The 260,101-nt window shown below is 39.8% G+C and overlaps 1 protein-coding gene across 12 annotated transcripts; it reads right to left on the bottom strand.

Moving 5' to 3' along the window:
- Positions 1-30,636: 30,636 nt before the first annotated feature.
- On the bottom strand, positions 30,637-236,088 carry PTP4A3 (protein tyrosine phosphatase 4A3). Of its 12 annotated transcripts, none has more exons than XM_031947270.1 (9): positions 235,853-236,088; positions 231,099-231,244; positions 173,516-173,660; positions 149,555-149,610; positions 55,656-56,789; positions 47,388-47,480; positions 40,763-40,893; positions 37,587-37,661; positions 30,637-30,910 (listed from the first exon to the last, which is right to left on the bottom strand). In XM_031947270.1, exons 5-9 carry the CDS (start codon positions 55,758-55,760, stop codon positions 30,793-30,795), a joined length of 522 nt encoding a protein of 173 aa, XP_031803130.1. In that variant the 5' UTR covers positions 55,761-56,789; positions 149,555-149,610; positions 173,516-173,660; positions 231,099-231,244; positions 235,853-236,088; the 3' UTR covers positions 30,637-30,792. The 12 variants fall into 12 exon arrangements, with proteins under 12 accessions (XP_031803130.1, XP_031803134.1, XP_031803132.1 ...); XM_031947274.1 differs by having other exon boundaries at positions 55,656-56,786; XM_031947272.1 differs by lacking the exon at positions 231,099-231,244 and having other exon boundaries at positions 235,853-236,082.
- Positions 236,089-260,101: the final 24,013 nt, after the last annotated feature.

Here is a 260,101-nt window from a genome sequence, read left to right as displayed (position 1 = left end):
CATTTTCAAAATGAGCTTTCCTTTAGCATGGGCTTCTTTCAAAAAGTAGTTGCTTTTTTATTCATTGTTAAAATATCACATTTGTCTGATATACAAAGATACATAGAGAACTCACACAAAGATGTAAGACCAAAAGCCAGTCTTCAATGAATAAGTGACCAAAGGATATGAACCAATAATTCTCTAAAGAATTGTGAAATATTAATCATTTGTAAAATTGCTCCAAATTGTTCAAAATAAGAGAAAGCAAAACAACTCTTCAGATTTCACTTCACACCCATCAAAATGACAAAGATGAGAATAGTCAGTGTTGGAGTTGTGGAAGGACAGGTACAGTAAGTAGAAGAGCCATGAACTAATCCAACCTTGTTAAAAGAAATTAGGAATTATGACAAAACAATGACTGAAGTGTTCATATCCTTTGATCCAGGGACCATACAGTTAGATATATATGTCAAAGAAGTCAAAAATAGAAAGGTTCAATATTCACCAAAATATTCATGACAGCACTTTTTGCAACAGGAAAGAGTTGCGGGAAGGGGAGGGGGGCGGGGAGGGGGAAAGGAGATAATCATCATTTGAGGAGTGAGTAAAATAGATGATGGTATGATGGACTATTATTATACCAGCAAAAGATCACAGGGAGACATGGGATGGTTTATAAAAACTAAGGCAATGTGAAATAAGCAGAACTAGAAAACAGAATGAGTATAATGATGTAAATGGTGGAGGGAAGGTATTGCAATGTATTAGGAAATGAAGGTGATGCAAAAACTTTTTTTAATTTAATATTAACTCTACCGTGAAGAGATTTTGAGAATGCTTTTCGAAAAAAATCTATTAAGTATAATGTTCCTGATAGACATTTGTCATCATAAAAAAAAGATTAACAAATTTGGTACATTTTTCTTTTTGGAAAAAAATAACATTAAATTCAGTAACTCTTTTAAGTATTTTTCCAGGAAATAAAGACAGCTAGTGAACCTCTTTGTGGCAATATTAGCATTCACAATGAAGGGAGCAAAAGAGTTTTGGAAGGTTTTTTTCCCTTTGTTTTGGAAGGTTTTTTTTTTTCTTTGTTTTGGAAGCATCTGCCAAATACTTCATCATGAGATTTTGTGGCAAATTTTTCCGGTATTTGATCCTAGAAATCTACAAATGTTTTTGCAAAACTTATATTCAAATATATATATACCTTAACTCTTCCTTTGGTTATTTCATGAGTCTAGAGATTTGGCTAACTTTGAAGAAGAGTAAAATCAAGCACATGAAGTTTGTGGAAACAAATACCAAAACTAATTTGTGATTCCAACAATTGATCCAACAATCAATCAATAAGAACTAAGTGCCTACTATCTTTCAGAGAAGAAACTACAACTTTGGCAACTGATTGCATATGTGGGTGAAAATTTGGCACTGAAGATGACATCAAAGTTTCAGATCTGGATAACTAAAAGGATAGTGTTAACCTTGATAAAAATAAGAGTTTGGGTGATGGATGAATTTGATAGGAAAGATAATTGAGATTTTTCAATGCAGACTATGCTTGCTCAATCTTGTGATTCATCTCACCATGAAGAAGAGGACTCATCAAGGGGTACCTGGTACAGCCACAAGATGGAAATAGAAAGTGGGTAAGTTAGGGCAAGAAAAGATTTTTGCCAGTTCTATATGTGTAGCTGCAGAGGGTAACCTGGATTGTAGATAGGTTAAAACAGTTTAGCACAGAGGCAGCTAGGTAGTATAATGAATAGAATATCAGCCCTGGAATCAAGAGGACCAGAGTTCAAATGTGACCTTAGACATTTGATACTTACTAGCTAACCCCACTTCCTTAGGGGAAAAAAATACAACAGCTTAATATAAAAGAAGAGGTTGGAAACTTGCACAGCAGTGGGAAAAGGCAAACTAGAGGAGGGTTTGGGGAATAATAGGTGAAAGAGGTGGTCATGTTGTATTGGAGACAAGATAACTATCATGGGGAAGGGAGGATATGATCCACATTCCCACTTATAAGTGGTTGATCTTGATTTACCAGGTTATCTCATAGACCCTTGGGGATGCAGGATTCCTGATCTGGGGACTACTAAGAAATTAAGGTGAGGAAGAACTGCATTTCAGTAATGTGGCAGTGGTCAATGTGGGGATAGCCCAGGTGAACTTACAGAGAAAAGAGATGGAATGCCAACTGTCAGGAACAGCTACTAGACCAACTTAGCTAGAAGACTTGAATACATGAGAATAATGGGAATTAAGTGCAGAAATGCAGGTAGTAATTAAAGTTATGGGTAATATTAAATGCCAGGCTGATGAATTTGTCTTTTTCTAAGAAGCAATAGGGAGCCACTAGAGGTTTTATCAGGAACTTGTCATGGTCAGACATGTGCTTTAGAAAGATTATTTTAACAAGCGTGTAAAAGACAGATGGGAAAAGCGAGAAGCCAGAAGCAAGGACACAAGTTAGGAGACTAGAATAGAGTCATTATGAATAGAATTAGATTTCAAGAATATTATGTTCTAATTGACAAGACTTGGCAACTTAGGCAATGAGAGGTAGGGAATATTCAAAGATAATTCCAAGGTTATTAACCTGAATGACAAAAAGGATTGGAGTGCCCTTGACAGAAATGAGTAAGTTTGGAAAAATTGCAGATTTAAGTGAAGAAGATACTATACTGTTTATATGTTGAGTTTAAAATGACAATGGGACACCCAAATGAAGATGTCTAATGGACAAATGGCAGTGAAGGATTTCTTGTTGTTTGTCCTTCATTCTCAAAAAGGACCAATGACATCAGGAGGAGGATGTCTTGATTTAAATTGGATTTCAGTGAAACAAAGTTTTACAAAGTCATCAGCCCCTCTCCTCCAGAGTCATTGGAGTTCAATGATAAGACATAAGTCAATATGACTGGCAATGGTCCAGAATGCAATGGGAGACTTTTTAAGCTAATATCTTTCTCAGCTCTCCATTTGTCTGAGGCAATGTCCATTCAGTGATTAAAAACTAGGTAAGGATTGAGACAAAAGATGGCCTAGTTTATCTCAGTGAAGGACTAGACTACAAGAGAGAGTAAAACTAGATAAACTAAATTACTAATCAACAAGCATCTAGAAGTATCTGATGTGCCAAGCACTCTGCTAGTACTCAAGAAATATAAACAGAAATGAAACAATCCTTACTTTCAAAGTATTTACATCCTTTGGGGATAGAAGAAGAGATAGCAATTTACTTATCCAAATAGAAACTGGAGCCCAGAGGAGTTGAAATAACTGAGAGGCTATAAAGCAATGAGAGTCAAAGCCTTGAGGAACAGCAATGCTTAAATAAGTAGGAGATAATTAACAATCCACCAAAGGGGACTAAAAAAGGAGAAGTGAGCCATGTAAAAGAGCATCAGATAAGCCAAGAAAGGAGATATTATACAAAGAAGAATGTGTGATCAGCAGCATCAAAATTTTCAGAGACAGTTAAGGAATAAGAAGACTGAGAAGAAGCTATCAAAAGGAGCAGCTAAGATGGCAGTGGTAAAGTTAGAGAGCTTTCAGTCTAGTACTGGGGTCAGAAGTTAGAACACAAAGGTTTGACAAGTGAATATGAGATGAGAAAGAAGGATGAGCAATTTTTTTCTAAAATGTCTGTGAAAAGGAAATGAGATGTGTTAATAACTTGAAAGCATATCATGGGCAAGTGAAAGGATTTGGATTTAAGAAGGGCAAGAATAGAGGGAGACTTGATTATATTTGTAGGCAAAAAAACGGGGTATCAGCATAGAAAAGATATGGATTGAAGGAGCAAATAGTGTAGGAGGCAAACTCCCAGTGCTGATCAGAAATGTGTTACTATAATACTGACAGAATAAGAATGAGGAGAGAGGGAACCAGATAATGTCTGTAGTCCTTTCTGATATCTTGTGGTGTAAGATCCCTTCTAGCTTTTACCATTTTATGTTCTAATCTCTCTTCCAGCCCTAAGACTTTATATTCTATATTTTAAGGTTCTTCCATATTCTATTCCATGTTGTATGAACATATTCTATGTTCTAATGTTACTCTCAAGCTATAACAAAGGGGGGAAAATTCACAAAACAAGATAGGATACAAAAAGTACCAAATGCGTGACTCAAATAATAAATACTATGAGTTTCTGAGGAGGAAAAGATCATTTCTGGTGAAGAATACATGTAGGAACCTTTACATAAAATTAAGACAAAAGTTGGGGCAGGGGGGGCTGGGGAAATTGTCTGATGAGACTTATATTGCAGGAACCTTAACAACAAACTTGGATTTTTTTTAAAAAGATATCTAGTGAATACAGAAGCAAGGGCAGATAATTCAACAACAGAGAAGAAATAAAGGCTTGACAAAGTACTATCGAAGAGTATCAGAAAGAGCCAAGACAGACCAGGAGAGTTAAGGATGACAAAAATTTGCAATTAACAAGGTGAAGAGAAGGATAGAGCAGGAATAAGAATGCTACTTGGGATAAGATAACTAGCCTGAGAAAAGGTTTAGGGAATATTCAGTTGTTTTGTCCCAAGAAAAATGATTTTTGCATAATCAATAGATGGTAAGGAAGGTATCTTGACCTATTAAATAATTTCCTGAGCTAGAGGAATGTAAAGGAGCCCATCATATGGGTGAAGTGTCCCTAGAGCTCATTATCCCTCTCTTCATGGAAGTTTTTCAAGCTGCAAAATAGCTGCCCCAACTGGAATGCTCACTCTTGTGATTCTTTATTAGATTTTAGTAGGAGTATCTTATTCTTTCTCTCTGTCTCTCTTTGTCTCTGTCTGTCTGACCCTCTATTTCTCAGTCCATCCCTCCCTCACTTTTTTTCCTCTCTCTGTCTCTCTCTGGCAAATTATAACATCATCCCCCAGGCTTTGCCTCCAATAGTTCTAGAATGGCTCAGAGCCCCCAGCCTAATTCAGATTGTCAAGATGCCTCTCTCCAGATGAAGGATTCCATTATCCCCTCCTCTCACCCCTTATATTTATATTTGTCTTAAAGAATAATACACAGCTTAGACATTTTACTAACAGGGTATTTTTAATCATAGGTTAAGAGCTTAATGGCAAGATAGTCAAGATAACTGCTGATGGCCCAGGATGCAAAGGGCGACCTTGCTTTTCTAAATTAAGATCTTTCCCATTATCAGAGGTAATGCCATTCAATGACCACAGGCTGGGTAAGAATTGAGACAAAAATTATTAAATACCCATGAAGACATTTAGCTTCTTTCTGAGAGGGAAGATTAAGGAATGACTGTCCTTCATGTCTCATCCTATCAACCTCAATCAACAGTGCAGATTTCATCCAGAATATAGTTCACTCTTTGGATCATTCTTACCTCTCCCCTCTCCCCCACCACAGCTTCTCCAGAACTCATGATAGCTACTCATATTGGCTAGAGCCTCATCTTTGGCTCTCTATGCCTCCATACTCAAGACTCCTCCTGTGATGGCTTTCTCCCATTTGCCTGGCTCTAGGCATAAACAAATCCCTTTACTAATAGTGGAGAGAAATTTGAACTGGACTCATGAGTCTAGGTTCTGTCCATTTTTCATGTCATGTCCATTCTCCTAATTCTCCTTACCTTTTTCAGATGTAGTCAAGTTGGAAAGAACAAAGCAAAAAAAATGCTAAAAGAGACTTGCAATAAACAACTTGGTTTAGTGACTAGAATATTAGACTTGCAGTCAGGAAGAACTGGCTTCAGTTCCTTTCTCAGATACTTAACCAGTTGTGTGACTCTTCACAAGTCCCTTAATCTATTAGGCCCATCTGTGAAATGAGAGGGCTGAATTCAAGAATGTCTTAGATCCTTTCCAGCTCTAACAATCATCATATAAGCTCAAATCCAAAACAAGAGAATATCTAATTTCCCTTGATGAATTAATTCACCCCTAGCCCAGAACAATGTATGGGAATTCTGAACCACTACCAGTGTTAATGTGAAAGATTATGATAACCTGATTCAGGACTTTTGACAAACTACAAGCCAGTGAATTTGATTTCAGCTCTTGATGGAATTCTAGAAAATATTTTAAGAAATAGTGATCCTATAGAAAAGGAGACAGTTTTGTTGGATCTCATCAAGCTAAAGTAGATGCAATGAGTAGAAATTGCCAACAAGCAAATTTAGGTTTGAAGTCAGGGGAAAAGACGCATCAGTGAAATGGACAGCCAAAGGAAGCAGGAGATTGTGTCTCAAGCAAAAGCTAGATGACTATCTAATTGGGCTGACTGTGAATATGCTTTTTTCCCCTGAAATTTGTTGAATTACAAAAACCATTGAGGTTGCTTTCAGGTTTGAAATTCTATGATACTGGTCAGGAGGAGTTTCCCTGAAGAAAGAGTACATTATTTGGATCCAGACCCTGATGGATTAGGCTCTATGCCCTAAAATGGGCAGAAATGAGCAGGAAACACTTTGTCTCCTCCATACCTGAGAGAGGATATCATGAGAAATATCTTGGAATGAGCTTGGCATGAATGAGTGTTAGAAAAGCCAGAGAAAGATAGAGAATTGAAGATATATATTGCAAAGGAAACTTGAAGCCACAAAATATCTGAATATTTTCTTTGCTCTCTTCCCTGTTCTCCAAATTATCCCCTACAGATAAGGCCTGAGATTCTGCAAATAAATGATTTCATGCAGATGGGATTTAGAAAGAAAGGAATCTCAGAACTGGAAAGGACCTCAGAGTTCTCTAACCCAGACAGTCTCCCTCCCTCATAGTCTCCCATCAGTGTTTCATCAGTCTCTGCTTAAATCCGTTATTTGCTATCTGTCAAGGAAACCTATTACATTATGGGATAGTTTTAGGGTAATTCTTCCTGGCTCTTTCTGGTGCACCTCATGCCAGGGGAAGAGATTGGAAGAAGCTTGATGGAAGATGACATGATTTGTCTCATTGGCTATTGCTAGGAGACACCTTGAGCCTTCACACAGTCATTAAGGTTCAAGTAATCTTTTCTGTGATTTGTGAAGTGGTCACTTTATAAACTGTCAAGACTTTACGCAAAGCCCTGCCAGGAGGTTTGAATAACAAACACCAGTAGGTTGTGGTATGAAATATTCAAGACACTTTCCCTTTACCTTTATCTGGTTGGGGGGGGGGGGGAGAAGCCAACCACAGTGAAGAGCTGGGTTCTTGAAACTGTTAGTTTTCCTAAGAACATACAGTATGATTCTGAGCAAAGTCACTTTCCTTTGTACAGCCTTGGTTTTCTTCCTCTCTAAAATGAGGGGATAAGATTAGATGATCTAGAAGGTCTCTTCTAGGACTAACATTCCCTGAATGGGATCTAGGATATCACCACCATTCCAGAAGGCCAGATTTGAAAGTCATTGTCCTTAACGCCTCCCTCTTATCCCACACATCCAATCTGTTGTCAAATCAGTCACCATTCTTATTCAGACCATCACCATTCTTCTAAATTACTGCAATGAACTCCTAATTGGCCTTCTTACTCAAGTATCGTCATCAATCCACCCCACACACAACTATAAAAAGTAAGTTTCCTAAAACATCATCCTCCATTAAAATATAAGATCCTTGAAAAGATGGACTGTTTTCTTTTACTTCATGTATCCCCAGCCCCATCAGGCTACCTCTCCTACTTGGTAAGCCCCAGTGGCTTCTTATTACCTCTAGGAATGAATGTAAAATCCCTTGTTTGGCATTCATAACTCTTCGAAAAACAACCCTTCTTATTAAATATTCCTCCTTTCTAAGCATTCTATGGCCCAAGCATAATAGCCTGCTTGCTGTTTCCTACACATAATACTTCATCTCCCATCTGCTTTCCTACTAGTATCTATCATCCATGCTTGAAAAGCTCTCCCTAAGTTTCTTGAATTAATTGATTTATCTCAAGAACTTAGCAAGTGTCATCTTCAGCTAATTGCTCAGTAGATAAGAGTGCTGAACCTGAAGTGAAGAAGGTCTGAGTTCAAATCCAGCCTTAAATAATCAGATGCTTGCTAGCTAGGGGACTCTAGACAAGTCATTTAATCTCTGCCTATTTATCTGTAAAATAGGAATTATAATAATACTTACTTCCCAAAGTGGTTATAAAGATAAAAATGAGGTATTTGTAAAGCACTTTAAAAAGCTATAATTACTTCCAACATGAAGCCTTTCTTGATATCTCCTAAACCACACCTACAAGTATCTTTTCCTCTAAGACTTAATATACACACATATACATAGATACATATATATATGTATGTGTATATATATGTGTGTGTGTGTATGTGTGTGTATGTGTCTCCAATTCAAATAATAAATTTAGAGTTGGAACTTCAGAAGTTAACTAATCCTCCTCCCTCATTTGAGGTTAAGTGACTTGCCCAGGTTCACACAACTAGGATGTGTTAAGTGTCTGAGGCCAGATTTGAACTTGGGGGGGTCCTGACTTCAGGGCTGGTGTACCACCTAGTTACCCCTCCTCATTTTATAAATCAGGAAGTTGAGGCTTGAAAGAAATAACTTACCCAGGTCACATGCTATGCATCAAGAGTCAGAATTTGAATTCATGATTTTCTGACTGCTGGTCTCCTGCCTAGGAGAATTTTCATTTTGCAAGCTGCATTCCTCACTCAGAGAGTAATTAAACTGATACTTGATCTCTAAAACCTGTCTCTGCTTTGTGCAGCATCAGCGATCCATATTTTAAAGACCAAGACAACAAGATTTAGTTAACATTAAGTCTGTCCACATTATTACTCTTAACACCATAGGAATAAGACTGTAAGCCTCCTAAAAGCAGACTGTTTTATTTTTGTGTTTGTATCTCTGATCCAAACATGTGATTTGGCATATTGCAGGTATTTAATAAATGCTAATCAAGTCCCTGTCATATGGCCTGAAATTCCCCCACAGCAGATTCAACCATTTATTTTAAAGCATTGTCCATGACAACCCCACTCTGCCTCAATTTGTAAATTAGAGATTCCCAAAACAAAAGTATAATAGAATAAGCCAAACCTAGGCATATTGCATATAGGTCATGTTTAATATTTATTGATTATGCTGAAGAGTTGTGCTTGTGGTTTGCCTTTAAATAGCTCCTTCCCTCCAGTCTCAGAGGACAAGGTACCTCTCCTCATATCCAGAGGTAACTCCTTCCCTCATGTCTCTGATCCTGCATCTTCTTCCTCCTAAGACCCCTCAGTCTCCCTGATAAAGACATTTATTGTCTCTGACTAATTCAGTAGCTGCCACTGCATGACTGATTTGAGATGGGGAAAAGGAAGGAGAGGTAAATTTTTCCCCCTCAACTGCAAGGATCTTCTACATAAGCAGCTGCCAACTTGCAAACTCTCCCACTCTCAAACTGCAGAAATTTGCTCAGGGTTTAACCATTTAATGGAGATGGGAGGGATGAACACGGGATGGCTAATTTGTTTGCTCAGCCAATCTCAATCCCTTCTTGACTTTATCAGACAGGGATTCCCACTCATAAAAAGAAACATAGTATGTTACGCTTCATTAACACATTAAAACCTCATCATGGTGTAATCTCAACTGAGCAGGAAGGGAAATCACATCCTCCTTCCTTCCTATGTGACTGAATGGAAGAAAGTGTAATATGAGTTTAGGAACAATTTACCTCTTACTCCAGTTTGGTTAGAAAGTGAGTGTACATAAAAGGGATTCATCTGAAATAAAACTGAAAAGGTAGGCTGGTACCAGGTATGCTGTAATCCCAGGTGAGATAGATGTTCTTTCTCCTGTATCTACTCATGTGTGTGCATGTACATATATATGTAATATATAATATATACACACATAATATTTGCAAGTTATATATGTATATACATATGTGTATGTGATTATAGGTATGTATATAGAAATATGTCAATCTCTGCATCCATATCAATTTGTATCTCTTTCTAAATATATGATGTATATGAGTATGATGTAATGAGTAGAGGAGGCAGCCCTAAAGTCAGGCCTAAATCTCGTCTCAGACACTTTGAAGCCAGTAGTGTATCACTTATCAATGCCTCAGGCAACTCTCTTAGGCTATAATATACAAGCATGTTAATGATCTGTATCAGTGGAAGGTATTTTATACACCCAAATTTTCCCACCTGGGACAAAATCCCAGGTCTGAATCAAAAAAATATATTCCTTTGGCTTCAATTGTCACTTCTCTGCAGATGATTCTCAGATCTTTTCTCCAACCCCATCCTCTCCATGGAAGATCTGTGCCCACCTCTCCAATTGCCCTTCAGACAATTCCACCTGAATGTCTGATGGGCAGCTACGATTCAACACCTCCAAAACTCATTGTCTTCCACCCAAAATCTCTTCCTACCAACTTCCTTCTTTTCTGTTGATGACATCATCACCTTTCCCAGAAAACCGTCTTTTGCCCTTCTCTCTCCCCCACCCTCTACAGATTCAATGAGTTATCAAGCCCTAATCTATTTTTGAATGATTTATCAAGCCCTAATCTATTTTTGATAAGCAATATCTTTTGTAGCTGTCCCCTTCTTCCCACTAACAGTCAGCACTACGGATCAGGCAGCAATCACCTGATTCTGCTGCAGCTCCAGAACTGGTCTCCCTGACTCCATTCTCTGTTCTCCAATCCATCCTTTATCTCCCCAACACACACTTGACTAACTCTCTTCTATTGAAATATTTTCAATAATTCCCTATTGCCTACAGAATGAAGTCTAAACTGATATTGGTATTCAAAGCAATCTAAAACTCTAACCCTGACTTACCTCTCCAGTCTTACTTCACACTACTGCCCTTTGTGTATTTTTTATTCCCCCAGAAAAATTGAACTACTTAATACTTTTAAAATATGGTAGACAAATCTTTTCCCAATTCTGTGATGTACACATAAACAGAATACCTTTTGTGCCTCTATGCCCTTCAATCCATCTTTTCCTTCAAGTTCCAGCCCAGGTACCATTTCTCCAATGATGCTTTCTTTAACTTCCCCCAACAGTTGAGGGGTTACACAGTTGGTTCTTTAGGTACACATGGTACAGTAGAAAAAACACTGACTCTAATAAAGTCAGACCAAGGTTCAAATCTTCAACACATTTACTAGTGTGATCTTGGACGTCAATCTCCCTGAGTTTCAGTTTCCCCATCTGTACAATGAGGATTTAATTGGAATCCCTTTTAGACTCAAAGCTATGAACCTACTCCAACTTGTATCTGAAAAAAATCTTCTTAAAAAACATACCTGAGAATCAGTCATCCATTGAAAGGAAATGCATTTAAGTGACTCTCAAGAATTCACAACTAAGTGTCTAACTCCGGATTTGAACTCAGATCTTCCAGATTCCAGCCAAAGTGCTCCATCTGCTGTAACCACATAACTACTTCTGTAATCTTGAAAAGGTTTTTCCTTATTTCAAATCTAAACTTTTCCCATTTCCCTTCTGTGTCCTATTTGCAATGTCAAGGGACCAGATACAAATCCCAGTCCTGCATGAATTTAATCTGTTTCCTCATATGGGAAATGGAGATGGTGGATGAGCTGACATCTGAGCTCTCTTTCAGCTTTAAATTGTTGATCTTATGATATATTTAGCATCTCCTATGCATGTAATAATCTAACTTTTATCATATCTATTTGCACAAATTCTATATATTTCAAATGGACTCTTAAGATCATTAAAGGCAAAGACTATTTTTCTTTACATTCTCAGGGTTGAACATGCAACCCTTGACATGGTAAGGGCTTAATAAATGTTCATTGAATTATATATTGAAATGGCATCTGAAAGGCTAATGTTAATAGGAAAGGGGGAGGAGGGAGTGGAACTGAACCATGCTCTGCCTAAAGAAAACATGGCATACAAACACTCACAGTGCTTTGCATATAGTAGACATTTAATAAGTATTTGTTTAATTGAAGTGAATTGAAAAATCACTCTGATGTGCAGTCCTAAAGGGAGCAGCTGCCTTCAATTAATGATTAGAATCATAGAACTGTAGATTGTGCAAGCTGGAGAGAACCTTAGAGGTGATCAAATTATCTCTTTATATCCCCCTCTATACCTACCCAGGATTTGGCACAGGATAGGCACTCAATAATGATGATGATAAATCATAGAGTTCTTTTAGATTTATAACATACTTCCTAAAAGGAGTCATCATAATAATCAATTATGCTTCTGAACTATCCTTCTGCTAATTGTTCCTGTCCTTGGGTTTACTGTCTTTGTTCCTAAGGATAAATGGAGATAGTTATCTTATCTTTGTGATATGATAAAAGACTTGCTGGGGACAAAAGGCACCAATGAATTATTAGAATTATGTATACCATAACCTCAAACCCAGAAAAGGGGTTGAGGAGTGTTAGTGAATCCAGAATCCAGGATTCTCTGCCTCCTATCCACAGCCATAGACCAGCATTCTCTGCCACCCACATTGCAGCTCCTGAGTAGTTGTCCCTGGAAACTACACCAATGCTCCAACAGCAACAAAGACCTTGGCTGCCTCAGAAAAGAGCTGCCCTGTTCCTGTCAGCAATAATGTTTTTCTCTTCCCAGCTCAGTGAGATGAATGCACAGGGGAACCTGGCATTGAAATGAATGAGATTAATAGGCTTTATCTATTCATTCAGCCATTGTGAAGTGGCGTCACTGCCAGGGCAAAGGAGGCAGAAAGAGCAAAAATTGTTCCTTTTTCAAAGACATAATCACGTTCTACTTCTTCCTACCCTCTAACCACCAAGCCTTCTCTTCAACCATCTGCTTCCTTGTAAGGAGATCGCTCCAGTTTGGAGTCTATAAACAAGAGTTCTAGTCTAGTATCTGACTTTGAATCAATCTGTGACCTTGAATAAGCTTCTCCCTCTGAACCTCATTTTCCCCATAGAAAGATGGAATCAGCCTGTATCAAGTGTTCTTGACCAATGTGTCACTGACCCATTTGGAGGACTAGTAAAGCCCATGGATCCCTTTTCAGAATAATGTTTTAAAATGTATAAAATAAAATACACATAATTATGAAGGAACCAATTATTTTGAAATACCATTATAAAAAAATTTTAAACAAAGTTCACAAATCTCAGAATAAGGATTTCTAGAGATCTCTAAGAATACTTTTAGTTCTAAAATTCTATGATTTATGTTCTAAGTGCCATTCCAGCTCTAACATATATTTTCTGAAATTGTTATAGCTCTTTTAACTTTGATATTCTGCATTCTATTTTCTAAGGTCCATTCAAGCTCTGACATTCTATGTTCTAAGTACCACAAAAATGCAGGAAAGTGCTGGCTTTTTATTTTTCTGAATAGGGAGAAAGAAGAAAGCCCTCATGTCTCAGGATGGAAGTAGGGTAAAAATGCCCTAATTTTCAAAAAAGGCAAAAGTGGAGTGTGCAAGCTGTAGGTAAATGAGTTTGACTTCAATTTCTGACAAATACTAGATTATGTTGTAAAAGGAATTTAGCAGGGGGAACATTGATGAAAGAAAGCCAGGTCACAAAGAGTCAGTCAGCATGGATTCGACAAGGAAAGGTTATGCCAGACTAACCTCATTTCCTTTTTTGACAGGGTTATTAGGCTATTAAGTCAGAAAAGCGTTGTAGATATAGTTTAGCTTGATTTTAGCAAAGTACTAGATAAAATCTTTCATGTTTTCCTGTGAACAAGATGGAGAAGTATGCCAAATGATAGTACAGCTAAGTGAAGTCTAAAAAAGAATCAAAGAATATTTATTAATGGCTAATTTATATCAATTTGGAATTAGCTAATTAAAAAAATTTTTTAAGTATTTATGTTACATCAATCATTGTGCCGAATTCTGAGGATACAAACAAAAAAATCAAAACAGTCCCTCTATTTTCAAGGATTTCACACTGTAATTGGGAAAAATACAATATATAAAAGAAAGTTTCATCTTCAGGGAAGTTGGAATAACCAAAAAGATTTAAGGGTGCAGATACACAGAGGCTAGAATATATAGAGTCAAGGCCAAATTAAAAAAAAAAAACCTCTCCCCAGTCTTCCTTTATAATATTTCTTCCAGCTTTGGTATTCTGTGTTATATTCTAAGGTCCATTCAAGCTCTGGAATCTCATTCTCTAAGTACTACAAAAATGCAAGGAGTTACAGGTTTTTGAATTTGCTGATTTTTCTCCACCCATCTCTTCATTTGCCATCAGCTGCTCTGCTTGACTTCATATCTTCCTTAGTTCTCTATAGCTCTCATTTCATTTTTTAAAATCATTTTTAGCTCCTTCTTATACTCTTGCTATACTTTGTCTAAGAATTCTTGTTGGACTTATCCCCAAGCTGTATTCTTCTTTGAGGCATTGCTTATAGGTATTTTTGAGTCCTTCTCTGTGGCCTAAACCACTCTATTACCATAATACCTCTTTATAATTAGATTCTGTTTGTTTGTTGTTTGCCCCTTCATTTGGTCTACTTCTGGACTTTAGACTTCATATTAATGCTGGAAGGTGCACATTTCTGGGAGATGAGAGAGGAAGATGTCTAGCCTATACATCTGTCATCACATCTTTCCGCTGCCTTCAAAATTCTGGATGGAGACCTGAAAACTTTCAGTACCCCCAAAGTGGTGAGATTCAGGGGAAGTTCTGTTCACTATCCTTCTCTACAAGTTCTTGAAACAAATTTGCATCTACTGGTTTGTTTTTGGTGAATAGTTTCAATATACTATTGCTATATTCTACTGTTGGCCCAATGGAAGATTCTGCAGGTTCAGAATGATTGAACTGCAATCCCCTCTTTGGTCTGGAATGCTGTGCTTGCACCTGGGCTCAGAGCCACACAGCTACCATATGCTTCCTAAAACTTGTTCTGTGCTTTGTCACTCCTAGAGCCAATACTCTCAAATGCTTCTCTCTATCCTGCATCTGTGACCCAGCACTGGCTATAGACTACAGAGCAGCTAGATGATACTCTTTGCTGTATTGACTGCTTATTCAATGATCCCCTAGGATTTCTTTCTGGTGCTTACTCAGCCTTCTGTCAATCCCTGGGCATGATAATATTCCCTCCTGGGCATGATAATACTCCCTATCCCCAAGACCAGGTTCATTCTAAAGGCCAGATTCCCTCCTCAGAATCCACAAACCTCTTTGCCCATCATTTCCAGCCCTAAGCTATTAAAAAAAAAGAGTTGCTGTGACTTCTTTTTTTACTTTTCCCAATCAGAATTTAATATGGTGTGTTCTCCAAATCTTTGCTAAAGAGAGGGGGGAGAGGGAGCTAGACTCTAATGCTTCTGATATCTTTTGTTTGGTTGAGTCTACCATCATTATCATCACCATCATCATGCCAGTGCACCATATATCCCCTGACACTTCCCCCTTTTCAGCTTTCTTTCTTGTATTACCTTTGCCCATTAGATTGTAAGCTCCTTGAAATCAAGAGCTGTTTCCCTAGCACTTAACACAATGTCTGGCACATAGTAGATATTCAATAAATATTTATTGTAGATGGCAAGGCCTGATGGTCCTCCATCTCATGAGAAGGAATAGAACTGATAATTCCAATCTTATCCAAGCAGGATGAACAGTCAGGCAGTCCTAAGAGGTTTTAAGTGAGCAGGGATTAGGAGAGAGATCAAAGTGAAGGTAAAAGGAAGTCCAAGTAAAACATTTCAAGGATTTGTTTTTGGCCCCATACTATTTCATATTTTTATCAATGACTTAGATAAGGGCAGAGATGGTATACCATCAAGTTTGTCAGAGGCAAGGATAGGTAGGAGGGCTAACAAATCAGAAAACAAAATCAGGACCAAGATCATTTTGGCAGGATGGAAGAATGAGCCAAATCTAGTAAAACTAGATGAATAAGTGGATGGAATACAGGGCTGGCTGGCAGTTAGAAAGACAACTTCTTGAGCTCAAACCCAGCTTCAGACATTTGTGATCCTGGACAAGTCATTTAATTCTGCTTCAGTTTCCTCATCTGGAAATGCAGAAGAGAATGGCAAACCAGTCCAGAATCTTTGCCAAGAAAATCCCCAAATGAAGTCACAAAGAGTTGGACACAACTGAACACCACCACTCATATTCCCAAAATCAATTCTCAAGTGAAAGGTATGGCTAAACAAGTATCTTGAAAAGTATCTTGGAGTTTTTAACAGATTGCCTGTTCAATATGAGTCAAAAATGCACACATTCATGGAAGCTTGGTTGGGTCTATAATCTCAGTGATCATTATATACTTTCACCCATCCATTCCTTTTTATCCTCCATTTCTTTTTATCCTATGTATTTCTCATCCATGTCATCCCATAAATTCTCCACAGGGAATCTATTCAACATACTTCTTAAGGCATCCCTGTAGATCTCTCAACCTTTAGGAGTTGCCAATGGGGCACTTTGGACTATCGATCCATTATCTTGAACAGATGCTGTAAACTGGCAAGCAACTGGACCCAGAATTGGACAGGAAAAAAAACAGGTTGGTTTCCATGTAGGAGGCAGTGTGACATCACAGCTAAAAATGCTAATGTGAATTTAGAAGGAATTAGATAGACTCAGTGTCTGGTACTTAAAAGATGATTTGGCTCAGACCTCAATTGGAGTATCATGTTCAGTTCTAGGCACCATATTTTAGAAAGGATGTTGATAAAATGGAAAGCATCCAAAAAAGAGGGATTGGAATGGTGAAGGGTCCTGTTCAGAACACCATTGGGATATTTTATTTCATTCTGGGCAATGCACTTTAGGAAGGCCATTGACAGGTTGTAATATTTTCAGATGAGGGCAACTATAATGCTAAGGATACTAGACATTATTTTAGGATCATTTGAAGAAATCTGGAATAGCTTGCATGAACAGAAAATTTAAGGCTTTCTTTAAATGTCTTTAGTGCTGTCTTATGAAAGAGGTCTCAGATTTATTATTCTTGGTCCCAGACAGAGATGCATAGATGTGGCAGGTGAATTTAGGTTGATATAAGGAAATATTTTCTTATAATTAAGATGAACAAGTTAAATCAGAAGAAAATGAATTCCCCATGCCTGGAATTCTTTAAACAAAGATTGGATGACCACTTGTCAAGCAAGCTGAAAAAAAATTTTTTTCTTGTTCAAGACCAGATTGGATTTTGCGATTTCTAAAGTCCCTTCTGCTACTATGATTGTCTAAATTTTGGCTCAGCTTTCTGGATTCAGAACTGGCCTTCTCAGAGGAACGATGATCTGGCCAGGGCCAAGACACTGGAATCACCCAAAGTGTAACTCCTTCCAGGGTTTCCCTGCTGAAAATAAATCCCTAAATAGCTGCTTAACTGGGTGTTTCGGTTATGGACCACAAGCGCCACCAAGTGGACAGAGAGCAAAACAAGCCTTAGTCCCTGACCCAATACACACACACACTCAGAGGTCTCTGTCTCTGTCTTTCTGTCTGTCTCTCTCCTCTCTCTCTCTCCTCTCCCTTCCCCTGCCCTCCCCTCTCCCTCTTCTCTTCTCTTCCTCCTCTCTCCTCTCCTTTCCTTTCTCTCTCTCTCTCTCTCTCTCTCTCTCTCTGTTTCTCTCTCTCTCTCTCTCTCCCCCCACCTCCATAAATTCTCTATGACAGTCATAGATTGTCAGAGCAAAAAGAGACCTTAGAACATTGAATGTTAGAGCTGGGAAAAACTTTTGAACAGTGCTTAGAACTGGACAATATCCTGGCAATCTAAATCCAATCCTAGCATCTTGTATTTGTGGAAACTGAAGCCTAGAAGCAGCAAGAGTCATAGAATTTCAGAATTTCAAGGAACCCTAGAAGTCAATGAAATCCCAATTCCCTGCTTGTTGTATGCCTTCTAAAATCTGTATATAGTGACTTCCCTAAAGTCAAGTGACCTTACTCAAAAGAAAGCCATATAGTACATCTGAATAAGACCTGATATAGAAATGAAAGGACCCAAGCAAGTCCTATTATTCCTAATTCATTGCCTTTCCTGAGATTCTCTTCTCAGCAAAACAAAGTGACTGGACTAGATAGTCTCACTAAGGATTTCTACTCTTAGAGTTCTGAGCTTGTTGGAAACTCTGAAGTTGTTTAAATAAATAAGATGGGGGAGGAGAGAGAGAGAGAGAGAGAGAGAGAGAGAGAGAGAGAGAGAGAGAGAGAGGAAGGAAAGAGGAGGCAGAGAGACAGAGACAGACAGAGAGAGAGAGAAAGAGAGACAGACAGAGAGAGAGAGAGAGAGAGAGAGAGAGAGAGAGAGAAGAAAGAGAAAGGAGAGAGAGAGGAGAGAGGGAGAGGGAGAGAGGGAAGGGGAAGGGGAAGAGGATAGGGGAGGGAGAGGGAGGGAGAGGTGAAGATAGTGGGAGAGACAGACAGAGAGAAATTGGTCAATACATATTATTCAGAAACTGAGCAATACTAAGGTCTTTTGTTAATTCTCTTCCTACCACTGAGTTCCTCTCTTTCCCTTTTATTTTTTCTTCCTTTCTTCTCTCTATCTCTCCCTTTCTGTCAACTCCTCCTTATCTCCATCTCTATTTCTCTTTCTCGTCTCTCTCCTCCCTCTCTCTCTCCCTGTTCTTCCCTCCCCCCTCTCTTTTTTCCCTCTCTCCTTTCTCCCAGTCCTTTCCTCCTATATACTACAACATAGCCCCATTTCCTCCTCCCTGCCATTGTCCTGATAGGCTTCTTTTGTCTCTTTTTAAAAAATATTTTGATAACAGCATGTCATGTAACTGTTTTCATTTGCTATTCTAAATATTTTATTTTGTGCATTTAGAAACATGATTCTGAAAGGTAATACAGACTTTATCAGACTGCCAAAGGGTCCATATCCCAAAAAAGGTCAAGATCCCTTGCTTTGGATTAGTTGCGTTTTAGATATTCAGGTTCCTGTTCCAGAATGTAGTCAATATTCCCTGATCATCCTAAAAATTCCCTCTACACCTGAGGAATTCCAGATCCTGAAATATTTTGTGACTTGCACAGATCACAGAGCCAGTATCTGACAGGGCCTCATCTCCAGGGAATGTAAGTGAATGACTGCTCACTCTCAGAGAATTTCTCCTACCTCAAAGAGTTGTCATGGAAAAAACACCTTAAAGCATTGGAGAAATAGGAGTTATTGTTATTACTGATGTTGGGCCAATTGTATAACAAAAGCTTTGGGGTTTGGGGGGAGAGTTGGGAGGGGGGGTTAATGCCTTATTCCTATTTCGTAACCACACACCAACCCGGGCAACTTATTTTAATTTTTTTGGAGAGGAAATGGGGTTAAGTGACCTGCCCAGGTCCTTAACACATTAACATAGTTAATGTGTTAAATGTCTGAGGCTGGATTTGAACTGGGTCCTCCTGACTTCAGAGCTGGTGCTCTATCCACTGGGGCCATATAGCTACTCCCAGGGCATCTTTTGTCCACATCTTTTCATTTTTCTGATGTCTCCAACGCCCTAGAGACTTTCCCAGAGATCTCTTAGTACAACACAGCTAGCAGAATAACATGAGGCCATCCCTTAGTTATTCCTCATTTTCCCTATGAAACTGGCTTTTCCACTTGTTCATCTCTTGGATGACAGCCTTTAAGCTGCTTTTCCTGAACAATCTTAAGTGTTCTCATGCTCACCATTCCCCTTTTTAATTAAAGGTGATCTGAAACTTTGGCACAGTGAATAGAGTACCAGGTCTGGAATCAAGAAAACCTGAATTAAAATCCAGTCTCAGGCATCCTGTTTGCTTCACTTTCCCCATCTGTAAAATGAGCTAGAAAAGGAAAGTATCTTTGTATCCAGAAAGTATCCAGTTATCTTTGCAAATGGGGTTACAAAGAATAGCATAAGACTGAACAACAACAAAGAAACTTTAATTCTTCAAAGACTGGCCTTCCAAAATTCTCAGCCACAGAACAAGGATTGCCTGGGGAGTTCTGGTTGTAGAATCAGTAACATAACCTATCTATCTCTTATACCCTCTGCCCAACAGATCCCAAACAATGTAACTTACTAGTTAAGTCTATGAGGAATTATTGGGCAACACAAAGGTTATGTGATTTGCTCAGTCACAAAGCTAGTGTTAGAAGCAAGATTTAAACCAAGACTTTCTGACTCTAAACCCAATTTTCTGTCCACCACTTCCTCACCAGTTCTGTACCAAGAAATATTCATTTTTTTTCAAGCTGAGTCTTTTCAGGAAAATCTTGAGATCAATATAACTTAACCTTAGCTATGTTAATGTCCTGAGATAAGAGGTAATACATCCACAATCTACCCTGGTCAGACAATTTCTGATGTATCATTTCAGTTTTGGGTGACACATTTTAGGGCAGTGATGAGTCAAGGGTTTATAGTATGATTAGTAGAAGACAGTTCAGATCATATGAGGTTGACCCCCACACTCCACTGAATTTTTTCTTTCATAAGTTACTAATGACTTCTTAAGGGCAAAGGGCTGGTTTGATTTGGTCTTCATTCTACTTGACTTCTCTACATCGTCTGACACCATTGGCCATCCCCTTCCTTTAGGATATTTTCTCCTTTTAGCTTACCTGATGTTATCTTTGTTCTCTTCCCACCTGACTGAAACTTCTCTGTCTACTTTGCAGCTTTATTAATCATCTTCTCTCCCCTAGGAAGGGTAGCTAAGATGTACAGGGCATCGGGAGTTCAAATCTGGCCCAAGACACTTCCAACTAAAATAAGGGAACAGCAACAATGTTCCCTAGGAGTGGGTATCTCTCAAGGTTCTATCCTAGACCTCCCTTTTTACTCATTGGCTCGGTGATCTCATCTACTCTCTTGGGTTGAATTATAATTCAACAATTGATTCCCAATACCAAATGCCTTCTGGATGTCTTCATGTTGATATATTATTAGCATCTCAAATTCAACCCATCCAAAATTAAATTCATCCTCCTCCCTCCTTTCTGAAATTTCTTTTTCTGTTAAAACATCAATGTCCTTTGTGTCATCCAGGTTCATAACTTTGGAGTTAGACTCTAGTCTCCCCATCAGCCCTCAAAATCCTGATCTTGTTTTAAGACTCAGTTCAAGTGCTATTTTGTCCTTGAAGCCCTTAATTAGCCTCCCTCCACCTCTCTTTGAATTACCTCTTATTTTCCTTCTATGTAAGCTTGTACCCCTTCCAGAAGAAAATCAGTTCCATGCTGGCTCTATGTACCCAATGCTTACAGCACAGTGCCAGGCAAACAGTAGACACCTAATAAATTTGTTGAGCTGAAGTTTTAGGACATAGGAGGGAGTCATGATCATGGACCAGAAAGAAAGATTAGACTTTTCTGCTGATCCAGTGGAGCAGTGGATAGTCAGAGAAAGGGAGCTTTCAGCTTATTGTGTAATGAGGGTAGAGGATTATAGTGAAAGGAAAAATAGATATAAAAACTGAGGAACAAATTTCAAGTCCTAGCTTGGTTCCTAACTAACATTTAATGTCCTGCAAGGGAGGAAGAGAGATTTGAATTAGATGATTTGTAAAGTCCCTTCTAAATCTTGTAACTATGAACTCCCTAACATTCTCAGCTATCCACAATGGAATGGGCTGTTTTGTTAAGTAATGAGCTCCCTGTCAATAGAAAGACAAGCTCAGAGGTTGAATTATCCGTTGTCTAAGAGGGTGTAAAGAGATCCCGGGTGTCCTCTGAGGTCTCTTCAAATTCAGGTAAAACACCAGAGAACACCATGGGAATGTGTTATTTTCTGATTTTCTGAAGGTCACATTTGAGAGAAGGAGAGGGGGGAAAGAGGGGAAGAGGAGAGAGGAAAGAGGGAGAAAGAAAGGGAGAAATGAAGTAGTGGAGTGGGAAAAGTAGACCCTCACCCTTCTCCCCAGGTGTTCCACTTGCACCCTTAGGGCTGCTGTTCTGCATATTCAAACCCATGCATCTTACCGGTGGCCCTGCCTAAGACAGCTCCAATTGCCAGACAGTCATCCAGGAATACACTCTGCAGCAGAAAATCTGGAATGCGGCTGGGTCAGAGGAGACACTGGTGAAGGAGACAGTACAAGCCTGAAGGAACCTCAAAGGCCATCTGCTATAGCCCAACCTCATTTCAGAAATGGGGAAACTGAAACCCAGGGAAGTTGAGTGTCATAGACGTGATTGTGTACATCTGCTATTGGGTCTGTCAGACTCTGGGATTGACGTATATAGGTCTCAGATTGGGGCTCTATATTTAACTTCATGTTGTGACTATAAATTGTATGGCTTATGTGTAAGATTACATGGTTGTATGTGCATGCTACTATATATACAGGATCTCCCAAAAGTCTTAGTGTAGTTTTAAACATAACTTCAGAAATATAAATGCTACAGACTTTAAAGAACATTTGAAGGGGTAATTACTGCCATCTTTCAAATTTTGATGTTCAGGCTATTTTCAAACTTTGTTTAAAAAAAAAAAAAAACTTTTCATTAGCTGCTGTTCAGTGACTGAAAGGATTGCATTAGTAATCCTAGCCATAAAAGCATCCAAAAAATGAGGTTTTGATACACACATGGCAGTTTTAATGTAACCCCTTAAGAAATAAGTCTAATAGAGACAGATCAGATGCCTGAAGGAGCCAAGCAACAGGGCCTCTTCTACCAATCCATGGGTCTAAGAAAATGTCATCTAGAAACTGCCAAATACTTTACTGAATGATGACAGGGCATATTATTTTGTTAAAAAAATGTATAACTGAAAATTCAGAAAGCTATATAAGTATAAAGGAAATTTAAATAAATTGAATTTCAAATGTTTTCTATAAGTGTAACCTTTATACATCTAAATTTATTAAAGTTTAAAAACCACACAATCTTTTGGGCCAATATGTAATTTGGGGGGAGAGGGGGACAGAAGAGAGGAGTCGGAAAACCAGAGATCTAATTCTGCTTCTGCCATTTGCTTCCTGTATGATCTTGCATAAATCATCTAATCCCCTTGCCTGAGTTTCCTCATAAATGAAATGTGAATGGGCTTGCTGACTTCTAGGCTCCTCTTCTAAACTCATGATCCTATGACTGATGCATTGCATGACATTCAGGAAATCTTGTCTACAGGACAAGTCCAAACCCAGTCTGCCAGTTAAGGCCTTTCCCATCCTAACCAGCCTCTCATCCAGCCAGGATAAGCTATTTGCTTTTCCCTTATGTGGTCCTTTCTGAAACTTGACTTGTACTATTTCCTGCAGCTGGAGAGTCTCCCCCTCTCAAGATTGTCCTATAAAGCCCAGTTCTGAGGTCACCTCCTCCAAGAAGCCAGTTTCCCACAGTGACATCTCCCTATTCTGAGCCCCCACAGCCTTTTGTACCTTTCTTGGCATCATTCCAGGAAAATCATTTTGCATGAGAGTTGTTAGTGCCCTCATATTATCCTCCTCATAGGTTTTAAGGGCTCAAAGGGAAAGGATCAAAGTTTGATTCCCAGAATCTGAATTGGAATAGACTTCAGTGGCCATCTTGTCCAGTCTCTACCTGACCAGGAACTTCCTATATATTCAACAAGCCCTTATTTAAGCACCCCCAATGAGTGGTCATACAGCTTTCACCTAAAAAACACTGAGGGAGAGCCCATTCTATTTTTGGATAGGACTACTTCTAGGTAAATTTCCTTACAGTGAGCTTAAATTTGTCTCCTTGTAATTCATCTTCCATCACCCAGCCATTTATGTTGCTCCTATTAAGTGTAATCCCATTTCTACAGACATCCCTTCAAATATTTGAAGTTCTTCCAAATTCCATGTTCCTCCAAGTCTTCTGATAATTTCTTGACTTGCCTCAAAGATCATTTTGTGCTTCCAACAGGCAACAATGATGGAGATGGGGGGGGGGAGCTAATTGGTGCAGTGGATAGAGCATGAACTCTGGAATTCTAAGGACCCAAGTTCAAATCCTCAGACAGTTGACACTTAGTAGCTATGTAATCCTGACCAAGTCACTTAAACTAATTGCCTCAGGAAAGAAAGAAAGAAAACAATGATGGGAACTGTAATTCCAAATCTAATTCTCACCTGAAATGGAAGTACTGATTACTGGAACAAAAATGAAAGAAACCTGGAGATGGTGAACCAATTACTCCTGGTTTCACTTTGTGATAGAAAAGGAGAAAAAAAGCTGGGTATTGTCTACTATGCAACCTCAGTGTATGCAAAACAGATGTTCTGAGAAAGGATCAGTAGGATTCCATTATTGAAAATTTTGCAAGGAAGTCAGTCCAAGAGAGATAGGAAGAGAAAACATTCTAACAAAAGAGCTCCATGTGTATTCACAAGAAATACATCAACCAGTTTAAATTTTTTTAAATGTAAGGAAAATTGGAACAAGATAAGGTCACAGATGATGGATGGTTGGATGGATGAACAAATGAAAAATAAAGTGCCATTTATATGCCAGGCATTAATACAGATGCTGATGATACAAATTCAAAAGTGAAAATCTTTGCCTTTCATGAGATGCTATCTTAATAGTTACACACACACATGTAATAGCTAGGAAAAGGTGTTTTGGTCTAGGGAGACAAAGTGAGTGGAACCAGAAGGCAGTTGACTATTAACACCCCCCCCTTCCAAAAATAAGTACTGATTTAATTATTCCTAAAGCAAGAAAATTGTATCCTTGAATAGCTGGGCAGATGGGAAACAATCCAGGGTATATTGATATGAAGTATGGGCTTGGGCAGTCGCTATAAGGTCAGGTGGTTTGTACTTTCATCAATCAGGACAACTCAGCAGAATGGAATAATTCCTTCAGAGAAGGAAGCATGGTTTCAGTTCCATCCAATAAGTGCCATTGCCAATGGGAAGAAATAAGAATCAGCAGAATAGATGGCAAGATATCAAGAGTAAATATGTGTAAAATAATCTAAAACAAATTAGATGCAGAGCATAATAAATAAAATTTAGCCTAATTTGACCCTGATGTAATTTTACAAGGTAAAATCCCTCTAACCCCAATTCTGAAGTCAAAATAGAAAATAGAGATAGTGTCATGTGGGGATTTTTCCCTGAATGAAGCAGTAACATTTTACATTCAAAGATCTTTCACACACATCTTTTGCTCCTTAAAAAAGCCCTGACAGGCAAGGCAGGAGTTATTCCATTTTTATCTTTAAAGAAATTTAGAGCATAATTTGACTCCAAATCATTCCACTAATAATTAGCAGTTAAGGTCCTAGTTCTTCCGGGTGTCCTTTCTTCTCTAGGTTGAGGGTGGAATTGGGCTAAATGACCTTTCCATCTCTAACTGAATATTAGTCAAGATTCTTTTGTTCAAAGATGAATAAATGCTAAAGGATGACACAATCCTATTAACTGTTAAAAGGAATGAACTTAGAATGAACTGTTTTAAAATATATACAAGGGAAGTTTCAAAAAGGGGTAGGGACCATGATCGGGAGTGATGGGATGATAAAATATGAACTACTTAATTTTTGCTTTGCAGATTTTCTCTGCCAAAGACAATGGTTTTTCTTTTGAGCCAGAAAGGAGTTAATGGAGAGCTAAATTGCAAAACAGGAATAAAAAATTACTACTTCTAGTTCTAGTCACCTGGTCCAAACAAGATTATATGCCAAGGTACATCAATAAATGACAGATGTTGCTGCTGAGCTACTATTGGGGATCTTGGAAAGGCTATCAGAAACAGGATACAGTAAAAGACTGAAAGAGAAAATGTTCCAATTTTCCAAAAAGTAAAGAGAATAGAACCTGCAAGTTATATAGATCAGGAAAGCTTGACTTTAGTTTTTCTGAGATTTGTTAACAGACTGATAAATCAGGGGACTTCTGTAGACATGGTTGACCTAAATTTAACTAAAGTATTTCATAAAGTCTTTCATGTTACTTCAACGGATAAAATGAAGAAGTGGTTTAGTTTGGTGGATTTGAGAGCTAGTTGAAGATAGCTACTCATAGCTCAAAGTGGTGCTTTAATGGAATATGCCAAGGATTTGTGCTTGAGACTGTGCTATATAAGACTATACTTAACAGATGGATGGAGAAGTTGGCCTTGGAGTCAGATTTTGGGTTCAAATTCTGCCTCTGAAAAATACTGATTGAACTCATGATCACTCAGTTGCCCAGGCAATATTTTAAGACTAACATTCCTATCTATATTGGTAGAGGGAATTTCTCACTGAAGGGTCCCTATATCCATAAAATCACAGGTTCAATATTTTTTTTTAAAAATCTACTTTATATGCTTTGCTCATCCAATTCACAAATATGCAGAGCTCTAATATTAAACTGTTCAAGCACTCAGTCTACCTGGACCCAAAAAGACACCATCAGGCAAAAACAATAGGACAAAATCTATGATTATTAATAAAGATAAATGTAAAGCCTTCATTACTTCAAAAAAATCAGTTTAAGAATATGACAGGGGAGGGCAATTTATTTGAAAAAGATCAGTGCAATATGGCATGCAATAGTGAAGATCATCTCAGGCTGTGTGGAGACACAGGGTCTAGGGTGATGATATTCTTGGTTCTGGACATATTTTAGGAAAGGTTAAGAGTACATTCGGGATGATAGGATTGGAGGCCACATCATGGAAATCTACTTAAAAACTGGGGGAGTTTCACCTGGAAAAGACCTAATATCTCCATCTGAAAGTTCAGTTATGTGGAAGAGATCATACTTGTTCAGCAGAGGGTAGAAATTACAGAGGTGGAGTTCGAGGTACTACTTAAAGAATGTTAACTTTAACTGTCCAAAGTAGAACAGGCTATCTCTAGAAAAAGTATCTCCACCACTAGAAGTATCCCAGAGAAGGATGGACAAACACTTGTCATAGATTTTATAGCCAGCTGCCCAAGAGGTACCGAACTCGTTTTCTGAGGTCTCTTCAAACTCTGAGATTCTTTGATATATACTATAAGTTTACCACAGGGGTCACTAAGACATATGTGTAGGATGAAGGAATGAAAGTTGGGCAATGTAAAGGAATCAAAACTGAAGGAGATTCTCTCTTCTGCTACCCCTGAAGACATAAAATACATAAAGACTAGATCAGTATTCCTTAGAATGTAATTCAAAGTCCTGGGGGTAATTGTTTCAACCAGCAATGAGCCTGGGCTGCAGCATGGACAGCTCCCAGTAATATTGGGAATTGAGGACCAGATCCCAAGAGTTCATCTTGAGGTTGTTTTTGGCCAAAGAGCTCCCTCAGGATATAGGTTCACAGATTGGACACAGTCACATTTAGAGAAAGTCATGAATACACACACACACACAACCACATACCCACAGTTCAGGGTTGAGGAAGATTAACAAATGTTTTCTGGCCAATTCAAAGATGCATCTTTTGTGTCTGCTTGCCCCAGCCCATCCCCACCCCCTAAATGCTGAAATCTCAGAATTTGTTTGAAAGGGGCTTATTTACATCATTCCCTTTACGTACACATCTGCCATAACCCCACTAGTCAGATTTGTAAATCCCATCACTTATGAAACTTCTCTGTAGAGGACCTTTGTAACTATAGCCTTCCCCACAACCCACTCTTATACTTTACTCTCCCTATAAATGTTGTTGGAAGTGTGATTATAATGGGAAGAGGAGTATGGTGTAGTGGAAAAACAGACTTTACTGCTGACATAAACTGTGTAACATTGGACAAGCCACTTTGTTTCCTGAACATCCCCAGACAACGCTCTAGACTACAAGTTGAAGAGTTGTCTGTTTGGATTACTAGTAGTTCGCAACTAAGAGCTCCCTACAGAAATCAAATCATAGATCCAAGTAAAAATTAATAGGAAAATCATAGAACCCAAGTTAGGAAAGATCTGAATTTGAATTCCACTTAATTCTACTAGCTGTGTGATCATGGACATGTCATTAATTTAACTGCTCTGGACCTTAGATTCCTCCCTCATCTGCAAACTGGAAACAATACCTATCCACAATATCACTACTGTGAGAATCAACTGAGTTTAATTCTGTAAAGTGCTATATAAATATTGCTATTAACAGACACAATAAATGTGTCCTCAAGGCCTTGCACACAATGAGTGCTTAATAAATGTTTGTTGAATTTTAATTTAGTTGGCGACTCATTCTAGAGTTCAATCCTTTCATGGTGGATGACAGGGAGGACTCCCTATCCAGCAAGGCTGCAATTCCTAAATAGTCCAAGGCATACACTCAGGAGAGAGTACTTTCAACAGAGGTGTTAAATGACCAATTCCAGCAAGGGACAGAGCTCTGCCGAGTTCCCAAAATTGAACTTCAATCTCCCATTCTGTGAAACCAGGGCCCCATAGTTTAGAAAAGCCATCTGATATGCTAGGGGATGTCCAGGAGTCCTCGAGTGCAAATCATTACGTGAGAATAAATTGAATTAGAAATGTTCCACCTAAAAGGAAGGTCTTATTGAAGGAGGCACATGGATAATCATATTCAGTTTATGTGAAGGGCTGAAGTTTGGAAGATAAAACAAACTGCACAAAGAGCAATTCCATCATGGTGTCAGGAAACACTTCCCAGCGATTAAAAGAAACTAAAGAAGCAGCTCACAGTGGGATCCCCTGGGAAAACCCCCACATTGTAGCCTTCAAGCGGGACTTGGAAAATTTAAGAGTGGGCAGTCAAAGGCTCACCGGCCCCAAAGCTGGAAGGTATCCTGGAGGCAATCTCCAACCCTTTCTCTTTACCAAAGATGAATTGGGAATCCCAAGGAGATTTAGGAATTTGCCCATAACATGGGTTAAGCTCTATAACCTCAGAGAAAACTATGAAATTCTGGCATTCTGTGAACTTCCCTGCTGTGCTCCTTCTGGGACCAAACATTATTCACAATCCTTTCTCCATCCCTCCCACAGTGGCCCCCAGTGTCTGAGAAGGCTGGGGCTGAGGATGAATTCAATTTCATTCAATTCAACAAATATTTATTAAGCACCTACTGTGTGCAAGGCACTAAAAGCATCCCAGGATCAAGTCTGGCCCAGCCATCCCACTCCAAAGTGTCTCAGAAGGCTTTAGACAAAACCACCCCCCTCCCATCTGCTTCTTCTTTAGGCACCTTAGGGCCCATTCATTCCTGTGAACCTGTGGCCAAGGCCTGGAAACCGAATCCTTCCTTCTGGGCCAAGTAAGGGAATCCTAAGAAAGCCGGAGGGGTCCTAGAGTGGACCACAAAATACCGGAGCTTGAAGAGACCATAGGAGTTTTATAGTTCAGCCCCTCTTATTTTACAGGAGGCCCAGAAAATTACTTGCCCAAGAACACACGAGAGAGCTCAACCTAAAATTCAAGTTTTTTAAGTCCCAGCTCTTTCTGTCACAGGATAAGGAATAAAGGTTAAAAAATATTCAGCAAGCACCTAATTGGGCAAGAGTCAGCCACCTTTTGTCCTTTTCCCAAGCCTATTTCTGCTCTGACCCCATTCTTCACCTGGATGTCCAGGTGGATTACCATCACCATTTACTGTTAAATCTCCCCCTGTAAATAGCATGGCAGTCACTTCCAGGGCAAGGTACATGGCTCCCCTTGCTCCTGGCCAAAAGAGCAGAGAGATGGAATGAGTGGCCTTGGAACTGCACTTTTCTGGGTTTTAGCTCCCTTGTAAAATGAGGGGATTGGACTAGACAAGCTTCGAGGTCTTCCAGCTCACCATCCATGATCCTTTATCCTGTTCTTCAGAAGATGCAATTCCCAGGCCCAACCACAAGGTGCTGCCAATGACTGGACCCTCTTGTGCTTAGGGAGCCATTGACTTGCTAACACTCCAGGAGATACTCGGGAAAGCGGGGAGAGAAGGCGGTGACTTCCAAGCCCACCCAATGGAGGGACTCACCCCCATCCCCAGCAAGGGAGGATGGCTGAGTGGGAAGGCAGGGACAGCTCCGTGCCCATCTCCCCAGTGGGTTTCCCAATCCTAGGATCTGGGGGATGGGGATGGGGGATGCAACCTGGGAGCCAAGACCAGGTCAGGTTGGCACTGCCTGGGCTTCCTCACCCTCCTGCAGAGAGAGCCCAGCCACAGGTTAGGCTTTTATTGCATTTCAGCTTCTGGAACAATGGTTTGCCTCAAAAAGTCCAATAATTTAAAAGGTGATGATGACAAAAGGCTGAGGTGGGGGTAGGATGGAGGATTGGATGGGAGAGAGTGGAGGAGTGGTGTAAAGTGAACTTAAAAAAAAATCAACCAAACCAAAAGAAAACAAGAGCATACCCCCCAAAAGCAGGTTGCCAGACTGGGCTGAGTCCCTCAGGCAAAGAGGGGAGAGAGAGAGATGGCTGGGGCCACAGGGAGCAGGATGGGTTTCCTGCTCCATGGTTGCAGCAATGGTTTTAGAGGAAGGAGTGAAAGAGACAGAGGGAGGAAAAGGGCAGAAATTGAGAGATAAGAAACAGAGAAACAGAGTCAGAGATCAGAACACTGGAGAAGAGGAAAGGAGAGGAAAGAAGGAAAACAAGTTTGGAAGGGTGAAGGGAAAAGAGAGAAGGCTAAAAAGAGGAAGGACACAGGAGAGAGAAAGAGAAAAAAGAGAATGAGAGAGAGAAAGAAAAAAAGAGAATGAGAGAAAGAGAGAGAGAGAGAGACAGACAGACAGACAGACAAGAGACAGAGAGGGAGAAAGAAGGGAAGAAATTATAGAGAAGATACGGGAGAAGCCAGAGGAGACAGGAACAAAGATAAGGAGAAAAGACAGAAAAAAGAGGAGAGGAGAGAATGCTTCCCTTGGAGAGGAACAAACATCTGCCAGTGTCCCTTCTGTCCAAATCTTCATCAGCCACTGACCCATCCAAGCCTGCGTGTGAGGGACAGGCTGTGTGTGTGAGAGAGTGTATGAGCTAGAGACGAGACAGAGACAGAGACAGAGGAGTCGGTGTAGGGCAGGCGTATGTGTGTGTCGGGCGAGAGGCTGCCGAGGTTACATGATACAGCATTTATTCTTGTGGTTGTGCGGGTCCTTGAATCGGAGTCTCTGCTTTGGCCGGTACTTTTCCAGGTACGTGAGCTGTTTGCTGTTGATGGCACCCCTTCGCTTCCTAGGGGAGAAAGGGAGAAGAGAGGAGGGAGGTCAGCTGGAGGAGGAGAGGATGGCCTGGGGCCCGGCTGGCCAGCCGGCACGGATTTGATTTCCCCCCTGGAACTAGAGGGCACAGAGGGGAGAAGGTAGGAGGAAGAGGAGCCCTGGGCCAGTCCACAGGTGCTTCAGCTGGGCTTGGAGCAGGAATCAAAGAGGAGACCACAGTGGATCTGCAGCCAGAAGGGAGCCGCGTCACTCTGCACCACAAGGACCGTGGAAAGCTTTGGAGGTTCTTGAGGAACGGGATGACCTACGAAAAAGTATTTCTTCCCTCTGGGCCCGTTTCCTCCTCTGTAAAATGAAGGGGTTGAACTAGATTACCTCTAAGGTCCCTTCAAGTAATAAATCCTATGATCTGATTTAAGAGCAAGAGGAGCCTAGCTCTAAGACTAGAGAATACGACTGGAGGGGAAGGAGGGTGCTGGGAAGATTTCCAGCCTCACCCACCTGGTCACTGTCAAGACTGGGAGCCTCTGGAATGGACAAAGCTCAGGGTGAGGGGCATAGAGAGCCGAGGGAGGCCCAGCCTGACACCACAGGCCATCAGCACTGTGGACTGCTATGCAAAGAGTGCTGGGTTTGGGAAAAGAACCTAGGACCAAATCCTTACTCTGAAGCAGCTGTGTGACTGAACTAATCACTTCAACTTTCTGGACCTGTTTGTTCTTCCATAAAATGCAAAAACCCTTTTTTTCCCCCCAAGGTCTCTCGAGAGCCCTAAAATCCTATGGCCAAAGCCAGTTCAAGGAAGCCTAGGAGTGTGACAGGCCGAGGGGCCACCTACACAACTAAGATTTCATGCACATACATATGTAGAAACACACTCATCTAGTACATGAAGCAGCATCACAGTATCCTGAAGTGGAAGAAACACTAGAAGAAAAAGGAGCCTGGAGTCAAATCCGACACTTAAGAATTGTGGGATTTGTGGCTTACGACTGCTGTCCCAACTCTACAGGAATAGACATATCCACATCCAGGCAGGAACCAGCACGTGTGCATAATTGCTTGGACATCGAGACAGAGATTTCTGTATGTTTAAATGTGTTTATAGGTGTGGATAAAAGGTTCACATCTGGACTAAGAATCAGGTCATTAGACCTGGACTGAAACATTCATGGCTGGGGGACCCTCCTGAGAATGTCATTTCCTCTCTTGAGTACCAAGAAACTCTGAAACTTATCTACTAAATAGCAGAAGGACTGCTGTCTGTGTGAGAGAAAATCTCAGAGCCTTGGCATGATACGTGTCCACCCCACAATTATAATTCCAACAAATTCCAACTTCTACAGCACAAGACAATTTACAAAGCTTTTCCCACAACTACCTTGTGAGGTAGGCAATGAAAAACATTATCACTCCATTAACAGATGGACAAAATCTAAGAGATGAAGTGGTTTGTCCATGGGCATATAGCTAGTAAGTTATGTATACCTATTTACATATTTAGGTAACATAATTTTCCTTGCCCTATCACTACAGCAACAACTCTTCAAAGGCAGCATTACCTGTCCTTCTTAACTCTGTCTCTGCCTACAAGCTACTGAGAATCTCCAAATATATCTGTCCTGGACTTGATAAAAGGAATTAGGTTCTGGGATTTCAATGATGTCACATTTCTAAGATTTAGAGACAGCCTGAATGTGGTTAGTAAATCAAAAGAGCTCAGAACTTGGGAATCAAGAAAAGCCGAGTTCAAGTTTTGCCTCAGACATTTATTGTGTGACCCTGGTCAAGCCATTTAACTTATCTTGAACTTGATTTCCTCATCTATAAATGGGAACATTAACAGCACCTACTTCCCAGTGCTGTTTTAAGAATCAAATAACTTGTATAAAATGTCTTACAAAACTTTAAGCAATATAAAAACAGTAGCTTTTATCATCTTTATTAGTAATATTATTAATTTCACTCATCCAGGTGTCTTCCTTCTTCTTCCACTATAGCAGCCCATTCTCTAGGAATTCTGTGGCTAAAAAATTCATTACCCTAAATGCCAGACCCACAGTGATTGATAAGCAATTGTATTTGACTAAACCAGTATAAAATATACAGTCTATTCCTAGGGCCTATTCTGCATGCCCTTATGTCTGAGGATGACTTACCATAATCTGAGCTCCACTGACCAATTTTGGGCCAAGTCACTTCCTGTCCTACAGTGAAGCACTATGCGTGAATGTTTACTGCCACAAAAGTCTTTATTTTTTATGAATATTTAATCTTTCTTTTAAGATTCAGAGTTTAACTTATTGACTCAAAGAATAAGAAGAAAAAGTTGCTCTTATAAATTTAATTCAATTATTGTTTGAATCCCCTGCTTCTGGGCTGATGGCAGAACAGAAATTTTTTCTTTGCTTTTTCTTTTTTCTTTAGTGTTTTTAAGGGCCAGCTTTTCTTGATATGTGGAACATATTTTTTTTTCAAATTTTTTTTTTATCACAAATGTGAATGGGCTGAATTTTCTCCACCAAAAGAAAAAGTTACAGAATGGATTAAGTAATAAATCCCACTGATGTGACTACAGGAATCATAATTAATACGAAAATTTTTATTCCACTAAAATTAAGAGATTGAAATAAAATATATCAAACTAATAATGTAAGTACAAATAATACAATATTGGAGGTTCTTATTCTTTCTACTTTCAGGATACTACAGAACATCCAGCTCATTTCTCAAAACCCTGACTCTTCCCCAAGGAAGCCTTTACTGACTAACCACATTCAGTACAGTCTCCTTTGTCCCCAATGTCCCCCAGGACCAAGCCATTCATTCTTGTACCATCAGATGTTTTGCGTATGGCAAAAGCCATGTCTCCAGGCTGACTAGGAGCTCAGACCCAGGGGCTTCAGTGCCTACAGGACTGAGTCTTCTTCCCACCTACCCCAACCAGATGAGACCTATGGGAGACAGCCTACCCTTCTTGTAGCATAAACAAGTCAGCCTCTGGGAGAATGCACACAGGATCCCAGGAGCTAGCCAAGACACCACGGAGCTGCCCAAGCCCAAATCCCAGGAGCTCCTCATAATCATGAGGAGAGAGGGGAAGATCTTTTCATGGGGTCCTTTCAGCACTAGAAAGAAGGGTCTTTGAAAAGTACTTAGGGAATGGCATTTGGGCATCAGTCTAAGAGATATGCTCTCTCCTGGGAGATGAAAGGGAAAAATATCTCACCAACCCTAATCCCTTCCCTCTGGCCATAGGATTTCTGCATCAATCCCAGTCCCAAGTAAAAGTATGATATTTATACTGAGACTTCTTTACGGTTCACAAATCTCTTTCTCCACAACAACCCTGTGAGGTCTGTAGGAAGCACAAGAAGATTTATAGTCTCTCCAGCCATAAATCAGCAAACAAGTCAATGTGTTCAAAATCACACAAATAATCCATATCATCTGGGATTTGAATGAAAGTTTTTTTAGATTTTTCTAGTATTCCCTACAGCCTCTAATTAGACCATAGGCTTTAGAGAGGGAATGAACAATACAGATCCAACATTCTTACTCCATTCCCTTTCCTCCTGCCTCTAGCTCCATCCAGTGAAGCAAAGTGAACTTACCTGCCCCTGGACAACACAACTCATATCCAGAACAAGGGGGACAATAACAGTTTTTTTCCCCAAGTGCTTACTAACCAGACTCCATTTGGAATCTGGATTCAATTCTGGGCCCCAGAGTTTAGAAGGAATTTATAAAATCACCTAGTCAAAAGAGAAAGATATCTTAGGAAGGGCTGGTACAGGACAGAGGGAACAGATTCATCCTATGAAGTCCAGAGGGTAAAATTAGGGACAAATGTTACTGGAGATGAACCTTGGGAGACATTTAATCCCAAATATGCTCAAACAGGAATCTTCTCTACTGAATCTCTGATAAGCAGTTACCTGGTTCCCAATACAAGAACATCAGAGGGAGTACAGTCCCTACTTTCCCATGGCAGACCACATTTCCTATACGACCTTTTTTTTTTTTTTTTTTTTTTTTGGATCCACAGTAATGACACACAGTAAGTGCCTAATAAGTGCTTAAGGAATGACTAACTTTGGGCTAACTATAACTGCTAGGAAAACCTAAACCTATCCCCCAATACCTCTCAACTGCCTCCCTCTAATGCTTCTAGGGCTTTCTTCTGCAGCCAAACAGAACAAGTCTGTTAAAACTGTCATGGCAGACTGCAATTTTCCTCTGGGGGAAATATTCCTTCAGCTGATCCTCTCAACGTCTTCCTTCCTTACACCATTGAAACTATTCTAACAAAGCTTCCCTCTGCAAGGGGAAAGGAGGTTGAAGTAGAGGGAACTCCAAGATTCCCTCCAGCTCCAAAATTCTATGACTCCATGTCTTCACTCAGGTGTTTTCATGGGAAAGCTCACCTGGGGTCCCCAGGGATCCCCAGGGCAACTGTTGCTGCGTTCCTAAGCCAGCCTTGGCAACACTGTCTGTAAATACAATCCCTCATATCAGCAGAGCCCTGGTTAGCTTTTCAAATAAAACAGTCTCATTTTATTCTTACAAAAGATCTGTAAGATAAGGACAGCAGAAATTATGCTCTCTATATTCCAAAGTAGGAATTTAAGGACCAGAGAGGGAAAGTGGAATTTCTAATGCCATATGGCAAAACAGCAGCAGAGTACGAATTATCCCAGAATCTTCCAATCTACATGACAGAATCTGAGTCAGAAACTCATGTCACCTGGTTCAACTCATCCCTGAAGAAGAATGCTTTCTAGAACAAGTCAGAGAGAGACAGACAGGGACAACAAAGATACAGATGATAGAGCTTGATGGTACAGATTGACAGATGAAGAGACAGATGGATAGACAGATGAATAGATAGGTAGACACAGGTAGAAATAGATGATGTATACTGATGATAGACATGGATGAACAAATGAATAGACTAGCAGGTAGATAAACAGATTGACAGACGCAGGAGAGATAGATGGTAGAGATACAAATAAACAGATAAGTAGACACAGGTAGAAATAGATGATGTATATCGATGATAGACATAGATGGACAACTGGATAGACAGGCAGGTAGAGAAACAGATAAGAGACAGAAACAGAGATCGATGACAGACAGAAGGTAAAAATAAATGAACAGAGAGACAGATGGCTAGAAAGACAAACCATGAAAAGTTAGGTAGACACACACAGAAATAGATGACAATAGACATAGATGGACAATATGAATAGACAGGCAGGTAGATAAACAGATAAGAGACAGAAATAGAGAGAGATGACAGACAAATGGTAAAAATAAATGGATAGACAGATGGATAGAAAGACAGCAGATGAAAAGTTAGGTAGACATAGACAGGAATAGATGATGTATATTGATAATAGACTAGATGGACAAATGAATAGACAAGGCAGGTAGATAAACAGATAGACTGATACAGAGGGACAGATGACAGAGAGATAGATGGATAGAGAGAGAGATGGATAGAAAGGCAGACAAATGAATATAGAAGCAGACACAGATGATACAGAACAATAATACAAGACAGAAAGAAAGATGAAGACAGAGAAAGACAGACAGACATACAGAGAAAGAAAATGAACAAGCACAGACTAACAGTGTCCAATACAAGACTCAGTAAGAGAAAATTCACACTCTTATTTGGTTTCTGGACTGCTCTGACTTTTAAAGAGCTTTTTCTTTACACTCAAACTAAATTTTCTTGCCATTTTCACTCATTAGTTCTAGCCCTTTCCCTCCTGCATATGCTAATCTTTAGGATGTCAATGGTCTAAAGCTTCTTTTCTCAAGACTAAACAGGCCTGGTTCTTTTAACAAAACCTAAAATAAGCATACTATATAGCCTTAGGAAACACAGAATCTGGAAAGATGAAGCCTGAGGGAAGGAATGCATCTCCCTTTGAGATTTTCTCTAGATTACAGTTTATTACTGTGGCTATGAAAGGGTGACAGCTACTGATTACAGGGATGTACCTTTGCAATAATAATAATGCTAAGGCCCAGGGAGAAAGTCATTTGCCCAAGATCACATAGCAAAGTCACACTCAGAGCCAGATTTCAGAGTATAGATGTCCTTGGCTCCTAACCTGGCTTCTCTTCCTGTCACTCCCATCCTAGAGCTCTATCTCAACACCTCCCTTCCTACTTCTACTGTGATCCTTCTATAGAATGGAGGACAGGGATTATCATGTGCTTTGTGATACCATGAAAACAAAAACTGGGAGCCATGGCCTGGTCTTGACCTATCTCTTTAGTCCAAATTAGTTATGTGACTTTTGGAAGTCAAAGAATTTTTCTGGGCCTCAGGCCTCCATTTTTTAATTGTAGTTACTGTTTTTAAATTGATGAAATAGGAAGTAAAAGCTGTCCATGGACCAAAAAGGCCCCAGTAATCTGCCAGAAATCTATGAAAGTGAAACATGGTAGAAAGACTGAAACTATTTGGAGGGGAAAGTCCTTTTTTCTGGTCTGGAAGTGGAATAAAAGTCTTCTCCAGATTTATTCCCCAAAGGACTGAGCACATTGAGAGGTGCTAAGGGTAAGTTGAGTTGGAAATGACCCCATTGCCTTATGAGCCTGACTCCTATGACAGAAAGGGGGCCCCTCTCCCACCAAAAAATAAGAAACAAATTAATTTTCTGGGCACTTACTGTCTAATGAACTGGATGGCATCTTCATATTTCATCCCACTCTCAATCAAGGCCAGAGCAACAAGGACAGGAGCCCTAGGAGATGGACAAAGGGGTGAGAATTATTGTCAAAAGTGATGACTCCTTCAACCTTCTCCCTCCCAACTTAGCCAATCAAACCAAAAGCTGATATGTTATAGTAGAACTAAACTCTGTAATCAAGAGACCTCAATTATTTCCCCAAACCAACTCTGACACATGGTAAGACCTTCCACTGTGAGCCTCAGTTTTCCCATTATTCCAAGAAATAATTCTTAGATTATCTACCCCACAAAGGTGATATGAACAAAAACCATTTTATAAGCAATAAGGGCTACAGGAATGCAGTATCGTTACTCAAATTACTCAAACATAGCTGGGTATGAAGACAAAGAGAGTTATTATGATCTCTAGAAAGCCAAGTGTTTGGAGACAGTAGTAGGTGCACACTAAGGTGGTTCCTTCCTTCAGATGAAAGAGAGGGAGTCAGGTCAGTTATCCAGATGAGTTCCCTCACTGCAGGATTTCCCTGAAAACTTTAATATAGGTTTTTAGTAGATTTGCCCCCTCCCTTGTTTTCTGTTCACATGAATCTGACTCTGATTCTTAAAGAAACAGCTCTGAACCCACATTCTCTAGTCTTAACTGAAGAAGAGTCTTAACTGCTCACCCAGTTTACACTTATCTCTCCCTCTTATATAATGTGCCTATAATCAGAAGCAGCTTTATCATTCATTGTTGAAACATAGATTGAAACATTCATTGTAGAAACATAGAATCAGAGAATTTCTAAATGAAGAGACTGCCTAAATGTCCAATCTTTATCTAAGTAAGAACCCATTAGATCCTTGACAAAGGGGATTCTATACTCCACCCAAAGCTCTCCAGAGCAAGGGAAATCATTACCTCCTAAAGAAGCAGCCAACTCTACTTTGCGACATGTCTATTAGGAAATTCTTGCTCATGTTGACCTGAAACCTGCCACTTCACATCGGTCCTAGTTCTGCCAGCTAGGGCCAAGGCAGAACAAATCTAACCTCTCTTCCACATCACAGCCCTGCAGAAGACAGCAATCCCGCATCCCTTAAATCCCTTCTTCAGATTACATATCCCATCCTTCGTTCTTCCTGGTTGCCATTCTTAGGACATGCTCCTGCTTATCAATGACATTCCCCAAATGTGGCACCCAAGAGTAAACACAATACTCCTTAGGTGGTCTGATCAGGGAAAGCATGTGGAACAAGGATATCCTTGTTCTGTACTGAGACACAGTATTTCAATATAGTCTAAAATTACATTAAGAAGCTATCATATTGGACAGAAGCAGCTACACCCAAAGAAAGAACACTGGGAAATGAATGTAAACTGTTTGCATTTTTGTTTTTCTTCCTGGGTTATTTCTAGCTTCTGAATCCAATTCTCCTTGTACAACAAGAGAACTGTTCGGCTCTGCACACATATATTGTATCTAGGATATACTGCAACATATTTAACATATATAGGACTGCTTGCCATCTGGGGAGGGGGTGGAGGGAGACAGGGGGGAAATCGGAACAGAAGTGAGTACAAGGGATAATGTTGTAAAAAATTACCCTGGCATGAGTTCTGTCAATAAAAAGTTATTATAATTTAAAAAAGAAAAGAAAAGAAAATACAATAAAATAAAATAAAATTGAAAAAAAAAAAGAGGCTATTATATATAGTGTCTGACATGGTTATTTCTTTTTAGGTCTATGTCTCACCTCCACTACAACAGACTATCAGTTCCATGAAGGCAGGAACTATGTCTTATACCTCTTTGGATTCTTACTCTACTCTCCCCAATCCTAGGACCCAATACACAGAGGCCATTTGAATGTTTTCTAATTTGCAAACAATATTCATTCTTTTCCCTGTCTTTTGTTGGGTGAAAATATCATCAGATCCCAAAACTCAGAGTTGGAAGAGACTTCAGGGATTCAGTAATCCAAACCTCTCAATTTATAAATGAAGAAAAGATGATCCAAAGAAATTGAATGGCTTGTCGCCAACAAAAGGGAGATTCAGGCCACAAACTGAGGTCATCTGCCTCTTAAGCCTTTCCAGTAATTATACCACAAGACACATCAAGGTGATACCTTAAAATAGGAGGAAGAGAGAACACATCAGATGATAAAAATGTAATTTGAAAAAAATCAACATCTAATCCCTTAATTTTACAGATGAGGAAATTGAGGTCCAGAATGATTAAGTAACTAACCCAGAATCACACACTAGGGAGCAAGAATGATGAGATCTGAAACCACGTCCCTAACCTCTTAATATAAAACCCAGCTTGCCTTTCACCACACCAAATTGCCAGTGGATAGAGCCCTGGATTTGAAATCAGCAAAACTCACTTCCATGAGTTCAAATCCAGCCTCAGGTACCTACTAGCTGTGTTACCCTGAGTCAGTCACTTACCTCTGTTTGTCTCAGTTTCCTCATCTACAAAATGAACTACAAAAGAAAGTAGCCAACTACTCCAATATCTCTGCCAAAATAAAACCCCAAATGGGGTCACACAAAGAACCTGACGATGGATCACTGTCATTTTGGCACCTCTGCAATGGGGCACAGAAAAATCACTTTCACCAATATAGCATTCACTAGTAAAAAAAGCATTTTGTGAAAGAAAGGATCACCTTATTTAATGAAGGCTGGATGAGTTTACATAAGGGTCCAACCAGCTGGTCTCTGAGGTTTCTTCCAGCTCTAAGACTGTCACTGTGATTCCAGGTTTTAATAACAATTTCAGTGTGAACTAATAATGTGATGTGGCAGCCAGAAAATACTAATGCAGTCTCAGGCTGTATCAACAGACCAAAAGTGCCGCCGCTATGAAGAATTAATTCAATGACAAAGAATTTTTTTCTTATTCGTGGCAGCCATGAGACTGAAACTCTCCAGTGATGGAGATTCTACCATGTCACTCAGTCCAGAGTCTGCCAACCTGCATCGTTTGGAAGTCTATTCTTGTGTCTAAATCTCAACCCCTCCTATCATGAGTCTCCTTTTTCCCATCTAGCCCCAATCCTCCCCTTGGAGCAGCAATGATGGGAATCCTTAGAGGCTTTCTCCTGGAGGCTTTCTAAAATACCTAGCCTCTTCTCTCCATCCCCTGGGCCCTTCAGACTCACCGCCCCAGGCCAGCCACGCAGTGGACAGCAACACAACTGCCAGGGTCTTCAAAAAATTTGGTTTTCAGCAGGTTGAGCCAGTCTTCCACAATCTTGCCAGGCGGGGGAGCTCCATCATCAAAAGGCCAGTCCTGAGTATTGGGACAGAAAACAAGAAAGAACAATTCAGAAATTTAAGAATACCTGGACAGGCCAAATTTGAGAATGGGAGCAACCTCTGAGGGTCCAACTCATGGCCTATAATGGATAGCTTCTCTCTAAAAACAGATTCTGTCTAATCATCCACACTCAGAAGTAGGGAAGTAGGAACATCCCTAAAGTTCTCAGGGAAAGAACAGCCATCTCTTCAAACCTGAGAAGGATATCCCAGTTAGAGCACCTATAACAAGGAGTTATCACCCACAGATACCCTAAGAGAAGGAATTCACAAGAGGCAACGTAAAAAAATACAAAACAAACACCAGTCCAGAATCAGGGGGCCCAGATCTGATGCCATTTCTCATACTTAATAGCCATGGACAAGTCCTTTTAAGTTAAGTCTATTTTGTTCACTGTGAAATAAAGATAACAATATTTATGGTACTGAACTCACAGAATTATTGTGAAGAAAGCACTAGGTAAATTTTGTCTGAAAAACAAAGTATATATGCCTATATTGGATTTACATTAATTGGATTACCTGCCACCTTAGGGAGGGAGTGAAGAAAAGGGGGAGAAAATGGAACATAAGTTTTACAAGGGTCAATGGTAAAAAATTATCCTTGCATATGTTTTGAAAATAGAAAGCTTCAATTAAAACACACACACACACACACACACACACACATATATATATATATATATGTGTGTCTTCTACTCCTCTGCTCACTCCTTTGAAGAGGCAAGAGGGTCTACAAGTACTACAATATACTTTCAATCTTTTTTAGATTTTTGGTTCGGTTTGATTGGTTTCACTGATCCTTTTTTCTCTTCTTCCTGGCACTCCCCAAAAGACCTGAGTTCAAATTTGATCTTAGATACTTACTGGGCAAGTCATGTAACTTTTTTTTTTTAAACAGATGAGGAAATTGAGTCAGTGACTGAGTCACACAGCTATTAAGAATATGAGGCTAGATTAAAACTGAGATTCTCCTGACTCCAAGCCAACCACCCTCTCCTCTGTATCACCTAGCTGGCTTGATTTTAGGGTAAGAAAGATCACTGAGATCATCCAGCCCAATCTCATTTCTAAAAATAAGAAACTTAAAGAGTAGAGAAGGGGAGGTAAAAGAGAAGGGAGAAGTTACAGATCAAAGATGACAGACTTAAACTGTCACTTTGGCCAACCTAGAGCACAATCAAGATTCCAAATCAGGATTCAAACCCTGTGACTTCAAATCAAGTATTCTTTTCTTAAATCAGCTCCTTGTAATTCTTCCCCCATTCCTTCTCTGTCCTCTGAGGCCAATCAGAATCAGTCAAATCCCTCCATCCCCAAGAGGATCTTTTAAAAACTTACCACTCCCAAGACTAACAATTCACATTTTTAAAGAAAATGACAGTTTACAAAAGATTTCCCTCATGACAATTCTTTGATATGGAGTAATCTAAATATCATTCATCTTACTTTACAGATCAAGAAACAGAAGATTACTACTGGTCTGTATCCCAAGGAAATCATAAAGGAGATAAAGGGACCCACACGTACAAAAATGTTTGTAGCAGCTCTTTTGGGGGGCATTGGAAAATGAGTAGACGCCCATCAAATGGGGAATGGCTCAATAAGTTATGGTAAATGAAAGTAAAGGGATATTATTGTTCTATAAAAAAATAAACAAGCTGATTTTTTAAAAATCTGGAACTGATACTGAGTGAGAAAAGCAGAACCAAGAATACATTGTACATAGTAACAGCAAGACTGTGTGATGATCAACCATGAAAGACTTGGTCCTTCTCAGCAATTTAGTGATCCAAGGTAATCCCAATAAACTTTGGATAGAAAACACCATCTGCATCCAAAGAGAGAACCATGGAGAATGAATATAAATCAATACATACTATTGTTCACTTTTTTTTCCCTTTTTCTTCTGTTTTTGTTTCCTCTCATGATTTTTCCTTTGTCCTGATTTTTCTCTCCCAACATGATTCATAAAAAAATGTGCATTAAAAAATTAATATACGTGTATAACCAGAAAAAAAAGAAAATAACTTTAAAAAATATAATAAAATACAAAAAAGAGAGAGAGAGAGAGAGAGAAAAGAAAAAAAGAAAACAAACAGGTTAAATGAGGGACACTCACTAAGTTAATAAGTGAGTGATAAAATCATGATTACAATCCAAGTAGATTGTCTGGCTCCCATGCATGATGGGTATATGTACACACCCAACCCATATCCCTCAAATCTTCTCTTTTCCAGGTAAATACCTGTAATGTCTTTAAGGAATTCTCATCTGGCTTGGTTTCCTCAATCAATAAGCATTTATTAAGCACCTTTTTTGTGCCAGGCACTGTTCTAAGTTCTAGGGATGTAAAAAGAGGCAAAAGGAAGTCCCTGCTCTAGAGACACTTACAATCTAACAGGAAAGACAACATGGAAAAAAATTATTAAAAAGCAAGCTATATAGAGGATAAATAGGAAATAATTAACAGAGGAAAGGCATTAGAATTAAGAAAGTTTGGGGAAGAATTAAGAAAGTTTGGGGAAGGTTTTCTGTAGAAGGTAGGATTTTAGCTGGGGTTTCAAGATGATTCAGATCCACTTTGCTACATCACCTCAAAAAACTGAAATAATTCAGCCTAACGAACAGGGAATTGTCAATTAAAAAAAAAGCTTACAGAAATCTTAGTCCAGATAAACCTTCTTTCTAACATTGACATTTTAATCAACTCAATTTAGTTTAAATAACATTAAACAAATATTATGAGCAGGTCTCACAGGGACTATACAGAAAAAAATGACAGACCTTATACTCAAAGAGTTGGTGGTGTAATAGGAAAGTATATAGAAAAATAAGCTATTGTATAAGTTATAATGTGACTGGGGGAAAAGGAGAGATCCAAGCAAACTGATGACAAGGAAGGAGGATCTTCCCTTTCCCCTGGACCAGACAGAACAGGATTGTCCAAGAAGACTTCTAAGAAAAGGTGTTATCTGAGTCATACAGTCTCTGATCTGAGGAAAGGGCCTCAGAGTTCACTCTGTCTAATCTGTACCTGACCCCCCCCAAAAAAAAAAAAATCTCCTCTATCATACCCTTAAATAAGCAGCCACCTAATCTACTGGGGAGAGTAAATTCCAGTAGTGAGGGGGTCTCCTGATGACAGAGAATCCATAACCTTCCAAAGCAACCCATTCCATCCAGGACAGCTCTAATTGCTAGGAAGTTTCCACATGAAGCCTAAATCTTCCATTTTACAACCCACCTATCACTATAATACCTTATCCAGCCAAACAGAATATGTCAAACCCTTCTTTCATAAACATCCCTGTCTTCCATAGGACAGTCCCTCATAAAAAATGATGAATTGTCATGCTCCCTTTAAGTCTTTTTCTCCTACACAAGTTCAATATCCTCAGCTTACAAAGCAACCTTCACATCATGAGCTCCAAGGCCTTTAGACTACCTTAGCCATCACACTCTGGGTGCTTTCCAGATTCATAAACATCCTTCCTGAAATGTGGTCTCCAGGCCTAAACAGTCCTCTCAGAGGTACAACTAAGGTAGAGTGCAATGAGACCATCATCTCCCTTTTGGAGATTTTGTGAAGGGATTCTCTACCTCTGCAATACAGCCTAAGATCCCAAAGTTTGGGGCAACTATGACACACTGCTAACTCATACTCCTCTCCTACTAGAATCCCTCAGATCTTTTTCAGAAGAACTGTTTATGTAGCCCCATTCCCCTTTCCCAACTTGCTTTTGTGAAGTTGACTTTTTTTTTTTAATTCAATGTAAGACTTCAGAATTAATTCATATTAAATTTTATCGCATTCAGGTCAACTTAATGTTCCAGCCTATGGTGCTGTCTTTGGCTTTTAATTCCATCAGGGAGAGTAGTAGCTACCCTTCTCTTAATTTTGTATCACCTGAAGATTTGTTAAGCTAGCCTTTGATCCAAGTCAAAGAAAAATCAGCCCATCCGCATGCTTGCTGATTATCTGGGACTGAACACAGGATTGTAGAAATGACCAATGAGCCAGTGAGCCTCAAGAAAACAAATCTCATGTAATAACCTTGGTAAAATATGCTTGTCCTTCCATGCAAGAAGTGTCCTTCCACTTTGTCTAAAAGCTCTTTGGAAGGTGGTGCTCTAGGAAAAAGGGAATCAAGGCCAGAACACTTAGCTGCCCCCAACAATAAAGAATAATAATAATAATGAAAGCTAATATTTACTATGTGCCAGGCACTGTGCTAAGCTGGGGGTATAAAATGGCCTTAAAGAGTTCAAAATCTAACAGGGAGAGACAACATCCAATTAAATATATAACAAATTATTTAAGGGATAAATAGGGAATAATTCACAGAAAGGAGGAATTAAAATTAAGAGGGGTTGGAAAAGACTTCCTGTAGATGATGGCATTTTAGTTGGCACTTAAGGGGAGCAGTAAGGGGAGATGAGGAAGGAGAGCACTCTAGACATAAGGGACACTCGGAGAAAATGCCCAGAGCCAAAATCAGTGAAGCGCACAGGAGTCAGCCAGATCCGATTCCAATCTGTCCAATGACCCGCTGAGGGGACTCTTGACGTTCCCTGGGAAGGAAACAGTCGTGTTCTCTTCTCAGGAACCAGAAGAAGGGCCCAGGAACATGAACCGCCTTCCTGTTCTTGTTGATGAAGCTTCGGCACACCTGATTAAGACCCTGGGGAGCTGAGGCCTCCCTGGGGTAAGGAAAGCCAAGGAAACAGCTCCCTACCTGCCCAGAAGCAGCCCAGGGAATAGCTAGGACTAATTTCAACCAAAGCCTAATTCAGCTGGCTGAGAGTGCCGGAGCCCACAGAAACAAAGCTCTGGTTACCTACACCCCACCTGTCCTTCAAAGTCCCACTCTATCCAAATTCTAGGAGCCCTTCTTCACTTAATCATTTCCTTGAATGCTTCCAGCCTCACCATTTAAACCATGCAACAGAGTAACACACAGTGCATTAAGCAATCTATACCCATTTGACAAAATGTTTCCACAAAATCTCTGTGTGGTTAGCAGGGCAAGAAAAGTAAGTTATTTTTAGTATACAAAGAGGAAACTAAGGTGCCTTATCTAGAACCCCTATTTTTCTAGGTATAGAACATTCTGTGTAGCATTCTGGGGAGCATTCTGGGCAACATGTTGCCTCTTGAGCAAACATACAAATAAGAAATAAATCCACTAATCATGTGCTCAAAATTCACACACAAGAAAGCATGTGTGTTCATACAGGCTTGAATATGGACACATACATATATACTGCAGCATGATAAATATGAAAATATGTATAGAAGAACTGTACATGTTTAACATAAAGTGGATTACTTGCTGTCTAGGGGAGAAGTGAAGAGAAGGGAGAAAAATTTGGAACACAAGGTTTTGCAAGGGTAAATACTGAAAACTATCTTTGCCTACATTTTGAAAATAAAAAGCTGTTATTAATTTTAAAAATATATACACATATCCACAAAATGCCCACAGGTTTCTACTTAATCCAGATGTACATACACGCAGAGCACATATGAAGGTGAGTTTGTACACAACAGCATCACATACCCCTTTTCTCCCATCTCTGCTTTAACATAAAGTCTCTGCTAACATGCTACAACTCAAGTCTGCCAGTCAACAAATAATCATTAAGAGTCAGGCATTATGTTAAGTGCTAGGGATATAAAAATAAAAAGGTAAAAAAAAAAAAATCTCTCCCCTCAGAGATTACAACCCAATGGGGCAGATAAGGAGAAAATAAATACACACAAGTTATACATAAGATAAATTGAAAATAATCAATTGAGGTAAGCCACTAAAATTAAGAGGGGCTGGGAACGGCTTCCTGCAGAAGGTGTGGTTTTATCTGTAACTTAAAGGAAACCAGAAAGGTCAGTATTCAGAAGGAGAGGGGAACAAGGCATGGGGAAGAGCCAAGAGATGAAGTGTTGTGTTCTTGGAGGAGCCAGGAAGCCAGGGGTCTCTGGATCGAAGAAAACATGGTAAGGTATAACCTACCATGACTGGGAAGGTAGGAAAAGGCTAAGTTGTGAAGGATTTTGAAAGCCAAAAAAAACATTTTGTTTTTGATGCTTGAACTGATAAGAAGCTGCTCAAACTCATTGAGAGTATCAAGCTCCAAAGCAAACCACAAATGGGGAATAGTGACTGCCTCAGCCCAGTAGAGAGCCCTGGGGTCCAGAACCAGTTCAGCAGATGCCTTCCTGTATCACTGTAACCAAGACACTGTCCACTGCCTAGTCCTTGATCTATTTTTCTCTAAAATCAGGGGACTGGATTAAATGACTTCTAGGGTCCCTCCTGACTCTCACATTCTATGTTCTAAAGCCTTGAACAGCTCGGGCAGTTCAAGACCTAAGAGACTATTAATTCTCTGCCCCCTTCCTATCCCTGGGACTTCCAACATCCCATTGGATCAGAGAAATGGCCCAAGTCCAGGGCCCATGCTCACCATGACAGTGATACCATCCTTCTCCAGCGGGGTCTTGTCATAGGTCACCTCGCATACTCGAACCACGGTGGTGGCCCCATACTTCTTTAGATCCTGAAAGAGAAAAGGAAATTCGTCACTGAAGAGAGGAAACCCAAAATTCCAGCTCCCAGACTTCAGCCCGGGCCATCCTCCGCCCTATTCCTTTTCAAAGAAAAAGCCACAGGGAACTAATTCCAACAAAGGGACTTAGCTTCCACTTGGCCTGAAGGCTCCCTGAAAAACATGGAAGAAATAATAGTAATAATAATAATAACCACAAACAATACCTACCAGATTATAACATTTTACTCACAAAATCCCTCATGAGGCAGGGTCCACAAATATCACTATGCCCATCTTACAGAGAAAACTCAGAGCTCATTTGCCCAGGGTCAAACATCAAACAATGATGGAGACCAAGTAAAAACCAAGTGGTGTTTTTGTTTTTTTTTTTTTTAACTCCAAATCCAATGGATGGTGACTTGAGATAAACTTTAGTTACAGTCCTGATACCAGGACTGCCCACCCTCAGGTCAATTCTCTCTGCCACAAACTTCTCTTGTGACCTTGGGCATTTCTCCCACTCTCACCTAGTATCAGTCTTTTAATCTGTAAAATGGGGATAATTACTTGTGGCACCTACTTCCTAGGTGGTCATGAAGCCCAAACAAGATGTACCGCACTTTGCAGACTTTAAAGAGCTAAATGCCTGGTATGATTACTGTGCTGTAAGCATTATTCCTACTAAATATTACACTGCCATGGTGGTTAGTTAGTGCATTAAACTTGGAGTCAGGAAGTTGTTCTTGAGTCATTCAATTATGTCTGTCTGTGGCCCCATGGACCAACCATGCTGCCTATGGGATTTTCTTGGCAAAAACACTTGGCAAACACACAGCAGTGGTCTGCCATTTCCTTCTCCAGTAGATTAAGGCAAACAGGGTGAAGTGACTTGCCCAGGACCATACAGCTAGTGTCTTCCTGGGATTGGAAAGTGCCCAGCACCTAGCAAATACTTAATAAAAGACTTGTTCTCTTCCACTCTGCACATCTCTTTAAGATCTATAAAAGTAATTTACACATTTTTTTTTTCCTAAGACAGTTGGGGTTAAGTGACTTGCCCAGGGTCACACAGCTAGGAAAGATTAAGTGGCTGAGACCAGATTTGAACTCAGTTCCTCCTGACTTCAGGGCTGGCGCTCTATCCATTGCACCACTTAGCTGTCCCAGTAATTCACACAATTGAAAGGCAGTTAGGTGACTGAAGAAAATGCTGGGCCTAGAGTGGGAAAGAGTTATCTTTTAAATTTATTAGACATTTGAACTAGCTGTGTGACACTCAGCAAGTCACTTCACCCTATTTGCCTCAGTTTCCTCATCTGAAAAATGAGCTGGAGAAGGAAATGGCCAACCCCTCCAGTATCTTTATCAAGAAAACCCCCAATGGGGCCCCCAAAAGTCAGATGTAACTGAAAACAAACAGCTTACATGATCTTATCTCATTTAATCATCAGAACGGTACTCTTATTATCCCCATTTCCCAGGAAACTAAGGCTGAGAGTGACCTTTACCCAAGAATAAGTGTCTGAGGCAGGATCCAAACTTGGACCTTCCCAACTCCGCTTATTCTATCCACCGGACCACCCTGCCTCTAAAATAATAATCAATCCCAGACTCTGACCCCAGACTCCTAGGAAGCCCTTAACGACTGAGAGATTCATCCCCAGAGTCCTAGTAGTGAAGGTGCTAAGTGCTAGTGAGAACCACCAGGTCTGAGGAAATCTCCCAAATCTACACCTGCTCACCCTTAATATTAATAATCATCTCAGACTTTGGAAACCCACCAAGGCTCAAGGCTGAACCCCGAGCCCCCACAGGGTAGGTTCTGCCCCTCATTAGGGCCTAAGCTGGAACTTTCCCAGCCCCTTCAAAACAGAGGGGCCTGAAGGTCAGGGAAGAACAGGGCAGCCCCTCTCTGTTGCTACGCAGCCAGGGCATCTGAGGACCAGGCAGCACAGAAAAACCCAGATCATTCTATCCTGGAAGATAGGGCGGAATAGAGATACTTAAACACAGGCCTCTTGGGCACTATTGAGAAAGGCAGAGAATTTTCTGAAAGCTAAAGATCCTCCCCAGGGAAGTGTCTTTCCTCTGTCCCTCCTCAGGGCCCCCAGACATGGGAGGCCTGAGAGCAAGTCGAGTAGAAAAGCTGGCAGCAGGCGCTGCTGGCACTGAGCTGAGCCAGCCCCGTGGCCCTCTGCCCAGGGCTTCGGGATCAGACACTCTGATGTACGTACAGATTCCTGGAGCACGAAGGGACTTCCGAACCTGTTCAGGCTAAACCCCCCATTTTACAAATCAGATGATGGAAAACCTAAACAGCAAAGGGACTGGTCCAAGGTCACGCAGCCCATCAGGGACAGGACCGGATTACATTCCCAGCTGCCGGGCCAAGGTTCTTAACATTCCCCAGCACTGCACGAGGGGCCTTCCTCATCAGCCACCATCTCTATCTCCCTCCCGGGGCCCCATGCTTTTACTTCCCTTCCCAGGCAGCCACGGGGCCCAGGCCGGGGGAGGACACTGTGCTCAGCCCTATCTTTTGTTCCCCTCAGACCCCGCCAAGGACAGGCCTGGGTGCTGGGAACACCGTGTGATCACTGCCTGGTTTGGAGAGGAAAGCTGAGAGAAGATGGGGAAGGATTGTGGGGGAGGGAAAAGGAAAGGGCAAGTGGAAAGGAGGAGTAAGTGCTGGGAGGGACCCAAGAAAGAGATAGCCAGCAGATCAGCCCCCAGTCCTACAGATAAAAAGAAAGCACAGGGCCTCAGCAGCAGTCATGTGTCAGAAGCAACCCTCAGCCGGCTCCTTCTGGCTGGGAGGCCAGCCTCCTCAAGGCTCTCCTTTCCAACGCCCTTCAGAAAGGTTTCCAAAGCTCTGTCTTCCCAACCCCCGTGGTATGCAGTGTATTATCATCCCCATTTTACAGGTAAGGGAAGTAAGGCTCCGGAAATTCAAGGTGCTCTCAATTACAGTCAATATTTTCTTTCTCCTACTATTTGTGCTTAGCACACATATAAACTGCTCAGCAGAGTATCAAGCACTATATGTTTCCTTCTGTCCTCCCCCTCCCTACCTCTTTTTTCTTCCCTCTCCTTCCTTCCTCCTTTCCTTCTTCTTTCCATCCCTTTTTCTTCCTTTTTTCCTTCCTCCTTTCTTTCTCTCTTCCATCTCCTTACTTTTTTCTTCCTTCTCTCCCTTTATTCCTTCTTCCTTTCCTTCCTTTCTCTCTCCTTCTCCCTCCATCCATCTACTTTTTTCTCTTTTCTCCTTCCCTCATTCTCTCCTTCCTTTCTTCCTTCCTCCTTTACCTTCTTTCCTTCTCATTCTTTCTCCATCTCCCATCCCCTCCCTTCCTTTTTTCCTTACCTCTTTCCCACCCTCCTTTCTTACACAGCCACAGTCCTAGCCTCTTTCAGGATCATCCTTTAGTCTGAAAACCTCACTAAGGCAGGTGGAAGGCTGCAGAATCTCAAAGAGATGACTTAGTCTGACCTCTCACTGACTTTTAGTAGTCCTTGCACCTATACCTCCTAGAAAAGGGAGGCAAAGGTGATACTTCTTGAAGCTAGGGTCCTGGTCAGATCGACTCTTCACATATTCGATAGGGAACTGCCTGGGAGCCCAATTTCCCCACTCTTAAGAGGCCAAGAGCAGCGGAGTCAAATAAACCACCCCACTGCACAAACAGCTCCCCACAACCAGCTAGGTGATGTGGTGAATACGAGTATTGAGTCTACAATCTCAAATTCAACTTCAACTCAAGACTTTTTCAAGCAGTGTGACCCTGGGCATGTCACTTATGTCTACACCAAACTTTCCTCAATTGTAAAAGGACAGTAACAGCATTTACCACCCAGACTAGTGATGAGGATCAAAATAGTGCAAAGCACACATAAGGCATTTAAATAAACAAATGCTAGGTTTTTTTTACCTTCCTTCTCAAAACAATACTAGTCCACTAAGTTAGAGAGTTCCAAGTGACCCTATTATGCAGATGAGAAAAGTGAATTCAAGACGGGAGGTAATTTGCCCAAAGCTAAGCAGCTGAACCCTCTGGACTCCAAGTACATATTCTTTCCTTTAAGTTTGTGTTAAGTTTTCCTTTAAGTTAAAGTTTCCTTTAAGTTAAGTTAACTTAAGTTAAGTAATTGTTTCCTTTAAGTTCCTCAAACCAGCCACCCCTGGGTCTAGAATCCTGGTGCTCCAGTAGGAATCCACTCCAATTCCATTGGTTTGGGAAAGCAACACATAGGATGGAAGGGGGGAGAAAGAAGAAAATTCTCTGCTGGAATAGTTCTACTTATAGGAAGCTCACTACCTATGACTGTTGGAATGTTCTGATTCTTAAAAACATTTCTTCATATTGAAAAACAATTTCCCTATAAATTCTACTCCCTGAAGTTATTCTTTTTCTTAATGCAGGATTCTGACAAACCCAACAGAATCCATGTTCAGGAATGAGCCACATTCTCTTTCTTATCAAAGCCCTAGGCAGCCCTGACTTGAAACCACTGGAGGAGCCCCGTTTAGAGTTTAAACTTTGGAGAAAGGCGAGGGCTCAGCCTGAGACCAGAATTATAGCTCCCTAAAGTTGTGTCAAGGGCATTCCCCTTAGGAGGATCCCCATCAGCCCAGAGACAGCCCCACCTCAGCCCCACCCTCCAATCTAGGTTTGCCCCAGGTGGAAGCTCAGTAAGCTTCCTGCCAAAGATAAGGAAAGGCCAAATTCTTTTCCTAGACCTCCCTTCCTCTGGAAATAGTCTTCATGTGCTGGGAAGGGGCCCCGGTGACAGCACAACGCCCACTGAGAGGAAACACCCCCACTCACCCACCCCCAAGAATAAAAATAGCCAGATGCCCCAGAGAAATGCCACAGGCTATTTTGAGGGCCCTGGGGCTTCCCCAAAGGAATGTAAGGGCCTCAGCTCAAGAATAAGAGCAGAAGTTAGGGGAAAAAGGCTTCCCCTTCCCCTTCTCAAAGCGAGGCCTGAAATGCAACACTGCTGGAAAGAAGAGATTCCTGGGCTGGGGAAATCAGAGTCCCAGCTCTTGTCCTTGGCAACTTCTTTGATGGGCAATCTCCAGCAATTTATTCCCTTTCTCAGGAAATCAATTTCCTCGTCTAATGAATGAGTTTGGACCAGATCATCATGTGCAACAGAGTGATGGTGGATTTGGGGGCTTGAAGCTCACTTAACTGAGCCAAGTTTTAGGGTCACAGGCAAAGCTGTGGGGTGAGAAGTCTATCTCTGGCACCAAGGAAACAAAGCTCCCTCACCAGGTCATCTGGGGATCAAGTGGGTGACCTTTGCCTCTTCAGCACTGAGTTCTAAGCAGAGACCACAAAGTTTCATATGACTGGGCCAGAAGCCAGAGGGGCTGTCTCAGGCTGGTGCCTTGGGGCAGGGGTGCCCGCACCCAGTCCCAGTACTTCCCCAGAGCCACTTGGAGCCTAAACTCAGAGAAGAGCTGCGGCGCTAGGTTTTTAGTGTTCTGTAACTGAAATCCCCTTGATCTCCAAGGCAGATTTGCTGAGTAAATATCTTAAAGCTGACTCACCAGTATTCTCAATCTCTCTGAGAATCCCATTTCCTTCCACTGGGGAATCTTAAGAGCAGAAACGTAGCTGATAACTCATATCCCTTATATCCTAAAAACCCCAGAATCCCATCTTAAGAGCTCAAAGAGGGCTCAGCAATCACCTCATCCATCCTCTTCTGTCTGACTCAACTCAAACCCAGAGTCATCACCTCCACAGATCCCTCACTCCATCTGAATACCTCCTGTGAGGGAGAGCTCACTACTTCCAGGGAGTTCTTACCATCCCTACAATTCTACAAAATTCTACTTTTTGGCAAGTCTTTTTTTAGTTGAACTGATATCTGCTTCTGAAACCAAAAAACAAGGGGGAAGGGGAAGGGAATAATCATTTAAATGCCTACTATGTGCCAGGCACTCTATTAGGCACTTTACAAATACTATTTCACTTGATCTTCACAACAACCTATTTTACAGTTGAGGGAACTGAAGCAAAAGAGTGACTGGCCCAGGATCACAGAGCTAGTGTTTAACTCTGGTTTTGAACTTGGGTCTTCCTAACTTCAAGTCCAGTGCTTGGTACAATATGCGACCTAGCCACCTCAAATGGCAGCCTTTCAAAATATCTGAGCAACTGCCCTTGCAAAAAATCTGTACTCATACCACTGATTTTTAAAACCCAAAGTCAAGACTTTGCATTTAAATCAATTCAATTTTACTTTACTAGATTAAACCATGGTTCTATAACCCAAGTCAAGACTTTGCATTTAAGTCAATTCAATTTATTTTACGAGATTTAGACCATGGTTCTATAACCCATTGGGATCTGGTCCAATCCTGACAGAGTTTCCTGATTTAGCTCTCCTTTCTAGTTTCATGCTATCTGCAAATGAAGGATGACAGGGAGAGGGAGGCTTTGCGTTACCCTATGTGGTACTATTCAGCTCCCTTTTTCCATACCTCCTGTTGCAACAGGCAGAAAACCTGAAGAGTTTGGTATTGATAGTGAAAAGAACCCAGGATATAGCTGAGTTCTCACCACAAACTCTAGGCTCAATAGCAAGGAGAAAGGACTGCAAACCACTGTTCCCAAGGAAAGTTTAGCCAGGTCACCAGGAAGTAGAAGAGGGCTATCTGCAGAATTAAAGTGACAAATTTTCCAGGAGGAAGCATCATTAAAAGCTGCAAGTTCTATGGACAATGAGAGGTTCTACATCATTTGCCTGTTAGCCATAGGTTCCACAAATCCTGCAGAACCTTGCTAACAGGATCGAATAATAAATCGCAGGACCTGGGGCATCAAAGGGACTTTAGAGGACCTAGAGCTGGGAAGGAGGTCAGTTAGTCCAAACCTTTTATTGAAAGAATAGGCAATTTAAAAGGAGGGGGAGGACTTGCCTATGAGCACTTAAAAAGTAACACAGCCAGAATTTGAACCCAAGCTCCTTGACTGCCACCATAATGCTCTTCCTAAAAGCCAGTAGAATTGGTCCTTCAAACCTCCACTGGATTCTGCCAAAGTGGGTGTATAGCAGAATGCTGGACAAGGCATCAGGCAGTAGAAACAAGCCAAGGGATTCTGCAAAGAACAGCTACATCACCAGCTGAAGACACTGTGTCCTGGGTGAAGGGAAGAAAACAAGTGGGACTCCTTTTCAGGCACATAACCCCCACGGCCAGCATAAGCCTTTAGGGACATTTGTCTACAGTAGCACGCCAAGTCGGTGACAGAGCTGGGGCTCAAAGCCAGCTCATCTACAACAGCTTTTTCCTCTGGGCCAGAGATGTGAGCAATTATCTCTCCATACTTTAACGCTCTGGGATTTCTCTGGTATGGGGAGAACTGCCATTGGCACAAATCATACCCCTTTGATACTATAGCAGTGGTTCTCAAAGTATGGTCTAGAGCAGGGGTCCTCAAACTTTTTAAATAGGGGGCCAGTTAACTGTCCCTCAGACTGTTGGAGGGCCGGACTATAGTAAAGAAAACTTTGTTTTCTGGGCCTTTAAATAAAGAAACTTCATAGCCCTGGGTGAGAGGGATAAACGTCCTCAGCTGCCGCATCTGGCCCGCAGGCCATAGTTTGAGGACCCTTGGTCTAGAGAATCCTGGGGATCTCTGAAACACTTTTAGAGGGACTACAAATTCAAAAATAGTTTTTATTTCCAATATGGTAAATGTCTATAAATATAACTGAGATAAACAAAAACGCTTTGGAGAGAGCCTCAATAATTTTTAATAGGATAAAGATACTGAAAACAAAAGTTTGAGGACCACTGTACTATAGGATACTGTCTTGGTTTTCTCAACCAAATTAATCATCATTTGGTGACCCAGCATCTGAAAATGGACCTCTCTAAACTCAGCCTTTCCAGGACCTGCAAAGACCCAAGGTTACCTCCACATCACACTGTGATGTCAAGAGAAGACTTGTGGAGGTGAAGGATTATTATTACTAAAAATCCCAGAATCCCATTTGAAAGCTCAAAGATCTCAGCAATCACCTCATCCACCCTCTTTGTTTTATGGATAAGCAACCTTGAGAAATGAAGCATTCTGCCCTAACGACATACAATTTAAAATAACAGCTCATATCTGAGCCTTTCCCCATTGTCCCCATCCATCCCAGACCACTGGAGGGATTTACCTCAATGAAGGTGTTCAAGGTAGCATTGGTAGGGTTGTGAGTGATGAGGAACCGCATGTTCTTGTAGCAGACCTCGACAGGGGCTGGCCGGTTCATCCGAGCCATGGTGTGGCCTCTTGCGGCAGCAGAAAGGTAGGAAAGGGGCCAGGGAGGGGAAGGCCAGAGGAGTGATCAAGGATGGGAAGAGGTAAAAAGGGACCAGGGTGCCTGTGAGATCCCTACTTCCACCAAAAAAAAAAAAAGTTAAAATAAAAGACCCAGATGAGAAAAAGAGAGCCCTGTGCTTTGTGAGGAGGGTGAGGGGGAGAGGAAGAGTTAAAAATCAACACCCCTCAAAACCAACACAAATGTTGTGCAAATGTTATCGGTTTCTGGGAACGTGTTAAGGTTGTCACAAGGGTCCTAATCTGTTAAAAAGAAAAAAAAAAATCACCAAAAAGTCTTCCAAAAAAAAAAAAATCCTCCTCCCACCCCCAAAAAAGCCCTCCTATACACGGAACAACCAGGCCAGGTCAAGACTCCAGAATTTGAAGCCAAATACTTATAGGGGGTAGAATGGGGAGGGGAGGACCCCAAGGACAAAGACCATAGATCCTGCTGTTCTCCGAGCTTCCTTCTGGGCTGGGCAGTGGGACACAGCTGTACACAGCCCAGTCTGTCCAGCAGCAGGCAGACGCTCAAGGAGCCTCCTTTCCTTCAGCCTTCCCTCTTCCACCCTTGGGGTGGGCAACCAAAAGAACAGAGGAATCCAAGCTTAAAAAAAAAAAACAACCAAAAACAAAAAACAAAAATTAAAAAAAAAAAACCCCAAGGAACAGAAGCAACGTAAAACTGAACTCGACTGGGGAGAGAAGGCCTCTGTAGATACTGAAAAGTTCGGGGCAGTGACGGCGTCCTGGGTCACGTTACCCCATCGGGGTACGGGGAGTCCTTGGGAGCAGCAGGGGGCTCAGGCAGCAGGGACAGCCACGGGCGGATGCCGGGCGTTGGGAGCCATTCGCAGGAGTCTTGAATGGTGACAGCCGGGCGCAAGCGCCTCCTCACCGGCGGGCGCGATGTTGCGCGTGGCAGTATTCAAAGCTGCTCCCCACGGGCGTCTCCATAAATCCCGGGCTGTTCAGAGGCCAGCAACTTCTGGGCAAAAAGGGGACAAAAATACACTTTTAATCCATTATTCTGAATCAACCTTGTCATCGCTCCTACTGTGAAATAACTCAACGGCGTGGGAGACCATGGGGGCTCTGAGCTACGTCGCCTGCAGCAGGATGGTGGGACAGCCTTCTCACATCTTGCCAAGAGTCTCCTAATGTCCTAGAACATGGAACTGCAAGAGAACTGCTAGCACTAGAGCTCAGCCAGTGACCCGGCCGCTAACTGACCCATGGGGGGATCAACCACTGAGCACCAGGGCCAAAATGCAACCCTGGAGAGCTAGAGGGGATCTCTGCACATAAAACACAGGATATGAAGGCTGTGAGACTCCCCAGAGACAAGAAGGCTACTCCTATCATTTTACAGATGACAAAACTAGCCCTTGGTCAATCAGGGGCAGAGCCAAGTATACGGGCCAGAGATCTGGATGTCCACACTCAAATGTCCCTCTTACCACACCACGCTGTCTCATGGGACAAAAGAACCAAGAGAACCTGGTTCTAGCTTCAGACCCTGCCACTACAAACACACCGCACGTGCTTCTATTGTAGAGTCATTTCTGCCACGTCCAACTCTTCGTGACCCCATTTGGGGTGCTCTTGGAAGAGAAACTCGAGTCACTAGCCATTTCCTTCTCAGCTCATTTTAAAGATGAGGAAACTGAGGTAGGATTCAATGACTTGTCCAGGGTCACACAGCTAGGAAGTGTCTGAAAGTCAGATTCTAATTCAGGGGCTCCTGACTCCAGGCCCAGTGCTCTGTCCACTGTGCCCAACAGCTGCTCACATGTCCACTCAGGGCCCCAGTGTGAAATGTGGCTAATGAGAGGCCGTGGTACAATAAGAAAGCCCATGACTGGCGTCCAAACCTGCCGGCTTCTTATCCCCTGGCATGACCTTGGCAACCCTCCTTTCCCTTCTCTGGGTCTGTTTCCTCATCTCCAAACGAAGGGGATTGGGCCAGATGCTCTCCAAGGCCATTTCCAGTTTTAGCTGCTAGGATCCTATGATCCCCGCTCACACCACCCCCCTCTGTACCTTAGCAGGATCCCTAGTAAAGAACAAATGAGATAATAGTGTTTTGGAACACACTGAGAGGGTTGTCTCCGCCTCATTCTGACCCAGGAGCACTGATACACACACAGCCATGAGGAAGGAGGTCATGGGGTGACCTGTGCCCCAAAGCCACCAGAGCCCAGGGGGGGGCCCAGCTGGGGTTTCTTAGCCACACTTTCCGGTGTTACGGAGTCAGCCGGCTGACCCAGGAAGGTCAGGGTAGAACAGTCAAGAAGGAAGGATATGACGCCGTGAGGCAGCTGTCAGAAACACCTTCCCACATCCCCCCCACCCAAGCAGATAAGGGGGAGGCTATTGCCAGACTTTCCCAGTTCTGGCCTACCGCCCAACTTGGGGCTCACAGATCCCTAGAGATAGATGGAATCTTGGTGTCAAGGGTCCCCGCCCCCACACCGCTGTTGGGGAAATTCCCCTCACCTCTTCTCAGGGACAACAGCACATCAATCTCTCCTTCTGGGAGGAGAAGAGAGAAACAGGGGTTGTGGGCAAGGAGACAGCTGCCGAGACCTAACCACCGAGTGTGTATGTACACGTGTGTGTGTTCTCTGAACATAAGTGTGTGGATAAACATAAAAAAAGAGAAGGGGCGTTATATACACAAGTGCACGTCTGCTTTGGGTGTCTCCTAAATGCATTTTTATTTATACAAGGGGCAAGAGAAGCACTGTATGTGTAGGGGACTGTATGTACGTTCGGGAACTGTATGTACGTAGGGGACTGTATGTACATGGGGGGACTGTTTGTACATAGAGGACCATATGTCCGTGGGGCACTATATGTGAGAGGGCTCTTGTTTGTTGCCTGTCTGTGACTATTTACTTCTTTTGCTTACATACACGAGACACATGACAGGAATAAACATCCGTATGTGTGTGGTGGAGCAGTGTCCGGGTGCTAAGCGGAGTATCAGTCCATGGATCTGTACGTAAATGTGAGTGCCGGAGTCCATGTGTTTAGGTCTGTGTGTATATGAATGCATACGAGTACACTGTGTCCTACGTGGACATAGATGTTCAAATGAAGTCTCCTCCATTAACCTGAAGTCCTTAAAAGTGGGAAGTGTTGTCTTTGTAATCCCCACGCTTTAGCGGTTAACAGCCCCTCGCAGGCACTTAATAAGTATACGTTGATAGCATGTCCAAACAGGTGACCAACTCAGTGGGTACCCACTGCATGTATGCATATTTGTGTCTGAAATTACAACTATAGGAGCATACAAGGGAGCGTGCTTATGTCCAGCTGCATCCCTCCTCGATAGCCCAGACATCTTTGTCCCAGCCCTGTTGCCTCCCCTCTGAAAAGGGAGAAGGACAGGTGGCCAAGGTGTGACATAAAGGTAAGATCCCAAGGCTTAGTGGATTTTCTTCAGGCAGAACTTCCAGGCCCAAGCCCAACTTCCCCAACAATGCCTCCAAGGGCCTGAGCAACAGACACTTTCTTCTCTTCAGGAAAGGGAAGCCAGGTAAAGACCTGGCTCTTATCGCCGATGTCTAGGGATTCATTCATCTCCAAGCAAGAAGCATGAGAGGGTCACTAACAGGCAGGAAAAAGTGGGTGAAGGAAAAGATGCCAGAGATTAGAGGTCCTAATTCCCAACTCTTCTGACTCCCTTGGCATCTAAAACACATTAAACATTCACGTAAGATTATTTCTGTCTTTGTCTCCCTATTGTCCAACACAGTGTCTGGCACAGAAAGGCTCCTAATAAATGTTTGTTTTATTGTACTCCTGAGGCAACTATGTGGCACAAAGTACCAGGCCTAGAGTCAATAAGATCTGTATTCAAATACCAACTCAGATAATTGGGCAAATCATTTAAATCCTGCTTGACTCAGTTTCCTTATCTGTAAAATGAGATGGGGAAGGAAATAGCAAACCACTCCAGTATCTTTTTCAAGAAAATCCCAAATGGTCTCACGATGAATCAGACACAATTAAAACAATTAAACAACAAAATGCACTCACAGAATTATGTGAAGCTGTATGGTACAGAAGGCACATATGACTGGGAACCCAGAAAATTCCTTACTCCTGATTCTATAGTGTCTCTTCCCCTCTTGGGGTTTCAATTTATTTCTCTGTTGTTAAAAAAAAAAAAAAAAAAAAAAAAAAAAAAAGAGGCCTGAACTAGATAGATGAATACATGAATGAAAAAGCATTTATTTAATGTTTATTATGTGCCAAGCAATGCACTGGGTGCCAGGAATATAAATACAAAACCAAGGACTGTTCCTGCCTTCAAGGAAACTACACTCCAATATCAGCAGCACTACAGGCACCAATATTAACAGCTAACACACATAAAACTCTTTCAGGTTTGCAAAGCACTTTAGATAGGTTATCTAATCAGGATTTCACAACAATCCGGTAAGGTAGGTTACAGATGAGGACACAGAGAGCCAGGGTACATGACTTGCCCAGGATTATCCAGCTAGAGAATGTATGGACAGAATTCAGAGTGTTTTTCTGTTTCTAAGTCCCAGAGCCACCCACTATGCCACCTTCGAAGGATGGCCAAGGAGGAGCTCTTTGGTCCAAAAAGTTTCTGGCAAGATCCCTGGGTGTAAAGGATGAGCAGACACCCCTCATCAAAGGCAGAGTTGATATGATCATGATCCATGATTCCAGACCTGGAGAGCTAGGGCAGATGAAGAAAAAAGGTGTAAAAGAGGAAATAAGGTTTGACTAAAAAATTAGATTTCCTGAAACAATTAGTGGGTCAGTAAGCAGCAACCTCAGGAGTGGGAGAGCTCCTAGGGTGGAAGTTCCTCCAGGACACACAAACACTCTTTCTGATTATAGTCTGTTAACGATCTACTGACTCCAGTCTCTACTCACCACAGAATTTCAGAGTTTGAAGGTTACCAGGTTACTAGAGCTGGAGCTCAACCTTTCATTTTATACTTGAGAAAAGCCCAAAGGAAGTCAAATGGCTGTACCTACCAGTAAATGATAATATATCTGACTCAAGTCCAGAGTTCTTTCCACTACTCCACATTTCTCATAAACCATCCTTTAAGGGCAGTGTTTCTAAGGTCTCAACCTGGAGTCTGAAGACTCCCAAAGAACTACAAGAAGGGAATAAGGGGATTATCTGGCAAGTAACTATATTATCCTACTGAAATAATCCACAAACTCCAAACTGATCTCAATCAATGAAGTTGCAAAATTTGGTGTGGGAGAAGATAATCTAATTAATCTCTTTAATCTATTTCTTACTTACATACACATGGTAAGCTCTAAAAACGATTTCCTTTCATGATAAAGAAGGTGTACTAGAAGATTTGCTGAAAAGCCTAGAATTTAAAATAATGTGGGAAGCCTTGCCTCAAAATAACAGAACTTTAGAACTACAGCCTAGAAACAGGGAATATATCCCTGAAGCCACACTGCAAGTACACAACAGAGCAGCTGGGATCAGTGACTCCCTGAGCCCCTGACACCCAAGCCAGAAAGTTCTTTCTACCAAACCAGGCTGCCTCTCAGTAACAGCATGATCCACAGGGGCAGTTAATTCTCAAACCTCTCCCCACCTGGAGCTGGGACAAAAGAGAGGAGAAGCAGGGAAGTGAAAAGGAAAGGGAGGGATGTTTGGGAAAAGCAACTAGTACTGGCAAAGCCACTTCTAGTAGTCATGGTAAAGATGAAGTTGTGATAAAGTATGATTAGAGGGAAACAAAGGGTAAAGAGAATTGTCCCAAGCCCAGAGAGAAGATGGAAGAAAGCAGAAAAGAAACAAGAGAGGAAAGTGTGTCTATCAGAGCCAGGAATTTTTCATCTCTCACTCAGAGAATCCAATTATCAGTGCCCAGAGCTACAAGGGTGTGGGGCAGACAGTGATTAGTTCCTGAGCCCATAGCTAATCTCCAAAGCATTATTATCTCTTCCAAACCTAACTCCAACTTTCTGTGAGCCCACTCAAACAAGGTCCTTCCTTAGATAGCCCCACATTCATCCCCTCCCCCATAAACACCCTCCATGTACATACATACACCTCTAGCTACGCACAGATGCAAATATAAAAAATCCCCACACATACTTCCTCCAGCAAGGAGCATTCATTTCCTCAAGATACACCCTACTCATCACAACAGACACAAAATATCCTCCGACATGCATTTTAACATAAGAACACAAACACCTCAGACACAGACACATTCTCTCCTGCAACACACTAACTCAAACTCTCCAGACTTTCCTTCTCCCCACTTCAGCTAGGTAACATTACCCAACACAAAATTTTCTCTTCAGCAATACTCAGATACACCATCCTCTATATATTTTCATCCGGCATATACAGATCTCCACACAAATTCTGACAAGAACACACAAATACACCTCACACACATACATGCCAAATAAACACCCACCTTCCCCAATATATATTCCCATCGATATACATGAGACAAGCAAGACTCTTAAGTCACATACCTCCATTTGGCTCAGATAGCCCTTCTCTGCCCCCACCCACACAGATTCCCCTTCACACCTCTTTGCTTGTGAAATGAGAACATTCACATACAGTGGGTGGCCCCCCGGCTTCACCTAAACACCCGGCTGAAAGCAACAGGTCTCTCCTTCCTCCCCCCAGTTCCCCCAGGTGCTGGGACCAACAGACACTGCTCCACAAGCATGCTCCGCCACCAGAAAGGCCGCTGCTTCCCGAGTAACTGAGAACCACGAATTCCTGTTCCTACAGTCTTTTGAAAACCTCCTTCCACACCCATGTGGACACCAACACAGAGTCCCGCTCACCTACATGCCAGCGAGTTTTGATGTGCGGGGATGTGCGCACCAACACATGTCCTTAAAGACCGGCCCGAGGAGGAGCCCAGATTCCCGGGCAGTCTCTACCACAGAATACACCCCCCAGGCCGTGCCCCCCGGCACCAAAACCCTCAGACACGCGACAGTGGGCACCCTCTCCCAGAAAGGAGAAGCTTAAAGCGCCATAATTATTATATACACGACTCAGCTCAGTCCACAGGGGATCATGCGATCTCGGAGCTGAAACGGACCCGAAGGGCCACAGAGTCTAAAGCACGAGCCAGCCTCTCCTTGAAGACCTCCAGTGATGGGGAACTCACTACCCACCAGGGGATAGAGCCTAGGCCACAGTACACTAGCTCTCAATGTTACAAGTTCTCTAAATATTGAGTCCAAAGCTGCCTCTCGGCAACTTCCACATGTTCTCGAGCACAACCAGGAGCACAATGACACCCACATGTGTGTATGTGCACACGCACGCGCGCGCACACACACACACACTCATTCACTCACACACTCACACACCCGGTACAGGAAGCTTCCCCAAAACAAAGAAGCCGTCCCCAGCCTTCCCCACCCCACCCCCCCTTCGAGGGAAGAAAATCCCTAAGCCGGGCCTGAAGAAAGGCGTTTTTCACTAGCCCCCCAAACGTGCCCCAGGCTTGGTGTGCCCCGGTGCAGTTTCCTCCCCATGTGCTCCCGCGGGGTTCAAAGGCAGCTGGGGGAGAGGACGGGGAAGGGGGCTCACCTCTGAGTCACCGCCGGGGCGCCGGCCGGGGGAAGGGAGAGAAGCAGAGCTAAGCTGAGCTGAGCAGAGAGGAGCGATCAAAGCTCCTGGGGAGGGGGGGTAGAGAACTGAGGGGGGACCGAGCCGCGCTGCGCAGCGATGCGCCGCTCTGGGCTGAGCCGGGTTGAGCTGGGCTGGGCAGCGCTGCGCTGCGCCGCGGCGCGCCGCGCCGGGCCGGGCTAGGTTAGGCTGTGTGGGGCTGCACGGTGAGAGTGTGACCTTAATACGGCCGCCGGGAACCAGTCTGGGGCTGTCCTGCTGGGCACATGACGCTGACAAGCGAGCGAGCGAGCGAGCTAACGAGCGAACACACACACACACACACACACAACACACACTCACCTCTCCAGCTCACGGGGCCCCTTAGGCATTTCCCAGGCCGGCCTGGTGGGGAGGGGCCAACGGGGCCAGGATCAGGGAAGGGGGAGGGCCCTCGAAGGCAGGGAACTGGGCTGGGGCCAAAGCAGAGCTGGGACTGGGGGCGGGGAGCTAGAGAGGAGAGCCGCGTAGAGAGGGCGAGGAGGGGCGGGGGAGGAGAATGAGTGAAGAGAAGAGGAGAAGGACAAGAGATGAGTAAAGGTAGAAAAGAGTGAGTGGAAATGAAAGAGAAAAGGAGAGAGAGAAAAGTAATAAAGGAAAGGGAGGAAGAGAAGGAAGAGAGGCAGGGAGGGAGGAAAGAAAGGAAGGAAGGAAAGAGGAGAGACATTCGACCTAGAAAGGGCATAACCATAAGAAACATTCACTTTTTAATTGTACTTGAAGGCTCTCTCATATCAGCTCTGAACCCAAGGCTTAATTATATTCATTTAGCGGCTTGTATTTCAGGGCGAAAGGGCCTGAGTGACCAAACTGAGAATTCCAACCCCTCATTTTACAGATAAATGAACCTAACCCTCAGAGAAAGGAAACGGGTTGGCAAAAGTTTACAAAGAACCTCAGTATCAGAACTGAATGGAGTTCTTAGTTTGAAGTCAACCTTTCTTCCTTTATCAAACCTTAGGTATGAGGGGGGGAAAGGAAGAGAAGAAATGAAGCAGAGAAAAAAAGGAAGAGAAGAAATGAGGCTGCAAGATGAACAAGAAAGTGAAAGAACTGGGGTGAGGGAAGAATAGAGAGAGGTCATGATGGGGTTGAAGGGAACAAATGAGGGGGAAATGGGGGTGGAGAACTCCCAGACAGATCAAAAGCTGAATAAGGCTCCTCCTTGTGTGTGTGTGAGAGAGAGACAGACAGACAGACAGAGAGAGACAGAAAGAATGAAAATGACTAAGTCAAGGGATTCTCTTCCTATACACTACAGAGTGAAAGCTATATTTCAGAGACTGGGCCTAGCCTTGAGAATGTTTCTGATAAGGTTGTTCTGGGATTAATTATCTAGAGAAACCTCAATACTGCTGACCTTAAAGGATAGTTCAGCCTTTTCTTTCCAGGCTTAAGGCTCCAGAAAATCAGAGTTCTAGATCTGCTCCATATCTTCCAGACTGATAGAGAGTACAAGTATAGGTACAGTTTTGCACATCCTATAATTTCTGAAAAGTTTTAGAAAATCTTCACACTAAGGGACTGACTTTCCTAGTCATCACAAGTACTATGCTTTCTATACCATATATCACTCAGGCTGGCATGGAGGATGGGGAACAGTGGGGTCAGGAAAGACCCCAGTTTCTATCTGAATGGTACTTGACACATTTTCAAAACTTTCCCCTACATTGTTTCATATTTTGTTACCAATACAATTATATTCACTCATTCATACATGCAATAGACATTTTGAAGTGCCTACACCATGTGCTTAATGCAGTGGGAGCTAGATATGCAATTCAGATCAGATGGTATGAAAAACCAGATTTCAAGGAACTGACCATCTATTAGAAGTATAAGATAAAGACACATATGACTGTAATAAACAATATTATGTGCTGGAGAAGTAAAAAATGAAGTAGTTCAGAAACTTAAGGGGAAAGCTATAACTTCAGTGTATGCAGTCTATATAAGTCACTTCTCTGAGTCTTAGCTTCCTCATTTCTTGTAATGGGTTAATAATCCAGAGCTGTTTCTTCCATGAAAAACAAATTGTATTAAAAGACAATAGGTAATAGTGGTATTAATAATGATAATAAATAGCAACAATAGCAATAAAAATAACTGGCATTATATGTGTATATATAGCTCTTTAAGTGCTGTTAGATGTTACAGTTCATAAAGCACTGGGCTTAGAATTAGGAGGACCCAAGTTCAAATTCAGCATCTGACACTCATTAACTGCATGACCTTAGGCAAGTCATTTAACCTTGCTTGCCTCAGTTTCCTCATCTGTGAAATTAGTTGAAAAAGGAAATGGCAAATCATACTAGTATCTTTGCCAAGAAAACCCCAAATCGGGTCACAAAGAGTTAGTCAGTCATAATAGCAAGGACTGAATAACAGCATAGCTCTTTATGGTTGGCAAAACATTCTATAATTGTCACAGGAACTTGTATGAGATAGAATAATTGTTATCCCCAATTTACAGATGAGAAAAATCAGCTGAAAGGCTAAGGGGCTTGCCCAAAGTCACACAACTAAGTAAACATCTAAGGAAGGATTTGAACTTAAGTTCTCTGGACTCCAAACCTAGCACTCTATGCTATATAACATCCATATCCAGTTGTCATTCAGCTTTTGCTGGAAGACCTCTAGAGACTGAGTAAACTTACTTTTGGCCAACCCTACTGTTGGAAAATACTACTTTTTGTTTTTTCCCATATCAATAAGGAAATCTGCCGTTTTTCAACTTCCACCTGCATCACCAAGATCTGTCTTCTAGGGTCAAAAGGAATATTTAATCCTTCTTCTACATGTCAGCTCTTTAAACACAAGTCCTCCTCAGTATCTTGGCACAGAAGTAAGCTAGGGGTTCCTAAAGACTATGGCCATTAGAACACAAACCCTAACTCTCTACCAGATATGAAACCTCCCTGTTTTCTCATCTGGAAAACTGGAATCATACTTCTACTACCTAAGCTGAAGAAAAACACTCTGGAAGCCTGCCAGAACAGAAATGGGAATAATTATCACCACCACGCTAGAAAGGTATAGACTTGTCCATGGACTATAAGCACCAATCCAACTAAAGGTAAAAGGTTGTTCACTAGGTGTTAAATGTTCTTGAACCCCAGAAGCTGCCCAGGCAATGAAGGCCTGGGGCAAGTATCTACATCCACCAAACCACAGATGTTTGGAAGCAGTGAAGAAGTGGGAATAATCCAAGGCCTGGATACCTCTCCAGATGGGAACACCTTCCTCTGCCCCGTGACCCTCTCAAAATAGACCTTTAAGCCTATAAGTAAACTGAAACCTGAGGAGGGCTAAGCTCCAGAGCTTTGTTTATTCCCCTGCCCTCCCTTAGCTGTCTCCTCCTCCTTCCCAGCCAGCAGCACTCTTTGGGGCATTCACCCCTCCCCCCAAGACCGTTACTCTGGAAGGCACTTTCCTGGACTAAATAGCCATACCCCTGGCCTTTCCCTAAAAGGCTACCTAGGATGGGAAGTGCCCATCAGGCCCAGCAGACCCTTCTCCAGGAGAACTGGGGCTCCTCAGAAGTGCTGGGCATTTGGGTTATCATCTCTTTTCTCTTCTAATATCCCCAATTTTCCCCAACTCTTTTGCCCCACAATCCTCTCTCAATAGATACTCCTTGGGAATGAAGTACAAGTAAGAAACAAATAGTTCTCAATCTCCCAACTTGTTCTGGAAGGAAATTCAGGAGAAGACAAAAGCAGATTTGGAGCCTGCTGCCCCAGTCCCCAGAGAAGGAAGGGTGGAGAAAGAGAAGGAAGGGAGGGAGGGAGGGAGGAAGGAAGGAAGGAAGGAAGGTAGGAAGGGAGGTAGGGAAGGAAGGAAGGAAGGAAGGAAGGAAGGAAGGAAGGAAGGAAGGAAGGAAGGAAGGAAGGAAGGAAGGAAGGAAGGAAGGAAGAAAGGAAGGAAGGAAGGAAGGAAGAGGGAAGAGGAAAAGAGAGGAAAGGAGGGGGAACATACCCTTAGCTTTGATGACTTCTGATTCCATTACCCCTAGCTTTCTCACCTCTCAATCTAGCTCAGAACTTTAAGAAAACAGTTCCAACAGAAATTTCAAGCAGTTTTTGTTTCCTCTAAAGCAGACAGGCGTTCTTAAATCTTTCATATGTGTGTCTTGGACCCCTTTGGTGTCTGTTGAAGCCTATAGACTCCTTCTAAGAATAATATTTTTAAAAGCATATAATAAAAACACATAAAATGGCAAGAGAAACCAATTATATTGAAATAGTTACTTTTTTAAAAAAAATTTAAAACACACATTGAAAAACCCCAGGTTAAGAACTACTACTTTGTTTGTTGAGAAGAAGACAGAAAAGGAGCATTCTGGTTAACCCCATTCTTTCTTGGTCCACAGAAAGTCACTGAAGCTCCCAATTGGCAAAATCCTTTAGAAACATCTAGCCTGAGCCATACCTAAAAGGGATAACCTAGTCGCTCTTTTAGCAAATTCCTCCTCAGAATTGGACTTAAATCTTCTGCTCAGAACAAAAATTCTACTTTTGGAATCCAAGGGTTTGGGCCTGAGTCCCCATCTGCTTATTATCAACAGGATGACTATAGACAAATCACTTCATTAGGCCTCAGTTTTCTCCTCTGTAAAATGAAGAGCTGGTCTCTAAGTCCCTTCTGGCTTTAAATCTATGAAGTTATCTGTGATCTCCCCTTCTACAATAGCCCTTCAATTACTTAAAAACGGTTAGCCTTGAGACTGAACAGCCTTAATTCTGTCCATCACTCTTCTATAACATGATTTTAAGGTCCTCAATGCTCTCCAGTTAATTGATATTCTTCCTAAAACGTGACACCTAGAACTGAATAGGATATTGACCATGGAAGAATATAATTTGAGTATCACCTCTCTCATTTTGGACATTTAATGAAGTCAAGAACTCTTAAAGAAGCTGAAACTCTAACTAGCTCTCTTGGCTGCCACGTCAATCAACTGACTCGTATTAAGAATATGGCTCACTAAGATCCCCAAGTTTCTTACAGATAAACTGTCATCTCAATAAGTCTGCCTTATCTTGCTTTCGGGATGTTGATTATCTGAATCTCAGTGTATTCTAGTTATTAATGTTAGAGCAATCAAGATCTTAAATATGATCTAGCCAACCCATCATTTGATTGAACTGAGTCTCAGAGAAGGGAAGACAAGTGACTGCTGTAGGAACACAAAATCACTACTAGCAGATTAATATTCAGATCCCCAGATCAGGAGATTCAGGGGAGCGGAAGAGGAAGAAGAGAAAGGAGAGGAGGAAGGGAAGGGAAGGGAAGGGAAGGGAAGGGAAGGGAAAGGAAGGGAAGGGAAGGGAAGGGAAGGGAGAGAGAGAGAGAGAGGGAGAGAGAGAGAGAGAGAGAGAGAGAGAGAGAGAGAGAGAAGGAAGAAAGGGAGGAGGGAAAGGGGAGAGATAAGGAAGAGGAGAAGGAAGAAAAGGAAGACGAGTAGGAAAGAGAGAAGGAAGAAAAGGATGAAGAGAAGAAAAGAGAGGAGGAAGAAGAGGAAGAAAAAGAGAAGGAGAAGTAGCACTGCAACTGGAACTGGAACTAGAACTTCCACTCATTGCTCTGGGTAGTCAGGGAGGGTTTTCTGGAAGAAGTAGAAATCTAAGTGGAGTCTGGAAGGATCTGTGGTGGAGTAGGAAAAAACAACTATATTCCAAACTGAAAAGGAGACTGGAGAGGATGGAAAGATAATTGAGATACCTTAAAGAAAGATGCCAAATCAAAGATGAACCTGACAATTGAAAAGAATTGCAAAAGTTGAAGAAAACAAAGTAATCCCAATAATGGTTCCCAAGGGTAGGTAATGATACTCTGGAAAGCTATGAGTGAAGTTAAAGGCAGGGTCCTTCACATGGCCCACTAGGAAGCCATATTGAATGGTGAAGACTGGACATCCAAACAGGATTTAATTACTTAAATAAATAATATCTTCCACCTTACTATTCCCCACCCCTAGAAAGAATATAGAAGGGAAAAGAAAATTGATTTCTTCCATTGTTATTTCCCATGACCTCAAAAATCAGAATTTACTCCAGTCCCCAAGTCATCCCCCATTCCCTAGTTCAGAAGGATCAATCCTTTCTTTCTTGTCCTTCAAGATCCAACTCTGGAGCTGCTTCCTAATTGAAGCCTTCCCTGCCAGATAACCCAAGAGGCAGTAATACACAAGGTGACACTATTTCAGTTTGTAGCTTTAATAGCCCAAAATTTCACTAAGACTTGAGGACCTTCCCACTTGGGAGATAATGTGCTGGACTTGGAATTGGGAAGGCCTAGGTTCAAATGCTGTGTCTGATATTTATACTTACATGGACATTTAATTACTCTGGGACTCCATTTCCTCATCTCTAAACTAGTAGAGGGAGTAGGTGCTTCTAAACTCCCTTTAAATTCTGAAATCTATGATCCTAAAATGTGAGAGACCTCTCCTTTTTCTGATTTCTCAGATTTTACCTGGTTCGTATATTGTCCTCAGGGTTCCTAGTTGCTTTCCAAAGTCAGTTCAAATACTACTCACAACATGAGCCTTTTTCTGATCCTCCTAGTTACTAGTGCTATTCCCCTCTCACCACTGCTTACAGCCATGACATTGCCTTGTAAATCTACCTTGTCTGTATTTTGCTTTTGCTTACATGTGTATGGCACTTCCCCGCCCCTCAGCTCTATGAGAAGCCTCTGGAGGGCTTTACATCATTGCTTTTGAGTCTTTGTCTTGAAATCTCCAGAGCCTAACAGATATGACTAAATAAGTTCTTGTGAATTGATTTGTATCATACTCATTTGTGTAGATGACTTAGACCCGTATCATAGTGCAAATTTCTTAAAGACAGAAAGTATCTTACCTAAGATTGTAAGCAAACAACAGATGGTACTTAGTATATGTTTGCTGAACTGACCGTTAGAACTTCATCAGTTTTCATCTTTCTATACCCAGTAATTTGCACGTTCCTAATAATTGCCATTCAGTTGCAGTGATTTGGATTACAGTCCTTATGGAAAAAAAAAAAGGAGTAAATACCTAATTTGATCAAGAACAACAAGGTACTCAACCTTGAACAAAATAATACCAGCTAGTAGATAAGTGACCAAACACCATTCACAAACCTCAAACATTTTAGGGGGAGAAGAAGGGATTCCTCACTTCCTTTTTTTTTTTTAGACAAAGTTATTAAACTGATAGATAATAAAAAATAATGTGGATCTAAGAAAACTGGATTTCATAAGGCAGCTGACAAAATTTCCGAGCATTTATAGCCTTGTGAAGATATGGAGATATATGACAGCACAGTTAGTAGGTTTCTAGAACCATATATATAAAAAATTATATAAAAATGGACCTAAAGAGTAGGATTAAGGGAACACTGAAGTACCAACAGGTCTTTAGTAGAGTGTCCTAAAGCTCTTGTCCTTCTATTCTGTGCAAAATTTTAAGATCAGGGGCAGTTAGGTGATGCAGTAAATAGAGCACCAGTCCTGAAGTCAGGAGGACCTGAGTTCAAATTTGGCCTCAGATACTTAACATCTCCTAGCTGTGTGACTCTAGACAAGTCACTTAACCCTAATTGCCTCAGCAAAAAATAAATAAATAAATAAATCGATAAATAGATAAATAAATAAACAAAATTATAAGATCACAGATGCTCTGAACTAGAAGGAACCTCAGAGGAAGAAAAAAAAAAAAAAGAACTCTACAAGCCAGCCATCACTTTAAAGCTCTCCAGGAGCCTCTCCTCTATACCTCCTAAAACAGCCCTTTCACTTTTAGACAAATTTTAATTGTTAGGAAATCTTTCTTTATATCCAAAAGAAATTTAGAACATTTTTTACAAAGACTTGGATAAAGGCATAGATGTCCATGTGATTAAATTGCCAACAATCCTAATAATCCTAGCACAAGACTGGGATGAAAGCTGCGGCAATTGGGGCTAGTTTCAGAATGCAAAAACAAATTCTGGCCTGAATCCAAAAGGATGAAATGTAATAGACAAATAAATGTAAGGCTTGGATCTACAGTATCAGATACACAAATATGAAAATGAAAAAAGGCATCAGTAAGCCATGGAAAAAGATCTGAGGGTCCAATGGGCTTCAAGTTCAATGAGTCAACAGTGTGTCAGGGCAGCCTGAAAAATTAACATGGCACCATGTTACATTTATCAAACATTTATTAAATGCCTCCTGTAAGCTAGACACTGTGATAGGTGCTAGAAATGCCTCACAAGGAATAAAACAAAGAATTTACATTGTAATATGGGAGACAAGTATATAGTAAGCATAGAAATATATATATATATATCCATGCCAAGGTTGCTTGGGAGGCTAGAAGGCAGAAAGATGAAGCTGACATTTCTGCAGTGTTGTGCCCTAGTCACACTGCATCTGGGGAGATCATATTCTATTCTGGGTGTCACATTTTAGGAAAGACACTGACAAACTGAAATATGCCCAGAGCGGAGTGACCAGGATGGTGAGAGGAATAGAGATCATGCCATAAGGGATTGACAGGAGAAACTGGAATTGTTTATCTTGGAGAAGTAAAGATTTAGGTGATGGGGTCCATGCCAGGAGGGCTGGTTTCGGTTATCTGAAGAGCTATCTAGGGAAGAAGAATTAGCCACCTTCTGCTTGGTCTGAGAGGGCAGAATTATCTGAGGAAGTTCAAGAAAGTTAAATTTTGATTCGGCAAAAAGAGCTCACAGTAAGAGCTAATAAAAAGTGCCATGGGTTACTACCCATATGAAGGAATAAGCTCCCCATTGAAAAGGTCTTCAAGTAGTAAGAACAATGACCATTTGTCAGCGGGACTACAGAAAGGATTCTGGGTCTCCTAGGGTTGGATTAGGTCACCTGGGAGGTCCCTTCTCATTCTGAAGATGGGAATTCTTTGATTTGGGGCTCTGGGTCCAACTATTCACTCCCCCTGCATTATCAGGCTACAAGATTAAGTCTCTTGGGGATGAATGAGATCAATCCCAGGCTGGGAAGGAAGACATGGAATTATGGCAGGATAGTCTTGCAGCTGCCCCCTCTTTCCCTTCTCTTGACAACTTCCCAAAGGAAAAGGAACCTTAGTGTTTTTCTAGGGACCTAAATGTCCTACTGACCTCAATAAAAGGTTCTGCTTGAAGTCAAAGACCTTGGGATGGGAAGAGGAAGGATCACCCTGAAAGGGAAGGATTGGTGAGGAAAATGGGCACAGAATCAAGACTCCTCAAGCCTTGTCAAAGCAAGGAAGTTCCAGAGACCCGATGTCAGGTCATGAAGGGTGCCCAGACTATCTCAGCAGTCCGGATAGACAGTAGCAGGCAGTAGCAGACCTGGACTTAAATCTTTCCTATAATATTTCCTAGCTATGACAGCACAGGTCCTCATCTGTGAAAAGGGGGTGGGGGGGAGGGTGATAATATTACCTATCCCACAGAGTCGTGAGAACCAGATCAGATAATGTCTTTGCAATCCTTAAACAGCTCCATACATGTGAACTCTTACTGTCACAAGTCTGTTGCACAAAAAAAGCCCTTTGCTAAGAATTCAGGAGACCTGGATTCTAGCCAGTCCTAGCACTACTAAAAACTCCCTGTATGACCTCAGACAAATCACTTCCCCTGTCTGGGCCACAGTTTGCTTCCTTGCAAAATGAGGGAAATGAATTAGGATGGTCTCTGAGAAGATCTCTTCCTGCCCTGACATTCGGTGTTCTTCCCTCCTAATGACCCTTTTAGCTCTGACCTGATTTCTGATCCATTAAAATCAGCAAAGGATCTCGGTGCTTCTCAAGCTGGGATGATGGATGGTTCTGACTTCAGCAGGTTGTAGGGTTGGAACCAGACACATGTACTCCCCTTGTTATCAACAGAAAATCTTGGGTGGGATGAGAAGGGTCAGTCTGGGGAAGGGTCATGGCTCAGGCTTGAGTTTACATAATTAGCATTAGGACAACATAACCCCTGAAGACTCCTCCTCTTCTGAGAATCTTCCATTTTGAACTTCCACTCTTGGATGTATGAGTGGACCAGAGTTACCATAGAAATGTCTGACATTTCTCATCTGAATCCCCCAACCTCCTGCAGACTCCTCTATGTCTGAAGCACTGGGATGAATGCTAATAACACTCCCAGAAGGTTAAATTATAACCGTGTGATTGTTGAGCAAAGGCAGAGAATGGATAAGCATGTGCTGTGTCCAAAGACTAATTAGGGAACAGGGGAGACACAGGAGCTTAAAAATGGAAGGGCCCTTAGAATATAGAATGTCAGAGTGAGAAGAGCATTGAGAACATGGAATGGCAAGGTGGGAAGAGCCCTTAAAGGGCATTTAGGCCAATCCCTTCATTTTACCACGGCCAGAAAAATGAATTGACTTGCTTTTGCCCATATAAAATGCCTTTTAAAGATCTGGGAGGAGATTTGGTTGGAACTAAGGACGTTAGTGAAAGGGAAATAAAACCATTAGTAGAATAAGGCCAGATGGGCTTTATCCAAGGCAGAGGGCCTTGAAGGCCATGCTAAGGATCAGTGGTTAGAGTCTACCAAGAATGCATAGCCAGGGTTCCAGAAGAAATGCAGTGGGATGAGGTGCAATGTATTAGAATACATCTCTGCAGGGCTGATACCTGTCTAGGTAACTACCTCCCAGTAAACTGGGATTAGGACATAAGAACCAGGGAAATATCTATCTCCAGATGTAAATAGAGAGAGGAGCATTTAATGTAGTGGAGAAAATAGTGATGGATGAGGCAGACAGATGAAACCTGAATCACATCTCTTTACAGATCTATAGGAAAGGAAAGATCAAAGCTGGGAAAAGAAGTGTTCTCTCCCTACACATATTTGTCATCTGCTAGTTGTTCAAGTACCATCTCTATTCAGATATCTAAAATTTACTTATCTAGTCCTAATGAGATTGAATTATGAAATTCCTGGAATTCCCACATATGGACTGTTATTAACTCACCTTTGCAGATTTTACCTTCCCACCAAACTGGACTAATCTCCTAACTCTCACCTCCATATGGTTGGTTGCATAAGCCATATACCTCACCTTCACCCCTTGTCCTCTAAGGCTCAACACTGGAGCCTTCCTTAATCTCTTTCCTCTGCCCCAGCTGTTCATCTCTACTCTACTCTTCTTTTCTCTTCTCTAGTGCTATTTTCCTCCCTCTCTCATCTCTCCTCTTTCCCTCTTCTCTCTTCTTCCTCCCCCTCTCCCTTCTTCTCCTTGTTCCCCTCCTGTCTGTCTGTCTGTCTCCCTCCTTCTCTCTCTCTCTCTCTCTCTCTCTCTCTCTCTCTCTTTCTCTCTTTTCCTCCCTCCTCTCTCTCTTGTATGTCTGTATGTCTGTCTGTCTCTCTCTCTCTCTCTCTCTCTCTCTCTCATCTCTCTCTCATTATCCTTAAGTATTTATTTATTTGCACATATTATACCTACATCAGCAGTAGACATTATCTTCAGTGACTAGTACAGAGCCTTGTATATAATTGTTACCTTTTTTCAGCAGTTGAATACAGATGCAAGAGTATATGAGCCATGTAAACACATGACAAAGGAGACAGAGTACTGAAGTTAGGAAATGGGCTTGACCTTCAATTCTGACAGTTAACTATGTGACCGGGACAGCCACCATGAAGCTAGGCTTTATAGGATCACATCAAAAACTAGAAAGAACCCTAGTGAGGTTCAATATTCATCGAAGCTCATAATGTCATTAAGCACTGGAACCACCGCAAGCAGCAAAAGCAGCCTACAAGTACAGAACCTGATTGGGTTCCTGTTACTGAATGTTTTCCCAGTAGACCACAGAGCCTCTCACCTATTTGCTTCTTCATTAGCCAAAAGGAGATAATGATACTTCTCCAACCTACATCTAAGAGTTGTAGTGAGGACTTTATAGGCTCTAAAAGTTATAGAAAGGTGAACCATAATTATAATAACAATTATTATAAATCTTTTCATTATGATTACAACCACACACTCACCCCTCACTGGACCATAAAGGGAGCACCTCCCCAGAGACTTGCCCTGTAAAATATCCCAGCTCTCAGGGCAGAGATGGGCAGAGAGGCGAGCAAAGTTCCTGACTCAGGCAGTTCAGTTTCCAAAATAGGAAGCGCATTTGGCCTTTTCCACATGAGCCATGGTTCCCTATCAACAGCCAGCCCTAGCAGGGACATGAGGCAGGAGCGGCACTAGTGAGTAGCAGATGCATAAGGGATCTCACCCAAGAAAGGCGTTGGGCAGCATGACCTTAGGATGTTGGGGCCACACTGGGCTCTCTAACATAATAGCTGGGCCCTGTCACTCCCTGATAAGATACTACATATGCTATGAGGATGACAAGCAAGCACTTAGGAGAAGTTTTCCCTCACACCAACCCTTTGGAAGTCTTTCACAATAGGGTGGTCTTTGGGAGGACTGTTCTCCTTGGCTAGTCGTGGAAAATTTTATTCAACATATCCCTGGGAGACATGCTCTGCCGGGCTAGTCCCTGGGAGGTCTGTTAGGCCAGACTAGGGCCCCCCCAGATAATGAGAGACTATCTAACCCCACTGATCCCAAATTCATTCCAAGTCTAACACCCCCCAAATCAGTGGCTATCAGTTCAGCACAATCAGCTATAACTTGGAGGAGTTCTCCCACACATCAACCCAGATTTCAGCTTGCCAATGTATAGAATGAGGATAAAAAAAAAATAAATATCCACTCTGAAGGCACCATCAGGCAGGAACATCCATTTCACACATTCCTTCAACACACAGTCATCCCAAGCAGCTGGTCTCTGTTCTATCTGCCATGGAGCTCACTCCACAAATAACAAAATTCTCTATCTCTGCAACAACTTAAGATTTAGTAAGTGAACTAGCATTTGTTAAGGACTCACAAATGTGTCAAGCATTTAGAAAGGGTTTTCATCAAACAACCCTGTGCATGTAGGTAGATAGTCCAAGCATTCGTATGTTCATTTTAGAGATAAGGAAAATGAAATTCCAACAGATACAGCAATTTGTCCGAGCTTAAAAAACATTGGCATTGGATACAAACTTGGGTCTTCTGGCTGTAAATTCAGGGTACTTTCTACTACTTTGCAAATAAAATCAACAAACTGTCTATTAGACACGAACTATTCCTAATTATCTGTCTCATAATAATAACTCCCATCTATATATTGCTTAAAACTTTTAACATAGTTATTTCATCCATTATTTGCAAGCCAATCTTACATAGTCTATAGGCAGTATGTGATTTAGTGGACAGAGCACTGATTCTGGAATCAGGCAAACCTGCATTCAAATCCAGCCTCAAAAACTTACTGTGTTGTTTACCCTAGCTAGACGTATCAAAAAAACAAAAAACCCAAAAACCTCTGTTTACCCCAGTTACCTCATCTGTCAAATAGTTGGCTCCCAGAGTTGTTGTGGCGATCAAATGTGATCATATTTGTAAATATACTGTGCACAGTAGGTGCTTAATAAATGCTTATTCAATTTCATTTGATCCTCACAAAAAAGCCTGTGACGATTTTGGTGCAATTATTGTCATTCTTGGGTCACAGACAAGAAATTTGCCTATGGTCCCATGGCTTGTGCCAGAAGTGGCGATGGCAAAACAGGTCTTCTGGTTCTGTGTGAATCCCAGCCCTCTATCCACTAAGACACAGAAAGCAAGTCCTAAAGACTGATCATCCTGATCTTAGAACAAGGCTAGATACCTGCTTCATGGCTTAATTGCCACCCTCGTGAGGGACACTTAATGTTCTGAAAACGTGCAAAAAATAACAGGAACAGGACTGACAAGTCAGCTGCAGAAAGGAAAGAGATCTACACAGCAAAAGATCTTGATGTTTTCCTAGTCAAAAAAGTAACAACTTTAGGACTATCTGCTGCTTTTATATTATCCAGGGTTTCCAATCTATCACACAAGCTAGAACAAGGCTAAACAGTCCTATTCATTTGCACTGAGGTTGTTGTTTTTTTCCTTAATTCTTTCTTTCTTTTCTTCATTCAACAAAATGCCGACATAATCCCCTCCCATCCTGTCCAGATCAGTCAGACCCTCTAAACCAGACCTCGGCCCCCTGCTCTCTCTCTGCTCCATCCCTGTGAGTATGGATGTTCCAGGATGTACCAGGCCTGCTTCTCTCCCCCTCTTCCCTCTTTTACTTTCTTTTCCCTCTCAGAACTCCACCAAGGGACCCAATTGGTCAGTTGATTTTAGTCTGAGGAGTGAAGGGAGATGCTTCCATCCTTCTACTACAAACCCAGGGAAGAAGGGGAAAGGGGGGGGGGGGCGATAGATATTCTAGCGATAGATATTCTAGCCAGGATTATGTGCCGAAGGAGCTGGAAGGACCATTTAAGAATCATTTTGTATTCAGAAGAAACTGGGATCCAGATCGGTTACTGAAAAGCCATTAGGAAGTAACAGAATGAGAACCTGAACGCTGGATTTCTGATTTTAGATCCACTGATCATGGTACCTGTTCTTTAGCTTTCCGATTGCTTCTAGTTATCAATTCCCATAGTCCCAGAAGCAAGGGAGCACTGGGAACCACCCTCCCCCAGGACCCCCAGGACCCAGGAGGGCGCGCAGGTATTCCGGCACAGGATTTCTCCATTCCCAGCTTACCCAATCCTGAGCGTAAGGGGCCAAGTGTCATCTCCATCCCCCTCCAGCTCCAGAGGCCAGCTGTCACCGGGAGCCCGTGGCCTGGACTAGCCCTCCTCGACCCTGGCCAGCTTCCCCCTGCGGGGCTGAGCAGCACCCAGCACGCTGGGGCACGCTTCGGGGCTGCTATTGCCCGAGGTGGTAAACAACTCCCATCCTCCCAGAAGCTTCCTGCAGGAAGCAGGAATCCGAGCAGGGACGGATCCCACGGCTCTCCGGGGATATTCAATAGCCCAAGCAACATATTTCCGAGGCTATTTATAGAGCCGTACAAGCGTCACGTGGCCGGGCCTAAGTCTTCCCCATTAGGATGGGGTGGCTCTGACCGGCTTGTTTTGAAAGCAGGAGACTGCGAAGGCCCCGCTGATAAACACCGGGCCCCCTCACTGCTCACCCACACCTGTTTTCTATATTTAGAGTCAGGCATCTGCAAGCAGACTTGCTGGGAGGAAAAAACAGCGAGGGAGCTCTGGAGGCCGGAGCAGACGGAGAGAGGGGCAGACAGCAGTAAATTAAGATGCCCCCCTTCCTATGGTCCATGGCAACAAACTCCACAGGGTATGGACAACTTGGGAGCAGGACAGCAAAGGCTGGAGGGCTGCAAAAAGCAGCAGGTGGGAGCCTCCAAACCTTGGGGGCCGTCGGCTGGGACCTCCAGCACGTTGGGAGCAAGAGCCCTGGCTGAGCAAGGGAGGGAGCTGGATTCTAGTCAAGGTTATGATAGCTCTGTGAGCTGAGGCAAATCACTGTCTGTCTCTGGGACAGCTTCCTTTGGAGCTCTACAAGACCCTACCATTTTACCCAGTTGGCTTCCCCCCACAACGGGTGAGGTACTTGTGACAACAGAGGGTTGTTAACTGTAAAGCACTAGAGGGAGGGGAAAAACACCCCAAATCTCTCTATCTCCACACTCCCATCATGCTGAGCCAAGATGCTTCTCTTGAGATCAGGAGCACTTAACCTTTGAGTTATGGAAGCAAGGGAACACGTGTGTATTTAAATACCTACTATGAATTCCAGACACCATGCTAATCACTTTCTCATTTGATCATTACAATAACCTTAAGAGACAGGGGATATGATTCCCCATTTTACAGTTGAGGAAACTGAGGCAGACAAAAGTGAAATACTTGCCCAATGTCCCACATTTAAATTCAGATTTTCTGACTCCAGTTCCAGTACTTAATGCACTGAGCCATCCAGGTGCGGTCAATAAAAATTTATAAAGTAAACTTTATATAAAGTGCCAGTCACTGTTAGGGCTGTTGTTTGCCCTTCATTCTTGAAAAGGACCATTTTGTTTGTCCTACATTCTTGAAAAGGACCATGATATCAGGAAGAAGTGAATTGGATTTGAATGAGGGAGAGAAAGCTGTGCAAAGTCATTAGCTTCACTTTCTCCCCTGGAGCCAAATGGGTCCAAAGGCAAAAACAGAAGATGGTCCTCTAAGCTCTAGGAATACAAAGAAAGGTAAAAGGCAATTGCCCTCAAGGAGCTTGCACTCTGGGACATCTATGGATCCCTTCTCAGAATCATGTTGGTTTAGCCTTTTTTCCCTCTCAAAAATAAGTTAGACACAAGGTTCTGCAAGGGTGAATGTTGAAAACTATTTTTGCATGTATTTTGAAAATAAAATGCTATTATTAAAAAAAATTAAATGAACTGGAGGGAAAAAATAAACTATCAGCACTTTAAAATGTTAGAGATTAATAATTATTAAGATATATTTCTTCTCTATCCAAGTTCACATACCCTACCTACCTAAAAATCTATCCACAAACCCCATGATCCTCTCCATTAAGAATCCCTGCTATTGAAAATCAATGAGTGGTTCCAGCAACAAATTTGAGCTGATTACCAGGCCCACTCACTCTCTGAGTCTCAGTTCCTTTATCTAGGACATATAAACTATCACACTTATGCACTGTCAATACTGAAAGGTAGTAAGGAGACAGCCCTTTATAAAACTTAACCTGCCCTCAAAGGATGCATCATTATGGGGTTAACAGTGAGTATATGCTGAAAACATTTGCCGTGTTATCCAAGTGTCAGTAATCATTCTCATGACTGCTGTCACATTTGCTCAGCTCCATTCTAGGCACTAAGGCAGGGAGGGGGAAAGAAAGAGTCCATGGCTTTCAACAACACAATTGAGAACTAACCAACAGGCCAATAATATTATCTTCCTCTATCCTCACAACCTAGAGTGGGGGATGCTATTGTTACTGCCATTTCAGTGAACAGGAAACTGAGGCTAAGTGATTTGACCAGAGTCCTTTGAGCTCTACAAGACTAGTATTCTACACAATTTGCTTCCCCAGACACTGGGTGAGACTCTTGTAAGGACAGAAAATTGGTCTTACTGAGGTGGGATTTAAGCCTCTTCCTACCTCCAACACCGACATTCTGCCTTTTTTATTCCACTTCAGGCCCTCTCTTCCTCACAGCCTACTGACACTTACTATAAATGAGCCTGATTAACTAGCTTCCAAGCCCACCGTGGATAATAAGACAGGAGAAAATAAGCCTGGCAGCCTGTGAAGGGTGGAGGGAGAGGAAATCAGCATTTCTACCGCATGTCATGAAGTTTTAGAGCTTTAATAACTTCAAAAATATAAGTGCTGCAAACTTACCAAAAAAATCAACATTTGAAAAGGTAATTATTTCCAATTTAAAATATTATTGCGATTCTTGTTAAAATTCAACAGAACCCCAGTCGTATGTTATACATCTTCAAACTTTATAAAAAAAACTTTCCCCAGCTGCAGCTCAGGGGCTGAAAGGATTTGGAATCCTAGCCTTAAGATCATTCAAACATGGAGGTTTTGATGCATATGGAAGTGCTGATGTGACCCAGAAACTGTCTAAAGGAAATAAGACTGAGCCAGCTAAGAAAGAGGAGGACCTCATCCACCAAGTCACTCTCTTGTCACATATGTAATGTTTAATGGCAAGATGTACTGTTTCGTTAAAGTTTAAATATCAAATTCATTATGTAAAAGCCACAAAATGAAAACAAGTGTAAAAATTTTAAATAATCAAACTTTCATGAAGTGATGTTTTCAGTTAAGTTTGTAGCATTTATACTTTTGAATTTATGAAAGATGAAAATTGCACTTTAAAGTTTTCAAAAGAGCTTTCCACACATTCTTTCGCTTGAGCCTCCTCCAGTAAAATAGTTGCTACAGGTACTATCATTCCCATTTTACAAGTGATGAAACTGAGGTTCAGAAAAAATTAAGTAACTAGCCCAGAGTCATACAGCTAATGAGCAGCCCCTACATTATTAGACTCCAGATCTCTCCTGATTCCAAAGCCAGCCTGCCTAGAGGTGGCAAGTCAAGGAAATTGCAGAAGGAATGAGGGGCAGTGCATTTAGGGAACAAAGTCAAGGGCAATTGTTAGCCATGAGCAAACCACAATTGTGGTATTGACCATTTTGTTGAGCCAACTCACAGAATCAACTCAGATCCAAGGATGAAGCAAATGAAGATGGCAGGAACTGTCACTTTATAGTTCTTTTAGGTTTAATCAAGTATTTGGCCCACAACCAGTCTATGAGGGAGGTATACTAGTATTAATATCTCCATTTTAGAGATGACAAAACTGAGGTTCAGAAAAGGTCTATCTCCCAAGGTCGCAAAACTAGTAAAGGAGTAGGATTAAGGCTCAAAAATCACAGGTGTAAAAGTTGAAAGGATTAACACAACCAGAGAAATACCCTCCCAATAATAAGGCTGAGAGATGTTTCAATGGGCATACCCCACCCCTGTGTCTTTCAGGCCACGGACTTGAAGGCACCCGCCACAAGCAACAAGAGCAGGATGAGAACTCAGGTCTCTTGGCAGGGCAGGAACGCAACCAGGAAGCCATCTTTGAGGAATCTCACACCCTACCCAACCCAAAGTCAAAGGCACCAACCTCCTCCCCTTGAGGTCCTTCTGGAAGCAACACAGCTGCATCAACTGGCGGGGGGAGCCTGGAATCCTGCTGTCCAGTACTGGTTCTGTCTAGAATTTCACTGGATGTGAAATAACTTGAGCACATTAGGGCTTACCTATCACATTCCAAGCAACTACCTTATAATGTAGGCAGCCCAAAAATTATCCCAAGGTTACAGATGAGTAAACTCATATGGGAGCAAAGGAAAGCTTGAGATGTGCTGCTCTAGTTTATGGTCAAATTCAGTCCAACGATTCAATATGTATTTACCAAGCACTTGCTATGTGCCAGGCACTTGGCTAAGCACTGGGATACAAAGACAAAATGTTTATGTTCCACTGGGATAGGGGCAGGGGAACAAAGCATCTGCCACACAAGTGACACATGAGTGGGGAGGACAGTATATAGAGAGACAAAATGTTTATGTTCTACTGGGATAGGGAGGGCAGGGGAACAAGGCATCTGCCACACAAGTGACACATGAGCAGAGGGGACAGTATGTCCAAAGTCCTGCTACAAAGAGGTAGAATATTGGATTCAGTGAACACCAGGCAGGCTACATGGCTAGAACAGACATGACTGATGATGACAATTTATGTAGTAAGAGATTTATATATTATATCATTTCATGGTCTCAACAACCCTTTGTTCTTCCCATTTTATAGATGGGGAAACTGTGATTGAAAAAGTCTAAATAATTGGACTAGGGTTACATAGGAAGTATCTAAAGAAGGATTTTAAGTTCAGTCTTCCTGACTCCAAGCCCACATCTCTAGCCATTGTGATGTCTAGTATGGTATCTGAGGACATGTACGTAAGTCCAAGGATAGGGAGGATATATAGCAGTAGTGCATCTGAGGATATGGAGGGAAGCAATGAAAAAATACATCTAGAAAGTGAGCTAAGACCAAGCTGTGAAGGGCATTTAAGTGCCAAACTGAAGAATTTCTATCTATTTTATATGGAGGCAATTAGGAATCCCTGGAGTTTGAGAAGGGGAGATACTTGATGAGAACTGTGCTTCAAGAAGATTAGTTTGGCAGCCATATGGAGGACGGATTAGAAAAGGAAGAAACAAGAAGCAGGGAAATGAAATATGAGAGTATTGCAATAGTCCACACAAGAGGACCTGAAATAAAATGGTAGCTATGTGAAAGGGATATGGGTGGTACAGTAGTTAGAATAAAAAAAAAAATAGGAGCTAAAAAAGTGTCTTTTGATGGGTTCAGATCCGCAGATACTTACTAGCTATGTGACACTGGCCAAGTAACTTAACCCCTGCTTACATAAAACTGAAGGAAAAAATGGCAAACTGTTCCAAAATCTTTGTCAAAAACACTATGGACAGTCACTAAGAGGCTGTCACAAGAACAGGATCAGGATGCAGGATACTTGGTTCCAAATTGAGCAGTCTGTATACTACATCATGATGGTTCTGTTCACATCTTTTCTCCTTCCATCTTTCCTTGGCTACTTTTCCCTCATCCCCAAACCCCAAACCCCAATGAGAGATGAGGAAGAAGGAGATCAAAGTTCCACCTTGTCCCGTTTGAAACAAAAAATCCCTGTCTTCAAGGGATGAGAAAATTTCACTTGGTTCCTGAGAACTGATGACCCTCTCCTCTAACTCCTCCTGAGTTTATTGAGATTCCATCCCATGATGAAAAACCGACATCAGGGAAAAACATACTCTTGATTTAGCAGTTATGGCTAAAAAGAGACAGAGTTGATGGCCATAATAATAATCCCAGTTTCTTTTGTAGTTGTTCAGCCATTTTCAGTTATATTTTGTCTCTGTGACCCCATCTGAGGTTTTCTCAACAAAGATACTAGTGTGGTTTGCCATATCCTTCTCCAGTTCATTTTACAGATGAGGAAACTGAGGTAAACAGAGTTGTGTAACTAGTCCAGGGTCACACAAATAATCAGTGAAAGAGGTCAGATTTGAATTAAGGAAGATAAATTTTCCTGACTCCAGGTTGGGTACTCTATCTACTGCACCACCTAGTTCTGTGTATATATGTGTATAGATACAGATATAGATATGGATATGAATATGAATATGAACATAAATATAAAATCCTAATTTCTATAGCATTTTAAAACTTACAAAGTGCTTTCCTCAGAACATTCTCTGATCATGGAGGTAGTAACATAAAAAGGGGTGACCTGGAACCTACCAGAACTAACCCATGAATGTTCTATTGTTCATCTAGACTTTAAAAAGTCATAAAGAAAAATAGATAATTTTAAATTTAAAAGGTTTTTCACAAACAAAACTAATGCAGTCAAGATTAGAAGAAAAGCAGAAAACTGGAAAAACCTTTTTATATCCAATGTTTCTGATAAAAGCTTAATTTCTAAAATACACAGAGAACTGAGTGAAATTTATAAGAACACAAGTAATTCCACAATTGACAAATGGTCAAAGGATGTGAATAGACAACTTTCAGATGAAGAAATCAGTCATTTATAGTCATGTGAAAAAATGTTTTAAATCACTACTCATTAAAGAAATGCAAATTAAAACAACTCTGAGGTATCACTTCACATCTCTCAGATTGGCTAAGATGACAGAAAAAATAATAAATATCAGAGATGTGGGAAAACTGGGACACTAATGCATTGTTGGTGGAATTGTGAAATGATCCAACCATTATGGAGAGCAATATGAAACTAAACCCAAAGGGCTATAAAACAGTTCACATCCTTTGATCTAGCAGTATCACTGGGTCTTTATCTCAAAGAGATCATAAAAGAGGAAAAAGGATGCTTGTAAGTAGCTCTTTTTTGTAGTGGAAAGGAATTAAAAATTGAATGGATGCCCATCAGTTGGAGAATGAATGAATAAGTTATGGTATATGAATATGAGATGATTATTGCTCTATAAGAAATGATGAACAGGCTGATTTCAGAGAAAACCGGAAAAATTTACATGAACTGATACTAAGTAAAGTGAGCAGAACCAGGAGAACATCGTACAAAGTAACAGTAAGACTGTGTGATGATCAACTGTGATAGACATGGCTCTTCTCAGCTATATGGTAATTCAAGACAATTCCAATAGACTTGGGATAGAAAAATGATATCCACATTCAGAGAAAACTATGGAGATTGAAAATTGATCGAGGTATGGTAATTTCAACTGTTTTTTTTTTTGTTTGTTTGCTTTTTCTTTCTCGTGGTTTTTTCCCCTTTTGGTCTGATTTTTCTTGTACAACATGACAAATGTGGAAATATGTTTTAAAGAATTGCATATGTTTAACCTTTATCAGAATGCTTGCTATCTTGGGGAGGAGAAAGGGAAGGGAAGGAGGAAGAAAAAATTTAGAACATAAAATCTTACAAAAATGAAATTTGAGAGCTATCTTTACATGTATTTGGAAAAATAAAATATATTAAGAAAAAAAGCAAGTCATGCAAATTCACCCTGAAAGTGTCTCATTCATTTTCCCCACTCAGAGCCAGTAGTTAAACACCTCCCTGAGAAGGATTATTAAAAGGAATCTGAGGCTTAGTGAGGAAAAGGTCCTTGCCTCCATTCCCTCAGCCAATGAGCAGTTAACAGAATCAAAACTCGAATCCAGGGCTTTTTACCACCAAAACTAGTATGATTTCCTCTCTGCAATGTTGTCTCTCCTGCTTCCCAAGTCATTTCTTGCTAACTTGAAGTCGAAAGATATAGCTTCCTAATCTTGGCTCTTTCAGTTGTACCTAAAAAAATTTGGAAATGCCGCTTTCCCTCTCTCTCTAAAATAAAAAGCTTGCAGGCACACCACCTGGTTTTCCTTGGAAGAGGTTGTGGTCTTTGGGTGCAGAATATTGTATATATTACAGTTTCTTAAACTGTGGGTCACAATCCCACATGGGATCTTGCACCTGAATTTGGGGGTCACAAAATTATGATTTATTATCAGTAATGGTTTGATTTGTGTAACTATTTCATATACCTACATATCTGGGATCACAGGAAAATTTCTTGGGCAAAAAGGGATTCCAAGTGAGAAAAGTTTCAAGAAGTCTTGGTATGAACCATGCAATGTGGTCACTGAACCAATCAGTTGTACTTAATCTTTTCTCTCTGTAACAAAGCAGGGCTCAATAGATTGGATGGGCTGTCTCTTATCTTGAAATCACTGTGATGGGAAAACAAAACTTTTTAATAAATAAAAAAGAAAGCTGTACTTAGTTATCTTTAAAAGATCCCTTTCTAGCTCTGATCTTCTGTGACTTAAGTTCAAATCCTGTCCCTCTTGTTTATTTTTTGTGGGATTCTATCAATCAATCACTCCTAGGCAATCAATCATTTGTGAGACTGTATCAATTAATCACTTCTAGGCAATCAATCAATCAAACTACCTAGACTGCTAGTAAGAATGACAGATTTGGGATGTGGGAGATCTGAGTTCAAATTTGGCCTTAGACACTTAGTTGTATGATCTTGGGGAAGTCACTCAACTTGTCCCATAATAGCACTTATCTCCCAGGGTTATTGTAGGAATCTAATGGGATAACATGTATAGCTTTGTAATTAAACCTTTATGATGGTTTGGGCCCTGTGCCTTAGCCAACAGTTTCTGTGAGCCTCAGTTTCCTCAGCTGTAAATTCGGAGCCTAGACAAGATAATCGACATGAGGGCAGCAGCCATCACCACTTCCATCACCCCCAGAATCCCTTCCAGCTCTGACCTTCTGCCTTATAAGGACACTCTGACTTTCCACATTCTGTTGTCCCTTCAGCTCGAGGGCCTGTGATCTTCTGGCCTTGGCCCCCTCCCCGATCCTGTTCCCCATCGCCCAAGTCCTCAGCAGAGCTGGGAACAAGGCTCCCAGACAACCAGGCCCCCCTCTCATCAGCAGATAACCTAACCACAGGGCTGAGTCACAGCATCCTCTGCTCTTGGGGAAGAGAATTGGCTTCCGAGGTTTTCCAAGAAAAACAAACAGGCATAAAAGAAAAACAGACCAAGTGCTTGCAATTAGCCAAGGGCTGGCACAGAGGGACAGCTCAGCCTCCCCGAGCCAGACAAAGGCAGGGTTTCGGCATCTCGTGGATCCTTCCCTCTGGGGCCGGCTGCCTCTTAGAGGCGGCACTCACGCTTTCATGGAAGGTGAGAGTGGAAAGGAGCCACAGAACTCATCCAATCTTAATGTATAAATGGGAAAACCAAGGCCAGGACAGGTTAGGTAACTGCCCCAACGCTATCCAGTGCACAAGGGGCAGACTTTGGACTCTTACCTAGGCATCTGACTCCTGGCCTTTCTTCTCTGAGGATGATGGAATCAGAGACCGGGGCTGGAAGGTCCTATTAGAAATCATTACAGTCTAATCCTTCATTTGACAAGTGGGGAAACTAAGGCCAGGACAAGTTAGGCAACTGCCCCAATGCCACCCAGTACACGAGAGGCAGACTCCGACCTAGACTTCTGATTCCTAGTCTTCCTTCCCTGGAGATTATAGAATTGGAGACCAGGGCTGGAAAGTCTCATTAGAGATCATCACAATCTAATCCTTCATTTTACAAATGGAGAAACAGGCCCAGAAAAAACAAAGCAATAATACAGGTAACCCAGGAAAAAGGATGAGGCTCCCTGTCATCCTTACAATATGACCTGATATGATTTAAAAAGGTTAAAATGGGGTGTTTTAAAAATGAGGAAGGCACCCTGACCAAAAGACCAAGGAGGCCTCTATACCAATATAAGTATGAGGGAGTGGGGTAGAAGATAAGGAGAGACAGTTAAGACATTCTGATAAATAGGGCCCTCTTCCCACTCGTCCTGAAGGAGGAGGACTGGGCTGAACCCTGAAGGTAGGTCAAAGAAAATCTGAGCTTCTCCTGCGGGCATAACAGCCTCATGCCTCAAATTTGTTGTTTGGTGGCTGGGCACCTGCAGGGCATTGGGCAAGGATTCTAGGAACAGCCCCTGAGCTCCCTCAAGGCCGCCAAGAATAGCTTTCCCAGAAAGGTAATCAGGTCTGGCTTCCCATTCAGTGACAGGTGGGCAGCAAGGCCAACCAGAGCTTAGAGCTAGAGAGGGTGGAGTTCCTTCCTGAATGCCCCTTAAGCCCTGAGCCAGAAGAGGTAAGCAGAAGGGCTTTGCCTTTGGAGGGTCCTTGAACCCTAAGCAATGAGGAGGTGGGCAAGCCTCAGGACCTTTCACAGCCTACCACCCTAGAAAAAGGATGAGGCCCCTTGTCACCCTTATGACAATATACTCTGATGTGATTAAGAAGGTCAAGATGAGGTATCTTAAAAATGAGGCAAGTACCCTAGCCAAACACCTAGTGGCTCCCTAATATTTCCAGGATTGAAAAATCCTTGTTTGACTTTTCAAGTTGGTTCCTGCCTACTTTTCCTATCTTCTGACAATTTATTCCTTTTCACATATTTCACAATCTGCTTTTCCCTAAAAATGATTATTCAGGCTTACAGAGTGCTTTACATGTTTTACCTACATTATCTCATTTGATTCTAACAATAATTCCATGAGGTATTATTACCACATTTTACTGAGCAGGAACCTTTGAGACTCAGGAAAGGAAACTAGCTTATTCAAGGATACACAGCTATTAATCAAAAATCAAGATTTGAATTCAGGTTTTCCTGACTCCAAGGTTAGCATTCTACCCTATACAAGGGGTCAACAAAAAATACCCCCCAAAGGCCAAATCACCACCATGAAAAAACATTCTTAGCTCACTTACTGTTCAAAATCAGACAGTGGGTAGCATTTGGCCCATGGACAACCAAGGGTCGCCAACCCTAATCCTATACCTCCCTGCCTCTTTTATGGATGAGGAAGCTGTGATTCAGAAAAATGAAGTACTTGTCCAGTATCAAGAAAGTTTCTGATTCAAGATTCAAAACCTAGGTCTTCTGGTCAGAGTTCTCTCCTCTAAGCCAGTGACAGAATTAAGTCCCAGAGAGGAAAGGTCTTGCCTCAGATTATACGAAGTCAAAAAATAATGATGAAGATAGATCTTCTTCCCCTATGATCCTATGATGACTCCTTTGCTTTCTTGGAATGCAAATTAGATTGTGAGCGTCTTGTGGACAGCAGGGGATTGTTTTGTTTTGTTTTGTTTTGACTTCTCTTTGGACCATTAGAGCTTAGCACAGTGTTTAGCACTTAGCAGGTGCTTAATAAAAGTTACCTGGCTGGTTGAATGATTATACTATGATGGTATGAAAGCACTTTAAAACCTGTAATGAGAAGCTAGTGCCATGACATATGAGAGAATAAGAGAAAACTCCTCAAAGTGAGAAACAAATTGAGAATGAAGGTCGCAGCCTGAATGGATCCAGCCCCTGCTTGCTTCCTTCTATGTCACAGGGCAAAAAAAGCTTATATCTATCTATTTATTTCTTTCCAAAAAAAATAAAATTCCATTTCATAAATGAAGAAACTTCCTCAGAGAAGGAACAGAAGTATCCCTAGGACTGCTAGGACAGGACTGTCAGGGTAGAGGAGGAGGGGACGGATGGACATCAGGACTATTGCTGAAGTTGCTCCAGCTGAGGAGTCTCAAGTTCTAACCTGAAACCATTCCAGGGATGCCATTTAGGCTCTGCCTGCCTCTTTGCTCTGTCTCTGCAAATGCTACTTGTCCTCTGGGGCCCAGAACAAGTCCTCCTTCCTCTGGAAAGTCTTCCCAGGCTGCGCTGATCTTTCTAGCCAGTCAATTCATACAGCACTTAGTGTCTGTAATGATAACTCATGATAACAATAAAGTGACCCGAATTGTTCAGTTAACTACTGATTATGGTGGGTGACTTGTCTTTGCCAATTTGATTCCAGCCACAAAACATTTATTAGGTGCCTCCTAGGTCTAATCTCCTATGCTCTGTTAGTATACTCTAGGCTATATATAAACTTCAAATGAATAAGGCCTATATCTTCTCCTTCCCAGGGCAACCCAAAGCAGACAGGATCAGGAGTGTAATCTGTGTTCAATAAATAATCATTGCAACTCACATTTTTAGAGTACTTCTTGCTTACCCATCCATGGAACACTAGAAGTGAATCACAGAACCTCAAAATACAGAAAGGAGAAGGAAGTAAGGGGAAGGGAAGGGGGAAAAGCAAGTCTTTAGATATACAAAATACTAGAATAAAAGAATTTTAAAACTTCTAGAACCTCAGAACACAGAGCCTTAATAAAATATTAGAACAAATATCTTTGGAATTAAAGAATTGCAAACCACAAAACTAGAAAATCTTAGTTAGGAAGGACCCTCAGCTTGCCAAATGCAACCTCTCACTTATTGTTGGGTCAGTAAACAGTTATTGAGCACCTACTATGTGTTAAGCATGGTGTTATGTGTTGTGGGTACAAAAAGAAGCAAAAGACCTCAAGGAGCTTACAATTTAATGGAGGAGGCATATTATATCCAACTTAAAAGAGAAGAGGGGTAAGACAAATATTGCAGGTAAATATCCCTTGGATATATGCCCATTGCTCCAGGAGAGTGATAAGCATTCTGTGTAGAGGACAGAAAAAGAAATCAGAAGAATTCAAGGGAAGATGGGGAGGGGTTTAATAATGGCTGCCTTCCACTAATGGAAAATTGGGAATATGGTGGGGGGAGTGTCCAGCTGCCTCCATCTATTCCTCCAAAGGCTAACTGCTCTAGTAAGCCTACGGCTCTGCAGGCCTTCCAACTACAGGGCTCCAAAGGGAATATCAACATCTATTCCTTTCCCAGCCTCCTGCCCTTCTTAGTGGGGTTTTACAAACAAAAACATTCCACTGTGCAATCAGGGCTAATTACAGAGGGGACAGAGACCACAGTTCTCTTTGGGGAATCTGATGCCTCGGGACTTCTGTGCTTGGGTAGAGGGACCGTTGCCAAGTTGTAAAGGCCACAAGCTTCTAAAGGCTCATGGGGAAAAGGAGGAGGAGGGAAGATGAGGCCCCCACGGACCTACAATTTGAGATATGACCAGGGATAGCTGGCCCTGCCGGGGCTGGCCACACACAAAGAGAACTTGCCTGCACCCCAACTTAAGAGAAGCATTAAAAAAAACAGCCTGGGATTGAGAAAATCTGGCTTTAAGTGCCAGGCCCTCAGCTATATTATAATATAACAAAGCTCTCTTTAGTGCTCACTGCACAAAGAAATGTCAGTCACAGAAAGAGAAAATTGAGATGCTGTGGGACCCTTGAGAAGTCCCTTCCTCATTCTGAACCACATGTTTCTTCTCTGTAAAAGGAAGGGTTTGGACGCCCATCCTATCAAAAGGGTCCCCACTTCTCTAGCAATCTATGATTTTAAGAGTTCCCATGGAAAATGGGGATTGAAGTGTTAACTATGTAGGGAGTAGAAAAGAAAGGCAGGTGCTCTCCTGATATCACAAAAAGAAACTTGGCCTGGTCTAGGAGTCAGGACATGAGTTTGCGTCCCAGCTCCACTGCATGATTTTGGGCAATGCTCTTCCCATGCCTGGGCCATAGAGTACTGGACTAAGCAAATCCCTTCTATCTAATTTCACACTAAATTCTATTTTCTAAGGTCCTTCTGGCATTCTATGTTCTTTCCATCTATGATACTCCATGGTCCAACACTTTCGCTAGCACCAATGTTCCATTCTATTTCTAACTTGGCAGCTGATATTATTGACTTCAATCTAATAATCAACATGTTTTTGCTTACTTCTGGAGAGGGCCATACTAGGTTTAGGAATTCTTAACATAGAATCCACAAACTTTAAATTTTTTTTTTAAAGTGTATTTCATTTTTCGATTGTAATCCTATGTATTGTATTATATGCACCTAAAAGCTTTATTTTGAGGAGGCTGTAAGTTTCCCCAGAGTGCCAGAGGGATCCATGACACTTAAAAAGGCAAGAGCCCCTATCTCATACCATACTAGGAAACAATCTAATAGTGTGAATAAAGTCTGGGAATGACCTCTCTAATGAACTAGAGGAGTGCTAGTGCTATTACAATATGCTGCCTACTGTGTAAAGAGAATTATATTGGCTTCTGGGAGACAAAAGTTTCAATAGATAAGATTCCCCCAGGAATTTCAGAGCCCAATAAGAGTATGAGATACTAATACAGAAAGAACCTGGGATTTTCACCAAGATGGAACCTTTCCCAATACAGTTTGCAATGCATATCTAACTTTAGGTCTTAAAGAATTGTCTCAAACTCAGAAAAGATTAAATGGCTTGCTGGTCAACCAGTTAAAGGTGACATCTGACTTTGAGCATCTCTGAAGTACAAGCTGGGCTTGTACCCAGCACTCCCTCCATCCACCACTCCAAGGTGCCTTTCTATGACCACTACAGAGATAATGATGATGATATACAAAAGGTTATATGATAAGTGTGTTAAAGAGATAAATGTTGAACGACATGCTGAGGGGTCACTAACCTGGAGAAATCAATGAAGGCTTCCTGGAGAAAGTGAGATTGGATTTCAAAGATGGATTATTTCCAGTTTATCCTGTGTCTTTCTTGTTTGTACATACATGGTTTGCATGTTATCTCCCCAACTGGACAATAGAGTTCCTTGGAAGCAAAAACTGTCTTTTGTTTTCCTTTGTATCCCTAATGCTTAGCACAGTACCTGGCATATAGGAGATGCTTAATATTTATTGACTGATGAAAAATAAGGAGAGAAAAACATTCCAATTATAAGGAACAGTCTTAGTCCTATATTGATTCTGTATTTGTGTGTGTGTGTGTGTTATAGACCTATGATTCTTAGGCAAGGGCCACTTTTGTTAAGGTAAACTCTACCTATCAATATGCATATTGAATGCTGTCCAGTAACTTATAGTCTTAGCTGCTTGGTACCCTAAAAAGTCAAGTGATTTACCAAAAATCACACAACCAGTATATGCCCAGGAAAGATTTAAACTTTGACCCCAAGGTCCTGCAGACCTTCCCAAGACCTTCACTATAATGCTGGAGAGATATTAAAAGAACCAGAGAAATTTTTTAAAAGAAAAAAGAAATGGAAGAAAATCTCCAATGTATTGAGTAGATCACCCATGAGGTATTTATGGAAAAACCATATATAGGACTGTGGCTCGAGAGTTGGTTGAAACTGCAAAGGTCAGCTGGTCCAAACTCTTTATTTTATAAATGAGGAACCAATCACATTAAATGCTGTGTCCACATCACACAGGTGACAAGGAACAGAACTGGAAACTCTAAATCTAGTACTTTCCCCCACTGAATCATCCATCTTGAAATACACAGGAAGTTTGGGAAAGCAGAAGTGATGGGAATGTTCATTTAGATAAGATTAAGAGTCTAAGTGGTGATTGTATGACTCAAGTTCTAATGTAGAAGGTGGCCATGGGTAGTCATAGAAAGCTCCCAGGGGATTGTGCTTTTAAATTTCACTCTGAAGGATGCATGAGGTCAGGGGGGTGCAGAAAAGGAGGAAACCTTGGAAAATCCCTACCTAGTCATCATCCTTCAGTAGACCCCTTCCATATGGCCAGAACTTTCCTTGTCTAGCCTAATGAGACAGATTCTTGGTTCTTCATGTACTGAGCCTGAAATTCTATCTCCTTTGAGAGGAAAAAAAGATTTTAAAAACTCCCCCAGGGTGATTACATCAAAATATGACTAGATGTGGAATCAAGAGTCAAGAGGTATCTCTTTTTACTGATTAGGGCAAGTGACACACCCTCCATAAGTCTCATTTTCTCTACTGAAAAGTGAGGAAGGAAGGAAACAAGAGTTAATTAACTGCCTACCACCTGCCAGGTACTTTATGTAATCTCATTTGATCCTTATAACAACACTGAGAGGTGGGTGCTATTATTATCCCCTTCTTATTATTCTTATTATTCTCCTTTGAGGAAACAGACAAGTTAAGTGACTTCCCCAGGACCACACAGATACTAAGTAACTGAAAACACATTTACATTCAGGTCTTTTGGACTCCAGACCCAGCTGTGTATCCCCTGGGCCACTTAGCTGCTTCTCCCCAGATCAATCAACTCCAGCAGCCCCCTCTTACTGCCTCTGGGACCCAACATAAACTCCTCTGCTTGGCCTTCAAAACTCTTCCTGCCTGGGACCCACCTTCCCAGTTTTCATTGCTCCTCCCACTCTGTGACTAAGTATTCTGCCCTTTTTGCTGTTGTGTGCATGTAACCCTCATCTCCCTTCTTGCAGCATCCCAGCACCATGTCTGGGATGTGCTGCATCCCACTGCTACCTCACAGAATTCCTCTCATCCTTCAAGGTACAGCTCAAGCACCAGCTTCCATATGGAGCCTTTTCTGCCTCCATCACTAAAAGTCTTCCTCCCAAACTCCTTTATAATTGTTAGTATACATTCTCCCTATATTTAATTGACATACATGTACATTTTTATATGCATAGATATAAATATATAGTACTTGTATTTCTCTATAGTACATATATATATATATATAGTCTTCCCCATTAGATTTTGAGGTATTTACTGGAAGTAATATATATGCATATATATGTTTATTTGTATATATCTGTACTGTAGATATATTGTAGATATATTATATATGCATATATAATACAATGTATCATATATATAAACACATATATGTGCAAATTAATGTACATGCATATATGTATGCATGTGATACACACATGAAATACATACAATGTCTATGTATGTAATATATATACAATGTATACATATATATACACAAATACATACATATATTTGTCTTCCCCATTAGAATGTAATGCAGTATACTGTACATTATATTAGAGTGTGTGTGTATATGTATACACACGTGCATATCTATGTGTGCACACAGGGCATGTGTATGTGAGTGTATATATAAACATGCCCATGTGCAAATAAATGTACATGCATATATTACATTGCACTGTAATATGTATACAATGTACACATACATATATACATATATATACTTGTCTTCCCCATTGGAATGTAATGCAGAATACTGTATGTTGTATGAGTAAATTTTTATGTATATATGAATACACATGTGCATATAGGCATACATGTGTTACCTACTGGTGTGTAACATACATGTGTGCATATATCTAGATCTATGTACGTGTAAATATACATACTTATTTGTCTTCCCCATTAGAATATAACCTCTTGAGTAGCCTCTACACCTAGCACACAGCAGGTACAAAATATTTGCTTTTTGATAGGCGTAATCAGTCAATTTTGAGACTGCTAGGTGCCCAACCCAATGCCGTACAGGGGACTTAGAAGAGGCCCTACGTTCTGAGACCTTGACCCTTTTCCACCTTCTGAGACCTTTCCACCTTTCTGCCATGGGGTGCCATGTGCTCAGAATCTCCAGGAAGGTATGAAGAACCACTCCCTAGACTGGGGCTCTGGGCTGGAGGTGAAGGAATCTTGCCACAGATTCAGCCCCAGCCAAGGACACTCAGAGACCCCTGAAGTTATTGTCATTTTCAAACCCTCCACCATCCAGGTCAACCTCTGCCCTCCACTTTTCCATGCCTGAGCCAGCAGCTGGCATCTGTGGGTCTGCCTCCTTCCTCCATCATCCATCAGATTATCCAAGCCCCAGGCAGGGAAGGGAGACCAAGAAAACAAGGGAGGTGAAATTTGGGGGGAAAGGGCAAGGGGAAGAAAAGTTGTAGACACAGGGGAACAGAGGAAGAAAGAATAATTGTACAATTCTTAAAGCCAGGAACTAGCTGGCAGTTGGATCACTTGTGCCTAGAATGGTGCCCCGCATGTAGCAGAGGCTTAATAAACAGAATTTAATAGAAATTGTAAGTGAAGGAGAAGTCAAAATGGAGAGATGAGGATTGGGAGGAATGGGAAGAGTACAGAGAAAGGCAGAAAAGAAAGGAAAGAAGACTAGATGGAAAAGGAAGAGTTGGGGAGGGGAAGGGAGAAGAGAAGAAACAGAGGAAGGGAAGAGAGGAAGAGGTGAGGAATGGAAGGAAAAGTAAAGAATGGGAGTGATATGGGAGGAGACAAGAAACATAGATTGTCACAGCAGAGAGATGTGAAAGATCACAGCATCAAAGACTGAGAGCTGGAAGAGACAAGAATGAAGGTCCTTAAGCTTGTTGTTGATAAGCTCTTTGGCAGCCAAGTGAAGCTTCCAGGCAGTTTCTCAAAATAATGTTTTTATACGCACAAAACAAAATAGACTAGAGAACAAAGGAAATCTTCAAGTAATCCCTTCCACTCTATTGAGTTCATGGATCTACTAGATCAAAGGGATGATCCCTAGTAAAGAATCTAGTTTAATCTAGTTTAATCTCTTCATTAACACCTTCTCAAAACAGGATTTGAGAAAATTAAAAGACCTGACCAAAGCACTCAGGTGAGAAGGTGAGTTAGGATTTGAGCTCATGGCCTTTGACTCCCAATCCAGTTCTCTTTCTTGGCATTATATCCTGCTTCTTCCCCACCTGATGACCTGGGGGCACAATACTTAACCAGTATTGCTTCAGTTTTATTTTGTTTCTCTTTTCTTTGTCAAAGAAAATACTTTTTGGACTAGAAAGGACAGAACAATGACTTTATAGGGAGATAAATACTGAGGGGCCTTACTAGACTAGATGAACTACATCCCAGCATCTGAAAGATATGACTGCTGAATTACCATCAACGATCTTCTAAGAATGACAAAGAATAGGGGAGACACCATGGGATCTGATTTTCAAAAAAAGTCATCAGCTCTATGCCAAGGAGACTGACACAGACTCAAAGTCTGAAAAATATTATCAAAGGGATGGTTAGTGAAACCCAGAAAAGGAAACAGTAACGGCATAGAACAGAGGCAGAAAGCCTCATCTTCCTGAGTTCCAATCTGACCAGGTACTAGATAAATTACAACCCTGAAGAAGGAAATGAACTACTCCAGTATTTTTACCAAGAACCCCATATATGTGTCACAGAGTCAGATAAAATTGAACAACGATCACAAAGAACATGGTTTCATAAAGAATGCATTAAGCAAAATGTTACCCGGAAGAAATCTGATAACTAGCTAAATAAATACATTTATTAAGTATATGCCCAAGCACTGTACTGAGTGCTAGGGAAACACATGCTAACAAGTAAGACTGTCCCTGACCTCAAGGTGCTTACATTTTAGTGGGGAAAGACAGCCTTCAAAGAGTGACTGGGGGGTGTGGAGGGAGGAATGTCTCGTTTTATAGCTGGTAACAAGCAAGGAAGGTGGAGGCTTGACTAGTAAAAGCTCAAAAAAAAAAGATAGTAAAAGCTCAGCTAGGAGATCCCAGGGTGGTTCCTGGAGGGAAGTCCAAGTTTCCTGTGAGGAGGAGGAGGGATGATGACCAGAGCAGAGACAGCATGGTTTGGAGTTGGTGACTGGAAAGAAAACATCTCCCTCCATCCCTTCTCTTAACAGAGAGGGTAAACTTAACAGGTGGAACTTTTTTGATATGGAAAATTGCATACACAATAAATGATGTTTGAGAAGTTGGCTGATTTGTTAAACTGTTTCTCTCCATGCACTCCTTTCCTTTTTGATCTTTTTAATCTTTCCTGTATGGGATGGGTTCCTTTGTCTGAGTGGAGGGAGGGATAGAATCAGAAGTAAAAGATATATAAAACCAAAAGATATCAAAAAAGTTAAGGTGCAGGGAGGGACAGACTCAGAAATAAGAGAGATATAAAAACAAAAGAAATCCAAAAAGTTAAGTTGTTTGTTTATAAAGACTTGCCAATCCACCCTTATTTTCTTTTATGGTTTCTAAATTAGCAGATTAGAGGAGTATAGTGAAAATTCATTTCCTAGATTTTAAGAAAGCATTTGAAAAAGTCTACCAGGTCATTCTTGATAGATTCATAATTAGTCAGATGGCTGGACCCAATGTGTGACCACTAGTGGTCTGATGTTAACTGAGAAGGAAGCCTATTGTGCAGGATCCCAAAGGTCTATGCCCGGTTCTGGTCAATCATTTTATTTATGACTTGATCAAAGGCATAGAAAACATACTTAGCAAATTTTCAGAGACCATAAGGAAGTAGCTTTAGAAAAAAATGGATGTCTGGATCAGGAATCAAAAAGATCTTTTACAGACTAGAACACTGGACCCAAGACTAAGATTAAATTTTTAAAACTAAATATGAATTCTTATATTTGGATACAAAAAATTAACATGCTAAGTAAAAGATAGGAGTGTGCTGTTGTCCTTTGTTTTCGAAGATGACTAAAATGACATTACTATGTTAGAATCGAGTTACAGTGTGTCTGACTGTGGTTGATCAAACCAGCAAGAGCTCAGAGTCCTCTGCCACAGGTCAGACACAAATAGTCCCTATGAACATATAGTGCCTTGTCTAATTTTGTGCCTCTCATGTTTCTTTTGGGCTAATTTAATTCTGTTTTCCTCATGAAGAACACACTTTCTTTGATGAGGGCACACCAGTCTCCCATGTCATACAAACAATTCTAAAGTTCTTACGAGAGACCTTGAGAGTGTCCTTGTATCGCTTTTTCTGACCATTTTGTGAGCGGTTACACTGTGTGAATTCTCCCTAAAATAATCTTTTTGGCAAATATGCCTTTGGCATTTGAACAATGTGGCCAGGCCCAAACAGAGTTGTGCTCTCTTCATAGAGTTGAAATGTTTTGGCTGTTTAGTTCATGAAAGGACCTCAGTGTGTGGTATTTTATCCTGTCCTTTGATCTTCAGAATCTTCCTAAGACAATTCAAATGGAAAAGATGGGGGAAGAATGTCTAGATAGCACTAGTTCATCTAAAAACAGCCTGGAGATTCTAGTGGACCTAAAGCTCAATGTGACCCTACAGTATGGTATGTATAGTAGCCAAAAAAGTAATTTAATCTTTGGCTCCATGAAGAGAGAGAAACCTGGTTTCTAGAGAAGAGATGCTGCTGTCCTATTCTGTCCTGATCAGAATATTAAGATTGGAATGCAATACTATCATATAAATTGTATAATGTGAGAGGCATAGCAGACAGGAAGTCTACCTCAGAGACAAAATGATCAGGTTCAATCCCACCACTGACATATATTGGCCATGAGACCTCTCAGTACTCCAGATAACTTTCTAAGGATCGAAGTTGCAGAGAAAGTGCCCCTTTGCATTTGGGGAAGGAGTTCCCTATACATCACAGGCTTAGAATTTCAAAAAAGGAAAAAAAAACCCTCAAACTGTATAATAGAATTATCTGTGAAAGTGCTACATCTCTGTATTAAAAAATTGTAAGTTCTATATGTACTAAATCATAAATTCTGAGGGCAGGAACTATATTTCATCTACATAATTTGCATTTATGTACTAAAAATCATAAGTTCTATAGGTACTAAATTATGAGTTCTATGAGGGCAGGAACTATATTTCATCTACATATTTTATCTCTTCTCTAGTATCTAGCATGCAATTCTACATGAATTCTTGAATTTTGTCCTTCCAAACCAGTTGAGGGCTGGGGATTAGGGAGAGAGAAAGGTGAGAAGATAAGGAAGAAATCATTTTCAACCATCAGAGAAGGAAAGAGAGACCCACAGGAAGAAAAAGGGTGGAGAAGTGAGCAACTGACAGCCCCAAAGCTAATATATGAGGCAGGAACAGAGCCATCGGGGACTAGGCTATGTCTCTTGACTAGTGCAGTACCCTTTCCACAGCCTCTACCAGAGTGGGGCAAGGTGCCAGGGCAAGCAAGACCAAATTCAGAGGAAGCTTTGGAACATGCCCAGCCTTGACACAGAATCAGCCTGATAACCAATTGTGTTTGGGGCCAACAAAACATGGCGTTGTAGTGGGGAGAGCCCTAAGCTTGGGAGAATACCACAGAAGATCTCAAAGATCAACTGTATAGCCTCGAGCAAGCCTTTTACCTCTGTGCATTCTGGTCAGTTAAATGAGACAATAAGAGGTGGGTCCTTAAGGTCCCTTCCAGCTCTTTTCCTGGAGTTGGGATGTTTCCTTTGGTTCTGAGTTAGGAATATCAAGACAAGATACCCTTTAAGCAGTGTAGTATGGAGTGACCACTATTTATCCAGGTTTCATGCATGAGGAAGGCAAGAGAGAAAGAAGTTACAACATCTGTCCAACATCATGTTCCAGAGTTCACTCTAAAACATAATATTGTTTTCTCTGGAGATCCGTGGGCTATAGCATAAGGAAAGCTTCTTAGAGAATAATAGGAACTTCTCTGGTGTTTGGAGGGCAGGCATCTAAACACCCTGAGGGTCAATCATGGGGAATGGGTGGGAGAAAGGAAGGAATGTTAAAAAGGAAACCCTCAGGTCTACTCCCCTCTGTACAGGACTATATATACCCTATGAAAGCTCTAGCACAAACATCTATCATTTTTGCTGAGATTGTACATGAGTAAAATCTGAAGCGCTTACAGAAAAGAGCCCTGGGTTTACAACCAGAAGACCTAGTTGCAAATCCTGCCATTCTTAGTATACAGTTGCATTACCTTAAACAAGTTACTTCTCTGGGTTTCAGTTTTGTCATCTGCAAAATGACATGATGAGGCTGAACTCAAAAGATCTCCAAGACTGATTCCACTTCTAAGCCTAGGACTTAGGACTTAACCTGCTTCTATTTACTGAGATTAGTTATGTTTGTGAAGCCTGTGAATACAAGGTATACCTGTGTGCAAAACCTCCTACTCTTTGCAAAATATGTGTCTTTTTAGGACTTGGTCCCTTAGAAACTGAGTTAGCCTGAATCTTTGCACCCATGGATAGAGATACTCTAACAGACTCTCAAGAGATGTAATTTTTTTTTTTACTGGTCCTTCCATCTACCATTTAATTTCCTTGACATACAGCCCACATTGGTTTTTCCTGGGAATTCGGTAGTTAATGCTACTTTGTTCTAAGTCTCCTCTGACTTTGTTAAGAGTAATATAGAAAAGGAGGTAAAAGAGTAGACTTACACAGGTCCCTCTTTCCCCCTACTGCAAAAGATGGCATAAAAGAAGAAAAGAGAAAGCTCCCATGTTAGGTGGAAGAACTGGAATCAGAAAATCTCTCAATGGGCTAGAACTATCGGTCTAAATTTAATAAACACAAATAGAAGTCCTACGCTTGGGTTCAAAAAGCAACTCTTTTAAATGAATGATGAATGAATTTTTGAGAACAATGTATTTGAATATACTTCATTATTTTTGAAATAGTAGCTTAACATTTTGCAATACATATTCAAATGTGTAGTCCCAAATTCAGTTTATGAAATACTTAATCTTAATAGCTGTCAGAGCTAAGAAAGATAGCCCACCAAGATACTGCAATCTACCAGGAAAAGGAGCTTAATGGTCTGTGATTAAACCATGATTATCACTAAGTCAGGATACTTATGTTTGAAATTAGACTAGCAAATTTCCCTTTCTCCTACCATCAATCAGTTGTTCTTTCAAACTCAAAGAAAGATGTTTTGTGTTTAACAAATGGGTTCAAAACCTACTAAAGCTCTTGTCAAAATTTTTTTTAAATTAGAAAATTGTTTCCACATAAGCAGATATGAGTAATTTTTATAAGTGACATTCACATCATTCTGGACAACAAAAGTCCAGTTTCTAAATGTCTTGCTAATTATGATGGCTTAATACAACCATTATAATATCTCAAGGCATGGTATATATGCTCAGAGTGAAATTCATCATTAATGAGAGCAAATATAAATTCACATTATTTCAAGTACTATTCTCTACAAGTTCTATTCCAGGAGGAGGGGAAAGGTAACTTCTTGCTCAGAGCTGATCTCATCATTATTATTTTTACCCTATAATGCAGTCAGATTTCTTACCATTTCAGGAGGGAAAGATAGAATTTGAAACTCAAAACTTTTTTAAAATGTTTAAAAAATATTTTAACATGTAATTTTGGGAAAATATTAAAAAAAAAAAACTTGTACAAGACTGGGTGCAGGAGAGATGAAAGCCTACCATTTTCTTATTTGTTTGCATAGCTGCCATTATTAACATTATCTCAAATTTATAACTTCTGCGCTAGAATCTTTTTAAAGTTATTTGTCCATTTTGTGAAAGTTAATTTAGTTAAAACCAGATAACATAATCCATAAATTTATTTAAATGGGCTGTGTATCTATCACCTTTCAAACTGCTGGCTGAGGAAGATGATTTTGAGGAGTCTGCACATTTTGGGGGTGGGAGAAAGAAGGGGCAAATAACAGTAGGTATGGTTGTGTCAGAGTTTTGGCATAATTAAAAGGGGTCACTGCCATGGAATATGACCTATTATTCCACTTTCTAAATGGCTGACCACACATCTGTGGGTCAGGCCACTTTGGAGACCACTGACCCAAAGAATGTCTTTGCCCAACCCTTTCACTTTTTTGAGAAATTAACAAGAAGACCCTAGAAAAGAAAAGTAAGTCACCCAAATAATAAAGATTAAAGTTGGGCTTCAAACTTCTTGGTTATTTGTAAATTCATCTTTAATTCCAAATCTAGTCTTATTTTTCAAGTCAAGGGAGAATTCAAGGCACAGAAGGAGGGTGGGATAAGGATAAGGAAGCAGAAGAAAAACAAGAAGAAGAAAAAAAGATCCCAGGAGATGGATAATAAACTCCCTACCCACAGAAGTTTTCCAGAGATCACTAGATAACTATTTCTAGGGAGTTTTATAGAAACTCCTTTTCAGGTATGGTTTGGACTCCAGATGCCCTGTGAGGTCCCTGCCCTCTAAGATTCTGTGATTTCAACCTAGGAAAAGTTATGAAATGTCTTCTGAAGGCAATATTGATTATAAGATCAGATTCCAAGGATTGAGGAGGGAATTGAGGGGTGAAGGAGTGGGGAGAGGGGACAGGCGCCACAATGGCCACTGATAAAGGTCTCCTGGGCCTGAAATGAAAACTGGAGGAAAACAAGCAATCTGTCTTTCCACCACCTCATTCCAAGAATACCACAGTAACAGAGAGCTTACAGGTCCCTCCAATGCGCAGGCCTAACCCTTCGCCTTCAGTAAAGGAAGCTATTATATTCTTTCTTTTTCAGAACAGGCACCTGTGGCTCAGAGCACTTACATAACTTGTCTGAGGACATGAAAATAAATGTGTGAACCATTTGGTGGAGTTTCCACTATTTGGTGGAAAGCGGGCTAGAATCTCAGGTCTCATGACCATCACCCCTTCAGAAATCTTTTTATCTAACTTCAATCTCTCACCCATTTTAGTCAATCGACAACTATTTCATTGGATCCAAGATCTAAAACTGGAAAGACTTCAGAGTACCCTGCTAGCTCAATCTCAGCATTTTACAGCTAAGGATTAAACTGAGGATCAGAGAAGTTAAACTACTAGTTTTAAGCTTAAATTTAAATAAGTTTAACTTTAAATAAATGGTGCAATGGATATAGACTGCTGGGTCTGGGGTCAGGAAGACCTGAGTTCCAGTTCAGCTTTGAATATTTATCAGCTGTTTGATCTTGGGCAAATCACTTAACCTCAGTTTTCTCAAACCAAAGGCCATCTCTTCCCCCTGGTAGTTAAGATTAAATGAAATACAACTCATAAAGCACTTAGCATAGTGCCTGACATACAGGAGGCAATTAATAAATGTTTGTTTGTTTCCTTCCTTGCTATAGTCACACCAGAGGTGAGATATGAGCGCAGGTCCTTTGAGTCTCAGCTAGTTAAACATAAAACTATGTACAGAATTCTGGTAGGAGTGCTGGAGTGGGAGAGCTATCCCAAAGATGAGGGAATCTTATTAATCCCCTTCACATACTCTATGTTCTAGTCAAACAGCCTTACTCCATGTTGCCTGGATACATCATCCTATTTCCTACTTCCAGGCTGAAATATGCTCTCATCTTCACCTCTTCTTCTTAGAATATCTACTTGTTTTCAAGGTTCAACTCAAGTTTCACCTCTTACAGGAGGCTTTCCTCTATTAACAATTCTTAGTGCCTCTTTCCACTACCCCAAAGGGTTTTTTATTTATTCTGTAGATAGCTTGTATTTACTTTATCTGAGTACACATCCTTCCCTAATTGGGAGAAAGTAAGCCCCTCAAGGGCAAGAATTGTTCCATTTTTATTTTTCTATTCCCCAGTACTTAGCATAGTGGTTGAGCACAAAGTTGCCACTCAAAAAGTACTTTGTTTGCACTAAATCCCCTCTCCAGTCTCTTAAATGGTCTATCATCCACCATTCATTCTCTGCTTGAATACACCCAAGCAGCAGAAAATTCTATTCAAGAAGCACCTCAATCCATGGTAGAATGGAACTCTGTATTAGTAAATCCCTCCTGATGCTGTGCCAGACAGAATCCTAGTGACTGCCAGAATTCTCCTTTCCCCACTCATGTCCCTTTCCCCTAGTCCGTTGTCTTCAGTCTACATTCTGGAGCCATATACATAACAAGTCTGCTCTTGATGCCCTATGAGTTTCTTGGGTAATTGAAAATGGGTCATGTCCCACTTTCAAGTCCTTCCTTCTCTAGCCTATATAACCTCCATTTTCTTCAAGTGGTCAGTATTATAGCCTAGTTTCCTGTTCTTTTTACACTACTGGGGGATATTATATGAGCAACAGTTCTGATAAGGATGCCTGTCCTCATTCCTACTCCTGAAGCTGGGAATCTCAGTCTAGTTCAGTCAAGATGCCCAGAAGTAAATATATTTCCACATCAAATATCATTAGAGAAGAGAAACATCCAAAGAAAATTGAGCTGTTCGAAGTAAGAGCAATAGAAAGAAGGGAATCCAAGTTCATGGTCCATGAAGCAATAGACAGTTGGATCTAGATTCTGACAAGGTTCGGATCCCAGTGTTGACATTCACTATATGACTCTGACTCTGGAATTGGGGCATATGTTCACATCCAACCTCAGCAACTTACTACCAAGGTCCCATTGCTGGGGCTCATTTTCCTCATCTACAAAATGAAGGAATGATTCTAGATGGCCTGTGAGATTTGTTCCAAGTTTATAGTTACAGACTTGAATTTTTCTACCTGTAAAACATATGACCTCTTAAGCCAGTTCATTCCAGTTCTAGAGTTATGGATAATTCAATTACTCCAAACCTAAAACCCTTTCTACTATGTGTGAGAGGTGGGAATCCAACAGCTCTCTATCTAGCAACTACATACCACCTCACCAAAAGAGGAACACTTCAGAGAGGCTAGGGAGAAAGGCAATCACCTCAAAGGCAGCTCACCTTTCAGGTCTGCATCAATGGTCTCTGGGCTTTGTGAGTACAGGGATGCAGGGTCCCCCCTTCATTACTCCAGCCAATCCAGCAGACAGCTCTGGGTGTGCTTTAAAGCACAAGGTGCTTTAAAGATAGCATGGGGTGCTGGCTTGCAGACCTGCCCTCCCCCACTATACCCCCAAACTGGTATAGCCTTGTAGAATAAACGCAGGGCTCAAAGCACAGGAGGATTGCTACTCTAGCAACTGAGGAGGGCTGGGGGTGGTGCTCAAAGTATGGAGAGGGGAGGACCTCCCTGTTGAGAATTGCAGGTTCTGCAGAATCAACTACTAAGTGGTTGTCTTGAAGGACAAGGGCCAGAAAGGCTTTCATTAACTCCTGGCAGGAAGCCCCAGAGAAGATTGTAAATACCAAGTAAACAAGAGCTCATTTGGCATGCTAAATGGAATTGGGATGAGGATGGAGAAATCCTAGGTATCCTGAAATGGGCCAGAGAACCTACCTCCCAGTTCCAAGATGGTACTGCCTACTAAGCCAGGTGACTCTCAGAACCAACCTCTTGCTGTCCTATCATAGTCATCCCTAGCTCCCCTGTTCTTCCTTTTAACCAGGTGTCCTGATATGTCACCAACTTAAATGAAAACATGAAGGTAGTCTGCCAATGAGAGCCTGTGGGCACAGCAACTAGCCCTGTCCTGTTCATGCTGTCTAGGCCCTATGTCTGATATCCTCGATCTTGACCTAGATGCTGCCCAAACTAGCTGTCAGGAAGACTTGGTTTCCAGGGTTTCACAGAATGTCAAAGCCTTATGAGCTCAGAAAACAAAAGATGTCAGAACCAGAATGGACCACAGAACACAGAATGTTAGAGCTGGAAGAAAACACAGAATAAGTCAAAGCCAGAAAAATTCTAAGAGTCAGGGTTCTTAATTTGGAATCTGTGAACTTAAAAAAATGTGTATTTAAATATAATTGGTTCCCTCTGCAATCCTATGAATTTTCTTTTGTGTATTTAAAAACCTTACTGTGAGAAGTCCCAGACTGCCAACAAGGTCCATGGTACAAAAACCCTTAACAATTTAATTAATTAATCTAATTAATCATCTAATCCAATCCTGTAACTGTACAGATGCTCTCTTATCTATATACTTTGAGCACTATCCACTCACACCTCACTTTTCTGCGCTCCCCAGCCTGGGAGACCTGCCTTTACTTTTCCACTATCTTGGTACCTAGGTGTGCCCATTTTCCCCAAATGATACAAAGAGGGAAACTAAGGGAGAAATAAGTAAAAAATCTTGAAAGGCATCACACAGGTCTTAAGTGTCCAAATTTTGATTCAAGCCCAGGTTCACTAACTCTAAATCCAATCTTCTCCCCTGTTCACTACACTGTCTCTATTATTCAGTCACTCATTCATTCATTCACTCAACATTTATTAAACATTTACTACGAAATCATGGAGACATGGGACCACAAGTAGCTTCTCCAACTCATTTCAGCAATCCTCTGCTAATGACTTCAAGAAAGACAATTCACAACATGTAATTTTTAACTGGGTGTAAAGGTATTGTTTCTTAGCCAAATCCTGGGCCATGGCAGGAAACTGAGACTTCCTTGGAAGGGATCTGGTTCAGTTCTTTTCCAAGCTCCCTCAACCCCCAAGGATCATGCAGAGCCCACAACTACAAGCTCAGACCTACCCCTGCCTGCGTCATGGTTTAGAGGTTACATGGCTTACAGCAAATAGGTTCTGGAGCTCTTGAACAGGGAGATCTCTAGCAGGTGGGAACAGGAGAGCAATAGGTTTGGGGGCTTTCCATTTCCCTCAGAGAAAGAAGAGACCTAAAATTTCCCCACAATAAGTAAGGACACAGCATATCACACCCAGCCCCAGTTAACCTGTGGGCTGAACGAGCCTAAGGCAAGAAGGTAACTCCAAAACAGAGGCATGTAAGAACTGCCACAAGAAGCTTTCTGATGTTTCTCACTGGCAACTGGGGATTAGGAAGAAGAACATAGGTGAAAGGCAATTCAGTCAGAAGACAGAGAAGTAAACCTAAGGGAAAGGAAGAGAGGAACAAAAGAATGGAGGTGTTCCAAAGGACAACAGGATCACAGAATCTCAGAATCTGGAAATCAAGTCATTTTAGAGGGACTTTTTTTAGAACATATAAAGAACAGAATATGGATTTTTAGAACACAGAACTTTTGGGCTGGGGTTTTCTTGGCAAAGAACTGAAGCAGTTTGCCATTTCCCTTCTCCAGTTCATTTTACATAAGAAGAAATTGAGGCAAACAGGGTTAAGTGACTTTGCCCAGCCAAATCTAAATTCAGGTCTTCCTGACTCTAGGCTCATCCTTCTAATTTATTGTACCACTTAGTTGCCCCAGAGCCATAACTAGGATGGGGGGAATTAGAGCTTTGTCTCTGACTATCAGCATCCAGAAGTGCTCTTCTTTCTTCCTATAATAGTCTAGAGATTACTCACGCTGAACTACTCAGTCACCCAGAGTGACCACTCCTCTCATTCTAGCACTCCCCTCAGGACACCAAGATGAACTCTATGGATCTTGGACTATTTACTCTCTCTAAACAGTAAGACTAGCCTCTGTAGCTCAGTAGCACTCTTCCTCCATTCCCGTTTTAAAAAAAATAATAACTTTTAATTTGCCCAGACACAAGAATTGCTAGTTACCAAGAGTAGAATGCTCTAAGTAGCAGTGACTTCCCATAAAATATTAGAGCTAGAGAGGGCTTACAGATCACTTAGTCATAAATTTATAAGTTTCAAATTAGAAGGATTAATTTGTCCAGTTCCACATTTCACAGGTGAAAAATAAGGCTAAGGGAAGTTGAGTGACTTGTCCAGTTATATTAAGTACTTGAGGCAGAATTTGAACTGAGGTCTTCCTAGAAGAAACTTGTCAAATGTCACATAATAAGGAACTATTAAGAGCCACACTAGAGCCTAAATCTCCTGACCTTTGATTGAAGAGTCTCTTTTTGAAATTAAAATTTAAAATATGGCTAGAAAAGAAATAGGCAGGACTACTTGGGTCCTTCTGACTGAACCCTGCCTCATTCTCATTTTTCTGCACTCCCCAGCCTAAGAGACCTGCCTTTACCTTTCCACTAGCTTGTCCCCCAGGCTGGCTAACAAAGCATCTACCTTGTCTGTCACCTGTGAGAAGTCTGGAACCCACACCCAACCACCTGGGCAGTAAAGGACTGGTGATTACAGGTGTGAGGGAGAGGCTGCCCACTTAGAGAAGAGCACAAAACCACTAGTTTGCTGCAGACAGGTTGGGATGCCTCTGAGGTTTTCTCAGACAGATGCTATTAGTGGGTTAGGAATCCCTGCAAAGTAATCTATTCACCTGCCCTGATCCCTTCACACAGAGACATCAAACTCTGGACTCCCTACAGAAAAACAAAAATATCATCTCTAGTTGAGATGGGCTCAAATTCAGCAACCCCCAAATCACCTCTGACTCCCCACTCTCTTGACCCCCATCCCAATCAGTTAAGTACTATAGAATGCAGCTCACAACATCTCACTTATTCATTTTTTTTCTCTTTGCTCCTAAATGCAGTCACCCTATTTTTGGTTATCTCTACTTAATTCATAGAATCTGAGAGTAGGAAGGATCTCAGCAGCCAACAAGTCTGACCTATATTCAAAAATGGATCACCATTATAACTAATCTGTTGATAAATGATTATCCAGGCTCTGACTGAAGACTTTCAAGGAAAGGGAATCCACTACCTCCTGAAGAAAGAAGCCATTTCTATTTCTGGACATTCTGATCATCAGGGAGTTATTTAATAATGATAACATTAGCTGATACTTACATAGAGGTTACTATGTGCCAGACTCTGAGCTCAGTTCTTTGCAAATAACATCTCTGACATACAGTCTAAATCTAACTTTTGACAACTTCTGCTCATGGCTCCTGGTTCTGCCATGGGGGGCTAGGAATTGGGGCAAAGAGAACAAGATGTTCCCAAGAGAGCCCATTGAATACTTGGCCACAGCTACATCCAAAGCTAAGCTAGTCTAAGCATAGCCCTTGTGCCTTGAAATGATTTTCGTGTGACATGCATTTCTTGGAATCTTTACAAAGTGTTAAGCCATTGGAGTTCATTTGATCTTAGAAAGAGATATTTTGGGCCAGAACTTGAAACAAGGTACTAGGTGGAACTGATAGAAACAATGCTTGTGTTCACACCTCTAGAGAGCTCATAAGTATCTAAGTACTTAATGGAGTTCACACGTTTGGGAGGATGCAGGGCTTAGTAGGGCTTAGTCCGAATTCACACCTCCCTTAGGGCCAGAGAGCACTCTGGGAGATAACCCAGAATCCCTCTCCCTCCAGAAGGCGGAGTTAACCTTTGGGAGATCACACATATAAGGAGCTTTTGAAGCTTGAGCTTAGTTCTTCTTGTGGGACTTAGGAGACAGAGGACTCTGGAAGAAAACCCACAAGCCCTATCTTTGAGGCAAGAGATTCATTGCATCTTCTATCTTGGTGCTGGTTGGAGGCTGAAGAAAGTAGAGGCAGAAGCCAAGGACAACTCTGCAAAATCTCTTAGAGCTCAAGCAGAGAGTTAGGCCTCAACAAACCAGGCTATTTTGGAAGGAGAAATAAACGTTTGCATTTTTACCAGCTGGCTGCGATTTTGGAGTAATTATTTATTTTAACTGAAACTAAGGCTGCCTCCAAAAAACCTCCACATGCATTAGTGGGGGCTCTTCCCTAGTAAGAAGCCTTACTGACATTCTTCTTGGTTATTAGGATAGAATACAATGATCTAGGTGATGTGTGATAGGAGCAGAGAGGGGGTCATTGTCTCCACTTCAGCCCAAGATCACATTAGCTTTGTTGTTGTTGTTGCAATAGCATTCTACAAAACTGATTTGGATTGATCTTGTATAGTCCACTAGAACCCTTAGATCTTTTTCAAACAACTGTCAAAAATTTTTTTGTCCCTCTAAAAAATATCTCTGGCACTATACAGGAATGCTTAATAAGTGCTTGTTGAATGCCGTCTTATACTTTATTAAATTGATTTTTTGGTACCCAAACATCTAACTACTGAAATTCCATCTTAGTGGATTCAGTCCATTGCTTTAAGCCTAAGGGCAAGCGAACTACAGCCCATAGGCTTACCTGTTTTTGCCCAGTCCAAGCAAGAAATGTTTTAATGTTTTTAAATAAAGTTTTACTATATTCTGTTTTAAAATGTAAAAAGCAGTCAGCTCAGGAGTCATACAAGAATAGGTTGCCCACCTTAGGGCCCTAATTTGCCAAGTCCTGCTCTTTTCAATCATCAAGGTCTTCTGGAGGCTATTTCCATCAGGCTGCACATTAGCTTTCCCTCTGGGCTTCATGACATTTATTAACTTGCCTTCTTACCTTCATCCACAAGTTGGTGAAAATCTCTCTCACTTAAATGACGAGAATAGGCTCCTAACTCATTTTTTTTTATTTCTAGTTTTCCTTATTCCTAAATCATCTTTGATACTGCTACCTAAGTAACCTTCCTAAGATACCACTCTGATCACATCATTTTAAAATCAGGAGCCCCGAGTTCAAATCTAGACTCAGATACTTACTGAAGCATGTCACCTGAAAAGTAACTTCACCGATATAAATTGGGGATAATAATAGCACCCATCTCCCAGGGCTGCTGTGAAGATCAAGTGAAATGATCTTTGAAAGACTTTGCAAACCTTAAAGCAGCACATAAATTCTAGCAATCATTGTCTTCTACCTCTTCTTCATATTATCATTATTTCACCACTCAAAAACCTTCAATAGTTCCCCATTGCCTATGCAAAACAAACTAAATTCTTGACATTCAAGAGTATTAGAATATAAGCTCCTTGTGGATAGGGACTATTCTGTTTTCTTGTTGCATATCCAGAGCTTACCTTAGTGCCTTGCATATAGAAGGCATTTAATAAATGCTTGCTGAAGCAAGGTTCTCCCAAGTCTGGCTCCAATGTATCCTTCTGGCTTTATTTCATATATTCCAACTCTTCTCTATTTTCCCATTCTCAACCCACCCCTCCAATTTCCAATCCTTCCATAAAATGTTCCTCATCCAACACAAACTCAAATTCCTCCCTCCCTCCAAGGGCTAACTCAGATGCTATCTCCTCCTTGAAACCTGCTTATAAGAATGCAGCATGCGGAAAGAAACACTAGGTTCAAATCTCAAGCCTAAGCTTTAAACAGAAATGGTCAACCTCTAGGATGTATACCTAGAAGGGACCTTAGATTAGATATAATCAATCTGATCCCTTCCTCTTACAAAGAATAGCTGAGCAACCAAAAAGTTAAATGACTTGCCCAGGATCACACATAAGTGTCTAAATAAAATGAACCTCTAAATTAGAATTTGAACTCAGGTCTTCCTGATTTCAAGTCCAGTACTGATCCAATATGACATGCTGCCTCTCCTGAGAAATCACTTATTCTCCTTGAGCCTCAATTTTCTCATTAGTGAAAAGTAGGTTATTATGTTTATGGTTATTATGAAGGTTATTATGAAGATGATATGAGATGAGAACATATGAAATGCATTTGCCAGGTCTGAATAACTATATGAATGCTGGTTATTATTAGTATTGAAATTGCCTTGCTTGACTAGCTCAAAGAAATATGTCCATGCTCCATCTTTCTCGTAATGTTCTGTCTGACCTCCTCCTTTGCCTTTATCACACTTATTTTCACATCTCTCTCTCATTCTCAGACCTCTCTGTGACTCCCTCACACTACACACAAAGCTTTGGGTATGACAGGCCTTTAATGTATTCTGACTCAATTGAATGAAGAAGGATTTCCATGAACCCGAGGTTGAAAATACTGACAATGATGATACACTTATTAGAAGGAACTCCAACATTGTCAGGAGAGTAATATTAAAGGGCTACATGAGATATCACTTGAAGTCCCTTCCAGACCCACCTGTCAATTCTGGCCTTCAATAGTGATATTTTTAATTCATATGGGAAACCATTAATTTGGGAATTGAAGGCATTTTTCAGTTGAGTAGAATTATGGTCCCCAGATTTTACCAGTTCCTTGGGTCTTGGCTAAAAGTTTGCCTCCTCTAGGAATCCTTTTCTGATCACTCTCAGCACATAGCAAGATCTCTCTTTTATGACACATATAGTCTGAACCACCCCGTCTAATTCCGAATAATTCCGAATGGCTTGTTCTGTCATTGTTTCCTATAAGTCAGAGTCTTGTCTACCCAAACATACAGGAAGCCCCTGGCATTAATTTCTCCCTCTGTCCACGCTCTCAGACCTGGCCCATAGCTGGACCAAAGTGTTTGGTGAAGTCTCCTTGCCTAAGAATCTTATTATACTAGAAAATTTCCTCTTCTTTTTAGAAAGGGAGACAGGGCATAGGCTGCTAGTAATCAACAGGATTTATTAAGCTATGTGCCAGGATTGTGCCAATTTGGGATTTCAACAACAAAAAATAAATAGTTTCTGATCTTAGGAAGATTGCATTCTATCACAGAAGACAACATGAACATCTAATCTATAAATTTATGGAAGCAGATACAAACAAACACACGGTAACCTAGGATGAGGGCAGCTAGATTTTCTACAGGGTAAGAATGCAGGCTGGAGTCAGGAAGATCTGAGTTCAAACATGGCTTCACACACTTACAACTATGTGACTCTGGGCAAGTGTTTAAACTCTGTTTGCCTCAGTTTCCTCTTCTGTAAAATGATCTGAGGGAGGAAATGGCAAATCATTCCAGTACCCCTGCCAAGGAAACCCCAAATGAGATCATCAAGTAGGATATGACTAAAAATGACTAAACATCATCCTTGGATAAAAAAGTACTAATTGCTGAGAAATTCAGAAAAAATCTGCATCAGAAGTTGGGTCTTTAAGAAAATTATGAACTACAAGAGATGGATGTGGAAAAAGAGACAGAGACAATCTATCTCCTGCTTTCTGAGAATGGGGAGGGAGGGAAGGAGGGAAGAAGGAAGGGGAAAAAGAGACAGAGACAGACATACAGATAGACAGATACACACATACAAATACACACACATACAGAAAGACAGAGAGAGAGAGAGAGAGAGAGAGAGAGAGAGAGAGAGAGAGAGAGACTGTTTTTCTCTAGTTCCCTTCTTTCTGAGTAATTTTTTTTCTTTCTCAGTAATTTAAACATGAAAATAGAAAATCAGGCAAAGGGGATGCTTATTTTCCATCCCATATACCTCTAAAGAAGCATCCAAAAGATATTTTGGTCCTGACGCTCTGCTACCAGACTTTTCAGAGCATCTCTGGTTACCTGGATTTGATGCTAACTATAGAATCCAGCTGACATTCTCTCTCTTCTTTCAGTAACAGGCTTACCTTCACGGCTAATCACCTCTATAATCCTAGGCAAACCAATTCCCATCTCTTAGCCTCAGTTTCCTCCTCTGTAAAACAAAGGGGTTGGACTACACTGTCTCTTAACAATCCTCATAACTTAACATTCTATATTCTACATTCTAAGCTCCCTTCCAGCTCTAACATTCTTCTACCTCTGACATGTTAGAATTCTGACTTTGTTATGTGAATGAGTGTCTTCCCTTTCTAAAATGTCTCCCTGGGCTATTCTTTCCTAAACCTGTTATTCAAATCACTCCTCAAACTGGTTCCCACCTATCTTTCCAGCCATATCTCTATTATTCCTCTTCACATACTCTCTATTCTAATTAAGTGGAACATTAGCAGTTCTCTCTACATGACAGTCCATCTCCCACTTTCACACTTTTGTACAAAGGGCTGCCATGTCTAAAATATGTTCCCTTCTCACCTTCACACTCTAAGAATCCTCAGCTTCCTTCAAAACACAGCTTGGGTGCCACAGTTTAATAAATATTGTTGACTAATAGCAGTCTATCCCCCTTTCTCTCTTTCTCTTTTCCCCTAAAAAAGAAGAAATTTTCCAGAACAATAAGATTGTCAGAAAAGAAGTTTTCACTGAAGGGATTCTTTAATTGGTATCCATAGAGTAGATCTGAGGAAGTCTATTAACTTGAATGGGGGTAAAATACAATTTTATTTCAATATAGCTGATTTCCTTTCTTCTTCAAGTTAAATTGTTTATGTTGTATATACTAAGTATTGACACATCTTATGCCTTTTTGCTACATATTGGCTCTGTACTTCAGAAGAACATATACTTTTCTGAGGCAAGAATTGTTTCTTTTTATCTTTGTACAAGATACAATATCTTATATACAGTAGGTAGTTTAAAAAAAAACGCTTGTTAAATTGAAATAAATCCTTACCATGAGGCTAACCACCACTCAAAAAAAATCTAGTCTCCTCTATGGAGACCACCTATAAGATATATTTTACAATCCTCAATAGAGGCAAATCCTCATATTTCAGGAGTAAGTCACTCATTCAGAGACAAGTCTGAGGAATGAAGAAGGAGATCAGACCAAGGAATCCCATTTTTGGTCACAGACAAGGTGTGCCTAAGATAGTTCTGGGAACTTGTACCCAAAATACCTAATATGACGTTAGATATTTCATGACGGTATCAGCGGCAGAAGCAGCTGCACTCAAATCCTACCCATAGCCTCCTGAGGCAGCATCTTTGAAGGGGCAACATCATTTGGATCAAGAAGTCCTGGCTTGTCTATTTAATAAGCAGTATTGTTCCTTTGTAATCAGGGCTGCTCTTACCATCAAATCACAGTCAGCTGATTGAAATGCTGAGGATCCAGAAAAATTGCTAGAATTATTTTTTTTCTGAGAAAGTAAGGAAAAAACAGAAATGCATTTTTGCTGTAGATCCAAAGTCTATCCCAAACTTTATTCCTACTCTAGCTAATTCATTCTTATGGAAATGATGGAATCTCTCCCTGGTGAATGTAGATTTTTCCAAGGCATGAAGGCCAAAGGATTTAGAGGCAGAAGGTCCTAAAAATCATATAGTGGTAGCTAAGTAAGCACAATAGATGGAGTACCAGCCCTGGAAATCAGAAGAATCTGAGTAAAAATTTGGCTTCAGACAATTACTAGCTTTGGGACCCTGAGCAAGTCATTTAATCCTGATTGCCTGAAAAAAGTGGCCTCCCCTCATTTTCCAGAGGAGAAAATTAAGACTTGGAGAGCTGGGAATAGGTCTGTACAAGGTCATAAAGATAGTGCACAGAGAGCTGGGATTTCTACTCAGATCCTCCAGCTCCAAATTAAAGAATTCCTTTTTCCATATCCTATGCTGATTCAATTCAGTTCACCTAATTCAGAATCTCAGAGTCAGAAAGCTTTTCAAAGATCAACCAATATGATCTGTACCTAAACAAGAGTTCCATTATCTGTCTATTATTTGCAAAGCCCCGTATGTACTGGAGATAACAAGATGAAAAATGAAATACCCGATGCTCTCCAGAAACTTACAGTCTAATATGTGAAATAAACCAAATGCTAATCACTTGACAAATAAGTCAGATACAAGGAAGAATGAGGGGGACAAAAAAGGAACTCTAGGAATCCAAGGAGGGAGAAGTTACTTTCTTAATAAGGAAAGCCTTAATGTATAAGGTAGCACTTATGTGTACACATGTATAGATAGACTTGTACACATATATACATGCCACTTTATACATGTATGCATGCATGTATGAGCACATGTGTGTGTCTCTGTGTGTCTGTGTATACTGAGCCTTGAAGGAGATGGAGGACTTCATCTGGCTGATAAAGAGTGATTCCCAAGCTCATTACAACCTAGAGGGATGGAGAAGAAATGTCCAAAAGCAGCACAGTACAATGGACAGAGATCAGTCCTCTAAGAGGGAAAGATATGGGTTTGATGCCCACCTCAGACACATGCTGTCTAAGTGATCTTGGGATAAATCATTCAACCACAAAGTACCCACCCAAGCATTTGTCTAAAACACTTGCCAACCAGCTTCTGTGGCTGGCCTTTCTTTACCAGAAGCTTGCTACAACACTGAAAACAAAGATGGGGGAGATTATCCCATTGTTGATACATGTCGAACCTGCAATCCACTAAAAAGCCCACATCTTTTTTAGACTTTCTACTAGCCAAGCTTCACCTATCTTGTACTTGTGAAATGTATTTTTTTCTTCAATCCATCGTGACTTTACATTTATCTCTATTAAATTCCATCTTATTAGGGTCAGCCCAAAAGTCAGGTCTTTTTCAATCCTGCATGTCATGATGCCACTTCCCTGATGACACGGTCCTCTTCGAGAACAAAGGAAAAACAATAATCTCTTTAAGGAGGAGTGGAAGCTGTCCCACTGGGGACTCAACTGGAACTGTCCAGTTGGGCAACACTACTCCTCCTTTTCTTTTCTTTTTCTTTTCTTCTTTCTCTTCCCTTCCCTCTATCCATATAGGGTATCATATCTTTACCTCTGGATTCTCTGCCCAAAGGAATGTAAATTTTAATTGCTGAAATCACACATGATACATTAGGATTTATGGGCTAAGACAGTGCCTTAAACCCAAATGATTCTGGCTCTCAATGATTGACTATCATCAACAGGTCCCAGTCCGAGATCCACTAGATCTTTATTTGTGACCTGACTCGCTCAGAGTGAATGCAAATAGCAATTGTTTCTGTTGTAACCAGAAACCTTGAGGGTTTTCCTCTCTCGGATCGATTTTTTTTTAAATTTGCCTCATTTCTTATCTAGACTTAATCACTGACTGGGCATTGCCTCAGTCAAACTGAGAACTGTTAAAGACTTTAGCTAAAAAGGCCATTTTCCACTGCATCCAAGGCCATCTCCAATCATCCTGATCTATATCTGGCCACTGGACCTAGAGGTTTCCAGAGGAGGAAGTGAGTTGGTGACCTTGCCCAGCCCTTCCTAATTTAAGTCTAGTTCACTTGTATGTCATGGCATCATCTCCCAGATACCATGGTCATTTTTGAGAACAAAGAACAAACACAATACAGTGTATTAGCACTTTTTCTCTCCTTTTCTTTCTTTCTTATTCTCTCCTCCCCCCCTTCTCTCTTTCTCTCTCTCTCTCTTTTTCCTTCTCTCCCTCTCTCTCTTTCTCTCTCTCCCTTTCCTTCTCCCTCTCCCTCTCCCTCCCATCTCTCTTTGTATCTCTCTGTTTTTCTCTTTCTCTGTCTCTGTATCTCTGTCTTTGTCTCTGTCTCTGTCTCTCTCTGTCTTTTTCTCCATCTCTATCCTTTTTATCTCTGTGTTTGTCTCTTTCTCTGTCGGTCTTTGTCTCTCTGTATCTCTCCCCCCCACCCCCCTCTCTGTTTTTTAGGTCCTCTACAAATATGAAATACATGCCATCTTTGCTGTTAGCAAAGTAATCAACAAAACTTTCTTAGACCCCTCCTTTGAAAAAGACAGGAAATTATGAATGACTCCTCTCTGGGTCTGGACATTCAATTATTTCTGAATCTACTTAGAGAGACAATTATCCAGTCCAGGTCACTTGGTCTTTCCCATAAGAACAACCTAAGAGAGAGATTCTGCTAAATACTTTGCTAACATCTAGGTGAATATATCTCAAATATCCCACCAACCACTCCAATCCCCCTAAGTCTAGCAACAATGTCAAAAAAGAAAAGTTAGTTGTGTATTGAGACTTATCTTTGATGAAGACACCCTGTTTCTTTTTTGTTGCTTTCTTTTCTAAGTGTTCACTAACCTTCCTTTTAATAGGATAGGGATAGGAACAAAGGTAGGAAAGGACTAGATTTGATTTTTCACTAATATAGTGAACTGCAGATAAGGGAATTCCTTCTATCATCTAAGATAAGCATCTTTTCTGCAACTTAAAGTCATAGAGAATCACTTAGAGTAGGCAGGGGCAGTGGGAGGTAACTGACTTCTCCCCAGTCATAGAACCCACATTTGTCAAAGGCAGGATTTAAATCCAAGCCTTCCTATCTCCAAACAGACTCTCTATCCACCAAGCCACATACCTCACAAATCAACAAGTTAACAGACATTTGTAAACATTCACTATCTCCCAGGTACCATGAGCACTAGGGATCCCAGTGCTCAACAGTTCCTGCCTCTCAAAAAGCTTACTTTCCAAGAGGGAAAACAGGTAAACAACTATGTATATACAAGAGATGGGCCTCTAGATAGCACAGTGGGTATACTGATAGAACTGAAGTAATGAAAAGCTGAGTTCAAAGTCAGCCTCAGTGACCTGGGCACTTTAGTTTATCTGCCTCAGTTTCTTCATGTGTAAAATGAGCTGGAGAAGGAAATGGTGAACCATTCCTGTATTTTTATCAAGAAAATCTCAAATGGGGGCAACAAAGAATTGGACACTCCTGAAAATAACTGAACAACAACATACAAGAGAGATAAAGGGTAAATTGGTGGTATCTCAGAGTGAAGGCACAAGCACTGAGGGACACTCAAAAAGACATCTAAGAGAAGTTATAATCTGAGCTTAGAACCGAATGATGTCAAGAAGGGGAGGGAAGGAAGAGGGGCTTTGGAAGCAAGGTGAAAAGCCATCAAAAAGGCACTGAGTTATAGAGTACATAAAAGGGAAGGAGTAAGATGTTCAGTTGTGTCTGACTTTTCATGACCCCATTTGGGATTTTCTTGGCAAAGCTAATAAAGTGGTTTGTCATTTCCTTCTCCAACTCATTTTACAGCTGAGGAAATTGAGGCAAATGGGGTAATGTGATTTGCCCAGAGTCACACATCTAAGAAGTATCTGATTTGAACTCTGGAAGATGAGTCTTCCTGACTCCTGGCACTTCCTCCACCTTGCCACTTAGCTAGCGGGCCAGATTGTGAAGAACTTTAAAAGCCAAACAGACAATTTTATGTTTGATTCATGACATAATAGGGAGCTTTTGAAGCTAATTGAGAGGAGGAATAACATGGTCACTATGGCAGCTGAGTAGAGAATGGATGGACTCTACATCCCTTCAATCTCAAATCCTTTTAATAATATTTCTTTTTCCAAGAAATAAAGTCAAGCTCTCTGGCCTATAGTTTCCATGCTCCACTATCTTTCCTCTTCTGAAAAATCAAGATAATCCTTTATATCCTATCCAGTTCTATGACACTATTTCCTTTCTCTTTCCATGACCTTCCAAAGATCAAGGATAGTGGCTTAGCAATTACATCTGCCAATTCTTTCAGAATCTGAAGATTTAATTTATTTGGTTCAGGTGACTTGAATTCATCTGTGAATATTAGGTGATCTCTTACTATCTTCCTAATTATCTTGGGTATCAATTCTCTATTAGCCATATTTGTTCTGTGCTTTCTATTCTAGTGATCATTCTTTCTGGCAGAGAAAACAGAAGACAAGGGTTGGGCACCTTTGCCTTACTACTTCCAAAAATCCTTTCTTCCTAATATTCCTGTGAAGTAAGCAGTAAAAGTATTATCTTCATAGTTAAAGAGGTGAGGTAACCACAGCTCAGAGAGGACAACTGGCTTGCCACACAAACTATAGACATACGAACTAAGATGCAAAGCCCAGTTTCCCTAACCCCACGCCAGCATTCTCTCCAAGGCAATACTGGGTTTTCCAACAATTGGACTATGGACATTATATGGATATGAATACTATAGAAACAGAAAAGGAACTTCCACTTCCATAAGATCCAGAGAAACAGACAGTTAATGGCAGAACTGGAAAGGATCTTGGACCCCATGATTTTATGTTTGTCTATATCTTTCAATTCACATCTGTTAAAACACTTTGTCCACATCCAGCCTTTCTCTTGTTCCAAGCTAAGAAAAAGGTGTCCCTTCCTCTTCACAATATGAAATACTCTTCTGATTATAGCTTCAATTTTACATCCTTCTTTCCCCTCCTCCTTGGGACCTCACTCCACTGAAAATATATTCTCCATTTCTGTCTCTGTCTGTCTCTCTCATTTTCTCTCTGCCTCTCTCTCTGTTTCTGTCTCTTTCTGTCCCCCTCCTCCATTGGGACCTCACTCCATTGAATATATATTCTCCATTTCTGTCTCTGTCTGTCTCTCTCATTTTCTCTCTGCCTCTCTCTCTGTCTCTGTCTCTTTCTGTCTATCTCTGTCTCTGTTTCTGTCTCTCTGTCTATCTCTCTGCCTGTCTGTCTCTCCCCTTCTCTCTTTCATTTTCTCTCATTCCCTCCCTCCCTCCTTCTCTCTCTCATCTTTTAATTTACAGAGAATCAGAAAAGATCAAGGGGGAAGGAGGGCATTGCTAATGAACTACAAGCTTAACTTCCTCAAGATCTGAATGTTTTAGTGGACTTCAAATTCAATATGGGTCAGCAATGTTACCCAGAAAGCAAAAAACCTAACAGAATCTTATATTGCCTTCAAAAAGACATCTCCATCTTGCCCCTCTGTCCAAGTAGTTTCCTATGTCTGAAATGTTCTTCCTCCTCTCTCACCTTATTGACTCCCCAAACTTTCTTCAATGTTCTTTTCAGATATCCACCTCTACACGAGGCCTCTTCTGATCCCTTTAGTTATCTGCACCAGAAACATAGCCAGAGGGGCGGCTAGATGGCACAGTGGATAGGGCACAAGTCCTCAAGTCAGGAGGACCTGAGTTCAAATTCAGACTCAAAAATTTAATACTTACTACCTATATGACACTTTGGAAATGTCATTTAACCCCAATTGCCTCATACACAAAAAAAGAAAGAAAAAAGAAAAAGAAACATAACCAGAAATACCAGAAGAACAGTACAGCTATTGATGATAAATCAGCATTTATAGACCACCTCAGGTTTGCAACACAGCAGTCTTCATATACCTTTTTCTTTAATTAGAACAATCTTGTGAAGGAATGATAATACTTAAAACTAAAAAAAGGAGGTAGTTTTAAGTATTATCATTCACATTTTATAGATGAGGAAATGCAGTTCAGAGAGAAGTTAATTGGAATTTGCCTATGATGACACAAGATAATGGCAGAGGGAAAACTAGAAGCCAAAGCCTTCTGACTTCAACCTTGTCAGGAGTCCAGTAATACAGAAGTGGTTCACCTCTCTAGGGTTCAGCTCCCTAGCAACCTTATCTCACCAAAACCACAAAAGAATTATTGTAATGACAGCAACAACTACTCACATTTAAAAGAAAACACTCATACCACAATAATACTTTATAATATTATTGCAGGGATACAACTATTGTTATCTCCATCTTTAAAAAAAAAAAAAAGACATGGATTAAGTGATTTGCCCATGTTCACTCAGTAAAAAGAAGAATCAGGATTTGAACTCAAGTCTCCTAAATCTGGTGCTACTGTGTGCCTGCCACACTTTTTCTCATGAAGTCAAAATGTATCACAGAGTCCAGTTTCTGGCTCACAGCTTGTTGAGACTTTTTTGTTTTTTTGGAATTATGTTCAGTCGTATCTGATTCTTCATGACCCCATTCAAGTTTTCCTGGCAAAGATACTAGAGTGATTATTTCCTTTACCAGCTCATTTTACAGATGAGAAAACTGAGAAAAACAGGATTAAGTGATTTGCCCAGGGACACACAGTGTCTGAGGCCAGATTGAATTCAGGGAAAAATGAGTTTCTTGACTCTAGGCAGCCCTAGAGTCCTTTATCCACTGAACCACCCAACTGCCTCTGTAGATTCAGCCCAATTTTCTCAGCCCAAGCACAACTTAGGAGAAAGCTTCCTAGAGAAAGACATCCTTACAACAGTAAGAAAAGATGACAGGGTTTTACACAAAGAGAACAGGAAATCCACTAACAATCTGCAAAATTATTTAACAAGGGCAACCAACAAGTAGGGGGAAACCAGCTCTGCCCACCTCCAGAGGGCAGCAGTATACACAGCCTCCCTGGCCAGAGAAGCTAAGGACTAAGAATCTAGCCTCTGTTCCAAAGCACCCTCTGCTACTTATTATCTCTATGGGACCCTGAGCTACTCAGAGCCCCAACTTCCTCTTCTGTAAAGTCAGAACAATCTAGTAGTTCTATCAATCTTGAAGGCTTGCTGTAAAGAAGAGGTTTTTGTTCAAATTGCAAAGTATTATAAAGACAACTTGAGTTGTTATAAAAATCCGTAATGGTCAAAAGTATGTTCAGTTTCCTCATCTTAAAAGGGCAGGGAGAGTAAGGGACCAAAACAGATTTTTCACTTTAGAGCCAAGTCTTCTTTTGGACTTTACTTTTACTCTAAGGTTTTTTCCAACATTTCAAAAAAGTTTAGGAGATCATGAAATCATAGGTCTGAAGCTAGGCGGAATCTCTAAAGTCCTGGTGGAATGTGAAATTCTGCCTTGGGTTTGCCCTGTTTCTCACAGCAATGTTTATTCCTCTTATTTGGACATCTACAAGAATGAAGACCAGCACCTTAGATCTTTCTAAAGCTCTCTTGGGTCCCTAAAGGCAAGAAAAAGTCTTTCCCTTCCTCCTCCCTCCTCCACAGTCCTTGTTTTTTCAGTGTAAAGAGAATGATCTAATAGAACCACAATATCAGGGCTGGGATGGACTTTAGAGCACAGAACAAAGACTATTTTAGCAGGAAAAAATAGGGGAAGAAGAGAGGGAATAAGCATTTATATAGCACCTACTATGTGCCAGGTACAGTTATAAGTGCTTTACTAATATTATTTCATTTTATCCAAACAAAACCCAGTCAAATAGATGCTCCTATTTTGCAGATAAGAAAACAGATACTCAGAGATTAAATGTCTTGTCCAGAGCCACAGACCTACTAAGTTTCTGAGGCCGGATTTGAACTCACGAGTCAAACCTCTACCCTCAGCTACCTTAGCTGTCTCAGGTACCTTAGAGCTCAAAACACAGACTATGGGATGGCATAGGATATAATATTCCAGAACTGGAAAGAGATTTAGTGACTAGCCAGTACCACTTCCTATAAGAGAACAAGAAAGAGAAGCAAGAAGGTACTGAGTCCTACATTGAGCAGCAGGGTAGTAACTAGACCAAGGGCTACAATTCAGTTCAGTTCAGGGCTCATTTAACACAACCACAATCTCACTTGTCTGTGGCTCTAATAGTGACATATAATAGAACTAGGAATTCCATATCATCTTTGTTCCTGAGAGTTCAAATTCTTTTCAAGAATATTCTTGTCTCCTCCACCTTCAACATTATCCCTGCAATGCCCACAAAGCCAGGAAGTAATCTCCTCATTTCACAGAGAAAACCACCAAGGCCCATGTTATGACTAGTTCAAAAGTGGCACAATAAGCCAGGAATAAACCAGATCCCATTTCTCCACAGAATCCAGTCTCAGGATCTAGCACCTGCCAAAAACACAAATCCATGTTTCTACTATTAATAACAACAAGAATAAGGGCTATTCATATTTCTAAAGCACTTTAAGGCTTACAAAGTGCTTTTTTCACAACACCCTGTAACAAGAAATATAAGAAAAATTAACTGATCTGCCCAAAGTCACATGCTGAGCACTGCAAACAGGATTTGAACCCAGATGTCCTGACTTCAAGTCCAATATCTCTAATATGACATTGTTATACTTGTCCCTTGCCTTCCTTAAGGCAGATGCTTCATCCCCAAACTTGGGCCAGAAGGTACAGCAGCCTCCACCCTAGGAGTTCAGGCCCACTCTTAAGATTCCAAGCTGGCCCCCTGAAGGAAAGACTAGTGCCCCTCAGCTAGCCCAGACCCATACTCACTGAGGACATCTCCATAGCCTTCTAGCTCCCAAGCTGTCAGAAAGGAATGCCTCCTGGGGGAGGTGACCCTGTGAAGTGAAATCCGGTTTTTATTTTCTGGAAAATCACCCCCTCCTTCTTCAGCGGTCCTCCCCTATCAACAGCTGGGAGTCTGCAAACGTTGCACCCACGTCAAATACCCTCTCTGGGTTTGGACTTGGAGCAGGTCTCATCAATCTTTCCCAAAGAAAAGAGGAATGGAATGGAAAGCTAGTAAACACTTTTTTCTTCCCACCCCTTGACAACAACCTTATCTCTGAATATCATTCTGACAATTTTTAAGTGAAACCTTGCCTGGGCAAAATGTATCCCCTATTTACCCCGCTTTAATACCAGACTCGAGGCAGGACTATGGTCTTTCCCCTTCTCCCTCATCTTCCGATCCCTACTTCTGTTCTTCTCAATGAAGAGAAAACTGGACCCAGATCCTCTGGGGAGAAAGGAAGGAGTAGAGATAGAATCTAAGGAATTATAGCTGTCCCTCTGATTCAATTTATAAGGGAGGAAAGGGGAGTTGAAAAGGGCAGAGAGGGAGAGAGAGAGGAGGCAGAAAGACAGAAACAGGAAGATGGACAAAGAAGAAAGAAAAGGAAAAAAGAAAGAAGAGAAAAATAGATGGAAAGAGAAGAAGAACTAAAGAGAGGAAGAAAGGGAAAGAGATAAGCTAAAAGAGAGAAAATAGATCAAATATAACCAGAAGAGATGGATAAAGAATACAGAGATGAGAAAAGATGAAAACAGAGAGAGAGACAGTGACAGAGAAAGATACTGAGACAGAGAAAGACAGACACAGAGAGACAGACAGAGGCAGAGATAGAGAAAGACAGAGAGAGACAGAGACAGATAGACAGATAGCTAGACAATTAGACAGGTAGTTATAGATAAAGATATATACAGGAAAAAAAGGAGATAGAAGGATAGGGGAAGAGAGGGTGAAAAGACAAAGATAGATGAGAGAGAGACAGAGAGACAAAAACTGAGAGACAGAGAGATGGAGAAAGAGACAGAGAGACAGACAGAGGCAAAGACAGAGACAGAGAAATGTTAAAAAAAAAAAAAGAAAGAAAGAAAGAAAGAAAAGAGAAAGAAATGGAAGGAAATAGCAAGACCAATTCCTCAGAGAATCATAATCCTCTCTTAGATTTGACTGCTTCACTGCGCCTGGAGTCAGGACTCAGCTTCCCAACTCTGAGGCCCTATCAAGGGAGAGGACAAAGAGGGAGATAGGACCCAAGGCAGAAGAAAAGAGAGACCTGAGTAAAAAGCAAAGAAGTAAGAATGGAAAGGGAGCCTGTTTTTGAAGAGGATGAGGCCTCTAGGAAGCAATCCCCCAAATTTTCCTCTAATCCCTAACTCCAAGCATTGAGCATAAACTGAGCCATTATACAAGAATAGTTCATATATACTGAATGAAGCCTTCCTTGATTTATCCCCCAGTCAAAGTGAATCTCTTCCCCTCAAACCCCAGAGAAAAGGATCTACAACTTTCTGAAGTCTACCCCTTAGATTGCACACTACCTTATATTACAGATGTGTATCTATGCCCCTCAGTACCCAAAGGGAGGCTATAAACTGCTTAAGGATAGGAACCCCTTAATACCAGTGCCTTTTTTCTGGGAATAATCTCCAATTCAGGCTGTCTATATCTTATTTGGACATAGTTCTTGTCTGCTGGCTGCCTGCTCCCATGCCCCAGTCAAAATTGGAGCTCTCTGAGGGACTGTTTTTCTGAGCTGAGAGGGTTATCGCCAATATTTAACAGTGTCTGAAACACACAGCAAGTGAAAGTTTGTCAACTTACTAGTCTAATTCATCTTCCACAACACAGGGTCTGCATTCTAGCAAGTCCTCAAAAATCACTGGTAACTTTTTGTAGGGGCAAGGAACTGGAAACTGGATGGATGCCCATCAGTTTTGGAATGGCTGATTAAGTGATGGTATGTGAATGTTATGGAATATTATTGTAATGAAATAACATTGTATCATAAATGATCAGCAGATTGATTTCAGAAAGTCCTGGAGAGACTTACATGAACTAATGCTGAGTGAAGTGAGCAGAACCAGGAGAACATTATACACAACAACAACAAGATTATATGATGATCAACTGTAATGGACTCTTTTCAACAATGAGGTGATTCAAGGCAATTACAATAGACTTGGAATGGAATGTGCCATCCCTTATCCAGAAAAAGAACTATGGAGGCTGAATGTGGATCAAAATGTAGTATTTTCACCTTCTTAAAAATTGTTGGTTAATTGCTTTTTTTCTTTCTCACATTTTCCCCCTTTTGAACAGAGTTTTCTTGCACAGCATAATGAATATGAAAATATGTTTAGAACTGCACATGTTTAACCTCCACTGATTGCTTGCTGTCTTGGGGAGATGGAGGAGAGGAGTGAGGGAGAAATTTTTGGAATACAAGGTTTTGCAGAGGTTAATGTTAAAAATTATCTTTGCCTATTATTAATTTAAAAAAAAAAGTTAGCTAGCTAGAGACCTTGGGTTGGAATCCTGATCTCCATGAGCTTACTCTAAGCAAGTCACCTAACCAATCATTATCTATAAAATGGAAATAGAAATACTGATAGCCTACCAGGGGGGAGAAAAGCACTGAATTATTATTATGATTCCTCCATGCAAATGGGGGTGGAATAAGGGAAAATAAAGGGATGGGAGTGATGAAAAGGATAGAAAATAAAGAATTCAGTCCTATGGAGAGGATGATTCCAAAGGTTATATAGGCAAAGTAAGAGGTCGCTATGTAGTGAGATCTGAGAGGGAGAGGAGAGGAGTCAGTCCTCAAATTACCTCCCTTTCTATGCCTAAAATTCCACTATTACAGTTGCATTCCCTTACCACTGAAGAAAAAGACAATCAATAAGTATTGATTAAATGCTATGTTTAACAACTCTGTGCTAAGCCCTAGATCTGATTTTGACTGGATCAAAGACAAATCCCAACAATAATAATAGTCAGCATCATTTTTATAACTCTTTAAGGTTTACAAAGCACTTTATAAATATTATCTCATTATACTCTCACAACACCCATTTTTTACAGATGAGAAAACTAAGGCAGATATAGATCAAATGCTTTTCCTAGGGGCACACAATTAGTAAGTTGGATTTGAGGTGGGATCTGAACTTAGAGGAGACAATGAATGCCAAAAAAAAGTCTTCTAGGAATTCATATCATAAATGACAGATATGAAAGCAATGCTGGCTAGACAAGATAGTTACAAAATAAATAGAAATTAACTCAGAAGGAAGGAACTGAGAGAGGCAGAAAGAGGGATGGCATCTTGCAGATGATAGAATTTGAACTAAGTCTTAAAGGAGTCCAAAAAGCTATGGATTGGAGATGAGGAAGGAAAGAATTTCAGGCATGGAGAGAGCCAGTGCAAATGCAGAGTCAAAATATGGCATGTTATAGGCAAGGAACAGCTAAAAAGCCAGTGTAGCAAGATGAAGAAAACTAGAGAAAGCAGTTTGGGAAAATGCAATGGGGCCATGTTTTTAGGACTTTAAATGTCAAAAAGAGAAGGGGCTGTTGTTTTATTTTGTTTTGTTTGATTTGTTTGATTTTTTTAATAATGGAGGTAATTGGGAGCCACTGGGGTTTGTAAAATATGGGAGTAACATAGTCAGACCTGAGCTTTAGCAAAATCACTATGACAGCTGAGTGAGGGGTACGCTGGAGTGGGGAGAGATGTGAGTCAGGGAGATCAGCCAGCAGACTACTGCAGTAGTCCAAGCACAGGTGATGAAGGCTTGTACCTGGTGGTTTTTGTGTAAGTGAAGAGAAGGAGGTATAAGAGAAAGATGATTTGAATGTTAAAATGACATTTCTGTTGGGTTTTAAAGTTTACAAGGCACTTATCTTACAAAAATGTGGGAAGGCAGATGGTGGAAGAGTTATTCCCTTTCTTAATATATGAAGACTAAGGTACAGAGAGGTAAAGGAATTTATCCAAAGTCATATAGCAAATCTGTAATCAGAGTACTCCCTTCACTACTCTATACTATCTGACAATTGTTCAAAAGCAGTTACAACCAAAGGGATATCAGAGGAAGCCTTTAAAGGATACTTCCCTCCACCCCAATCATCTTGCCTTGATCTGCAAGCCCAGCTTTGTGGGCTGACATTAATGTTCATTAACTTCCATCTGAACAATAAGAATATCTCATTCCAATTCAGTTCAAGAAACATTTATTACAAATGGGACAACCAAGTGGCTCAGTGGATACATGACTAGTCCTGGAGTTAGGAAGATTCATTTTTCTGAGTTCAAATTTGACCAAATTTGACACAAATTAAATGTCAAATCAGACACTTAACAGCTCTGTGACCCTGGGCAAGTCCCTTAACTCTGTTTGCCTCAGTTTCCTCAATTGTAAAATGAGCTGAAGGAAATGACAAACCATTCCAGTATCTCTGACAAGAAGACACCAAATGGGATCATGACATGACTGAAACAACTGAACACCATCAAAAAATGGACACTATGCTAAGCACTGGAGACATAAAGAAAGGCAAAAGCCTCAGGAAGCTCACAGTAATGGGGACAGGACAGAAAAACAACTAAGTACACATAGAAGACATAGATACATGCTATGTATTTTCTTTTTTGTTTTTTAATCTCTCCATAGTTTTTCCCTTTTGTTCTGATTTTTCTCTCCCAACATGATTCATAAAGCAATGTATATTAAAAATAAATAAATTTATAAAAAGAAGATATTAATTAGGATCAGGATTAATTAGAAATGATCTGGAGAAAAAAGAACTTTTACTGGGGACTGAGAAAGGCTTCTTATAGATAGGGACAAAGGCTAACTACTCCCTTTCCTAGAGGAGCTTTCTCCATTGGAATAGAAAGGTACATTATTAATCAAAGAACATTTATTAAACACCTGCTATGTGTTTGGCCTATGCTAGACATTTAAGATAATAAGACAAAAACATTTTCTTTAATTAGTCCTTGAGGAGGGACTCCTTGTCTCAAGAAGTCTATGTTCTAATAGGGAAAGAACATGTATATATATCACACGAAATAGATGCAAAGTGTCCAGTCAATACAACCGAATCAATACAAAGTAATTTGGGATGAGAAGGCTCTGGCCGTTGAGGAAGAAGAAGCAGGAGAAATTTCTGTAAGGTTGATGCTTTAATAGAACTCTGAAGGAAGTTCTGAGGAAGGATTTTCTGGGGGAGGGGGAAGAAGAAGCTTCCCAGGGAACACTTGTCTTTGCAAAGGCATAGAGAGAGACGGAAGCTGGAAGATCAATTTGGCTGACTTGGAAAGTTTGGAGAAAGGAGTTTTGAGTGTAACAAGCCTGGATGGGCAGGCTCAAGTCAAATTGTGAAGAACTTGAAATGCCAGACACAATTATAATTGATCCTACAAGCTACAGGGATCCCTTACAGCTTCTGGAGCAGAAGAGTAGCATTTGCAGACCAAATGTTTCAAAAATAACAAATTTGCAGCTGTATAGCAGATAAATTAGAACTGGGAAGAGAATGGAGGCAGGACAACAAATTAATTTTTGCTATTTTTTAATCATTTTTTCAATTGTTCACACTCTACATGACCCCATCCATTCTTGGCAGAGATACTAAAGTGGTTTGCCATTTCCTTCTCACTTTACAGATAAGGAAACTGAGGATTAAGTGACTTGCCCAGTGTCACCCAGCTAATGTCTGAGGCTAAATCTGAACTCACAAAAATGAGCCTTCCTGATTCCTAGCCCAGTGCTCTATCCAATTTACCACCTAATTACCAAAGATCATTAAGAACACTATTGAAAATTTCTAAGCAATAAATGATACACACAGAGATAAGTAAATAAAGAATACCTTAGCAAGTAGATGCTTATGTTTATTGACTTGCTACAAATATAATACCTTTTTATCCTATCCCCCCAATAAGTCTATGAGATAGGTGCTATTGTTTTTCCCATTTTACAGATGAGCATTTGAGATAGACAGAGGTTAAGTAATCCACCTAGAGACACACAGCTATTCTGTATTTAAGGCTGAATGGGTCTTTCTGATACTGGGCATGGCACTTAATCCAAGGCACTACCTCAATGCTCTGTTCTAATGCTCTTAAATGCATTAAAGTGAAATATATAAAATTACAAAACAAACCAATTCTTTTGAAATTCCATTTTCAAAAAACTGTTTTTTAAACCAAGTTCATAGACAGATTAAGAAGTTTTGTCTTAGAGGCAATGTGGAGTCACTGATAGTTTCTGAGTTAGAATGTGACATGGGCTGACCTGTGCTGTGGAAAACTCACGTTTCTTCACAGTGTACAAAGTATTTGCCTCACAACTACTCTGGCAGGTTAACCATGAAATGACTATGATTTCCCTTTTTAAATATGAGAAACATGAGTCACTAGGAGGGGAAATGATTGCTCAGTATCACACAGCAACTAATTGTCAGAGACATGAGCTGAATCATGATATTCTGATGTCAAGATTATTGAACTTCTATATGGTCAATCATGGCTATGAAGGAACAAGTTTGGGAGGGGAGAAAAGACCTGAGGAAACACAGAAGAAGAAAGGTATAATACTAGAAGAATGAGGGCAACAAACCTAAGATTACAGGAGTCAGAGCTGCTTGGGTCATTGAGATCATCTAATGAATTATCTATATTTTACAAACAAGGAAACTGAGGATCTAGAGAAATTAAATAAATTGCTTAAGATCATACAGTAGGTTTTAAAAGAAAAACATCAAATCTGGAATTGAGAGAAATAGGATCACCTTATCAAAGAATCTAAAGCTGAGGGATCATAAAGATAATTAGACATCACTAAACCTGGAGTTAGGAAGACCAGAATTCAAACTGGCCTCAGATACTTATCAACTGTGTCATTCTGGGCAAATCACTTGACCTCTTCCGTTTCTCATCTGTAAAATGAGGATAATAATAACACTAATTTTCTAGGAAGGCTGTGAGGAAAAAATATTTGTAAAGCACTTTGCAAACTTTTAAACACTTATAGAAATGCTAGTTGCTATTACTATTATTATAGTATCATAATTAGGGATTGTTATTGTCTGTTCTCAAAAAGGAACATTACTTCAGGGAGTTGATGCCATGACTTGCAAGTGAATTGGATTTAAGTGAGGGAGGGCTGGGCAAGGTCACCTTTCTCCTCCAGAGCCATATGGCTGCAGTGGCAAGATACTGATCAGAATGACTGGAATTCGACATTTATTCACTGTGTGACCTTGAGAAAATCACTTAATTCCATTTGCCTCAGTTTCCTCATCTGTAAAATGAGCTGGAGAAGGAAATGGCAAACCACTCTAGTATCTTTGCTATGAAAACTCCAAATGGGACATGAAGAGTTGAAATCAACTGAAAATACAATTGAACAATTAAATAATTAGGGATAGAAGAGACTTCAGAGGTCATTGAGTCTAAATTCTCTCGTTTTGCAGATGAGAAAAAAACCTGAGGCTCTTTGAGAGTATTTATCCAGAGTTAGTAGAGCTCTGAGATAGCATTTCAACTCAGGTATTCCTGTCCCCAAGTTCAGAAATCAATCTAGCCTCACTATATTGCTCCTAAGAGATCTTAAGCCATCTAGGCAAACCTTTTCATTTTACAAATGAAATTTTGACAAAGTCAGAGTATCAAAGCAGGGGTTTCAACCCAAGTCATCTGATTCTAGATCCATCCCTTTTTGAAGCACTGTGTCCAAATATCCCACAAATTGTGAAACACAGAGAACAGACCAGATATTCTGTTCTGCTTGGTTCTAAAGGATGGAACTTTAACTGGATCATAGAAGAATGGATTTCTAGACCTTGGGTATATATAAGTCTACCCTCCCATTTTACAGATGAAACAACCAAAGTCCAGAGGGGTTGTCACTTGCCCAAAGTTACATAGGAAATAGTTGGAAGAGTCCAGGTTGCAGTTATCCATAAAGCAAAGAGTTTGACACACACTACTACTCCATCATCTGAGTGACTCCACCACACAAAATAAACACAAGTATCCCCATTTTAGAGACAGGAAAACTTTCCTCTCATGGAGGATGAATAATCCAGAGACTCTGGTCTCTTTTCTGTTCTTCACAGAAAACACTCTTATCTCCCAACACTGAGCTTTGTTATTAGCTGTTGTACTTCATGCCTGAAACTCTCTCCTTCCCTGCCTCTACCCCCTGGCTAAAATTCCATCTTTGCCCATCTCCCTAAATGCTAGTCCCTCCCTTCTGTTGATTATCTTCATTGTATCCTGTATATATCTTTTTTGTTACTGTTTGCATGTTGCTTGTGCTAGTAGACTTGTAAGCTCTGCATGGGCAAGGACTGTATTTTGCCTTTATGTGGCTCCAGTGCTTAACACTGTACCTGGCATGCAGGAGACACATTTATTTAGGGCTTGTCAACTGTCTTGCTCGAGGTCATTTGGTATGGGGTATGGAAGCAATATCTAACTGCAGATTTTCCTGCCACATCTGACTCATTCTGGGGCTTCATGAGGATCCTCTTCTGGATAGTTTGGGAGCCCTTGCTAGATGGGAAGATTCAGTATTATCAGAGAACAGCAAACTCTGAATGAGTCCCAGATGTGACGCAAGCTTGAGCAGCAGGACCTGTGACGCAGCTTCCATCCTGGCCTTCCCCAACCCCTGCCCCATGATCCTCCAGAGGAGAGCCGGGAAGCACGGTTCCCACAGCTCCTGGCTGGCTGCCCCTAAATACAAGCATTTTCTTTTCTTCTTTTTAATGCTTCCCCTGCTGTAATGCAGTGGCTGGGAGCGGAAGCGATAACTCATGTCTTGCCTCTGTCCTAACTTCTTTTCTAAAGGGCATATTTCTTTTGCCACATGGGCTCCATAAAGTGCCCAAATCCCTTTATAGACTCATAAAAGCAACAGATTCCGGTCTAAGAAAGACACTCCATAGCTCCCTGACCACGTACCCCTCAAGTCTAAATATCACAACATATATATGACTTTCCCAGCTCAGAGTCCTGGCTGGAGATTTAATCTTGGGATGAGGTAGGGGTGGAAGATGGGGAACCTTCCTTTCTGAATTTGACTCACAATCAAACAAAAAATATTTAATACTTACTATGTTTCCTGAAACTGGGCTAAGTGGTGGGCATGCCAAAATTTTTAAAGTGCATTAAAATATCTGTGTCCTCAAGGGCTTATTTTCTAATGAGAGAATTAACATGCACACCAATATCAAAGGGTAAATGGAAAACAAGCTTAGAAAAGAAGGGACCAGAAGGGTAATAATGAGCCATCCAGCCAACCCCATTGTCTTCTGGATAGTCTATCAGTAGTGATCAATGCCCTTCTTCTCCCACTGGGGCATCCTGAAATGAATCCAATCTCTGACCAAGGCAGAATACAGTGGGATTACCTTTCACTGACTCACAGATTTCAATCACTACATAGATGGGAGTCTCATCTATAATGTCTCTGATAAATAAATGGTTCTCTAGCCTCCATTTGAAGCTCAGCAGTAAGGAAGAACTCTACCTCTGGAAACTGCCCATTCTGCTCTGGGAAAGCTCTGATTATTCTCCAGTCTTACCCTATAGCTTCTACCTATCCATGGCTTCTGGTTCTGTCCTTACAGGACTAAGAAGAATAAACCTAAAACACTTTCCCCCCCGCCATGGGAATCCTTCAAATCAGGAAGATAATTATCACCCTGAGTCTTCTCTCCTGTGTTCTTCAGTCATTTTTAATCCTATCTGACTCTCTGTGACTTGGCAATGGATTATTTTTGGCAATGATATGGAGTGATTTGTCATTTCCTTCTCCAGCTCATTTTACAGATAAGGAAACTAAGGCAGACAGAGTTAAGTGACTAGCTCAGAGTCACTGCTAATATATTCTGAGGCCAGATTTGAATTCAGAAGGTTGATTCTCCCTGACTCCAGGCTCAGTCCTTTATCCACTGCACTTACACCTTCTTCAACAAATCATAATCCACCATCTTTTCTAGCCCTTTCAATACCCTTTTCTTCTTCTTCCAAACATACTATAATTTGGCTACATTTGAAGAAGCCACCATCAACTCCAAGTGGGTACTCCTTCTAATAGTAAAGAAGAAAGCATATCTAATATAGAAACATGTTTTGCCTGACTTCACATGTATAATGGATGGGGGAGGAACTGGACAAATTCTGCAGGAATAATAATGATGATGATGATAGCACTTTACATGTTTTCTCATTTTACCTTCAAAATCCTGTGAGCTATATCATCCCCATTTTACAGATAAGGAAACTGAGGTAGATAGCTGTTAAGTGAGCTATCTAGGGTCATAGAGCTAGTAAGTTCAGTGTCCAAGGTTAAATTGGAATTCAGGGCCTCCTGATTGCAAGTCCAGAGCATTTTTCACTGCACCAAGTTGCCAGCTCATAATCACAGGCAGAATTTATACAGTACTTTATATATGTTAACTTATTTGAATAAACCTCAGAGCTTAGAGGCTATATTCTGAATTGTCTCCATGGGGCAACTCTTAAGACAACAATGAATCTGTTCTGACACCACATCTTATTACCTTGCCTCCAAATGAAGGCAAATGCTTGCCTCCATTTCTTCATGTATAAAATGAACTAGAAAAGGAAATGGCAAACTGCTTCAGTATCTGACAAGACAACTCCAAATAAGGTCACTGACAGAACAACAATGAGCTCTTTGATTTTTCTTCATGCTTTTGGTATCTCCTTAAAATACCTTGAAAATTGATCTCTCAAAGCTTTTCAAAAATGGTACACCCTCCACCACATATGTCTTCTGTGTCTAGTTGTTCTGCTGTTGTTTTTCTTCCTTAATTCATCTTATAAAGCATCATTTCCATGTCCTTAAAGAACATATGATGTACTGAGTCCAAACGTAATGGTTCCGAATCTCACAAAATGAGAACCAATCACTGGAAAATTTGTTCTCTTTTCCCTCTATTTATTATTTCATCCATCTATTCCCTAGGGATGATATACATGAGTTAGCCTGGTCTCCTTTCAGGCTCTCTCCAGACTCATTACTTTTCACTATATCTTGATGCAATGCTGCTGTCCTCTTCCTGATGGTCTAAAAGATAAGCTTATACACTATACTGATGCTGCCCCAATGAGGAATCACAGTAGAACTTTTGGCCAATTGGTCAATAGCCCCCTTATAATGTAGAACTTGGAACTAAACACAATATTTCTAAACACAACATTTCAGATGCCACCTAACCAGGGAAAGTGCATAGACAGAATACCATCTTTCTTATTCTGGACACTATTTCATTCAATGAAGCCTAAGATAATATTAATGATTTTGGCTGCAATATCACAATAGTGACTCATATTATGTTTACAATCCACTAAACCCCCAAGTTTTCACACAAACTGTTCCTTGGTTTCCATCAAGTCTCAGATAAAATCCATCTTTTACAGAAGTCTTTACAAAACCCTCTTGATGCTAATGCACGCTTTCTGTTGATTATCTTCAATGTATCATATATATTACAAAGTAATACAAAGTAAAATTAAAGCAATCTCTGCCCTCAAAAAGATCACAGTCTAATAGGGGGACAACACAAAAATAACAATGTATAAATTAAATACGTATCTCTAATTAGCCCAATGATTAACCATAATTTCTTTTTTTGTTTTATTTTAATTAAAGCGTTTTTATTTTTCAAAACATATGTGTGGATAATTCTTCAACATTAGCCCTTGCAAAACCTTGTGTTCCAATTTCCCTCCCTTCCTCCATGCCCTCCCCTAGATGGCAAGTAGTCCAATATATGTTAAGCATGATAAAAATATATGTTAAATCTAATGTATGCATACATATTTATGCAATTATTGTGCTGCACAAGAAAAATAAATCAAACCAGTAAAAAAAAAAAAGCAAAATAAAATGCAAGCAAGCAACAACAAAGAGTGTAAAAATACTATGTTGTGAACCACACTCAGTTCCCACAATCTTCTCTCTGGATGTAGATGGCTCTCTTCATCACTGAACGATTGGAAGTGGACAAACCATAATTTCAGAGGCTTGATGATAGAACATTATCGTCACTTTCTGAAAGAGGAGGAGTCATGGTTTGGGTACAGAATGAGACATATAGGGTTTGGATATGGGCAATGAGGGAATTCATTCTCTTTGCCCATCAACCTTCATTCCCTTCCCATCTCTGCTTCTGACCCCTCCTGAACATCACACTTACTCTGAAACAGGCCACTGTGACTTGTACATAGGGAATATAACTCAGGGTTTGAGTTTGTTGAGAGGAAAGCAGCAATAAAATAAAAAGCAGCAAAAAAAATATCCTTAAAAGGATTCAAGGGAAAAGGAATTGACACAGCTACCTTCTAGCTGGGATAAGAGAAGGAAACTGAAGCTAGAGCAGAAATGCTAACTTGAGAAAATACTGAAGGGTACAGGAATTGGAGACCCACCAATTTGGGAGAAGCTCCAATTTGTTAAATACCTTCCTAAAATGTGGTACCCAGAATCAAATGCTATACTCATAATGCAATTTGACAAGCACTGTAAAACAGAACCATTACCTCCCTCATTTTGAATACTAGACTTTTCTTCATTCAGAATAATGTCTCCTCCCATCTCCTGATATAAACAATGCTGAATTATACCAGGGGTGATGGAGATAGGAAGATGGGAAGTTATCCAAAATTCACCAGAAGTCCTCCTCTAGCCAAAAGAGTGCAAGGGTGCTTCCCTTTCCCCAAATCAGTTTTTTTCCTCAGCTCTTTCCCTTCTCTCTTTTCAAATCTCTGTGGTTCTAAATAGGCCCCAAAGGGCTATTACCAAATGCCTCATCCCATCAAAACAGATTTCCTGTCTCATCTAGTGGAAATGTCTTTGACTCAGTTGAGAACTATCCAAGCCTTGCTCACCTGATAAATTCTTGTTATTGCTTAAAGTAGTTTAGAATAATTTTGTTGATTAATCAATCAATTTCTGCCCTTCCAGAAAGATGGACCAAGGGACGAGGGAAAAAGCGAGAAAGCACTTGGTGTTCACTTCCAAGTCCTCAACATTCGCCCCTTTCCCATTGGGTAGCATCACCAACTCCAACCAACTGGAAAAGCCAGCTTCCTCTCATTCAGTCTCAACTTCTATGCACAACGGTCTCCTCATCCTGAAATTCTACCTTCCCCCTTAGGTATACATGCCACCACTCCCTCCAAATGGGCATCCAGAATTAGAGTTACTCTTTACCTTTGGCCACCAAAGGCCAGGAGCTTTCCAACGAGTTGGAAGGGGATATATCACATATCTCGGGGAAATGAAAAGAACCAAAAAAGACAGAGAAAAAGGCATATACAAAGACACAAGATCACAAGGAGAGGCCTGAGAAACAGAAAAACAAAGAAATACAGAAAATAAAAGGCAGAAAGAACATAAGACAACAAGAGAGAGAAAGGAACAGAATCAAAAAGAGAAAAATGAACTTAAAGAATAGAACACATGAAAGACTCAAGACGAGAGAGAGATACAGAGAGAAAAAGAGACTATGATTGAAAAACAAACTAAGAACTTTGGATCCAAAATAGAGATTGCAAGAGGGGGTGGGTACCAATGACAGAGATGGAGAAAGGTCAAGGATTAGCAACAGAAGGAGAGAGGGCCTTGGCTGGCTGGGAGCTGAAAGTCACTCTCTGTGCAAACAGAACGAATCTGGCAGCTGCTAAACTGGGCATTATTTTGCTTTCCAATTTTCTAGGTCAGTGTCTATGTTTTATCTAACATACTAAAATGTCCACCTTTTCTGTATAGTGTGCCAGCCCTTCTAGACTGGAAGCACCCTAATAACAGGAGCCAGCTCTAACACATCTTCATATCCCCTACATTTCAAAATACGGGCTGGGACTGGACATAGAGTGAGGCTTCATAAATGCTTGAGGGAGAAGGACAAGGTAAGCAGGGTCACACTTAGCCATTTTATCTCTCCAGTTACCTGGAAAGTCCATTTTGAAACATTTCCATTCACTCTCTCCTACAATCCTCTTAATTGCTTCAGGAAATGACTGTCAGCCCCATTTTTTAGCCCCATTTTACAGATGAGGATAATAGAGGATACAGAAGGATAAATAACACTACATCTGAAATCAGAGAACCTGGGGTCACCTACATGAATGTGGCCAAGGAGCTTTAGCTACCTTATCTAGAAAATAAGGGAATCAGATAATAAGACATCCAAAGTCCTCTCCTCCTCTAATCTCATCTCAAATGAAAAATTTATCCCAAGTCCCAGATCAAATCAGGAGCAGGATTGGGTTTTCACCTCCATAGCCTGGACCATCTAGGGGGCAGGGGGATAAGCACTGAATCAGGAAAACCTGTGTTCAAATCCAATTTTAGAGATTTACCCTGGACAAGTCCCTTTACCTCTCTGATCCTGTTCCCTCACCTATAAAATGGGGATCACAATACCTACCTTACAAGGTGGTTGTGCAGAACAAACGAGAGAATATCTGTAAAGCCTGCTCCACAATAGGTGCTTAATAAATGCTTATTTCCTTTCCTTCAACCACCTTCATTTTGCTCCCCATTTAATTTTCCTTTGATTTCAACTAAATCAGCTCAGAGCTGTTATCACCCTAATGCTCTTCCTTACCCCATCCTCTCCTCATATTCAGTAAGTGTCCCAGTCTAGGAATCAAAAGATATAGCCTTGAGACTGGCTATATGATCCTGAACTAATCACTTCTCTCTACAACCCAGTTTCTGTCCCTGTAAAATGACAAATAATTGTTCTGCCTATCTCAGAGAGCTAATCTTGGAGACCAGCTTTTTGTAAGTTTTAATAGAAATGTTAGTGGTTATTAGTTATTCTTCCCCATCCCTTGCTCAAGCCACCTGCCAGACCTGAAACCCTCCCACTGCCCCTCCTCTAAGATTTAATTCTCATTCCCCTTTCAAAGATTAGCTCCAGTCTCACCTCCTGGAAGCTATGTACACATTTATTTTAAGATGCTTATGGGACCATGAGAGCTGGTTAGAAGTCTAGAGCTGAGTCATTTGAGTAAAGATAAGCAAACCCAATTCTGAGATTACCAGCCCTGTTTGGAAGACCTGGTCCCTAAGCCTTCTCCCCTATCTCCAGGATGTGTGCTAACCTCTCAGGGCTTCAGCTCCTTTATCTAGAAAAATAAGGGAGGAGATAAGACTTCTAAAGTCTTCCTCCTGCCTCCATGGCCCTGGATCTAGCTTTTCCTTCCTTCTCTATCATTTCCTTCTCTCAGTCACTCTCTTTCTGTGATCTTCCTCCTCAAAAACTTTCTCCAGATCCCTTCTCCTTCTATCCTCCTTGATCTTCTTCCTCATATTGTCTCCCTCTAGCTCTGTCTCTTTTTCCTTCTGTCGCTCTGTTTATCTCTATCTCTTTCTCCCTCTGTATTGTGTTTGTGTCTCTATTTGTCTCTCTTTCTCTCTGTCTCTCTGTTTCTCTCTGTCGCTCTGCCTCTCTTTCTTTCTGTTTCTCTGTCTCTCTCTCTCTCTGTCCCTATATCTCACTCTCTCTCTGGGTCTCTGTCTCTCTGTCTCTGTATCTTTCTGTCCCTCTCTGTCTCTGTCTCTCTCCCTTTCACCATGCTCCCTCTTCTTCTCTTTGTCACTCACCCCCTCTCTTTCTTTTTACTCTCTCCTTACCCCCATCCATCCCCCTACACACACACACACACACACACACACACACACACACACACACACAGTTTGAGGAAAAGAGACAGGACTTCATCCAAGGGGCCTGAAGAAGAGGGGATGGCCTTAGTTGCTTCCTTCTGTGCTGGCAGAAGGGAGTTTTTCCTGCTTTCCCCACTGGGCTATGAACCAGACACAGAAAGTAGGTTACTGTCTCAGCACTGAGGGCTGACGCCTCCGCCCAAGACAGAACACTCTCCTGGGTTGCTGGTTTCTTGGTGCTCTGGGAAGGGAGCCACATGGATCGCAAGCTGGCCAGTCAATAGCTTTGGGCTCTCAGGAACAAATGTGTATGTCGAGCCCTAAATTCCTGAAAAGGATAGGTTGCAGACATACACAAACTCAGACCCCTTTAGAAGCTGGAAGGAGGGGGATTTGAGGTCCTAGTCCAGACTATTTTTTCCAGATTTGGGGGAGGAGAGATTGGGGTGAGGTTGTTCCCTCACTGGAACTCAGGCCAAACAGATAAGGAGGCTCTAAAAGGGATGGGAAAAGGCATAAATAGCTACTTCCACACATAGTAAGTGCCTGTGCTAGCTTCTTGACTGACTGAATGACTACTGTCCGGCAAACCCAGATGTTACATGTGATACTTAAAGATACAATCTCACTGACTCATTAAACTCAAAATTTCAAATTAACTTGGGACCTCACTGACAAGCTTGAAACAGATCTTTGGGGCCAGTTACCCCTACCATGCAACTGTACAATGCACTTTGGGGGATCCTCAATTTAAGGTCTTCAAATCACTAAAAGTTAGCAGTACAAGAACTTTTGTCTGTTTTATATCTGAGGAAATCGAGGCACAGAAAAAACTAAGTAAATGGCTTTGAGCCATTATGTAGTAGACGAAACAGAATTCCCAATTGCTGTGAGATGAAGCTACTTCTACAGAATCGTAGAAGTTGGAAGGGCCTCAAACCATTTCTTTAACCCATATCTGAACAGAGATTCTCCTCTATAATTGCTTTGCATTCTACTCTTCAACTGGACTCCCATATTCTAAGTAAAAATATCCTAGGGTAGTTTCATAGAAGAAAAATACTTGAATTCACCATACCTGAGCTAAACTAAGCACTAGTTCTGGGATCTTAGATTTAATTACTTCATGTCTCATTTTCTCACTCTGTAAAATGCAAAAAAAGTATAGACTAGAATCAGAGCCTTTTTGTCCAAGATATTTTTCCATGATTCTGGGTATATAGGTATATAAAATCTCTGTACAAATCAAACATTTACTGATAACAAATAATAATTCTGCAAGCCCCATATTCAATTATGAGATTTCACATAGAGATGAAAACCAGTTTAAGAAGATGGGGACTAAATCACAGCTAGGTGACACCGTGGATAGAGTGCTGAGTCTGGAGTCAGAAAGACCCGAAGTCAAACCCAGCCTCAGACATTTGCTAGCTGTGTGATTCTGGATAAATCACAACCTCTTTTGCTTCAGTTTCCTCATCTATAACATGGGTTGGAAAAGGAACTAGCAAACAAATCCAATAGCTTTGCCAAGAAAACCCCAACTGGGGTCATGAAGACTGAAATGACTGAATAGCAACAATAAAGAGAAAATCAATGATCCTCAAAGTGTGATCTGGGGGACTCTGCAAGTCTATTTTAGAAACTCTAAAAAATCAAAACTATTTTCAAAAAATAAGATATTTTGATTTCTAAAAAGTATGTTTCAACATAATCAAAAACTTTTTGGAAAGGAAGGTCCTCAATGATTTTTAAGTGTGTAACAGGGTCCTGAGACCAAAAGTTTTGAGAGTCACTGGTCCAAATCTCTAGGGCTCTGACCTCACATCTTAATAGTCCTCTATTATCCTTGACATTTCAAGCTCTGATATTATGCCTTAAGGTGGTGGTTTAAAATTGAGGGACCTCTCAACTATATGTAAGGATTTCTCCATGAGCATAATCACTTAGAAAACCCACATTTTATTATATTTTTATGTATTTTGTTAAATATTTCCCAATTCCATTTAATCTGTTTCTGCAAGTACTAGGGAACACCTTGTAATTTGCTCTGCTCTAATGCTCTCCCATTCAATGCTGTTTGAAATCCTAGTTCTAATATTTACCAATAGTAGGAATCTGGTAAATTTCTGAAGCTCAGTTTCCATGTCCATAAAATAAAGGGGAGAGGGAACATATTAAATAAATCTAAGATCCTTTTGCTGTTCTAAATCCATGATCTTAAGGTATATAGTATAAAGTCACTTCTATTTCCAGTACTTTTATTTCTTCAATTGTAGAATCCTATATAACTGAGGAGAATCTAATCACAGTGGGGCCTCCTCTACTGAGGACTTAATCCCAACTCCTTGGAGCTTTCCTCTGGAGTCCTCCAAACAGTTGGCAGAGTATACTCATGGTGTCCTGCCAAAAACTCCACATCCCACTTAAAAGTCTAATGCCCAGAATTAGGCATCGTTTTCCAGGAAGAGCCTAAATAGCTTTTAGGGAGATGGATGGAGAAAGGGCCTCATTTGGGAAAGTGGAGAAAGGGCCTCATTTGGGAAAGTGGAGAAAGACCTCTATTCCAGTTACCCTAAATAAATTCAACAGGTTCCAACTCAAAGCTGTTGAGGACAGAGATAAAGTTGTACTCTTTCTTCTGGGCAGAGATCTTTACCCAATGACAATTCTCTTACAAAGCTACCAATTGAGTGTGAGTCTCAGTAATATACACTGAGCCCTAACTCCAGCCTAAGCTTTTGAGCCCATGGATTCACAAACAAGATCTCACCTGTAGGTCAAGACAAGACCCAGCTACACAACGTGACTGTGCCCTGATTCATGTCAGCACAGCGACCGTGTGAAGGCAAAGTCCTTCCATATTTTAGTAAAGGGCACTTTCAGTGTTAGAGACCAAGGTCAGAGATGTGGCCTCTGGGCCTGAAAAAGGGACATCATCTTAGCAAGCACTCAAGAAATGTCTGCTGGATCAAATTGGACAAGAGGAGACTATAGAACATTAGCAAACTATGTCAGAAGAGAGGTATGAAAGATATTAGTGAATGACAGAAAAAAAGGAAGTCATTTAGAGGCAGAGATTCTTAAATGAGATCAGGAAATGGTTTGGACACTTAGACAAGTGACAAAGGCAAAATCAATTGGCCTCTCTAGTTTCAGTTCCCTCATCTGTAAAATGGGAATAATAAATATTCATATCATCTAAGTCATAAGGTTGCTTTGAGGATAAAAAGTTATAATGCATGAAAAGTGGTGTTTTTTTTTGTTTTTTGTTTTTGCAAATTTTAAAGGTTTCACATAGCATCCAGGCATATAACCAGGTGGCAGCCTCATACAGTGAAAAGGGTCTCTAGAAATAGAGGAACTAATGCTTACTAGCTTTGTAACATAGATAGGATCAGATTAGTGTTTCTCAAAGTTTTTGGTCTCAGGAGTCCTTTCACACTCTTAAAAACCGTTGTATTATAGTCAAAATAAGGTAAATGAGACACAAAATTCCGAGCATAATCAATAAGAGAAAATCAATTGATTATTTTAGTTGAAGACTCCCTCAAAATTTTGTTTATATGGATTATATCTATCCATATTTATTGCATAAGAAATTAAAATATTTTAGAATTATTATGAAAATTGTTTTGACCATGCAGATTCCCCTGAAAGGGTGTTGAGGACCTACAAACCATGTGTCCTTGAACCATATTTTGGGAACTGCTGAACTAGATGTTCTCAAATGTCCTTTTCCAGCTCTAAAACTATGATCTTATGAGATTACCATCTGTTCAACATTTGCCCTGTTTCTCACCACCAGAAATAGCACCTTTCAAACTAGACTGCTAAAAACCATGCCTTAATCCACTTGGCTTCACAACACCCCCACCCTAGGACTAAAGTATTTTAATTGTTCAATAAGTGAGCATAAAATCACCCAACCAACTCTTTCTAGTAGCTCTAGCTCAAATTTGCTTCATATCCCATCCAATCACCCATACTGGCTAACTTGTCATCTGCCCTATGGGTTTACCCTCCCCCTCACCTTTCCAACTGCTATTCTGGATGCAATAATCAACTCTATATTATCATTGTTTCTGTACAGGACATACCAACCAACTGCCCTATGCATCTACTCACAACTGCCTTTACTCCAGGAGGATATGGATATGGACAGAAGTCATGATTAGAGGGCACTAATGGGTTGCAATCTATACCACTGAAGGGAATATCCCACCACATCAGTGGGATAAAATAGGACTCAGTGATTTCAGTAATGTAGAAAACTTCTCTATTACTACTACAGCCATCAAGTTCTCCATAACTTAAAATTCTTAAAAGAACTGCCAAGTGCACAATCAGTATTTATTGAATGGAGATAGGCTGTGAGCCCAGAACTTTCTAGTTTCAAGGTCGACTCTCTATTTAGTATTTAACTTACCAGACTACCTCTCCACCAAAATATTGTATCTAAAAAATGAGTCAATGTGAAAAATCTAAAAAGTAGAATAGAAAAAACACTTAACTGGTCAACAGAAGACCCAAGTTCTAGTTCTAGCATCCACCAGTCTCTCAGAAATTCTTTATTTCCTCTCATCATGCCTCAGTTTTTTCATGTGCATAAATGATTTTATTAATGGGACATTCTAACACTAGAATTGAGTACAAATCACAGAACCACACTGATGATATGATAAACAATAGTTCAAAAATGACTAAATGAGAAACAATAGTAATAGGAGAATAAAATGAGGAAGGATAGAATTAATAGCATGTTAGTAATATTCCTCCAACAATGAAGTACAGCAATAATTGTTACTATATTATATATACTGAGCATTTATATAGTACTTTAAGGTTTGCAAAGAATTGTCTGTATCTTTGAAATCACTGGCTCAGTCCTCATCTTTGGTACTTTTGTTGTCTCACTGATGTGGAATGTTTCCTCTAACGTTATAAATTGCTATCCATCAGCACCCTCTCACCTTGTATTGTATATTTCTGTTCATATCCTCCTACAAATTCTTTGAAGAGCACCCATCCCACGTGCTTGGGGGCTTCATTTGCTTGTTATTGTATGAGTATAAATGAAGTACGTGACTTGCCCATTGGTTTTCCACTGCTCTCCCTCTATAATAATTGAAGTAACAACCAACTACTTTAAATTTTGTGCAAAGTTTTTCAAAAATTTATAAATATCTCATTTTATCCTCACAACTTTTAGAGAATAAATGCTAATCCTATCCCCATTTTACAAGAGAAAACTGAAGTAAACAGAAACTTGCCCAGGGTCACAGAGCTAAGTATCTGAATCAGAATTTGAGCTCAGGAGCTCCAGAATCCAAGTTCATCCTTCTAGATACTCTGTACCACCCTTCCAATGCTGATGTTCTTACTGCCTCCGAAAATACTAAGAAACAAGGTTCTCTCATAACACAGAATGTCAGAAGTGAGGGAAGTGAAGGGCAGATAAAAGCGGATGTACCCATACATTTGTGTAGAAAAGCATAGAAAGAGCCAGTTCTGGAACTGAGGACCCCTCGTTCCTAGCACAGTGCTCATCATTGCATCACATTATTTTTAACCAAGAGAGAATGGTCATTTCATGGAATTATTTCAAATTATACCCCCCTACTCTTATTTCTCTTCATGTATTTACTGCTTCTTGTTGTTCTTCAGTCATTTCAGTTATATCCAACATTTTGTGACCCCATTTGGGGGTTTTCTTGCATTTCATAGAATTATTTCAAATTACAGCCTCCACTTTATCTCCCTTCATGTATTTACTGCTTCTTCTTCTTGTTCTTTAGTCATTTCAGTTATCTACAACATTTTGTGACCCCATTTGGGGGGTTTTCTTGGCAGAGATACTGGAACAGTTTATTATTTCCTTCTCCAATTCACTTTAAGAGAGAGAACTGAGGCACCCAGGATTAAGGCCATTCAGCTAATAAGGCTGAATATGAACTCATGAAGATAAGTCTTTCTGGTTCCAACCCCAGTGCTCCATTCACTGCACTACTTCCCCATGCATTTGCTTACATATCCTCAATTATATTATCATCAAATTCTATCATTGGCAGTTATGGGTCACAGTGGATAGAAAAAACTGGACTTCCAGTTAGGAAGATTTAAGTTCAAATCTCACCTTAGCTCTATGACTCTGGGTCAATCAGTTACTTAACTTCTGTCTGCCTCAGTTTCCTCAATTGTAAGGTAAGGATAATAACCGCATCCATCTCCCAGAATTGCTATGATGATGAAATGAGAGAATATCTATAAAGTGCCTGTTACACAGTAGGCACTGTATAAACATCAGCTAATATGATGGTTATTAGATGATTGATCATTAGACTTAGAATCAGTCACCATTTCTTCTGCAAGCCAAGGGTAAAATGAGGACACTGTTTCAGGCAGAGAGGCAGCAAATTAGTATCTGAAGTCTTTCAGCAAGAAGAAGAGAGAAGAGGTAGGTAATTAGATAAATGTAAATAACTGTAGGCTTGCTGGTAATTACAGTAATGCTTCAAGATGACAATTGAGGGCTGCTTCTGTTTATGGTAAGACCAGCCAGCAGGCTGCTAGGTGCCAATCAAAGCCAGCTGAGCAAGCTCCTACCCCAGCCCAAAAGAAGGCAGGGAAATCTACAGGAGTCACCATCAGCAAAGCACCCAGCAGGGAAACACAAAGCAGCAGTCAAGGGCTGGCTATTAGCGCAGATCAACAGCAGTACAAGCCTGAGATTTGCTCTTCCAGCTAATGTAAAGAGGGGGCAGAGGGGGAAGGAATGCGGCCAAGGTGGCCAGGGCCTGCACAGAATATAATGTTTGTGTATGGGGCAGTGCCAATCAGCAGCTAGCCTACCCAGGGGAAGACGGTATCGATCCCAGGGGAGGTAGTGAAAGGGCCGAAGGAATACCTCTGTGTTCTCAAGTAATGAGAAGGAATGAAGTGTTTTTGGGATGAATACTAGGAGGGCTTCACAGAGGAAATAAAGGGGGACAAAATGTCTAGAGAACCGGAGAAGCCTCCTAAATTGAGCCTAGGAGGGGAAGGGGAGTGGAAAAATATGGCCACTAAATGCCTGGGGATAGAAAAGGGTGAGACTCTCCCTTTAAAGTATATAACCAGTCTGATCCAAAATCTAACCCAAAAGATAGATAGACAGACAGAGGGACAGACATTAATAAATACATACTACATACATATGTAGATAGATGGATATTGATAAAGATAGATTAGGAAGAGATACAGATAGAGAGAGGATACATATAAAAATAGATAAGAGAGATAGAAAGATAAAAAGAATAAAGATAGATAAGAGAAATGAATAGATATAGATTAGAGATAGAAAGATAGATAGGTGTGAAAATAGAGATAGCTATAGTGACAGACACAGACACAGAAAGAAGAGAGAATAGATATAAAGAGAGATAAGAAGAGATAGAGGGATAGATATAGAAAAATAGTTAAGAGAAACAAAAGAGATAGGGGAATAAAGATAGATAAGAGAAATGGAAATAGATATAGATTAGAGATAGAGAGATAGATGAATAGATAGGTGATAGATATAAAGATAGATTAGATATGGAGAGAGGAAGGGTGGGAAGAAGGAAGAAGGGGAGAGAAAGAGAAATAGATATAGATAAAGATAGATCAGAGAAACAAAGAAAGAAAGGTAGAGGAATAGATAGATATTTAGAGAAAGAGAAAGAGAAGAAACAAAGACAGAGACAGAAAGAAAGAGAGAGAGATGGATAGATGATGTGAATCTATAGGTAACACAAATCAATCAACACACAGTTATTAAGCTCCTATTATATGCCTATGATCTTTATTAAACATTCCATTTACTAACCTTAGCAGTCTTCCTAAAGGAAAGGTTGAGTTTTTTACTCCTTTTTGGAGGCCTTGAAAAATGATTATAATAGGCCAGGTTTAGGGAACAGACATTGGGGGAGGGAGGAAGAATAGTGTGAACTAGAGTTATGAAGCAAAGACTAAGTCTGGCTTAGATAAAGAAAGAAAAGAGAGGATGGCCTGTGTGAGGGACATATAGGGAAATAGGAATAGTCAGAAACAACATAGTCATTATTAATATGTATAATAAATAATAATGTAGATTTCTATAGCATTTTAGTGTTAAAAGGAATTTTCAAATCAATTCAATTCAATATGAAGTAGTTATTATGCTTAGGCACTCAGGGTACAAAGACAAAATAAAAAGTTACTGCCTTTAAGGGGTATTATATATAGATCATAATTAATCCTAGATTTAGAGCTGGAGATCAAATTAATGGGCGCTTTTGAACTGAGGATACAAAGAAAAAAGGGGAATAAAATGAAAACAGGCCCTGTTTTCAAGGAGCTCACAGTCTAATGAGGGGGATAATAGGAAAACAACCTTGTATAGACAAAACATATAGAGGTTAACATTAACTAGGGGATGGTCTCAGGGAAAGCCCTCCGATTGAGGAGGACTAGGAAAGGCTTCATGAAGGAGGAGAGATGTTAGCTGAGACTTTAAAAACCCATGGGAACAAGTAGGTAGAGATGAAAGAGGAGAGGGGTCCAGGTGTGGGGAAAGCCAGTGAAAATTCCTGGAGCTGGGAGATGGACTATCCTGTGCAAGGAACAGCAAAGAAGCCAGTGTCACTTAATTTAAGGCCATTTAATCTCACCTCTTTTTTCTATAAGTGAGGAAAGAGAGGTTCAAAAACACTGAAGGACTTAACCATGATCAAACAGATGATCCTGGTCTCTGAGTTAAGATGTGAAGCTAAGTTTGTGACTGGCAAATTCAGTGTTCTTTCCATGGCACCCTCCTGCTATTATTCCCATTTTATAAACATCAAAAATCTAGCTCACATAGCTTAGGTAATCATAAAAGATCATATGTGTCAAAATCAGGATTTGAACTCACGACTTCCTTGATTCCAGGACTGACCGTTTCTCCACTTGGCCATGGCTACTTTTTGCCCCTTAAGCTTCAACTCAAACAAAGGCCTTCTAGGTCTTCAGTTTCATCATGGATCAAGACAACTCAACAAGCTTTTATTAAGCACTTATTAAGTGTAGGGCAAAAAAAGCAGACCAGAGTTAGAATGTGGATGCTTTGCATTCAAATCCTAACTGACATATATGAGCTGGCAACTCACTGGACCTTTGGAGGTCCTGGTTACTTTCTAGAGACATAAATTACAGACTAATTGCCAATCTGCATTGACAAAGAGAGTTTCCACAGTAGGAGTTCCCCAGCCCAAGAAAATTGTAAATCTTGACCAAAAATGATCATTTTAAAAGTGCCAGAAACTGTACTAGATGTAAAGAGTTTTGTTTAGAGATTTTCAGTCTTCGTGACCCCCATTTTGGATTTTCTTACTGGAGATACTACAATTGTTTGCCATTTTCTTCTCCATTTTACAGATGAGAAAACAGAAGCAAATTATGTGACTTACCCATTATCTGTCATATAGCTGACTATCTGAGGCAGAATTTGATCTAAGGTCTTATGCCATCTAACCACCCAGAAGTGAGAATTCAAAAACCAAAGAAACAGCCCCCTGTCCCCAGGGAGCTTACATTCTACCGAGGAGACACAGAATAAACCTAAGTGTGTAAGTACAGCACAAAAGCACTATAAGAGGGCAGGCACATTAGCAAGAAGGGATGGGGGTGAGGGTAGGGAGAGATCTGGAAAAGCCTCCTGAGGAATGAAATCTCCACAGCCCCAAAGCATAACATCTTATTTCTCATGCTGATATGGAACATAGCAAAGACTTGAAAGACCCAGAAAGCAAATCCTGATGGATTCTGATGAGTTTTTATCAGCTGGATACCATTCTCTCATTCTGTCAGAAAACTCCATTCTCTCATTTAAGAACACACCCAAGTAGATTCATCATTGGCCTCCAGCACCCATTCTCCACTCCACCTTGTTCCAGTTCCCTAATTACTTACCTCAGGGAAGCAAAGTGGGCTCAGATCTGCATCAAATAAGGTCCCCTCAGTCCAGCCTAGTTTGGAGAAAGAAAAAATGGTGAGACATTTCTCCAGACAGCTGGTTCTCTCAAGCCCCACCCTGAGACAGATAGAAAGGGAATGGGAAAATCCTATCCAAGACCACACATCTAGTGACTGACATCTATGGAATATAAACCCAATGTACAGACAACTTTTTGCCTGTGTAAGAGAACAAAGTGTAGGAGATGGACTCCAAGAGACAAAGTTTCTGGGGAGAGAGAGGATGTGATGAGGAGCAGTCACCCACTGAAGGGCAATCTGCCCAGGCTTTAGCATTCAAGCTATGCAGAGAGTACAAAGAGAAAACCAAATGCCCAAAGTCACAAAATCATAAAAAGTGTCAGAGCTGAAAGGGGTCTCAGAAAACAGATTATTTCAGAAGAAACCTCAGCATAAGAAAACATAGAATGTATTAGTGGAACATAGAATCTGACAAATCTATAGAATGTAAAATCTTTTAAAAGTAGGGTACTTAGAACAAAGATGTCAAATAGAAAGCCTGAGACAGATTAAAATGTAACTGGGAATAGTTTAGCAAAGTAAATAAAAACACAATAGAGTATACATAATTTTTTTTGTTTCTTATTTTTAATTGAAGCTTTTTATTTTCAAAACATAAGCAAGGATAATTTTTCAACACTGATCCTTGCAAAACCTTGTGTTCCAATTTCTTCCCCCTTTCCTCACCCTCTCCCTTAGATGGCAAGTGATCCAGTATAAAATATATATTATGTTAACATGGGGTTTCCTAAATCAAGATGTAGCCCAAAGAGATCCTTGCCCGGGGTGGTCAAGGAAAGTCATTTAATGCCTCGGTTTCTCTCATTTGTAAAATAATCTGATTAGATCTCTGAAGTTCCTTTTTAGTTCTATGGTGCCAGCCTGTGGACTCTGAGCTATGCCTTAATGAGCAGGAAGACAACACTGAATATGTAGATGAGGCAGCTGATAAGTTTAAAGATCAGTCTGTTTCCAGAGAATGGTTCAATATTCATCTTAATGTCATGTTTAAATTATTTTGTTGGACACTGGAAGAAATGGACTTAATAATGATGAAATATGTATCACCAAGAAGATTATTCTCCAGGAGATATAGATATAGGTATATACATACATATATGTGTGTATATACCTATATCTCTATTATGACCTATCAATATATCTATATTTTCATATAACATAACAGAGGTATATGATTGCTGGATGTGGAGGCAGAATGACCTGAGTCCAAGACCACCTTCAGACATTTACTAGCTATTTAACCCCAGGCAAGTTATTTAAATCTGCCTCAATTTCCTCATTTGTAAAATACAGACAATAAAAGCACCTACCTCCCAGGGATCAAATGAAATGCTATGGGTAAAATGCTTCACAAACCTTAAATTGTAATCCATGTTAGCCATTAATATTCTGTCTATAAGATGGATATGTGGCTGGATAAGGAACTTGATCTTTCACCAACATAGTCTTCAGACAAAGCAAGATGTAAGTTATAGTACATGAATGTTATGGAATATTATTCTTCTGTAAGAAATAATGAGCAGGATGATTTCAGATAAGCCTGGAAAGATTTACATGACCTGATGCTAAGTTAAATGACAGAACCAGGAGCACATTGTACACAGCAACAGCAAAGATATTATATATCTTAGCTCTTCTCAGCAATGCAGTGATACAAGACAATTCCAATAGCCTTGGGATGAAAAATGCCATCCACACTCAGAGAGATCTATGGAAACTGAATAGTATTTTCACCTTTTTTATTGTTTCTTTGAGTTTTCTTCCTTGTTTTTTTTCCCCTTTTGGTCTAATTTTTTCTTGCACAATATGAAAATTATGGAAATATGTTTAAAAATATTGTACATGTAACAACCTATATCAGATTGTTTGCTCTCTTGGAGAGAAGGGAAGATAATGGAGAAAAAGGAGAAAGGATTTGGAACACAAAATCTTACAAAAAATGAATACTGAAAATTATTTTTACATTTATTTGGAAAAATAAAATATAATTAAGGGAAAAAAGAGAGTCAATCTATGTCAATCCATGTTTTAAGGTCACTTCTAACTCACATACTTAATATTAAATGAAATGAAAAAGAATAAGTTTTGTACAATACTAAGTAACAGGACACAGATATAAAAGTGAGAGAGTCTCTGTTCTTGAGGATCTTATAGGAGAAGAAAGAAGCAGCTATGTGGTGTAGTGAATAAAATGTCAGGTCATAATTTAAATTTATTCTCAGACATTTACTAACCATGTCACCCAGGGTAATAAGTAAGTCCCCCCAAACCTTTGATCTCAGTGGAAATGGCAAACCACTTCAGTATCTTTGCCAAGAAAACCCCAAATGGGGTCACAAGTTGGACAAAAACACAACTGAAAAACAACTGAATAACTACAATGGGAAAGAGACAATAATAAGGTGGTGGTGGTGAGCAGGAAAAGAAATCTGGATTCTATACAAGTCAATGGTAAGTTGATCCATGGAGCAGGAAACTAATTGCCTTTCCAAAAGCAAAAAATAACCTGCGAGAGATGAGAACCATCAGGTTAGATAATAAGATAGCCCAGGTAGAATATAAAATGAGATGCAATGTGATTTTGATCTAATCTGAGATTGGTTAAATATAATGGGCTACACCCAATCAAAATAGCTGAGGCATCAGATTTTAAATTCCTAGAGGGAGGGGATTGTTTTTGCTTTTCTTTGTACCCCCAAACTTAGCACAATGCGTGGCACTTGGTAGGAACTTAATGCTTTCAGATTTGATTTGACTGAAATTCAAGACAGAATGTCAAAAGTTTTTTTTTGGAGAATTTAGAATTTTGTGTTTTACTGGCTTTGATTAGACTAGATAAAGCTTTAGCAGATGCTTAATAAATGGTTGTTGACTTGACATTGGTCTCCTGGTTGTGTCTTGCACTCATCTCCTTCCTTACTTGGTTTTATTGGACTTTCCACAATTCTTGAAAGGATCTTCTTATTCATTTCCATTTTCTGGTTTCCCAGGCTTCCTTCATGTTTGAACTAGTCTCATCCCACAAGACACCTTTTCCAATCTTCCTTACTCTTAGTGCCTTTTTTCTGTTGATTTATCCTATATGTATCTTGTTTGTACATAGATGCCTGGATGTTGTTTCCCCCATCAGATTGTAAGGTTTTGAAAGCAAGGATTTTTCCCCTTTTTGTATCCCCAATGCTTAGCAGAATGCCTGGAACATGGTAGGCTCTTAATAAAGGCTAATTGACTAATTAGATAAAGCATTTATTAAGTACTTATTACACACCAGGCACTGTGTGCTAAGCAAAAAGAAAGGCAGTCTCTGCCCCCCCAAAAATTGGGACATTCTGATGAAAGACAATATATAAAATGGAGCTAATAAAGGGTGGGGACAAGGTGGAATAGTAGCTTGGAGAGGATTATGAGTAAGCACATCTGGTATAGGAACTTTCTCAAATAGAAGTTCCAGGTTGGAATTCATCAGTTGGGGGAGGAAGTCTCAGAAATAGAATAATCTGCCAGGAAGGAGATAGAAAGTAGTATAGTGATCTCTCCAAAATCCCTTTCAGTTCTGACATTCTATGGCAATGAACTTATTCATTGACTATTCTAATATTCATTGAATCTATCACATACTCTTAGAGCCATGGAAGAATAAGAAGCAGCATTTTCAGTTCTAAGAAATCTAAGAAAAAAAGGATTTTCACACAATAGGAAGTTTTCAAATGTAAACTAGAAGATGACTTTCTGGGGATATCAGAGAGAAAAGATTCTATTCAAGTTTGAATGGGACATAGTGCCTTCTGCTGCTCCTTCCAGGACAAAGTTCTTATGATTTTACCTACCATTCCACAGAAGAATTATGGAAGAAGTAGCCAGAGGAATGGGAACATTCAGTGGCACACTGTAAGCATAAGAAATCACTCAAATACAGAAATCTCAACTCATAAATCAGAGCAAAAAGAAAGAGACTACTGTTTTAAAAGCAATGCCTATCCTATACTCACCTCCTTCAGGAGGATTTAAATGACTACCTTTCTTTCCTAATTCATTACACATCTATACACACAGACCGGAAGTCACTCAAACAGGGACACACAAATCATTAGAGAAGTGGACGGGGAGAGGGAAGGAAGGAGGGAAAAGGAGAAAGAAAAGGATGGAAGAAGGAAGGGAGAGATTTCAAAGATGGTCTATGACTAAGCTTAAAAATAAAACCAGAAGCTGTGGATATGAAATTCCCCAATAGAGAGTGGAAAACAGCCCTGGGCTGAGGAGAGGCAGAAGCCCCAGTGAGTTGCCATCAACATGCTCTATAACTGTCAAGTCATTTCCCTTTTTGAAATCTCCATAAAATGAAATCACAGCATTATGGTCTTTGCCATTATGGCATCTCAGAGTTAGAAAGAATCTCAGAGGTCATCTGTCCAACCTCTCCATGGACAAGAATGTCTTCTACACCTAACTCCTAATGACAGGATACACACGGACAAAATAATCTATTTCCATGCTTAATTCTAATTGTTAGGAAGCTCCATTTTAGACTGAGTTCCAGTCTGTATAAATTAAAATATGTAATCTCTACCTACTGTTAGCTCTACCTTCAGGGGGTAATGTAGAGTAATCCATTACAATTCTTAGTATATAATTATCCATTAGATAATAATACATTAACAATAATAAAACAATAACATCTAACATATACAAAGTGTTTTCCTCATAGTTGCCCGGTCAGGAAAGCCAGGCAGGGATTTCTATACCCATTTTATAGACAATGATGTCAAGGTTAAAGTTAAGCAATTTGCTAAAGATCACACAGTTAATTATTAGAAAAGAGACTAAATCCTAGATTTTCTGACTCCTTGTCTGATTTCTTCTTTCTGCTTCTAACTCATATTAAAGGGACCTTGTGATTTTTCTCTTGTGTAAAAAAACAAATACATAAAACTATGAGGAGTCTGTAAAATCTATAAAAAGGTTTTATCTCTTGTTTCTTATTCCTGAATGTTTACCAAAATAATTTGCTCTTTTTTCTATTTAACCTTTGTGTTGAGGTCATTAATCATTATTGAGTAGAGAAAGGAATAGAGACTAAACCTGTGATTTCATCAGTATAGTTTCCTCTAAGAAGAGTAGACTCTATCTCCCAATGCACATCAGCAAGAGCTACCCAGGACACTCAGAGATAAAGTGATTTTCCAGCAACACATAGCTAGTTTGTGTCCAAAGCAGCATAAACACAGACTCTCCTAGTTCTAAGGCCAATTCTCTATCCACTACACCCCACCTTCTAAACTGTGATTCATTGCTCCACATGTGATCTTATAATTGAATGTGGGGGTCTAAAAATTATAATTTAATTGATTTATATACCTATTTTATATACTTACATGCTTGGAGTCACATAGAAATTTCTCAGGCAAAAGGAGTGGCAAGTGGAAAAAATTTAAGAAGCCCTACACTATACCACATTGTCTCTTACTAATACTGGTTTTATTTGGAGAGTCTTATCTAATTTTTCATAGAATTGTTTGGCCCACTTCATTCTTTAGAGTAAATGTTGGTACATAAGTTTAATTAATTATCTTCAAAGTGATATATCTGTCAAAGGTATTCCTCCATTATCATAGAGAGCATCTAACAGAGCCCAAATGGAAGAGAAAGGAATTGCTTCTAGAAAGTGAGGTCCTGCAGATGCTTTGATATAATTACCAATGACATTGTGCTGACTGCAGCAAGCCCCAGTTGATCACTAGGCCTTCTAAATCAGCTCTACAATCACTCAAAAAAAACCCCAATCCATTCACTAGAACAAAAAAAGTCAAAGCAATGAAAAATGTTTATTATCCAAACTAAAACATGCAGTTAGATGGACATTTTGCCCAGGTCTGACAAGTGAGAGAAGTATAGACTATAATGCCTTTGGAAAATATTCTTTTATTTATAATGAAGCACATCTTCTGTCTTCTAGAGGGAACAGGTGATGAACTAGCGTCATATAAGCAGATGTGCATTCTCAGATCTTCTTAAAAGGGAAAACTTCTCCTTAAAGATAGTAGGGCTGGTGACCATGATAGATGTAAAGGGGGGAAAAGTATCAATAAAACATTTTAAAAGATGAAAGGGAGAGGAGATACAGAAAGGGTCAAAAAATTGTTATTGCTTAATTATTTTAAGCATGATGTCATTCAAGTTGTTTTTAGTCATTTCATTCGAATTCAATTCTTCATGACCCCATTTGGGGTTTTCTGGCAAAGACACTGGAGTAGTTTTCTATTTCCTTCTTTAGTTCATTTTCCAGGAAACTGAGGCAAACAGGCTAAGTGATTTGTCCAGGCTCACATAGCAGATTCTGAGTCTGGTACTCTACCTACTGAACTACCTAGATGCCCATGCAGCTATAATTCATAATTCTTTCTAATAATAATGATAACTAGCATTTTTATAGCACTTGATAAGTGTCAGGTAGTGTACTAAGCACTTTATGATTATTATCTCATTTGATCCTCACAACCACCCTGGGAGCTTATTACTTCTATAGATGAGGAAACTAAGGCAAACAGAGGGTAACTGACTTCTCCATGATCACATAGCTAATAAATATCTAAGGTTGGATTTGAACTCAACTCTTCCTGACTCTCCACCCAAAACTCTGCCTGCTGCAAACATCATTGTTGATGATTGCTGAAGTCACAATAAAAAAGAATTCTTAAAAAGACAGTTCTTTTCATGGCTCCAAGCTGCTGCCATACACAAAGGTCCATCTTTTTAACAGCAACATTCTTCCAATAATTCTACATGGCTTCAAGTCAGAGTCTTGAAAGTATCAGGCAGATTCTCCAAAGGGCAACAGCAAAGCAAGGTGACTGAATGGGGTGCAACATATTATCAAAGAGGTCACATGAATGATGTTATCCAAGAGAAGAGCAAATGAGATGTGCAAAGGAGGTGGGCAGGTTATGAGAAAAGATGGAGGGATCACTGATGGAAAGCTTTTGAGCTTGATCAATATCCATGTAATGTCAAGAGGGCTAAGAAAGGCTTCCCCATACTCAGTGGGGATCCTTAAGAAAAATTTATGAGACCCCAAGGTCATTCTACATGGTAATAATGAGAAGGTATGGATTCGTTTTCAATTTTCACCACTTGAAAGAGAAACCATACATGTGATCACTGAACCACAGAAGTGTCAAGAAACCCTTGCACTTTCTCCCTATATTGCAGTTCATACAATCACAAAGCTGTAAGGGACTTTAGTCCAACTAGTCCAAGTCCTTCATTTTATAGATGAGTAAATTGAGGCATGGGAAGGTAACTGAGTCATAAAGGTCACAAAAATAGTGAGCATTAGAGGGAAAATTGCTCTAAAGAAATAAATTGGGAAAACTTAAAGTATTCCAGGAATTACTATGGTTATTCCTATTTATGAATTATACAAGGAAATAATACATATAAGAAATTCAAGTCCATAAAGCCTCAGTCTCCCAAAAGACTTAAAGGTATACACTATGAATTCAGGTGCATAGGTCCCCTGTGTCTGTTTGACCCCAAGAAACTTGAGGCCAGAAATGCAAGGAGAGCACACCAAGCAAAGAATAACTCTCAACTTGGGAAAGATCTTTGGGGAAGAGGCGACTCCTTAAAGCACTTTTAAAATATTAACTATTTTCCTTATTAACAGAGAAACAGGAAATCCCAGAATCTTAAAGTTGGAAAAGGCATAAAAGTCATCCAATACAACCTGTATGTGAACAAGAATTTCTTTTATAATGTCCCCAACTAGTATTCATGCAGATCTTTCTTGAAGACTTCCAATTACAGCATACTACCTATTAGGGCAGCCCATTGCATTTGGGAACACTTCTGGTAAAGAAGTTTTTCCTTAGATCAATCTAAATCTGTGTCTCTCTAATTCTTCCATACTCCCCTTTCTCCTACCATGGTCCCAATTCTGCTTTCTGGGAGCAAGAAAGGGAGTGCTAGTGATAAACTACACAGAGTCCAGGAAACCTGGACCAAACCGATACTCAGAAGACTGAATGTGGGGCTCTAGGGATGAGAGAAGGGGAGAGAGTAGGGTGGAGCTCTCAGATGCTCCAGGGAAATTCTCCAGGTGCCTGACTCCCTAAATAGATCTGGAGCAGCTTGATTGAAGGGCATGGCCCTCTGGCCTCCCTCAGAGATGGAAGTCATGATGAGGCAGCATTTCAACACAGGCAAGCCCAGGCAGGAGCCTCAGTGGCTCAGCCGCCCCCTCTCCTCCCCAAGGGGGAGGGGGAGACATGCTCAAATTTGCACAGCCTTCCAGACTAAGAACTCAGAAGCACCTGAGACCGTGAACCAACCAGAAAGGAGACTATGGCATCAGCATTGCTAGCTCCTCTTCCTTCAACCAATCAAACATTTATAAAGCACCTAGTATGTTCCAGATACCCTGCTAAGCCCAGGAAAGACAAAGTAGGAAAAAAATGAAAATCTGAGTCTTGAAGAAGTTTAGCCTATCAGGGAATCAACATGTAGCCAATAGAAGAATATACTCAGTATATATCCTAGGTAACTGAGGAGGAGAAAGGAAAGGGAGAAGTACTAGTAGATGGAAGGGTTAAAGGGAGATCTGGGAAAAAATTGGCATTCCAATAGGCTGAGATGAGGAAGAAATGTATTCCAGAGACAGAGGAAAGTCTAAGTAGAAAGGCTATTTATACTCTGTCACTCTAAGCCATCAAAAGCCAAACAATGAGCCACAGGGGCTGGGCTGGAGGCCATTAACGACCTTTGATTTCTGTCTTGTCCCTGGATTTCGATGACTCTGGAAGAGAAAGAGAAGCTGATAACTATGCCAAGCTCTGCCTCACTCAATTCCCATTCACGTGCAAGTCAAGACATCACCCTTGTGAGGTCATCAGACCTCTTTGAAAATTATAATACACGAACTGATGCTAAGTGAAATGAGCAGGACCAGGAGATCATTATATACTTCAACAACAATACTAGATGATGACCAGTCCTGATGGATCAGGCCATCCTCAGCAACGAGATCAACCAAATCATTTCTAATGGAGCAGTAATGAACTGAACTAGCTATACCCAGAAAAAGAACTCTGGGAGATGACTAAAAACCATTACATTGAATTCCCAGTCCCTATATTTATGCACACCTGCATCTTTGATTTCCTTCACAAGCTAATTGTACAATAATTCAGAGTCTGATTCTTTTTGTACAGCAAAATAATGTTTTGGTCATGTATACTTATTGTGTATCTAAGTTATATTTTAATATATTTAACATCTACTGGATCCTGCCATTTAGGGGAGGGGGTGGGGGGGGTAAAGAGGTGAAAAATTGGAACAAGAGGTTTGGCAATTGTTAATGCTGTAAAGTTACCCATGTATATATCCTGTAAATTAAAGGCTATTAAATAAAAAAAATAAAAAAAAAAAATGAAGGATGTAGAAAAACACAAAGATGGGAGATAATGAGCTAAAGACATGAAACAACAATAAAATCAGCCAAAAACACATGAAAACAAATTTCAGAGAGAGAGAAATGTGTTATATGTATATATGTAAGTATATATAAGTATATATGTGTATATGTATATACACATATTAAATTTCCCTGTATATTATTTCCCTTTATGTTATTATATCATGTCATTTATTATGATGTTATATAATTTATATAATTTTATTTTATGTATTTTTCATGTATATCAATATATATTTATAAATACACACATATACACAAATAAACACATACCTAGAGAAGGAGAATAGAGCCAGGTTAAGAAGGGCTGTAAATACCAAAGGAGTTTGTATTTGATACTAGAATAATAGAGAGTGACTTCAGTTTTTGAGCAGAGAAGAAACCCTGTCAGACATATGCTTTAGGAATATATCTCTTGAGCAGCTATGTGGAGGACAGATTGAAGAAGGAAGACGAAAAGCCTTTCCTGTTCAATCTAAGTCTTCGCCATCTGCACCCATCTTTGAACATGATAGGTAATAGCAGAATATCAGAGCTGAAATGGATCTTTGACCAAAGAATAGTGGAATACAGAATGGTGGTACTGAAAGAGGTCTCAGAGCCCAAAATCATAATTGGGTGAGGACCTAAAGGTCATAGGTAGCTTCTATGACTTTTTTTTACAAAGAAGGTAGACTGAGGCCCAGAGAAACTTAGTGATAGACTCAAAGTCATACAGCAAGTCAGTCCATAGCATCAGTGAAATCAGAACCCAGGCAATCTGATTCCCAGCTCCATAGCAATTTGTACTGCAGCAATTCCCTGTCCAAAATTGGCAGGTATTGTTGTTGCTCACCTTCTTACACACAAGTATTTTGTCTCTTTAGTAAAACTGTTAGCTCTAAAAAGGAAGTTTTCTCCACACAATCCATATATCCCTAACTCTAGTACCTGTTACTAGACCCTACACATACTAGCTACTTCACAAATGGCTGCTGGAATTAAGTGGATTATCACGTCCTTGAGTGTAGATGTAGAAGGTGTGTAGAAGCTATCTCACCAAAGACAAAAGGCATATGCCAGGGTATACACAAGTGCTAAGGAAAACCTTGTCAACTGGTGGAAGACAGTCATCAATTCTGAATAAGAAAATCTGCCCATTAGTTCTATGGCTTTCAGTTTCCTAATTCATAAAATAAGAATAATATAGTATTCTGCTCTGAGGTTTTAGGGAATCTTTAAAGGGAGAGGGGAAAAGAAAGGTTGGTGAGTCCCCTGATTTCATCAGTGACTATCTCTCCAGGAGAGACCCCTCTACCAATACAGATGAGCAATTTGAATTGTATCCCCAGGACAATGAGAAGATAAGTGAAGTATCTAGAGTTCCACACCTAGTATATGTCAGAGGCAAGACAGGAAACCTTTATTCTCACTAATTCTGAAGCTTCCTACTGCAGAATTATTGGAAAGTTAGAGGATGCAATGTTTTGTAAACTATAAAACAGCATAGTATATTGTAGGGATGAACTTGGGAATCAGGAATCTATGCTCAAATCCTATTTCTAAAACTTGACTGACTTCAGGAACTTGGTTGTCATCTCTCTATAACTCTCAAATTTCACTTCTTAGTAAAGATGAAGATAATAATTGTAGCACCTGTCTCATAAAGTTGTGAGGAAAGGTAGAGCTCAATCGATGAAAAAGTATTTAAGTGTCTTAGATCCAGACACTTTGTATCCCCAGCTGCTGTAGATATAAAGACTGGGTCTTCAAAGACTTAGATTCTGTGAACCTTAAATGTTACAGAAACGTTAATTGCTATGTATAAAGGTGAGCCATTATTATTAATTACACAGTTATTATTCATTGGAGAACTTATTCAGAACCTTGAGAGCCTTGTGATGAGAGACACACTAAATGAGTCTAGACCTCAATCTAGTTAGCTACCAAATTTCCTCCACAACTAGTCAGTCCTTAAATTTCCTCCACAATGAAAGTCAATCTTTAGTACATCCCAGTGAAAATGCTAGGAAAGTATCTTTTTTGGGGGATGGCAAGATGGGAGAATGGTTGGAATGGATGTTGCTATCTGGCTAGATGAGGACAGACCATTGCAGGTCTACTGACATCAAGGGTGGGACAACAAATATTTACTCAGCACTCCCAGTGGCTATTCACTAAAAATTATATAGAGAAGGATAAAGCACCTGTAGAACACTTGGCAGGTTCAAAATCCCCATCTGGCTATTTCCATTATCATCTTACCACAATTCCTTATCGTCATCTATTGGAACTACAGCATAATCCAAAACAAAAAGTCTGCCTGTTGTCTCCTCTCCTCAAACTCATCCTTTTCACTGTTGCTCCAAAATCTAGTGGTAAGAATCCCTGCACCAAAATTTTCAATGGCCACTTATTAAGTAAAATCTGAATTCCTTTCCCTAGCATTTAAGGGCTGCTATATTCTGGCACCATTCAATCTTTTCAATCACGCTTCATTTTTTATCTCCTCTCCCCACCCCAAGCATTCTCAAGTAGAACCAGAGGACTGAAAATAATAACTCTTAACATTTCTACAGCATTTTCAGATTTGCAAATTACCTGCCACATATCATCCCATCTGATCCTATTTCCCAACATACCCAACAATCTCTTGCCTCTACCCTGTGGCCATGCTCCATCTTTGTCCACAGAATTTCTCATCCATTCTTTTAGAGCTGAGCACAATGGCCATCTCTTCCACGTAGCCCCTTCTGACCCTGAAGTCAGAAACGACCTCACAAAGCACTTTGTCAACACCTCTGGAATAGACCTATCATTTAGCCTTGCTCTGTTTGGTTTTGCCTTATTTTATTTTACACTCAGACTGGGTCTCCCTGTTTTTCCCAGGCTAGAAGTATAGTTGCCTTTCACACATCCATCCCTACTATGGATCAGCAACAAACTGAATTTTTTAAAAATTGAATTAAGATTTAATCAATTCCATTTATGACCTGGACTGGTTTGCCCCTACCTGAGCAGCCTATTGGCCCCCAGTAACAGGGGTTCACTGTCTTAGTGCAGAAACCCAATCAGTTGGAGCCCTACTGATCTAGCAGCCTCAACCTCCATGGCAGCAGGAACTACAATAACATACTATCATATCCGGTACCAGTTATGTATTCATTTATATTTGTTGTTGTTCAGTCATTTCAATAGCTTCTGATTTTTTTTTTTGTGATTCCATTGAAGGTTTTCTTGGCAAAGATACTAGAATGCTTTCCCATTTCCTTTTCCAGTTCATTTCACAGATGAGGAAACCGAGGCACACAGGGTTAAATAACTTGCCCCCAAGTGCCCCAATACTTACAGCTAGTAAGTATTGAAGGCTGGATTTAAACTCGAATCTTCCTGACTCTAGGCCTCTACTCTATCTACACTGAATTTACATATATTATAGTTAACATATATGGCAGCCAAATGCCTCTGTTAAACTGTGAGCTCCAAGAAGGCAAGAACCCAGTTTGATGTAAACTTTGCCTCTGTCCCAAATGGCTATCACAGTATTCTGTACACATAGCTGACACTTAATAAATGTTTGCTGAATTAACCTCATTTTAAAGATGAGAAAACTGAATTAAGTTTAGTGACTTCAACACTTGTCACAGAGCTGGTAAGCAGAATTCGGTCACAACTAATCAAGTGCCCTTTCTACCACAGTACATTGCTTCTCATAATTAGCATTCTAAGCTTTCCCAATATGCTTTCATGTGCTGCCTAGTTTGACCCACACAACAGCCCAACAAAACTAGGAAGGATAAGAATAATTTCCTCCCCATTTAAATGGAGAACCTGAGGCATGGAGGTTAAATGTATGGAACCAAATTCTCCTTGGAAAAGACTATGGGAATTCAGGTGTGAGAGAGAACAGTGTCAGCTGCAGTGGTCAAGAAAACCTTCCTAGAAGAGATGGGATCTACTGGGAGTGGACAAGATGGACAAAAGTTAAGGGGTCAAGTTGTCAAGTCAACATTTATGAAGCATGTGCCCACTTTGTTAAGCACTGGGGAATAAGAAAGACAAAAACAGTCCTGTACTGAAGGAGCTCACAGTCCATGGGTGAGGCCATAAGCAAACAATGATGTACAATCAAAATATATACAGTATCAATTGGAGATAATGTCAGAAGAAAGGCAATGAAAATGCACAGTCAAGAGATGGAACAACCAGGAGGCTAATGGAAATGAATCACAGAAAATATGGAGCAGAGTAAAGTATAAGAAGGCTGAAAAGACTGATGGATTTAGAATCGGGGTGTGAGTTTAAATTCTAGCTTTGTCATTTCAATCTGTTTTCTCACTTGCAAAATACAAATATGTACTACCACACCCAGACAGATTTTTATTGGTCCATAGAATCCTATCTACTCTTTCCCATGAACCCTTAAAAAGTGCTCACCCAAGGTCTAGGTTGCTTATTAAGATTAGGTCTAACTTTTCTCACTTTCTTAATCCCAAAAAGATAGCATGGCTAATGCCTCCTCCAGAGTGCCATCATTCCAAATCTAGTTCCTCTCTACTGGTCAGAATAAAAGTCTGCATAAAATGTATTATATCCTCTTATAACCATTTATCTATCCTGATTTTCTGGAATAAGGCAGATCCTTTTTCAAAGTCATATTCAAATCATAGATCTCATTCCACCACCAATGTGATATCTGAGAAATTAAATTGCCTTGCTATCCTAGATTCAAGGATTTTACATTTGAAGGTCCCTTCCAAAATATGGCATTTCATGTCATAAAGTCTCTTCTACTTGAGTTTTATAGAAGGCTGTTAAAAATAGATTGTAGTGAATGTAGTGAAAAATAGTAATAACAGTTCACATTTCCATAGTACTTTGTTACAACAATCTCACAGCACTGGGAGTCATGTATCATCATTATTTTTATTCTTTTACAAATGAAAAAACAGAAGCTTAGGCAAATGAAATGGTTTTCTAATGTTCAGAGAGAAAAAAAGGTAGAATTCCAACCCAGAACTCCAAACTTCCAGCTCAAAACTCATATTTACAGTTTCAGAAGTAAATACTGACTTTGAACTACTATAATCAAGGAAGGCTTCCTGAGGAAGTAGGACTTGAACTGAATATTGAAGAATGTTTAGTATTCTGAGAAGAAAACAGATAGGGAGAAGAGAAGGTACCAAAATCTTGGAAGTAACATGGCTTCAAGAGCTTATCCTTCTTAGGAAAGAGAAACGGAGAGTAGTACATGCGCCCTTAGGGAGTCCTCAACTCTGCATATCCAGGGAAAGGTAAATGCTAAAAGGAAGAAATTTGGGGATAAATGAAAGGGGTCATTGAAGGTTTACCCAGTACTTTTCTCACCTTCCTATAAAGAAGGTAAGCATTTGTATTTTCATTCCCATTTTACAGATGAGAAAAAGAAAACTAAGTAAAGTAGCTTGTCCAGAGTCAGACAATTATTTAGTTCCAGCTTTAGGATTCAATCCTAGGTCTACTAACTCCTGGTCCAATTCCATTTTCAAATTCAAGAAAACTTCACGCAACTTCCCAATTCTGCCTAAGGGATTAAACACCGGGTGAGGGCTGACCACATCAAGGGCAGTGCTCAGAAGTCAAAGAGTTCCCAAAGCAAAGCCTCATTAGAGAGAAGCATGAGGGTGCATGGGGTCTGCAATTAGCCTGGATCAGCAAGGAGTCATTGTTCTGGCCCCAACTGGCCCCAATTGCCTACTCCTTTGAAGAGAGATGAGAACTTAAATCAAAGAAAATACAAGGTCAGAGCTGGAAAAGACTTGAGCATTCATCTAACCCAGGAGTTCTTAACTTTTTTGATCTCCACAGATTCTTATGTCTATTTGGTGAATCTTTTGGACATTGTTCACATAACATTTTTAAATTTCATAATTGCAACAAATGCTAAATTTCAGTTTGAGGTGAGGGAAAATAAAGATGTGGGATTTTGAAAGACCCCCAAATCTGCAAGGCCCTAGGTTAAGAACCCCTGATCCAGTTTAACCCCCTCATTGTATAGAAGTAGAAACCAAGTCTCAAAAAGGGAATTAACTAGCTCAATATGATATAGGGCGATAAGGAAAGAGTATTATATAATTCAGGTCTTCAGAAGACCAGGACAGGATTCTTTCTGTTGTAACTGTAGCCATTCAGAGACACACAGACACAAAAGTTTCAAGGATCCATAATTTCATTGGTATTAACATGGATTCCAAACTTTCTAAACTTTATTTCATGCCTTCTGTCCAGCTGATGATACTACACTGGCTGCTCTTCAGAGAACAGAGAACAGAGAAAATCTGTCACAAACTTTCTTTCTAATTTGTAATAGCCGATAAAGCTTCCCTCCTTTAAGAGCCTTTAAGAACCAAGGATCGCCTCCATGCCACAATGAGGCTTAGGAAAGAGTGAAGGAGAATATACAAGGAATTTGAAGAGGAAAAAGGAGTAAAGAGCAAAAAAGGAGTAAAAATTAAAGAGCAAAGGTCAGACGAAGCATACAGAACATGTTAGATTAACCAGAGTTTGGTCTTTGAATACCAAGCATAGAATCTTAGAATATAAAGCATCAAATGTCAAATCTAGGAGGAATCTTAGAACACAGAACATCAAATGTCAGAGAATGGTTCTGAGCAGAAGAGGAATACCATCATATTTATACATAAGGAAAATAAGCAAGTAACATGCAAAAAATGGATTAGAATGGGGAAAAACTGGAAGCTGGAAGACTTTCAAAAATCAGTAAAGTTGGAGCTGGAAAGACCTTTAAAGATCATCTACTCCAACTTCCTCCCCATCTTACAGAAAACGAAACTGAGTCTTAAAATGATTGGTTAAGTGAATTGCCCAAAGTCAAAATGTGACATGATCTTTGTTCCTAAGATCAGTTTCAACCTCTGACATGAAAGTATTCTTTCAACTTCTATATTCTAATGTTCCTAGGAGCGCTGACATTTTGTGTATCAGAAGGGTACTAATATGCCTAAAAGCCTCAGGGAGGAAGGGAGAATCTATGTTGAATCCAGCCCCTTGGCCTATAAAACCAGCCCTCTCTTCACTTATACCATTCTGCCTACTACAATTAAGTAAAGAAGAATGGGTTTAAGGTAAAATACATACATTTTAGTTTTCAACATTGTGAGTTTGAATTTTCATCCAGTTGGAGAAGGATTAAATGAATTTCCAAGCAAAGATTTTTAATCTGGGTTCTATGAATTTGTTGGCCTTTTATTTTAATAATAGCATTACGATATAATCATTTTCTTTTGTAATCCTGTTATATCTTATTTTATACATTTTAAAACATTATCCTGATAAAGGCTCTACAGACTGATTCACCAGACTGCCACAACAAACACAAAAAGGTTAAGAATTCCTGATTCAGAAGGTCAGGTCTAAAGTCTTCCACAGGACTGAGTAAAGGGCAGCTCCTAGGAGAGATGACAGAAGAATGATGTGATCTGGGGTACCATGACCCAGAAGTTCAAGTTTTCAGGGCACTCTAAGAGGTAGTCCCTTCCCCAGAGAGAGACCTGATCATGTTGAAGAAAATCAGTCTTGGCCCAGACCAGAGAGGCTGTGTCTAAAATAGACTCATCTCCCTTCAAAACCAATTTGCCTCCAATGAGGGCCAGCACGTAGGCCTTCCCAAGGCAGACCGTTGTGCCAAGCCAGAACAGCAGAAAGCCAAAGCTATTTTTGTATACCCTGGCACTAAGAGGTCTGAAATATGGGGCCTTGAGATTTCCAAGAGCTCTCCCTCCTCCCACCCAGTCCCCCAAGAGGTTCTTGTAGTGAGAACTACCTGGAAAATTCTGGACAAGCAGGCTACAAACCAGAAATTAAATCAAAGCTCAGATGTCTGGCTCTGCTCATTTAAAAGGCAACAAAGGTGAGTGGGAAGAATCCTAGACCTTTCCGCAAGATCAAAGATCAAGTCTCAGTTTGCCCCTGACCTTGTAAGTGACCTTAAGTAAATCACTTAGTCTCAGTTTCCTCCTCTGTAAAAGAATAAAGTAGTCTCTAACCTGCCTCGTAAGGCTATTGTGCAAGTCCAGGGAAAGTACTCTGAAAATGAAAATGGCCTAAAGAAAACTAAAGGATCTACTACTATTTAGAATTTCTGGGAATCTAGAATACTGAGTAATATTATCTTGGGTCACTGAAAAATAATTTAGCTATTGAGTAATATAAACTAGGGGGGAAAAGGAGAAACAAGGCAAGTTTAACTTAAGAGAATCATTTTTTCCTTTCATTCAACAAACACTAATTAAGCACTTACTATGTTTAGGACATTGTGCCCAGCAACTGGGAAAGATGGATGGATTCAGTGGTAGTTAATGTATGTTTTGATAAGTAATAAAAATGACTTTGCTTTTAGTTCAGGTGAGCTCAAAAGTATTCTCCCCCATCAGTCTAAATCATTAAGCTGGCACTGTTTAGCCAAAAGCCCTTTTTCTCCTCAGAATCTCTTCTAGGTATATTAGTACCTTCTGAGACACACAAAATGTCAAAGCTAGAAGAAACCTTAGAACACAGAAGATAGAGTATCAATGCTGGAAGGAATTTTTGAACACAGAAGACAGAACATTAGAGGTAGAAAAAAATCTTAGAATATAAAAAATAGAATGTCAGTGACAGCTACCATTAGACACAAATAGGATGGGGGTATGTGTGTGTGTGTATGTGTGTGTGTGTGTGTGTGTGTGTATGTGTGTGTGTGGTGTGTGTAGGGAGAGACAGAGACAGACAGAGAGTAGCTAAAAGTTATACAAAGATCATGGAATGTCAAAAACTTAAAATAGCATTACTGCAGAGAATGTAAGAGCTAGAAGGAACCTTAGAACATAAATTTTAGAACCTGAAAGGACCTTAGAATATCAAACATAGAATATTAAAGCTGGAAATAGATTTAATTTTGAATCCAATCCTCTGATTATATAAAAAAGGAAATTAGTTTTCTCTGGAAGTCTATGTATTTTATTTTATTGAATTATTATAATTATATTATAATATATTTATATTATAACTGAATTATTATAATTATAATTATTTTATTTTATGAATTTAAAAACATAATCCTGAGAAAGAGTCCAGAGGCTTGACCAGATCACCTAAGGGGTGGTTAAAAAGGTATTAAGAACCCTGGTTTATCATTTATCCACAATCTTGCTCATTTATCTCTCATTGCTCCCTGTACATAAGTCTAGCCCTGAGAAGTAGTACAGGAGAGCTTTGAATGCAAGGACCAGTTTGCCTCTTGCTACTTCTCTCCCATAGGCTAACTTATGTAGGTACACCTATCAAATGAGATTTTAAAAAAAAGGAGTAATCTCCATTCAACGTCAAAGAAGGGAGCAGACGCAAACATACACACAAACTCTCTCTTCTACAGCTTCCACCAAGGTGATGGAGTCTGAATTTTAGTCTCAGCTCTGTCCCTGACTTACTGTGTATAAGTCACTTTTGCCTCCCCAAGCCTCAATTTTTTTGGAAGGAAGGAAGGAAGGAAATAGGGAGGGAGAGAGGGAGGGAGAGGGAGAGAAGGAGAGAGAGGGAGAAGGAGGGAGGACGGGAGGGAGAGGGAAAGAAAGAAGGAAGGAAGGAAGGAAGGAAGGAAGGAAGGAAGGAAGGAAGGAAGGAAGGAAGGAAGAAGGAAGGAAGGAAGGAAGGAAGGAAGGAAGGAAGGAAGGAAGGAAGGAAGGAAGGAAGGAAGGAAGGAAGGAAGGAAGGAAGAGAGGGAAGAAGGGAAGGAAAGATGGAGGGAAGGAGGGAAGGAAGGAAGGATGGAGGGAAGGCGGGAGGGAAGGAGGGAAGAAAGAAAGAAATGGACTAGATGGTCTCTATGGCTTCTTTAAGCTCAGACATTCTGTTCTGAAGCAAGCTCTAAGTTTCTTTATGAAGATGTCTGAGTAAAATACCTTCACCTCCTGCCAAGCCATGATCAGCCCTTTCTCCACTTCCCCCTGGTACTTTCTCAGACGGCTGAAGAATGTCTCAGGGGCTTGGGACAGGAAGGCAAAACCACAGTTTTCCTAACTCGTCCCAGAATCAGACAGACACAGGAAGCGGATCTCTGACCTAGAGGAGGGGGTGAGAGGGAAGAGAGTTTATGAAAGTCCCTGGAGATGGGTAGGAATTACCAACAGCCTTCGGCCTCTGCCAGGGGCCAGGGTCAAGGGCAAAGGATTCCAATCCTCCCCAGCTGGGACTGTTTCCCTCCTTCCTGGGAACTCTCTCTGATGCTCAGAGCCAGTGGGCAGCCTACGTGCTTCTTTTAGTCCTCTCAGGGGACTGCCGTGGAGGGAGAAGAAGGGGCCCAAGGGCAGTCCTGGGTTTTATTGCCATGGACATTTTCAAGGGCTTCAGAAAACATAGAACTGAGTTTTGCACTCCCACGAAAAACAAATGCACATTTATATAATCAAGTACACACATAAGAAGGGACAAAAATGCAAAAATACACACACCCATGTACCTAGCTAGACAGACTTGCACATGTAGACATATGTGCTCACCTGCTTTTGATGCATACACATAAATATGGGAGACATGAACATATATATATATATATATATATATATATGCGACAAATAGGGTGAATGTGTTTATAAGTCAGTGTTGCATTTGATGTAGACACATAAATACAGAAGATAGGAATATACATATATGTGCAACAAATAGAGTAAATGAATTTGTAGGTCAATACTACGCAAGTTAAAATCTGGAAAAGTTTGCAAAATTTGTTCCATTCACTTAAAAAATTAAACTATGATACTTTCATAAAACCATCTAAGGAAACATTTTAGGTATATAAAGGAAGAAACATTGGAGTAAATGCAAATATGACTAGACTTGGAGGGAGGGAAGTTGTGAGTTCAAAATTTGCCATAGATATTTATTAACTGGGTAATCACAAACAATGCATTTTATTTAATTACCGAGCATTTAATGACCATCTGTGTAAACTATTAGGTACTATGCAAGGCACTGGGACTACAAAGATAAAAACTGATCAAAATCTGTACTCAAAGATCTGGCAACATGTACAGATGAGGACATACCAAATAAATCCAAGATAACATGAGGAAAAAGGAACTAGTAATTACAGGGGAGGGAGATGATCCGGAACAAGGAATGATCCTTGGGTTGAGGATAATAAAGGTGGGCTTTGAAAGCAACTGGGGATTTTAAGAAGGTGAAAAGGAAAGAATTCCAGTCATAGAGGAGAGTCTACACAAAAAAGGCAGGAGTCTAGCTAAACTATAAAGACCATGATGGGAAGCAATTCCTAAGAAAGCCGGAATGAGCCAGGTGGTGAGTCAACCGTAAATGTTCGACAAAGGAGTTTCTGTATGACCTAAGAGGGAACTTCTGGAGTTTAGTGGGTAGGAAAGTGACATAGTCACACCTGAGCTTCCAGAATATGGGGGGATGATGGCCTGAAGAAGGAAGAAACCTGATAGAAGGAGATCAGTTAGGTAAGTGAAATAATGTGAGAGGTAAGGAAGGATAGGAACTGGGGGGGGGGGGGGGCTGAGCAAAGAGAGATGATGGTTACTTTGAAGGAATGGGTGACAAGGCTTGGCCACTGATTGAACATACCAGGTAAGGGAGAGCAAGGAGAAGATGTCACAGAATGGACAAACCTCAATGGCAATGTCCCCTTGACATAATCAAGAAGATCAGAAGGGTGGGCTCAAGGGAAAGATAATCAGTTTAGTTTTGAACATAATGAGTTTGAGACCAACAGGATATTTGATTGTAAATTTTCAATAGGCAACTGGTAATCCAGGAATGGAGCTCAGGAAAGAGACTAAGATGGCAAGGGGTTATCAACACAGAAATGATAGGAGGTGAGGAGAGAACAGAGGAGTAAGATAGAAAAGAAAAAAGAGTATGAGGCAGAATCCTGGGGAATACACACACAGGGGGAAGGAAATAAGTACTAAGACAGCAAAAAAAGTCAGATATTATTGAAATGACTGAACAGTAATAACATTTGATGGGGCTAGAGTAAGAGACAGAGATTTGTGGGGAGAGGAAGAAAGAAAAAAGTGAGATTATCTGGTAACTACTTGGATTACCCATATTGCTGTGGGCTGAGCTTTCAAGACTCCTCCCTTTGTTTGTTCTATTGCTTTAAACTACACTATCTCTTTGTCTCTCTGCACCTCTGTCTTTCTCTCTGTCTCTGTCTCCCATCTATCATTATAGTTATTCCCCCACTACCAGGTGTGAAATGGGAGCTGAAGATATCAGGGGTCCCTTCCAACTCTGTTCCATTACTTTGGGGTAAGATTCAGACACTCCCATGATTCTATGGTTCTATGATTGAAACTGATACCATTAAATTCTGAGACTCTTTGTTTCTAAGATTCTACGAAGTTTCCCTGAACCCTAGAGCACAAACCACACCTAGAATATTCAGGAAGCACTGTTCATACTTATCTTGGCAAAGGTAGTCGCTGCTTTCATTAACAGAACAATGTAGAGAAACTGGTACAGGAAAAAAAAGGGGGATATTCAAGGGAAAGGCGTAGGATCATAGAGAAATCACATTTTAACAAAAGGTAAAAGCAAAATGATATACATATTCACATGCTCTGAAATATGCACAATTATAATGACAGCCAATTCCTGTTCAAAATTTTGCCATGACTATCCAATGCCTAAAGAATAAGGTCCTTAGGGTTTACTACAATCTGACCCCAACTCACCTTTTAGACTTATTCCTTCCAAAAGATCTGCTGGGGAAAAGTGATTGAAAGGATTGACCACACATCCCCAGACCATGTCCTGTGCTATTCACACACTAAATTATGCCCTTCCCTAGGTCTCTAAAACCCTCCCACAATTCATCTTCCCCTATTCAAATCATTCTGAGATCTACTTGAAAGGATTTGTCTTCCATGAAGTCTCCCTTGCTAGCCTAACTCAGGTGAATGAGTTGTTTTTCAGACTCTATGCCTTTCAATCACCCATTATTACATTCTGACTTTCATTATATGGATCTGTGCCCATTAAACTATGAACTCTATGAGAGCTCCCTAGTCTCAAACTCAAAATAGGGACTCTGTAAACGAAGGAAAATGGAAAGGGAGGAGAAAAACAAAGGTTAATTAGTGTGACAGAAGGAAGGCAATGTGCATTTATTAAGTACCTACTATATAACAGATACTGTGTGAAGTGCTTTACAAATATCTCATTTGAATCTCACAACTGCTCTGGGATAGAAAAGCTATTATCCTCATTTCACACTTGAGGGAACTGGGTAAACAAAAGTCAAGTAACTTGTCCAATGTCACATAGCTAAGAAATGTCTCAGGTCAAATCTGAACTCAGGGCTTCCAGACTCTGGGTCCAGCACGCTATCCACCCAGCTGCCCTTAGAGCCTTTTCTCTGGGATGACCTCCCATTTACTTTGTATATCTTGTATATATTTAGTGGTTTGCATCTTTTCAGCCCCATCAGAGTGTGAGTCCCTTGAGGGGACAGCATTTTTGCCTTTCTTTATATCCCCACACGTAACAGAAGGGCTGACACATAGTAAGTACTTAATAACTTGTTGCCTGTCTGCCTATGTGACATCAGATAAGTCATTGTCCACTCAGAACAGCTATAAAATGAAAGGTTTGAATCATATGAGATCCAGAAATCTCTGGTGGCTGCAGATCTCAGAGGATAGGAGCTTCTTCATCACACTGAATATTTAATTTAAGCTCTATTAAATAAGAGCTTAAAGGAATCTTACCCAGTCACTCTAGTCTAATGAACTCATTTTACAGATGAAGAAACTTGGGCCCAGAAAGCTGTAGTAAATTAAACAAATTCAGGCCTTCAGAATCCCAATTCTGAGTTCTTTCCACTACAAGATGCTGTCTCTCTATGTCATTCAACAATAACTTGGAACTAATGTATCCTGGAACCAGATACTGATTAAACACAATGAAGATCTCAGAAATGAATTCAAAATTATACCTTTCTCCCTCTCATATTACTTATAATGCCTCTGGATAATTTGATACAAAAACCTGATGTAAGGCAAAAAAAGTATTGTCTTGGGCACCCTGCCACTGAATTGACGCATGACCATGGTGAGAGCAAATCTCTTCTCTCCCTGGGCTGCAGCCTCCTCCATGAAGTGGAGATTTGGCCAGACTGGACTCTGAGATCCCCCCTTCCAGCTCTGACAATCTACATTCCAAGATCCCCTCCAGCTCTAACGACCTGTGTACATAATTCTGAAATCTGCCACATCCAGACCTCTCAAGTCACCCAAGAGCAGCATAGGTTCACACCGCTCATCCTCCATCTGGAGAGTCTTGCCTAGTTTTAGGCCAGGGAGCATCTCCCCAAATGAAGCAACAGAGTGGAAACAGGAAGAAAATGAGCTGCTCTCTGCACATACCTCAGTGGGGAGCCCTGGCCCCTGCAGGGGTGACAAAGCCCATTGGCTTCAGCCTCCACATCCCCAATTCTCCAACGTGCTCAATCTCCGCTCGGTTTCTTCCTCCTCTGGCCTATGGCTCTCAGACTTGGCTCATGTTGTGGATCTAAGAGAGAAGAAAAAGTGAGAAAGCAGAGCTCAAGGTGACTGGCTGTGGCCCACGGGGTCACACCAAGGAAGGAGGCTTTCACCCCAGAACAAGGGGGATGGTGGGTGTCTGTGCAGTGGAAGGTATTTCTCAGCTGCAGGAGATCCTCCCTACACACCTCCTCTACCACATGGGTGGCTGGGATGGGCTGGGGGGGGGTAGTTTGTGTGGGAGGAAGAAAATGCTGATTCACAAATGGGATTTCTGGTTCTCCTAGAAAGAAGGGTGGGGAAGAGAGGGGACAAGGAGATGCTGGAAGGCCGAGAGGTGGCTTCCCAAAGCCCAAGGGGATTCTGATGCTGCATTCTCGGCTTAGCATGTCTGCCCACAGAATTATAAAATCAAAGAGCTGGCAGGGACTTCAGGGGTCATCAAACCCAATCCATAACTGAAGGAAACAGTTTGGGTATCAGAAGGATGCCCCTGCTCCTCCCTACCTACCTATCTGGCGAGGTAAACTCACAATCCCCCTCTTTCACAAAAAAAAAAAAAAAACAAAGAGACCATGTCCTAGAAGGACTAGCTAAAGAAACAAGGGATCATTTAGCCTGAATATAAACTCTTCAGTACAAAGTATTTTCCCAGAACTGAATAGGTCTTCTTGGTCTTCAGGTACTCCCCAAATTCTCCAAAGTGATTGACCGAGAAGAGAAAATCATGGAAGTATATCTATCTTAATTCAAGGGCTGCCACATAAAAGAGGACCATCTGCCATGAGCTCCCTCTTCTCCCCAACTCCACATTTCAAAACCCTCTTTATTTTGTTTCTTTAGTACCAGAAAGCAGGAGGAAAGGGGCAATGATCGACAATATTAGAAGCAGGAGGAGAGTGGGCAATGGTAGTATCAGAAAGCAAGAGGAGAGGGAGTAATAGGTGATAGCCCCAGAGATCAGGAGGAGAGGGATCAATGGTAGGTAGTATCAGAAAGCAGAAGGAGAGGGAGCAATGGTAGACAGTATCAGAAAATAGAAAGAGAGGGAGCAATGGTAGACAGCCCCACAGAGCAGGAGGAGAGGGAGTAATGGTAGACAGTCCAGAGAGCAGAGGAGAGGGAGCAATGGTAGACAATCCCAGAGAGCAGGAGGAGAGAGAGTAATGGTAGACAGCTCCAGAGAGCAACAGGAGAGGGAGCAATGGTAGACAGTATCAGAAAGCAGAGAGGGAACAATGATAGACAGTATCAGAAAGCAGAAGGAGAGGGAGCAATGGTAGACAGTCCCAGACAGCCGGTGGAGAGGAAGCAATGGTAGACAGCCCCAGATGGCAGGTGGAGAGGAAGCAATGGTAGACAGTATCAGAAAGCAGGAGGAGAAGGAGCAACGGTAGACAGTATCAGACTTTGTTCAAATAACTGAAGGAAGAAGTTCCCAACAATTAGAGCTATTAGAAAGCAGAATGGATTGCCTTGGGATCTCTGACTTAGAGGCAGAAAGGATCTTGGGTTCAACTGCCTTATTTTAAAGATGAGATCATTAAGACACAGAATTGTTAAGTGACTTGCCCAGGGTCACACAGGCAGGATCAGAATACAAGAGTTCTTGACTTCAAGACTGATGTAGTGGATCCACTACATCACACTGATTCAAAATAGAGGGAAAAGTGAGCTTACTCCACAGAGGTCTTCAAGTAAAGGCCAAATGGCCTCCAGTCAGTGATACTGGACTGAGTTAATAATGAGCTCCTTATAGAACAAAGAAGCATGACTTAGTAGGTATGCAGTAGTGAGAGAGGGAGGAGGACTGGTTGAAAATGGTGGATGAAAAAGACATCCACAGAGAAGGGTCTGCTGAATGATGATGACAAAGGGACAGCCATAGAAGCAGGGATGAGGAATGGGAAGTACCTCTCCCTCTTGTCCCAGGGCTTGTAGAGGGAAGAGATATAAGAACAGGGCGGTCAGGAATGTCATGTTATCAAGGAAAAGCCTGGTTTTCAACAATACAAAAAAAAAAAAGAAAGAGCATGAAGAAATCTAGGATTGTCAACAGATCAAAGATTCTAGAGAGTAGATAATGAAAGACTATGGTGTAGCAGGTCAAAGAAGGATAGGAATGAAAGGGTAAGTAGAATGAGGAGAAGATTTTCAAGCAGATTCAGCTGAAAAAGACCCTGATGCATCAGGATGAAAGGGGAGAAAATCTTGGAATTGTTCCCTTACAGTCAAGTTAATAACTCAATATGTTTTTAGTAGGTAATTATTGTAAAGAAAAGACTGAGAACACAAAAAAAAAAAAAAAAAAGGATATTAGCAGTCCCTGTTCTCAAGGAGTTTGTAGATAAAAGAAGAAACAACATGCAGACAAAAATGTGCAAATGATATATAGATGCAGGATAAATTGGAAATAATCACAGAGAAAGGCATTAAAGTGGCCCAGCAAAAGCTTCTTGCAGAAGGTGGGATTTTAGCTGAGACTGAAGGAACTGAGAAGGTAGAAACAAGGAGAGAATGCCTTCCAGGCATAGTGGACAATCAGTGAAAATGCAAAGTCAAAAAATAATCAATTGAATACATTGCCATCCCTGTCCTCCACTAAAAAAAGAAAGAAAATGAGCATTCAGAGGATGGAGTGTCTTATGTATGGAACATCAAGGAGATTGAACTGTAGGATATATGGGGAGAATAAGGTATTAAAAAACTGGAAAAGCAGGAGGGATCCAGGTTATGAAGGGCTTTAAAAGCCAAACAAACGATTTTATATTTGATCTTGGAGGTAATAAAGAGGCCCCAAAATGTATTGAGTAAAGGGAGAGACATGGTCAGACCTGAATATTTGGAATATTCCTTTGGCAGCTGAGTAGAAGAATGGGGAATTAGTAGTTAATGGGGCTACCCACCATGGAGGGATTTATGATGATTAAGCACAAAATCAATGTAGGCTCTCGCTGTCTGTGACTAGCAAGATCACTCAAAGTTCTGAAATTCACGTGTCTGAGGAAGAATAAAGTAGTGATTAAGATGCTAAAAAAATGAGATGGCTTAAAGGCTCCTTCAGGAAAGGCATTCTGTTTTCTTGCCCCAGTATATAAAGATTTAGAATCTCATAATTCTTGGAGCACAAGTATATAAGAAGTTACACAGAACTTTTCAAGACTTGTCAAAACATAGGCTTGTCACCAAATTCTGGTAATTTAAGTGGCTATAAGTTATAGTTCCAGAAAGAGCTAGAAAAACGCTGCTAAAAATTATAAAATCTTGAGCAAAGAAGTGAAAGTGTCAGGGGAACTGAAGATGTTTTTGTCTCTGCTCAGCTTTGCTGAAAAGAAATGTAGAATTGGGGAAACCAGACAGTTAAAAATAAGGCATCTGATCCCTGAAATGTGGTTTAAAACATAGGAACAACATGCTTCTGATCAGGGAGCAATGTATTTAACAAAGGTTTCTAAGAATATATTTGCATGGAGTCTTATAAATCATATAAATGAAAAGAACTTTAAACTGCAAAGGAAGAAACTAAGAGAAAACTGCCTATAAATATTTCCAGGAAACTGACTACCCTAGGAAGTAGCTATAATGTCAAAGAAAAATAGCTACAGAAACATCCAGAATTCACAGGAGACAAAATACAAGAAAGGAGCAGGCAATAAAATCTTTTACTTTAGATGTCTATAAACAAACACAAAATACCAGTAAAACAGAGGATTCACCAGACTTCCTAATGCAAAAAGGCAAATACAATTTCACAGTCATCAGTGGGGTGAGGGGAACTGGAGAAGAAATACACTGCAAACCATAGTTGAGAGAGCTTAATTTCTATCTCTGGCACAATTCTTAAAAATAATAATAAAGAAATAGTCCAAATCTAGAAGAGAGAACAGTGATCCCAACTTGACTTCCTCAAGAACAGGTCAGAATTACTAGGCTAATGGACATGAGAAATGCTACAAATATGGTTCACTTAAATTTTAGAAAAGCAGTTGATAAAATCTCATGCTATTTTTGTAGGATAGGTAGAGAATTTTAGGTCATGTGTTAGTACAATTAGGAATATTCAAAACTGGTTAAATGGTCAAATCCAAAGAGTAGTCATTAGTGGTTCCATATCAGTTTGAAAGGAAGTTTGCAATAAAATGTTCCTGGGATCTATGTTTGGTGCTGTGAAATTTATAGTGCCATCAATGGCAAGTTTGTAAATTGCAGGTGACATAAAGCTGAAAAGGATGGCTAACAACTGAATGACAGAGTTGGGATTCAAAAAGTACTTTACAGAGTATAACATCAGGATAGGTCCAAAATGTCAAAAGTCAATCAATAATCATTTATTAAGTACCTACTATGTGCCTATGCTAAATACTGTGTACAAGGTACTGGGCTAGGTCCTGGGGATGTAAGGATATAGAATGAAATAATTCCTATTTCCAGGAAGAATCTGAGAAAATTAGACTATAAGCTCAAGTGAAATGAGCAGAACCAGATCATTAAACACTTCAACAACAATACTATATGAGGATCAATTCTGATAGATATGGCTATCTTCAACAATGAGAGGATCCAAATCAGTTCCAACTGATCAGTAATGAACAGAACCAACTACATTCAGGGAAAGAACACTGGGAAATGAGTATGGACCACAGCATAGCATTTTCATTTTTTCTGTCTTTGTTTGCTTTCATTTTTTGTTTTTCTTCCCAAGTTATTTTTACCTTCTTTCTAAATCGGATTTTTCTTGTGCAGCAAGATAACTGTATAAATATGTATACATATATATATATATATATCTTATTTAACATATACTTTAACATATTTAACATATATGGGACTACCCGCCATCTAGGGGAGGGGGTGGAGGGAAGGAAGGGAAAAGTTGGAACAGAAGTTTTTGCAAGGGTCAATTGTTGAAAAATTACCCATGCATATGTTTTGTCAATAAAACACTATAATAAAAGAAGACTATAAGTTCAATATAAGTCATCAGATGATGTTGGTAGTTCAAAATATTAATGTGATCTTAGGTTGGATTAAGAGTGTTCAAGACTAGGAAGGTGAACGTCAAACTGAATTCTTATTTGGTCAGACTTCACAGGTAGCATTCTATTCAATTTGGTATCACATTTTACAAAAGGTATTAATAAAACTAGAGAGATTGAAGATGATTATGAGAGTGAAAGTCACAAAATACAAAGAAGAGGTAGAGTGCTGATGTAATGGATAGAGTACTGATCTTGGAAACAGTTTCAAATCCAGTCTCAGACACATTAGTTATGTGACTCTCAGCAAGTTACTTCACCTGTTTCCCTTAGTTTCCTCTTCCTCCTTTTTCTCCTATTATAAACTTTGGCAAGACACTTTCCCTCTCTCTAGGCCTGTTTTCTTATGCACACAAAAATAGGCTTCAGTGGAACAAATATAAGCAGATGAAATTTAACAGGGATAAATGCAAAGTCCCACATAAGTTTGGAACCCACAAGGTTCAAAAATTCAGTTGCCCAAGTATGTAATGAGAGAGATATGGCTAAATTACCCTTTTGTGAATGAAATAGCTGAGATTTAATGTAGTAAAAATTCAGTGTGACATAGATGGCCCCCAAATCCAATGGGATCTGAGACTGCACTAAGAAATTCACAGTATCTAGGCAAATGTAACATTCCCATACACATGTTGAGTATTCTGTTCAGCTCTATCAAGTTCAGTTCTGAGTTATATTTTTAAAAAAATATACTGACAAGATGGAGCATCTCTAAGAGAATGATTAGGATGGGTAGGAACATGCAAGAACATCATATGCTGAAGGATTAAGGATATTTATCCTGGAAAAGAGAATACTTAGCAGGTCATGATAATATTTTTAAATATCTGAAAGACTGACATAATGAAGATGGACCAAACTTGTTCTATTTGACCCCAGAGGGCATAAATAGGACCAATGAGGAAAAAGTAGTACAGAGTCAAATTAAGGCTACATATGAGAATAAATGTTCAAAACAAGCAGAGTCCTTGACACATAGTAAACATTTAATACATACTTGCTGACTAGCTATCAATTAGAACTATCCAAAAATTAAACAGTGTATCTCAGGAAAGGAGGGAGTGGATGAGAGGAAGACTTTGCTTCCCTGAAGGTTTGTAAACTGAGGCTGCATATGTCTACTGTGGGAAGCGGAGCTTTGATAAGTGGAGTTCATATTCAGGCATGATCTTTCTATAGGTCGATGACCTACTGGTCCTTTCCAACTCTGAGATTCTATGATCTAATTCTTCCTTTCAAAAGGATCTCTCCTTAAATTCTCAGGGTCTTTCATCTAGTTACTTCCTTTACTCCTATTTTGTTCTGCCTTGCAACATACTTATTTGCACGTGCACGCGCGCGCACACACACACACACACACACACACACACACAAACAAATAATCCACATTATTCAACTATGATAAAAACAATTTTGTGATGTAAGGAGTGTCCTGGCATTTTGCAAATGATAAAACTGAGGCTTGAGAAAATTTGCCTGATTTCACATCTAGCCCTCTTTCTACTATACCATGATGCTCCTCTATCATCACCTCCTTAAATACACACTTCAGATTTTCATTTTTGTATCCAAGGACCAAGCATTGGGCATCACTATTAAAAACATAGATTTGGAACTTGAAAAGGCCCATAGGGACCCTCAATTATTTAATCAACAAGCACTGATTAAATGCTTACTGTATGCCTGACACTGGGCAAAGTGAGATACAAAGAAAATAGCAAAAGCAGTCCCTTTTCTCAAGAAGGTTACATTCTAAGTGGGAGACAACACATATGTGTATGTATGTATATTTAGAGAGAGACAATACATAGGTTTGTGTATGTATATATAGAGACAACACGTGTGTGTGTATGTATACACACACATACATATTTACAAGATCCACTCAGAGCAGATGCAAAGCAACTAGAGAGAGAAGGCAATAGATTAAAAAGAGATGAGAATCAGGAAAAGATAAACACGCCTAGAGGGAGAATATCCTATGTGACTGGGGGAGGGGGGGAGTGAGTAGTAAGAGAGAAGAGGATCAGGAAAGCAATTGGGTCAAAGGCACCAGGCTTGCCCTGCAGGATTATTAGTTCATTTAAGGTCTTCAGCCTGAGCCAGCCTCCATAAGACCAGCCATGGAGCAAAAAAAAAGGATGAGAACTAGACACAAGGTCAGCATGGGTTTGAAAAAGGGATAAGAAGAAAGAACAGAAGTTAATGACTGGCTGCATTCCCATTCCCCCCAAAAGTGAGGGAGCAGATGAAATAGGATTTTGGATATCAGAACAAGGGTTCGGTGGGAAGTGAAGAGAGCCAAGAAAAGCGCAGAGAGAGTGATGAGAATTGGACTCTAGGTCACTGGGGGCAAAATCAGTTGCTGTCTGTGGTCCTGAACCAGTCAGAGACAAAGAGACCTCAGCTACCCACAATCTAAAAACTTCTATCTCAGAATCTCAGTATTCAAAACTTGTGTGAATCTCAAGATTCTGAAGTATTGAAACTTCGGAGACTATATTGTCCTATCTGCCTGAACAAGAACACCCTGTATAGCATATACACCAAGTGACCATCCAAACCAAGACATTGCTTGAAGAGCTCCAAGTAGGGGTGAACTGGCTTGTCTCCTAAGGCAACCCATTATATTTTAGATAATACTAATTATTAGCAAGTTTTTTTTCTTATACTTGAATCTTCCTTTTTTTTAACAATTCCACCAACTACTCCTACTTTTACTTCCCCCCCCAAAAAAAAATGAATGAAACTCTAAAGATTTTCTGGTTTTTAACAATAATTTTTTTCTACAGCATTTACAAAGGGCTTTGGAACTTAAGTTGTTTTTTTTTAATTTTATCTTGCCTTGGGCTGGAAGTGTAGAGGCTACTCACAGTGCCAATCCCATTCCAGCTGAGACAGAATCTTTGACTTGCTCTATTTCCAACCTGGGCTGGTTTCCCCCTCTTTCAGCAATCTGGTGGCCCCCTGATCTCCAGAGCTTATCATATTAATGTCAAACTCAGTGTGGACATTGATCAGCTTAGCTCACTGTAGCTTAGAGTTCTGAGATTTGCTCTAGAGATTTGCCAGTTTCAGCCTCCTCTTGACAGTAGGGATTACAGGCATCCATAATCACATCCAGCTAGAAGTTAGGTGTTTTCCCAAATTCAAACAGCTATATGGCAGCCATTATTCAAACCTTGCTCCTGACTAAATCCAGTAACTGTATAATGAATTGAATTTGAAAAATGGCAGAGGGGAGGAACTGGGAGAAGATACCCCAGCCTTGTAGAAGCTTGGAGTAGCAAAGGAAGACCTTAATTTGGAAGCTCAAGCACAAGAAAAAAATAAAAAGAATAAGGAACATGTTAAAATCTGTTGCTAGAACCAGGTAAAAAGTTAAGGGGACTAGAGAGCCACCATGTTATCTTGACACTAACCTTTAAGAGTCTGGCCATGGCACCTCACATTCCCCCTACCCAAGGAATAAGTGATCCCAAAGAGTAGAAGGTTTTGTGGGATTGCACAGAGCTCTGTTATTAGCCCAGCTTGGTACAATAATTGTACATGATACTATGCTAGGAGAGATAACTAAATAAGAACAAAAGAAACCAGATCCCAAAAGATTCCCAAAAAGAATGTAGGCTAAGAAAATGAAATATAATAGAGATAAATATGAAGTGCTACCCTTGGGTTAAAAAAAAAACTAAACTGTAAACATATGAGATAAGAAAAGCATGGCTAGACAATGGTTTCTGAAAAAAAGACATGGGAGTTTTAATAAGCTTCAAATACAAAACAAATCCACAGCTTATTTATAAGCAACACAAAAAATTCATTCAAATTTGGGCTAAATTAAGATGGGTGGAGTTTTCAAAACTAAAAAAGTTGTTTCAGTGAACGAATGCAATAACCAATGTGAATATTAATTTTAAAAATTATTGATAATGACAGCTGATATTAATGTGATTCTTTAGGTTTTCAAAGCCCTGTTTTATGCCCATTATTTTATTTAAGCCTCGCTACAACCCTGTGAGACAAATACCATTATTACCCCCCATTTTTGTGGAAGAGGAAACTGAGATGCAGAGAGGCTAAGGGATTTGCCAAGAGTCACACTACTAGAAAATCTCAACTCTTGCTGACTCTTGAAGAAAACTATGTCAAATTGCTTTTATGGTGCAACGTCATTATGAGATATAAACTACAGTGGGGGAAAAATCATTATTTCCATCTTACTTGCAAACACAAAACTGGATGAATTTGCTTTTATCAAAAAAGTGAAGCAGATGCATTGAGCTTCTAAGTTTTAAGTTGGAGAAAGCAATATATCATAGAGAAAGAACAATGGCATGAGGGCCAAGAAGACTAAGGTCAAGTCCTGATTCTGACTGCTGCATGATAGCAGACCTCAGTTTCCACGGTTGCAAAATGGGGACAATAATATTTTCAACTGCCTATCTCCTAGAGCTTTTATGAGGAGGAAACTTGGTAAATCCAAAAGGGCTATGGAAATAGAAACTATTATTTTAGTTAGAGGGAAGAACAGGCTGGCTTGGCTTTTTTCTGGATCGACCCCAGAGCAGCTCCAACCCACTACAAGACAGTCTGATGCCTGGGAACTTTCTCCTGACTTGGCAGCTTAGCTGCGGGGGCCTTTTCACACAGGAACTAAACAAACGTGGCTGTCAGTGTTGTGCTCAGGGCTCTCAGCCTCAGGGGTCAGGTCACTCCAAAAAGAAAAAAAAATCAGACACAAGATGAACAAACTTAGGCAGAAAAAAAATCACTCCTTGATTTTCTCAGAACTTCTAGATACCAGGTCTAGGGCCTGAGCCAAGGGCTGTCATCTGGCTGACACTGGAACAAAACCATAGCCAGGGTACAGGAGAGCTTAAGCACAGTGGGATTTGTCATCTCACTGACACTGGTGGGTGGAACACAACAAAGGGAAAAGGTTGCAAATGTGTGCGTGAGAAAGACATACAGCAAAGCACAGAAGGAAGCCAAATATCGACTGATAGCCAAAATCGAAAAAACAATCACAGGCAGGCAGATTTCTCAAACCAGGCTCTGGTTCACTAATGCATTCAACAACCATTAAGACAGCATCTATCATCCAGTCTCAACCTAATCTCCCCCCACCCCCAACCAAAAAATCATTTTATTAAGTGTCTGTTCTGTGCAATACACTCTACTAAGATATTCTGGAATTGGAAATTACTGATCTATTTAGACAGCTATGGGAAAGAGGGGAAAAGAGAGAAGTTGCCTATTCTAACAATGTACTTTCTAAACAAACAACTGTTTAAAAGCTGAATCGTCTGCCTTGTTAAGTAGTGAGTAGAGAGTGGAGGTGTTCCAGCAGAGTTAGAAACTTGTTGGGAATGCTGGAAAGGGAATCCTAATCAGGTAAAAGTCCTATTAAAACAACTGGCAGCAAAAGGAAAAGTCACAGGGACAGATTTAGAACGGAACTGCCTGCCTCAGAAAATCATGAATTCCTCATTTTCTGGGAGGTCTTCAAGTGGAGGCTGGATGTTCACAGAAATTCAGGTGCATCTGCGATCGTGTCCACTCAGATTATCCTATCTTGGAGATTTTATACTTCTATGAAGACATTGCCCTGCTTTCAAAGAGCTTACAATCTAATAGAAATTGTAATATATACCAGATAGGATATGGGATATGGGGAAGAGAGGAAGAAAAGGGATTTGGTATTTGGTATGTGCCTACTATGTGTCAGACATTGATAAACTGCTATTCTTATGTCTTTTCACTATGTCTGACTCCCTGTGACCCCATTTGGGGGTTTTGTTGGCAAAGATGCTAGCATGATTTGCCATTTGCTTCATTGGTTCATTTTCCAGATAAAGAAACTGAGACAAAGTAGATGAAGTGACTTGCCCAGGATCACACAATCAGTAAGTATCTGAGGCCTGATTTGAATTCAAGAAGATGAGTCTTCCTGATGCTCTAAGCTCCCGCACAACAATTCTTGGAGATAGGTAATATTATTAATTTTATTTGAGAAAAGTAGGGCAGACATGGAGTCACACAACTCAAAATTGGAACTCAAATCTTCCACATTCCAGGGTAGTGCTTACTCTCCTGCACCACCTACTAGTAATGAGAGTTGTAAAGCACTCTGAGGTCAGGAGAAGTAGCAGAGAGGATATAGGAGCTGGGCCTTGAAAGACAAGGAAGGCTTCACCAGGCAGAGCTAGAAAGGGTCCAGGGACAGGGGGTGTTCCACCCTGGGTACAGCTTATGGAGATTGTTTGAACATCTAAAGACTGAGGTTCTATCACTTCCAGACTCCTAGCCTGGCTCTATCACTCCCTTCTCTATCTTACACTTTCCTCGTCCAGATCTTTGCAGGCTGGAATGCTCTCTCTCTTCCTCCTCACCTGGGCTTCCTCCAGAACTTAACACAAATCCCACTTTCATCCCCTCCTCCCCTCCTGCTAGGGCCTTCCCTGCCACTTCCCTTACCCTTCTATGGCTATGGTTAACTAATGATGGCTTAGTGGCTGAAGCTAAAGTCAGGATGTCCTGAGTTCAATTCCACCCTGGCAAGCCACTTAACATGTTTGCCTCAATGCAGCACACCTGCCTCCCAGGATTATTGTGAGGATCAAATGAGGCCATATTTGTAAAGCACTTAGCCTGGCACATAGTGGATGCTATATAAATAATTTATCCCTTTCCTTACCTCCCCCCTTGATCATACAGAGCTCTTTACTTCATATCTCCCCCATCAGGATGCATGTTGCGTAAGGTCTATGGCTGTGTTTTTGCCTATATTTACATCCCCAGAACTTAACACAGTCCTTGGGAAATAGTAAATGCTTAATAAATGCCTGTTAACAGACTAAGTGTAAAATGTGTCCATTACTTACCCTACATAACTCACAGGGCTGTTGGCAAGTTATAATAATGCTAATACATAGTAAAACACTTCACAAATTATAAAAAATTATTTAAAAGTTATAATAAAGCTAATACATAATAAAACACTTCACAAATTATAAAATATAAAGGGCAGCTATTATTAATTTTCTTATTCATTGCAAAAGGAGTGTAAGCAAAGGCTGAGAAATGGGGCAAGGTTTCAAACAGAAAGACTATGGTGGAGGAGAAAGAATAAGAGTCACAACTAAAGGCTGTAGTAGCTACAGAGTAGTGGAGGACCTCAAATGTCAGATGAGAGGCTAGACTTTATCTGAAAGGCAAAAGAAAAGGGAGAAGGGAGCAGTTGTCTCTGATAGACTGTATAGTTCAGGGAGAGAAAACAAGAAACATATTGGCTGCTGCCTTCAACATGAGAGAGGCAACCTGTGGCTTAATTTAGCATCTCAGATTCAGTGCTTGCTGTAACAGAAAATAACTGTGTCATTAGCCACCCACTGCCAGCCTGGGATGATGGCTGGTTCAACAGGAAAAATCTTATTCATATGAATTACCTCCTCCCTTCTAACCTTAATTGTTCGTAGAATCACAGAATCTCAGAATTTTGAGGCACCTGAAAAACTCTCAAGTCCAATATATAGCCCAACAGAATGTTGTTTACAATCTCCTTTGCAAGTAGCCATAGAACCTTGAATGTCCTGCCCCCTTCCATGAGAAGGAAACAGAGGAGAGAGATGTTTGTTTTCAGGTCATTTGGACCCAGCAGGCCCAGCAGTGATATGAATATTCTAATGATTAATCCAGACTATATTCTAAGTGTGGGAAGGACCCTACTAAACCTGCAGAAAATTGGAGAGGAGAAGAGAGGGAGAGAAAAGGAGATTGGCTTTTAAATCTTTTAAAGGAGACAGTGTGGAAGCAGAAAAGTGCTTGTTCTGTTCAACCCCAGGAGATATACTAGGAAGGATGGAAGAAGTCACACAGAAGCCAATTTGGACTCAATCAAAGCAAGAACCACCTATCAAAGCTATTCCCCCGTGGACTGAGCTGACTGCTGCCTGTGGCAATGAGTTTCCAGATACTAGAGACATTCTGATGGAGAATAGCTAAGCATGTGGAGAAGTGTTATAGAAAAGATTTTTGTTTATGGCTTGGCAATTGGGGTCCATACCTTCCCAGATCATTTCCAGGTCAAAGACTCTCCTATTCTTTTGTTCTGAGAAAAAAAGCTCAGTCTAAACCCTTTCAGCTGCCTTTATCACATCCTCAAAAGGACAACCCTAATGCCAGTAGCAGAAAAGGATCAGCCCCTCCACATTCTATGGTGTTTTTGTGTATGTGGGGAGAAGAGTAGGGAGAGAAGGGAGTGAGATGAAAAAGAAAGGAGGAAAGAGATAAGAGAAAGGAAGAGAGGGAGACAGAGAAGCAAAGGAAAGAGAGATGGGAAAGAGAAATAGGAGAGAGAGAAGGAAGAAGAGGGAGGGAAGGAGGGAGAGAGAGAGAGAGACAAAGACAGAATGACAAAATCACAAAAACTAAGAATTTGAAGAGACTTTCTCAACACCAGCTGGTCCCAGCCTATCCAATTCCAACATTCTTAGCAAGTGGTCCTCAAACTTTTCTTGAAGGTCTCCAGCAAGGATAATTCATTCCAGGAACAGGTAATTCCAAAGTATTTCAGAAATTTATTTTATATCAGGCTTGAATGTGCCTCTGAAACTTCCACCCACTGTTCCTAATTCTGTCCTCCTTGGCCAAGCAGACCAATTCTAATCCTAATTCCATAAAAAAAAAAACCTTCCAAATACCTGCTCTTCTTCCCCCATTCTTGCCCCCAAGTCACTGGGGGATAATGAAGTCTAGTCTTCAAATGATAAACCTCCAAATCATACTTATCAATATTCTTTCTAAAATGTGACATGAAAACTCCAGGTATGGTTAGAAACAGCAGAATTATCACCTGCCATCTTACTGAAATCACATTAAAATCTAAACAATTGGCTCACATTGGTACCAGCTAGCTCCAGAACACTCTTAGAGATAAAGGGGTATTTTAATGATTAGGAGAAAGCAGGGAGAACTGGTTCTGTATACCATCTAGCAAAGCTATCCAAAAGAAGAATGAGAACCTCATGTAATAGAAAGATCCCCATCACTCGAAGTTTGAATTGGAATACTGGTTGTGAAGAGTGTTTGTTCCACAGGACCCTTCCTCTTGTTCAGCTAGGTAGCAGAATAAATAAGAGTCCTGGGTCTGCAATCAGAAGGCCTGTGTTCAAATGCTACCTCAGACACTCATTAGCTGTGTGACCCTGGGCAAGTCACTAAACCCTAGAAATACCTGGAAGAATTGTGACCTTAAGCAAATCATTTTTAACATATGTGTATCTCAGTTCCCCCATCTGTTAAAACTGGGACAATGATAATCATGGTACCACCGGCATCAAATGGCAATGTAGAGAATTCCATCAAACAAAGTAGAGTTCTATAAAGCATTTCTCCCTGGGATCCATTCCTGATTCTTCAGATTTCTCCCATCGGGCCACAGAGGTCTCCTCACTAGGACTTCACTCAGCTCCTGTGTCCCCTTCCACCCAGAATATCCATTTTAAGGGAAGGGCTTGCCAGCCATGTCTTTCCTTCTCTTTGAACTCCATTCCACCATGCCCTAGCAGGAATACTTTCTATACCCACTATCTTTTTATGTACTGTCTGTCTGCATTAGAATTTAAATTCATTTGACTTACATGAACTGATGCTAAACAAAGTGAGAAGAACCAAAAGAACATTTTACACAGTAACAAGATTATACATGATGATCAACTGTGATGAACTTGGCTCTTTTCAACAATGTGATTCAAGGCAATTCCAATAGACTTATGATGAAGAGAGCCATCTGCATTCAGAGAGAGAAATATGGGGACTGAATGTGGATCACAACATAGTATTTTCAACTTCTTTGTTGCAGTGGTGATTTGTTTGCTTGTTTTTTTCTTTCATTTTTTTCCCTTTTGATCTATCTTATTTTTTTATGTACTATGGTAAATGTGGAAATACGTTTAGAAGAATTGCACGTGTTTAACCCATATTGTATTATTTGCTGTCTTGCAGAGGGGAAGGAAGGGAGGGAGAAAAATTTGGAATACAAGATTTTACAAGGATGAATGTTGAAAACTAATTTTTGCATGTATTTTGAAAAATAAAAATTATTATTTTTTAAAAGAATTTAAATTCATTGAGTAAGAGACTGACATTCTTCTGCTTATATTTATTTCTAGCACTAAACTACAATGATATAGTAGGTGCTTTATAAATGCTGGTTGCATTGATGCAGCAAGCCACAAAGCATGAAATCAGTATAAACTTGGTAATATATGGAAATCTTATCTTGCTATCTAACATTTTTGTGCATATATCTAATCTCCCCAATTAGGTTTTAAATAAGCCCCATGAAGGCAAGAAATATAGTGTCCTTGATCTGTGTCTTCCCCATGCTGCTGACTACAGGCACAATTTATATATAATAAATCATCAGGAAACTTTTAGTGACTGATGGGTGGTGACATACATGAGCAATATTTTAGATTCCCACTGGGCCTGTGAGACTGTGAAAAGCCCACTTTTCCCAAAGAGCTTCTCCCTTCCTTGCTTTGTCTTACCCTACAGGAGTCCAAGGCCAGGCCTGGACTGAAGCAGCCTTCCCAGAAACTACCAAAAATCTGGGAGGATGGGCTGCTCAAAATTGGCTCCCTCTCTGTGGTTTTCTCACACTTGCTTCCTTCCTTGTCAAAGGAAAAGCCTCTGAAATATCTGACTTCTACTCACCTCCCTCCCCCCCAACTCCCTAAACATTCCTGCTTCCCCAAACTCCCAGTCTTCTTCCCCAAAGGAAACTATTTCACTATGAATGGTTGGCTGGAGCCAAGGGAAAAGCTGTGGAGGAAGCAAGGAGGGAATTCTTTCTTCCCCTTAATTTCATTCTCATAAAGAATAATTCAGCATCAAGGAGATAAGTGCTGCATTGTTCTTCCTCTGGTTAAAAACAGTGAATTCAGTGGTAACAGCAGCTCCTGCGGCCTGGTTTCAAAGGACAAGCTCTGTTTTCTGCCCCAAGGAAGGAATCTTGTAGCTTCATGCAGACCTCTGGAGTGTCTCCAACATAAAACTGGGCTAAAGAATCCAGGGATAGAGACGTTCATTCTTCCAAAGAGATTTCTTCCTGTCTTTCTCAAACTGGTTTCATTGAGCAGTTTTTGCCATGCTTTGCCCTATGTTCCGGGCAATGGAGGAGGTCAGAGGTGCTAAGCACTGAGGGTACAAAGAAAGACAAAAACAAAGTTCCTCTCTTTAAGGAACTCACCTTCTCGGGGCAGCTAGGTGGTGTAGTGATTAGAGCACCAGCTCTGGAAGTCAAGGGAACCTGAACTCAAAATCTGACATTTACTAGCTGTTTTACCCTGGACAAGTGACTTAACCTTAACTGCTTCAAAGAAAGAGACAGAGAGAGAGAGACAGACACAGAGAGACAGACAAAGTCTGTCTTTGAGAGAGAGGAGGGAAAGAGAGAGACAGAGAGACAGAGAGACAGAGAGAGAGAGAGACTAAATTCCTTTGTTCACCGTCTAACTAGGGAGACAAGATTGACAGAGAGGATATGTGAGAGAGCAACAGAATGCTCCCAGAGGACAAAGGCAATGGACAGCAATGAACAAAAGGCAAAAGGTGTCATGGAAAGAACACTGGACTCAAGTCCAAGGTTTGAATCCTGGCTCTGTCACTTACCAATTATGCTACAAGCTCTGTAGGCCTCAGTTTCCCCCTCTCTAAAATGAATATAATAAATCGTGCATTATTTACCTCACAGAATTATTTGGAGGAAAATGTTTTTAAAAGTTGAAAATGCTTTAAAATGAAAAAAACATGCAATTCTACTAATACAGTCAGAATTCAGAGAAAAGATAAGGCAGCCATAATAGGACCTGTTGGAAAAGGCAAGGCCTGGAACTGGGCCCCAAAGAATGTGAAGGATCTGGCTATGAAATAATGAACTGACCCTTCCCCCTCCTTATCTTTATCTCAGCCCCTAAAACAAGTTTGTTTTGTTTTTTTTAAACAACTAACCTTGTCCAGGATGTCCCAGAGACATCTAAATCCTACATGTCAAAAACTGAACTTATTTTCTTCCCTACCCTACTTCCAAGCCCTCTTTTTTTCCCCTATCTTTCTCATTATTGTCAAGGATAACACATCTTCCCAGTCCCTGAGGCTCTTAGGTGTCAGCCTGGATCTTCACTCTCTCTTACTTCCCATTCCCCCGTCTCCATCTTCCAATCTGTTGCAAAATCCTATCAATGTTACCTTCACACCATCTCTCACACACTCCCTTTTTCTGTTCTGATACTGCCATCAGGCTGTACAGGCCATTATCACCTCACACCCGGACTGACATAATGGGGTACTGGCTAGTCTCCCTGACTTAAGCAAGTCTCTCCCTAATCTAGCCTCTGGCTGCTCCAGTGCAGGGCTGCCCAAATCACCCCCAAACATCAAAAGTTCCTTATTATCTCCAAAATCAAATAGAAAATCCTTGATTTGCATTCAAAAGTGCTACTTTTCCTCCCTTTCACCTTCTTCCCTTCCATATATTCCTGGATGCTTATCCTGGCACAAGACAAGCCATCTCCTGACTCCTGGCCTTTGTACTGGTTCTCCCATTCATTCCCTCCTCATCTCCTGACTTCTTGTTTCCTTTCTTGCTGTTGTTTATCCTTCCTTCTCAAAAAAGACCAGGACATCAGGAAGATGATGCTATGACTTACAGGGGAATTAGACTGAGGTGAGGGAAGGCTGTGCAAAATTAGGAGCCTCGTTTCTCCTCCAGAACCAGCTGAGCCCAGTGGCTCATCAGAACTTCAGCAGATAGTTCTGGATACAGTGGAAGGCCATGGCCTATTTTAGCTAAAGTCTTTCCCAGGTCTAAAGCAAAGCCCATTCCTTTCATCTCCAATTAAAAACCCACTTTCTTTAAGAAGTCTTCCCTTTGTTCATTCTCTCCCGTCCACCCTACATGTAGCTCTTGTTTGTATGTTGTCTCCCCCATGTCATACTCCACAGGGGGTATGAGTCCCCCTGTGACTTCTTTGAAGGTTCTATATCTCCAGCACTTAGCCCAGGGTCTGGCACAAAGTAGGTACTGAATAAATGCTTGTTGGCTTCACTAACCTATTTTCCATCTCTTCATTAAGACAATCCACAGGGACAATGATTAAGAAGAAAAATAAAATGCTCTCTTCTCTCCCACGGTGTAGTAATAAACATTTATTAAGTACCTTGTATGAACAGTTAGACAGTACACTGGTTAGAGCGCTGAATGTGGAGTCAGGAAAACCTGAATTCAAATCCCACATCAGACAATGACTCGCTGGGTGACTCTGTGCAAGTCGGTTAACTCCATTTGCCTCAGTTTCCTCATCTGGAAAATGATCTATAAAAGGAAAACCATTCCATCATCTTTGCCAAGAAAACTCCAAATGGGGTCATAAAGAGAAAGATATGATTGAAATAACTAATCAATAATTATGCCAGAAACTGAGCTAGACACTGGGGATACAAGCACAAACAATGAAAGCAATTCCTACACAAGAGATGTGTACTTTCTAACTGGAGTGACAAGTATAGATAAAAGTACACATATTCAATATACATAACTACAACAATATAGATGGAAAGAACAACCACAAATGAATATCAAGAAAATAATAAATAATCAATTTAGGACAGCTGGATGGTACAGTGAGTAGAACCGGAGTCCGGAGGACCTGAAATTCAAATTTGACCCCAGACACTTGATAACTTATTAGCTGTGTGACCCTGGGCAAGTCACTTAACCCTGACTGCCTCATCAAAAAAAAAATAATAATAAGTTTAACTGTAATCCATGGGTATGGAAGATTACATATAGTCAGTTGTTTGGGGGGGGTTGGGTTTTTTTTTTTTTGCTGTTTTGGTTTGTTCTGCTGATTTTATTCTCTTCTTCCTCTTTTTCTTTTTAAGAATAAATTCTGTTATAATGGATGACTCTCTGGGAAGAATGGGAAAAACACATGGGGAAATTTAGGCAACTTTTTAAAATATTAATGAAGCTTATTTTAATAACCCTGGGGCTTAAATATAAAATAAACAATATTAAGAAGTGCAAAGCGATTATTATAAGGTAATCAGAAAAAAGAAAGCATTTCGGGAATGGGAATGGCTTGTGCAAAGGCAAACACTATGGTATTTGGTTGATTTATTTAGTTTTTTTAATCATTTGTTTTGTTTTGTTTTGCTTTGCTTTGTTATAAAGAATGACTGGGAGGGGAGAATTATATTGTTAAATGTGGGTAATGAAAATGAAAAGATATCAATAAAATTTTAAAGAATAATGTAAGTTATTTTTATTCTAGTAGGATAGGATAAGGTCATAAACTCCCTACCTTCAGAGAGCTTACAGTTTGCCTGGGAAGAGAAAACAAGCATGAATCAGAAAATAAGATAGGGTCAATACAATCAAGCATTGTATTAATACACTGCCATCTAAGTATGCTATCAGAGGATATATAAGAGAGATAATGTGAGGGTGTTGTCTAACTCAAAAAAACTTTAAAGGGGCTACATCTGGGGTTAATGCCTGGGACACAAGAAGCTTAATAAATGTTTGCTGATGGGTCAGTTCTCTATCCCCACCCCATTCCCAATTCTGTCTCTCTTGTTACCCAGAGAAATAAAGCAAAGTTAATTGACCCTCAAGGGATTAGGCACAAATAACATTTATCAGGAAAAAAATTATCAGCAAATGTAGATTCAGAACTGAGGATATCTTTCTCTCCAACCCTTAAGCAAAAAAAACAAGAAATCAGCCACACCCCACAGTAACTGGTTGGGGCACTTGCTAAAGGAAAAAAAAATTGCTTGGGCTCCACTCTGACACATCTCTGAGAAGAGAGCAAGTATAAAACTTCTATAGACCTCAATTTCCTGAACCTGTAAAATGGGTACAGCCACAGTGCCTCCATTCTAGCTTGAGGTGGCTGGAAAAAGACACCATTCATCACCAACATGTTTTTATTATTCAATTTATTTTGCTCAAATAGAAACCTAGATTTAGTTTTCTAGTTTAAATTCCTATTCAGTGAAGAAGGTATTCTCTCTACACAATTCCTGACAGGGGAGTCTTACAGTTTCCAAAAGGAATCCAACCTGCTTTCAGTCCATTCAATTCCAGGTTCTACTGCAATGTCTAAATATATATATATATATATATAATAATGGATGAGCTCTCTATGTACTCTGTAGTCCAGATACAGGCATCCTACATTCACTTGTGTTTTCTTTTGTGATTAGTTGGGTCAAGCTCTTTAGACTAGGGATTATGAATCAGCAGTATTCTGAGGTTTGATGTAATCACAACAAGGATGTCTACTTCCAGAAGCCTGCCAAAGACCTCCCCAATGAGTGTACATAGCAGCAGTTCTCAACATGCTGTAAATGAACTGGTATTGATAGATAGATAGATAGATAGATAATTGCATTTCAACAGTTGGTTGCCTTTGTTATCCTCCATATTTTATTTTATTCATTCAAAAGTATTATTCTTTCTTTTATAACATGACTAATGTGAAAATATGTTTAACGTGATTGTACATGTATAACCTATATTGCTTGCTGCCTTGGGGAGGGAGGAAAATGTGAAGCTCAAAATCTTATAAAGATGAAGGCTGAAAACTATCTTTACATATAAATAGAAAAAATAAAATATTATTAAGAGAAAACAAAGCATTATTCTGAGGAGGGATTTGGAAAAAAGTTTTAAAAAATGTTGATTCTTAGGTAATTCCTCTTTGTATAGGACCATATGCTGGAGCTCCTCCATGACATTGACAAATGCCTCTAGTTAAAATACATTTCCCTCTTTTAAGTCTTAATATTAATGATCCAAGGATCAAATAAATCAACAAGCATTTATTAAGAGCTTACAATGTATATATACAATAAGAATACTAACATTCTAATGTGCTTCTCTAGGTATGAATAAAATGCATACAAGGTCACCAGGGGGAAGGCACTAGCAGCCTCCTGCAAAAGATGATGAATTAGCTGAATCTTGAAGGAAATTAAAGATCCTGAGAGGCACAGAAAAGGAACATGATATCAGGGAAGTGAATTCGATTGAAATGAGGGAGAACTATACAAAGTCTCACTCACTTGGTCCTCCAGAGCCATCTGGGGTCAATGGTAAGATACAGATCAGGACAACTGGAGATGGCCCTGGATGCAGTGACAGACGTAAGCTAAGGTCTTTTCCAGGTCTCCATTTGACTAAGGCAGTGCCCAATTAATGATTAAGGCCAGGTAAGAAATGAAGCAAAGAAGGACCCCTTTTATCTGGCCCAAAGAAAAGGACTGGTACATAAAGTCTGTAGAAGGGTGGAAGTAATTTACAATAAGACTGGAAAAGTGAATTGGGGCCATTTTGTGAAGGATATTACATGTCCAAAAAGAAGGGAGTAGGAATTTTTATTTATATTTAAATTGGATCCTGGAAATTATTGACAGAGAAGACTGGGAGGATATATGACATGGTTATCTCTGAACTTTGGGGAAAACTGTGTAGAAATCCAAGATGGATTATTGGACACAAAGAACATCTAAGAGGTTGATTTGAATGGAACAGAATTTGTAAATGGGAATTATTAGGATATTAACTGAAAGATGAGTTAGATCGTGGAGAGCTTTAAATGCCAAACAAAGAATTTTGTATTTTGTTCTAGAGGCAATAGAATGTTATTGGAGATTTATGAGTGATGATAGGGGAAAAGACAATGGTCATATCTGTGTTTTATTAAAAGGAAGGAGATTAGGAGATCAATGAACTAGGGTAGTAGCTCTGTGAGTACAAAGAAGGGGCAAGTTATAAAAGTAGACTCAACAAGACTTGGCAGATCCTTAGTTGGATCTGAGCATTGTGGTAAAGAGGCCCTATGCTGATATTGAAAAACTGGGTGACTAGTGTCATTAGAAGAAATGGGAGAAACACAGTTACAAATCTCTTTTCACACAAATCAAGTCAGATCTGAACAACTAAGTGCCTATGAACAAGCTGAGCCAATGAAATAAAAATAAAAATTCTGTCCCGATTAATTTACTTATTCAGTGCCATGACAATCAAATTACCCAAAAAAGCATTTAATAGTTCTAGAAAAAAATAATAAAATTCACTTTGAAGAACAAAAGGTCAAGATTATCAAGGGAAAAAATGTGAAAGAAGGTAGTCTATCAATTCTTGAACTTATTACAAAGTGGAAATCATCAAAACAATCTAGTACTAATTACGAGAGTGGTGGATCAGTGAAATAGATTAGGTACACAAGTAATCTAGTATTTGATATACCCAAAGATCCATTTTTTGACAAACACTGCAAGGAAAATTAGAAAGAAATTTAGCAGAAACTAGGTATAGACCAACATATCATATATTATAACAAGATAAGGTCAACATGGGTTCATGATTTAGATACAAACAGTGATATCAGAAACAAATTAGGGGAGGAAGGATTAGTTTACCTGTGAGATCTCTGAATGAGGAAATAATTTGTGACCAGACAGGAACAAGAGAGTACTAGGATATGTAAAGTGGATCATTTTATTATATTGGGGAAAAAAAGGTTAAATTTTTACACAAATTCAGTCAAAAGTAGAAGGAAAGCAGACTGGGGGAAAAATTTTAAATTTTTCTGATAAAGGCTTCATTTCTAAACTGTCAAAAGAACAGAGTCAAATTTATAAGAATATGAGTCATTCCCCAACTGATAAATGGTCAAAGGATATGACAAGGCAGTTTTCACATGAAGAAATCATAGCTATCTATAGCGATATGAAAAAATGCCTTACATCATTAATAATTAAAACAACGCTGAGATACCACCTTACATCTATCAGATTGGCTAATATGATAGAAAAGGAAAATGACAAATGTCAGAAATGTGGGAAAACTGGGAGCTTGATACACTATTGGTAGAGTTGTGAAATGATCCAAATATTCTAGAGGATAATTTGAAATTACCCAGAGAACAACTGTGTGTGCCCTGTAATCCAATAATATCACTACAAGGTTTGTATACCAAAGAAATTTAAATGGGAGTGAGGGAAGAGATCTATAAGTACAAAAATATTTTCAGCATCTCTTTTTGTTTGGACAAAGAAATTGAGGGGATACTTATCAGCTGAGGAATGGATTGTGATGGAATATTTCTGTGCTATAATAAATGATGAGCAAGATGCTTTCAGAAAAACCTGGAAAGATTTACATGAACTAAGTAGCACAAAGTGAAGTGAGCAGAACCAGAACATTGTACATAATAAAAGCAATAAATTAATGAATTGTAAATGACTTGGCTGTTCTAAGCGATACAAAGATCCAAGAAAATTCTGAAAGTTTTATGATGAAAAATGCAACTCGCATCCAGAGAAAGAACTGAAAAAGTCTGAATGCAGATCAAAGCATACTATTTTTTATTTTCTTTATTGGGAGAGTATGGTCTATGTTTTCTTTCACAACATAATTAATATGGAAGGAGGTTTTATATGATATAGTCCCATGTATGACCTATATCAAATTCCTTGCTTTCTAAATAATGGGGAAGGAAAGGAAAGGAGAGGGAAAATTAGGAACTCAGAATTTTAAAAATTAATGTTAAAATTGTTTTGCACATAATTGGGAAAATAAAATATTTAAATAGAAAAAATAAGAAATGAGAAAGTTTAGAAAAGAGATAATTAAGAGGGAAGATCTAATAAGTTCTACTATGACATTTTAGATACCTATAAAACATCTAGGTTAAAATGTCAGGTAATATTTTATAGGTAAGAAAAGTGAGGTACTTCGAGGTTAAGTGACATCAGAATGTCATACAGCTTTGAAGTATATGAGGCAAGATTTAAATCTACCACTCCTAAACCAACACTCCTAAATGAAACTATACTACCTTCCAAGATGATGTCAAGAATGAGATCATTCATTGGGATGGAGGGAAAGGTGCTGTGATGGCCAACAAGCAAGGTCCATAGCTGGGCAAGAGATGAATGAGCTGCCATGGGAGATCATGGGGTGCCTTTAAGCAAGCTGAGACATGCTATCATGATTTGCACACATGGCATAATTACAATTGACATTTATATAGCACTTTTCAGTCTGCCAAGGGATTCACATATAGCCTTACAACAAGTCTATGAGTTAAGTGCTACAGATATTCTTAACCTCATCTTACAGCTTGTACATGAAAGGGTTTTTATTATGTAAAAGATTATAGAAGGTAGAAGATGGGAAAAGGAGGTGAGCTAGTCATTGATGAAAAGTAAGGAATAAAAAACATCTTGAATTAGACAATATAGTCAGTAAATTTTTATTAAGCACTCATTATGTGCCAAGCATTGTGCTAGATGTAGGATAATGGATACTCTTGGGAATCAGACTTACATGACCCTAAATAAATCCCTTAACCTCCATGGATCTCTACAAAAGAGGAGGAGAGGGAGGGTAGACTCAATGAGGGAGGGTAGACTCAATGATCTTTATGATCTCTAGCAGTTCCAAATCCATAATACTTTCATCTTAAATTACATTGGTATAGACAAAAACTAAAAAGAGAAAAGCCTCCAATATAATATTTGTAGACAAATTTCACATATGTGTCTGATACATAGTGGGTGCTCAAAAAAGTTTGTTCCTTTCCTTGGCTCCTTGCCCTCGAATACCCTAGGTAGATCTTCTGTGGAGGATTTATAGAAAGATGTGGACATCCCATGGATGGGTTTCCATCCCATGGAGGACACCCTCTCCTCAATGAGATCTCAGATCTGATAAAATGCAAGCTTAGCTTTGTCCTGGGTCTTGGGTAAGATACAAAGATAATAATCATTTTCATTTATTTAAATAGTACCTCAATATTCACAAAATGAAATCCTCATCAAGACTGTGATTTTATCAATATCAAGACTTTTATCCCCATTTTAGAGATGAGGGAAATTGAGGCTCAGAGGGAATAAATGACTTGCCTATGGTTAGACAGATAGCAAGAGAATGAGCTGGGATTTGAATTCACTTTGATTTTCCATCACCATATGACCTCCAGCTAAGATATAATTCATGTTAGCAATACAGTTCAAATCATACTCTTATAGAATCCTGGGTGATAAACACAGCTACTAAAATGAAGTCCCAAACAATGAATAGGAACCATTTCTCACACGGCCAATACCACCACTTATCCTTCTACACATCCAACTCTTGGCTGCCATCTTAGATTTAGCTAAAACCCACTTGGAAACAGACCATTGGGGATGGTGAGAAGCCTACAGACTAAGCCAGAAGAGATCTGGTACAGACATGAGGATTTTTAATTTGAAGAAAAGATGTAATTTATTTTTATCCTCAAAGTTTTTGAAGGATTCTAATATGGAAGAGTTAGACTTGCTTTGTCTAACTGTGAGCATAAGTGACAAAGAAATAAATTTTAGTCCAACCGAAACTTCCTAATAAGAGAGGCGTCCAAAAGCAAAAGGTACTACCTTGGGAGAAAGTGGGTTCCCCATCACAAGATGGCTGGATGACCACTGGAGCTAAACATTGTAGAGGAAAATGCTTCCACAAGGTAAAAGTTGGAGTTTAAGTGGGATGGGAATATCCAAATCAGAAGTGACTGTCCCTGATTTTTTTTCTTTTTTGTATCTTTAAAAAATACTGTTTATGGGATTATTCTCCCAAAGAGGAAAGAAGATGGATGCTACAGGCAGCTGAAATTATAATCATGTTAAAAACTCAATAAAAATTTGTTTAAAACAAAAAATAAAATTGAAAGGAAGATGAAAAATGACTATCCTGGTCAGTACTAGGCCCAGATCAGACCAAATCTAGTCCTATGTTCAATTCTGGATATGACATTTTAGGAAGGATATTGAAAAACTGTGAGAGTAAAGAAGGGAATCAGCATGATAAAAGCCCCCAAGATGAGAAATGGTTGAAAGAACTGGGGATATCTACTCAGGAAAAGAGAAGGCTCTAGATAGATAGATGACCCTATAACTTAGGGTAGTGATCTTCTAGAATTTAAGTAATTCTCACTCAGAAAAAGGACTGGATTTGTTCTACTTAGCTCCAGGAGAAACTGAACTAGAAGCAATAGGTGGAAATTATAAATAAGTAGACCTCGACTCAATTAAGAAAAAAACTTGTTAAAATTTAGAGCTCTCCCAAAGCACAATGAGCTTCCTACCCTCACCTGAGGTCATTGTGCAAAGGGTAAATGACCATTCAACATTGCTAAAGAGGAAAAGTGCTACTGACATACAGATTGGACTAGACGGCCTCTAAGGTCCATTCTATGAAATTCTGTGATTTTTAAGTCCCATCCCCCCAAAGAAACTTCTGACCCTTCTCCCCAGCCCACATTCCATCCTCAGTCACAGCTTTCCCTACACTAAAGGGCTAGACCATACCTGGGCCAACCTGTGGCACCCAGAAAGCTGGTCTCAGCACTAGGAAGCTCAATACGCAACAGCTGAAAGCTAGCCGGGCAAAAAGCCAAAGAAGAACAAAAAAGGCAGGAGGAGGGGACAGAGAAAGTGACCCATGATGGGAAGAGATTACAGAAGCAAAAATGTTTAACTTGGCTGTGGCCCTGATTCAAGAGCAGTGGGGGAAGGGGAAATGGGACAGAAATGCTAGGCAAGCTACAGCAAGTGCATCCAGATCATGGATGCCAGGAAGGTAGAAGGCCCCTTTGCTGGAGGGACTTCTCCAAGAAAGGGTGGAGGAAAAGGGTGGAACCAGGTAAGTCCCTTCGAGAGCAGCTGGATGGGTGATAGGGAAAATTTCAGGCCAGAGTATCAGGAAGCATTTCCTTACCCATCCCCAGCCTGGGCTGCCTGTTTCCCAGGAAGCATGTGAACCATTCCCAGGGCTTTGAAGGGAGGGGGTGGAGGGGAGACAGTAAAAGGGGCAGGTCCTGTGGGGCTTTGAGGAGGCCCAAAGCAGGGCAGGGGAGAAGAGCTGGTCAGAGCTCCCACCTCTGATTCCTGGAACCGCTGGGACAGACCTGACCTCAAAAGGGCAGCAGCTGCTGACAAACTGAACTAAGTTCCTCTGCTGGGGGGGCGGGGAGGGAGATAGCCACATAAAATCTTAGAAATGGTTTGGGCCGCAGCCAGGAAGGGCCCTAGAGATCATGAAGCCCAACCCCTCCATTCGACAGAAGAGGAAAGAGAGGTTCAGAAAGGGGAAAGATCATATAGCTAATGACCTTTTTGTAATTTTTTTTCCTTGGAAGATGGAGTTAGAAGACCTGGATCCATGTACCAGTTGTGCTCCTTTGTAGCTAAATAATGCAGGATCTCTGTAGAATTGAGATCTCTATAGACCACACAACCTTTGAGGTCTGTAAAAGGGATGGGACAAGCTGTCCCTTCCAAGTCTGAAGCTTCAGACTGGTGATCTCCTTTGCCATTGGGATGACCCATCTACCATATACAAGGATCAATGAATGGCTCTTATTCCAGTCTGATCCTGGAGCTTCCAATCTCTCTTCTGGTCCACCAGGAACAGTCTGCAGAAGTCAGCCTCATGCACAGTTCTGGTCCCATGCTATCCCCAATAAAAAACCTCTAAAGGCTCTCTGATAATGTCCAAACTCCTTTCAGACTCACATTCAAGACCTTCCATCCTCTGGTTTCTTTCCAACCTTATCTGACACTATTCTCCTTCATACACTTGACATTCCAGTCCTAATGGACCTAAGATGTCCATACACGTAAAGGGAAGGGGAAGGAATAAGTGTAGTGCCTATTATGTGCCAGACACTGTACTAAGCTAAGGTTTTTGTCCAAAAAACCCCGTGGTTCTCACAACTCTGGGAGATGTGTGCTACCATTCAATCTCATGGTTTTTGTTGTTGTCTATTTATTATTATTATTATTATTATTATTATTATTATTATTGCAAAGATCCAGGAGTGGTTTGCCATTTCCTTCACCAGCTCATTTTACAGATAAGGAAACTGAAGAAAAAGGATTAAGTGACTTATCTAGCATCACAAGGCTGGGAAGTGTCTGAGGTCAGATTTGAATACAAAAAGGTAAGTCCTTCTGACTTCAGGCTCAGCAGTCTATCCCTTGTGCTACCTAGTTGTTCATCCCAGGTGTTACTGTTGATGATAATGATGATAACTTTAACAACAACAATGACAATAGCAATAATAATGATGATGATGATGAGCTTTCTGTCCCTCTTCCTCATTTTTAGGCAGCTGAGTGATATGATGAAGAAAGTTCCAGGCCTGGAGTCAAGAAAACCTGACTTCAGATCTTACCTCAGACACCAACTAGTTGTGTTACCCTAAATTTACCTGAATGAGCTGGAGAAGGAAATGGCAAACCATTCTAGTCTCTTTGCCAAGAAAACTCCAAATGGGGTCATAAAAAATGGAACTCAAGTAAAATAACTGAACAACAACCTCCACATATCTTATGATCCCCCTTAAAACTATAAATTCCATAAAGACAGGAACAGTGTCTTGTTTAGCTCTATACAACATCTTAGCACAGCGCTCACAATTCTCATTGTAAAGTAGTAAAAACAGAAGCTTATAAAGACTTGAAGAATAAACTGGGAGTGGGAAAGAGAGAACACAGGTGGTTATAGGACTGGTGAGGCTCATGGAAAGTCTGTTTAGTGAAGACCAAGAGCTATGAAGTCAATCGACAACTAGAACAAAATGGCAACACAGAAATGTGATGAGATTTACACAACCTTTTTGTGGGCTTGTGAAGCAGATCCATGGTTTCACCTGTAGCACTACATTTCACCCGAAGGGCTCCCATTCTGTATCTTAAAGAATCTGTCTTCATGCTTTTATACCAGCTGTCCCCTGTTCTTGGGATGCTCTCCCTCCACACCTCTGGCTCTTGGTTACCTTTTATTCCTTCCAGAGTCTACCTTCTACAAGAGATCTTTCCTGATCCTCCACATTACCAATACTTTTTGCTCTGAGACTATCTCCAATATCCTCTGAATCTTTATCTACCTATTTAGCACTCACTTTCTCTCTCTTTGTCCCTCCCTCCCTCCCTCTTCTCTCTCTCTCTCTCTCTCTCTCTCTCTCTCTCTCTCTCTCTCTCTCTCTCTCTTTCTCTCTCTCTCTCTCTCTCTCTCTCTCTCTCTTTATCTCTCTATCTCTCTCTTTATCTCTCTCTATCTCTCTCTTTATCTCTCTGTTTCTCTCTCTCCTCTCTCTCTCTCTCTTTATCTCTTTCTCTCTGTTTCTCTCTCTCCTCTCTCTCTCTCTCTCTTTATCTCTCTCTCTTTCTTAATCTCTCTCTCTTTCTCTCTCTCTATTTCTCTCTCTCCTCTCTCTCTCTTCTCTCTCTTCTCTCTCTCCTCTCTTTCTTCTCTCTCTTTCTTCTCTCTCTTTCTTCTCTCTCTTCTCTCTCTCTCCTCTCCTCTGTTCTCTTCTCTTCCTCTCTCTCTCTCTCTCTCTCTCTCTCTCTCTCTCTCTCTCTCTCTCTCTCCCCTGTCTCTCTGTCTCTTTGTCTCTCTTATCTCTCTCTTTATCTCTCTGTTTCTCTCTCTCCTCTCTCTCTCTCTTTATCTCTTTCTCTCTGTTTCTCTCTCTCCTCTCTCTCTCTCTTTATCTCTCTCTCTTTCTTAATCTCTCTCTCTTTCTCTCTATTTCTCTCTCTCCTCTCTCTCTCTTCTCTCTCTGTCTGTTTCTCTCTCTCTTTCTTTCTCTCTCTCTCTCTCTCTCTCTCTCTCTGCATGTATCTCACTTATTACAGTGCCTTAATACATAATATATGCTTAATAAATGCTTTTTAATTGATTGATAACTATAGAACATGAGAGTTGAAAAGAACTTTAGAAAACCATCTAATCCAATTGTTCCAACACTCATGCCATTTCAGAAAAGAAAACCAAGGCACCAAGTAGGGAAATAAATGCTTTTCAAAATCATAGAATTTCAAGATTTGAAAAGTTCAAGTCTACCTTAAAGTTTTCCACTCCAATCCATATCCAAGTAGTAATGTTTTCTACAACATACCCAAGGGGTCTCCAACCTTTACTTGAAGACTTTAAGTGAAAAGGAACCCACTTTGTACACTGAACATCCAGTACAATGCTTTGCATATAATATACACATGGTCAATGCTTGTTGAATTTAATCAAGTTGTGGAAATGAAGGGGAGTACATTAATATATAAATATGTCAAACTATGGTATGTGAGAAATGTCACTTAAGTGCTTTAAGACTCAGCTGTGCTTCTCTATAAAATGAGAGGAGTTAGAAAATTAGACTGTGGAATCTCTTCTTCCTCCTGATCCTACGATTTCATGAGGCAACTCATTGCACTTTTAGACAGTTTTCATTATTTCAACTTTGTGTAAGTCTAAATTTGTCTCTCTGCAGTTCCAGCCACTGCATCTAGTTCTGCTCCTGAAACAAACAGAACAAGTCTCATGCATATTTTGGTGCTTCAAGTACTTAAAGACAACTATCCCTTGCCATTCTTTTCTCCAGGCTAACTATTCCCAATTTTTTTTTAACCTAATATACTTAGAAGGCATGATCTTAAGGTCCTTCAATAGCCTGATAGTTTTTTCTGCATGTTCTGCTGCTTATTAATAATCCTTTCTAAAATCTGGCACCTAAAACTAAAATTGTTAGTATCTATCCATCTCTACACCAGAGAAGCAATTTATAGTATTTATATTGTATATTTATTTATATTATTATGTTCACCATGTGGACAAATATATCAGAATGAACAAAGACCACTAAGCAAAAACCTCTACTGGGTTTTGAGCCTGTTAGGTACTAGAGGAGATTCAAAGCTTAGATAACATACTGGCCTGCCCCATGACACTTCCAGTCTTGTATGAAAATAAGAGACATATAAATAATCACAGAGAGAACAAGCAAAATACTCTGTGAGATCAAAAACCCTGTGAACTGAGATCAAAGGGCATGAGGGAATGGCTTATATTAAATTTAGAATTTTAATGGGAAAGATACCAGCCTAATTTAGATTTAGGTAAATATAAATATATGCCAAGTAGAGAAGGTGAAAACTGGATTTAAAAAGGCATTTCATAATGTCTAGGAAGAGAGAATTTTTCTTTAATATTTGCTCTAGGATGGTAACTTGTTTCTAAAGATCTGTTCTTAAGGGGAATAAATTGATTAATATTCAATTGTTTTCATAGGCTTTACAGAAAAGAAAAAAATTGACTAGACTGAGTTGTTTCTCATGAATACTGATAGAATTCCAGAAGCTAAAAGAGCTTTCATAAAACAGTACCAAGCAACCCAATCAATCACCATCTGTGACCAAGAAAAGGAAAAATGGAAAGAGTATATGACATTCCCAGGGATTTTCCCCAATATCCCACTCTAAAAGTTCAACTCAGTTCATGTGGCACCTCCAAAGGGAAGCCTTACCTGATGCTCTCACCTATTAGTGTTCTCATTCTCCTCAAATTGCCTTATATTTGCTTATTTTCCTTTAAAAAAAATTATATACTCCCAATAGATGTAAGCTGCTTGAAGGCCAGGACAAATTTGTTTTTCTCAATAAATCCCATTAAATATTTAATAATCACCTAATATATTCCAGACACTGTGCTGAGGACTTTTTTGCCATAAAGAGGCAAAAGATAGTCCCAATCCCAATCTAATGAGGGAAATGACATACAAATAAATCTATATAAATCAACATATTTACAGGATAAACAGAAAATAATCAATAGAAAGAAGGCATTGGAACCAAGAGGCATTAAAGAAGATGGGATTTTAATTGGGTTTTAAAGGAAGACAGTGAGATCAGCAGTCAGAGTGGAGGACAGCATTCCAGGCATGGAATAAGATCATCTCCAGCCAAAGAAAATGACAGAATCCAAGAGATGAGAGTGTTTAATACATGTTTTTCACTGCATTCCCAGAAAAGAGCATCTACTACAGGCAAGGAACTGTTGTAAATGAAAAATTATTGTTGAATTAAATTTAACTGAGGTGAAGAGGACCCATTCTCAGTTATGAAGATTGTGTGAGGAAAAAATAAGATGGAATAGAAGAAGGTAAAAATAGAGGATAGAAAACAGTTAATAAATTGAATTTGGTCATTTGGAAGATACAAAGAAAAATCATGTGACATAAAAATAGGTTGAAGTGAAACTGGGGAAGTCTCTAAAGACCAAAATCATGAGTTTATGCTTTATTCAAGAAGTAACTTGAAGCAAATATACATAGGAAAAATTGCAAGAGCCACTAAAAGCAAAAAGGTTAGGAGGGTGGGAAACTCTTATAGTCAAGGACAGAGGTGGTTGGTGGGACCTGAATAAGGGCATCCTGAACTAAACATAAAATGCGGGGAGAGGAAGGGAGCAGGAAGGCATGTGTTAATCAGCAAAAGTGAGCTCCCCTTCCAAAGACACTATAAGATCCTCAAACTCTGAAATTAACAATTGCCCATGTCTATCATCTTTAATGTTCTTTTTTTACAGTGTTTCCCTGACTACAATCCAATGATGCTGACAGTACTTTCATAGAATTTGGACATGAGAAGAACCCTCAGAGACCATGTAGTCCAATCCGTAAATGAAATAAAATCCCCTCTTCAATGACCTTCCATAAACTGGAGATAATAGAGCTTCTATTATCTAAATAGAAAAACAACCAAGTGGTGTTTCATAGAGGCTGACACCGGAAGTCATGAAACCTGGATCCTAACCCTGGCTCTGCTCCATACTACACTATGGCCTTAAAAAAAAAAAAACTATTATTCATTTTTTAATTTTTTTAAGTGACGAGAGGGGATTTAGACTACGTGATCTCTGATTTCCCTTAGGATCTTCTGAATTCCCTTATATTCTCATTCAGCCCTTATATACCCCATGCTAAAAATCTTTTGGCTCCAGAAGTTAATATTCTATAACATAAGATCCCTTCCAACTCTTATATTCCACATTTCTAAAGTTCAGAGCCTCATTATACCCATTTTACAGAAGAGGAAACTGATGCTCCCACATATACACTGCTCTAATCCCAGGTTTTCTAATTCTGGTGTCAAGGGATCCACAGTAAATATCCAATATTGAAAAGACCTACCTAAATTGAGAAAAAGTATCTGGAAATCAATCTCTCTATTACCATGGCCAACATAGCAAGGTCCCAGAAAACAGGGGTAAAATGTTGATACAGCAGTTGGGAGTCAAGCCAGACCTGAGTGGGGCCCCATGAGAGGACGTGGTCTCCCCCAAGGCCTGCTCAGGCTGGGGCACAGCCCCCCTTGCCCAAATCGGACCTCTGATCTTGAGCCAAACCCACCCTTCCCTGCCCTCAGGGTGAGCCTGTCTGCAGTAATGATACGTTCCAGCCCAGGACAGCTTGTTCTTGATGCTTGGAGCAGGGATGGGTGGGGCTCGGGAAACTCACTGACCTCTTTTAACTCCATTCCCTAAGCCCGCATCTTGCCAAGCAAAAAAAAAATCTTCCCCTCTTTCCTCCCTCCAGCCTCGATCACCCTAGTCACCAACCTCCTCCAATCCCTTCTACCCTCCCTCCTGACAAACTGCCATTTAGGAAGAATGAACTGACCCATGAAAAAGTTCTTTATTCCAGCCAACCCTCAGAATAACCCATCTGGAGAAGGAACAGTTTAGGGAGGAGTCTGCCCTGAGCCCTAGGACCAGGCTGACCTAAGACCTTACCTGACTTGGGATGCAGAGCACCTAGGATGCTAGACAGGGAAGAAATAAGGTAGCGATGCAACAGAACCAGGCAGAGTGACAGAATCTTACACTAGAATGGAACCACTCAGGTCAACAAGCCTAACCACTACCCAAACGGTAAGCCCATCTTCAACATCCTGGAGACGCAATCCAGCTTTGGTGCCTTGTGCAGCCCCACTTATCTTCTGGCTTCTGAAAATTACCACTGAACTATACAAGGGAGGGGAGAAAGGCTGTTATGAAGTTGACAACCAAGATATTCAATTCGACAAAAATTTATTAAAATGTCTATTCTTTGCAAAGCACGATGATACTGAAGGCAGTGAAAATGCAAAGGCAAAAATTGAATTCTCTGACTTCAAGGTGTTTATATTGTATCAAGAGAAGGACATTGTACACACACACACTTAAAATACACACACACACACAACTACAATATAAGAAAAATCAGAAGGGAGAAAGTACCAATCATTTGGAGAAGTCATCTAATTTATGCCCTGAAGACAAGATTTCTAAAAACAGAGGATGAGAAAGGAGAGCATCCTAACAGTGGATTACGTAGGTAAATAATACTTAGCTAGCTGCCTTTGAATGAACTAAATTCTTGGATACTGAAAGAGACTGAAAGTGGTAGTCACTGCTGCTCTATTCATTGCCAATGATCTCTAAAAAATCATGGAGAGATAGGACAGAACGCAGAAAGGACTAATGTTATATATATATATATATATATATATATATATATATTTGCAAGGAGGAAGAGGAAAGGCTTTAAAATATATTTAACTTCAGTTCCTTTTAAAAGGACTAGTTAATGAACACTTGCAAAAGTGACATGAGTCAATATGGAATTATTCATCAAGCTTTTCTGTTTAGTTTAATCATTTCAGTCATGTCCAACTCTTCATGATCCTGTTTCGGGTTTTCTTACAGAAATACTTTCTTCAGCTTATTTTCCAGATTAAGAAACTATGGCAAAGTTAAGTAACTTAAGTCACCCAGCTAAAAAAGCTGTATTTAAACTCAGGAAGATGATTCTTTCTGATTCCAAGCCTGGCACTCTATCCACTATACCACCACAGCTAAATCATAAGAAACTACATGGCTTCTCTTTTTGCTTCAGCAATTAGACTGGTTGATCCCAGGTAGGCTATGAGAAATAGTTTACCAAAATTTTATTAAAAGCATTTGATAAAATTTTAAGAGCTATTATTATGGGAAAGAAAGTTATGTGACCTCTACAATAGGACAATTAGGGAGTTATAAAGAGTTGGTTAGAGAGAGGACTGTGGGAACTGAGTGTGGATCACAACATAATATTTTCACTTTTTTACTGTTTGCTTGCATTTTGTTTTCTTTCTCATTTTTTTTCCATTTGGATCTGATTTTTCTCATGTGGCATGACATTTGTGGAAATATGTATAGAAGAAATTCACATGTTTAACATACACTGGATTACTTGCTGTCCAGGGGAATAAAGGAAAAAATTTGGAACACAAGGTTTTGCAGGGGTGAATGTTGAAAGTTATCCATGCACAAATTTTGAAAATAAAAAGCTTTTTTTTAAAAGTTGATTAAATGGTGAGACCCAAAGAGTCATTGATGGCTTGAGGTTAACTTAGTTTAGGGATCTAGGCTTGGTCCTATGACACTGAACAATTTTAGCATGACTTGGATAAAAATGTGCATAGATACTTATCATACCTGCAGATAACACAAAGCTATGAAAGATTATAAAACACTGAACAATATCCAAAAAGTTCTTCATGTGGGACCAAAGTTAATAAGATGAATTATAAGAGATAAATATAAATATTATATTTGGGTTCAAAAAATTAATTTCACTCAAAAATATTTAATTGAAAAATCAAATTCATAAATGCAATATGACAAGAAAGTAGTTCATTTGAAAAAGAGTGGAGAGTTTTGTGGACTGAAAGTAAACTCAATATGAACAAACATTGAAACAACCATCAAAAAAGTCTAAATTACAGGAGATAGAGTATCCAGAACAAAGAAATGTCTGACTGACATTTTCTTTTGTGGGAGTTTATACCAGATTTGAGGAAGGAAGCTTTTGTTATTACCACTAATGCTATGCCATTTCAATAAATAAATGTCTTTGCTTTTTAAGCTATGTTAAATGACTGATTGTTAAAGGTAAATACAATAATAGGGGCTTATAAACTACAGTTTTAAAAGTAACAGAATTAGCCTGAGTCTGAGATATTTGTCCTACAGGAAACCCAAACTGCAAGTCTGTATGTGGGGAGGGGAGGAGGAGAGAACCCCAAAGAGAGACACTACATGGATGCACAAAAACAGCTAACAAGCCACTTTGGTCAAGGCAAGGGCAAGTTAACAAGTATTTATTAAATATCCACTAGGTGTCAGGCACCATGTTAAAGGCTAATACAGCGAATGCATGAAATGAAATTGGAAAAATATTTTATTTTAAAATCAATAAGAAGAAACTGAAGATTTCTGGGAAGAGTATAACATGTTCAAATATGTATAATAAGAATACCAACTTGGCTACTGTGTGGCCACAGAATAGAGAAGAAAAAGACAAGAAATGAGGAGTCCAACTAAGAGGCTATTTTAATTGTTCAAGCAAGAAATGATAAAAACCTGAACTACAGAAGTGGTTTTAATAGTGAAGAAAAGGAGACAGTGACGTTATAGAGGAGAGATACTACTATAAGTTCTGGTAACCAAAGGGATGCGGAAGGATAAAAAAGAAGAAAGAGTCAAGGTTGACTCCAAGGTCACAAAGAGTGGTGCCCTCCTGAGAAATGGGGGATGACATGTTTAGAGGGGAAATTTAGTCCATTTTGTCCATTTTGGACAGGCTGAGATTAAGATACCGAGAGGACAGTCAAGTGAAAATGATCAGTAGATAGTTGTTAATGTAGGAAAGGAGCTCAGGAGAGATAACAGGACTGGATATATAAATTTGGGAGTCATTAACATAGAGATTTCCAAGGGGTCTTCCAGTTGAGACATCCTAGGATTCTAAGAGAGACCAATTCCCTGAGTTTGAGTCTTTTGATAAGAAATATTTTTAAAGTGACACTTTCAATAAGCTTCCCGCCTCTCTGAAATCTGAAACCTTGTCACAAAGATCTACCTTTAACCAGCCTGAGTTTCACATAAACACACTCCTATTTCTGTAAAATAAACCACAATACCCTTCCCCCTCAAATCTTCGGGCCCCTGCTAAAGTTCTTTCTCTGCTCTATACTCCCCCCCCAATGGGGTGAAAAGAGCATCTGGAAGTTCAGACCCTGAAATATTTGGCAGCCCTTCCTCAAACAAAGCATTTATTTTAGAAGCTTCTCAGGGGCAGCTGGGAATTGCTCAGGAGACCTAGACTCGGGCTTTTCCCAGCTGATGACCTGACCCAGCTCACAACAGGAGGGCCAAGGCCACAGGACAGATAGGGGCTCCCATTTCCAGGACACCCAGTGCTCCATAGGGAAGAGGCCTGCCTCTAACCCCTTACAGAAGCCAATGAATTCTCCATGAAATCAATTTAATTGCTAAAACAGTAAGAGATCTACCTCATTTTTTTCTGGATGCTATTTGACATTTATATAGTATTTTATGGAAGAAAAAAGCACTTTCAATACAATATAATAAGAACAGACTTTCTAAAGCACTTTAACATTTGCAAAGCATTTTATACACTTTCTTTCTTATAACTCTACAAACTACCCTGAAAGCCTATCATTAGTCCCATTTTGGAGATGTGTCAGTGAAATGAAGTGACAACTCCTCATGTCATAACCAGTAAACAGTCCAGGAGATCTGCGCCTAAAACTTTTCTGAATCCATATAGAGCCTCTCTATACCCTGTATTGAACGCAGACCCTCAGATTTCAAATTCATCATTTCTATTCATTAATTAGCAAGTTGTCTCCTCAAAAAAGTTATAAAGATCATAAACAAGATTCAAACCAGATCTTAGCTGACTCTAAATCCAGCTGAAAGCTAGGGACAGGAGGCCTATTTATTACCTTACAAGGAACCCCCATGTCAAGCTATTACAAATCTCACAGTTAAGAAATTTTATTCAACTAATCTAGGGTCAATCTCATTAAGTTCTATCTCTGTCCTGGGGAACCACATAGAAATTTTCTCCCTCTTGCATGAGAGCCTTCCAATCAGTCAGTTAATTAACATTCTTTAAGTTCCTACTATGGCACTATGCTAAACACTGAGGATGTTTTGTTTTGTTTTTGTTTTTGTTTGTTTTTAAAGAGGGGGGAAAAAAACAAAAAACAGTTCCTTCTCTCAGAGTTCATAATCTACGATGGGGAGATAACATACAAACAACTACAGTTATCCATTCCACACGGCAGATTTACCCATTGTGATTTCAATATATCTATTATGGATCAGCATAAGACATTAAAAAGGAATTTTTTGGAAATCTTTATGAAAGCTGCAGATGACACAGAGCCTATGGCCAACTGCTTAACCCAAACTTTACAACAAGGTACTGTAAATATGCCATAAAAGAAAATGAAAAAATTCAGATTTCTTCTCTGGTATGAAAGGAGGGCCAAAATATTTGACATGGATTTTCCAGATCACAGAGGAGCCCTGCAATATGAAAAGGATAACTGTATGTACAAACAAATATGCAAACTGTGAATAGTCTCAAAGGAAAGACACTAATATTAAGAAGGACATTGGAAAGGCTTTCTATAGAAGACGGGCCTTTTGGTGTGAGTAGAAGAGAGCCAGGAATGCTAAGAAGTAGAGAGGAAATGGGAGGATTCCAGGCATGAGGCACAGCCTCAGCAAATGTTTGGTGTCAGGAGATGCACTGTCTTATGGAAGGAGGAGCCAGAAGTCCAGTGTTACTTGATCAAAAATTAGGTAAAGTAAATGTTGAAAATTATCCATTTTGAAAATAAAAAGCTTTTATTAAATTAATTTTTAAAAAATAAATTTAAAAGTTTTAATTTAAAAAATAATTTTTAAAAATACAAATTAAAAAATAGGTAAAGAGGTATAAGGTGTAAGAAGACTAGATGGGTAAAAAGGGGATAAGTTATAAAGGGCTTCAAAGGCCAAACAGAGGATCTTATAATTTGATCCTGGATATAATCTTAATAATCAGCCTTCCTATAGCATTTTAAGGCTTGCAAAGCACTTCACAGATACCATCTTGTTCTATCCTCAAAAGAGCCCTGGAAAGAGGTTATATTATTCTCACAGAAGAGAAGCTTAATGATTTGTTCTACGGCTGATAAATGCCCACAGTAGCATTTGAACTCAGCTCTCCCACTCCAGACACAGGGTACTTTCCTGCCTAATATCAAGTGAATAGAATTGGCTGAATGTGGAGAAGGGGTACCATAAGGTCACATGGTCAGGCTTATGCTTTGAGCAGATCAATTTGACAGCTATGCACAGGGTGGAATAGAGTTGGGAGAGAAATGAGCCAAGACTTTGGAGGCTCAGTTTCCTCCTTTGTAAAAGTGGGAATCATAATGCTTCAGTAGTTACCTCAAGAGTTCTGGGTTTTAGTTCGTTTGGAGCGATTTGCAACAATGGCCCAAGAGGTTTGTGCTAAAAATCCCCTGATGGTATCTACCACATAAAATAACTGCAGAATACTATGAGTAAATTTATTAAATTGCCCTGAGAGTTGACAACATATATTTTGGAATTCTTATTTAGGACTCTTAAAAATAAAAAATATCAAAACTATGGATTGGATGATCCATGCCAATTCTGGGAAAAGCTGAGATAGAGCTTTTGATCACTCATTTAAAAACAAACATTAATCAAAGCAAGATTGATTGAGTACATAATGTGTGCAAGTCAGTGGTACTAAACATGGTTACAAGAGGAAGATTGAAGAAAGCTGCACACACCGAAAGAGAAGACCTGCAGAAGGCCCTGCAGGGGTCCTGAAACTTTTTAAATAGGGGGCCAGTTCACCGTCCCTCAGACTGTTGGAGGGCCGGACTGTAATAAAAACAAAAACTTTGTTTTGTGGGCCTTTAAATAAAGAAACTTCATAGCCCTGGGTGAGGGGGATAATCGTCCTCAGCTGTTGAATCTGGCCCGCGGGCCATAGTTTGAGGACCCCTGTGTGAGTTTTCACAAATTACTCCATTCCTCCAAGCCCCTAAATTTCCTCATCATTAAAAAAGCAATGATAATGGTCACGGTATCACTCTCCCAGGGTTGTTCTGAACATCCAGAAGCTAGCTAGAACTATAAAATGCCATACAAGTAAGCTGGTATTGTTTATTATTTCTCAGCCCTCTCCCCAAGGTTGCCATGCCTCTTGGACCACAGCCATGGTTAGTCCCCTGCTTTGGCCACACTGTATCCCTCTCTATCCCTCTGCTGATTCAAGTAGTATTGGAGTGCAGTGCAAAGAGAGCTGAATTTAGTCTAAGGGTGCTGTAAGGACAGTAATTACTTGTGCCCTTTAAAATTGATATAAATATTGATAAAATTGATAAAATATTGATTAAATTAATATAAGTATTGATAAAAATTGATATAAACATTGACAAAAAATATATATTGATGAAATTGATATAAATATTGATAACATTGATGTAAAAATGGGAGTTGCTCTTACTAGCAATTGTAATGATATACAGTGATGATAAGGATGTATGTTTGCTGTGCTGGTCAAGGCTGGCACTGACAGGGGGTACAGGGATATAAGCATGTGGCCATGAGTAGTAGAGACCCCCATGGGGGGAGCAAAGGAAAAGGAACAGTCCCTCATGGGGGCAAAGCCACAGTCATATACCTGGGAGAATAAGCAGGCAGGGCAACAAGAGGAAAAGCCAGGCAATAGAACAGATAAGAACCCATGGACACACAAGACACTGTGTGCATGTATGATAGATGGTTGCTCCTGATTCTGTTTCCTGGAGAGCCATGAATTCTCTGAACATCAATCATTGTTTTACAACTTGTCAAATGGCCCAGTGAAGCTGCTGCTAGCCACGCAAAGAGCCTGTCATCACTGGGTTCACAAAAAGTGAGGGGAGCCCCAGGAAGCAACAGCTCAGGAAAACTTGATAACAACAGAACACAAGGTTCCCCTGTCTGACACCATCTCTGGTCTACCCCTCTCTGGGGGGCATCAGCTTCCAAAGGCTCTGCTTACAACAACTCAAGGCATTTCAGGCAGTATATCCCCCTTGTACAGATGAGGAAACTGAGCTCTCCAGACACAAAGGCATTTGGCTGGTGTCCTGTTTGCCTAACACATCCCCCCAATCACTGTCAGAATTATCAGAGCTGAGACATGGCCTTCAACCTGCTAGCAATAAATCTGATGCTTTTCAATTAACTGCAATTCTGAGTGTTTCTCAAGGGGGATTAAAGGGGAGATGGGGATCAATCGTTCCAAAAAAAAGCAAGACAGGTAAACTCATAGACCAAAAGTCATTGTGGGAAAAGGTTTGCAGAAGGCAGAGCTGAGGGAAAAGGCACAGGAAGGAGACATGATGTTCATTTACTCTCAAAGACTCGCTAGTCCAATGGTGAGACAGTTCCTGACAAGTTTTTCATTCTTCTCGATTTTACCTCATCCTCCCTAGCATTATTCCAGCCCGGACATCAACACAGTGTATTCCAATCTTTCCCCACCTTGTTTTTTCCCCTTTAAGCCATTCTCCTGGGACTTCAAAGCATCTTTTATTCTAATTTCTTCCTGAATATGAACAAGAATCCTCCCCTACAAATGCCTGCAATGTGGCAATATGGCATTGGCTATATTCAATGGCAAGGACCTCCAGTGGCAAGGAACTCACTACCTGACTTTTACTTCCGGACTATTCAGTAATCTGGGAAGCCAGTTATAAAGTGGATAGTTCCAGTAACTAGAAAGTAGAAGAAAGAAAACAATACATAGGAAATCATAAGATGAGAAATTTGCCTTTGAGGAAAACATCTGGATACAGAGCCTGCTCAGCTGTATTTTTGATCTAAAGATCAAATGAGATAATAATCATAGCCAGCATTTATAAAAGGCTTTTAAGTTTGCAAAGCACCATACATAAATAATTACTTGATCCTCACAACATACCTCCCTAGGTATTATTATTCTCATTTTTAAAATGAGGAAACTGAGATTAAGAGAGGTTAAATGTCTTGCTCAGGCCCACCCAGCAAGTAAATGTCTGAGGCTGAATTTGAATTCAGCTCCCCCATCTCAAAGACCAGTGCTCTATCTGTGGCTTTACCCTGCAGTTTCAATGCTATTATTATTATTCTCATCTTACAAATAAGGAAATTGAGATTGAGACAGGTTATATGTCTTGCTTGTGACCACTCAACAAGTAAATGTCTGAAGCTGAATTTGAACTCTGAACTCAAATACCAGTGCTCAATCTGTGGCTTTACCCAGCTGTCTCAATGCTATTATTATTATTATTTTTACAAATGAGGAAACCGAAATTGAGAGACATTATGTGCCTTGCACAGGGCCACTCAGCAAGTAAATCTCTGAGGCTGAATTTGAACTCAGCTCCCTCATCTCAAAGACCCGGTGCTCTATCTCTGGTTTTACCCAGCTGCCTCAATATCACTTGCACCACTTATCAACCCCATTTATCAACATCCCTAAAATCAGGAAAGATCCCCAAATTATAGAAAAACAAGAAACAGCATTCCTTCTGCTCTTCCACCCCAAAAAAGGTAACCTAGAAAATGCCAATGAATTCCAACCCACATGCCTGCTTGCTTATCTCTATAAAGTCTTCAATGGAATGATCTATAAATGTACCCAAAGAATTCTTACAAAAATAGGAGAAAGGAAGAAAGAAGTTTCTGTGAAGATGCCTCAAAGTCACCTAGGATTTGGCTTTGAACTTCTGCTCTGTAGCAATGTCACCTGTGTGATCATAGGCAAGATTATCTGGACCTTCTTCATCTAAAATATGTGGGGACTCCAATTTATCCTTATTTCTGTTTGTATATAGCTGTTAATATACTGTCTCTGCCATTAGACTATGAGATGCTTGAGAGCAGAGGCTATTTAGTTATTTTGCCTTTCTTTGTGTCCCCAGGGTTTAAAACAGTGCATGGCATGTAGTAGGTGCTTAATAAATGCTGACTAATAGATGGATTGAGGGATGCTTAATCTTTTTTGGGTCAAGAACCTTTTGGCAATCTGGTGAAGTCTATGGACCCCTTTTTAAAACAGTTTTTCAATGCAAAAAATAAAATATGTAGTAATAAAAACATTAAAATAAAGATGCAATTTTTTAATTCAAGTTCGTGAATACCCTGAACCCTTTGTTGGTTTCTAGATTCCAGGTTAAAAAACCTTGGACCAGATTATTTCTTTTTTATGTATATATGTATGTATGTATGTATTTTTAATATACATTGCTTTATGGATAATGACGGGAAAGAAAAATCAAAAAAGGGAAAAACCATGGGATAGGAAAAAAACAGAAAAAAAGAAGTGAACATAGCATGTGTTAATTTAGATTCAATCCTTTTTCTGGATGCAGATGGCATTTTCTATCCAAAGTCTTTCATAATTGATCATTGCATATTCTTGCTGTTATTCTACATAATGTATTTCTGGACTAGATTATTTCTAAAGTACCTTCTGAGTCTGATTCCTATAGATCAAGAATATACATGATCAGAACAGGTAGGCTAGACCAGTCATGTAACAAAGTGAGGGATAACCCTATGGCCAGACCCAGAATAGAACTGGTTCTCACAAAATATTTAAGTATCAGAGCAAGCCCTCCAGCATAGTGGATATATATATACTCCTAATGTACAAGGAAAAAAGTCACCCAGGACTTTCTTGAAGGACAGACTGATAAAATCTCCGGGACTTAGCATCAGGAGGTACCTAAGTTCACATTTCATCTCAAGTACTTACTAACTACATGAAACCATGCAAATCACTTAGCCTCTCTGGACCTCAGTTTCCTCATCTGGAAAATAAGGGGGTTGGATTCAAGGTCTCTTAGAGCTCTAAATTTATAATATTTTGAGATGGAATAGACAAGATTAGGATCTACACCAAAGAGAGGGGTATGATCATGGATGGATCCAAACAACTTCTTAAGTATAGAAAGGGTTTAGTAAAGTCTGTCAGTCAACACTTATTAAGCACCTATTATGTACTAAGTACTGTGCTAAATTCTAAGCATATAAATAAAGACAAAAATCATGGTCTCTACACATTCTAATGGAGGAAAATATGCAAGTAACTACTTTACATAAAAGATATGCAGAGTAAATAGAAGGTCATCTCAGAGGAAAGTATGATAACAAGGTAAACTAGTATTACTAGTGGGATACTCATTCTAAAATTCAGAGAAGCATTTTTAAGGCCTCCTTTTGGTAAAACTAAAAATATCAAGAAATTATATTTTCCTTTAAAGGTCTCCCCAGATTCCCCAAGAAAGTCCCTTAGAAAAGTGGTTGATGACAATGTTATTTGACCATGTCCAATTCTAGTTAGGGTATTCTTGGCAAAGATATCAGAGTAATTTGCCATTTCCTTCTCCAGCTCATTTTACAGATAAGGAAACTGAGGTAAATAGAGTTAAGTGACTTGGCCAGCATCATACAGCTAGTAAGTGTCTGGGGCCAGATTCAAACACAGTTCTTCCTGTCTCCAGACCTGGTATTTTATCCACTGTATCACCTAGCTGCCAAGGTAGAGTGATAGGTAAAGGATAAAAAGGCCTTTCTTAAAGAAATGAATTAAGGGTGATAACTCTAATATGGACAAAATCATTGCCTTTCCTATGCCAGAAGGAAGTGAAAGAAAGGCATCATCTCAGCCTCTTATTCCATGAGATTCTGAATATAGATCTCTGGCAGGTGCCACATTGATAACTCAAAGGGAGCAATCTAGGAGAAATATGATGGAACATTAACCTAGAATCTATCTTTTTCTTGTTCAAAATTTCCATGTTACCTGAAATCTTCTTGGGGCAGAGAATTCATGTCAAAAGACTAATTTGATCTGCTCTCTATCCAAACTAGAAATGTCTTGGATAAAATTATTTCTGGCAGATTTGATTGGAATATAGGTTGGTATTCATACTTTTCTTTGACAAAAAGAACATCTTTGTACTTCATTATTTTAATATATGCAATAATAATAATAATTTGCCTCTATGAATCAATTCCTAGTAGATTGTAAGCTATGTGAGGGCTGAAGCTGTGTTGGTTTCCAACTTGATATCCTCAGTTTTAATGATAGCAGCACCTTGAACACAATAGACACATAATATTTATAAAACTGGACTCTCAGGAGCAGTTAAGTGATGCATTAGATGGAGCATCAGCTCTGGAGTCAGGAGCTTCAAAAACTCATTGGCTGTGTGATCCTGGAAACATCATTTAACTCTAATTGCCTCCCAAAAAAATCTGAATTCTCCTTCTGTATCCCCATGGTACCTAGTACTGAACTAGTTACTCAGGAACCACTAAATGCACTCTTTTAGAAAGATATAGTGTATGCAAAAATGTTTGTGGCAGCCCTCTTTGTAATGGCAAGAAACTGGAAACTGAGTGGATGCCCATCAGTTGGAGAATGGCTGAATAAATTATGGTATATATGTTATGGAATATTATTGTTCTATAAGAAATGGCCAGCAGGATGATTTCAGAAAAGCCTAGAGAGACTTACATAAAATTATAATAAGTGAAATGAGTAGAACCAAGAGAACATTGTACACAGTAACAACAAGATTATGTGATGATCAAATCTAATGGATGTGGCTCTTTTCAACGATGAGATGATTCAGACCAGTTCCAATGGTCTTGTGATAAAGTGAGCCATCTACACCCAAAGAGAGGATTGTGGGAACTGAGGGTGGATCACAACATAGCATTTTCATCCTTTTTGTTCTTGTTTGCTTGAATTTTGTTTTCTTTCTCATTTTTTCTGATTTTTGATCTGATCTTGCTTGTGCAGTAAGATCACTATAAATATGTACATATATTGGATTTAACATGTATTTTAACATGTTTAACATATATGTATGTTGGAACAAAAGATCAAAGGGTGTGTATATATATATATATATATATATATATATATATATCAGTGTCCCAGTTTTTCTCCATCCCCTCTAACATTCAAAGATTTTGATAAAGGCCTCATTTCCAAATTATATAGAGAATTGACTCAAATGTATAAGAAATCAAGCTATTTTCAATTGATAAATGGTCAAAGGATATGAACAGAAAATTTTCAGATGAAGAAATTTAAACTATTAGTAGCCACATGAAAAGGTGCTCCAAATCACTATTGAGCAGAGAAATACAAATTAAGACAACTCTGAGATACCACTACACACCTCTCAGATTAGCTCAGATGACAGGAAAAGATAATGACAAATATTGGAGGGGATGTGGGAAAACTGGGACACTGATACATTTTTGGTGGAACTGTGAACAAATCCAACCATTCTGGAGAGCAGTTTGGAACGATGCTCAAAAAGTTATTAAACTGTGCATACCCTTTGATCCAGTAATGTTACTACTGGGCTTATATCCCAAAGAGATATTAAAGAAGGGAAAGAGACCTGTATGTGCAAAAATGTTTGTGGCAGCCCTTTTTGTGGTGGCCAGAAACTGGAAACTGAATAGATGCCCATCAATTGGAGAATGGCTAAATAAATTGTGGTATATAAATGTTATAGAATATTATTGTTCAGGATGATTTCAGAGAGGCTTGGAGAGACCTACATGAACTGATGCTGAGTGAAATGAACAGAACCAGGTCATTATACACAGCAACAACAAAATTATATGGTGACCAATTCTGATGAATGAAGATGATCTCTTCAACAATGAGATAAATCAAACCAGTTCCAATTGTTCAGTAATGAAGAGAGTCAGCTACATCCAGGGAGGGAAATGAGTGTGGATCACAACATAGCATTTCACTTTTTCTGTTATTGTTTGCTAACATTTTTGTTTTTCCTTCTCAGGTTTTTTCTTTCTTTCTAGATCCATTTTTTCTTGTACAGCAAGATAACTGTATAACTATGTATACATATATTGGATTTATTTAACATGTATTGGACTACCTGCCATTTAGGGGAGGGAGATAGGGGGAAGAAGGGGAAAAGTTAGAACAGAAGGTTTTCCAAGGGTCAATGTTGAAAAATTACCCATGTATATGTTTTGTAACTAAAAAGCTATAATAATAATAATAATAAAGGAAGATAAAAAGCTTTAATTTTAAAAATAGGAGGGAAAAAAGATACGGTGTTATTGTTGGAAAAGAACTACAGAAAATTCAGAGGCAGAAAACTCAGGAGATCTTGAATTCAAATATTGTGTGAGACCCTCTCCAGAGCAGCAATCTCTCTGAGTCTTAGTTTCTTAATGTGTAAACTGGAAGCACTTCTATCTGCAATGCCTACCTTGCCAAGGTATTCTAGGAGAACATTTTGGAATCCTTAAAGCACAGCAGAAATGTGAGCTTCTATTATTATAAACAAGGAGAAAAGAAAACAGGCAAGAATCCCCATGGGCCAGGCTAATGCCTAAGACAGAGTACAGCAATAGTCATCTTTCAAGGAGGGGCAGAAATGTGTTTCTATTCTGGGTCCCAGAGCTGTCTCCTGGCAGGTTGATGGGCAGACTCTCTGTCACCACTCCAAGGTGACCTGCATGGGGACTCAGCCTTGACCTCGGTGAGGCAGCCAGCCCAGTCATAAATGAGCCCTGGACACGCAGAGCTGAAATCAGCTCCAGCACTCACCAGCAACATCAGTGGCCCAATCCCTTCTGTTCACAAGGTCTCAGATTCCTGTAAAATAAAGGAACTAGACTAGCAGCATCTCAGAGGTCCCTTTGGAGCCCTTATCCTCCGGTTTTTAGGTTCAAACACTCTAGGTTCTCTATTTTAAGGTCCCTAACAGCTCTTAATATTCTCTCATCTAAAAGCTGCTCCAGCTGCAATATTCTAGGCTCTATTATAGGCCCTGCCAGCTCTAATATTTTATGTTCTACATTTTAAAATAGAACCACAGAATCTCAGACATGGAAAGAACCTCGGAAACCATCTACTGAGAAGTCCTGCTAAAATATCCCTAACAATTCAGTCTTCCCCTGAAATAAAGGTAAGGCCCATTGGCCAGGGACGTATAAGAATGATTTTTACAAAAACAGGAGATGGGGAAGGAGTGGTGCTTCCTCACAGGTCCTTCCAAACCCAGGTATGGAGCATCGATGTGTGTAGGGGTGTGTGTGTGTGTGTGTGTGTGTGTGTGTGTGTACCTGTAGCAGTCCAGTACCAGCTATATATGGACTCTTTCTTGGAATATTGCTTTTAAATATATAAAATAAAATATGTAGGGTTATCAAGGAAAACAAATACACTAAAAAAGTTATCCTATATATGGCTTTTTTTAAATGTGTTCACAGATGCCAAGTGAAGAATTCCTGCTCTAGAGAAAAAGCACTGACAATGTCCCAGAGCAGTCTTTGACATTTCTGTAGCTCTAATTATCAGAAAGCTTCCCCTCACAAGAAGCCTAAGTCAACTTCTTGGCAACTTGCACCTGTCATTCCTACTTTTACCCACTGGAGCCAAGCAAACAAGCACGATCTCTCTTCAACACGAGGGTCCTTCAAATAGTTGAATCAATGTTCTATCTCCTAAGGTCCCTGGGTAACTCCTCTTCATCTCATTGAGAGAGAAACTTATTGGAGACTCTCCCTACCACATACAAGCTTGCAGCAAGGCAGCTCAGACAGTTTGACAATGCCTTGGATAACATCCCAAGGTGGGGGAAAGGGGAGGGAGGAGAGGGAGAGAAAAAAGAGATAGAAAGGAAAGAGAAGAGCTAGAGAAGAGAGAGAAAAGGGAGAGGAGATAGAAAGGAGAGACAGAGGAGAAAAGAGGGAGAGGAGAAAAGAAGGCAAGGAAGAAGGGAGAGGGAGAGAGGAAGGAGATGAGAAGGAAAGAGAAGGGAGAGGAGAGAGAGGAAAGGGAGAGGAGACAAAAAAGGAGAGAGAGAGATAGAGAGAAACAGAGAGACAGAGAAGAGAGAGGTAAGAGAGAAAGAGAGAGACAGAAAGAGAGAAGAAAGAAAGAGGCTCAGAGAGAGAAGAGACAGAGAGACAGAAAGAGAGAGGGGGAGGGAGGAAGAAGGGAGGGAAGGAAGCAGAGAAAGAGAAAGAAAGAGACAAAGAGAGAGACAGAAAGAGACAGAGAAATAGAGAAAGAACGAGAGAAAGAGAAGGGCAAGGAGGGAGGGAGGGAGAGAGGGAGACAGAGGGATAGAGACGAAGAAACAAAGAGAGAGAGAGAGAAGGAGGAGAAGAAAAGGAAGGGGAAGGGGAAGGGGAGGAGGAGGGAGAGAAGGACAGGCAGTGACAGAGGGAAATTAGAAAGAGAAGGAAAGAGAAGGGGCAAGAGGAGAGAAGGAGAAGAGAGAAAGGAAAAGGAGAGGAGATAGAAAGGAGAGAGATGAGAAAGATGAGACGGAGGAAAAAGGAGGGAGAGGAGAGAGACAGAGACAGAGAAACAGAGACAGAAAGAGAACAGAATGAGAGGCGGAGAGACACATAAAGAGGAAGGAGAAGAGAAGAAATGGGGAAGAGAGGGGGAGTGAAAAAAGACAGAGAAGAAGAAAAAGGAGGATAGAAGAGAAAGAAAAGAGGAACAAAGGAGAAAAAGGAGAGATGAGAAGGAAGGAAAGAAGGGTAGGGAGGAAAGAAGAGAGGTAAAAGAGAGAAGAAAAGGGGAGAAGACAGAAAGGAGAAAGAGAGAAGAGAGAAAAAAGAGGGAGAGAAAAAGAGGAAAGAAGAGTGAGAGGGGAAAGAAGGGGAAGAGAGAAAGAGGAAGAGAAGAAAATGAGGAGAAAAGAGGAAAAAGAAAGAAAGAAGAGGAATGGAAGAGAGAAAAAAGAAAATAAGAGAAGGGAAAAGAGGGAAGGGGGAGAATAAGAAAGAGGGAGAAAGATAAATAAAGAGGAGAGAAGAGAAAATGAGAAGAAAAGAGAAAAGGGGGAGAGAGAAAAAAAAGGAGAAAGAGATGGGAGAGAGAGAGAAAGAGAGAGAGAGAGAAGACTGATTTAATTACATTCTACTTCCCAAAAATCTTGCCACTCACCAAATTCCTGGTGAAATTTCTGGATTATCCACCTAGGAGGGGGTCTGGTTAGGCATATTTCTAACCTGTAAGAACCTGATCAGAGAAGATGATCATCACGGCCTTACCTCCAAAGGTTCTTAGTACCCTGGGCTGGGCTAGAATGATGGCTCAAAGCAAATCTGGGAATGTCCGTGAAGGTCCTCATCCTTATACCTGCATCCCAGTTAATCATGGAGCCTATTAGATACTGGAACAAACCTCGATATTCCATAATTCAACATCTCATTTTACAAAAGCAAAAACTGAGACCAAGGGAGCTAGTCCAAGATCACCCCAAGAATTAGAGATGCAACAAATTTCCCCACTGTTTTTCCAGAGGTAAGAACAATTCCTAATAAATCCAGGAAGCTCAGAGCTTGAAGGAAGACAATGGGCTATTGGAGAGTTAGAAATGTCTCCCTTTACAGTGGACAGAACCAGGGCGGGCCTGAATGAGGAATCAATAAAAGCATCCCCTTTCTTAGAACTGAAGTCATTCCTTGGAGCCTCAAGAGAGGCCTTGAGTATGATGGGGGAATGGGAAGCAGGCCTGACTCAGGAACCCACGGGGGATTGTGAGCTCGGTTTAAATGCTCTCTCTTAGGAGGCTGGCCGAGATCTCCCATCTGCCGGCGTCTTTTGACAAAATTACTTTGGATTTATTCTGCCTACACATGTTATATACCTGCTGTCTCCCTTATAAAACGTAAGCTGTTGAAAGAGTCATTCTTGTCCTTAAATTTCTGGCGCCTATTAGAATACCTAGCACCTAGCTGTCCATAAATCAGTATATACAAGATAAAAAGAAAGTAGATTAAAGTTGTCCTAGAAAGGAAAATCTATTGATTGATTGATTTAATCTTCAATAGAGGATTTAGGGAAGAGTACAGATGAGATGGCACAAAAGGAGGTTAGGATCTTCACCAGTAATAACTGTATACAGATCTCTAATACCTACTATCCATATGAATGTCAGGCAAATCATTTCCCCTTTCCGTGCCTCAATTTCTTGATCTGTAGAGACAAGAATACCTGCACATTGTCTACTTTACAGGATCATTGTCAGAATCAAATAAGACATTTTATGAAAAGTACTTCTAAGTACTTTATGATGCTTTAGGAATTCCATTTTTTAAAATTCATCAGGTCTAACTTCCTCATTATGTAGACAAAGAAACAAAAGCCCAAGGTTGGGAAAAAGAAGCATCATAATATAACTGATCACAGTTTTTATAGTTCTAAGATGTCTAATGGTTCTTAAGATTATTTACTCCTTGACCTACTTTCCAGGTCAATTGATTTCAATAGGAAATATTTTACATTTTCATCTGTGTTTTCAATCTTTTGATTTTGTTTTAATACTTCTTGTCATCTCAAGAAATTTTTTATTTATTTTTGGTCCATCTTTGGTCTACAGAGTCTTGTTGGATAAAATTTACCACCTTCTACAGTAAGATGTTAATTCTCCATAACTTTCATTTCATTTATCATCTCTTTATTCATTTATTCTAAGTACTCCTGTAGCCCTTGGGAATAAATTATTTTTTAACCCTAAGGCTCTACTTATAATAATTGTGACCTCACTTATGTCTCTACTTCTGGGTATTCTCCTGGGATAGTTCTTGACCCACAACATTTCTTCATAGTTCTTAGTGGTGTCTTCTGCTCATTTGCACCTCCACCATCCTTCAGCATCCCCTGTCACAACTCTAGTTATAAACTGATTATAAGTCCTACCTTTCACACTTAATAACTGTAGTCTTGGGCAAAAAGAAAGAAATACATACAAGGTCAGGATCTGTTATTTCTATGATACTAGAAGCTTTTAGGTAATGATTCCCTCTGGTAATGCAAATCGGTAGCTTCTCTATAACTTATCATCTTAAAAAATGGTCTAGAGCAGCAATAGATTTTCAAACATTTTTGGGTTTAGGACCCTTTTAAACTTTCAAAAATTATCAAGAACAATCACAATATCAGAAAAAGCAAAAAAAAAAGCAACTTAACTAAAAGTTGCCATAAAAATGAATTATTATAAATGACTGAGCAGCTAAATTCTTGAAGAAAAAGTTGAATGAGATAGCAACTAACAGAAAGTAAAACTATATCCATGGAAGACTTCAATTTATCCCCTCTTAGTGCTAGATAAATTAACCACAAAATAAACAAGAAAGAAGTTAAAGAGATGAACTTGATTTAAGAAACATTATATATGACAGACCTCTGGAAAATAATGAATAAGAATAAAAAGAACCATATCTATTTCTCAGTTGTACATAGCACCATCATAAAAAAATGATTGCATTAATGAATAAAAATATCACAAATGCTGAAAAACAAAGAAATTCAATGTATATTTTTCTTACCATAAATCAATAAAAACTATTTTCAAGAAAGTACCTTTGAAACATTGATTAAAAATTAAATGAAAAAACCTAATCCTAAAAATTACTGAGGACCCAGAAAACTTTCATTTATGTGGATTACAGCTATCAATATTCACTACATCAGAAAATTAAACTATACATTCTAACATATTTATTAATTAACTTAAATAGCAATAATACATATATTACATGTTGATATAACATATTGTTATGAAAATAACTATACTTTTTTTTTAAGTTTAATGAGAAAAGTGGCACTGTTTTATATTCCTGTGCACATTCTTTAGCGTCTGGCTAAATTGAAGACAGTTGGATTCCCATATATGTTTCTGCTTTTAATCTGTTGCGATATGTTGTTTTGTTTTAAGTATAATAAGAAAATCTAAGCCTTAGAGAGATTTGAAATTGGGAAAAGGAGGAATAGCTTAATAGGCATAAAATGTCCTAATGTTATTATAAAAATAAATTTGACTTCACAGATAGCTAAGAGGATTTTGGACCCCTTTGGTCTTTGGCTCTCACTATAAAAACCACTGGCCTAGAATATCCAAATGTTACATTAACTGTTCAGGGTTATAAAGTCTGGTTGTGTCAGAGGTTGAAATTGAACTCTACTCTTCCCTTCTCCAAAGTCAGCTCCTATCCAACACATTGCCTCTCTTAGGAATAAAGGATCATGGAGCTTAATGTTTAAAGAACCTTAGAGACCATCTAGTCCAACCTTTTCAATTTATTTTTTAAGTTTGTTTGTTCTTTTTTTTGGGGGGGGAGGCAAACAGGATTAAATGACTTGTCCACAGTCATACAGTTATTAAGTGTCTGAAAACAAATATAAACTCAGGAAGATGAGTCTTCTTAACTCCTGGTTTAGCACTCTATTCACTGCACCACCTAGCTGCCTCACTTTCCTTCTATCCTATTCTAATTCTTTGTTATAAAACAAAAAGAATCATTACAAATATTTTTGTATATATATTTCTTTTTATTCTTCCTTGATCAAAAATGTATATCACTTTAATAGTAGAAATGACATGAAAGAATAGGTACTATCATTTGCTTTACTATTGTACACAAAGGACAATGGGACCTATCTGATTTGCAACTAAAACTGTCTATCTACACATATATAAAATATAGACACACAAACACACATATATGTCCATATATATGCATGTGCATATATACTTATATATGTATGGATAGATAGATTGATAGATCAATAGAAAGAAAGGTAGAAAAGTAGGAAGGTAGAAAAAAGTAGAAGGAAGGAAGGAAGTAAAGGCATAGATAGTCTTTTATTCCTTAACAGAATGTTAGTGAAAGGATTGCCTCTTTTTTAATTTGTTTCCATGGCTGAGCACATAGTAAGCACTGAATATATACTCTTCCATTTATTGTTTTCCTCCAGATTAAACATCCCCAGCTCCTTTAAGTGATCCTCATATAAGGAGCCAAATTCTGAGTAAGGGAATGGCCAGGATGGGAGCTGAAAAAAAGATGAGGCAAAAAAAAAAAAAAAAAAAAAAAAAAAAAAAAAAAAACAGGCTGACATTCTAGTTCAGCCAGGGGGAACCATTACTCAAATGCTTTTAAAATCTCTTGAATGTCCTCTTGTATGTTGTTTTAACCCATCTGTTTCCCTGTGGTTAAAAGAATCCATAACACGTCTTTTAAAAAAACCCTCAAAAATGGTGATATGCTTACTTAAGGACTTGCCAGACTGGGCCTTGTTCTGTCTGGGAGTCCTAAGTTTTCCAAGTAATCTCAGCTGAATCCCTTCCCTTCCCCACTGGCCCTGAATTTCTTCCTTATTACATAAAATGGAAGAACCTAAATGAGATGACCTCTAAGGTCCCTTCCAACTCTAAACCCTGTGGTCCTAAAACAACTCAGTTATTGACACCATAACCCCTGGGAAGATGAAGGAAGGAAAGAGACAAGAGGCCCATCCTGACCCATTCATCAGGAAGTATCTTTATCACATAAGAAGCAACAAAGGAACCAATATTTAAAACAGCTGCTGGGGTGCTAAAACTAGACTACACCATCACCACCCACCCCTTTATCCCCCCCAGGACTGACAGCGCCCACATTCTGCTAGCCTCATTCCTGGCAGCTTATTCAGAACCTATCTTCGAACCAGACTTTTTTCCCCTCGGATCAAAGACCCAGGGTAGCATTTCTGTGGGTAAACATGGATGACACCCAACAGCATTGACAGTTCATGGAAACCTTCTGTATCTCTTTATCTCTTTTTTTTTTCTCTCTCAAAAGAAGTCAAAGTCAGAAGAGGATGAGTTCATAAGTAGTAATAATAGCAACATGCCAACTATCATTTATTGAGAATTTCAGGGTTGGCAAAACATTCTATAAATAGCTCAACTTATCCTCACAACAACACTAGAAGGTAGGTGTTCTTATTATTCCCATTTAACAGATGAGAAAACTAAGGCAGATAAAGTTAAATGACTTGCCCTATATGTCTAAAGCTAGATTTAAATTCAGGACTTCTTGACTTTGGGACTTACTCTTAGACGAATAAGTCTAATAAATAACTTGGAATTATGCCAGCAAAGGGACTAAACTTTTTATACCTTCTGACCCAGAAATTACACTGACAAGGAGGGAAGAGGGAAAAGGATGTGGGAGAGGAGGCTTATATACCCTCTGAAGAGTTCATGGAGAAGTCCTCTACATGCCAAAATACTTATAGAAGAACTTCATGTGGTAGCAAAAAATTCTTCTCTCCAATCACTGTGTATTTATTTTATGTAGACTGATAGATTTATTTATCTGAAAACCTTGTCTCTCCTTAGTAGAATGTGGTAATCTCCTTGAGAGCAACCAACCCCAATGCCTAAGATAGTACCTAATCAATATCAGATTCTTAATGCTTTTTGATTCTAATTAAAATAGTACCCATCCGGAAAATGGCTCGACAAAATCAATTATAGCAAGTGTCATGGAATATCAATGCTCTATAAGAAATGACAAATATGAACGATTAAGAGAAACAAAAGGTTCTTGTGAATTGATACACACATATTAAATTGAACCAAGAGTACTAATAGTACTCAATAATCACAATAACATAATAACCCTTCCCAAAAAAGAAAGAAAGAAAAAGACCTCAGAGTTCAGATTGACTAATCTTCTGGTCAGAGACGATAATCCCATCTACAGATGGGTCTGGAGAGGTGATAATCAGGTGTAAACCGCTGTTCACTGCCAGTGTCTCCATGTGCTTTGCTTTGTTGTATTTAATTTGTTACAAGAAAGGATTCAGTGGGGAAACTTACAACAATGTAAACTTTTTAAAAGCATCAAGAAAACATGTTATTTAAAAAGATCAAGTGCTGGGCTGAGAGCTACTGAAGACAGCCACAGTCTGATCCCTAGACATCAGAACCTCTGAGAACTAGACAAAATCTCTCATCAATCAAACAACAAACAGTAACTTAGTCCAGCCCCATATAACAGTTCTGTCAAACTCAATTAGAAACAGGTCCACTAATCCACACATAAGGACCTCCACAGGCAGCAGATTGACTTCATTTCCAAATGTAATTTTATCAGTGTTTTATTGAATATTTATTTATTTTGTTAAATATTTCCCAATTACATGATCAATTTGGCCTCAGATAATTCCTAGCCCCTATGCAAAACTTTGCTTGCCTCAGTTTCTTAACCTGAATAAATGTAAAAATACATGTTTTACCTTTCTCAAGTGAGTTTGCCAGGATTGAGAGATAATGGCATAAAACATTTTAAGTTATTTTTATTTGAGTCTTCAAAGACTGTAACATTTTATAATTCACCCAGAGAAAATTGATGTTAAAAAAAAAAAAAGATGAAGCTTTGTGTCAGGGAGTAGCTTTGGATTCTTCAAAGCATTTCTCAAATCCCCAAATACAATTCAGCCTCATCTCTTCCCTTTGATGCCATTTTGGGTCTATTTGGGTATCTGGCTACAGTGCCAGTTTAAGATATCTACAGCTGATGGGTTAACTCAATAGGACACCTAGCCAACTGCTTATGCTCATCTGGGTAACAGACATTCTTTAACTCCCTTGGAAAAAAATCCTGTATGGATCACTAGGTCCATTTTTTAAATGGCTATGGTTCTCACAGAAAAAAAATCTAAGTTTGGGGAGAAAAGTAGGGCGTGGTCAATGAAATCAACACAAAAAAGAGCCAGATCAAAGACCTCACTTGGGGATTCCCTTTTCCTTTGGGACTCTACAAAAAATATCCCCCATGAGAGCAGCAAACACCTTTGGAGATCAACTCATTCTATTGCATGATCTTCATTTGCCCAAAAGCTAACAAAGACACACCTGGTGAGCAAGAGTGGGTTAAGAAATTATTTCCAAGAATGAGCACCAATCAAAAAGTGGCATAAGGAATATATCATCCAAAAATCCTAATGGGAAAGAAGATAGGTTGATCATTTAGCAAGAGACAATAATAAGAGTTGCTTTTATATAATGTTTTAAAGTTTGCCAGCCACGTCACAAAATCTCATTTTTATTCTCGCTACAGCCATCGGAGATAAGTACTATTATTATCCTCATTTTATAGATGAGGAAATTGAGGCAGACTGAGTTTGACTTGCATAGGGTCACACAACAAGTAAGTAACTAAGGTTAGATTTGAATTCAAGTTTTCCTGATTTCAGATCCAGAATTCTAATGTTTATGCCATCTGGGCATCTGGGAAACATAAATAACTCAGAGACAGACCAAGTGCTAAACTCATACCCAAAGAGTTAAAAAAAAAAAAAAAAGACCCAGAGGAAGGCTTCCAGCATCCTCGATAGATCCTCTTTGGGGGATAAGAGAACCAGGATAATAAGGAATCATACACACTGTCTCTCCCATGAGACTGTGAGCTCCTCGAGGACAGGTACTATGTTTTTGCCTTTCTTTGTACCCCTAGTCCTTAGTACAGTCCTGACACACAATACTTACGAGTCAGAATTTGAACTCAAGTTCTGTGACCCAAGTTCAGTGTTCTTTCCCTCGGCCATCTCACTCATCAAGCATTCAGGAAATTATATTGAAGAATAAACAGCGTTCTCTACCTGTGTCCAAAGCTCAATCAATTTAATATAAAAAGCATTCAGTGTCTGCCATTTGCAAATCACTTTCCTAAGTGTAAGACATATCAACACAAAACCCAAAGTGCCTACCTTCAAGGAGCTTACCTTCTAGCAGCAGTTCTTAACCAGAAGTCTGACTTGTTTTTAAAATATTCACATAACTGTACTTCAACAAATGTGATTTCTTTTGCAATCTTCAGGCATTATTTTAATAACATTACCCTGGGAAGGGGTCCACAGGTTTTGCCAATCTGTCAAAAAACATAAAAGAGAAGAATCCTTGGTCTAAAAAAGAGGGACTTGTGCCCAAGTTCTCACTTGTAAAGCACTGTCAGCACTCAGAATTTGCTCCTCAAAGTGAGTAACTTAGTGGTACAGTAAGTTTGAAAAGAGGAAGATCTAAATTCAAATACAGCCTCAAATGCTCACCATGGGACCCCAAGCAAGTCACTCTACATGACTGCCTCAGTTTCCCCAAATGTAAAATGGGGATAATAATAATCTCACCTTCCAGGGGTGTTGTGTGGATCAAATAAGATAATAACTGTAACATGGCTGGCACATAGTAAATACCATAAAGATGCAAGCAATTATTATTATTTGGGGTTAAATGCCCAGGATAGTGATAAAGGCTTGAAGACCTAGATTTGAATCTTGGCTCTATTGCCTACTACCCAAATTTGGGGTAGTACCCCAAAGTTACTACCGTAACTTTGAACAAGTCACTCAACCTCATAAAGTTTCAGATTTCTCATTTATAAAATGAATAGATCAGAGTGGATGAGCTCCATGAGCCCTTCCAGCTCTACTTACTATGATACATAATTCCAAATACAAGTCTTTCCACTTCTTAATCCAATATTTCAAGAATCTGTGATTTCATTAGAGAACATAAGCTCTTTCAGGCTAGAGACTATCTCACTTTTCTTTACATCCTCAGTCTAGCACACATTAGAAGCTTTAAAAATACTGGTTGATTGGTTGGCTTTATTGATTCACGTATCCCTTAGAACAACACAGATTTTTCCAATTCTTCAAAAGGTTAGAAGAGTATGGCTAAGAAAATCAAGCATCCTAAAAGGAAAAGAATCAACATGTTCAAAAATGTTTGTGGCAAACTTTTTTTTTGTAGTGGCAAGGAACTGGAAACTGAGTGGATGCCCATCAGTTGGAGAATGGCTGAATAAGTTATGGTATATACATGTTATGGAATATTATTGTTCTATAAGAAACAATCAGCAGATGATTTCAGAGAGGCCTGGAGAGACTTAAATGAACTGATGCTAAGTGAAGTGAGTAGAACCAGGAGAGCACTGTACACAGCAATAGCAAGATTATGTGACAATCAATTCTGAAGGACGTGGCTCTTTTCAACAGCAAAGTGATTCAGACCCATTCCAATGGTCTTGTGATAGAGAGAGCTTTCTGCACCCAGAGAGACAACTATGGGGACTGATACAACATAGTTTTTTCACTTTTTTGTTGTGATTGTTTGCATTTTGTTTTCTTTCTTATTTATTTCTTTTTGATCTGATTTTTTTTCTCGTGCAGCATGACAATTGTGGAAATATGTATAGAAGAACTGCACATGTTTAATACATATTGAATTATTTGCCATCTAGGGGAGGGAATGGGGGGAAATTTTAGAACACAAGGTTTTGTGAGGGTGAATATTGGAAATTATCTAGGTGTATGTTTTTTTTTGTTTTGTTTTTTGGTGAGGCATTTAGGATTAAGTGACTTTCCCAGGTTCACACAGCTAGGAAGTGTTAAATATCTGAGACCAGATTTGAACTCAGGTCCTCCTGACTTCAGGGCTGTTGCTCTATCCACTGTGCCACCTAGCTGCCTCTGCATATGTTTTTTAAATAAAATCAAATATTATAGGCAGAATTCAAACCCAGAACTTCTGACTCTAAGAACATTTTCCTTTATACCAAGGGTTCTTAAACTTGAGGTCCACAAGCTTCTTTTTAATAACTTTGATAATTGTTTAAATATAATTTGATTTCTTTTATAATCCTATTGATTTTATTTTATACATTTAAAAACATCATTCTGAGAGGAGATCCATGACACACACACAAAAGACTAATTATCCCTGCTTTATATAAAAGTTGCTTTTCACAAAGAATAGTTTGGAAAGACAGATAAACATCAAATATGTTCCACTGAGATTCAAATATAAATAACTTGATTCAGTGTTCAGAATCATTACACCATATCACTAGAATTGCTTTTGGTGCAGTGTTGCTATTTTTTAAATCATGTCAACTCTTCATGACCCAATTTGAGGTTTTCTTGGCAAAGATGCTTGAGTGGTCTACCATTTCCTTCTCCAACTCACTTTACAGATGAGGAAACTGAGGCAAACAGGGTTAAGTGACTTGCCCAGAGTAAAACAGCCAATAAATATCTGAAGCTAGATTTGAAGTCAGGTCTTCTTGATGCAGCACTCTATCTACCATACCACCTAGTTTCCCCCCACATCACTAGGTACCATACCAAATCACCATGTAACAAGCTGGAAAGACAATGGAGATATGGAGGCAGCCCACTGCAGGCATGGGAGATACATGTGATCAAAGAAACAGTAGAGCAAAGAGTGAGATGGGGATCAAAGTCCATACAGAATCACCTCTCCATTTCAATTAAATTCAATAACATTTTATTAAGCAACTATTATGTGCCAGGTACTGTGCTAAGTACTGGGGATAATTCCTGCCTTAAAGGAAGCTTACAATTAATTTAATGAAGGAAAAAACTTGCAAACAGACATATACAAAGTAAGCTACATACAGGATAAATAAGAAATAACTGACAGAAGGAAGGCACTGGAATTAGTGGTGGTTAGGGAAGGCTTCCTCTGAAAGGTGGGTTTTTAGATGGGATTTAAAAGAAACCAAGGAAGTCAGTAGCCATATCAGGCATATGGGGACAACCAGAGAAAATGCCTTTGTGATCATGACTGTGGGCTTTAGGAGCAACCAGATTCATAACCTTTATAGACCCTGAAGATCTTGCAATAACTGATGGAAAGCAAGCTCCTGGTGAGTAAGGATTTACTCTCTTTTTGTCTGTTTCTCCAGTAACTAGCACAATATCTGTCCCATAATAGGCATTTGAGAAATTCTTTTTGATGGATTTCAATAAGAATGACAGATTAGACCCTCTTGTCCTGCCCCTTCACTCCAATGTTGTGGGCTCATCCTCTCTCTATGTGAAGTACCAATCCTGATTCCGACCAGCCAGCAGAAAATTTGGAAGATGACAGTTCCAGAAAAATCAACAGTCCCACCAAACCTTCCAATATGCAACCAATTGCTGGGATTTAACTGGGTTTCCAGTGCTACAGACTCATCTGGAAACCATCAACACACACAGACACACAGACACATATACACAAAATTCTTTGGGCATGTGCTGTCTAAAACAGCATGAGACTGAGGAAGGGGAGGAGGGAGGGAAACTGAAGAAATCAAATTTCCTCCTGCCAGTAGTTTGGAGGAATGGGAGTCCTAAGTTCCATGACTTGCTGCCCCCAAGATGATCTAGTGTAGTCAATCAAAGAGCATTTATTTAACACTGTACTAAGTGTAGGAGGATACAAAAAAAAAGGTAAAATACAGTCCTTCCTTTTGAAGCAGTCACAGTCTAATGGAACGATATGCAAAGCATCAGGTACAAAAAAGCTATGGGTAGGATAAACTGGAGATAATCAATAGAAAGATGATGCCAGAATTAAGGGAGATCAGAAAAGTACCTTCTACCCAGCCTACAGAATCTATTGGGACACTGTGTACACACAACTCTCCAGAACAGGAATCCAATAGGCCTCCCTTTGCCCCCTGCTGGGCTCTAGGATCAATGACTAGTCTGATTTGTCGAAATATCCAGGTTAAGAGAAGAGATGATACCCACGTATCTCAGCCCTACTTGCCAGCCTGGACCCTAGATCAGGGCAACACTGAGGTTTCCAATTAAGTAGCCTCAGCCAGAAAAGAGTGGGCAGCAGTCACCGGAGGTGCTGAGGACCCAGACAGTACAGGTGTCACTTTGCTCAAGCTGTCCACTCAGCTCAGCTACAGGCTCTGTGAGGAAATGCCACCCCAAGCTACCTGGGCACTTCTGATCTTGATGGGCACAATCCAGCCCAGCCATCCCGGAAGGGTTTGAATACCTACACTGACTTCAGAATCCCAGGTTGCCCTGAAACAACCCGGGTGAGGGATGAAGGGAAGAGGTAGGGGTGAGAACGAATGAAAGCTTCAAGATGCCTGGCAGAATGGGCAGTTTGAGATTTCGGGCATCTGAAAGGGCAGGGAGACAGAATCTGAGAAGCCACAATTAGAAGGTGGGAGTCGATGTAGGAAGAGAACGGGATGGGGGGGTAGGAGGGGGCTCTTGGAAGAAGAGTCTGCAGGGTTGGGGGCAGCAGTAGCACTCCTCCTTCCTTCTCGACGCCCACCACAACCCCTCAGTGAAAGAAGGGCACCACACACATACACACACCCAGGTTCCTGGCGCCGCCGGCGGGGTCCACTCGCTGCTGCTACACAAAGCAATTCGACCTCCCCCAACCCCCACGTATGCACCGCCCCTCCTCGCTTCGGCTAGCCCGCCCCAGCAAACCCGAATCCCCTCCCCAGCCTCCCCTCTATTCGAGCACCGCCCCTCCCGGGCAGGCAAACTTCGATTTCCTGCCCCCCACCCCCGTGCAAGTGACCCTAGTGCTTGGGTCCCCGCCCTCTATCTCCCCCCTGCCCCCCTCACTCTAGCAAGTCCCATTCCCCTCCCCCGCCGGTGACACCCTCCTCCTTCCCTCCAGCGAGCGGGAGCAGAGAGGTTCGGACACTGACCTGGCCCCCGCTCCCCGGAGGCTCAGCGATCCCGAGCGGCCAGAGCGGCGGGGCGGCGGCGGCGGCGACCTCAGCGCGCTCCGGGGCAGCTGCGACTCTGGGCTTCACGCGCCCTCCCTACCAGCCCAGCCCCAGCCCCCGCCTCCCTCGGCTCTGGCCTCGCTTTGGTGGTCTTTTCTTTCCTTTTCTTTGCGGCTGCTTCCCTCTTTCCTTCCCCCTCACTCCTCCTCCCCTCCTCCCTCCTTTCCCCACCCTCTCCGCCCCCGGGGCGCACGACTGAGCTCTCTCGCTCTGCTCCACTAGGGCTGGGGTTCCGACTCTCCGGGTGGGCAGGAGGAGGGCGGGGGCGTGGGAAGGGAGCGTGCGTCTGGGTGGAGGGGGGGAGAGAGAGAGAGTATAGTGGGACGCACGCGCGAACGCGACCGCCGGGCCTTCCCCGTCTGCGCTACTGTCCCCAGTGTCCCCCTAGCCAAGCTACGCCCAGGCACTCCCCCAGAAGCTCCGCGGGGGTCCTCAGCTGGCAGGAGTGTGGCTACGTCCCACCCCCACCCCCACCCCCTACAGCTGGCTCGCCTTTCCACTTTTGTCTTTATGATACACACACACAAACACACACACACACACACACACGCCTAAGAGATGGAAGAAGTACCTTTTCCTCCTCTCCCTCTCTTCCCCAGCTCCACCATCCTCCCTTCCCCCTCAACTCCGAGAGCCTTTGTAGTTGGCATTTCGGGAAGGAGGAAGAGAAGGATATTAGGAAAAGTGAGGTAAGAAGATTAAATTAGAGAAATAACGGGACCACATATATAAAAGCACTTTCGGAGAATCCTCAGTTTTTAAGAACGTAAAAGGGTCTTGACACCAAAAAAAAAAAAAAAAAAGTTTAGGTATTGCCAGTCTATTTTAGTTCTTTCACTTTACCGATGAAGATGCTGCAAGTAAAGGGGCCTGTGATTATAACCAAGTCTCTTGATCTGAGGCCCTAAGGTTTAGGGAGCCTACTTGGGGGTAGGGGACATGTAAGCCTTCAGTGAATAGTTGTTTTTATGATTGCATGGATAATACCAATATGTTGGCTCAGTTTTTGAGGGGGAGAGCATAAAAAAGGTGGAAAGCTCCTTGAGAAACCATTGAGTACAGATTTTTTTATTTTACAGATGAAGAAACTGAGGTTCAGCTAGAACATCGAGGTGACCAAGTAGACAAGCGTTCTGAGCCTGAAGTCAGGAAGACAAGTTCAAACCCTGCCTCAAACAACCAGCAGTGTGAACTTGTTTGCCTCAGTTTCCTCATCCATAAAATGAGCTAGAAAAGGAAATGGCAAACCATTCCAGAATTTTTGCCAAGAAAACCCCAGAGTCATGAAGAGGCAGATGTGACTGAAAAATGACTGAACAACAAAAAACTGAGATTCAGGTGATTCAACCCAGATCACACAAATAGTAAGTAAGCATCAGAAGCAAGACATGCACTAAGACCCTCTGACTCCAAAATCAGTGTTCTGGCTACTGTATAAAGCAAGTTGAAGTAGAAAAAAACAGATATTATCCACAAGATAATCATAAGATCAGCTATTGAGATGGAACAGGTAGAGGAAAATTTACTCCTTGTCACCTCTGGGATGATATATAAAAATATAAACATGACAGAAAAACAATATAAAATACATACATATTTATATATGCATATATTTTCATATATATGATGATGTCTTTATATATATTCTAATTCTAATATATATGTATATATATATATCATACAAGGGTATGATATCCTTATGGATAAAGGGAGGGAAGGAGGGCAGGAGAGAAGGAGGGAGAGAAGGAAAGAATGAAAGAAAGGAGGGAAAGAAGAGGGGAGGAAGGAAAGAAAGAAAAAAAGGAAGGAAAGAAGGAAGAAAAAAGGGAGGAAGAAGTTTCCCAACTGACCAAATCCAGTTAGATCCCCAGTGGGGCAGCTCTATTCAAAGAGATTGTTATTTATCTGCCCTTCATTCTTAAAGAGGACCATGACATCTGAAAATTAATGCCATGACATTCAAGTGATTTGGATTTAAGTGAAGAATTCTTTGTGTGTATATGCACAAGTGTGTATATACACACAAAGAATTCTCCTTCATATATACACACAAAGAATTCTCCTTCACTTAAGAACATATATATATATATATATGTATATATATGTATACACACACACATATACATATATATATGCCCTTCCTTTGGCATTCAAAGGTCTTCGCGAGCAGGCTTCCTTCCTTCTTCCCTTCCTTTCTTGTCTCAAGAACTCTTCCATTGACCCTGGCCTTCTTACTTCTTCTTGGACAAGATATTCTGTCTGCAAACTCCAAGTATATTCTCTTTCATATATTCTTCATTCTTGGAATATTCTTACTCATCATCTATGTCTCCAGAATTCTTTGATGTTGTTTAAGACTCAGCTAAAATTCCAAGAAGCCCTTTCTGATTCCTCTTAATTGAAGTGCCTTCTAATCTATTGATTATCTTCAGTTTATCCTGTATATATAGCTTGTTTGTACATAATAGAGGATACTTCATTTGGATAATCCAAATGAAGTATCCTCCATTAAATTGAGATCTTTGAGAACAAGGACTGTCTTTTGCCTTTCTGTGAAATTCGAATGTTTAGCACTTGCTGGGCACATATATGCTTACTGATTGACTATTTAGAAGATAAGGCAAGAAACACAAGAATTAAAGCAGACAAGAATTATATAACAGGACATTATATAACAGGATCTGGGATTCTTGTCCTTTCCTTGTTGGACAAGATAGAGAAATGTGGACTGGATAATTGTATGGTTAGATGAATTAGGAGTCTGTCCATTCAACTGAAAGAATAGTCTTTAATATTCAGTAGCATTTTAGGGCAGCTAAGTGGTACAGTAAATAGAGAATGCCAAGCCTAGAATCAGGAATATCTGAGTTCAAAACTAGCCTCCAACATTAATAGCTGTATGATTCTGAACAAGTCATTTAACTCTACCTCAGTTTCCTCATCTGTAAAATGAGCTGGAAAAGGAAATAGCAAACCACTCCATTATATTTGCCAAGAAAATCCCAAACAACTATCTTGGAAGGAGGTGGTGCATACCAAGGGTTGCTGTGATTTAATATTTTTTATAAGTATTTTGGAAGAATCTAGATGGCACATAGTTAAGATAACTGACATGTTGGATGAAAGTCACAATCCACAGAGACCTTGATAAGCAAAAACAGCCCTCTAACTCTTGGCCCAAAAACATCTTTTCAAACCCTTTCGACATTCCTCCGCCTCCACTCTGAGAGCCAGATTGACCTTCACCCATGACATCCCTCTCATTTCTGTAAAGTGGCACAGTCCATGCCTAGAATGCAGTCCTTCTTATCTCCATCTCAAAGACTCCCTCTCTTCTTTTAAGTTCCATTTCAGGCTCCATCTTCAGTATGAAATTTTGCTTATTTTTCCATATAAACCACTAGTGTCCTCCTTCCCAAACTATTTATTTACTTTGTATATACTTGTATTTATTCACTTCATAGTCATGCTGAATATTTTTATATATGTAATTATCTTACTCCTCCATAAGCTCCTTGTGAGTAGTGATGGCTCCATTCTTTATAACTGTATTTTCAATACCTAGCACAGTGCCTGGAACATTTTACATGCTTAATAAATCCTGATTGATTGATTGATAGTGAAAGGGATAAAAAATCAATTTCAAAAGTTCAAAATGGAAAATGTATCTAGAAAGCAGTTTGTCTGCAAAAAGATCCTGGCAGCCCAAAAGGCAATGTAATCTTATGTTGCATTAAGAGATTAAGTAGAACAGTACCACTACTAGGTCTATTTCCAAAGATGATTAGAAAAAGGCAAAGAATGTATATGTTCTAAAAATGTTTGTAGCAATTCTCTCTATGGTAGCAAAGAACTGGAAATTGCAGGGAGGCCCATCAAGTCAGGGAGACTGAACAAGTTGTGGTATAGGATTGTGATGTAATACTACTATGTTATAAGAAATGATACGCTTAATGATCTTGAAAGACTTGCATGAAACAATTAAGACCAAAATGATTAGAACTAAGAGGAAACATAAATGGTAATAGCAATATTGTTTTAAGGGAATGTCATTTTGACTATTATAAATACCTAGATTAATTCTAAAGGAAAAATTCTATCTGCATCCAAAGAAAGAACTGATAAATAGAAGTATGTAAAGAATAATTTTACATACATATGTGTGTATGTATATATATATATATATACACATATATATACACTACATAAAGAGAGGGAGAGAGACCTATTTATGTCTAATGATGGCATCTCTAAAGTAGGGAGAGAAAAAAGAAATATATGTGATAACTGTGGTACATGATAGAGTTAAAGTTTCATGTGCTATCATCTTTTTTACTGTTGTTGTGGAAATGCTCATTTTATTCCATAAATTAAAAAATAAAGTCTTTTTAAAAGGAAGAAATTAGATAGTATCCAGTACTAGGGAGATAATAGATGCATTGGATTTTCCTCTCCTAGTCAAATGATATCTGGACTTTCCTGTTCAGTTCTCAGCATCACATTTTAGGACAGACAAAGGATCTGGGCTTTAATCCTGGCTCTATAGCCCATGTGATCCTGGACATCCTGAACTCTCTGAGCCTCAGTTTCCTCCCCTGTAAAAGAAGAGGTTTGGTCCAAATGGCTTCTCAAGTTTTCCTATGACCTCCAATCAAGCAAACACAGTAGCTAGCACCTAATAAAAACATTTTATATACTTCCATCCTACATTAAGATTGTGCAAAAGGAAGTGCATCTGGAAGAACTAGGAATATAGATGGAAGAGCAGAAAATAATTAGTCTGGAACACAATAGCTGTCTTCAAGTAGTGGAAAGACTGGGTATAAAAGAGACTTGTGTTGCTTTTACCCCCAGAGGGCAGAAATGGGGGCAGAATTTCAGTTTAGTGTAAGGAAAAACTTCCTAACAATCAGAATTATTTTAATTAGGAATGAGTTGTTCCATAGTAGAGAAGGAATAGGTTCTCCTTCTTAGAGGCCTTTGGGCAAATCCTGTAGTGACTCCTTTATGGGGATGCCATGAAACCCAGCTTTTTAAACTGTGATTTGCTTCCCTGTATGAGGTCTTGCTACCGAACATAGGGATCACAAAACTATGATTTATTATCAGTAGTTTAATTTGGTTTTTTCATTATTATTTTATTCTATACCTATATACCTGGGGTCATAATAAAATTTCTTAGGCAAAAAGGGATGACTAGTAGAAAAAAAAATTTTAAGAAATTCTGCCAAAAAGGGGATTCTTCCTTAGGGTTATATGGCATTACTTCCAAGATCCCTGAGTTTCTGTGACTCAGAGGAGTGTGCCCCTAAGGAATATAGTTCAGAATTCTCAGAGATCCTTGTTCCCAACACCCCCTCTCTCCACTTAATCCTTAACACTAAGATCATAGCTGTGTCTGCCAGAAGATATTTTGACCACCTCCCTTCCTCTTCTCTGCAGGGACCTACTGTACCATAATACTCCACCCTCTTTCAAAGCTTTTCACCAGGGCCCTTCCCAAGGAGTCTATTTCCTGAAATTTATGGGATAAGTTCAAGCTTCAGCCTTTGAGAAGGTGAAAGGAACAGGACCTAGGACCTACCCAGCTTTGAAAAAAAGAAGTTTAGAATTAAAATGGAAGGAGAGATGAATATTAAAATTGAGATTGTAGAAAAACCCAAAGAAAGGAAGGGGATTATGAAATCAGGTAGAAACCGCAAACAATTTTTTTCAAAATAAATCACTAAAACCGAATAATTGTAATGATCAGTCTGGGGTTGGCGCAGGATAGGGAAAGAGATGACAAAGTCCCTCCTTTCTGTGAAAGAATTTCAAGTACAGAACGTTGCATACACAATCTGACAAAATCCCCATATCTATTGATTTTGCTCAGCTCTTTGTTCCTTGGCACAAGAGAAGGGACTCATTTTGAACATAATGGGTTATATACTAAACATAAAAATAAAGGACATGCATAAATAGCTTATTTAAAAAAAATAAAATAAATCAATACTAGTGCCAATAACTGCTGTTTCTATAACCCTTCAAAGTTAATTTTGTGAGATATGCAATGCAGAGGATTATTGTGTCCATCCTATGGATACTGAAACTAAGGCCCACAGTGAGAAGTGATTCCTCCTTAGTCACACAGCTAGTAAGTACTGAATGAAAAAGCAGAGAGGCTTAAGTACTTCAAGACAACCAGGGTAATTGCCTTCCAAAGCTTTAAGCTGGCTATCTATAAAACCCAGGCAAAGATAAGGTTCTCTAAGAGTCGGACATTAGGGAACGGTGCCTCAAAGAATGCAGGCAATTCCAGAATAAAGGTTTTCTTTGTTTTCTCCCTCTTCTTAATTCAATCAATTACCAAGTGGTGTTTCAGAATCTAACTTTAGTCAATGCTCCTTTTCATTTCCCAATAAAGTTCAGGCACTTTTCACCCTTGGCTTGAAATATTGTGGGAGCAGTGGAAAGTTAATTCAGAGGACAAAGGTTCAGATTCTGACTCTGACATTTATTGCCCAAGTGACCTTGAGAGAGTCAATAAAGTTCCCTGAGCCTCAGTTTTCTCATCAGTAAAATGGAGTTGTACTAATAGGATCTCAAGGTTAGAAGAATACAATCTGAATTGCTACAAAACTGGTTTTTTTGCCCTTATCCTTCTTCTTCCCTATCTTAATGCAGTAACTCACATTTATGTATGACTCTTGACCTAGCACAGGTATTATTTTGCTTGATGAAGAAACTGAGGCATGAAATAAGAACTGATTTGCTCATGGTCAATCACATTAAACTCGAGTCTCCTCATTGCAAATGCATCTAGATTTCCAGTGCACTCTGCTACATATGTATTCTAGCCTATACACTATTTGATTGACTAATATTCCTAAATCACAGTTCTTAAGCATCCCACAAAAATCTTGCCCACAAGATAAAATTCAGATTCCATAACCTAACATTCAAGGACCATAATCTAGCACCAACTTACCTTTCCAGCTGTTTTCCACTACTCCCCTTCATATGGCAGCTGGTTGGTACAGTGGATAGAGCGTGGGTCCAAAAGATTCATCTTCCTGAGCCTTAAACCCTTATTAGCTGTGTGACTCTGGCCAAATCACTTAACTTTGTTTGCCTCAGTTTTCTCATCTGTAAAATGAGCTAGAAAAGTAAATGACAAAATAGTCTATCTTTGCCAAGAAAACTCCAAATGGGATCATGAAGAACATTTCCTTTCATTCTATCCAAACTAGCCTTCTGGATGTTCCTGGTATACCACTTCCTGATCTCCTTCTATTAATGGAATTCACTCCTTCACCTCTGCCTCTAGCCTCTGAAGCTACATTTAGAACTCAATTTTAATGTACCTTCTACAAGAGTCTCACCCACGTATCTGTATCTTCAGTTGCTGGTGCCCTCCCAAAATTATATATATTTTTTAAATTTACTTTGTATATGCTTTTTTTTTCATTGCCTATGTATATATGTTATTTTTTTTTCCATTTTCATGAAATATAAGCTCCTTGAGTACAAAAAACTTTTTTCTATTTTGTCTTTGTATACTCAGCATGTTACCTGGGCACATAGTAAATTCCTATTTAATATATGCATGAATTAATGCTCCCATGCTTCAGTCAAATTATGCTGCTCACTGTTCCCTAAATATGCTACATGCTTTTCTGCCTCCTCATCTTTCCTCATGCCATTTTCTCTGCCTTGAAACTTTCCCCATCTGTTTCTCCATATTCGGAAGCAGTAAGAGCCTTTAAAAAGACTCCTGTCAACTTAGAGAGAGAAGGGAAAGGAAACAAGCCTTTATAAAGCACCTATAATATGCCAAATTTTCTTGTGCTGAGCACTTTGCAAATATTATTGAATTTAATCCTCATAATAACTCTGTGAGTTATGTGCTATAATTCTCCCCATTTTACAGTTGTGGAAACTGAGGCAAACAGAGGTTAAATGACTTGACTATAGTGACACAACTATTGTGTCTAAGGTAGGATTAACACTCAAGTCTTCCTGACTCCAGATCCAGCTTTCTATACCATTTTGCTGCCTTCCTAGATATAGAAAGATGAGAAACCATGTCCTATTTCACAGTGGTTCTGGGAAGAGGTTCAAAGATAGAATAAGTGGTATCAGAACAAGATGGGAGAGAGAATAACTCATTGAGACTGTTGGAAAGGGGAAGAGAAAGTGAATTGAGGATTTGGTCCATAAGGATGGCAAAAGGACTGCAGACAATGCCATATAAAAGCTGATGGAAAGAAATGGAATGTTTAAACTAGAGAAAAGTGTACTTTGAGTAAATAGGGGACCTGCCTTTCTAAGATGAGTATATGTGAAGAATTGTCATTTGAAAAAAAACATTCAATATGTCCCACTTGACTGCAGAGGCCAGAACTATAAACAATGCAAGAAAAGGAAACAGATTTTGGTTGACTGTTATGTCTTGTGAACCTAACCTGTTCCACTGATCAATTAATCTATTTCTTAGCCAATATCAAATGGTTTTGGTGACTACTGCTTTATGATATAGTTTTAATCAGGTACAGCTAGGTCATCTTCATTTGATTTTTTTTTCCATTAATTCCCTTGAGATTCTTGATCTTTTGTTCTTCCATATGAATTTTGTTGTTATTTTTTCTAGATCATTAAAATATTTTCTTGGAAGTCTGATTGGTATAGCACTAAATAAATAGATTAGTTTGGGGAGTATTGTCATCTTTATTATATTTGGTTGGCCTATACAGGAGCACTTAATATTTTTCCAATTATTTAAATCTGACTATTTGTGTAGAAAGTTTTTTGTAATTTTGCTCATATAATTCCTGACTTTCCTTTGGTAAATAGATTCCCAAATATTTGATGCTGTCAACAGTTATTTTGAATGGAATTTCTCTTTGTATCTCTTGCTGTTGGATTTTGTTGGTGATATATAAAAATGCTGAGGATTTATGGGGATTTATTTTGTATCCTGAAACTTTGCTAAAGTTATGAATTATTTCTAATAGCTTTTTAGTAGAATCTCTGGGGTTCTCTAAGTATACCATCATATCATCTGCAAAGAGTGATAGTTTGGTTTCCTCATTGCCTACTCTAATTCCTTTAATCTCTTTCTCAACTCTTATTGCCAAGGCTAGCGGGAAACAGATTATGGAAATGCAATTTAAGGAAACATTATACAAATATGTTGTTGTTATTGTTCAGTCATTCAGTCATTTCCAACTCTTCATGATCCTATTTGAGGTTTTCTCAGCAAAAATATTAATTCTGTCACTACTTATTCATTTCCATCTCTAGCTCATATTACAGATGAGTAAACTGAGGCAAACAAGATTCAGGGACTTGCCCAGGATCACACAACTAGTAAATATCTTAGGCTGGATTTCAATTCAGGTCTTCTTGATTCTAGGCCTGTATTCCATTTACTATGCTACCAGAAGCCAGAACTATAAATGATGCAAAGGAGAAGGACAAATTTGAGAATTTAAGAAAATGTCACATAAATAGAGGTAACCAAATGTGGAATTGAAGGTAATGAGTTCTCCACTGCTGAAGTTCTAGACTGTCTCTTGTAGGGGAATTTTTCAAAGGATGTGCCAACATCTTATTTAAGCCAAGGATTAGACTAGATTGTTTCTGAGGTTTCTTCTAACACTTAGATTCTGGGATTCTCTAAGAAAGAGTATTTTCAGGGGACTTAATACTTGTATGAGTTCCTGTGTTCCTATTGTTCCAATCAACTGTCCCATCACCATGTCTGAAGTGAGAATTCACCCTTATATATACATTAAAGTTGACAAAGTATCCTACATATATGCTATCTCTTTTGACTCTCACTACAATCCTATAAAATAGACCCTCAAAATCTAATTATCCCCATTTCATAGATTAGGAAATTGAGTCAGAGAAAATAAGCAACTTTCTTATGGTCACATAGTTAGTAGGAAATAAAGGTGGGGTTTGAATTCAGACCTTCCTGACTTCAAATCTGGGACTCTATCATTTCATACTGCTAAAATTATACCATTAGAGTTCTTTCTAAAGACTAAAAAGCCCTAGGGTGTAGTGGATAGAGTACCAGCCCTGAAGTCAGGAGGACCTGAGTTCAAATCCAGTCTCAGGTACTTAACACTTCTTGGCTATGTGACCCTGGGTAAGTCACTTAACCCCAATTGCCTCAGTGGGGGAAAAAGACTAAGGCCCTGGAGAGACTTACATGAACTGATACATATATTGGATTTAGTGAAGTGAAGTGAGTAGAATCAAGAAAATATTGTACAGAGCAATAAGTTAATATGATGATCAATTCTGATGGACTTGGCTTTTATCAACAATGAGGTGATTCAGGCCAGTTCCAATAGACTTGTGATGGAGAGAGCTATCTGTATATAGGGATTGAATATGGATCATAACATTTTATTTTCACCATTTTTTGTTGTTGTTTGCTTGGGTTTTTTTTCTCGTTTTTTTTCTTTTTGGTATGATTTTTTTGTGCAGCATGATAAATATGGAAATATGATAGAAGAATTGCACATGCTTAACTTCTATTAGGTTACTTGCTATCTAGGAAACAGAGATGGGCGGGGAGACAAAAAAATGGAATACAAGGTTTTCCAAGGGTTAATGTTGAAAACTATCTGCATATATTTTGAAAATAAAAAGTTATTATTTAAAAAAAAAAAAGATTAAAGCCTTGAACCTCTTCTAAATGTAGAGCTCCCCCTGTAAGGACCTTAGAAAATGCTTGACCACAACATAGCATTCTCACTCTTTCTGTGGTTGTTTACTTGAATTTTGTTTTCTTTCTCAGTTTTTTTTTCCTTCTTGGTCTGATTTTTTTTTTTTTTTTTTTTGGTGCAGCAAGATAACTGTATACATATATATATTGGATTTAACATGTATTGGATTACTTGTCTTCTAGGGGAGGGGGTGGGAGGAAGGAGGGGATAATTTGGAACAGAAGGTTTTGCAAGGGTCAATGTTGAAAAATTACCCATACATATGTTTTTTAAATAAAAAGCTTTAATTTTAAAAAAATGAAAAAAAAGAAAGAAAGAAAAAAAAGAAAATGCTCTGAGACCTTGATGAACACACAATTTGCTAGAGTCAGGAAGATCTGAGTTTAAATCCAAACTCAGGTACTTACTAGTAGATGATCTTAGGCAAGTCAAATGACTTTTATTTGCTTTAGTTTTCTCAATACTAAAATGGGGATAATTTTAGCCCCTAATTATAGGTTTAACCATGTCATTCCTCTATTCAACAAACTCCAGTGACCCTTAGCTCAAGTCTCAAACATAAAACCATCTGTTCTTAAAGTCTTATACAACTTTTCTCTTTCTTCCCCGTCCAGTCTTTTCATACCTTATTCTTCTTCACATATTCTCATACATTCACATTCTGTCATGTAACACTCTACCTCTTGAATCTTAGCATTTTCACTGGTGATTCCCTAGTTGTGGAATGAACTCTCCCTCTCCCCTCTCGGATCTGCCTTCTAGCTTCCCCAGCTCCCTTCAAATCTCAGCTACAGTCTTACCTTCCAAAAGAAACTTTTGTCAGTTCTCCTTAATCTATCTTCTGTCTGTGACTACTATCAATTTATGCTATAGTATCTTTTTTGTATGTAGCTATTTGTATCATAGACACTTTAATAAATGCTAGTTGACACTAATTGATTCAATGTTCTTCTCAATGTGTCTCTTCTGCCCCCTTTTTTTCTGAGGCAGTCGGGGTTAAGTGACTTACCCAGCTAGCAAGTGTTATGCCCCTGTTTAAAATCTGTCTCTTGATTCAGACCAGTTCCAATGAGCTTGTGATGAAGAGAGCCATCTACACCCAGAGAGAGGACTGTGGGAATTGAGTGTGGTTAACGTAGCATTCTCACTCTTTTTATTGTTGTTTGCTTGCATTTTATTTTCTTTCTCATTTTTTCTGGTTTGATTTGATTTTTCTTGTGCAGCAAGATAATTGTATAAATATGTGTGCATATATTGGATTTAATATATATTTCTACCAAATTTAACATATATTGGACTAATTGCCATCTGGGGAGGGAATGGGGAAAGGGGGAAGAAGAATTAGAATACAAAGTTTTGCAAGGGTTAATGTTGAAGAATTATCCATGCATATGTTTTGAAAAATAAATATGTTTTGAAAAATGTTTAGTAAAAAAATAAATAAAATAAAATCTGTCTCTTCAGAGGGTGTTCAGTAAAGAGCAAAACACAATCCAGCAAATTACCGGGATGAGATCTATGCATTTGGAAAATCCATCCCCATTCCTCACTTAGCCAGTGAAATTAACCAAACCCTGCCCCTATCCTATTACTCCACTGAAAAAAGAAAGAAATTATTCCTTTCTTTCTTTCTTTAGTAAAAACAGAACATAGATTCACACACACACCCTTCTTCTCATGGAATGAGACAAACCAGTCTGCTTTGCACACTTACCATTGGAAGCAACATACAAATTAGACAACTTCCTCATGACTTCTCTGTCAAGCTCTAGTTAAGGCTAGAGCCCTGGAAAGCAGCTGGTTTCCCAGCCCCACCCACTCCCAGCCTAGACATTTTTCAACCAGGTTCCATCTGCTATGGGGTCACCCTTGGGTCAGCATACAACAGTAAGAGTGTCCAGGCTCTGGGGGAAGTTCTGACCCTGAACTGAGAGTCTATTGTTTGTGCTGACTTGGCAGGGTCTTTTGTGAATGCTTTTTTTCTGGCAGTCATCAAGAACAGCCTTAGCTGCTCTTCTGATTACATTTGCTTCTTAAGGGAAGAGGAAACCGACAATAAACTTAGATATGTGTGACATCCTCCCTTAGCTTACTCCTCAACTCCCACTCGGATTTGAAAGTTGGGTCCCCAGCACTTCAGGAGCCCATGTGGGTGTTACTTCCTTTGAACAGTCAGGCAGTAGAGACTCAATTAGCTCTTAGCAAAGGTATTTATTCAGATAGTAGAGGAGGGACAATTGTTCCAAGACATTTTCCCCTTAAGCCTGGAGTATACCTCTCTACAAAAGTACACTGAGTTCATAGGAGAGTGAATGTGAACCTAATAATGAGTAATAGTAATGAGGAACGTGGGTAGGATGCCCATAGGATATGGATATATCCCGTAGGAATCACATAGAGCAAAAGTATCTCACAATTCTGTCCAGAAGAACCTGAAAGTCTTGTGATTGATCATACAAATCCCCTTGTATTCAGCAAATCCTTTGGGTGACATGTTCAACTGGATTCCTAGAGTTTACTCATCTCCATAGTCAGACTCATTTTCTGCTAAGAAAAACCACAACTTGAACTTGCTTCCTATCTCTGTGACTTACTGTTTCTGTGTTTTTTCTGGAGTTCAGCACTCTCTACTATGACTAATTTTAAGAGTCCATTTGCTCAAAATGTTTGTGGCAGCCCTTTTTGTAGTGGCAAGAAACTGAAAACTGAGTGAATGCCCATCAGTTGGAGAATGGCTGAATAAATTGTGGTATATGAATGTTATGGAATATTATTGTTATATAAGAAGTGATCAGCAGGATGACTTTAGGGAGGCCTGGAAAGACTTACATGAAGTAGGAGATCATTATTTGTACATGACAACAAGATTATACATTGATCAATTCTGATGGACGTGACTCTCTTCAACAATAAGATGATTCATATCAGTTCCAATGATCTTGCGATGAAGAGAGTCATCTACACTCAGAAAGAGGATTGTGGGAACTAAGTATGTTTCACAGCATAACATTCTCACTCTTTTTGTTGTTGTTTGCTTGCATTTTATTTTCTTTCTCATTTTTTTTTACAGTTTGTTTTGATTTTTCTTGTGCAGCGAGATAATTGTATAGATATGCATGCATTGGATTTAACATATTTCTACCATGTTTAACATATATTGGACTACTTATCATCTAAGAGAGGGGGTGGGGGAAGGGGAGAAAATTGAAACACAAGGTTTTGCAAGGGTTAATGTTGAAAAATTATCTATGCATATGTTTTTAAAAATAAAAAGCTTTAATTTAAAAAAAAAAGTCCATTTGCTCCCACTCAGAATTACATGACTGATGGGAGGAAGAGAAGTAACAAAAAATCCTCCTCCCTTCATTCTCCACCCTCAATAGTCTCCTCTACTGGCAACTTGGATTTTATAATCTCTTCAACTCTCAACTCTAGAATTCATCCAGAGCTTGTCCTTGTCCCACCAGTTGCTATTATTCCTTTCTCCCCTTAATCAAAAGGGTTTTTGCACATACTATAAAGAGATCAGGATAGGGACACAAACAATATAGATAGTTTAATGTCTCATTAAGAAATTTGGAATTGATGCTAGTGTGAGAAAGGCTGAAAACTTAGGTTTCCATAGAGCTTTGAGGTAGTATGGAACAGTGGGTACCACTGACCAAGAGATTTTCAGAATGTGAGAGGTTAAGGAAGGTTAGGATTCCACAGAACCTCCTCCCATATGTATAATTTACTTTTGGAGGGGAAAAGGACTGAACATGCATGATGACTTCATTCTCCCAAATCAAGTGATAGTGTCGGTGGTAGTTTTGATTTCATATAATGTGATGGAAATATATTGCACTTTGAATCAGAAAATCTTGGCTTTTCACCTGAGCATTTTATACCTCTCTTGCTCAATTGTTATATTCAACTTGGTATTATGATTATTTGCACCAATGTCTCATTCCCTCTACTAGAATATAAATTCTGTGAAGGGAGAGACCATATTTTATCTTCATACCTCACAGTATCAATTGCAGGGTCTTGCACAGAATAGGTATTTAAATGTTGATTGAATTGCGGTTGAATGAATGAATGTTGAGGCTATCTAGGGAAGCTCTCTCACTTCCCTTTTTCCTTACTTCTAACTCTGTCTTCACTTAGCCCTTCTACTCCTTCTCTGTTTCTCAGGAAAAGGGCAAAGACCATGTCATATTTATTGTCTCTGCAATCCAAAGCCACTTAAAGGAGGTCAGCCTAGTCATCCACTGGGGAAAAATACAAGAGGTTGAAAAATGCCTGTTGTCTATATTATGACATGCAATTGGACGCTCAGTCTCTTGGGTTAGCTCATCAGCACATATATCTTGAGCTGGCACTGGGGATGGATAGGGATATAGGCCCGGAATTGAATAGGAGGAAGAAAATGCAGCAGATCTCATATGACAGATTGCAAGTATCTCCACTGACCCCAAGCTATTCCCTGCCACCAAAGCCCATTCTTTCAACCCTGACATTTTCTTAGCAATGCTCTAAGTCTTCAAACCATGGAATACCCCCATCTCAAAAAAAAAAAAATAAAAACACAGGTGATCTAAAGGGCAGTGGGGGAAATGCCTGGTGGGTATAAATGGACTGAGCATGTGACCAATGACATAAGGAATGGCAAAAAAAAGACAATGGTCAAAGTCAGGTACCACTTTTTAATAACAACTATCACCACAATAACAATGATAGCTAGCATTTATAGAGCACTTTAAAGTTTACAAAATGCTTTACAATTATTATCTCATTTGATGCTCACAACAACCCTGTGAGAAAATGGATTGACAAAGGTTAAATGACTTGGGTAGGCTCACACAGTCAGTAAGTGCTCTATCCAGTGAGCAGTCTGTTGATGATTATAACATTTGAATGGCACTTTGCAGTTTGCAAAGAACTTTTTTGGATACCACATAATCATATTTTCCTAACAGCATTGTGAAATGCTAGGCTGTAATCTCTGACAGCCTGAATTATGTCATACTTCATTTTCGCATCTCTTTTGGTGTATAGAATCACATGGTAGACAATCTCTTTCCCTTTTACCCTGGACTAATTCAGGGCCTGAACTCAAACCCTGTTCTAAGAAAATGCTGATATAAATTGATTTGTCCTATCTTCTATCCCCCCTTCTCTCATTTGAGAGAACTAGGGAGGAGTCATGCAAGTATAATATTAATAACAACTGGCATTTTTATGGAGTTTTAAAGTTTGCAGAGCTCTTTTGCATACTTTTATCTCATTTAATTCCCACAACCCCGAGACCTATGTGATGTAATTCATTCCCATTTTATAGATAAGAAAAGCAAACCTCAGGAAAATTGTGACTACTCCAAGGTCAAATGGCTAATCAGTGGTACATGGGTATGTGCTTCAGTGGCAGGGGACCCAGATCTGTCTTTTCCATTGCCTGTCTGAGTGATGCTCCCTTTGGGAGAGGTAACACATTCAAACTCTCATGTGTTGTTTTGTGATGGAGTCATAGAATCTAAGAATTTGAAAAAGAACATTTAGGGTCATTTATCCCAACCTCTAACTACTGAACATCCATCACATCACTTTTCCAGGATAGCCAGAGATCACTAGTGATCTCTGGGGGTTAAGGGTCAGAGTGTTAGGAATGGGGCAAAGGATAAAGAAAAGGAGGTGAGTTACACTGAAAACTAGAGCAATTTCCTTCTTTTTTTTCCAAGAGTTTACTTTGTTAGGAAAGTGGAATTTGTTTTTTATTCAGTTCCTGCCTGTGCCAATTCCATTTAGTTCAACTTACCAAGTATTTATTGAGCTTCTACAGAAGGCAGATAAAAATAGGACCAGCCGGGCAAAGCAGAAAGACAATTGAATTGTTGAATGTGTCTCTTCTGGGTGATGTCAGTTGGGTGAGTGATTCACTCTCCCCTCCTCCCTCCCAGTTGGCTGCCTTAGTGGATGGCACTTGCAATGCCTGGTTGCATCAGCAGGATTGGATAGTAAATCACAATACAAAAAACTCAGCCTGAAGCCAGAGAAACAAGACTTTTTCTTCTTTTCTTCTCAAGACTAAATAGTACAAAGGAATTGTTGGGTGGGCATACAAAATCAAATCTCCAAAAGCCAGAGAGAAAACATTCTGAAACATTGCAGGGTCATGCTGTGAGTTCCTTGAATGACCCACCCAAGCTTTCTTAAAGACAAATCAGCTATGAGTCACTCATTATTGGCACTGGAGGCTGAAAGAGAATGTTCAGGCTAGAAAGTTTCAAACCAAGAAACCTGCCCTACCCCTACCATCCAAGCAATAACTACAGGAGGGTCATTGCAGCTCTGCCCCAGGGTACTGAAATTTTAAGGGTGCTTACCGCATTTGTACTTAGCAGGCAGAGACTTTTAAAGTTAGAACGCAGGTAGCAAATAGCAATCTATTAGTTAGAATGCTTCCCTCTTTCCAGTGATCCTATCCCAGTTCCAATCTAATCTCTCCTCTAGAGGTATCCTCACTGGAAGGGATCTTATCATATCCTACGATCTCTAACCTTCCTCTTACTCATTAAAGAAACTGGTTATCCCAAGGCTTTATTTCATCATTTCTCTTCTCACTCCAATTAACTTATCTTTTAAAGTTGATTTTTTTTTAGAGTGCTTTAGGGAAAGTTCATGGTGCTGGCCCCAGGAATCAAAATGACCAGTTATTGCTCTGCCTCCCACCCAGAAACATCTCACAGAATTACAAAATCTCAAGAAATAGAAGGGATGGAATCATAGAATTTGAGACTCTAACGTAAAATGAGTCTCCATCATAACCAATCAGAGAAATGATCATTGCGTCTCTTCTTAAAGATTTTTGAGAACCAAAAATCCATTACCTCTCAAGGCACATTCAAGAGCATATAGTCCAACTCTTTTTACCTTAACCTGGAATTCTTTCTATAGCAAACTTGAGAAGTGGTCATCCAACTTCTGTTAGAAGAGTTTTCATGTTGGGAACTCACTATCTCATGGGCAGCTAGCTCCAAAGTTGGACAATTTTAACTAATAGGAAGTTCTTCCTTCTACTGAGCTAGAAATGTGTGCATTCTCCTCCCCAATCCTCACACAGTTCTCCTCTATTCAGCTCCATTGGTTCCAATTCTGCTCTCCAGAACAAATTGGATTATGTCTAGTCCTTCATAAACTTAAAATAAATGATTACATTTCCCTCAGTCTCCTCTTCCTTCCACCCAGCATCATTAATTCCTTTATCCTCAGAAGAAGGTGACTTTATCTTCAGAATTTACATACTGTTTATGAATCTGCTATATTCTCTCTGCCAGGCTGTGTCCCAACTGCCAAGAGTCCCCATATCACCCCACTATAATACCTTCTCTCATCTGGCCTTCCTTGAATAGCTATGAGGATGCTTTCTTTAGGATGGGAAATTCACTTCTGCTCTTAAGACCTTAATCTCATCATTGTAAAATGAGAGAGTCAGACTAGACTTTTGGGGTCCCAGCAACTGATTTTCTTCCCAGGATTGTCTAGGAACTGTTGGGAGCAGAGATGGGAAAAGGGACAGTCTAATTCACATATCATCTTTGACTTTAGCAGTCTCCCATTCAGGGGAATTCTCTTGAGGATTGTACAAGGCAAGGATTAAAATCTCTTCTTTCTCCATGTTTCATAGTACCCCATTATCCCTGCTATAGAGAGGCAGTATAGTATAAACCTTAGAATAGGGCCTGGTGCAAAATAGATATTTAATAAATGTTGATTGATTGATAGTAGATAGAAAAAGGGACAACTAGGTCACACAGTGGATAGAGCACTGGAATTGAAGTCAAGACAACTCCCTGAGTTCATTCTAGCCTTAGGTACTTAGCCAAATGACCCTGAGCCTCAGTTTCCTTATCTGCAAAATGCAATGGCAAACCACCCCAGTATCTTAACCAAGAAAACCCTAAATGGGGTCATGAAGAAAAGGGCACAACTAAAATTATTGAGCAACAACAACAAAAACAGAATGAAGGAGCTAGAGATGTGAAGATCTCAGATTTGAATTTTGCCTTATATACTTAGTAGCTATGTGATCCACAAGTGACTTAATCATTCTTAGTCTTAAGTTTCCACATCTGTAAAATGGGAATAAGTAATAGCACCTATCCCTCAGTGCTAAGTGTTTCTCAAACCTTAAAACCCTATAATAATATCTGTTACTTTTTTCTTATACTTCTTCAGCTTCTGCCTGGTTCTCTCAAGTGAGGGAGGGTGAAATGCAGATGGGGGCAAAAGTGACTCCTGAAATTAATTTAATCAGTATTTCCTAATCATAGACTACGTGTTCAGGCTCTTAATTGGTCCAAAGGATTAGGGAGGAGAATCTTGTATTGAATGACTTAAATGAAGTCTTGTATGGCACGTTTATCAAATTTGGGGGATAACCAAGATCTGGGAGAGATAGCAAATGGGTTAGATTTTGGAAAGGAATCCAAAAGCATTTCAATAGACTGGGAAAATGGCCCATATTTAATAAAATTGCATTTAATTAGGAGGAAATTAGTTTAAAACTTAGATTTTTAAAAATTAATCAGTGATCAGTCCAGTACATTGTACATGGTAGGTCCTCAGTGAGTATTTCTTGAACTTTAATTTAAATAGTACATGCAGAGGATATGGAAGATGGAGGCAGAAGTCTGTCCATGTCAACAACCTTGTACAATAAGAGCCAGTAACTTGCTTCCTCCAAAAAACTGATATGATGCTGGATTAAATTAATGGCAGCAGAGTGTCCAATGGGGCATTGTGAGGATCTTGATCATTTTCTGACAATGACAGCTGAATCCTAAGTCTGACAGAACTGATCTCCTAGAAAGTACAGGCCAGCTTGCTTGCTGTAGGTCTGTTTTCCAAAGAGCAGCCTAGCTAAATGTGATAGACTCATCACCAGAGGGTTGGCCACAAATGGCTGAATTTTTCTGCAATTCATAAAGATGTAGAAAGACTGTGATCTATGTAGATGAATAGAGGGTGGTTCTGCTTTCCTCTGCCCTGGTCAGACCCCCATCTGAAGTATTATGCTCAGTTCTGGGTGCCATATTTTAGGAAAGATATTAATAATCTAAAACCCAGGTATTTCCTCAAAATGGAATTGTGAGGAAGAACTTATCAATCATAGAGAAGAAGGTTACTGGAGCAAGAGACTTTCCAGAAAAAGTATTGTTACAAGGAAAAAGATTTGTGAAGTACTATGTAAAATCTGCTATTATTATTGTTTGTTTCTAATGGCCCTAGAAATTTCCAACTTACCTCCTATGCAGACAAAAGCTGCAGTACAACAGCCATATCTACTAAAGATCCAAAAAAAGTTTCTTGTCACCAAAGTCCTTGGCGCATCAAATGGTTCAACATCTAAAACTGATATGATTTTATCAGTGAAAATAACATTAAAGAAGAGACATCACCATCTGCTTTATAGTTGAACTAAAAGGATCATGGGACTTTTCCATCTGCCTTGCAGCTGAAACTTTCCATGTGTTATGTCTTGCATTAGAATGGGAGTTCCTGAAGGGTGAGGGCTATCTTACTTTTCTCTTTGGATCTTCAGTGCTCAATCACGTTCTTTATACTATAGACCTTAATGAATTTTTTTTTTCATTCATTTGTGCATTGGGTGACTATTCAAGGGAAAATTCACTGGAGAACATAGGCAAGATTCTTCCAGGATGGAAAGCATGTGGTTGTTTAAATCTTTTCAATCAAGTCCAACTCTTTGGGACTCCATTTGGGGTTTTCTTGACAGAGATACTAGAGTGGTTTGTCATTTCCTTCTCCATTTACAATATATAGATGAGGAAATAAAATTAAGTGAGTTGCCTAGGGTCATACAATGAATAAGTGTTTGAGGCCAGATTTGAACTTGAGAAAATAAGTCTTTCTGATTCTAAGCCTAGATCTCTATCCACTGCACCATCTAGCTGCCCCACAAGAAATAAAGATGGATTGAAATTTGCCTTGATGTGCATTCATCTATGAGATAGATCCTGGATCCAAGGAAGCAATGGAGAATGTTATTTTAGAGTTTTAGCCTCAGAAACAGAGCATAAATCCATAAAGTTCTCTATAGATACGAATAATGTAATCCATATTTGGTTGTGTTTGAAACACTCAAAAAGTCAGCTCAATAAGCATTTATAAAATATCTATATGCCAACCAGTTAATAAGCATTTATAAAGTATCTACTATGGGGCAACTAAATGGTGTAGTGGATAGAGCACCAGCTTTGTAGTCAGGAGAATCTGAGTTCTAATCCAAATTCAGATATTTAACATTTATTACCTGTGTAACCCCAGGCAAGTCACAACTCTAACTGCCTTGCAAAAAAAAAGGCACATACTATATACCAGCCCATTTATGAGTACTTATATAATACTTAATATGTGCCAGGTACTCTGCTAAGCAGAGTTTTGGAACTCACATTTTAATGAGGCAGAAGGCATGTAAACTAGCTATGTAAGATCTATACAGAGTAGCAGACCTGGGCCTTTTAAGAAAAATCAGGGAAGGAATTTGAGCAATGAGGGACAAAACTTGAATGATTGTAGTTTCCAAAATGTTTTCTCTTTCATTTTTCTCACAATAATTCTATGAGGTAGGAAGAACAAGTATTATTGTTCCCCTTTTGAGCTAAGTGTTCATTGGTTAGGGAGCTCACTAAATGTCATACAGATAATAAGTAATGGAGCTGAGACGATAAGTCTAGAATTCCCTTTCCAGTTTTTAGACACTGTCTTCACTGATGGAGGCTTTCAGAACATATTTGTGCCTTCCCCAAACAGCTTACCTCAGACCAAATACCATAGAGACTGTCAGGGTGAATTGTAACACCCGAGGCCTGCTAACTTAGACATGACATAAACCTAGTGTGGATCCCTCTGCTACTCTGCCTCAGAATCTCAGAGGTAGAAGCAAGGATATGCAGGAGATAGCTTTTATGAGCCAGTTGTTAAATTTTCAGTGCGAACATTTATACCTTAGAAATAAGCAAATATTATGAATGAAGGCTTGATTTATTGTTGATTTTCTCAGCTTAAAGTGATGGATCAAATGCTAATAATGAACATTAACTTTAATATGTGCCACGGGTACATTTTTGGAGGAAGATACAGTTGTTAAATGTTTATCTTAATACCCATGGTTATAAGGGGCTTCAGAATTCATCCAATACAAAAATGAATCCCTTCTATAATATTCCTGATAAATAGTCATCCAAACTCTTCCTAGAAATTTCTAACAAGAAGGAGAGGCAGCTATCTAGACATTGCAGTGAATAGAGTACCAAGCCTAGAGTCAGAAAGACCTGAATTTGAATTTGAACTTACTTATTAACTATATGACTTTGGGCAAGTCACTTAACCCTGTTTGCTTCAGTTTCCTCATCTGTAAAAATGAGCTGAACAAAGCAAACCATTCTAGTATTTTTGCCAAGAAAACCCCCAAAGGGGTCACAGGCATTTCTGAAAAATGGCTAAACAATGAAAATGACAGGGTGCTTCCTACCTACCTCCCAAAGCAGCCCATTTCTCTATTGTAATATGAAATTTTTAAATTAGAGGAATATTCCTTGGGTCCAGACAAAATTTTCTCCCTTCCCTCAAGCACCCATTGTTTCCAGTTCCACTTTCTGAGGCTAAGCGGGAACAAGGGTAATCTTTTTTATACACAACAGTTCTTCAAATATATCATTTCTCCAAGCTAAACATGTCCATTTTCTTCCATTCTCACATGCCATGATCTCTATGGTTTTTACCATCCTGCTCATCTTCTCCTAGAGTTTGTTACTGACCTTCCTAAATTTATTGTCCATAACCAAATAAATACCTTCAATTAGATGTTTTCTTATGTATGTTATCATATGTATGTTACCATAATGTTACTATTTTCTTAGTAAATACCATATATTTACTAAGAAAATTGAACAGGAATTTGCTGTGTGAGACTGAAAATCAGGGTTTGGTTTATTATTATGTATGATTTATGATAATGATGATTTTTATACATAAGAAAGTGATGGAGAAAAATGTCAATAATGCAATTTAAACTTAAAAGTGTGTCATGCTTTTCAGTTATTAAACATTTACCAACTTCCTTCTGGTTCAATACCATCCAAGGCTTCTGGGACCAAGCTTACTGAAGGAGGTGGAAAGATGATAAGAAGCATGTTCAGTATATTAACAATAGGGTCAAAGAATGGAGGAATAGATCAGGGTTCATGCAACAGAGAGAAGCTTCAAATGTTTCACTTGCACCTGACTTCCGGGCATCTAGGAGATGAAATGGGTAGAAGGAAGAAGAGAAGCTTTTATATAATATCTAAAGAGATTTACAAATATTATCTCATTTGCTCCTAACAATTCTGGGAGGTAAAAGTTACTATTGTCTCCATTTTACATACAATGAAACTGAGGCAGATGGATCTCTGTATCTATATCTTGCTACAGAATAATAGTGAGTATTTGAGGCCAGATTTGAACTACAAGACCTACTGACTCCAGCTCTACTATGCTACCTTGCTGCTTCAGATAAAAGTTCTGGGCTTAAAAGTTAGGAAAACTTGAGTTCAAATCTTACGCCAGACACTTATAACTGTGTGACTCTAAGCAAGGAATTTAATCACTGGCTGACTCAGTTTTTTCATCTGTAAAATAGGGATAATGATAATAGCACCTACCTATCTCCCATTATTGTGTACCTATTCCCATTAAATTGTGAATATAAAGTACTTTGCAAACTTTGAAGCACCAGATAAATGCTAGCTATTATAATTATTTAGGAAGACACATTATTTAATCTAGTCCAATATTGAATTCAGTGCTGATATAAGACTGTCAAACCATGTTATTGATCCATATCTATATCTTGTTACTAGACCCAGGTGTATCTGGAAGGGAAAGTGAGGCAGATGACCTTGCCCCGCCCTCCTTCACTTAAATCCAATTCACTTGCATGTCATGGCATCACCTCTCTGATGTCATGGTCTTTGAGAACAAAAGACAAACATCATATGGTCTTTGTGGAAGAAGGTGAGAATGAATGGCCTGAGAAGACTGCAGCAGCTGCAGGGGAGTTAGGGGCAGAAAGGGTTGTGTTTACACCTTTGTGTTTGAGTTTGTTGTGGGGTGGCCCTACATGCTGACTTTTAGAGAGGACAGTCATAAACTCCTGAGGTTTGTCTTTGTTCTTATCTGGAGGAAGTCCAGAGTCAGGTTCTGAAGCTGGGCCATAAATAACAAGAAAGAGAACACCTGAGAAGTGATGGTATGTCCATCAGATTCAGCCCCCAAATCAACTTACTAACCTTTTACAAATGGAATCAGTTCCCTGTTGGATGGGAAAATCCCTCATGGTCATCTCCAGTGTCATAGAGGTTCAGTACCAAAGCACCTGGATACAGGGCTACTCTCT

This window comes from Sarcophilus harrisii, chromosome 1 (assembly GCF_902635505.1).
Source record: "Sarcophilus harrisii chromosome 1, mSarHar1.11, whole genome shotgun sequence".
Lineage (NCBI taxonomy): Eukaryota > Metazoa > Chordata > Mammalia > Dasyuromorphia > Dasyuridae > Sarcophilus > Sarcophilus harrisii.
The sequence above is the reverse complement of the archived record's forward strand: the minus strand, read 5'-3'. Positions and strand labels throughout refer to the sequence as shown.

Excerpts from the sequence above, each read along its gene's own strand:
- PTP4A3 (XM_031947270.1), bottom strand. The coding sequence starts at position 55,760 with ATGGCTCGGATGAACCGGCCAGCCCCTGTCGAGGTCTGCTACAAGAAC. Across the intron at positions 47,481-55,655 it reads CCTTGAACACCTTCATTGAG|GATCTAAAGAAGTATGGGGC; the intron begins GTAAATCCCTCC and ends TTTCTCTTTCAG. Across the intron at positions 40,894-47,387 it reads AGGATGGTATCACTGTCATG|GACTGGCCTTTTGATGATGG; the intron begins GTGAGCATGGGC and ends CCCAATACTCAG.